The 241,269-nt window shown below is 43.6% G+C and overlaps 2 protein-coding genes across 2 annotated transcripts; both read left to right on the plus strand.

Annotated features, from left to right (window-relative positions):
- The first annotated feature begins 16,076 nt into the window (after nt 1-16,076).
- Nucleotides 16,077-165,237, plus strand: KSR1 (kinase suppressor of ras 1). Its single transcript, XM_066578866.1, has 19 exons — nt 16,077-16,629; nt 72,133-72,273; nt 113,650-113,797; nt 116,953-117,409; nt 122,271-122,275; nt 128,017-128,077; nt 129,972-130,055; nt 131,326-131,387; nt 131,465-131,571; nt 132,716-132,884; nt 147,004-147,058; nt 152,624-152,672; nt 153,998-154,386; nt 154,933-155,029; nt 159,643-159,776; nt 160,856-160,987; nt 161,500-161,635; nt 162,353-162,486; nt 164,635-165,237. Exons 1-19 carry the CDS (start codon nt 16,429-16,431, stop codon nt 164,714-164,716), a joined length of 2,643 nt encoding a protein of 880 aa, XP_066434963.1. The 5' UTR covers nt 16,077-16,428; the 3' UTR covers nt 164,717-165,237.
- A 21,133-nt stretch (nt 165,238-186,370) lies between these two features.
- On the plus strand, nt 186,371-215,335 carry LOC136578683 (galectin-9B-like). The gene is made up of 9 exons (XM_066578873.1): nt 186,371-186,489; nt 195,417-195,505; nt 201,192-201,393; nt 202,847-202,966; nt 207,049-207,183; nt 209,359-209,400; nt 212,278-212,369; nt 213,039-213,204; nt 214,102-215,335. Exons 1-9 carry the CDS (start codon nt 186,463-186,465, stop codon nt 214,246-214,248), a joined length of 1,020 nt encoding a protein of 339 aa, XP_066434970.1. The 5' UTR covers nt 186,371-186,462; the 3' UTR covers nt 214,249-215,335.
- The last annotated feature ends 25,934 nt before the right edge of the window (nt 215,336-241,269 follow it).

A 241,269-nucleotide genomic window follows, 5' to 3' on the forward strand; every position in this document is an offset into this window, starting at 1 on the left:
AGGTGCAGAGTTTTTTTTTTTCAATTTAACAAAATGAAAATGGTTTTTGAGAGTTCTATGCTAAAAGTTATCGCTTGCAACCACAGGCTTTCAAATTTAAAAAAATTTGAAAAAAAGGCATAACCCTAAGGGCTTATTTACACGTCCGTATATCGGCCGGGTTTTAACGCCCAGCCAATCTACGGTGTCCCTTTCTGCAGGGGGAGGAGGCGGGCCAGACCGGGAGCAGTGCACTGAGCTCCCACCCCCTCTCTGACCCTCGGCATTGTTTGCAATGGGAGGGCTGGGAAGGGGCGGAGCTAAGCTCCATCCCACCCCCTCCCATTGCAAATGGTGGCGAGGGGCAGAGACAGGGAGCGGGAGCTCAGTGCACTGCTCCTGGGCCAGCCCGCCTCCTCTCCCTGCAGAAAGGGACACAGTATATTGACAGGGCGTGAAAACCCGGCCGATATGCGGACGTGTGAATAAGCCCTAAGGGATATGTTTATCGTGTACGGTAGGAGATTTCCCAGCATACACACTAAACATACATCATAAACATGATGGAGTTTACTTTCTTGTACTTTCTAGTTAGTTAGATGCAATCTTATGATGCAAAGTGCAGACTTTAGACTAGATAATCTTACAATGTGCCAGATCACAATAGCATTGCTGAATAATAAATCTGTTGAATTTTAAGACAGTCTAATCTAAGTTCAGACCACCTATTAGTTGTCTTAGTTTATGGCAATTGTTTGCCCCCATTTAGGCCACACCCCTTTCTGATGTCATACAAAATATCAGAAAGTGTCACCGCTGAAGCCATAGATAGGATGCAGAGATCATGTGAATGATGGTATGGGACTGGAGCAGCTGTGTTGTAGCGGTGAGACATTTCTTAGGTCAGTACTGGATAGTTTATTTTATTATTCCATCCCCCGCCCTTAGCTATTTTTTTTTCTAAAGTTCACGAAAGCATGTTTAATATTTTGGTAATATCTAATAAGGTATCATTTAAACCCAGCGATTCCTAAATTGGTGATGACACAGGAACAATATTTTCAAACCTGTTCGATTAAAAAAATCTAGAAGACTAAAATGCTCATGAGATGCACTGCGCTCGAATTCTATACAGCTCCTATAGTGATTACAGTCCTAAGAAAAAACCTATAATTTATTGTAAGATATCACACTGTCATTTGTAAGATGTTCATATTGTTAAGAATTCATTGAACTGATGGCTGGGTTGCCTACATCACTTCTTGAACTACTGAGAGGAGTCTTTTCTTTGCAGCGTTTTGGTTTCATGTTGCAAGCCTCAGCTGTATGACGATCTTGCCCAGCAGCTGCCAATTGTTTTCCAGTGGCTGAGCAAACACAAAGCTGAGGAGGGCAAAATGAGTATACCCAATATACTGAGAACAGTGCACGTACCATTTTAAGTTAGTTATTGTATCAGGTTTGCTTTTCCCGTCTTCTCTATAATGAATATTACTGTATGTTACGGAATAAACCAAAACGAATAAAATCAAATAAACATACCAAAAGATACAAAGATAGCTAAACTAAATAACGCAACAAATGAAAAAAGAGGAAAACAACATATATGACCAGCACATCAGAAGATATTCAGCAATTCATCACTTTCTGTGAAAATACTGCAAAATGAAAAATGAAGTTTCTGCACATATCAATGGTATCATTGCTTACATCTTCTAAAAAATGGCTAGAATTTTTGTCACGGGCAGGAACTCTTTTTTTGTATTCATCTGTTATATCATAGATATATTGGCTTCTAGTTACTTTACTGTGACCACGTCTATCCATTTGTGTTTTCAGCCAAGTCTTTTATTTTAATAATAACGTGGAACTGTTAATGTATAATGCATAACCCACATCAATAAATTATTAAACTCCATTTTGTGATGCTCAAGCAATTGCTTTAAAATAAAAAATAAAAAAAGGAATCAAATATTGGAGATTTAGGTATATAGAAATGAGATATAAAACAAATTCATGTGTATTTAACATAAATAAAGTGAATTACCATTATCTATCTATCTATGATTGAAAACAGGTAGAGCACCTTAACATCATATGCGCCACTATAGCAGTCAGTGCTTTTATACAGTGTTTTGCCAAAAATAAGATCTACCCCGGTAATAAGCCCTACCCTAATTGTCGAGGGGGGGCTTGAAATATAAGCCCACACCCAAAAATAAGCCCTGGCTAAACTACAGGAAAAAAAGCAATACTCACTTAGTAGCCGGCATTCGGGTCCCTCGCGCTAGGTTGCGGCGCTGCTGCGGGCTTCTGTGTAGTCTACGGCAGTGACAGAGCAGTTTTTCCTGGTAGCGGGGCTTGAAACTTCTCTGCAGTCATTTTATGTATGCCTATTCAGATACAAGAGCATTAGTGAAGCTGTGCACTGATAAATAAACAGTTGTGGGTACCATTTGCCACTTGTCCAAGTTTGTGCTTCACTTGTGGTGCACTTTTCCACCTTAACTCCAAAACATGTAATAATAATCTTTATTTATATAGCACCAATATATTCCGCAGCGTTTACAAGACAGGGGGAAAAAAAACAAAACCACGGTTACATGAAGTAATCAGTTGATGGAAACAGTAGGAGTAAGGGTTCTGCTCCAACAAGCTTACATACTACAAATAATTGAGTGATACAGAAGGTAAAGGGGCTGGAGATGGGCACGGTATGGTGAGGTGGAGAGTGAGCGATGCTATACATAGACAATGGTCAGGCCGTATAGTGGCTGAATCGGTATGACTGCAGGGGGCGGTTGATGGCGGCTAGCAGGAATTGCAGTCGGTAGGACAGAGAGCATTTTATCAAGGGAAGTACAGAAGGGTTTGGTTTAGGGGATATGGTATGCCTCCTTGAAGAGGTGCGTTTTTAGTGCATGCCTGAAGTTTTGTGTGTCGGGGATTGCCCAGATAGTTTTGGGTAGCGCGTTCCAAAGGACTAGTGCTGCTCTGGAGAAGTCTTGGAGGTGGGAATGAGAGGTTCGAATTGAAGGGGCACTTAGTCTGATTTTGTTAGCAGAGCAGAGGCCCTGGGCTGGGTGGTGAATTGAAATGAGGGAAGCAATGTAGGGCGGTGCGGTGTTATGGAGAGCTTTATGGATGCGGGTGGTAAGTTTGAATTGGATTCTGTATTTAAGGGGCAGCCAGTGCAGTGACTGGCACAGGGGAGAGGCATCCGAGTAGCGGCTGGACAGGAAGATGAGCCTGGCTGCCAAATTCAGGATGGATTGGAGGGAAAAGAGTCTGGCGTAGGTGAGGCCCGATTAATATGTACAGAAAAGCATCCAAAGCAACAGAAATCTTGATAAACCTTAACATTTATTTAGGTATACTATAAAAACAGGTGAACATTTTAACTTCTTCCACTCCAGCGGTGGACCTCATGCAACATTGAGATTTCCCTGCATAGCTCCCATGTCTTGCGGGGTCCAGCGCATGTGTCTAACACTATGCAGAAGTGAGGTCCAACATCGGAGTTCTGTTCTGCTTATATATATTCCAGTATGCAGGAGAGAGGTCTGATGTTGGACCTCTCTTCTGCATACTGTAATATACATACAGTGAAGGAAATAAGTATTTGATCCCTAGCTGATTTTGTAAGTTTGCCCACTGTCAAAGACATGAACAGTCTATAATTTTTAGGGTAGGTTAATTTTAACAGTGAGAGATAGAATATCCCGAAAAAATGCAGAAAATCACATTGTCTAAATTATATATATTTATTTGCATTTTGCACAGAGAAATAAGTATTTGATCCCTCTGGCAGACAAGACTTAATACTTGGTGGCAAAACCCTTGTTGCCAAGCACAGCAGTCAGACATTTTTTTGTAGTTGATGATGAGGTTTGCGCACATGTCAGAAGGAATTTTGGTCCACTCCTCTTTGCTGATCATTTCTAAATCTTTTAAGATTTTGAGGCTGTCGCTTGGCAACTTTGATCTTCAGCTCCCTCCATAAGTTTTCTATGGGATTAATGTCTGGAGACTGGCTAGGCCACTCCATGACCTTAATGTGCTTATTTTTGAGCCACTCCTTTGTTGCCTTGGCTGTATGTTTTGGGTCATTGTTGTGCTGGAAGATCCAGCCACGACCCATTTTTTAATGTCCTGGTGGAGGGAAGGAGGTTGTCATTCAGGATCTTATGGTACATGGTTCCATCCCTTCTCCCATTGATGCGGTGAAGTAGTCCTGTGCCCTTAGCAGAGAAACACCCCCAAAACATAATGTTTCTACCTCCATGCTTGACAGTGGGTCATAGGCAGCATTTCTCTTCCTCCAAACATGGCGAGTTGAGTTAATGCCAAAGAGCTCAATTTTTGTCTTATCTGACCACAGCACCTTCTCCCAGTCAATCTCAGAATCATCCAAACTTCAGACGGGCCTGCACATGTGCCTTCTTGAGCAGGGGGACCTTGCGGGCACTGGAGGATTTTGATCCATTACATTGTAATGTGTTACCAATGGTTTTCTTGGTGACTGTGGTCCCAGCTGCCTTAAGATCATTAACAAGTTCCCCCAGTGTAGTTTTAGGCTGATCTCTCACCTTCCTCATGATCAAGGATACCCCACCAGGTGAGATTTTGCATGGAGCCCCAGATCGATGCCGATTGACAGTCATTTTGTATGTCTTCCATTTTCTTACTATTGCACCAACAGTTGTCTCCTTCTCACCCAGCGTCTTACTTATGGCTTTGTAGCCCATTGCAGCCTTGTGCAGGTCTATGATCTTGTCCCTGACATCCTTAGAAAACTCTTTGGTCTTGCCCATGTTGTAGAGGTTAGAGTCTGACTGATTAATTAAGTCTGTGGACAGGAGTCTTTTATACAGGTGACCATTTAAGACAGCTGTCTTTAATGCAGGTAACGAGTTGATTAGGAGCGTTTAACTGGTCTGGAAGAGCCTGAACTCTTATTGTTTGGTAGGGATCAAATCCTTATTTCTCTGTGCAAAATGCAAATAAATAAATAAATATAATTTAGACAATGTGATTTTCTGGATTTTTGGGGATATTCTATCTTTCACTGTTTAAATTAACCTACCCTAAAAATTATAGACTGTTCATGTCTTTGACAGTGGGCAAACTTACGAAATCAGCAAGGGATCAAATACTTATTTCCTGCACCGTATATGATATACATAAGAAATAATAATATAACATATTATATACCTATTAACTCACATTTAAGTTATGATTTAACTTGCTACTAAAATCATCAAGACATAATTTTTCTGTGTTTCTGTTGAGTAATTCCAAGGAATCCACAAGACGCTTTCCCACCCAAAATAAATAAGAGCTGGGGAGTGTGTGAGTGGCCGGGAAATTGGATTGGAAAGTGGGTTAATACTGATGGATGGGTGGTAAGGCCTGGTGTGCAGTTGGGATTCCTATTTAGCCCAAATTCACACCTGTGCACAGCCAAATTCATCAGACTATATATGTATGCCAATAGAGGAGGACCTGACACCTAATTGTTTGTACTGTAGATCAGGGTTCAGGATATTCTATGGCAAGAACACCTGTGGCAATGTCTGAGGCACTGGCAGTAATTACATCACCTGTGCAATACTGAGGAAATCCCAAAAACATGACCTGTTGGCGGTCCCTAAAGGACTGGAGTTGGGGAACACTGCTGTAGAGGACACTGTTGCCTGCTCCCACCAGCCGGGGGATGGGGGTTGAGGGAGAATGATGTAGCGCCACCCTAACCAGTGTATCGGAGAGTGGCTCCTGCTATACTCACAGTCAGTGCTCACATCAAAGTGCTCTACAGGAATGTACAGCGTGATGTGGACGGTACCAAGCGGGGGAAAATGAGGAAGCCATCTTATCCAAACTCACTTCACTGTGCCCTGCACTCAGCAGTGTAACGGGGAGTGGCTTCCGCTACACTAACCTGCGCGGTTGGCTCAGTTACTTATGCTTCCCAACCCGTGGCCAGCCGCTCCTGCTGTATTCAGTGCCCACATCGAAGCACTGAACAGCGCACTGCGTGCACTAGCAAGCGCAAGGGGTTCCATGAGCATAGATATGTAGGCCTCCTACACACAAGCGTATTTGCATTGTGGAGTCCGCGGCGGGTGCCTGTCTCTGCACTCCGCAGCAAATACAACCCATAGCATTCAATGGCAAAACGCCATTTTATCTCCATGAGCGGAAATTGATTGCGATTTTCGACTCACTGAGAATAAATCTCAGCATGCTGCAATTTTTGTGCGGGTTACGTGCGGCCAGCTTCCATTGAAGTCAATGGAAGTCTTCCGTCCAGTGGCACTTCCGCAGAGAGCACTGCGGAAGTATCGCGGTATACGTGTCATCCCTCAGCACCGGTGGCTACTGCGCATGCGTGATAGGTAAGCTGGGGTCACCGGCCAGGCATCGGGTCGAACTCCGCTGCGGGAATCCCGCATGCGGGGTCCGATCCGCCCGTGTGCAGGAGGCCTAATTTATATGAACTGCAGTCATTGTCCTAGGACAAGAACTCTGCTGTTATGTGGATGCATTTTCTATTAGTCACCTTCCTGGAACGGGCTAACTACTAGTGTATTATAACAGCAAAAGATCTTATTCTGTCAGCCAAAAATCTAAAACACAGAAGATATAAAGCCACTAGCTATTCACGACGGGAAACCATAGCCTGATCTGACAAGTCCAAGTTTCTCTTTCGACACACTGATGGGAGGATCAGGATTTGTGGCAAAGTCATAGAACCCACATTATAAAGTGACGCAATAATACGAGTATAACAAACACAGTGATCTGAAAGCAGAGAGACAATAATAAATGGTGATATCCCCGCACAGAGGTTTTAACCCCTTAATGTTATAGGACGTAGATTTAAGTCATGAAGGTTTGGGGTTTGCATGGAGGGGGAACGTCAGTCTACCCCACTCCATACAATGCAAGTTGTGGCTGTTTCTTACAGCTGATACCCGCCCGCAACGGCTCTGATCAACACAGCCGCTGATCGGTGCCTTTAACCCTTTAAATGCCTTCCACAATTCTAACAGCAGCATTTAAATGCCACAATTGATGTTCAGGGGTTCCCAAACAGACCCTGCGTTCAGATCGTGGGGTGCCATTCAGTTGCTATGGCAGCTGGGGGCCTTCTGAAAGCTACCTGGACTGCCATTGCAGATTGCCTATGGCGTGTGGCGTGGCTTGATAGATTGCCTGTCAGATCGTGGTATAAGGCAATACTATGGTATTGCATCATATTCCAGGAGTAAACAAACAATTGCAAGTTGATGTCCACTATGGGGGCCAAACAAAAAATTAGAAGTCAGATTTCAAAAGTTTTATTAAGTATTAAAAATAAGTAATGAGTTTTAAGAAAAACCCTTTGCCAGATTTATAATAAAAAAAGCTAAATAAAACCCCCCAAACAAATTTAGTATTGCTGCATCCATAAAATTCCAATCTATCAAAGCAACACATTATTAACCCCATACGGTGAACGTTGTCAGAAAAACAAATGCCAGAATTGCACTTTTTGGTAACCTTGTCTCCAAGAAAAAATATAATAGGAAGCAATCAAAAAGTCATATGTACTTCAAAATGGTACCAATTAGAGATGAGCGCGGATACTCGTTGAGGACAAATACTCGAGCAAGTATCGTCCTTTTCGAGTATCTGCCTGCTCGTCTGTAAAGATTCGGGTGCTGGCGCGCGGGGGGTGGTGGTTGTGCTTAACGAGTATGCTCGGTCATCTCTAGTACCAATAGAAACTAAAGGATGTCCCAGAAAAAATGAGCCCTCGCCACAAGTATATTTGATAGCAGCCAAATATAATTTTATTTTTTTTCCAAAGATGTTTTATATTTTAAAAGCAGTACAGCAAAAAAAACCAAAACATATAAATTTGGTATTGTCATAATCTGATTAATCGATTTGCTGCAGTATGTGCACCGTAGTAAGAGAACCCACCCCCAAAGATGGCAGAATTTTGTTTTTCTTCCATTCTTTTAGGCTGGGTTTACTCACACCGGAATCTCGGCAGAAATCTCGCAGTTTGGCCGATAGGAAAAACCGCAAGATTTCTGCAGGGAGAAGCACTGCTTCAAAACCCGCAGAAAAAAAGGAACATGTTGCGGCCAACGAATCCGCGCCACAGTGCCAGCTTTGCCGCGGTAGATTCGCTGTCCTATGTGGACGAGATTTCTGAGAAATCTTATCCACATGGCTGGCTAATACCAGGATTAGCAGCCGCAGGCGGATTTGTAGCTGCGAAATTCCGGACAGAATTTCCGCAGCAAATCCGCCCAGTGTGAACACAGCCTTAAAGTTTTTCATTATATGGTGCATTAAATAGTACCACTGAAATATACAACTCGTCCCACAAAAAAAAGGTTCCTTGACACCCTAATTGATGGATAAATAAGAGTCATGATTTTTCGAAAGTGAAGAGGAAAAAACGAAGAATAAAAAACAGGGACAGCGTCCTTAAAGGGGTTCTGTAATTGAAAAAATAATTCTATACTCACCTATTCCTCCTTAGGGTGCATTCAGACGACCGTATATCGGACGGGTTTTCATGCCCAGCCGATATACGTCGTCTCTCTCTCTGCAGGGGGAGGAGGCTGGAAGAGCCGGCAGCAGTGCTCTGAGCTCCCGCCCCCTCTCTGCCTCCTCTCCACCCCCCTGCACTATTTTCAATGAGGAGAGGCAGTATGGGGATGGAGCTAATTCCCGAAAATTAGCCCCGTCCCCGTTCCGCCTCCTCTCATTGCAAATAGTGCAGAGTTACAGAAAGGGGGTGAAGAGGAGGCGGGAGCTCAGAGTACTGCTCCCGGCGCTTCCAGCCTCCTCCCCCTGCAGAGAGAGATGCCGTATATCGGCTGGCCGTGAAAACGAGCCGATATACGGTCGTCTGAATGCACCCTAAGGGGTGCCTACCCACTGGCGGTTTTTTTCACTGCGAAATTCGCTGCGTTTTTTTTTTCTGCAGGGGTCAATGGGACTTGTAATGTTAAAATCGCGATTGCGCAAAATCGCAATTTTGCACGATCGCGATTTTAGCTTTACAAGTCCCATAGCCCATAGACCCCTGCAAAAAAAAAAAAAACGCTGCGAATTTCGCAGTTAAAAAAAAAACGCCAGTGGGTTGTCACCCTAAGGGTGCCTACCCACTAGCGTTTTTTTCCCTGCGAAATTCGCAGCATTTTTTTCTCTGCAGTGGTCTATGGGACTTGTAATGTTAAAATCGCGATCACGCAAAATCGCAATTTACCGCGAAATCGCGACTTTGCGCGATCGCGATTTTAACATTACAAGTCCCATAGACCCCTGCAGAGAAAAAAATGCTGCGAATTTCACAGGGAAAAAAAACGCTAGTGGGTAGGCACCCTAAGGGCTCCTTTCCACTTGCGATTACGTTTTTTGTTAACGCGATTGTCAATGGGACTTTCTATTGTAAAAAACGCAACTGCATTTTTGGTGCATTGCGTTGCGTTTTTAACATTAGAAAGTCCCATTGACAATCGCGTTAACAGAAAACGCAATCGCAAGTGGAAAGGAGCCCTTAGGCAGATAGACTCCTTACCACATCTTCTCCTCGCTGATCTTCTGTCGCCTGCAGTGTCCCCTGCTCACCTCACCTCCAGCTGGCTGATTCTTCTGCTTCCTGTGACAAAGCGTACATTAAGGCCTCATGTCCACGGGGAAAATCAGGCCCGCTCCGGATTCTCCATGGAGAATCCGTAGCGGGTCCCTCCTGTCCCGCGGACATGAGGCATAAAAATAAGAATAAACTTACCTCCTGCCCGCTCTGGATCTTCCCTTCGCCGCAGCGTCATGTTCTCTGCGTCACGGCCGGATCTTCTTTCTTCGGCCCGGCGGATGCGCAGGATGACATCGGTGACGTGCCCTGCGCATGCGCTGGCCCGAAGAAAAAAGATCCGGCCGCGACGGAGAGAAGATGGCGCCTCGGCGAAGGGAAGAACCGGAGCGGGTGAGTAAATTCCTATTTTAGGTCTCCCGCGGATCCGGACGGCTTCCATAGGCTTCAATAGAAGCCCGCGGGAGACCCGCACGAAAATGGAGCATGGTCCAGATTTTTTCATGTTCCATTTTTCTACCCGCGGGTGGTCAATGCATCCCTATGGGATGCGGATCCACAGGCGGGAGAAGAGTTAAAATCCACAGCGGATTTTAATTCTTCTTTTGCCCGTGGGCATGAGGCCTAAGGCCTCATGCCCACGGGATAAAAATCCGCAGTGTTTTTTCCACACGCAGATCCGCACCCCATAGGGATGCATTGGACACCCGCAGGTGGTTAAATATCTGCGGATGTCATTTTTCCCTTCAGGCGCGGATCCGCATGCGGGAAAAAAAACGCGACATGCTCTATTTTAATGCGGGTCTCCGGCGGGGACGGCTCCCGCAGGCTTCTATTGAAGCCTATGGAAGCCATCTGGATCTGCGGAACACCCGTACATGAATTAAAACTTACCTGTCTGGATGCTGCGGATCTTCCCTCCGTCGCGGCCGGATCTTCTTTCTTCGGCCGAACACATCCGCCGGCCCGAAGAAAGAAGATCCGGCCGCGACGGAGGGAAGATCCACAGCGTCCGGACAGGTGAGTTTAATTTTATTTTCAGCCTAATGTCCCTGGGAAAGGAGGGACCCACTGCGGGATTCTGCATGGAGAATCTGCTGCGGGCCTGATTTTCCCCGTGGACATGAAGCCTCACAGGCAGTCTTCTTCCTGCCCGGCAGGAAGGACACAACAATTTTAGGGGGATTTTCATCTCCACTTTTCGTTTTTGCTTTTTTGTGTGGCAAACTGTAGTTTTCATTGGTACCATTTTGGAGCATATATAGCTTTTTTGACCACTTTTACTGTTTTTTGAGAGGCAAAATGAACAAAGTAAGCATTTTGCCTCTGTTTTTTAGTGGGTTCTTTTTTACTGTTTTTGCTGTAAAGGATAAATAGTGTGTTAATTACGGATACGATTATACCAAATATGTGGTATTTAAAAAAATTCCATACAAATAGGGTAAAGGATGCAAAACAGGTTTTTTAAAAAAAAAAACACTATTTTTATGTTTTTTATGTACCTGTAGGGGACTTGAACCATTACAGCTACCAGTAACAGCCTGCTCCCACTGCATGGTGTGGGCTCAGCTTCTGAGCCTGTACCATCCACAGCACGTAAGTTTACATCCTGTTACGTTAAGCACCCCACAGACAGGACATAATCTTATGTCCTGTACAGAGACGTAACATGAAGTTTCAGGGCCCCAATGCAAAACCTGTAACAGGGCCCCCAACTATAATGCTTTATCCATACTACTGGGCTCCCTATATGGAGAAAAGAAGCCTTATGGGCCCCCTAAGGCTCCTGGGCCCAGGTGTAACCGCATACCCTGCATACCCTATAGTTACACCCCTGGTCCTGTAACTTTAAGGGGTTAAAGAGACTCTTTCACGATCTTTTTGCTCCCCAGGGCACCATAAATAATTTGACAGCCCACTGATTACATTGATGTGTCTGCTGCGTGGATCTGTGCAGTAGGTTTTAAAAACTGACATTTTATTACCAACAGCACATACATAGAGGACTACTTAAAATAATCCTGCATATTCATGAGCTGCAGGCTAGCTACACCCACCCCACCCATTGATTGAGTATCTATTACTGTAAAGAGAGAGAGATGCCAATTGGCTGGAGAGCAGGGTGGGTGTGGCTGGTCTTCAGCTCATAAATATGCAGAACTAGTTGTATGGCTGACTGATACTATCCAGTGTGACAGGCGCTACCTTATGGTCCTCTCAGTGAGGGCTGCAAAAATATGGTGACTGATTCCGTTCAAAGGGTTAATAGAGATACCTTTGGAAGTGTAGTTCTACACTACCTGGATTTGGCAGAAAGAGGAAGCTATCACTGGCTGCCATCAAATTCCTGAGAACGCGGGTGCTCAGAAAGACTTACACATAAGGGTGACTACCCACTACAGTTTTTTTTCACTGCCAAATTCTCAGCGTTTTTTTTTTCTGCAGGGTTCTATGGGATTCGTAATGTTAAAATCACGATTGCGTAAAATTGCAATTTACCGCAAAAAAAAAATCGCGATTTTAACATTACAAATCCCATAGACCCCTGCAGAAAAAAAACGCTGCAAATTTCGCAGTGACAAAAAAACTGTAGTGGGTAGTCACCCTAATAGAGTAAAAAGCGGTGCACAGAGCATGATCCACATCCACAGATAAAACGCTTGAAGACAGGATGGGTGAACCTGACTAATTTCAAGGCACCAAGTCTCTACTGGGGGTAATACTGGGGAGTACCCAAGTGTAGGGAAGTGGAACAGGCATCTGCTGTGTGCCTGTATTATGAAGGGCAGGGGCCCAAGGGCACATAAAAGAGCTGGTCCACTGCGCTACACTTGTGTCCCCCATAAGGTGACCAGACGTCCCGATTTGGGACCCTGTGTACCGCTTTCCGTCGGGACACCCATTGGTCCTGCTTTCGGAACCTTGGGTCACCATTGAAGTGATTACTGGTCAGGGTGTGGCAGCTTCCCAGCCGGTAATCATTCTGGTGCGCTGTGGCCGGTTGCACACACTGACGGCAGTGTGTGCATCCGGTATCTTCATCCCCTCCTTCCCTTATCTCTCCTCTTTGGTTCTGCAAGAGATGAGGAGAAGTAAGGAGGCGCTGCTGCGAGCGCACATACTTCCGCTGGCAGCAGCGCTGTGAAGAGGAGCGGAGCACTCTGAAGACCAAGGAGAGGGTGGGTATTTGTGTTTCAGGAGGAACTCTATTACTACTGGAGCTACTATGGGGGTCACTGTTACTATTGGGAACGATATAGGGGACACTATTAGTAATAGTATCACCTATATCTGCCCCAGTAGTAATAGTATTATTGAGGTCACTGCGGGAGTCATTATTGCTACTGAGGGCCACTGTGGGGGTCATTATTGCTACTGAGGGCCACTGTGAGGGTCATTATTGCTACTGAGGGCCACTGTGGGGGTCATTATTGCTACTGAGGGCCACTGTGGGGGTCACTAATACTACTAAGGGCCACTGTGTGGGACACTATTGGTACCGAGGGCCACTGTGGGGCTCACTATTACTACATAGGGCCACTGTGGGGGTCACTATTGCTACTGAGGCCATTGTGGGGGTCACTATTGCTACTGAGGCCACTGCGGTGGTCACTATTACTATTGGGGTTAATATCAGGGACACTATTACTACTGGGGCTGATATAGGGGTCACTATTACGGCCAATATAGGGGACACTATTACTACTGAGGCCACTGTGGATGTGGCAGCATACCTCAAGCTGACTTAGGGTATGTTTACACGTGGTGAAAATTTCTAATGCAAATTGCGCAGCATTTCTACCTATAAAAACAGTAAATATCCAGATTTACACTGGAAATCAGCCGCGTTTTTCAGCAGCTGATTTCATACTATGCGGCGCATACCCTCACCTCCTCTGACGGCTGTCAGTGCTCCCCGGCTTCAGGTTCCCAGTAGCCTATAGTGGCTTCACCTGACCAGCATCAACTAAACAGTAGTGCAACACCTGACCAGGCTGCTGAGATCAGTTAGCTGGGGAGCACTGACAGCGGGAAGGCTTCGGAGGAGGTGAGGGTGAGCGCCGCATGGTAGTAAGGGGCAGCGCTGCATAGTATGAAATCTGCTGTGGATACGCGGATGATTTCCAGTCAAAATCTGCAGCAATGGTATGCTTTGGTTGCAGAAATGCAAAATTTGCTCCCTGACTTTTTTGAAATGGCCCTGTATATTTTTTAACGACGGAGGTAAAAATCATACCTTATGATAAGCCCCGCCCCTGACCACGCCCCTATGTCTTCCTTTGACCCTGGGGAAATCCGGTCACCTTAGTTCCCCACGCATTTACTGAAGGAAGAGGTCTGCTGCCTCACAACGCGTCCCTTTAATTGTGCTGCTTACAAAAAGTCAGGTTCCCCCATCCTGTCTTTGAGTATTTTATCTGTGGATGTTTGTGCTGTGCACCAGTGTTTACTCTATTCCATTCCACTGACATCACACCTAGTATCTTCTGTTTACCGTAAGGGCAGGCTCACACAAGCGTAATTTAATTGCGTATTACGTGCATGATGTATTATACACTGTGAATGGATCCAATGAAAGTACATTGATTTTCACTGATCCATTCACACTTGCGTACATACATTGCATATAATACCCTTGTAAAAAAAAAGAACAGAGCATGCTCTATTTTACCGTATATTATGCACAACAGAGCCATATTGTTCTCTATAGGCACATTGCGTATGTGCAGTTTTTATACGCACCGTCGCTATAAGCGGAAGATTAAAAAAAGCAAGAACAAAAAAAACAAAAAACTGGTAGACTGCTCTTGACAGCGTGCGTGAGATAAGCTGTCATACACAGCCCCAAATCACTGCCATACGCAGCAAAACGCCGGCTTATACAGTGATAAAACGCTGCATTATACACGCAGTGTTTTAGGCATTCACTAGTCCTTAGTCCTGCTGGCAGCAGCTTCTATAACTTGCCACTTCCTATTCACTGGGGATACTGAGATCCTGAAAACTTATAGGAGTGCTCCACTATTCTCTTCAAAAACTTTCGACTGGAAAAGACCTGCAGTAAGATTTGGTGGCTGCAGACACTGATGTTTCCATTTGCACAGTATGGCGGATGCTAAACACTGAAGGTCTTAATGTCAAAACTCCAAGACATACACCTCTACTGACCTAAAAGCGCTAGGAAAGTTGTCTCCAAATAGGTCACAGAACTTCTGAGAATCTGTTATGTGGAGCGATGAAACAAAACTGGAACTTTCAGGTCTATGAAAAGCAGCATGTCTGGAGGAGGAAGAAGGAAGCATAAGATGAAAAGAACACCCTGCCTACACTGAAGCATGGTGATGGCTCAGTGAAGCTCTAGGGCTACATTGAAGCGTGGTGATGGCTCGGTGAAGCTCTAGGGCTACATTGAAGCATGGTGATGGCTCGGTGAAGCTCTAGGGCTACATTGAAGCATGGTGATGGCTCGGTGAAGCTCTAGGGCTGCTTTGCTTCCTCTGGCACTTGAAACCTGTAACTCGTGGGGGCAAGATGGATTTTAATTAAGTATCAGGAAATTCTAGGAAAAAACACCATGCCCATTGTAAGAAAGCTGAAGTTTGGGAGTCACTGGACCTTCCAATGATCCCAAGCATACCTCTAAGTCCACCAAGGCTTGGTTACAGAAGAAGCCCTGAAAGATTCTGGAGTGGCCATCAGAGTGGCCTGACTTAAGCCCCGTAGAGAATCTTTGGTAGGACTTGAAGAAGATGGTTTCAGAACACAAACCCAAGAATATTAGTGAACTGGAGGCCACTACGCATGAGGAACGCTGTCAGAAGCTGCTGCCTGGCTATGCATCATGGTCGCATCAGGTCAGAACAGCAAAAAGGGCTCTACTGAGTACTAAAGATACTTGTCATGAAGGGGTTGAATAATACTAGAACTGCAGTAGTCATTAAAACTGGCATTTTGTCTTGAATTTAGAGAAACCATCTGTGTTAGTTGTGTTGAACATTTTTAATTGCTCTTTTTTGTAAACAGTTGAAAGTTTGTAAATGTGGCAAATAAACTGTAGATGTCCTGTATATTTCAGCAGTGTCAAATATTGGATCATATGATAAACACTACAATAAAAAAGTGCTGTTAGAGGCAAGCAGCACACCCCCCATATAAATCAGCTTTTCTTCAGGGGTTAAAGTGAACCAAGGTTTTCTTAACTTGCCAACTTCTATAATAATAAACTTTCCAGCCTATTTTGCGTGGACTGTCCCTGGCAGACACAACGGCCTGTGAGTGTTTTGCTGGTGGCTATCAGCCGCGCTGGGCCCGTGGATGACAGCCCCGCTCCATCGCCAGCAGCGGCTACTAAAGTGAAAGTAAGAGGACGCCGGCGAGAAGTGGCAGCAGCAGCATCATCCCCTGTACAAGTGTGCGATCTCCTGCTGGAGACTACAAGCCCCACAATCCCTTGCTTGTGACCCGAGCTCCGGCTGACATTAACCAGCCGAGAGAGGGGGAAGCGGTCGGCGAGTGCTGTGTGCGCTGCTGTCAGGATCCTCCTCCTCCCCCTTATTATTATTTTCTATGTAATCACAATCACTCGCTGGTCGTGACCCCCTCCTTCCCGGTCCGGGCATTTTATTCCATCGCCAGGCCGGGGGAGTGACGAGGATCGGATGGACTTTTTCTAATCCCCACCCTGCATTGATGCCCGGCGCTCTGGCACCTTTCTCCCGGCACATCGCCACTTTGTCTCTATGGCCGGCCCTGCACACACGATCCGTACGATCTGATCGCACCTTTTGCACTGTGCCCGGCGAGGAGATCGCTGTCATTGTATAATCCATCCTCCCGATGCCCAGAAGATGGAGAGTCGGAAGCTGCTAGACAAGAAGCCGGGAGGCGGTGGGCTGGGGAGCGGGGAGAGCGGGCTGGCCCTGTCCGCCCGGGAGCACTGCGAGCTCATCCAGAACATGATCGACATCTCCATGTCCAACCTGCGGGGGCTCCGCACACAGTGCGCCGCCTCGAACGACCTCACGCAGCAGGAGATCCGGACCCTGGAGGTGGGTGAGCAAACTGGGGCAACTTCACTGCTAGCAGCAGGCAGCGGCACCAGGATGGCATTAACTAGTTAGTGGAGTGCATTTAACCCTGTGCGGCGCAGAAGGAGTTAAAGCTGGTTTCCGTATTGATGTATCTGCAGACCATCGCACCCACTCAGCTATTTCCTCCTGTAGCCGGGCTGGAAGGCCTGAGCCCTGCTGGTGACAGGTGTGACAGCCTCTCCATCACTTGCCATGGCCATTTCTAGCTTCCTCTGCTTCCTCCGTGGAGATAGGTTAGGGCTCCTGCCCACTGACGGATATTTGCTGCGGAATCCACGGCGGGCGGCTGCACCATGGATCCGCAGCAAATAGCACCCTTAGCATGCTATGGGGAATCGATTCTTCCTGCACACTAGCGGAAACTAATTGCGGTTTCCGCAAGCGGAGGAAACAATCGCAGCATGCTCCATTTTTGTGCAGATTCTGCACTAACTGCTTCTATTGAAGTCAATGCAAGCCGTCCGATTCACGGCCCTTCCGCAATGAAATTGCGAAAAGGTCGCGGACTCCTAGCGATGACATGGGAAAAGCAGGACTTTGAAAAAAAAATCTGTACTGCTCATGTCCGACGGCTCGCCTTACGGACCATCTGCAGTACAGAAGAAAAAGAAAGTGATCAGGTATGCGTGGGCGCCACTGCGGGCAGAGCCGGATTCCGCATGCAAAATATGGCTCTGCTGTGTTCAGTCGGCCTTACACTTTGTAGCTACCCCCAGCACCTATTATCTAGCTCCTAGCATGGGAGCTCAGGGGGCAGGTGTGGTACAGGGTGAGCGCGGTGCCCACCGTCAGGTGGGATATGGTAGAAGTCTCTTTGTAAGGGTTCATGTCCACGACCGGGTTTTCACCGCATATTATACTTCCATTGATCCATGCACACCAGCGTGTAGATATGTACGAGAAATAGATCGCGGCATGCTCTATTGCTCAACGTACCGCGCAGCGTGAGCCCTATACATTGGTATAGGCTGCGTATGATACGCTGTCCATACGCAATACATTGAGTTTGGGCGGCAACGCTGCTATGAAACAGAGCGCGAATTTTAAAAAAGTCACACTACTCATGTCCATGTGATACACAGTGTACATGCAGATATACCCTGGTGTTTCTGCTGGCAGAGAGGTGATGTTTTTACGAATATCGGTAAAACGTTGCAGGGAGGTGCGCAGCGTTACGTTCGTGGCTGTGAGCCCATGGGGAGCGTTCGCACAGCTCGCTGTGTGATTATATCAGGGGTTCCGTTACAGATAGAGAAAACAGCCCTGTGACGGAACCTCGGACGGAGACAAACGGAACCATTCGCTCGCATTGTGAAATGGACACCACTTTGATGCCGTTTTATAGGGTTTCTGTTCATTTGTTTCCGTCTCATTTGTAGTACAGAATACTATAGTTGACCACGTAATTCTGTAACGCCAAATATAACGGAAACCTCATAAAATGCACACCAGAGCGGTTTCCATTTCACTAATGCCAGCGAATTTGGTTCATTTCTGTTTGGGGGTTCCGTCATAATGTTGTTGTGACAGAACCCCCCAACATAATCACACAGCGAACATCCCCTAACCGACGGCCTCCATGTTTCATGCGGTCGTTGGAGTAGAGGTAAAATACAGTAGACCTCGTTTATCTAAAGTATCTAGCCGTAAAATTGTCTGTTGCCCGTAGCAACCAATCACGGGCCGGCTTCTCTTGTACGGCTGAGGTAAAATGAAAGCTGAGCTCAGATTGGTTGCTGTGGGCAACAAAGACAGTTTTTGTATTAGACGGGTGTGATGAACGAGGCCCGACATTTTCTGTAGTCATGTTCAAGGCACAGGAATATAGAGAAGGTCATGATTAGTGGAATATGACTACTGCTCTATAAGGCTGGCCATACATATTTAGGGGGAATCTACACAAATTCAGTGACTCCCATACTAATCTCATGTTGCACCGTATATATTACATGAGCAGCAGATATCACCAAAAGTGGCTTACTCTATGAGCTAATAGTGTTCATGGTCACCTTATAGGCTAGTTCTACTTTCAAACCCAGTGCAGATATAACACTAGGAGGGCTTCTTCAGACGACCGTGATTTTGTCCCTTTTTGCACGTAATATGTAGAGCCTATCTTCCTGCTTTTTTTTCTCAAAAACTTGCACGCAATAGCACAGAGTTTGAACAGTCAAAAAATAACAAAAACACTGGTTCATGCTCTAATACGCTCCGTAGCGGCGAGCATATTAGCACATGTGCCCATCTGTTTAAGCCCTCACAGCTTGCCCCTCGTCCTGTGAATTTACCTCCAGACCCTGCCTTCTGCCCCGCTGTTTCCGTCCCGTATCTCTATATTTCTAGGCCCAGTGGGTGGTCACCAGTGTTGCACTATTTCCTGGGTGCCGGGCAGTTGTCACATTATTGCCATGTACCCTGTTTCCCTGAAAATAAGACAAGGTTTTATATAAATTTTTGCTCAAAAAGCTTTCACTTTTTTACATGTAGAGCTGCCTCGACACTATTTAAATTGACTTTTTTTATTACCTGTAACTAGGGCTTGTTTTTGGAGTTGGGCATGTATTTCAAGCATTCTCAAACATTCTGAAAAATCATGCTAGGGGTTATTTTTGGGGTATGGCTTATTTTCAGGGAAACAGGGTAATACAGGTGACAATTGTAGTATCTCCAGTGATGAATCCCAAGCGGCTCACAACAGCCCTCCTTCATTGTCATGGCCAGCCAGTCTTCAATGGCGTAATTCCGGTCTCTTCACATTGAGGATAGATAGAGCTCCAGAAGTCTGGCCAACAGCTTCAAGTTAGACTTTAAAGGGGTTCTCCAGGGAGAAAAAATGCCACACTGCTTACTATGTTGGAATAGCATAAAATTCATACTCTCCTTACTGGATCCCCTCAGATCCCACTCCGCCAGTGCTCAACTGCTCTCTACTTCCTGCTGCAGCAGTAGCAGCAGGGATGTATGACCACTGCAGCTAGTCAACCGCACTCTTTAGCCTTAATTAGCTGCAGTGGTTACATGCCCCATTGTTGGGCCGTCATCACTGGTGCTCTTGGAAATAGAGGGCAGGGGAGAATTGGGCATCTGCAGAGCACCCAGGGATCAGGTGAGGTAAGTATGGCTCCTTTATGTTATTCCTCCACAGTGAGCAGCCTTGTAGAACATTTTTCCCTCGATGGCCCCTGTAAGTTGCTGCTTAGCATTGTTTTTAGGCTATTTCTTATTATACTGACCAGGCCTACACACAAGTATGATATTATAGGTATTAGGCCTCTGTGTATTATTGACTTTAAAGGGAACCTGTCATCAACTATAAGCACCATAGACTAAGTCATGGTGCTTACAGTTATGGGGATGTAGAGACCGGGGAGCCTCTTTTCATAGTCAATCAGCTTCCCGTTTCTGCGGTGTCCCGCGGTGACCTCAGCACGCGCAGCAAGCTTGACTCTTTTTCGAAGGCTGTGCCTGCGTACTCCCATAGAGATGAATGGGCATACACGTACATAGCCTCCTGAAAAGAGTCAAGCTGGCTGTGCGCACACTGACTTTGCCAGGGGACACTGCAGGAACGGGGAGCTGATGGACTATGAAAGCAGGCTCCCCGGACTCCACATCCCCTAAACTGTAAGCACCTTAAGTTAGTTGATGGTGCTTACAGTTGGTGATAGGTTCCCTTTAAGGCAGAACCTATAAAATCCTAATTCTTAGGGCTTATTCACATGAGCGATGTTCTCGCGTGGGTTTTGTGCGACGCAGTGCACACAAAACTCGTACAAATATGAAATCAGTTTTTTAATTAGATTCATGCACACATGCGTTTCGTTCCTCGCAGCATCGAGGACCTCAAAAGACATTGCATGGCACTCACATGCTGTGTGATGTGCATGCAAGTGCAATGTGATATTTCCCATTGAAGTCAATGGAAAACACTTGTGATCCTATCATGCGCGTGAGGATCGCTATTTCACAAAAGCGATTAATAATCAAAAACGCTTCACATCGATGTGAAAATCACATGTTGCGAAGAGAGATAGCAGGCTGGGTTTCTTGGCCTGATATCGCTCTCGCCCGGATCGCTACCTGTGAGAGGGTGCTTTAAGTTCAACACCAACTTTGCTCCTTCAATACCCCTGAGCCTGGTCCACTTGCAGACATGTTAAATTAGACATAAAAGCAGAATGTTTTTGACTACTATATTGTACATTTTGTTTCCCCCCATTATGCCTTGTCTTGATTTGATGTGCTTTAGATCACAGGCCATGCTTTATGCTAGACTAGACCGCTGTTGGCGGTTGGCTGGTACGTTAAATTACAGAGTAGTGAAAACACTTTATTGGTTTTGAAAAGGAATGCTTCAAGTTTGTTTTGTCCAGCGCTATTACTTTAGGCTAGGACTACGTGGCGACCTTGGCCACGACATTGATGGCAATGTAGCCCTGCAATCTCCTGATCTAATAGAAGTCAATCTGGAATGCAGTGCGAATCGCAAGTAGCTGCTACTGAGATCTTCAGGGTCGCTGCTACTCCTGGGAGTCGCACCGAAAAGCAGATTGACTTCTATTAAATTAGGAGATCACAGGGCTACACTGCGATCTTTAGTCGTGTGACTCATGTTGCGGCCTAAGTCGCCATATACAGTAAGAATTCTTTGTCCTGTTTTAAAAGGTTTTTATTGGTAACATTATTATTGAGCCAGATCTTAAAACAATGACGTGATAAGTAATAACAGAAGTGTATTATACATACAGGGGGTGGACAAAAATATGGAAACACCATAGGAAATGCATGGGATTTTAATCATTAGTACTGAGCTGCCCTTTTGACCCCTGCTTGGCTGAGAGCTTTCCCTCCAACTTTGTGTTTACTTCACCTCTTGCCCTGCTCTGGGTGGTTTTGCGAGCCAGCTGGTAACAGCAGCTAAGTGGCTTAAACCCCTGACCAATGAAACCTTGTTGCTCGGTAGATGTTCACTTCTGCCCTGCATCATCATATTACCTCCACTTAAAAAAATCGGTCTCTACATGTCTTATTGAAATATGATTTATAATCCCATGTCATTTAAGGCATGTGTTTTAGACGGTGTTTCCATATTTTGTCCACCCCATTCATATTCGTCATCTCACAATATCGCATTAAATTGCTCAAGTTTTAATATAAACCCATAAGAGTAAAACTGAATGTACATGGGCGGATTTGAATTGCAGAATCCGGAGCAGGCGACCGCCTACGGATTCTGCAGAAAATATCTGGATTCCGCTGCTGCCAGAGATGGAAGTCGTCCGTGTGGACACTGCAGGAAAACGGAGCATGCTGCAATTTTCTATCTGCGAGCGGAAACTGCAGTTGGTTTCTGCTTTTGTGCATGATGAATTATTTTTGCATCGCATGCTATGGGTGGTATTTGCTGTGGAATCTGGAGGCGGTCCCACGATCCGGGTTCTGCAATTCAAATCCGCCCGTGTGCATTCACCCTAACAATCCCTGATTTCCAAGACACCCCTCCAGTGGGGCAAGCTCAAATAATATAGAAGTAAAATGAGCAAAAAATAACTTATGCACTAAAAGGGAAATCTAGGTATCTGCAAAGCCAAGGGAAAGGAAAGGAGAGTGATGTCATGACCGATCTGTTCATGCTTGGATTGCCCTTTATAGAATACTGTTTAGCATCCAACCACCAAAGAAGGGTGAGTTGCGAAAGCCACTTTTTATATATTTATTAACTAGCCTGCTTTTCGTATATATGGTATATTGCACAAAATTGTAATCCATTTGCCAGATCCTATCTTAGGTAGACCCCTACTGTCATGGGAAAGTCAAGAAGTCTCCATATATATATTACATGGTGGGTTCGGCTGACCTTTATCTGATGTGTATGGCAAACCTACCAGGCATTCCCGTGCAGTGTTTAACAGCTTAATGATCAAGCCAAGGACTATATAGAACATGTTTCATTACTGAATGGTTTTAGTGCCCATAAAAGTTTGATATTGCACTAGTAGACATCCTTGTCACTACTAATGACCACCTGTCTGTCCGTGTGTGCGTGCGTGCATGAGTTACATGCTCCACCGCTGATCACATGACTGTGACATCATCAAAGATCCTTCATCCCAGGTGAGTTATGTGCTCCGCTCCCGATCACATGACGGTGGCATCACTAAAGGTCCTGTAAGCACACGGCTGCTGTCCGGCTAGGTGTTTGTTAGTATTCTATTGCAACTCAGGCTGCGGGGGTTTGTAGGGGATGGAATACTAACGAACACCTACAGCAGCCGTGTGCTTACAGGACCTGTGATGATGTCACTGTCATGTTATCAGTCACCTGTGTGGGAGTAGTCTAGGGTCACATGACCAGGGGGTGATCAGTGTGTGCAGGACTCTGCTCTGCTTTTGATCCCTGCTGTATGAAGAATGTATGTAGCAGAGCTTTATGTGATGTATATGTAGCAGTGCTGTGTGTGTGACGTGCATGTAGCAGAGCTGTGTGTGTGACTTGCATGTAGCAGAGCTGTGTGGCGCATTGCATCACCAGAAACACTGGTACTATATAATTTCCTAATAATTACTAGTCATTGCATAACAGCAATACAGCATTCATACTATAGTTCTATGCCTCCGATGTACCATTACATGTATATACAGTAGATGTATTCTCCCGTAGAAGCAGTACGAGTTAATTTTCCAAGTGCCCTTGGATGGAGCTAATTCACTTTTGTAAGCTACCTATAATGCTGGTTTCGTGGTCATTTGATGTCCCCAATTAGTTTACATACTGTTATAAGCTGAAGAAATTGTCATCTGGCTCAATGCGTAGTAAATACAGATCTGCAACCTGTTGTATCTTTGCTATCAGGTGTCCTTGTGAAATTCTGGTAAGGCGCAGTTCACTTTCCCCATAGGCTAATCAAGGTGTCTGGGCAGGAAGAAGTTTCCCTGGGTCTTGGTGTTGCTTCACTCACAGTCTATGTGTAAGGCAGTTGGACAGGTTTCACATGTTTTTATGATATACTCACTAAAACTACGGGGATTGCAGTTATGAAAAGGAAATAGCTAATTAGAGGGACTGTTTAGTTTGTGGTTTGGGTGGAATTTAAAGCTAGCCCAGCCAAGCCGCACATTTAACCTTATAAAAGCTTTTTTAACATGTCTTCCTTCTAGCGTAGTCTGCGTCATTGTCTTTAGACAATATGAGCTATTGTTACATTTAGTGGAACAGAAGCCTATATTCCTGGATTGCACCTAGTGCCGTGCCCGGCAGCATGACTTTCCATTTTGGCATAGTCAACATACATATGTTTCTTTTCCTGCAGGCTAAACCCATCAAAATGTACCCAACATTAGGAAATCATCAAGTGTATAATCTGTGTTTTCCACTCCCTTTCTTGTTTAATGTATTGAAGATAAATAGTTTGTAACATATTATTACATGTACAGTGTATTAATATAATTATTATGACAAGATCATTAAACGTTGTTACGTACACTCAATGGACACTTCATTAGAAACACGTCTGTGTTGGGGATTCCACTTTGCTGTTCTGCTTGGGGAATCCCTGTGGCTGAACGGTTGAGTCTCTAGATGGAACCGAACACCCCCGGGTGGAACCTATGACTATATTGGGGTCCACCTGCTTTCCACCCAGCTGGCAGTGCTTTTTCTTCGTATATTCTGAGCTGTATCTGTGATGGAACCTCCAGCCATAGGTTCCAACGTAGATGTGAAACCGGCCTAATAGTGTGCTGGACCTCCTTTAGCTTTTAGAACCACAACCATTCATCATGGCATAGATTCCACTGGGGGATGAAACTGTTTTGCAGGAATATTGCAGCATGCAGACAGGATAGCTTATCATAGTTAGGCCGCCTGCAGACGAGCGGAAATCCCGCCGCGGGATTTCCCGCGGGATTTCCGCCGCTGAAAGTCTGCATAGGAGTGCATTACAATACGTACTCCTATGCAGACGGCCGCGGTTTGGCCGCGCGAAATCTCGCGCGGCAAACAAACCGCGGCATGTTCTAATTTCCTGCGGGGCACGCACTCACCTGGCCGCCGGCTCCGGTCTGCGCATGCGCCGGCTGCGCGGCAGCCGGCACATCAAAGAGCCGGGGCCGCCAGGCGCGGGTGAGTACGCGCTCGTCCCTGCAGGCTCTGGGGTCGGATCGCGCGGCGAGATTTCTCGCTGCCGGATCCGACCCGCTCGTCTGCAGGCGGCCTTAGCCCACATTAAATGGACATGCTCTGAACTGCTGACAGGAAGGATTCATGCGGCTTGTACCAAATTTTGACCCTTCGATCAGCATGGTGCAACAGAGATCTGGGTTCATCCGACCAGACATCGTTTTTTGCACTGTTTTGCCAACTGGTTTTGCCTATCTGTTTCTCTTAGACAGTAATGGCACTCCACTGGTCATCTGCTGTTATAGCCTATCCATCATGAGCAATGACTAGTTGTGCGTTGGGACAAGTAAGTTGGAGCACTGGTATTGTATTCGGCTGCAGTGTACTTACCTGTGCATCCCTGTTTGTTAGAACAATTCTTGGCATCCTTTCTGACCCCTTTTGTCTATAAGTTGTTTACGTCCTCAGGATCCCTTTTCGCTGGATGTTTTCCTTGATCACACCATTCTCTGCATGCTCTCAACACTGTTGCGTGAGAAAACCCCACATGATTGGCAGTTGGCGATCTTTGAAATATTGGCTCGTCCTGCACAAAGGAACTGGCTTTGTGCGATTGTGTGTGTGTGTGTATATATATATATATATATATTATAGTACTACATTGTATTTATAGTGTAAATGTAAAATACTGATAAACTTTGATCATAAAATGTAGAGTCAAAGTTCTTTTCTGATCTTTGCAACTTTTGTTAAAAGCATACATTTGAGAAGTCAAGGACTATGGTTCGGTTCAGAGTTCTGTCTTGTTTTCAGGAGTTTAGCTGGAGGCCCAGGAATTAGTCAGACAGGTGTATGAATACACCCTGTGCATGGTTAGTTTCCCCCCTGACGGCAGATGTTCGAGAAATAAAGCTTGTTGGATCACTTGTTGCCACAAGAGATTGTCCACTGTCAGAAGACTATGGCAGTGGCTTATTCCCCTCTGCCCATTGAAAATGCGCTAAGTATGCATGTATATTTGGATTGGGCAGGAGTAACCATCAATAGCTAAAGTGTATGGCGACCTCTGTCAGTATATCTACAGATTTGCTATAGAGTACTTAGATCTTTAGCCTCATGTAGAGCACCAGAGGATGCTGGACCTTCGGATGTCTTTATTGCAATGTCACCAAAAAATGTTAACTTGGTCCCTAGGATAGGCTAACTGATTTCTAAAGTCCATTGTAATTTGCCCTGGCCTTCTTTATATACCGGCATAATGGAGGGTTTGCTGTTCAGGTTCAGTTCCTAGTAGAGCCAACAAACCTATACCAGTTCAGATTTGCTCAGAATCAGTATAAGTTTGTGCAGTCTTGTTCCATGATCCAGTCATCACTTAACAGCTAATATTAAGCTTCTGCAATCTGGCCATCTTTTTGTGATGCCAGATGTCCCTGTTGATGTGCCTACAGTATATCTACTGTGCTTTTGAGCGGTTTTTATTTGGTTTTAGTTTTTTTCTTACAAACCTATATGTTTGCTCAAATCAGTCATGTACGTAACATGAAGTTCCAAGGCCTAAATACAAAATGTGTAATAGGGCCCCCACCTATACTAGTAACACTGTTGTCATATGTGGGAAAAGGGCTTCTGAGTTACCCGTGGGCACCAGGACCCAGATGCAATGTTACCTCTGCACTGTTAATAGCAGCACCTCTGTTTATAACATTAAAGGCATATTTTGGGCATTTACTATTGATGACCTATCTTCGGGACAGGTCAACAAGAGTTGATCGGCGGGGGTCTGCCGCTCGTGATCCCCAACAATCAGCTGATTCTTTGGTCTGTTGTCAGTGCAGTGAAGTTAGATGTCCACATCGGCAGTCAGGGCTGGAAGTGTAAGAGACTGTTTCACTGCCATTGAAATCAATGGGAGCAACACCTTCTATTACATTTCTGGCTCTGACCACCATAGGGAGCTGGAAGTGTAATGGAAGGCATCCCTCCTATTGATTTCAATGGGAACTGTCTTTCTATTTCACTTACAAGCATGACCACCAATGCAGATGTCTGACCCTGTTGCACTGGCTGCCGATCAGCTGATCAACGGGGATCCCCACGATCAGCTATTGATGACCTATCCTGAAGCCAGGTCATCAATAGTGAATACCTCAAATCCCCCTTGCTTTATTGTTTGTAGCTAAGTGATCTTTTGAAGGAGTCTTTCTGCTCTATGAAAATAAAGTTTAACCATTGAATAATGAAATGTTCTACAACTTTCTAATCTACTTTTTGTTCCAACTCCTCAGCATTTATTTGATCTTTGCTTACTGGAAGTAGGTGAGAACATTCTTCTTTATGTGAGAAGACGAGGATCTGTATAGACTTATTGATATGATCATTTCAGGGCAATTATAGCTTTTGCTTACTTCATGCCCATTCATCTGCTATTTTGCAGCTTTCCATATGTCAATAATTTTTCCATTTGTGTTCTGCAATTCTGCACAGTTAGTTCTGCTGTGTTATACAAGGCTTCTGAAACTAGCAGCTGTACATGGGGTTTCGGAGTTTCCCTTGCACAAGTTAGGCTGCTGTTTTTTTATATGGGGTTTCAGAAAGTCCCCTTATGTCCGTTGAACCATATCTTTAGATGTTTCTGATAACTTTTCTTAAGGTAAAGGATTTCCCCTTTCTGTGGTTTGCCAGATACGCTGTAAACCTGGCAGACTGCAGCCGTACGCTGCTAATGAATCTATTTTTTGAAGAGTGGGTAGCTTGATACCATGGAGAATGTGTGTACTCGCTAAAAATGTTTGGAATATGATGATTCTGAGTGGGCAGGACTGCTAAGCCTCTCCAAAACACAATGCCTTGTATATTAGCTGCTTCGGAATATTTGTCATCAATTCCTTCCCACCTAGAGCAACTACTTATTTGTTAAGAGAGGTCAACTTTCCCATTTCCTCTATGTATTAGCTTGCCATGTTAACTGGAATCTATGCAAATATGCAATACATGCTGGAAATAAACATGAGTCTACTTGCTTTTGATGCTAAGGCATTACTAAAAACCACTGTATCAGCCCAAATCTAGCCTGCATTATTGTAGTAGGTGATTCCTATAACATTCATAAGCAGAAACAGTAATAATCAGCAATGCTTGTAATGTTATTGCATAACCACATACATGCACAAATCCTGCAGAGGCATCCTAATTAGAAGCTAAATATAAAGGCCAAGGTGTCCAAGGTGCAAAGCAATCATCTACTAAAAAACTTATGGCACCGTCATGTGGAAATACAGATGGATTCCTTCAGACTCCTATGGGAGCTGTCCGACAAAGGGAGGGGGAGGGAGTTTAGCAGTGGCTAGCGCTGCTAAACACTGAGTTGCGTCAATTCTTTGTCTATCCAATTTTCAGCAGTGTTAGTCCGGATTTTTTTAGCGCTGCTCACTTCGCCGAGAAATGACGCTCAGTTGAAAATGGCCTAAAAGTGACTCGCTGCTTAAAGGTGCATTCACACAGGGCGGTAATGTTCTGCACGATCAAAAACCATGCAGCAAAATCACACACACTGCTCTATTTTTCAGACGAAAAAAACAGAAACCTGACGGAATGGAAGCCCTTCTGTTTAGCTTCTATATTCTATATTTTTGAAATCCTATTGGAATCAATGGGGAAAAAAATTGTTCAGTTTTTTTAATTTGAGTTCAGTTTCTCTCCTCCACAAAATGAAGCAGAGAGATGAAAACCCTGAGCTAAGCAGCCTAACTGCATTCTACATGTGTGGTTTTGACACCGGATTTTTAAATTGTGCAGCACACTCCCCGGACAAGTGTTCCCGACCACCTGAGAAGTGGGACGGGGCGTTCTGCGATAAAGAAATGTCATCTCGTAACTTTATATCAGAAAAGGCCGAATTCTTTAACAAAAGGCAATTCTGTAATATATTATATACATGCTGTTTATCAGAACTGCCCCTTTTTAAAAAGTGAGGATGATCACAAATGTAACCCTGGGATCAACCCTAATAATCAGTTGTTATGCATACAATTTCCTTTTGTAATAGAATCGTCTCTCAAGCCGGCTCCACGCACATGGGTATATGTGTATTTATGTGCGCATTTGCGTGCTAAGCGTTGCATTTTTGCATGAGCGTATTTTACTGTATTTTTGTGCGTGCATGTTCTGCATATTTGTGTGTGCAAAAAAACATACAAGCATGCTCCCATTGATTTCAATGAGCAATTAAGTTTAATTAGTTTAATTTGCAAGTAGCATATGCAGTGCATATAAGCCCGTGTGAATAAAGGCGCATTTACACACATAGGTCATCGCTCAAAAGTCGTCAGAAACTGACAGTTTTGAGAGATCATTTTGCATTAGCTACTCAGCCCATTAGTAGCTAACTAGCTTCATGTGCATGTATTTAGAGAACAGCGGGTGGTCTGTTCTCTAAATACATCACTATTGTTCTCCAGAGGGACAGCTGCTGAAAGAATGTTATCAGCGCTGCCCTCAGAGAACTCAGCATGTGGTTCCTCTTATCAGGGCCGATGGATTTTAAGCTGAGCTGAACTCAGCGGTGAACGATAAGTGCACTGTAAGTACACGATTGGCACACATTTACAAGCAATGATTATCGCTCAAAAGGTGGCTTCTGAGCGAATTTTGAGCGATCATCGTTGTGTGTAAAAGGGCTGAAGCTCTTAGTTTTTTATTTTAACTTTGTTTAGCAAAAATTAAAATAAACAATCGTCTAAAACTTGAAAAAAAAATCAGGATTTTATTTTTAAGCTTAATCGCCTAGCCCCTAGGAGAGCTGAACATGACTAGAGCTCAAGCACACCAACCTGGCATGGATACATGACTTAAATCTTTTTACTGGCCCTCTGTGGGCCTTCGATTTTCCTTTTTCTGAGTTTTTTTATTCATGATTCTGTAAGAAAAAAAGTATTGGCATGTTCCAACACGTTACAGGGATAGCCTTCCGGAGATCACACGGACAGAACACGGAGTGCCTATGTAATATGGACACATAAGGAATCCATTTGTGACATACATAGTCCGCCCATACTCCATACGTACATTAAATTTATGTATAAACAGTAACACACAAAGTAATTGCAGAAAAAAGCATAAATGCAGATTTAATGTGGACTATAAACGTCTATTTACGGCTGGTGGCGTGTGATTTTAGTGCATTATAGAAGTTTGGGTGAAGTGCACATCTGTCTTGTGTAAAGCCAGTGATGTAGTTATCTGTCGGTGTTACAATGTTACAACTTACAGGAAGTGGAGCGCAGTTCCCTTTGCACTTAGTTTGATCTGAGAAGCTGCACACAACGGCAGTTTCTAAATTTAGGATGCTTTTTGTTGTCAGAATTTCCCTCCTGTGTGTCTCAGATTACTTAGCAATAGTTAAGCGTTGCTTCATTTGTTCCTATTAGTTTAATGATTGCTTTTTTAACCCTTTTTCTACCCAAGTTGCATCATAGAATACAAAATATTCCATCTGGGCTGATGCTGTTGGCTGAATGACTGATTGACTGACTATCTGCAGTCAACCAGAGGTTCCAAATGGTTTCTTAAATATCGCCCTTCTAACTTATTTGGGCAAGCATATAAATACACTGCGTATGAAGGAGGAAGTCTGGCTGTCATATACTTAAGAACTTCCTCTCTGCTGATGGAGATCAGAGATCACACGTGTTTTAAACACTATCAGTCAGTACTGTGCCATTGAAATCAGCGGAAACCGCCAACACGTAAGGTCTCTTTATTTAGCTGTTTATTATCAGTCCAGATATGTTTTTCTTTATTTATAATATAGTAAATGTTACAATTTTCTGCTAATCTCTAAGATCATGGCCTCATGTACTGTACATACAGGTAGTTTGACGGATCCATTTCATCCATTGCGCTCAGTGAGTAGATGCCAGCTTGTATGAATGTATTGTGTATCAGTAAATATTGATCAACGGATTAGCTCCAAGATTATATAAAGCGGGCAACTCCTTTAATTTGTTTAGAATTTGGTTAATCAAGTATTTCTGGTACTGAATGAAGCTCAGTAAAACTTGTAAGATGTTGCATCCTTATAGATACTGCCATGTTGCCTCACAAATCCATCTACCTGATTTACTAAAGGTAAGGGTAATTCACGGTACATTCTCTACAGTAGAGCCTTGTAGCAAAGAACATTTAGCAAACTAGTAGAAACAAGTTACAAGACTTCCTAAGCAGTGCGGTGATTGTACATTATCTAATAGCCTGATGACAGCAGCCATATAGTGTATATCTACCATATCGCTGTGGTGGGCTGTGCTATCATGTCTAGCATTTCGAAGCTATCATCAGGAACCGCCTTGCTTCATGAACTTCATGTTATTTCCTAGAAGTTATCTAACCTAATTGTAGTAAGCAGACTATAGAACTAACAGGGACTAGAGGCTTGGTACTCCTGCTGGCCAATCACTAGTATTAGGACTACAGCTATACACTATAGACATAAAATATAGTACAATTAGATTTCTATAGGGTCCTGGGTGTGCATTGTTCTAGTAATACAGCAAAGATACTGTTCACAGTGATACTGCCCCTTCCCACAAGAATGCATAACCAAAGGAAGCATCTCGCAAACATTGTGCTCTGTGGAGGGTGATGGCTTGTCAGGATCACCCCTCTGTATTAGAATGACCAATCACTAGACTTTGTGGGGCTGCATTCTAAGTCATCTTTCACACAAGCGACCATCGGAGCAGTAAATTGCATTAACAAAGAATAGCCGTGACCAAGCCGCGGTTATTATTCGCAATTTTTCCACCCATTTACATGGCTGGCTGCAGTGAAATAACGCCAAAGCCCCAAAATCCCTCGGTCAGCAGAACTACAAGTTAATCAGTTTAAATGGTTCACTATAGGCACCTGTTAGTGTTTAGCAGCGCTCACCAATGCTATACTCCCCCCCCCCCCCCCCTTCTCTGACAGCCCCCATAGCCTCTCATAGGAGTCTGTAAAGCCTCCTGCGTTGTGTGGTCCAAAGATAGGGCAAGCCATATCTTTTAGTGCAGCAAGCAATTTCAGGCATTGGAATAACACTCTTATGTCTTATATTCTGCGGTCCTATTTTTCGTTTGAAGAAATCCATAGGACAGCATTAATTCTAATGGTTGCGATTTTTTTTTTTTTGCACGCCTACTTAGCAGTCTAAGTTTTGCTATAGAGCCCCATGTTTTTATGTTACACCCCCATATAGGACATTTCACTTGCTGCTCAAGGGTACAAATGGATTTTGGAAGGGGGGCTAGACTGAGGATCATGGCTCTTCTTTGTACTGCATATGAAAGTAAAGTGAAGTGCAAAGACCTTCTGAGCCCCCTTGTCCCTGGTCTGGGGATTGAAGTGAATTCCAGTGTAGAACCAAGAGGGATCATATTTTAATTTTGTTGTAAAAACCAATTTTAGACCTTGTTACTACTGTGTAAGCCCAGAAAAATGTATCTCTACCTGACAAAATACAGTATTTTATCCAGCAGTGCTCTTTTATGGACTCCCCAAACTTTCTTTGCTACTGTATTAAAGTCTATAGAAGGACTTAAGGTCTTGGTGACAAGTAAAAGGGCTTACTACCATGTAGTAAATTAGCTGCACTACCGCGCTGAAGCATCTGCTCATATCTCTTGCAGTACGATTCTCCTTCCTTTTTTTTTTCTCCCGGTTTTTAAATGACATGTTCAAACAACTAAAGTGGTGTATTATATTTCAGTGTGTGGGTGAAATTGCATTGACAAATCCTGACATGTTTAGCAATTTTGTTTAACTGGCTTATCACTTGAAATGCATTTATCTTCCTCTTGGAAAGTAGCAATCTCGTAGCATTGACTTTCATAGGGACTAGTGCTGATTTTGTTTTCCTATATAGAACCTAATTAAATACTGTTATTTTTATACAGTGTAGCATCTCACTTGACATTCTGTTGTGCTTTGTGCATAGTAGAGGTTTCATATCTGAGAGCATTCAATCTGGGACTCTAAACAAGTTTTATCTTTTATTGGTTACTTGTTTACTGAGTTAGTATAAATTGATGTTGGTATAAATGCTACATTGCATGACCCACTTGTCCCAAGAATCTCATGCAGGTGACGTTGTGTAGCCCAGGCTTAGTGACTGCCCCATCCCATTATGCTAAGCAGCTTGTGTTACTTTACACAGTCATAGATGTGATCTTGCTGCTAAGAAATACTGTTCAAAAAGTGTATTTTGCACCCATTTACAGTTTTTATTCTGCTTGAGTGCTACAGAATTTTAGCTAATCTTGGGTAGAAAAAATAAGATTTCATATTAAAATTGAGTTTTGCTTTCAGATTTGGGTATAGAAGAAGTGTTTTTAGCTATGCATGGTTTTGATATACTGCTGCAAATTACTATTACGGCAAAGATAAGGTTTCATTGCACTTAAAGGGTCTCCTCTTTTCCTTGAATGGATATTTCTTCACTTTGCTCAGGTTTGCTGTCACTGGTCAGACTTCTATTACCTCCTGCAATCGCTGACCGTACAATTTAAAAGCTGTTGGCTGAACGGTTCTTCAGTTGATGTCTTTCCCTCTTGCTCCCCTATTTCTTCTCAATAGGGAAAGGTGATTAAACTATTGCCAGACTCATTTGCTAAAAGCGCGTTTAATTGGAAAGATTATGGTTCGGATTCCCGCATTTCAGCGAGAAAATGACTGATAATCGTTCAGTATAAATGCATTCAGCGACCTAACGTTGAATGAGAATCGTTTATTTCTCATTCGTCATTCAATTTTTGCATGCCGAAAACTGAACAACGGATTGTTCTGTGTAAACAGGCCGTCATTCATTTATGAACGACAGCCTGATTACTGTGAATTGAGGCGGACGGGCCCGTTACGATCACCGCAGTGCATGCAGCGATTTTTCTTACGGTATTTTATGCAATGGAACTTCGAAACAGATGTGAAAGCGGCCTAAAACCTACATTTGAGTGCTTCTCATAGACTTGCATTAGCCCGTCTTGGGATTCCCTTTTGATATGGCATAATTATTTGATATAGTGTTTGAGTCTTACATTTTGCTCTTTAGAGAACAGGTCGAAGTGTCTTGATCGTTTCAATATTTGAAAACCTCTTTCTGACTTTTGCTAAAGGAAGTGCTCCTTGTCACATTGTAACTGGTTCCACCTCCACATGCGGCATTACAGAAAAAAAATGGCCCAAATCCTATCAATGTTAAATTGATTCATATTTTTTGATTATTTTTTAATTTTAATAGGAGATAAGGAAAATGTTTTGGGGACCGAGGAAGAATGAAACCTGATATAAGATAAAGGTACACATCAAAGTCCTTGGAATACTCCTATTTGCTTCCTGAGATTGTTCGCTGACCCTGACTTGTTCTGGGAGAGGATTAGCACATTCACATCCAGGAAGATTTCTTCTCACAGCTCTAGTGATGTTAAATTGATTAATCATTTACAACCAATTACTAATATGCCTTGAAGCAACCAAATGGAAAACTTCAGGGTATATATATAAAATAAAAGCAAGTGTGGTATTGTGCAAATGCAGAAACATTTTTGAAAGTGCTGACTGTAGAGCCGAGTGACATGATTCTGATTCAGGAGGCAAGTGACAGTGATACTATTCTTTGTGTTAACTTTCAGTCATATGGTTTTCACCTTGCTGCCAAGTATCAGAAATGCTATGATACCGCAGGTGTAATTTGTACTCGATAGTATTTACTGATGTAGACAGCTGGGAAATCACATGTAGAAAGACATAGAAACACACAGAGCTCTGAAGCTGCACATTTGAGTGATTAGGGTCTGAATTATGTCACCATCGTACCAAAAACAGCAGAAAAAAAAAATATATATATATGTATACACAGAGAGTGGGAAAATGTATGAAAACACCGTATGAAATACATGGGATTTTAATCATTAGCACTGAGCTGCTCTTTGACTCCTGCTTGGCTGAGAGCTTTCTCGACAAATTTGTGTTTACTTCACCTCTTGCCCTGCTCTGGGTGGTTTTGGGAGCCAGCTGGTAACAGCAGCTGAGTGGCTCAAGCCCCTGACCAATGGAACCTTGTTTTTCAGGCAGATGTTCACTTCTGCCCGGCATCATCTGTGTCGTATTACCTCTACTTAAAATCGGTTTCTACATGTCTTATTGAAGTATGATTTATAATCCCATGTAAGTTAAGCATGCATTTTGTATGGTGTCTCCATATTTTTGTTCACCACTATGTGTGTATGTTTATATGTGTGTGTGTGTGTGTATATATATATATATATATATATATATATATATATATATATATATATATATATATATATATATATATATATATATATATATATATATATATATATATATATATAAAAACATTGTTCTGCATGCAGTATCCTATATAGGAGAACACATGCAGTTTCTAGTTTGGAGATTGTTTTTTACTAGAACCTCTCCTGTAGCACTATGCGACTGCTGTAAACTGTAACGTGCTGTGAAGCTGTTGAAAAGCCCTACAGCTCAATTTTCTAGAGCTCTTTCCACATTTACATTAGAGACTCCATCCAATACAATTCTTCTTGTCAAAATGACGGACACCATACAAGAACTCAATAACCCATTTCCACAGGAGGCAGGAGGTGGTGAGTGGTGAGTTCTCCTTCAATGGAAGTGTTCAAACCGAGGACTTCTGTCTGGGATGATTTTGTGAATCCTGCACTGAGCGGGGGGCGGGTTGGGGGGGGTGTTGGCCCTGGAGGTCCCTTCCAACTCTACCATTCTATGATTCTATGCATGTAAGACAAAATCATCCAAATAATAGTCAGTGGGACTCTATAAATCTGGTACTGCTTTATGCTTTTTGTTATAAATGGAAGCCACAATCCTGATGTTCACAGAGCATAACGTTGCAGATCTGGCATGTGTGATAATATACCTCGTACTGTACATAAAAACAAATATGGTTGACATGATGACCAAGGAAGTGGGCGTTGGTTGATAATTTTTGACAGAATTATTGGAAAGACATAATGTTGGTTAATAGAAAGCAGAAACATTCCAAACATGTGAGAAAGCAACTCAAGTTCAGAAAGCATTCTTAGAGTTTATTGGTGAAGCATAGAATAGTTTTGGAGATGTGTTCCTCCTCTTCCAGCTCTATCCTCACATATACAGCTTAGGGTACCGATACATTGCGTTTTGTAGTATATTAAGGAGGTATATTGTACGTCATGAAGATTTCATGACCTATAAGGGTAACAGATGTCACCATATAGGCATACAGTGACATTCATCACCCATAGGTTCCCGGTGGAAGAAAAACGTATATGGTGTGGTATACATGTTTTTACTGGACACCTCTGTATGGAATAGCACAGTCTGATATTCAAATTACAAAAAAGGCAAGACAGAGTCCACAAGGACACACTGTTGGCTTACAATTGTAGGTCCACAGCTAGAGGTTCTAAGGAAAACTGCAAGGAAACTCCATTATACCCTACACAAGGATGACCATCTGAAAACCATATTCCAAAATCCTCCACTCCTATGTTACAGGCAACCTCCAAATTTGAGAAACTTTATAATCAGGAGTGCATTGCCCTCTGATAAACAGAAAGGAACTTATCCCTGTAATGTAAGGAGCTGTAAGATCTGCTCACATGTACTGACCAGGGACAGGATACATAATCCCAACACACAGCAGGACTATAAGATCCTGGGGACATTCACATGCTCCACGTCCAATGTTGTGTACCTGATCCTGTGCAGTAAATGTCCTGTTGGGGCCCTTTATGTCGGGGAAACGGGACACTAACTTAAAGCAAGGAGGAGGTCTCGCCACCACAGATGGACAGACAGAAAAAAAGAATGAATTACCTGTGGCTGAGCATTTTTCTAGTCACGGACACAACATATCCCAACGTCATAGCAAAATTTGGGAGTAGAAGTTTATAACTATAGTTGATACTCTCAAAAACTGAGTGAACCTTGGAGGGGGCTTTTTGCATCAGTGGAGAATATGAGAAATCTGGAGTGGAGATAACACCGGGTGACCCCCTAACAACAATTTAGAGACCATAAAACTTTCACATTCCTTATCAGTGGGCTAATTAAGTATTTACTCCCCAACTCATCCTGTTCAGGTATTTTTTTAAGTGCAAATCAACCACGCCATGTCTGTGCATTTTCATATATTTTTTTAAGTGCAAATTAATCACGCCATGTACGATCCACGCAATTCTGCACCAATTCTGCACCAATAGAACATCCGCATGTCCGCTCACATAAACAGACAGCAACTGCGATATTCTGGTCGCGTAAAAAAAAAAATCGCAGCATGCTCTATTTTTGCTCGGATTCTGCGCAGACGGCTTTCATTGCAGTCAATGGAAGCCTTCTGACTCGTGGCCCTTTTGCAATTGACATTGCGGAAAGGTCATGGATCCTGCGTCATCGCTAAGTGATGACATGGTGAAATCAGGGGTTTAAAAAAAATCATTACTGCGCATGTCTGATGGCCAGCCATGCGGACCATTCACAGTACAGAGGAAGAGACAAAATGCCAGGTACGCATCGACGTCATCTGGGCACCGGGTTGGATTCTGCTGTATTGCCTGGTCTGAGGTTTTATCCCACTTATGTGGCAGCTTCTTGTCCACATTATACTGCGAGTCTGCGACCTGCATATATATTGGGGTGGTTTGCTTCAGGTCTGCCAATCTTTACTGCATTATTTTGCGGGACCGTACAGTTGTAGGGAAATATACATAGACTTGCTTCCCAGGAGTATGTTTATGCAAATACAATGCTGTGGCTTTCTCTTGTACAGAGCCCATTGTCTGTTGTTTATTATACATACAAGCAGCTAAACTGAGAGCTGCTTTCTGTGTCCCAGCAAAAGCTCTTATTGTTGGTGCTCTTTGTGGTTATTATTATATGCCATTTACCAAGGGATCTGCCTTATTTTTTCTCTTGTGTTTCCACCATGTAAATGTTTACCACAGATTGGAATTGGAATTCTTTTCCTAATACAATCCCTTTACATTAACAGTCTAGCTACTGTTTGTTTTGAATGCCTGCAGTTTTGAAACATTGTTGCAAATTTTTTGTTTCATTCATCAGTTAGCCAAACTTTATATTTAATTATACTAGAATTATTCCTCCGTATTCAAACAATATGATTTACAGAAAAGTTACATAAGTTCTTCAACATTAACCTATGTTGTATAGTAGTCCATCTACCCCCAAGGAATTATCATACTAATCCAACTATTGTTTGAGGGATAGTTAGGGCCCATTTACACAGGACGAATGTCGGGCAAACGATGCTCGACACTCGTTCCTGTGTGCCCGCACTCCGGGAGCCAGCGGCGCTGCCTCGCTCACGGAGCGGCCAGCAGGGGCGCGGGCAGTGCAGACGATTTCACTCCTCTGGTATTAGTGTATCTTGACGCCACCAGTAATCCCTGGTGGAGTCAAAATTGACAGGGGGGTGACCCCCCTTGTACCCGATTGGCTGCAGAGGTGGATATGCTGCAGGTCCTGGAAGTCCTCTAACGATGAATGGCAAAAGCATACAGCGTCTGCCCGTGCCCCTGTTTATTCCTGGAACTGCACAGCGTGCTCAGCAGCAGGGACAGAATTGTGGCGTAAAGCTCCTTCCCCGGCGGTGCAACACATTCAACCGACAGGGCCAGCGTCAGCAGGGACACCACAGCGGCATGAAGCGCCTTCCCTGGCGGGGCTGCAGGATGGAGCCCACAGGGCCGTGGGAGAGAGACGGACCGCCAGCGGACGCTGTCCTCCGCAGTAAAAAGAAGAGGAGAGTTGGGAGGTGAGACAGTGCGGGGGAACAGTAACTGCCGGCGGCCACTACATTGCGGCAGAGGCGAACAGCTTCTTCTTATCCAGCGCCGACAGCGGCTTCCGTGCCGGGCTCCCTGCGGTGACAGCACACGTTGCACCACAAAGCGGCTGCAGAGAGTGAGGGAGCTGCGTCGCGGCACAGGCCACTATTAATGCAGTGTGAAGCCGCTGTCACAGCCGCCTGATACAAGGAAGAAGGCAATCTTACTCACTGCCAGGACCTGAGAGCCCGAGCAGGGGGAGGCAGGCCTGCAGCCAATGAAACAGAGGGGGGGGGCAGCCTGTCAAGCAGGCTGTATCTTGACACCACCCACAGTTCTGGTGGCGTCAAGATACACTAATACTCACTCCTCTCACTCCCACACCCCTCTCCATTCACTTTATATAGTGGCTGTTCAGTACTGAAAAAATTAGAGCTTTTGAAAGTGGAGATGAAAGGCCTCAAGATTCATGTCCATATAGTCATAATAGGTCATGTACTTGAAGGGTTAATGAGACATTACAGTATATTGGAGACTTCAGAAGAGCTTTTGAGGTTTTAGGAATTTTCTAGATCACATATGTTAAGGCCCACCAGTAGAGATGAGCGAGCACGCTCTTTTAAGGCTGATGCTCGATCGAGCATCGGTCTTGTCGAGTAACTGATTACTTGACCGAGCACCATGCGGGGGTGGGGGTGGGGGGAGAGATCTCTCTCACTCCCCCCCCCCCCCCCTCGCATGGTGCTCGATCGAGTAATCAGTTACTCGACAAGATCGATGCTTGATCGAGCATCAGCCTTAAACGAGCGTGCTCGCTCATCTCTACCCACCAGCCGAATCCGGCTCACCGCCTCATTTTATGTGGCCCGCCATTCATGCATCAAACATAATTGAAATTCTACTCACTCCCCAGTCCGGTGGCGGCAGTGCAGAGTCTGTGACCGCTGACCTCTCCCTACCGACGTCTTCGTGCACCGTCCTGTATGCAGCCCAGGAGACGAGGTGAGAGGTCAGCAGGCACAGACAACCACTGCTACAGCTGGATCGGATCTGCAGGCTGAGCTGAAAGCCTGTAGGGATGCCACCTGGCCAGAGGACAATAGGGGGGTTGCTATTACTAATAGGACTACTAAGGGGGTCACTATTACTACTGTGGCCACTATGGTGGACATTGTTACTGCTGCAGCCACTATGGAAGACATTGGGTCACTGTTACTACTGTCGCCATTATGGGTGTCACTAATACATAGTAAGCTCTATATACAGTGCCCTGAAAAAGTATTTGCTTTATTTATTTTAATTTTGCTAATTTGTCACATTTCAGATCATTCCACTAATTTTAATATAGGATAAAGATGGCACCAATGAATACAAAATGAGGTTTTTAAATGATCATTACATTTTAGTCAAAACCTGTATCACCATGGGGAAAAGTAATTGCCTTAAAGCTACCGTAATAACTCTCGGTAGTAACAACTGCAATCAAACGTATCAATTAATTTGCCACAAGTCTTTTACATCACTGTTCAAGAATTTTGAACCATTCTTTGCAGAATTGTTTACTATTGGGCTACTTTTAAAGGGGTTGTCCCGCGAAAGCAAGTGGGGTTCAGCACTTCTGTATGGCCATATTAATGCACTTTGTAATGTACATCGTGCATTAATTATGAGCCATACAGAAGTTATTCACTTACCTGCTCCGTTGCTAGCGTCCTCGTCTCCATGGTGCCATCTAATTTCAGCGTCTAATTGCCCGATTAGACGCGCTTGCGCAGTCCGGTCTTCTCCCTGGTGAATGGGGCCGCTCGTGCCGGAGAGCTGGTCCTCGTAGCTCCGCCCCGTCACGTGTGCCGATTCCAGCCAATCAGGAGGCTGGAATCGGCAATGGACCGCACAGAGCCCACGGTGCACCATGGGAGAAGACCCGCGGTGCATCGTGGGTGAAGATCCCGGCGGCCATCTTGCTAAGGTAAGGAAGAAGTCGCCGCAGCGCGGGGATTTGGGTAAGTACTAAACGGTTTGTTTTTTTTAACACATGCATTGGGTTTGTCTCGGGCCTATTGAAAAAAAACAAAACCCATTTCGGCGCGGGACAACCCCTTTAAGGTTTTTTGAGCATGAACTGCCCGTTTAAGAATAGCTTTACACAGAGCAAGTGATAGTTGTAAGTGATATGGATGGAAGTGATAGTTGTTCCATGTAAGCCCGGCCACCAACATGGTGACGAGCAATAATTTGTTCGCTAGTTTGGTTTCAGCTCACCTAAAAATAACTGCTGTAGTGACTATTTCCAGGGACAATCGATAGTTGTCCCTTGCAAACCCTCCCTGATGTCTTTCCACAGCATCTCAATGGGATTCAAGTCAGGACCTTGAATCAGCCACTCCAAAATCTTACATTTTGTTTCTTTTGAGCCTTCAGAGCTGAACTTGCTTGTATATTTTGGATCATTTACGTAGGGCCAGGTAGGACTGTGCAGCATTTTCCTTTCTTCAAAAAATAAAATCAACATTTAAAAACTTAATATTCAACACCCAACTCAATATTGAGCACCCAACTCAACACAAAACTATAAGTACTTTGGGTACTGGTGTATCTTGTCTCCACCGGGAGTACGGGTGGAGACATGGATTGGCCGGGATCAGTGACAGGGAACGCCCTGCTCACATCCCCAGCAGTGGATTGAGTGCTGTTGCTTGGGATCCCTGGAGTTGAAGTAAGTATACGAGCCGTGTTCTGCTGCCTCCTTACCCCGGTCTAGGGATTGTGCTTCTGTGCCAGCCGCTGCGCTTAGCGGTGTTATTTGCAAGAAAAGCACTGTGTGCTTATTAACAGGTCGCCGCTGTCATGGGTCCTTCTCCTCCACTATCCCCATTATCTGCTAGTGCCGGCACATTCATTCGAAGGTGGCTGGGGAGCAGAGTGCAAGCGCAAGGCGCAGGGAGTGGAGATCGCAGCAGGGCAGGAAATCGTGACAGCGGCCCAATTAGCAACTATTACACTGACACCGGGGCCATTGTGGACACCCTAACAGCGGGGTGGGCAGTAGGTATGAAACGCCGAGGCAACACTCACATCTGCGTGGTCGGCAGGGAAGTTAGACACTTACAGCAGTAAGCTGTCAGCCAATGGAGATCTTGGCTGCAGCTTCAGTGACGGGAGTATGAGGCAGCAGGCAGAGCTCAGGAGGCCACATCTAGGGCAGCCATTCAGCCTCTGGGGGCGTTGCAGAGCTCTGGAGGGCACGTCTGCGGCAGCCAATCAGCCGCTGGGGGCGTTTCCTTTGACTGATACACCAGTACCAGTACTTTGATGATCTTCAATAGAATTTTGTAACCATGTTTTCATCTATCACACATGCTCACTGCAATATACTTGAGCACTGTAGGGTCATATACTGTTGTAAGTTCAAATCCGTAGCTGTTACATTGGGACTATAGAAGACTGATCCCGTCACTAAGGCTGGGTTCACACAGGGCGGATTTGCCGCGGAAATTCCGCACGGAATTTTGCCGCGGCAAATCCGCCTGCGGACGCTAATCTCGGGATTAGCCAGCCATGTGGATGAGATTTCTCAGAAATCTCGTCCACACAGGACGGCCAATCCGCTGCGGTAAGTCAGGCAGGAACAGCAGCCACGGCTTTCAAATATGCAGCATGTCCATTTATTTTTTCTTTCCGCTGCGGCCGCGCTCTCCTCTATGGGAGCGCCGGCCGCAGCGGAAGAGCGAGTGGCCGGGCCGCTTCAAAGCCGCCGCGGGTTTTTCCGCGGCGGTTCTCCCGGCGGAAATCTCGCGGTTTTTGCTGCAGCCAAATCCGCCCCGTGTGAACCCAGCCTTAAGGTTTTCTGCTAATATTCTTCTGCTTAGAGTTGCTCCCAGTATTTCTGTGTAGTTGTTTTCTTCCTCTTCCTTACACTCTCATTTAGAGTCTAAATTCAGTGTATCTATGACCAGAAAAGTGGATCGTTTAGTTTCTGTGCCTGACAGATGAAGCCAGGAGATAGTAATGCATGTGATTTGAACTGACAGGGTTTCAGCTTCTATGCCTTTATGGATGAATACGTACAGTCATGCAGACTTCTTTCTTTATGCGTATGTGCGCATTGTGGTTAGGGGTGATCCTCGATCAGGTGAGAAAAATGCTAGGTGCTTTCCAATTTATATGTTACAAGTGCCCATCTTTCTGGACCGAAGCCTAAACTGTAATGATTTGCTGATGGGTTTATTTATTATAAATAAACTTGGAACCTATAAGCCGCTTAATGAGCAAATGCTGACCAAGTAAAGCTCAATTTCTTCCGTTCAACTGTAAATATAAATAGACAAGTGTATATAATGCAGGAAATCTTCCAAGCTTGCCATCAACTGCTTGTATGGTCCATTCGCAGATGACTGATAAAGGCCTTGGCCCTTGTCAGATGAGTGAAACGTAAAGAACTAGTGGTATAGGCGCAACACTCTTAGATTGAAAGTATGATTAGTGTGATAACAACTTCTCTTCTATGTTGCCAGCATGAGAAAACGCATTTGGGGGATAAGACCCCTTCGTCAGTTTAGCTGCTAAAAGCATACAGACAATCGGTGGGTTCCGAAGGGTTAAAAAGAATTCTGGTTGCCTGCTTGTTTTTCAAGACACTGCAGACTAGAAAACTAAAATCTTAGCAAATTCTGTCAATAAGAGTAAACTGTTTGACTACTCCACGGAGCTATTACAGGGGTCTTTATGACAGTGCTGGGGGATAATAGAGACGATCAGGACAGAGAGCAGAGAAAACTACTATTACTGAGGGCTGTAATTCACTTCAGATAAATGTTCTGCTCTTAGCAGCAGTGAGGGGGAACGGACTTGGCAGCTACTAAGAGATACTAAGAGATGGCTGTGTAGTATTGAGTGGATGTGGTTATTCTATACAGCCTCTGAAAGAGGAGGGGTTGCTGAGCTGTGTGTGAATTCATGAGAGAGACCAGCTGATTAGTGCTAGGAATGTTCCCCCAAGCCAGAAACTTGAATGTAGGAAAGCCTACAAACCAAATATGAGTTTTTTTTAATGCATGAGATGAAAAACTCAATTAAAAAAAACCCTGATGTGTGTGTTAATTTTTCATGCACAAAGGCTTCCATAGCCTTTAATCATCATTCTTTCTCGCTGTTATATAAATCAGCTGTCCGTATACTGACTTCCTGGTAAGACTGTGAGAGACTTGTATTTATACAGAATAGCTCATCTGAAGAGCCAGAGCTACAGGAGGAGGAAGGAAGCAGCCTAAACCAATGATGAGACAGGGGCTATGTCTCAGACTCCTGAGGAAAATATCCGGTAATCATCCCCTGTAGGCACAGACTTATTATTTTTAACATCCTGACTAGACAGTTTTAAGGGGTTAAACAAAAAAGTAAAGTGGAGGAGTCCAACACTAGGTCCTAACCTTGTAGTTTATTTGATCATTTTTACACTAAAATGCAGTTTAGGTGTATGTTATTGGATATTGGTTGTCCAATACCTATAACCAATCTTAATTTATCTATTTATGCTACCATTAGCATCTTTGTAATTATTTATTGAAAATGTGTGCAGTTTTGTGGATGCGCATTATGGTCATGTGACTTCATTGTCAAAATCACCAAACTTCCCCTTACGTGACGTACGCATTCTGTGAGCCTTTGTGGCTCAGTGTGTTCATCAGCAGCTATGTTTTTGCACCTGCAAATGCATTGGAGTTTATGCAGACAAGTGCTGTTCGGTTCCAACCACAGACAGTACTGTTCGGCCATGAGGATTCCCCTTACCCACTCCCCGAACAGAGTTCATATTTGCGCAAGTTTTGTAGGTCTTGCAACGCACACAATTCACAACTCGTGTGAATGCAGCCTGTCTTACTAAAAACAGAAGTGAGATGGAAAGCATTCCTTCTGGGGTTTTGGAGGGGATTTATAAAACGGATCTGTCAAAAAAATAAAACAGAATGTTTTCCATCTATGTCCGTTTCACAGCATTGAAAATGGAGCCCTTACAGCTCTTAACATGCATTTTCTTTCGTCCTGACTTAGTTGTTTTGTAGAAGTAATATTCTAGATTACAGATGGACTTATTTGGAATAATTACTCAGATGCATTATAGATAGAGATGAGCGAGCATGCTCGGTAAGGTAAGTTACTCGAGTGAGCCTCACTCATCTCGAGTAACTGCATTCTCCTCCGATCGTGCTGGGGGGGCGGGGGTGAGTGGCGAACAGCGGGGGAAAAAAAGAGAGATCTCTTTTGCGCTCTCACGCCCCCCGCTGCCCCTCCGAGCATGCTCGCTCGAGTAACTCACTTTACCGAGCGTGCTCGCTCATCTCTAATTATAGATAATTCATTTTCCTATAGTTGTGTCCTAGCAAAGTTTGGGTCACCAGACTGCTTGATCTATCTCTACTATGGCTGGCTGAACACGAACGGGTCAGATACCGCATGTGGGAGCCCGCAGCGGAATCCGACCCTGTGCCCGGCCGGCGTCCACGTATACCTATCATTACTTCTTCTGTTCTGTACTGCGGATGGTCCACATGGCTTGCTGTTGAGCATGCGCAGTACAGATTTTTTTTCTACATTGTTTTTTTGCCTGCGCCATCGCTAGGCGATGACGGGGGTGCCCGCAGCCTATCCGCAATGTTAATTACGGATGGGCTGCGGGTCGGACTGCTTCCATTGACTTCAATGGAAGCCACCCGTTTGGACACCGCAGAAAAATAGAATATGCTGCGATTTTTTCTGCTCGTGGAAACCGCAATTGCTTTCTGCAAGTGTGCAGCAAGAATCACTTTTCCCTAGCATGCTACGGAAGGTATTTGCTTCGGAACCCGCAATGCAAATCCGGTCATGTGCAGCCGGCCTATGGCAGAAGGGAAGTTGTGTTTGTGTTGGACAGAGTTCAAGTTTGCAGTGACATAATGTTGACTTCCTTCACCTGATTAGAGTGTGAACTAAAGTACTACTGTGTCCTTATTTAGTAGTGCCAGGTTCACTTGGTTTGATCTTACTGGTTGCACAAGTAGCTTGACAATCACTGTCTTATACTTCTGATTAAAGAAGGAATGATCGTCTCAAGGCTCCTGCATCCAACCATATTCAGGGTCTGTCATGTGCATGCAGGATATGGCCACTAAGCAAGCCCAGTGGATTCATGCATACAGCATGCTCCGCCTAATCCTCTTGGTCTACAATCCTTTTGTGCATACCTTATGGGTTGAATGCATATAATTATAAGCATGATACCTAAGACTAAGTGCTTTGGTGGAGGTGACATCTGAAAGGGCACCTGTCATCATCTTTGAGCTCTATAAACTAATAAACTCATGTGGCTCAAAGGTGAGGGAACAGGGAGTCTGGGGAGCTGGGTTTCATACTCACTGGGTGCCCCGTACCAGCACTGTGTCCCCATGAAAGTTCTTGAGCACCCATAGTGTGACTCTTTTCAAAAGGCTGTGTGAGCGCCCCTTTCTTAGAAATGAATGGGAGAATGCATGCACGGAACCATCTGAAAAGAGTCACACTTTGTGGGGACACACTAATGGGTCAGGCCATGAAACACAGCTCCCTGAACTTCTCAATCCTTCACTTTTGAGTCACATAATGTAGTTTATGGGGCTCGAAGTTGCTGACAGGTTCTCTTTAAATATTTTGCCAATTTTGTTTGATCAATAATGTTCACTTGATGATGCTTGATGATATTTGACCCAGTGGGCACTTTTACTAATAAGGTCTAAAAGTTAGAATGTCTTACAATCGTAACTGGAAGTAAATCTGTCATATTTTAAGATTGTCTAGACTAAGTTTATACCACATATTAGCTGGCTTAGTTTATTCCAAAAATTGCTTCAAAACTGTGGCACAATTTGCTGTAATTTGGCACAATTTTTGGTGCAATTTAGGCCACGCCCCTTTTCCAGAGAAGTCAATAAAACTGTCCGAGTGTTTAAAACACACAGCAAATGTGGCACAAAACATGTAAAACTGTTTTCTGGCACATTTTATACCAGAAAACTGGCATATTTTGAATAGTAAATCTGCCACATTATATTTCTTTTTGCCTTTATTTTCTTGCAGCCTGTTTTTTTTTAGTTATGTTTATATTGACATTAGCATAAAAATCCTGAAAAAATGCACTTGCTTTTCAAAACTAACACCACTCAGCTCTGTCCTTGAACTATGTTTGCTATTAAACTCAGGTCCATTGATGTGTAGAGGGGTGGGAGTGAGATTTTACCTGACAATCCAGAAGTCGAAATGTTTTTTAAGAGCTAGAAGAGGAAAAATAAAAGTTTTAGTATATGTAGTGAATTTCTTTCAAAATTACAAAACCTTTAAACTATCCACTCTTGTGTTTTTTTATAGTAATGTGGCAATTATAAAGAATTTCTGCATAAAAGTGCATGCTTGATAATCACTACATTGCTAAAGTAAAATAGAAAAAAAATGCTAAATAATGTTTGGAAAGTAATTCCTTTTGCTCAACAGCAATGCTGAATTGGTGATATTGGGGTGGATTCGCTTTAGTGTTTAATCTCCTTTTTGGTTTCCCTTCTCTCTGTTCCATTTTTGGAGCAGAGACGGAATTAAAATAGAATGAAACAAATCCGTTTTTACCACCATTGATTTTATTGGGGTTTTTAAAAATGTAAAGCTGTACCGTGATTGGGTGCTTTTATGTATGTTATTTGGAGCCCTGGTTCTCTATATTATATAATGTGTGTTGGTTTTGTTGAGCTATATGTAAGACAGATAAGTGATTAATCATATTACATAGAGCAAACTCAGTCAGTCCTTGTGACATAAGTGAGTCAGTAAGTGTTCACACGGAGAGAAAACAAATGCAAAGTCCTCAAGGCAAATTTGGCCTTTTACCGTACAGCGAAACTTCAGTTCTTCTCTATGGCAACCTTTTGTTATTAAAATCTGACCCAGTGCGATACAAGGTTTTCCGTTGAAAACAATAAACACTTGCGGATCACAACCTCACTAAAGTGATGGGAGGCGTTTTTACAGAAAAACACCTCGAATCCGCCAGTATATCGCAAATCCACGAGCGCGATATCAGGCCGAGTTTCACAGCCCGCTATCGCACTCGGCCGTGTGTTGGAAGTTTTAGATTTCACTTCCAAGTTTGTTTTAGTTTCTGGTGCCATTTCAGTATATTATATACTGTTCCTGGGCTAGAGTCTATTACACATAGCATACAATACTATAAGTGATACAATCTGTGTACAGTACTACAAAATATATTGGCCCCAAGTAAGTGTCTACAAATAAAATAATGAAGGATATGCAATGAGCTGGTCTGTAATCGCAGTTGTATGCCTATAACCCTAGCCCGTAGATACACAATATTTAGGTTTAATAAAGGCACACTACACCCATCATATAATCACACAACGCTAACTTGAATCAATATTAAATTGTTGTTACCTTTCAATTTCTATAGTGCATACATATACTGCAGTGGTGTTCAGAGCTTACAATTGTTTCATAGTGGCTCACAATCTAAATTCACCTTTTAACATATTTTTGGGGTTTTGAAATTGAAGAAGCACTCTGTTTATTATTGTTTTATTTTGAGAAATCCATCACAGTGTCACTGACCTCCGCCTTGAAGAATCCAGTTCTGTAGCTTGTCCCCTCCAGGCTGTGCAATCGGCATTTTTCTTCACATCACATGACCAGCACTCTGACAACACTCTGTGTCCTGCAGTTAATGTCAACTGTCATAAAGAAAAACTGTCTGTCTGACTCGTGGTAATAAGTCATAGTACAGTTTGCTTTTCGGATTCTGCTATTGAAAATAAAAGCTGTTCTGTGATTGTTCGCTATGGGCAACAACAATTGTTGCTGTAAACCTGCTCCATTAACATAGGACATAGAGTGTTGGCAGAGTGCTGGGCATGACCAGGAGACTGGAAGAAAAGCACAGCATACGTAGTCTGGTGGAGACCAGCTACAGAACTGGATTCTTCACAGCAGAAGTCAGTGATCTTGTGATGGATTTCTCAAAGGAAAAAGGAAACAGAGTGCATCTTTTAATTCAAATATAACAAGCTTAATCCTTGCACAGTACATATGTGTGTTTATAATATGTAGCTTTCATAAAGGAATAAAAGTCAAAAGGAAAAGCAGCATCCAAAATATACAATAGATAGATATATCAATACAGCTACAAAAATAAAACTGGGATGCACAAAATAATAACATAAGAATGACATCAGAGTGTGTGTTCTGACATATCGACCTAAGGGCGCATTCAGACGACCGTATATCGGCTGGATTTTCACGCCCAGCTGATATACGGTGTCCCTCTCTGCAGGGTGAGGAGGCTGGAAGAGCCGGGAGCAGTGCTCTGAGCTCCCGCCCCCACTCTGCCTCCTCTCCACCCCCTCTTCACCCCTCTGCACTATTTGCAATGAGAGGAGGTGGGACGGGGCAGGGCTAAGTTCTGGGAATTGGCTCCGCCCCTGTCCCGCTTCTCCTCATTGAAAATAGTGCAGGGGGGTGGAGAGTAGGCAGAGAGGGGGCGGGAGCTCAGAGCACTGCTCCCGGCTCTTCCAGCCTCCTCCCCATGCAGAGAGAGACGCCGTATATCGGCCGGCTTGAATGTAGCACACACACACACAACTAACTACATTATGGAGAAACATTATATGGCAGTACTGAGCAGTGTAGTTGTGATTTAAATAGCTGTACATCAAGTTTCCACAAAAAGGAACAAACATAACAGTCAAAAGCATGAGAGTCTGCTAATGTAATTGATTGTATTTACCCATTGGAATAAATGACTAAAAACAAGAGAATAGTCCAAACTAAAGATGAACTGGTATCAAGATAGGGGGGGAGGGAAGGAAGATTTAAATGAAAGATTTGGTATTTCTATCAAAAGCTATGTAATATTATGCTAGAAACTATGGTTCTACAGCAGCTCTAAAGATTCTGATCAACCTGTTAAGCCGTATGCATATGGCTGAAAATAAGTTGTGTCCCATATGCTTGGAAGCAATCTGCAGTGCATGGACACTGGCTTGGATACAGCATATTACATGTACTACTCTCGTGCGAGACATGCACAAAATAGGACATGCAGTGATTTTTCAAACTCTGAGCACTGGTCCAAGTGAAAAGTCGCTTGTGTGAAAGAACCTATTCAAATGAATGGTTTCTTTTTCCGTACAAGATTTGTCTGTCTCAGACACAGACTGAACTCGAGCGAGAATATCGTCCATGTTATTATGGTCTGAATGAGATAGGGACAGAATTCTTGTGTATACCAATAGATTATAGACTGAACATGAGTCAACAATGTGATGCAGCAGCCAAAAAGGCAAATACAATTCTGGGATTTATTAAGAGAAGCATAGAGTCTAGATCACGTGAGGTAATTATACCCCTCTACTCTTCCTTAGTCAGACCTCATCTGGAATACTGTGTCCAGTTCTGGGCACCCCACTTTAAAAAAGACACAGACAAACTGGAGCAAGTTCAGAGAAGAGTTCCCAAGATGGTTAGGGTCTGCAAATCATGTCTTATGAGGAACGGTTAAAGGATCTGGGAATGTTTATCTTGCAAAAGAGAAGGCTGAGAGGAGACTTCATAGCTGTCTACAAATATCTGAAGGGCTGTCACAGTGCAGAAGGATCAGCCCTATTCTCATTTGTACAAGGAAAGACTAGAAGCAATGGGATGAAACTGAAAGGGAGGAGACACAGATTAGTTATTAGAAAAAACTTTCTGACAGTGAGGGTGATCGATGAGTGGAACAGGTTACCACAGGAGGTGGTGAGTTCTCCTTCAATGGAAGTCTTCAAGCAGAGGATGGACAGACATTAGAGATGAGCGAGCGTACTCGGATAAGCACTACTCGCTCGAGTAATGTGCTTTATCCGAGTATCGCTGTGCTCGGGTCTAAAGATTCGGGTGCCGCTGCGGCTGACAGGTGAGTCGCAGCGGGGAGCAGGGGAGAGCGGACGGGAGAGAAGGAGAGAAAGATCTTACTTCCGTTCCTCCCGACTCTCCCCTGCAGCTCCCCGCTCCGTGCCGGCACCCGAATCTTCAGACCCGAGCACAGCGATACTCGGATAAAGCCAATTACTCGAGCGAGTAGTGTTTATCCGAGTACGCTCGCTCATCTCTAACAGACATCTGTCTGGGATGATTTAGTTATCCTACACTGAGCAGGGGGTTGGATGAGATGACCCTGGAGGTCCCTTCCAATTCTACTATTCTAGGATTCTATGATTTCTGAACTTTTACCAGAAATTGACAAGTAAAATATAAATATAGCTAAATTTCCATCTAGTACCCTTCTGTTCCAACTTCCGCTGAGTGATCTCTAATCATGTCCTGGTCATTACACCTGAAAGCAAATTCAGACCTGCATTATCTTACTTGGTTTTTATTCCCCTTCAGACAAACCCTGTTCCATATCCCCTGTTAAACTATCAATAACTAATAGAGGCCATTCTTAAAATATAGAGCAATGTTGGCACTGGAGGGGTGACACTTTGATCAATTTAAACAATGAATGTCTTGGATATTCATGGTCTGGATGGCAGTGGGATGCTACTACTGTGTTTCCACCGAAAATAAGACAGTGTCTTATATTAATTTTTGTTCAAAAAGGTTTAACTTTTTTACATGTATAGCTGCCTGGACACTATTTAAATTGACTTTTTTAATTAACTGTAAGCAGGGCTTAATTTTGGAGTAGAGATTAAATTTCAAGCATCCTCAAAAAGCCTGAAAAATCATTTTGCATCCTCAAAAATTCAGGAAAATCATGCTATGTCTTATTTTCAGGGAAACAGGGTAGCAATTAGAACATTCCTAAAACTATTTTCTGTGATTAGTTTTCAGAATGGTGAACCTAAAATTTGGAATGAGGTTATTGAATTAGATATTCTCTGTTAAAATAAGAGTTGCAGGTTCTATCCTGGTCTCTTTAGCCTGTGGATCATTGTGTTATTACCAGGGCCTCGCATAGTACTTTGCAACTTGGAGAATGCAAGGAGAGACTTTTTTCAGTTTATTATTTTACATAATTTATGTCATAAATTGTGCAATACGCACGGTTTGTGTCTAGTTATTGACTTTATGTGGAACAGAAGGGGAAGGGCTATGATACATCTTTTTTGAAGCCTGATCTCATTTATGTTTCCAGCATTACATCTTTTCCTGCAGAGACTGTAAAAATATAGAAGAGTGGTAAAAAGGCTCAGTTATGTACAGAAGCTAATAATAATGGGTCAGTAGGTAGGATGTTATGATGCAACACATTCATTCCTGCAGAATGAGCTCACCAGTGTTGGCTTATATCCCAGTGCACACAGTTAAGTATTGCATGCGTGTGATACCGCTATGCTGCAGAAGTATGATACATAAATGTAGAGGGAAAATAAACAGCAGTGCCAGCCTAAACTGTAAGCTCAAAAGGAGCAGAATGTGAAACATTGTGAAGACAGCAAGTACACTGAGGCTGGGGTCGCACAGGACGGGATTTCAGTGGAATTCTAGTGGAATGGCTGCACCGAAAAACCGCGATAATTCCACTGGAAAAGCGTGAGATATGTTAGCCACTTTAATCCCGCTGTACGTTCTGACAGTGGTATTTAAATATCCTGAACAGCATTTAAATATCCCCGATGGCTCACCTGCAATGAGATCGCAGAATGCCTTTTGGACATTTTATTTTTTCTGCTGTACTACTTTTAAAAAATAAAATATCTTTAAAAAAAACCCCATAAAATTATTTTCTGCCGCCATCTACTGACAGCCATAACTTTTAAATTTGTTCGGCGATCTAATTGTGTGAGGGCTTGTCTCTATTGATACCATTTTGAAATACATTCAACTTTTTGATCACTTAGTATTACATTTTACCTTGGAGACTGGGTAACCAGAAAAGTGCAATTCTGCTGTTTTTTTTCCCCAGATGACATTCACCCTACAGGATAAATAAAACGTTACTTTGATAAATCAGACTTTTACAGACTCAGGGCCTTCTTACACAGCTGTAGGCGTTTTTTGTGCACCCACTGGCGCCGTAAAAGCTCCTGAATGGCAAAGGGCCCGACGCATATACACCGAGGCCGCAATGCCGTGGGGCCTGGGGAGACAAACCCCTTTTCCTTCCCCTCACCAGCTCACCTCCTCTCTCCTCCCCGCTGGCCGTTTGCAATGGGAGGGGGTGAGACGGAGGCGGAGCTAAGCTCCCTCCCTCTCCCCGCCCTTTGCCCGCAGCTTAGCTTCACCCCTGCCCCTCCCATTGCAAACAGCAACAAGGGGCAGAGAGGAGAAGAGAAGTGGAAGGGAACTTAGCAGTCACGCTGCTAAATTACTTCCCTTCTTCGGCAGCTAGCATAGCCTCCCATAGGAATCTATGCAGCGGCCGGCTGGGAGCTTTCACACCGCGGAAATACGCCCCTGTGCACTGATGCATTGTAAGCCAATGCATCAGAGAGGCAGCGTATATCGGCTGGGCATGAAAATGATATACGCCGATATACGCCCGTCTGAATAAGCCCTCAGCGATACGTTTATGTATATATTTTGGGGTATTATTTTTTAATTTTTTATTATAAGTATAGAAAAAGTTGGGTTTCTTTTATTTTAAATGCCTTTTATTTTTTCTAATAATTAATAAAACTTTTTAAAACTAATTTTTTAATTTACTTTATTTTTAGTCCCCCAGAGGATTTGATTGGTATTACATTATATGACAGTGGCATAGTATTACATTATATTGTGACCTGACACACTGTCTATCACAGGCATGGCTTGATATGCAATCAGCCATGACAGCTCTGGGGACCCACAGACCTTCAGAAGGCCCCAGTCTGCCATGGCAACCAAACTGCCGATCTCATTGCGGGGAGGGGAAAAGTGTCCAGAACCACGCAAAACCAATCAGGAGATTTAAATGCCGCTGTTAGAACTGACAGCAACATTTACAGGATTAATAGCTGCAATCATCATTCACGCTGATCGACGCTTTTGCGATTGGTTATCAGCTGTGAGGAACAGCCAGCACTCCACCATACAAGCCCCAAACACACTAGATGTAATTGTACATTCTGTATCACTAAGGGGTTAATAGTATTTAATAAAATACATATACTTTAATCTAAGTAACTATAAACTACCCCCCCCCCCCCCTACAAAATGGTGTAATTGCTTTTTTCCAATTTCACTACACTTAGACAGTTTTGGCAATAGATTATATGGTACAATAAATGGCAGCATATATGTCGTGGGAAGGAGAAAACAAAACAAAAAGGAAAAGAAAAAAGTGAAGTCCGTATCCTCAAGAGGTTAAGAAAAGATTTGGACATGCACAGAGCCTCTTATAACTGATACAAGACCTCCCAAGTGATGAGAGAATGGCTGTATTATGCCTCATTGGATATTTGTAAAACTATCAAGCAGTATCATCTATTTAAGATTGTTCTAGATCAGTGTTCCCCAACTCCAGTCCTCTATGCACCCCAACTGGTCATGTTTTCAGGATTTCCTCAGTATTGCACAGGTGATGTAATTATTGTTGGTGCCTCAGATATTGCCACAGGTGTTCTTACTATAGGATATCCTGAAAACATGACCTGTGGGGGGTCCCCGAGGACTGGAGTTGAAAAACACGTGTTTTAGACAAAGGATTGGTGGAGGCCAATATGACTCTGTACAGGTGAAGCCTACTTTCGACTTTGGATGTTGACAGACAAGTCAGTAAGGCTCTCCCCAGATTACTTTTGCATTGAAGAGTCAGATCAGCAGGCAAGCATCAGATGGTCCCTCCAAGAACTGCCAGGGGGAGGATGCACCCCCTCTCTCACTAATTTCCAGCCGAGATGCAAACTTTGCTAGGCTGTTTATTGCAGACAAATCTGTATCTTAGTCCTTTATTTTTAGTGCATCTGAGGTTCTGTGATGGCAGGTTTTAGTTTTAAGGCTAGGTTCACACGGGGCGGATTTGCCGTGGAATTTCTATGCGGAATTTCGCTGTGGCAAGTTTGCCTGTGGCCGCTCATCCCAGTATTAGCCAGCCATGTGGATGAGATTTGTCAAAAATCTCATCCATACAGAGTGGACAATCCATCGCAACAAAGCCGGCGCTGAGGCTGGGATTCCCGGGACACAGCATGTCAATTCTCTTTTTTTTCCCGTTGCCGCCTCGCTCCTCTCTCTGGGAGTGCCGCAGGTTTTGAAGCTGTGTCTATCCTGTGGAATGTTTTTTTGCTGTGGCAGAACCACGAGATTTCCGCGGCAAATCCGCCCTGTGTGAACCCAGCCTAAATGTAATGTGTCAAGGTGCCTCAGTAGCTTAGGTATTTTATATCTGCTTCACTTTCCCCTCTAGTAATATGTTGTAGGCATTTTTCTGTATCAGAAGGCCAGCACTTACATGTAGAATCTGCAGCGGGTCCCTCCTGCCCCGCGGACATGAGCACTGAAAATAGCAATAAATGAGAATAAACTCACCTCCCATCCGCTCCGTTTCTTCTCTGCGTCGCGGCCGGATCTTCTTTCTTCGGCCGGCGGATGAATTCGTCACGCTGGCGGCACGTCGCCGGCACGTCGTCGACGTGCCGCGCGCATGCGCCGGGCACATCCGCTGAGCCGAAGCAAGGGAGATGCGGCCGTAAGGAAGAGAAGACCTTCCCGGCCCGCTGCGGGTGAGTAAATGCTTTTAAATTCCTATTTTAGTTCTCCCGCGGATCCGGACGGCTTCCATAGGCTTCAATAGAAGCCCGCGGGAGCCGTCCCCGCGGGAGACCCGCATGAAAATGGAGCATGGTCCAGATTTTTTCATGCTCCATTTTTTTAAAAATCACTTTTATTGACGATCCGCGGGTATTTATCTACCCGCGGGTGGTCAATGCATCCCTATGGGGTGCGGATCCGCGGGCGGGAGAAGAGTTAAAATCCGCTGCGGATTTTAATTCTTATTTTGCCCGTGGACATGAGCCCTAAGGCCTCATGTCCACGGGGAAAATCGGGCCCGCTACGGATTCTACATGTAGAATCTGCAGCGGGTCCCTCCTGCCCCGCGGACATGAGCGCTGAAAATACAAATAAATGAGAATAAACTTACCTCCGATCCGCTCCGTTTCTTCTCTTCGCGGCGGCGTCATCTTCTCTCGTCGCGGCTGGATCTTCATTCTTCGGCTCGGCGGATGTGCACGATGACGTCGGTGACGTGCCCCGCGCATGCACCGGGCCGAAGCAAAATGATCCGGCCGCGGCTGAGAGAGGATGGCGCCACGGAGAAGAGAAGAACCGGAGCGGGTAAGTAAAATGTGATTTTTGTGTCCCGCGGATCCGGACGGCTTCCATAGGCTTCAATAGAAGCCCGCGGGAGCCGTCCCCGCAGGAGACCCGCATGAAAATGGAGCATGGTCCGGATTTTTTCATGCTCCATTTTTTTTTAAAATCACTTTTATTGACGATCCGCGGGTATTTATCTACCCGCGGGTGGTCAATGCATCTCTATGGGGTGCGGATCCGCGCGCGGGAGAAGAGTTAAAATCCGCTGCGGATTTTAATTCTTCTTTTCCCCGTGGACATGAGCCCTAAGGCCACATGTACACGGGCGGGTCGGATTCCAACCCTGTGCCCAGCCGGCATCCAAACGTACCCGTATTTTCTTCTTCTATTCTGTACTGTAGATGGTCCATATGGCTCAACATTGGACATGTGCAGCATAGATTTTAAATTTATTTTTTTTATTTATTTCTGCTTTTCATGTGGAATCTGTGGCCCATCCGCAATGTCAATGGGTCGGTCAGCTTCCATTGACTTCAATGGAAGGCGTCTGTGTGGAATTAGTGGGAAAATTGAGAATCACTTTTGTATTGCATGCGGAATTCGGACATGGACGCCCGCTCCGGATTCTGCAGTTCAAATCCGCCCGTGTGCATTCACCCTAAAAGAGCTAGTTTGTGTTCCTTACACATTCTGGATTATTTGGTGAGATCTGTATCCTAAATCAACTGGTCCAATTCCAGCTCTGCCTGTCTCTCTGTACTGGCCCGCAGCCTGAATGCAGACCAGCTACATTCTTTCCACACACTGCTCTGTCTGCTACCAGTGAGCACTGTTTGTGTATGGGGAAATGTCTTCTGCAGCCTCTGCTGGAGGATTCAAGGCCAGCCAAAGAGCAGCTAGGTGAAAGCGCATGAGAATAGCAGCTGATTAAGCAGCTTACCGTCATCTAGATTAGGTGACCTTTTAAGATCCTTGACACAGAAATAAAGAAAAATCATTACTATTAAGGACTTAATGGATAAGATGGTGAATGTTTATGAAAAACTTAAAACAGTTACCGCAGAAACAGATTACTATTTGTAGAGAAAGAAGTATTCAACTGTTAACCCCTTATGGATGCGACCTAGTTTGGACCTGAGGACGTGATGGTTTTGGGGAGATTTTTATCTCCAGTTTTCAAAAGCTGTAACTTTTTTTATTTCTTTTGGGGTACATAAAATGTATAACTTTTATTAATTTTTAAAGGGCAACTGGGTGAAAAAGCACATCACTTCTGTACGATTACAGCGATACCAAAATTGTATCTATACATTTTTTTTAAAGGTTTTTCCACTGAAACCCTTTTTATTGCATTGCTGCATTCAAAGACGCATACCTTTTATTTTATGCTTCCATTGACTGAGCTCTCTGAGCGCTTCATTTTTATGTGTCATACTGTAGTTTTTACTGGTACCATTTTGGGGGTTAATACGACTTTTTTGATCATTTAGGGTGCCTACCCACTGGCGATTTTTTTTTTTCCTGGGATGTTAAATTGCGTTTTGCGTTTTTTCTGAAGAGCAATTAGTATAGAATGTATTCTTGTCCATTTGTTGTTTTTTTTTCGTTTTGTTGCAATTTTTCACATAGGAACTGTCAGTTGCATATGTCTCCTTATTTTTCTCTTAATGCACCCATGATTGTCAATGGAAATTAACAAAAAACGCCGCGAAAAAGGCGCGAAAAACGCAGTGAAAAAGGCGCGGAAAACGCTGCGTTTTTCACGCACGAAAATCGGCAACGCCAGTGGGTAGGCGCCCTTATTTTGCTTTTTTTTTTTAAGAGGCAAAATGAACAGAAAAGCGTTTTGGCTCAGTTTTCATCTCATAGTGTTTGTTGTGTGGGATAAAAAGTGTGTTTAATTTATTGTATGGGTCGTTACGAAGGCAACAATACCAAAGATGTACTTTAAAAGAAAAAAAATGTAAGCAAAAAATGGGAAAAGTGCACAAAAAGATATTTTTACTATTTTTTACATTTTTATAGGCGACACATCAGCCCTCTAATTTCATGCCATCACAAAGGAAGCTCCCTACTGTTAAACATTGATTATGGTGTGTAAGAGGTTAACAGCCGGGATCAGTGTTCTCTCCAATCCCCGCTGTTGCAGTGGGAGGCTGGCTGGTAGTCACATTGGGCTCCCATTGTGAATAATGTAGGCTCAGCTCTTCTAAAGAAATAGTGCAATAGATCTATAAAGGAATAGACCTTTCTTACGTCTACTCCCAGTTTTACTAAGAAAAACCTGAAGTGCACACCATGCGTGACCTGTGATGTGTAAACCCAGCATGAAGAATTACAAGTTTTTAAACTAAAAGGGGTAGTTAATGTTTCTGCAAAATTGTGGTTACAGTAACTTCTCTATGTGGAAAGACATTTAAAGGTTCAAAGCTGCTTGTGAAAGCTGCAGGCGATGTGCACCCCAAAGAGTCTGTAAGGGCTCCTGCCCACGGACGGATATTTGCTGCGAAATCCGCGGCAGGCGTCCACACCACGGATCCACAGCAAATAGCGCCCAGTGAATGCTATGGGAATTTGATTCTTCCTGCACACTTGCGGAAACCAATTGTACTTTCCGCAACCGGAGGAAAAATCGCAGCATGCTCCATTTTTTTGCAGATTCCGTGCGGACGGAAGTCAATGGAAGCCCTCCTATCCGCGGCCCGTCCGCAATCAAATTGTCGCCTAGCAATGATGCGGGAAAAGCAGTAGTTTCAAGAAAAAAATCCATACTGTGCATGTCCGACGGCTCGTCATGCGGACCATCCGCAGTGCAAAGGAAAAGGTACGCACGGACGCCGCTGCTGGCAGAGCTAGATTCCGCTGCGGGATTTTACCTGCAGAATCCAGTTCTGCAGTGTACAGGGGGCCTTACAATAAATGGGGATTCTCTAAATCACAATCAATTTGGCGCTAACTAAACTGGGTTGGTGGGTCTAAGAATTATCCCTTTTCTTCACCGTTAAAGGGGTTGTCCAGTTACCGGACATCATTCTTTGTAGAAGATCCCCCGTAGTAAAATAATAAACTGAGCAGTACTTAGCTCTCCGCCAGTCCTGTAATCCAGGGCTGCAGCAATGCTCCGGTCCTGGTGTTTGCTGCAACAGCTGACAGCTAACATTCTACTGTAACAGCCAGAAAATCTTGTCTATTTAACCCTTTAAATGCTGTGGTCAATAGTGAATATGACATTTGAGTAGTTTGTCGGTCTGTTACCCCACCAGTTCCCCTTGACAGCATGAGGCCAAGCATATTTAAATACCTTTTAGACTCTAGAGCATAGCCCAAAAGGGGCAGCAGCGCCGGCCCATTGACAGCAATGGGAGAACTCCGGGATCCTCTGCTGCGGCTGTGACATAAAAGCGTCTCGCATCCACAGGGCTTTCCCATGGTGGGGAGTATGATAGGCTCTGATATCATGCTTGCCCATGTGTGGCTTATCTGTATATGTCAAAAGTGTGAAAAATGTCCCAAACTCCCTGACAGTGAAAGGGTTAAATAGTCAGTGCCAATGTGAGATCTTCAAAAGTGCAAATCACTTTATTTACCTAAAATGTGTTGCAAAATCCCTCTAAAGTGCCCTCCACTAGGGGTCTCCCATCCTTCTAATTTGCTGTCCAATGCCTGTCATCAAGTGATGCCTGTCTCTAGCACCAGAGATAAGACACATAACAGGAAGTGCAAGAAGTTGAAGACTAGCCATAGAAGTCTATGGAGAGAAGAGGGGGAGGAGGGTGATAAAGAAACTCACATATACATGTCTGCTGCTAATGCGGAGTTATTTATAGCTACTGAAATCATATTTACACTGCTCGGTACTTTTCTAGTATCTACCCTGATTAAGGTATTTATGTGTGTTCTCTCTATCCCAGTTAAGCTCTCTCTGTTCCCCCATAAGGTGCATGCATCCAGCCCATCACCTAAATGTCCTGACAGCTCCTGTTGAAGGTCTATTAGTACTCTAATGCAAGTGTAGGTAGGTGGGCTCTGACTGGTATGATTCTGTCCCTCTGGAGGTTAGGAGATACATTGAGGCTGATTCTGATCATTGTGGTGGAACTATATCGTCTCCAGTGTGAGCTCAGCTGGACTGCCAAGTGGCACTTCACGGAGGCAGACAACATGGTAGGAGCAAAGAGACACCGAGGCTGCCTTCACGCTGGCGATCAAATCGCGCAATGCGAGAGTGAGTGAAAACGCAGAATTATGAAACCATTCATTTTCAATGGTTTCATTCCCATTTGCGATGTTTTCACTCATGCCATGTTGCGTGGAATAAAAAAATCACAGCATGTCTTATCTTTTTACGATATCACCCATTGAAGGGAATCCCCACAGTGATACAAGGCTGTTTTCACACGAAAACACCTCGCATCACTTGGTATTTGACATGGTGGTGAGTGCGATATTGTGATTCACGGACCCATATTGCCCTCGCCAGTGTGAAGGAGCCCTGAGTCTCTATGCTCATACTTGCTCCTGTTGAAGATGGAGAAACTGCGCATGCACAGTTTGCCTGCCCAAAGGACTGACAGCAATTCCATTAAATGTTTAAGGCCTTATGTCCACAGGCGGGTCGGATTCTTCATGTGGGAGCCCGCAGCGGAACCCAACCCTGCCCCTGCCCGTGGCCGAGGACTCTGTTTACCTGTCCGGGTCTTCTTTTTTCTGTACTGCACATGAGTGTGGAAGTGCCGGCGCACATGCGCATTACTTTTTTTTTCTTCAAACTCCTGCTTTCCTGCGGAATCCGCGGCCCGTCCGCAATGTCAGCTGCGGATGGGCCGTGGATCAGACAGCTTCCATTGACGGCAAGCACACTTAAATGGAGCATGCAGCTATTTGATTTCTGCACCCAAAGATATGGAAATCAAATCCGCATTTAATACAGGTGCGGACACACATGTTTCCCTATGGGCAGCTTGAACTGCAGATCATCCACGCAGGTGCCCCACACGGATTCCGCAATTCAAATCTGCTCATGGACATTGGGCCTTAAAGTGGCTAACAGTCGTGACACAATTAGAGTTCTCCATTCCCCTACCCATGTCTCACGTACATGTACATTGGATGTTACCATGGAATAAAAAAATGTAAAGAATGTTCAGCTAAGTGAATCTTAAAAGCAATTAACCGGGACACCCGCCCGTGTCCATTAATGGAAGCCATCTGTGTGGGATGCGCACTGAAATGGAGTATGCTGCCATTTTTTTTTCCAGCGCAAAAGGTCCGCAAATCAAATCCGCATGCTTTATTTCATTTTGCCACTCCCATGTTTCCCTGTGGGCGGCTTGATTTGTGGATCTCCCGCACGGGTGCCGCATATCAAACCTGCCCGTGGACATTAAGCCTAAACCAGATGTGGATTCAGCTGGGAGGGAATTTCTTCCTTTATGTTTTCAGTTCCTTTGGAGTCCGCTTCTGGCTTTGGCTCAAAAAACTGCTACAAAAATTATGCCTTTTTTGTGAAACCATCTTAAGAGGTTGCAGAGGTAACACAAGGTGTTACTGGCCTCAAGGTGACTGTCAGTCATGGAAATACTGTGTGTTGTCCCTTCTATTGTACTGACTCAGCTGCTCCCCCTACGCCTTGGACCCTGCTATAACATCACTCACTACACATGATCATTGAACCAGCTTCACTGTCAGTCTCCTCATAAGAGACACCACTTGGATACATAGCATAGGTGATGAACTTTAGATGGGGGACCTGGGCAGCTGCTCCCATCAGCTGTTCTTCTTGCAGAATTGTATGGAGTGGGCTCTTATGGATAGATGATAAATGGTATTCATGGGGACAACCCGCTTAATGTCTCAGAAGCAGTAGGCAATCTGTCTGCTGCGCTCTGAGATCTGACATGTTTATACATTGTATTTGCGTCATTGAATCATTCTCTTCTCAGAAACTTTGTTTTGCAACTTTGTGCCAAAGTTTCCAAGGAACGTACCATGAAGGCTTCAGGGGTTGTTATTAACCGCTGTGTCAAAGTTATCTGGGTTGTCTACTTAGTAACAATTTCTAATAACTCTTATATCTCCGTTAAAATAAAAAAAGCAATACTAGCAATTGTTAGGTTGGTTACAACATCAAATGAGTTGCAGTGTCTGGTCAGTCCTTATGATCAGCAGTTCCGCTTTTTGTGCGCTAATATGACAAACCTTCCAGTACTCTAAAGTTTAAAAGTACTTGGCTCTCCCAATGAATTATACACAGAAACGATGTAGCAGATACTTTACATGTCCCTTCTTGAGTGGGTTCTTCATTTCATAAATATTAATTCACTCTTAGATCACGCAAAGCCAAGCAAACTCTCATTTGGAATCATTCCTGTGTTTACATGTTGCCATTACATATGTGTTATGGCGTCTCCTGCTGTCTCTTCTCATTCCCTTTCAGACCGTTCTCCTTATGTGTTATAGGCTGTCACATATGCGCAGTAGTTCAGTCCTACTGTCTGGTCCTCTTGTACATATGTACAGGAGTGATTCCTGCTATTGTACGTTTGGGCCAATGATAATCTGCATACTAGAAGCGGCTGTTTCTCACCAGCACTGGACATAATAGGTGAAAATTAGGGAAAATCCAAGGGGCGCCATAACAATCATGTAACAGCATTTTTGATTTAAAAAAAAACAAAAAAAAACAACATTTCAATTGAAAACCTATGTTTTGGGTGATCTTGCAGAGTAAATTAATATTTAATAGTGGGGAACCTTTAAGAATAGGATCCGACTAACTTCTTCCAGTGTTCCATGCTGTGTGACATACCAACCTCTAATGCTCAGGGATGGTTGCCTGAATTAATGAAACTGGTAAATGTTATGTAAGGGTTATATCATTTGATTTGACAGGTACAGACTAGTCAAAATTGGCACTGTACCTGCCAGATGATACACCTGAAGAGAGTAAATGAGGCCCATGAGGAAAGAGCACTGCAGAGAAAGTGCCTGACTATTTAGCCTTGCCTGTGGGCATTATAAGCAATAAGAAGCTGCAACTGTATACGGTAAGTTCCCCGTTAATAAGCAGATTTCATTTACCAGGGAAGTAAATAGTTTCTAGTCTGGATCAACATTGGGGAGTAATAGGTTAAACTGGATGGACAGACGTCTTATTTTGGCCTTACACACTACTTTACTATGTTACAGCTATCATCATAAAAGCCTAATTCCAGGTTCACTCGTGGTGAATTAAGGCCTCCTGCACATGGGCGGATTTGCATTGCAAAATCCGGAGTGGGATTCCGCCTCCGGATTCTGCAGCAAATCCAATCCATAGCGTGCTATGGCAAATCGCGATTTCCTGCACATGAGCGAAAATCTATTGCGATTTTCCGCTCACAAGGGAGAAATCGCAGCATGCTGCAGGCTAATCACGGCTGGCTTCCATTGCAGAATGGTCGCGGCAGCCGCATTATCACCATGGCGATGGCACGGCGTCCTCTGTACTGCGTATGTGTGCCTGCGCATTGACCAGCACATCAGCAGCGGAGGAGAGGACGCCGGACAGGTTAGCTGGGGTCACCCGCCGGGCACCGGGTCGAATTATGTCTAATATGAGCAAACATACTGTAAAAATTATTGATGAAATATATAATTCCATCTGTTTACTTTATTCTGGACGCACATTTGAGGGGAGCCGGAACTTTACACTTTTTAAACTTTTTATTTTTACTTTGCACGAGGTCACTATATCGCTGAATATAGCGATCTCATGCCTGCGAACTGCAAACCACAGCCCCCCCCCCGTGTCTTTTGTAACGGAGAGCAGAGAAATTTCAAATTTCCCAGATTTCTCCCTGCTATTGCGCCTGTGGCCGCCATTTTGCCGGTGGGCGCAGCACAGGGAGATGGGACACCGACAACGAAGATGGCAGCGGTGGACTGCAGCGGGCTTCAGGTAAGCCGTTTTAGCTCCCCAAAGCGATCTGATCACTGAGGGGAGCTGAAACGCTCACCCTTCGTGCTCCGCCACTTACTTTCATTCGATTGTCGATATCTGTTAGATATTGGATGAGTGCAGATTGCAATCCCCAGTGTGTGCTCCGGACTACCACGTACCTCCGGTAGGGGAGAGCCTGCAGCTGTGACCCCCTCCCTGGGCCCGTGGCTCTATTCCACACTGCGGCCGTCAAAAGGCGTATGGGCGATCACGAAGGGGTTAATGCTAGGTCTACACCTAGTCACCTGTCATGTAATATGACGATCACAGTGTCACACTAATGATTGCCTATGTGGTCCCATTACAGCATGCGACCTCCCACCAGTGCAATATGACTATTGCAGGAAATCCAAACTTGTTCGCATGTTGTAAGTCACAAGTGACTCTTCTAACCTAGTCAACAATGTAAATCATATGTGACTTGTTTAGGACATTTCTGGATTTTTTAACAGTAAAATCACTAAAATAGTCATGCAACAGCAAGCTGCAAACATTGGCGCGCCACACAGTAGTCCTTGCCTTACTGTTAGAATGCAGCTGCGGTCCAGGAGAATGCTGTGAGTTGCATGCAACTGAGTTCACTGCCGCTGTCACTCAATAGTGACAATTAGGAAAGACTCCATGTAACGGCAATTTTAGGATATCTTCACATGTATCAGAAATTCGCAGCATTTTACGGTACTGGCAGTGTGTCCTATCCATATGAGAAAATCCATAATATAAATTGATTAGCAATGTGGATTTTAAAAATGCAGCATGTCCATTTATGCTATGGATATTTAGCAGAGATTCACCTCTCCAAATGATGGGGTAAAATCTGCTTCAAAATCCATGTATTACATATGGATTTTAGCACTGATTTTGATGTGGATCGACACCAAAATCTGCAGTGGATTTGGTGTACCTTATTGTGAATTTTTGCTGATTCTGCAACTCTAGAAAAGTGTAGTACAATGCATATGAATGGGATTTTAAAAAATGCCTTGTTAAATACTGTCACACCTGAAATTTCAGGTTTTTCGTTATAGTTCACCATGCCATACGGAACACCACGGTTGTGGATCTTCAGTATTTGTAAAATATGCACTGGTTTTGCTGAGTGCACTACAACTTTTTTCCATATTTTTGCACATGCACTGCATAGAAGAAACTATGGAGATCTATAGGATAAGATCAATTCTGCATTACAGATCCATGGAACTACAGTGGATAAGTAATAAAGTCTTGTGCTATAAGGCTATTGGATGAAGTGTGTATAACCTGTATCCTCGCAGCCTTGACACTGTTCTACAGACTCTGTAATCTATTCGCTACACTGTTGCTTTATATTTTATTTTCCATTCACTAAACTAGAAAATATTCAAAACATCTTCTCTTTGTCATCAAGATTTTATTGGAAATTACGTAATATATGTTGAATAACTCTTTAACCCTTCTACCACCCCCACTGTGTTTGATGGTTGGATGCTATGGAAACTTACATAGTCATCACAGTTGTCTTGGTGTCATGAGATTCACATTCCTATCCCAACATGTGGTCTGTGTTTAGTTAGTAGTGCCAAGTTTGGTTCCTTGCACTGCCAGCTGTTGAATATCTTTAAGTTTGCTTTTACAGGAGTAAATAGTTAACAAGCGTTGATTTTGGCTTCCTAAGCTGTAAACGGACTAGTGATCCGTGTGTGTGTTTTATGCCATTTTGACTTAGTGATAAAGTGTATCATACAGGTTATAATTACTATTAAGAATTGAACCCAATGCCTGTTTTTCCATTCCTAGTCCTTAAAATAACAAGTTGGCAACTCCAGGTCAGCACAGCACACTGCCAGTAGTCCATGATATCTTCATTTATTTACATAGGTCCACTTTAATGTAACACTCCTTTTTTCAGTCCAGGTAGAACTATCAGTTCTCCTGACATGTCTGTTTTAACATTTGTATACCCCATAATATAACACTCATGACCTAAAGGTTGCAGGTTCAGTCCCAGGTAGCCGGCTCAAGGTTGACTCTGCCTTCCATCCTTCCGAGGTCGGTAAAATGAGTACCCAGCTTGCTGGGGGGTAAAGATGACTGGGGAAGGCAATGGAAAACCACCCCACAAAAACAGTCTGCCGAGAAAACGTCATGATGTGACGTCACCCTAGGAGTCAGTCATGACTCGGTGATCGCACCAGGGGACTTTACCTAATATAACATTTCTGGAGCATGTTTGCTTAGATCTCTGTGTTGTGTTTTTGTCTGTTATACCTTCTAAAAAGATGAACAAAATGACATCTGGGTGGTACTAGTTGGGGCTGTACTCTGCCACTGTCCAATTGCTGCTAACTGCAGGGACACACTTGTGGACAAGGAAAATGGTAACACCCAGTTATCAAGTTAATTGATAGATTTATAGAGGAATAACAGAGGAACTGCGAAACGCAGAGTTCTAAGAAAAGATACCCCAGTTATTTCCTAGAGCAGTGGTTCCCAAACTTTTTTAGCCATAGAGCCCTCTTTGAAGCAAAAGTTTCTTGTGGAGCCCTACGGAGGGTGTGGTCAGGGGAGGGGTACCTATGATTTTTACCTTCCGTCATTATAAAAAGGACAGGGCCGTTTAAAAAAAAACAAAAAAAAAACAGGGAGGAATACTGGAGCACTGGATGGGCAATTGATATACATTATATTTAAAATTAATATGCTCTGGAATTAAATCGCACACCACAGGTTTTGTGCAGATTTTTTCCACAGCTTGTGGATGAGAGTTTCAAAATCTCATCCACTTTGCTGCTACAGCTATTGTGAATTCCACAGCAAATCTGTCTCGTGTAGTAATAGTGACCACCTATATTGGTGGCTTCAGTAATAATAGCGTCCCTTATATTGGCCCCAGTAGTAATAGCGTCCCCTATATTGGCCCCAGTAGTAATAGCGCCCCCTATATTGGCCCCAGTAGTAATAGTGTCCCCTATATTGGCCCCAGTAGTAATAGCGTTCGCTATATTGGCCCCAGTAGTAATAGTAACCCCTATTGCGGCCTAAGTAGTAATATTGTCCCTCACAGTGGCCTCAGTAGTAATGGTGACCCAAACAGTACCTCCTGTAGTAATAGCGTACCCTATATTGGCCCCAGTAGTAATAGTGACCCCTATTACGGCCCCAGTAGTAATAGTGATCCCCACAGTGCCCTGAGGAGTAAGAGTGATCCCCACAGTGGCCTCTGTAGTAAGTGTCCACCCAGTGGCCACAGTATTAATAATAACCCCACAGTAGCCCCAGTAGTAATATTAACCCCACAGTAGCCGCAGTAGTAATTTTAACTGCACATTAGCCCCAGTAGTAATATCAACCCCACATTAGCCCCAATAATATTAACCACCTCAGTAATATTAACCCTGTAGTAGCCCCAGTAGTAATATTAACCCCACAGTAGCCCCAATAATAACCCCCTCAGTAATATTATCCCTACAGTACCACGAGTAGTAATATTAACCCCCTCAGTAATATTAACCCCACAGTAGCCTCAATAATAATATTAACACTTGAAGTAATATTAACCCCACAGTAGCCCCAGTAATAATAGGCCCCCCAACCTATATACTTAGCTGCTCCTTGTGGTCAGCGCCGCTCCTCCTCTTCTCTGATCCCGGGTGCACCCTGACGGCAGTGTGTGTGCCCAGAATATTTCCTCCCTTCTCCTTTCCTGCAGAACTAAGAAGGAGAGGTCAGGGGGAAAGGATCCTGGGTGCACACACTGACCTCAGAGTGTGCACCAGGATCAGCACCGCAGTGTGATTACAGGCCGGGAAGCTGCGGCACCACGACCGGTAATCACTATAGTGGCGAGCAGCCATCGGCGCGCATGCCAGCAGAGAGGATTCTGCGTGTCCCCTCTGGCACACATGCCATAAGTTTGCCACCACTGTCCTAGACACTCAGTCAGAGCCCCTAGGGCTCTGCGGAGCACAGTTTGGGAAACTCTGTCCTAGAGGATGCAAGTATTTACCAGAAACAGCTGAGTTAGTACAGTCAGGAAGTCCTATTTAATCCATTCTCAGATCAGTTATATATCATTCATTTCTTAAAGGGTTTGTCTCAAATGTAGCTGTTTGACTGCAAGAAGACAGTTCCATACATTACGCAGTGGTCCAGATTGGTACTGCAGATTGGTAGTCCCATTCACTCCAATTGGACTGAGCCTGCAGTACCAACCTGGGCCACTGCACAATGTACAGAGCTGTCTGCTTCCTACAGCAAAACTGCTAGAAGTGGGATAACTTCTTTAACCCCTTAAGAACGAAGCCTTTTTTTCCCTCCATTTTTATTTTTTCCTCCCCCTTTCAAAAAAATCATAACTTTTATTTATTCGTCAACGTACATGTCTGGGGGCTTGTTTTTTGTGGGACGAGTTGAATTTTTCAATGGTACTATTTAATGTGCCATATAATGTAATGAAAAACGTTTAAAAAATTCTAAGTGAAATGAAATGGACAAAACCCCCAAATTCTGACATCTTTGAGTGCGTCTTGTTTACTACTTTTATTTTTTTTCAAAGATCTTTAATTTTTAAAAATTATTTTCTGCCATAACATTTTAATTTTTTCATTGACATAGTTGTGCGAGGGCTCATTTTGTGCAGTACGTTCTGTAGCTTTCGTTGGTACTAGAGATGAGCGAACGTACTCGGATAAGCACTACTCGTCTGAGTAATGTGCTTTATCCGAGTATCGCTGTACTCGTCTTGAAAGATTCGGGGAGCGCCGCGGAGCGGGGAGCTGCAGGGGAGAGCCGGGAGGAACGGAGGTAAGATCTTTCTCTCACTCTCTCCCGCCCGCTCTCCCCTGCTCCCCGCCGCAACTCACCTGTCAGCAGCGGCGCTCCCCGAATCTTTCAAGACGAGCGGGGAGGTACTCGGATAAAGCACATTACTCGGACAAGTAGTGCTTATCCGAGTACGTTCGCTCATCTCTAGTTGATACCATTTTGGAATACATACGACTTTTTGATCGCTTTTATGACATTTTTTCATGAAGATGGGATGACCCAAAAAAGTACAGTTCTGGCGGGGGTTTTTTTCTGATGACGTTCCCCATGCGGGGTAAAATAATGTGTTACTTTGATAGAGCGGACCTTTACGGATGCGGCAATACAAAATATGTATTTTTGTTTTATCATTCAAATTATTTTATTATAAATATGGCAAAAGGTTTTTTTTTTTTTTTAAAAAAAACATTTATTACTCTTTATTTTTTTTAAAATAATTAGTAAAACTTTTTAAAACTTATTTTTACAGTTTGTTTTTTTTTAGTCCCCAAAGGGGGCAACAACTTGTGATGCCTTGAATGCTCCTGCAGTATGATGAAATGCCATAACATTACATCATACCGCAATCTGACAGGCATTCTATCAAGCCATGCCACAGACATGGCTTGATAGGTAATTTGTAATGACAGCCCTGGGACCTTTCAGAAGGTCACCAGCTACCATGGCAACTGCACGGCAACCAGTGATCTTATCGGTCGGGGCATTTAAGGGATTAACAGCTCTAATGAGCAGCGGGGCTTATCAGAGCTGTTGCGGGTGTGTGTTGGCTGTAAGAAACTGCCGGGCCCCACACTGTATGGAGAGTGAGTGACCCACAATCTCCCTTTATACATACCCCGCAGCTGCAGGACGTAACTGTACACCCTGTAGTGCTAAGGGGTTAATAACTTAGAATTCTCATTGCTGTTTGGGATTAGTTAAAGGGGTTATCCCATGAATACTTTTCATACTAATGACCTGAATTAGTAGCTGTTTTTAAACTGAACCTATTACTAGGATTGGCCACATAAACTAAGTTATGGCTGCGGGCTCCCACATGCGGAATCTGACCCGCCCTTGTGCATGCGGCCTAAAGGTGACCTCAACATCCTCTTTGATACTTTTTCATCTTCTTATCCATGCCTTCCTCTCTCAGATTTTCCCAATTAACCAGCTATCCTACTTGGTAATGATGGCCACAGATGCCATGTTTACTAGTCTCTGCTCCAGTTTATAACTATATTGACTCCCTTCTCCCACCCTTCATTCCCCATCTTCTACCTTTCACCAGCCTGTCTTCACTGGCGTCTTCCCCAATATCCTCCTAGTGCATGTACTGTAATCTAAATAAAGCCAACATTCAGTTTTGGCCAAGCAAAGGTCGTACGTGGGTTTAGACCTCTGGGACCCAACCTTTCAGAAGTATTTGCTATATACAGTGGATTTGCAAGAATGCTTCTCATTGGAGTATTCCTTTTACCATCTGTCTCACGTATAAACCTGTTTCTCCTTGTCTCAGATGAAGAACTTACTGCAGATCTTCACCAGATCTTCTCTTGATGTGATTGTAGCAAACTCTTGTTTGTGATAGGTGTTAGGTCTGAAAGAGTTTTCTAGATTAATTCACTGACAGCAAGCAGAATTCTTGCCAATATTGAAATATAGAAAAAAAGGAATAAAATTTAAAAAGGTAAATTAACTTTCCATCATGCAGTAATTATACTTTATTCTAGCTGCGGTGCTTCAGTCCGAATAGTAGAGATATTACTCTGGAAGGCTTTCTTCAGTGGAAAGGCTTAGACTTTAATGGAGTTGGTACAAGTTGTTAAAGTGCATCTGGGATTTAACTTGCTATTATTTATAGAAAAGATGAAATTTATTTTTGTGTACGGCATTAATGGTTTAGACTAAACAAAAGCTTAGTTTCTATGGAGACCTTTTTGTTAAACCCACTGAGGTGACATTCTGAATTATGGCAATGTAAAATAATAATTCCTGCAAGGTACATGATGTCTACAGAGTTGTGAAAAAGTATCTGACCCCACTCCCCAGTTATTGCTTATGTCATATTACATTGACGCTACACTTTTGAAATGCAGCACATGATTCTGCAAGCGCAGCCGCCATCCATGCAGAACATATACACATCTATTGGACTTCTAAGTGCATTGTAAACTCTGCACACACAGAACATACAGTATTATCAATAAGCCTGAAGAAGGGGATATCCCGAAAGCTTGCTGCAACATCGTGTATTTTTGTTAGCCATTAAAAGGTATCCTATCTACAAGACTACTTGGTTCCCCTTACTGAGAACAATCACACTTTACTCTACTAAATCTAATGTACATCCTTGCAATAAGTCATTTTGTAATAGGGTTACTGTATCTAGTCTACATACTTTCTTCATTTTTATCTATCACATGACCCTCCGGCTGAAAAATATCTCCACTTCCTCTAACATCTTGCCCGCATTTGCTACTTCCTCCTCTGTCCATAGCCTCCAACTTCCTATGAGCAGTGCATGATGGGAGGACAGGAGGCACTGCTGTATTGCTCATGGGCAGTTCAGAGTGCTGGACGGTCCTGTCTGTCTGCTTCAGCTGCTTTCTCTGGCCCTCTGAGAGGGAGGTTGGTGCTGGTAAGCTGTAGGACCTGTAAGCTGTGGGCGGAGCTACAGTGCTGGGTGGTAAACAAGCTCAATGCATGTCGGGAGTTGTAGGTAACAGTGTGTTACTGTGATTACTGCGGAGGTGATGCATGTAAACACAGCGGCACGGGATGAAGGTTGTCCAGGGCTGCAGATACAAGGTACAGGCTTCCGCTACTTAGCTGCACCTCCTAGGTATCAGCATTTTCAGAATTCCATTTTGTGCCTGGAAAACCCCTTTAAGTGAGGGTCCTGCCTGCAAATGTATTTCCCAGAGGAGTCCGAGTTCATGTTCAATTTTTCTAGTGTTTGGATAATAATAGCTGAATTCTGATTTATGGAAGTAAGGGCCATATTTTTGTGGTGTGCGTTATGTCACGGACAACACACAGCCCCATTATAGCTTATGAGGCTGTTCACTTCAAATGATTCTTCACACGGACCAATGGTGCATGCAGGGAAAAAAATGGTGGCATGTCCTATTTTCGTCTCTTTTCATGTGGGTGGAGATTGGACAGGACACAGGTGGGTACTGTCCAATACAGGTTGTGTCTGAGTTTCTCAGGCACAAGTCACATGGCTGTGTGAATTTGGCTAAACAAGAAAACTTTCTCTCTGAGAGCATTGTTATACTCATGGCCATGGACAGGGCAGACGGGCTCGTACCAGCTCCCAGTATGCTCCTGACATGACACTTTATCCTTGTTTGGTACTTTTATTTACAGGCAGTATAATTGCTTTAACTTGTCTGTAGTATTTGAATTTCTTCCTTCTCTCCCTGCAGGCCAAGCTGATGAACTACATCAGTAAGCAGCTTCAGTGTAAGCTCCAAGTGCCTCGTCCTGAGAGAACGCCGATGCTGAACACTTACCCTAAAGTCACTGACTGGCTCTATACCATTGGTGTGAGAAGTGAGGTTGTACAGGTAAGCGTGCGCTTTCATGTATACTAAACGTGTTCTTTATGCCAGTTTTATACCTTTCTATCCTGAATTATTCTTCGCATAATATCATTTATTGTAGAATGTTTTGTAGCTTCTATTGGTACAATTTTTGAAGTACATATGACTTTTTGATTGCTTTTTGTTCCATTTTTTTTTTGTAGACAGGGTGACCAAAGAAAGCAATTAACAATTCTGAGATTATTTTTTTTTATGAAGTTCACCATGCAGGGTAAATAATTTGGATCGGAATTTTATGGATGCGGCAATATCAAATATATTTTAGGGGTTTTTTTAATAGATTTTTTTATCATAAATATGGCAAGTTTTTTTAAAACTTTTATTACCTTTTTATTTTTTAACTGATTTTTACAATTTTTTTAGCCCCCATAAGGGACAAGTGCTATCAATGTTCTGATCACTCCTGCAGTATGATGTAATAGCATAGTATTACATTATACTGTGATCTGACAGACAATCTATCAAGCTATTGCACAGGCATGACTTGATAGGAAATCTGCAATGGCAGCCCTGGGGGGTTTCAGAAGGCCCTCAGCTGCCATGGCAAGCGAACGGCTCCTCTTGATCTTATCATGGGGGGGGCCATTCAGGACCCCCGAGCATCGACCAGGGCATTTTAAATTCTGCAATCAGAATTGACAGATGCATTTAAAGGGTTAACAGCACCGATTAGCGCTCCTGCTGATCGGAGCTGTTGCAGGCGGGTGTCGGCCATAAGAAACAGCCAGCACCTGCATTATATGTAGCCGGATAGACCCCTGATTCCCTTCCATACAAACTTGAACGTCCATGATGTAAATGTACGTCCTAGAGCATTAAGGGGTTAAAATGAAACTTTGCGAACAGCTGATTGTTGTGGGTCCTGGCTATAATGTAGCATTAGGTGCTGGTCATCAAATGAATGACTAGCCATATAATGCCTGGACTCCCCAGGTCTGCCAGAGCAATGAGTGCTTGTGCAGAGCAGCTTAGCTTATAGAGGGGGGTTTCGAGCAGGCGAACCCCTTCCCACACTACTTATGACATCCATAGTGCCACAGCAGGGCATATGAACAGGGTTTTCGGAGTGAGAAAACCTCTTCAAACAATATGTATATAGTACCTATAGCCTATTGCATAGTAGATGTACAGTGCCTGGTGTGTTGGGTGCACGATTGGTTATAATGCAGTTAATGGCTGGCTCTCTATTGAATATTCGTATGTTGTATTGAATTCTCCAGGCAGCTATCTGTTCTTTTTTCCTTTGCAGATTGTGGGAATTAATTAGCACTTTGCTACTGATCAACACCCTCTCCTCCCCCATGCATGCTTCGCTCACTGATGTAGCTGTATGCTTTGCGATGGATACTACATGTTCTGTGCAATCTGTTCTCTAGCAGCTCAATACATTTTCTTTCTCTGGAAATACACTTCTTACAATATTCCACTCAGAGGAACATTAATTCATTTTATTGGGAAATGTTTAGGATTATGCAAGTCATTAAAGGGCAATTATCTCTAAAATAAAGAACATAAATATAGGTCCTTGCCTTGCTGCCTAACAAGTAGACAAGAGTGCAAGGTGACAAGCAATATAACCATCATTACCGCTGCCAGAGAAGTAGTTTTACACTCCTGAACATTTTCATGAAATCTGGTAGGGTGGTAGAGGGTATAAAGTAACTTACAGATGTAAATGTTAGCCCTCAGTGATACACGGTATGCATACAGCACGGCTACAAGCATAAATCTTGTTATATGTACAGCGCCAACTTGTTCCGCAGCGCTTTCAGGTAATTTTCTATTTATTAACCCCCACCAGGCAGGGTACTCATTTTACCGACCTCGGAAGGATAGAAGGCTGACTCATCCATGAGCCAGCTACCTGAACCATGGGGGGATTGAACTTGGAACCTTCAGGTTGTAAGCAAGACCTTAGGACAACATTTCTGCTGCCTTAACACTTTGCATCACACGAGGCTTATAAGGGAAAATGTGAAATTTATGTTTACTAGGTCAACCAAAAAATTCATTTTGGGATTTTGAAGTTAATTGAGCACACTTTTTATAAAACATGGCTGTATAATAAAATATTACAGTCTTAATTTCAAGGTCGCATTATGTAAACTTTGACCTTGAATATATAACTAAGTATACATTCATATGTTTAGGAATCAAATATGTAGTACAGATTATTATAATCACTACTTGGTGTAAGTTTCATTTTAGGATGGCTTTGGGAACAGGTGTAAAAAAAAAAGCTAAAGTGGTTGTCCCACCAGTTAAAATTGCTTCACAACCACTGTGTCCTTCCTGGTTGGTTTGTACCAGGACATGTGACTGCTGCAGCCAATCGGTTGGTCCTTGTCACAGTTCTGATGAGCAACAACCAGTAAGGACACAGTAGTTGTGGTGGGACAACCATGGTAGTTAAACCCCTTTTTTATAGTAATCATGCATCTGACAAGGTAAGAATTGTGCAATAGTCTCTCTCTGTATACTTTTCAAACTGTCTGAAGAGTTTGTTGTTTACTGATGGTACCAGGAACTAGCACAGTTTATCTGGATAGATGCAAACAGTGATAATTTGATAAAGTGTACATAAACCCTCTCCAATCCACTGTCTGATGTCTAAAGACATTATGATTTAAGACTGTACAGCTCCGATGTTGAAAGACGTCTGTCGGGGTTCTCTTACTGTATATTGCCAGCCTCTCTGCTGTCGGAGCCTATCCAACGTATCACCTCATGCAGTACTGGCTTTAGCCAGCATATAGCGCTGTTGTATAATGGCAGAAAAAGAGTAATCCCCTAGGAAAACCAGGATACAAATTGGATTGGAAAGGGTTAAGACAGTGATGCAATCCATTTCACATTAAAGATCTATTTACACGGGTGAATTCTGTCTAATTCAGAGACAGATTAAACTCTCATGGGAAACGAAACCATTCATTTGAGCAATCCGATTCTTAAGAAAGGAATTAAAAGAGATTCTTTAGCTACTAAGGAAGTACCAAGCACGTTTCTTGATGGGGAAATTGTCACTAAAGTAGAGAATGAGAAGTTGCTACGCAGACGACATGAAGAAGCTAGAGGAGGTACCTGGAACTCAGACATTTCATTCTAGAATAAAGTCATTTCCTAAGCAAGTGCTAAGGTATATCATTGAATGTGATGCATGGTACTTTCATTTTTTTTTTCTCCTGTTGCCAAAGCCATACCAAAGTGAGGATGATACAGTCCGAAAACTTCTTCTTTATTAAATAACGTATGTAGCCAGCATGAGAAAATGCGTTTTGCGGCAAAACCCCTTCAGCATGGTAATGTTCAGAGTGAAGAATAAAAAAATTGCTGAAAAATTAATAAAAGAGAAAAATAGAATATAGATATAAAACACATTATTATAGTATCAAAGCATGACAAATAAAAATTATATAAAATAATATAAAGAGTATTTAAAATAGAATAAACACAAGTATTTATGGAAAATAATGATGACAAGAGTACAAACTATATGAGAAATGGTATATAAAAAATGTATCCACATCAATATAAAATAAACATGAAATGTTGCATAATAAGGATAACAAGGAACTAGCAGAAATATACAGGTGAATATGAGACCACAAATAAAGAACGTGTTTTCATGTCCTGGGTGTCTGGGATTTATTCCACAGGGCCATGAAAATACGGCCCTGTAGAATAAAACTGCAGGGTCCGGGAGTGTGACAGCTCCCTGTTATCGGCTACTGGGGAAGCTGTAACCGGGTGGCTATGGTATGTTCGTCTATGGTCACGTGATCACCGTTATTTAATGGATAACAGCAATCACGTGAAATTTTAGAAAAAAGTTAAAGTATCATGTCACCTTGCGGAATGGATCCTAAGGATCTCGTGATTTTACTCCAAGGTCCTTTTCAAAGCTTCTGCACATGTGCCATTGGAAAAATGGCAGAGTGGGCCTGTGAAATTTGAAATAGCCTTGCTCCCGGCTACCAAAGGTAGCTGAGAGCCTGGAGCAGTAACCGGACAGTTTGGACCCTTCTGAGCATGCAGCCATAATCTTAGGGCCACAATGAGTATGTTTGTTTATGAACACAAGACAAACAGGGGATCCATTTTAGGGTCCAAATCCTCATTTTCATGTGTGGTACAAATTGCATTAACTCCTGAAAAAAAAGTGGTGGGCTCGAAATACTCATGACACTCCTTGGTAAATACAATCGGGCTATTTGTAGGGGTATCTATCATTCTGGCAACTATGTGCCTTTGCAATCTTGACTGGGTGTAGGAGAACAAAATGTTCCTCAAAATGATTAATGTTCAATTTGTATGTCTCCTAAATTGCTAAAAATAACTAAAGTTCTAATGTGCTTCCACAATAAAGTAAAGATGGAAATAAAAAATCTTATCAAAAATTTGTACAATATGTAGTTGCAAATGTAAAAAAATTATATTTTTTTTCAAAATTTTCCCAAATCTGGTGCTTTTAATACTGTAGCGGTGCATTACACAGAATGACCTGCAGAGTGTGCTAGTCAGGCATTCTAATACCTGCAAGAGGTAAAGAGAGGGTTAATACCCTAGTTGTAGCAAGAGTTAGCTACAAAAGAGGCAGCTGTGCAGGAAGCAGAGAGAGAGGACCAGTGCAGCAGAGCCGAGGTGCTGCAGGCTGGTGGCCTAGCGGAGGCCAGAGTCCGACAGGAGCGACAACCCTGGACTCACACCCAAGTGGGGTGCATGTGGACTGTGTATATTGACGTTGGATGATATTGCTGTGTTTTGTGATTGCGGTGATGACAAATAAAGGCTGGAAGGAGCCAGATAAAGAAATCCACATCTCCTGAGGAGTTTCTACACGTGTGGTGTGCCATTTTCATGTGCAAGAGGTTGGCGATCCGCAGGCAAGTGTACCCCAACTTGCTACAATACATATACACAAATTCTATTAGTCTATTTTTTACTATCTAAATAAAGTACAATAGGTGGCAAAAAAAACAATGACAGAATTACTTGGATATGCAAAACCTTTACATAGTTATTCCATGTTAAAGTGAATTGTGATTGTTCCCCGCAAGAGAAACCAAGTAATCTTGTAGATATGATGCCTTTTAATGGCTAACAAAAATAGATGATGTTATAGCGAGCTTTCAAACCTACTCAGGGTTCTTCCTCAGGCATAATGAAATAGATCTGAAGAGGCATGCATATATATATACACATACTTATGACAAGGCACAGACATGGATGTGATTAATTTGCACTTAAAACAATACACAACGGGATGAGTAGAGAAATAAATAAATACTTAAGATTTGTTAAGTGTGTTATCTATGCTATAGATTTCTTTTACTTCCCAGTCACGCATGAATCCTCTTGAAGAATTTAGCCCTTTGTTGATAGTGTCAAAAGTTGTTATAAATTTATACTCCCAAATTCTTCTATGGGTTTGTGATTTGAAATTGCCTTTTAATATGGTGACTTTTATATGTTGTGTCCGTGACTAAAAATGTGCTCGGCCACAGTTAATTCTGTGTTTCATTCTTTAAGTGTGTGATGGTGAGACCTCATTCTCTCTTTCATTTTTTTTCCTGTTTCTCCAATATAAAGTCCCCTAACAGAACATTTACTGCACAGGATCGGGTACACAATATCGGACACATGTGAATGTCCCAGGGATCTTTTAGTCCCGCTGTGTGTTGGGGATTTGTATCCTGTCTTCGGTCTGTACATGTGAGCAACTCCTTACATTACAGGGATAAGTTCCTTCCTGTGTGTCAGAGGGCAATGCACTCCTGAATATAAAGTTCATCAAATTTGAAGGTTGCCTGTAACACAGAAGCAGAGGGTCCGGGAATATGGTTTTCAGACAGTCATCTTTGTGTAGGGTATGGTGGAGTTTCTTTGCTGTGTTCATTAGTACCTCTATCTGTGAATTGTAGGTCACTACTAGAGGTACACGATCGTTTCCTTCCTTCTCTATGAATTGGAGTTGTTTATTTCTGGTTATCTTGGTGGCTCTGGTGATTTGGTCATTAACCCTTTGCAATCCAATTCAGGGTTTCCTAGGGGGCTTTCCCTTTCTGCAATTTTACAATGGCACCATCTGGTGGCTAGAGCCAGTACTACAGAGTGTCCAGTAATATACAGTAAGAATACCCTGCCGGACGTCTTCTGACATCAGAGCTGTACAGCCTTTAATCAGAATGTCTTTAGACGTCAGACAGTGGATTGCAAAGGGTTAATTGAGGTCGGATGGTAGTCCTGATTTAAAAATGTCCTTTTAAGATGGTATAGATGTTCCTCTCTGTCCTTTGGGTTGGAGCACTTCTGTTTGTATCTGATGGTTTGGCTGTAGTCAATGGACTTTTAAATGTGTTTATGAGGGAAACTATCCCATCTGAGAATGTGGGCCATTCAATCGGTTTTCAGTATAGCGGTGTCTGTATTGAGTTGTTTTTTATGGTGGTGTCCAAAAAGTTGATTTCAGTATATGAGTAGCTTAATGTCAGGTTTATGGTGGGGTGAAATGCGTTGAATCTCTCATGGAATTTTATTAGTTCTTGTTTGGTGTTGGTTCAGATGACCATGATGTCATCAATGTAGCGGAAGTAGGACAATGGTTTGTTGGGGCAGGAGGCCTGAAAGTCACTCTCCAATCTTGCCATGAAAAGGTTGGCATATTGCGGTGCCATTTTACTGCCCATGGCAATTCCGGTGAGTTGTAGGAATATCTATTTGCAAAAAAAAGAAATTATTGTGTGTGTGAGGATGAATCTCATGAGTTGTAACACAGATTCAGAAACAACCACATTGGCCTCAAGGTGTGCCTGGCAGATTTCCAAAAGTTGGCCTGGTTATTAAGGCGCAAACCAGCTTGGTCACTTACGGGTTAAGATACAAGTAAAACATAACCTATCATGAAATTGCAAGCCAATATGGTCTTAATTATATAAAAATAATTCATTAAAAGGTACAAGTCGGATCAATGGAGTGCACACTAATGGCAGAGGAACAAGGGAGAAAATACAAAAAACAAAACATGTATATATTTAACCCCTTGAGTGGCACGCCTGGAAATTTTCCGGGACGAGCTCCACTGCTCATAGCAACATAGCCCGGAAGATTTCCGGGCTATGTATCACTATGGGAGCTACAGAGCACAATGCCACAAGCTGTGACACTGTGCTCTGCCTGCACAGACCCACACAGAGCAGTGCAAGGGCTTTGAAAAACCAGCAGAAGATATTGCCGATATGTCGGCAACCTCCTGCTTTGTTTACAAGTTGCCATAGAGACCATCGGCTTGTCAGAAGCAAGCCGATGGTCTCTGTGGCAGGGAGAGCTTGGTGCTTGGCTGTCAGAGGACAGCTAGGTACCAGCTCTTACAGCAGAGATCAGAGAAAACCTCCGATCTCTGCTGTGTTAACCCCTTACATGCTGCAGTCTATGTGACTGCAGCATGTAAAGGGTTGTCACTGCAGCATGTAAAGGGCTGTCACCATCGGACCCCCGGAATGTGATCAGGGGTCCTGATGGGTCCCTGTGGAAGTCCCCTAAAGGGACAAAAAAAAAATTTAAAAAAAAATAAAAAGTCAAAAAATTATTAAAAAAATTAAAAAAAACTTGTCTCCCTTTACTTTGTAAAAAATCAAAAATACAAATCACACATGTGGTATCCGTGTGCGTCGTAATGACCCAGAGAAGGAAGTTAATACATTATTTAACCCCTTAATGACATGGCCCCTTTTTTTCTTTTTTCCCCATTTCTTTTTTTCCTCCCCCCTGTTTAAAAAATCACAACTTGTCCCGCAAAAAACAAGCCCTCATATGGCCATGTCAATGGAAAAATGAAAAAGTTATGGCTCTTGAGACGCAACTGCAAAATTAGTTGAAATTCAATGATTAGACCATTTTAAAAAACCTGCCCTGGTGGGCACGACAGGGTGGTAGGAAACCTGCCACTCAAGGGGTTAATTGTGTATGGAAGAGATGATCACGTAATAATGTCTACATGAATGGACTTACAATTTGGAGACCTAAGGATGTTGGGGTCCCAAATGTTAAAGGTAACCCCGACAAACCTGATGGAAAAGGGATATGAAGAAACAAAAAAGTGTGTGTGAAAAGAAGTAACAGATTGGGCAGAGGGGAGAATGGGACAGAGAAGCATAAGGGCTAGAAGGGGAAGAGAAAGCGTGTGTATTGGGATGACGAGGAGTGGGTATGAATAGTGGAAATTAGGAATTCAAGCTAGCTGGTGATCAGGCAATGGAACAGACAGCGGGACATCTATAAGAGTAAGCAGAGGAAAACAATAGCCAGCATGGATGAAGCTGAAGGCAAGTGGGATTGCTTGCGAGGAATAGAGAGGAAATAGGATAGGATAGCTGGGAGAGTATGGAAGCTGCGTTATCTTTAATATTTCTTTCATATTTAGAGTGTTGCGCCAAGTCAACAGTTCTTTTAGTTCTATCCTCCCGTTCACTTAAACCCACTCAGGTGGTGTGTTGTGTGGTAAGCGGCACCTCTACTTTACTTAGCACCATCAGAACCCCCCACAGTTCCTGCATTTTCATTTAAGCTATCACAACTGTACGGGTTTTTCTTTTTCGGTATACCAAAATAAAACTTCTGCCAAGGAGAGATTACATTTACCTGTATTGGATATTTTATTTCCAGAAACATTCGAGGTCAAAGTTCACATGTGACCCTGAAATGAAGACTGTAATATTTTATGATAAAACAATTTTGTGTTCTGAAACGTGTGCTCCATTAGCTTCAAAATGAGCCAGAGATACCATAATTGTAAGCAAAATTGTGATTTTTTTTTTTTCTGTTGACCTGGTAACCATAAATTTCAAAATTTTGTCCTCCTGCTGTATGAATACCGTGTATCACTGAGGGCTAAAATTAACATTTGTAAGTTACTTTATACCCTCTATCATCTTACCACATTTTGTTAAAAACCTTACCCCGCTTGGTTGAAAAGTTCATTTTTTGTGATGATTTGGGCATGGGATGACCCAATCATTACAGGGAAACTGATAACTAGTGAAAACAGATTTGACTGGGGAATAGCTGAAATTAATGGTCGATGGGACACTCACCACCTTTGAGCCATAGAAACTACATTATGGGACTCAAAGGTGAGGGAACAGGGAGTACAGAAAGTATGTTTCATACTCACCGTCTGTCCTGTTCCAGTGCTGTGTCCCCACAAAGTCAGTGTGCACCAGCAGCTAGACTCCTTTTCTGAGTGCACCTTCCATTGAGATGAATAGGAGATGTGGATGCAGAAAGAATGATGCTGCTGGCGCGTGCTGATTTTGCAGGGACACAGCGCTGGAACAGGACAGACTGTAAATATGAAACATACCTTTCTCTACTCCCTGTTTCCTCACCTTTTTAACCTCATTATGTAGTTTATGGGGCTCAGAGGTGATGATAGTGTCCCTTTAACAGATGAGTCATAACAGAACATTTAAAAGCTAGCTTTCGGCCAAACAAGTGTATAAGGGAGCTAGCAGAAATAGCTGGCGGCCCAACACGTGTATAAGGGAGCTAGCAGAAATAGCTGGCGGCCCAACACGTGTATAAGGCAGCTAGCAGAAATAGCTGGTGGCTTAACAAGTGTATAAGGGAGCTAGCAGAAATAGCTGGCGACCGAACAAGTGTATAAGGGAGCTTGGAGAAATAGCCTTCGGCCAAACAAGTGTATAAGGGAGCTAGGAGAAGTAGCTGTTGGCCAAACAAGTGTATAAGGGAGCTAGCAGAAATAGCTGTCGGCCAAACAAGTGTATAAGGGAGCTTCGAGAAATAGCTGTTGGCCAAACAAGTGTATAAGGGAGCTTCAAGAAATAGCTGTCGGCCAAACAAGTGTATAAGGGAGCTTGGAGAAATAGCTGTTGGCCAAACAAGTGTATAAGGGAGCTAGGAGAAATAGCTTTTGGCCAAACAAGTGTATAAGGGAGCTAGCAGAAATAGCTGGCGGCCCAACACGTGTATAAGGGAGCTAGCAGAAATAGCTGGCGGCCGAACAAGTGTATAAGGGAGCTAGCAGAAATAGCTGGCGGCCGAACAAGTGTATAAGGGAGCTTGGAGAAATAGCTGGCGGCCAAAGTGTATAAGGGAGCTAGGAAAAGTAGCTGTCGGCCAAACAAGTGTATAAGGGAGCTACCGGTAAGAGAAATAGGTGTCGGCTGAAGGATCTTATGCGGACGAGAGCTATTGCTGATGTAAGGGACCTTTAGGAGCACAGTGATCTGGACAGTCTGTTGGGGGGTGAAGTTTATCCATGTTGTGGGATAGGTGTTAGATTTAGTTCTTCTGTCTAGCTTGCAGATCTAAACTTGACTCAATGACTAGGTTGGTCAGTAGAGGTATAATTCGTTTGTCTATTCTACACAATTGTATTTAACATCACATTGACTTTTCTAGCAAACTGAGTAGCGTGCTATTTTTGCTGTATATCCTTTTCTGCGTGAGACACATACAGCCCATAGGTTTACATGGTAGGGTCACTAGGCAGATATTTGATGGGGTGTGGACGTGATAAAATGAGATATTCAGAGACCAGAGCCAAACATAACATATGTGTTGGCAGCACATATCCATTGTGTGCTTCAGTTGTGAAGTGATGTGACTGGAGAGAGGGACATTTTTTACAATTGCTGTAATGGGCATATATACCAAGGCCTTGGCAGTGACTTCAGGGAGTTCATAGTATAATGACCATTAAATCACAGGGGAACAGCAAGCTAGAAATAAAATACATGAAAATGTGCTTGTCAGGTGAAATTTTGTGAGCCAGAAATAGAGCTTGCACTTCATTTATCCATGAAGGGGTTGTTTGGACTTTTAAGCCAGGCTCACATGACGGGGTTCGATTCCTCATGCCAGTGACCCTGCGTAAAGCACGTAATTGTATTGCGTATAACTGCATATGCACGCAGGCGATCATGCACGGCACAGCTTTCTTTTTGTTTCCATTTCTCACACCATCACTTAGCGATGAGATGGGTACCCATGCAGCCCATAATTGAGTATGGGTTGCGGCGTATATCCGCATCCATGGAGCACAATTGGCTGTATGGTCTCGGATCCCATGGTAAAACAGAACATATTTTCTGTGAACAGATAACGCAGTTCTGACCCGCTAATTGTGCGCGGAATTATGTAATCCTATGTATTTGATTGAACTGCGGATCGTACGATCGTGAAAGCCGCATTCAAATCTGGTCGTGTTAGACCGACCTTACGTTTCAAATGTATTTATTGAATTTTGAATATAAAATTTGGCAATAATCTGCCTTAAAGACCCCACGCAGGGGGATATAGATAGAGATATATTGGAAGGCATAGTTATATTGAAAGAACATAACAGTAGAGGTCATGTTGTGGAGGACTTTATGTATCATTAGATCTATAGGATTTTGAAGAGGTTAGTTGCTAAGGTATGGTTCTAGGTCAATGAGATAGGTCTTTTTGACAGATGAGGAACCCTGGGGAAGTTGGTTTATTCTTGCTATGGACATATAAGAGTTTGAAGTTGGATATAGTAATGCAGATTTGGTACATTGACAAAGGATAATAATTAGAGATGAGCGAGCGTACTCGGAAAAGCACTACTCGCTCGAGTAATTTGCTTTATCCGAGTATCGCTGTGCTCGTCCCTGAAGATTCGGGTGCCGCTGCGGCTGACAGGTGAGTCGCAGTGGGGAGCAGGGGAGAGCGGGCGGGAGAGAGGGAGAGAAAGATCTCCCCTCCGGTCCTCCCCGCTCTCCCCTGCAGCTCCCCGCTCCATGCCGGTACCCGAATCTTCAGGGACGAGCACAGCGATACTCGGATAAAGCAAATTACTCGAGCGAGTAGTGCTTTTCCGAGTACGCTCGCTCATCCCTAATAATAATGAATCCCAAATTTTTTCAAACCGGATCACCCTTTCAAGACGTATGGCCATCAATTTCCCGTAGAGAAGTATCCTATTGATGCGTTGAATGAGTGGATCAAAAGGAAGATGGGCTTTTTTCCACTGCTGTGCTATATGAATATGGCAGCCATGGCAATATATTGTAAGAGTTTGAAGGGACCATTATGCTTACCCGTTTGTTTATTACCTAGTAACAGAATAAAGGGGTTTAGTCCTGGGGAGGTGCCCACTACTGAGGCAATAAGTTGAACTATTTTTTTCAGAAACTTTGTATAAATGGGCAGAACCAACAAATGTGAAGTTGTGAACCCTCACTTTCGCAAGCTCTGAAACAAAGATTAGAGACTTCAGTATACATGGCATGGATTCGGGTTGGGACAAAGTATGCTCTATGCAATACCTTCAGTGATGATTCCGTTGGGGTAACCTGCCAACTGTTCTTGCTTATTGTTTCACAACAACGATGCCATCTCTCCAAGGTCAGGGTGGAGTTCAGGTCTTTTTCCCAAGGAGCATGTATGGTAATTTATTATTTTGTAATAGCTGTGTTAGAATACCAGGATATATGGGGGAATATTTACATATGGCTTCTAGAGGATTTGGATCTATTTTGGTTGAAGAGGGAAAGAGGGACGCCCAAAAGTGGAATAGCTGAGGTTTTCCTCCACCATTCCCTCTGTTTCAATTTTATTAATTGAAATTGAGGGAAATTTTAACAAATTTCAATTTCCTATTTTAATAACCAATTTCAACCATGGAGAGGGTTGAAATTGATTATTACAATAGGACAGGGATATTAGCTTATCCTTTTATTAAGAAGTCGAGACCGGGCTTACTCTTGATGACCTATGATCAGGGTCATCATTAGTTGATCAGCTGAAATCTGGATCCCAGGCAGATGATCACTGGGTCACTGCTGTGATTGCAGACTGAGCTGGAAGCATATGGTGCTGTCACTATTACAGCGGCCCAGCTCCAATTGAATTCAATGTGAGCTGTGCTTGCACTACTGAATTGTTCTAGCAATGGCAGAAAATCTTCCCTGTATGATCCTCACAATTAAAGGGGTTGTCTGGGGTCTTTTTCTGTTTTATAAAACCCAGGTCCCCCTGCCATAAAACAAGAAAGAGTCATATACTCCCCTCTCCCTGCACCCAGCCGTGTCCCGCGCTGACGCTTGGTCCTCGATCCCATTCTATGGTTAGAGGCTACCAGCCAGACACAGCAAGGAGAGGTGAGTATATGACTCTTTGTTGTCTTATGGCAAGGGGAGATGGGTTTTATAGAAAAAAAAATACTTGGATGATCCCTTTAGGCCGAATGCACACTGGCGTATTTGCATTGCGGAATCCGGAGTCTGCCTCTGGATTCTGCAGCAAATACTGCCAAAAAACATACTATTGAAAATCACTTTTCCCTGTCCACGAGCGGAAATCAATTGCGATTTTTTTTTTTCCGCTCGCGGAGGGAAAATCGCAGTGTCTTCTATTTTAGCGTACATTCCACGCAGAGTACTTCCATTGAAGTCAATGAAAGCTTGCCGATCTGCAGCCCTTACGCAATCATCATTGTGGAAAGGTCGTGGAATCTGCGTCAACGCTTAGCAACAGAGCTATATAATCTGTACTGCACATGTGCCCGGGCATGACAGCCGACACATCCGCAATACAGATTATGAAAAATCCGGACAGGTACGCGGGAGTCACCGGCTGGTCACATGGCTGGATCCCTCCTGTGGAATCCGACACGGCCGTGTGCATTCGACCTTAAGTGTATCGGAGCTCTCTCTTCTAAAGAGTCAGAAGAGTTTTATCAGTTGGATATGATCTGGACTGTGTTGTCAGCTTCTCAATGTAAGCAAGAGCGTCTCTATTTACTGACAGCAAGCTGAGCTCTTGAAACTGAAAATCAGATTAAAACACATCCGCTGTCCTATAAAGTATGGGGTAAAATCCATTTTACATCCCCATTTGACAGTGAAGCATCATGACTCCCCGTACTGAGGAGGACTCTGACATTTGTTCGATGACTCATTCCAGATGCCGTGTTGTAACTTAGACGCTTGTCCTGTGATTTTCAAAGCTATTTTACAGAGATTTATAGTTTGATATAAAAATAGGTTACCAGACTGGAAAGCCCCGAAGCCGGCAGTCTCAGTCATGCTACAAATCCAGCCGCACTCCTAATGCTCAACTATGTGCTGATTCGCCTGTTCGTGACAAGCTCCTATATCTGACCAGTGACTCCCTAGTTGACTGCAATCTTTGTGAACTCCTAAGCCCGTCTGCATTGAGTTGCTGTCTGTAAATAGTCCCCAGCATGCACAGGAATGAGCCAGGCACACATTCTGCTGGGAGATTAGTCTGACAAAGCACTCTTGTTGCACCAGGCAGCAGTCAGAATGCCTAACAGGGATCACAAGCAGCCAGTCACACCGAGGCGCTTGAGAGGATTGTTCTGCAGAGAGACTACAGACGGGAAGGTATGTCCGCTATTTACTCTGCTCTCCTCTCACGCTTGTCACCTGTTGTCAATTTTTAATTTCCTTTGCCTTTTTCAAGAGCTGGATCTATCAGATGTAGCAGAAGAGCATTTTTTTTACATAATTTATCCATCATTTTCTGTGGTCAGGATCGCTATCTTTTCTCCTTAGGGAGAGCACCTAGAAGGTGAGTGAAGCAACTCATAAAGTCATTCATGCTCCTCTGGGTAATATGCAAATAAGGGACAGGTATTGTTCTATCTCCCTTATTTGCATATCTGTGATCTTACACAGGACTGCACGAAAGCCTAGTGCATTATCTGAGCATGGAGTGATCTCAATGATGCAAGCATAAAGCACGGAAAAACAAGTTTAGCTCTGCTACATCTCTATAGACTGTGAACCCTTTCTGTACTGAAAGTGCAATGTATCTTGCTTTTTGATCTCCTCATTAACACCTATAGATGGAAAATTGACTTTGCGTGCCTAACAAATTCTTGCAGCCTACAAGAGGATTCGTAAAATGCCTTATGTTAGCTGACTAACAGCATTTTTCTGCACACTGAGACAAAAGCACTCAATACGTTTTTAATAGTCGTCTCCATGAATAATATTTTTAAAAGATGAATTATAGGAGTCTGAAGTGTCGTAGTTTGTTTCACCCTATCGTGGATACTCTTAGGAATGCTTCATCCATTGATCATCTTACTCTCGGGATAAGAGGGAGTTAACACCTTGGTTGTGTTTACAGGGAGATAAGCATCTGAAAAGTGACTAGGTGATACCGATGGGTCATACGGTTCCTTACCATACAGGACTCTCTAGATTCTAAGTGCCAAACCTGTGGGATGTTCGCCCAAGGAGGGACTTGGCTTTACAACATTGAGAAACATGGTTCCAGATCTTAGGGTCTCAACCTGCTGTCCATGTACCCCCAGCGTATAGACCATTTCTGTAGGGGGTTCGCACAATGTCTTATACCAGATGCATCAGTGTATCATAGCCTTGAGGATACTTCATAATTTGAGTAGGTGGTACATGGTTTAGGAACGTGACAAGTGTTCCATGTTTTAATGTAGCAGTGATTGAAGGGGAAAAACACAAACTTTTGCTTGGCAGGTTCAATGCAGAATAGTAATACAATATACCATTGAGCAAAGGAAATGATTCCTATATGAGCTATCTGGCCGGAATATGCATATGTAAGAACATTATCTAGACACGGGAGCCTTTGTCATAATAAATCCATTAAAAACTTGTTTTGTATTATCTAAGTAGGAAATTAGTATTCATATATAGGACAACCTCTTTAAGCCCACTTACCATTGAAAATGAAGACCACCACCTGTGGCCAAATACTGTGACCACACAGGTATTGTATAATCACTCTGCATGCCTCCGGAGAGCATGTATAGGAAGGCAAAATGGGTGTACAATAATGTTGCTCAATGACCATGAATTTTATAGGACATAGAAGGAAGTGTGCCTTTTATATGCATTGATCATACATATGATTGAGTAATTGCATGAATAGTGATACAAGCACGAAATTACTCAGTCGCACATATTGTCAATCTAGAAAAAATTGCCCATATTGTGCTTACAAATGTTGATCCCTCCATATTGCAAAAGGAGGCAGGTTGAATGTATGAGTTAATGGTCTGGCCATCGAGCGATTGCATTTAATGCACAGCAATTTGCGCATATTACAGTTTAATATTTTCGCATGCCTGAAGATATGTGATCACAGTCTTGATGAAGTAAAGTGGTCGAGTGCAAGTATGTATATATTTAAGAAGATCATAAGTGACCCCTGAATTGATTTGAACGCATTTGAGAAATGTGTAAGGGACCTTTAACGCAGGATGAAGGATTCAGTAACAGTCTTGTAGAACATGCCCTTCCACTTGATATTCAGCATAAAAATCTGCATTGCTAATGTGTGTGTATTTTAATGTGGAATTCAAAAAATAGTAGAATTCTGCCCGCAACTCTGAATCAAAATCTGCAGTCATATGTGCAGAGTTTGGTGCGGAATTCCGGGACGGCATATTTCAACGTGGCTGCGGAATTTTCCATCCCGTGGGAAAGGTCCCTAAAGGCACCTGAACAGTGGATTAGGAATAAAGCAGACTATATAACAATTAATGTGCATTATAAAAGGGCAAATACATGATTTGGTAAAAGTACCTCTCAGAAAAAGTCCTTTAACCATCTTACCTCGCCTTGATGGAAATACATAATGTTTTTTATGATTTATAGATATAGTGTTATTTGCGAACTCTACTCTGTGTAACACTAACTTAGACTTCTTTCACATAAGCTCTTATCGGCCAGCCGTTTTTACGGATTCCAGTGCATCAGATCACATGGGCGTATTTGTGAGACGTACAAACGCCCAGCCAAGCCAATATAGTACTGGACGTTTTTATGTCGGACCCAAAACATAGTTCTGGAACTACGTTTTGGGCCGGAAAACGTCGCCGCTGCATGGGCTCGGCCGTAGGTGGGAGGGAGTTTAGCAGCGTCTTCTAAACCCCCCTCCTGTTGTGAACTGTCTCTTAGCTCTGCCCCCTCCCGTTGCACAGAATGAGCGGGGAGGAAAAGAGGTGAGCCTGCGATGGGGAGGGAGAGTAAATGGGCGATGGCCTGGTGAGCTCGGCACATTTGCGCTGAGCTCACCAGACCATCTGAACGTGCGCACAAACGTTTGATTTGAGCGCCCGTTCACCAAATTTGTCTCTCCCTACATAGCGTATATTGGCCGGCCGTGAAAACGTCCGGCTGACATTCGCTCGTGTGCAAGAAGCCTAATATACATAGTATGTAGGGATAAAAAAGACATATGTCCATCCAGTTCAGCCTATTACCCCTCAATGTTGATCCAGAGGAAGGCAAAAAAAAACAATGAGGTAGAAGCCAATTTTCCCCATTTAAGGGAAAAGATTCCTTCCTGACTCCAGTCTGGCAATCTCCGGATCAACAACCCTTCTGAAGTTATTAGCGATTATAACATGTATTGTATCGCTCAAGAAAGAAAAAAAATCAGTTTCCATTTTCTCAGAGGTACTTAAGTGGTAAGTTGCATCATGAAGAGTATGTGCATCAAGCTTGTTGAGATCCATCAAGACATGAAGAATCCTATGAAGAACAAAAATGTTCATATTTTCCATACCTATCTATCTATCTCATATCTATCTATCTCATATCTATCTCATATCTCTCTATCTCTCGATCTATCTAATATTGGGAGGGAAGTACAGTGCAAAGTTTCAGCTTTGTAGGACGTGCGGCTAAGAGTGGTGGATTATGGTCACCATGACATTAGTGCATACAGTAACTTTGGTGCCAGCTACATGGAGGAATGTATGATTAATTAGCTACCAGCGTCTTGGTGCCAGAGGGATGTGTGGCTTGTGTATTGAATCTGTTCGCTCTGCAGTCATGTGTGCAGCCGGCGCTGTTTTTAGGATGAATTGCTGGAGAGTGCACGGAAGAAATCCTGTCGCCTGTGCTTGTTCTAACTTGTCAGCCTTGCAGAGATACACAGTGTTCAAGAAGCAGGGAACTGCTGCAGCACCTCATAGTCTACTGCTTGAATATCACAAACCTAGTTTGGGATAAGTCCCCTCTGGTCATCTTCAAGGTAATGTCTTTATTTGCTAATTAATGGTGAGCCCCTCAGTGCTGCCCCTGTTGAGTACATCCTGCTCTCATGATATCTGCTTCTTCTCGTTTTCAATAGTCTCGATGATATTTGGACACTGGAATTTATTCTTCGAAGAGAATGGCAGCTGTCAGGGGAACCCAGAAGTGGCAATATTTTGTTAGATTGTCTATATACTTTGCAAGTTTTTCTTTGAAGGCAACAACTATTGGGCAGTTATTGAAGGCTGGCTAATGTTTTAGGGGCAGAATTTTTGATTAGAAGGCTTATGTTTGTCTTTAGAATGTCACTGAATGAATTAGGATAGAGTATTAGACATACAATATATAAACACTGTGTAATAAACCCCTCTCTTAAGCCTTGTTCCTAAGTCTTGCACCTATCTGAAGTGTGCCTTGCGGTGGCTTCAGGCTCTTCTACTTTTGGACTGATTCTAAAGCACAGCACCAGTTTAACCTGTTTGAATTAGCAGCCGCCTTCCAAATGCCTGACAGCTCTGGGAACTCTTGAACACTTAGAAGTTACGTATATCAAGAAGTGTCAGGGTGCTTTATTGTTACCTGTTGCCTTTTCTCTGTCACTTGTGAAGATATTGTGGTAAGGTAAGAATACCGGGGATGGGCTATTCTTGTACTGGCCTAGCAACATGCATGCATTTAGTTATTTCCTATATATAACTGGACTGGTTTAAGGGTCCATGTTTATAGTGGAAATCAATATTTTATTACAAGGTATAAAAGCAAACAAAACAAACCTCAGATAAGTACACAATCCATTAGGTAGAAATGCTGAAGTTACATTTCCATTGTATCAGGTACCTGTTATTGTAAAGCAATGTATAAGAAAAGTAAAGGTGAATTCCAATTGCATAAGGCTGCATTCACATCTGCATCAGGGTTTCCACTTTCCTGTTCTGTTCGGATCCCTTTGACTATAATGGTGCCAGTTTGGTTTCCACTCAGTCCTTAAAGGGTTTTTCCAGGGAGAATACTGCTGATGACCTACCCTCGGGATAGGTCATCAGTAGTTGATCGGCTGGAGTCCGTCGCTCGGGGCCCCGACCGGTCAGCTGAGCGGGCAAATGCTGTCAGCAACCATCATCTTTTAAAGAGAAGCCGTCATGTAATATGGGGACCATAAACTAAGCTTATGGGCTCACAGGACAGGGGTCGCTGAGTGGAGGGGGTGTTTTTTATACTTACCTGCCTGTCCGCTCCTTCGCTGTATGCTTGGGAAGCCAACACTCTCGTGCATCAGATTCCATTATAAATTCAATGCTCGCATAGAGAACAGTCTGTGCGCACGCACACGGAATGTAGAGATAAGCCCGTTGCACAGACCAACTGGCAACTTCCTAGGCGGACCGTGAAAGAATGTGGAGGTAAGTGAATATAAAAAGCACACACCTCATACTGATACGACCTGACAGCTTCCCTTTAAAGAAATTCAAAAGGGACAATGGTGAGTGATGAATAGGTGTACTCCCAAAACTACTTCAGACTTCACGTTTGGTTATGTAGATGTAAAATGTTCCAACACTTCTTCAGTGCTCAAGTTATTAGGCAACAATCTAAAGAAATTTGGCATACCTTACCAAATATAGTTAAAAACAAAATACATGAAGATTGAAGAAATTCCTAATGAATAATTTATATTTAGAATTTTTTTAAAATATCATATTGCATTCAGTTTTATTAGATAAGTGTGTCTTGAAGCATCACTTGGGAATTGCTGAAATTGTATTATAGAAGCTTGCCCTGTGTAACAATCCAGTTCAGGGTTGGAGTCACTTGTCATAACTGGTGTGGATCTGTAGCATGGTCAGGGAAAGCTGGAGGTCGGTACACAGGTAGGCATCAGCTTGTGGTACAGAGGAGCAGGCAGGTAGTGTAGTCAGGAGAGCCAGTGGTTGGTACACAGGTAGGTATCAGTTTGCAGTACAGAGGAGCAGGCGGTTAGCGTAGTCAGGCAAAGCCAGAGGTCGGTGCACAGGTAAGTATATCAAGTAACAGTATGGAGGAGCGGCAGGTGGAAGAGCTTGACTACTGGCTGGGAGCACAATAATCCCACAAGGATGGGAGGTGCTAGGCCGGGTTTATATGGTGTGGGTAATCAAGGGACAGGGTGGGGCCAATCAGGGAAACATGAGTAGGGAACCAGGATCAGGTCATGCAAGGGAGCTATCCAAAGAGCTGGATAGCTCAGCCGGTAGAGCCGTTGCCAGGAGTTCTCAGGTTCGAGACCCGACACCCTGGTAGAAAATAGCCAGAGTAAAAACAAAACTATAGAAAATGATCTATCAACAAAGTATCTGACATTTCCAGCAGTACATGCATTCAATCACCAATAATTCCTTTTAGTTATGTGCAGTGAATGTAGACTAAAAATAGATGGTCTTATTGTTGATCTTTTTGGGCATTTACACTGGGCAATTATTAATACAGTCCCATAAAAAGGTTAGCACTCTGATAGTTTTAATTTAAATCCAGATGAAGTACTTGCAAAGGTACCACCCTTCCTGACACCACCTAATAGGTAGAAGTCATGGCCACGAAGCTGTTTGTGCTAGTGCTGGGATCTTTAGTTTCACCCAGATCCAAACGCTGGACCGTATGCCCCCAAAAAAAGCCTTAAGGGCATAACCTTGGGTGAGGCGATGGACTATACATGTCACTGAGCTGCTTTGTATTTGATGTGGGTTTTTTAAGCTTTGACTGTTGTTAAAAGAAACGTGCCATGGTTGTGCTGCTCTATGTTCCTTTAAATCTTCGAGGGTCCAGTTGAATCTAAGTGCTTCAGATCCATGTGCAACTAAGGATACCATCACAAATAACTTTATGGCCTGGACTTCTACCTACTGTGAGTTGGTGGGAAGGGAATAACCTTTGCAAGTACCTCGTTTAGATTTGGATCAAAACTGTCAGCGCGGTAAAACCTTTTTGTTTGATTTGAAGAGTGCTTTGTGTTATACTTTCCGGTGGCACACGAATGGGTTGGATTCCACATGCGGGAGCCCACAGCGGAATCCGACACTGATTGCGGCTGACAACCCTGTGTGCCTGCTTTCTTCTGTATTGCGGAGGACCGTGCGAGCTCGCCATCAGTCATGCGCAATATAGATTTTTTTTTTTCAAGCTTGGTTTTTCCCTTGCCATTGATTTTCGGAGTCCACAGAAAAATAGAACATGCTGCTATTTTATTTCGGAAATCACAATCGCTATTTGCTTGTGTGAGGATACGCAAATGTTCTATTCTTTCAATGTGTGCGGAATACCGGGAATCGTCCGTGCAGGTGACGATCGTGGATTCCTCAATTCAAATCCGGTCGTGTGCCACCGGCCTTAGTCGCTAAATGTGTTTCAGTTGTCTATATAGTCATTCGGAAATGAACAAATCATAATGGCGTTGTGTCTTTCCCAGTTCTGTGGTGTATTTTCTGGAATAGAAGGCATAGGTCCTAGCTTAACATGAATTTGGCTTCTTGTGATGCAGTCATTTGGCATGTGGCTTAATAACACCTGCTGTATCTAGAGGCCATCATTGCCCATTCTAAATATGGTTTACATGTGCAATGCATACTTAAAAGGTCTGTTTTGAAACGTTATAGCTTCTAGGATCTTCATATCAGTTACTGAGTTGTTTTTAAGCTGCAATATTCAGTATATTGAAAATAAAGGAATAATATGCCTGTAGTTGACAGCTGAAGACAGCAGCTGAATGAGCCTCCTCTCTTTAGTACAGGAAATGTTGTTTTCAAGCCCATCTGTTCTAGAATACAGACAGGAGAGAAAAAAGCCTTCTCTAGTTTGGTTACTTTAATATGTTCAGTTCTTCACATATTCTATAGAGACTTGGACCATTATAAAGCATTCCAATATTTTTACTGTTGGGACAGTTTTTAGAAAGAGATGTAAACAATATAAGGAGGATATTGTATATTATAAATATTAATATGCTGTATTAATGTATATTATAAATATGTTGTTGGACACATTTTTCTATTGTTAATCGTTAATTAAATGCTGCAATACTAGAATTTGTGATGGAGAAAAAAAAGTAGACCTTAGGTCCTTTTATATGACACGACTGTGTGGTGCCTAAAGGGGTTGTCCCGCGAAAGCAAGTGGGGTTATGCACTTCTGTATGGCCATATTAATGCACTTTGTAATATACATCGTGTATTAATTATGAGCCATACAGAAGTTATTCACTTACCTGCTCCGTTGCTAGCGTCCCCGTCTCCATGGTGCCGTCTAATCTTCAGCGTCTAATCGCCCGATTAGACGCGCTTGCGCAGTCCGGTCTTCTCCTTTGCTGAATGGGGCCGCTCGTGCCGGAGAGCGGCTCCTCGTAGCTCCGCCCCGTCACGTGTGCTGATTCCAGCCAATCAGGAGGCTGGAATCGGCAATGGACCGCACAGAAGCCCTGCGGTCCACCGAGGGTGAAGATCCCGGCGGCCAACTTCACAAGGTAAGTATGAAGACGCCGGACCGCGGGGATTCGGGTAAGTACTATCTGGTTGTTTTTTTTATCCCTGCATCGGGTTTGTCTCGCGCCGAACGGGGGGGCTATTGAAAAAAAAAAAAAACCCGTTTCGGCGTGGGACAACCCCTTTAAGCGCCCAACAGTCGTCCCAGCAATATCCGCTCATGTGTTTTCACACAGGAGCAAGAATCTCTCAGTGAATAGGAGTAGAGCATGCCAGTGATCGCTCTGGCCATCCGCCTTCATTTACAGTGGCCTCGTGTGATGCAGAGTGTTAAGGCAGCAGAGATGCAGTCCTAAGCTCTTGCTCATGACCTGAAGGTTGTGTGTGTGTTCAATCCCCATATGGTTCAGGTAGCCAGCTCAAGGTTGACTTCTCGTTCTGAGGTCGGTAAAATGAGTACCCAGCTTGGTGGGGGGTAATAAATAAATTACCTGAAAGCGCTGCAGATTTATTTATTTATTCAAACAGGTAGTCCTGTTTAAATAAATTTAATACATTTTGTTATTTGATAGTTGTGTCTGCAGAAACGGAACGATGAATGAATATTGTTCATAGTTCCATCACTTCCATCAGTACATTTCTACCATTTCTGCGATCCAGCGAGAATTTGAATGATAATTGTTCTGTGTGAAAGGGCTTCTAACTGGTGGAACAAATTTCCATCAGTTGTAACCAATGATTTTAAAGGATTCTGTCATCAGGTCCGTGTGCCCGAACAATGGGCAGCATGAACCTAACTTAGGGATGCTTGCTTTTCTCGTGAGCGCTTTATTCTGAAGTGCTGTGGCATTTCAGATTAAACATACTTTGAAGTTTAAGGCCACCTGAACGTGGCCGGGCCGGTGAACCCTGCGTCGCTGTCCGTCGTCGTCTTTCCTGTGCTGCGCATGTGCCAGTCAGCACACATGCGGAGTACAGATGACGCCACGCAGTCGCTAGGCAATAACGCGGATCCTGTGACCATTCTGCAATGATGATTGCGGAATGGCTGTGGGACGGAAAGCCTTCCTTTGATTTCAATGGAAGTCGTCCGTGCAGAGCTCTCACAAAATCGCAGCATGCTACAATTTTTTCTCAGCAAGTGGAAAACCACAATCAGTTTCCGCTCTTGGACATAAATACGCACAAAAATGGAGCATGCTGTGATTTTTCCTCCACTTGCATACACCACAATTGGTTTAAGCAAGTGTGCAGGAAGCATCAATTTCCCATAGCATGCTATGGGCGGTATTTGCTGCGGATCTGTGATGTGGACGTCCGCTGCGGATTCCGCAGTAAATATCCATCCGTGGGCAGGAGCCCTTAGGTTAATGATGCCTGTGGTTCGGGCAGCATGAAAATGATGACAAAATCCCTTCAATATTCTGACGATTGTTATAGTTGTGTATGTTTGGCATCTTAAGCCATTACAGTTTTGCATGCAAGACATTTCTCTATCTGCAAGGGGACTGTGAGCAGAATTTAGCTTTATTTATCTAAGCAGTGGCAAAATTAAAGGAGGGGATTTTTTTTGTGGCTCCCAAATTAATTTAATAATGAGAGACATTGAATTTGAAGAATCCTTAAATGAGAGAGAACTTGCAGCATGGAATGCTCTTAAAGCAGTAGTATAAAGCTTTCTAAAAAATAAAAAATCTGAAGAGAACAAAGAACTGGTGATGATCTTCTTAAATCCTAGGCTGCAACATAATTCTGGAAATGCATTTTCTACATTCACAACTAAACTTCTTTCCCCAAATATCAGCAATGAACATGTAAACCCCTTCCAACAAGAGATATATTGTTAGATGTTACCAGGACAGGTGGAAATAAAAAAAATACTACCGTGTTTCCCCGATAGTAAGACACCCCCGATTGTAAGACGTGTCAGGGGGGTCGGCCAATGTAAGCCATACCCCGAAAGTAAGACATACCGTAGAAAAAAAAAATCATTACTCACCTCCCCCGGCGTTCTGTCGCGCTCCGGCAGGATGTCGCTCGCTCCTCGTCCCCGGCGCAGCATTGCTTTCTGAATGCGGGGGCTTGAAATCCCCGCTTCCAGAAAGCTAATACACACGCCGTCAGCCAGTTACAGAATGGCTGTGATTGGCTGAAGGCGCACGTGGCTTCAGCAAATCACACTATTCAATGACATCATTGAATGGCTGTGATTGGCTGAAGGCGCACATGGCTTCAGCCAATCACACCCATTCAATGATGTCATTGAATAGTGTGATTGGCTGAAGCCACGTGCGCCTTCAGCCAATCACAGCCATTCAATGCTGTCATTGAATGGCTGTAACTGGCTGACGGCGTGTGTATTAGCTTTCTGGAGGCGGGGATTTCAAGCCCCGCATTCAGAAAGCAATGCTGCGCCGGGGACGAGGAGCGAGCGACATCCTGCCGGAGCGCGACAGAACGCCGGGGGAGGTGAGTAATGATTTTTTTTATTATAAGACATACCCCGAAAGTAAGACATAGTCTGGCTTTTGGGGATAAAAAGAAAGTAAGACACTGTCTTACTTTCGGGGAAACACGGTAGCTGATTATTGCTGGATACAGATTTTAAAAAATTGGTATCTATTTTTAACTCTGTTTATTAAACCATCTAGTAAAACAGAGTTAAAGGGGTTGTCCAGTTGTAAAGTATTGATGAGCTTTAGTATTTAGGATAGGCTAGCAATAGTAAACCGGCATGGGTTCGTCACCTGGAACCCCCACTATTCAGCTATTTGCCAGGCTGGGATGCTCATGCGCTAAACTAATTTCTGCAGAAAACAGACAGCTCTGTTCTCCCTACAGTGGCTAGGTGTGGTATTACACTCAAAGTTCCCATTTACTTCAATGGGAACTTTTCCTATACAGCCTAAATTGAATAGGTAAACAGCAGTGAACAAAACTTATATACATAGTTGATAAGGTTGAAAAAAGGTTCGGGCCCATAGAGTTTAACCTATAATCCTACCATATTGATCCAGAGAGATGTAAAAACCCATGAGGCAGATGCCAATTGTCCTGTGTTAGGAATAAAAAATTCTTTTCCTTTGCCAAATGACAGTCAAATAAATCCCTGGATCAACCTGCCATCTCCCGAAAACTAATGCCTGTAACTTGAAATATTACTTTCAAGAAAGACATCCAATACACTCTTGACCTTGTAATGGTTGATTCATTGAACATCATGTTAGAGAGTTCCGTAGTCCACTGCTGTTTCATTAATGAATCTAATGGTTGAAATATTCCTTCCTCTAGACTGCCTGTAGAGTAAGCCCTCTTGTCATTGTTACAATAAAAAGATCATTAGAAAGGTCTGTTATACTGTCTATTCATATACAATGTGGTCATAATTAAACTAGAGGTGTTCAGAGGTCTCTAGTGAAGAAAAAACTATGGGGCATAACCCAATAAAAATTAAGATTTCTCCAAGCAAGAAAATGGTACCAAATGTTGCCCCTAATGAAATACGTGGCATTGTTGAAGTGTAGCATATATAAGTGTATCACAATTAACCCTTTCCAATCCACTGTCTGACATCTGAAGACATTCTGATTGAAGGCTCTACAGCTCCAATGTTGGAAGACGTCCGGCAGGGTATTCTTACTGTATATTACTGGCTGCTCTGTTGTTGGGGGCCTCTCCAGCATGTCCCATAGCATAGTACTGTCTCTAGCCAGCAGATGGCGCCATTGTATAATGGCAGAAAGAGAAAGCCCCCTAGGAAACCCTGAATCCAAAATTGGATTGCAAAGGGTTAAAGGCTAAGAACCATCCATTGTAGTTTGGGAAAGGATTATGTTTACTGTATGATGGCTCAGTGATTTAGACAGCATGAACCAGATAACATAGTAACATAGTATGTTAGGCCAAATGAAGACCATGTCCATCTAGTTCAGCCTGTTTCTACTCCCCTCCCCCCACCTCTTGTTGATCCAGAGGAAGGCTAAAAACCCCAATGAGGCAGAAGCCAATTGGCCAATTTGGGGAAAAAATTCCTTCCCGACTCCAGGTGACAGGTTCCCTTTTAACTGGCAAGGCACATTCAGGCATTGTGAGAGTTATAGCACTGCATTTGTACTGTACTGATCTAAATAATAAATTGACAGAATCCTTTCATCGATTGCATTGTATGAGCCCAATTTTTTTTCTAAATTGTTTTTGAGAACCATAACATTTTTATTCTTCCATTTGATGGAGCTATGTCAGTGCTTGAAAGATGAGCCGTAGTTTTTATTGGTATCCTTTTAGCCTACACATGACTTTTTGATAATTTATTACATATTTTGTGGGGAAATTAAGGTGACCAAAAACCCAGCAATACTAACAATATACTAGTATTCACTGAGGATAAATATTTTTAGATTTTTTTTTTTTTAATTCATGGGAAACTTGAGCATGCAGTTTCCTGATTACTTGTACAGTACACTGTAATTCTTATGTGCTGCAATGTCTTATGCCACAGTCAGAGTGTAATAGATATGCGGTGATGGCAGTACTCAAAACGCTATCAAAAGTACAGCATTCTCAGTATGAACAGGATTGTACTTGGATATAAACACCGAAGAGGCGCCGCACCTACATGAGCACCCCGACTCCTTTAAACAGCTGATTGTGGGGTTGTTAGAGTACGACTTCCACCTATTCTGAAAATAGACCATTAATTTCCAAAACCTGAATAACCCATTTAATTATTAACTAATTTGTGAGGTATGACTATTTTCATTTATCCTATCGCCAAAACGGGGTTCTCGTGATCTTGTCCTAGTTACTCCTGCATCCATTGGTGGCCATTATTACGGAAACAGCCTAACTGGCTGTTCTAGTTCCCTTCTGTAATCCCAATAAAAATGAATGGAAAAAACTGCATAGCACAATGAACTACAATGTTTCCACAAAGGAGTTGCAGAAACTGCACAGCTCAGTTTGCTACACTTTTTCTTTAGCTCCCATTCACTTCTATGGGAGTTACAGAAAGGGTGTAGAACAGCCAGTTTGGCTGTTCTATAGTCCCAGCTACCTCTAGCCAAGGGGAATGAGCGTGTATTTCCATCACAACCATATTTGGCTGAGATGGCACTACCCTTTTAAAGCTAGAATCAAATAGCGTATATTTGAGCCAAAGCTAGTGCTCAGATAGTGTCCCAAACCTTATGTGATGTGATTGTTCTCAGTAAGAGAAACCGAATGATCTTGTAGATATCAGACCTTTTAATGGCTAACAAAAATACATGAGCATATTGCAAGCTTTCAGACCTCTTCAGGGTCCTTCCTCAGGCATAATGGAAGGACCTTTAAGAGGTCCGAAAGCTTGCTGGAACACCATGTATTTTTGTTAGCCATTAAAAGGTATCATATCTACAGGATTACTTGGTTTCTCTTGCCGCGAACAGTCACATTTTGTTGTTAAACCTTACATAACCACTGTGAAGAAGAATATGACGCTCGTTAGTGTTTCAGAAATAATTTTCTTTGCACAGATTTTCTGAGGATGGTCTTGAATTGATTGAAACTTCAAATTACTTTCGACTGTGGATTGCGTATATGAAATAAAAATTAAAATAATATTTTGGCAACACTGAGCGCCAGTATTGAAAATCTTTAGTGAGAGAATACTTGTATGCCGGTGAAAACCATCCTATTCCTTCTTTACACTGTGCATCATTTAATAGTAGCTGGCTCAAATCTGACATACCACACTGCAGTTGGCCAAGATGAAGCTGTATGCTGTAATTACCCAGGAATTTTTGTCATTTCTATTTTTTCCAGCCTTTTATTAGATAATCCACAGATTCGGTACACCATGAAAAGAGGATTATATGAGGGCAGTCAATCTTTTTACTTATTGTCATTACCCATTGGATATCTCATTTTGATGTATCTGCTAATGCTTTGTTAACAAAAAATTGTGATTAATATGTAATGACTTTAGACTTTATCACAGGTTAATTATTTTCATATTTTGTTTTATTACGTTTCTATTTTTAGTACTACTTTTTAGTTTAAGAAAGAAAAAGATGATGATGAGAATAATTGGAGTCTATTGACATATCTTTAGTTGTCAAGTTCCCTATTTTCCGGTGTATAAGACGACTCTCGACTTTTCATCTTATATGCCGGGAATACAGTGTGAAAAAAAAAAATCCATACTCACCTCCAGCAGCGCTGCTGGAGGCTGTCGTTCCCTCGTGCACGCCAGCAGAGTATTGCTTTCTGCAAGCGGGGCTTGAATGCCCCGCCTCCAGAAAACTAATACTCTAATTGGCTAACTTAGTCTGCCGTTAGCCAATCACAGCCATTCACTGACGTCATGAATGACTGTGATTGGTTAACGCCAGACTAAATTTGCCAATCAGAGCTTTAGCTTTCTGGAGGTGGGGCATTCAAGCCCCGCTTGCGGAAAGCAATTCTCTGCCGGGCGTGCACGAGTGAGCGACATCCTGCAGAAGCGCTGCTGGAGGTGAGTATTGATTTTTTTTTGTGTGTGTGTGTGGGGGGGGGGGGACAGTGCCTCATTATCTGTATACCCGGCATATAAGACGACCCCCAACTGCAGAGCAGATTTTTTGGAGTTAAATGGTTGTCTTATATGCCAGAAAATACGGTATTTTATTTTTGAACAAACAAGATTAATTGGAAAAAACAAATCCTGACTTCAATCATAGGGTAGATGAATTGTCTAGCTATTTGGATCTAATGGTACTAAAGTATACAGTTGTTAGTCCAGTGTAATGCTACATGTATATTTTTGCCATTCCAAAATAAGCACTTTTGTAAATCGCAAATGATTCTATTTATTTGTCAAGCAGCCAAAGAGTTTATAGTCCTTTAAGACAAATACTCTGAAGTCAGGTCACCATACGTCACCTGATTTAACATATGCATAACTTGTTACGCCTCTTAGTACGTGCAGTGACATCGGTCTTTTGGTCACGCAGTGTTTGCCAACATTCTGAGGTCCTTCATTGGTAATCTATAAGCATTCTATATTCTATTTCTCTGTGTTTCATACGAAGCCCCTGAAAGGCTGCTTCTTAAAACGCTGCCTTCTCGCAATGCCTGCGAGAGCGGTGGATTAAAAAAAAAAAGTTACACTGCGCATGTCCGTGACGTCATAGTTGCGGGCATACACAGTGCCTGTGATGAGTACAACGTTGCGAGACTTGCAGCTTTGTACTAATACGGCATGTGAATGAGCCCAAAGGCTGATGTTGACTGACAATTCTCTTATACAATCCACATCAGACTTTATCATAGATCGAAACATCCGTGTTTCAATATTATGGCTGTTGCACTTATCTGCTAACATGAATTACGCCCTGTATACTAACGTGTTCATATGTGCAATGAATAACACATTGGATAAATAAATATAATTTGGATTATTCATCACGGATATCTGTGACGAGTGCTGTGGAGTTCATTTAGACTTCCAGAGGTTTTGCCTGTCTGTAACCAATGCAACAAGGCACTTCGTATTTCGGAGTTTAATGCATGGCTATGATAGTGGTGTAAAACTGAAGGTTTTAGATATGCTAGCCATGATGTTGGTAGTTGGTCGAAGAAGCAGAAGCAAGAGGGATGGTTTGCACACTTCGCATAAAGGTAGAGAAGTGCTCCTTGAGAAATCACAGAAAAAGACAAAAATCACAGAAGGCAGCCATACTTACTGGTATACTGATAGGGAATGCAAGGGCAGCTATAGACGCCACATCCCTTAACATACAGATGGACACATTACCATATGAAGGAGCATTGCACATACTGGTGAGATTGGCTGCTTAGTATTGGAAACTTGGGCGCATGGAATAGCTTCCCTGCTGCTTACAGAAGCTATATTAATTGCCCTCTATCCCCCCCCCCCCCCCTTCCCTATGGTTTGCTATGGGGATTCTTCCAATATGAAGGTTTTAAAAAAAATTTTTTAGAAGTAAGAAACCTTTTTTACAAAATCTATAAACCTTATATGGTCATAATTGGGCTTACTCCTAGAATGAAGTTAACTTTTCATTTCTGTCACTCCATGAAAATCACAAAATCAAAACTCCACTTACATTTTTTTTTAGTTTTTCAATATATTTTATTTGAATTAAAGGATGCCATTCAAAAGTACACCTTGTCCCACAAAAAAAAACAAGCCCTCATATGTCTATGTAAATGGCAAAACAAAAAAGTTATTGCTCTTGAAATGCAAGGATGAAGAAAGCAAAAACACAAAATATTGCTTATAGTTAAAGGGTTAATTATTAGAGATGAGCGAGCGTACTCACTAAGGACAAATACTCGAGCGAGTAGTGCCTTTTGTGAGTACCTGCCCGCTCATCTCAAAAGATTTGGGTGCCGGCGGGGGTGAGCGGGGAGTTGCGGGAGTGAGCAGGGGGGAAAAGAGTGGGAGAGAGATCCCCCCCCTCCCCCCGTTCCTCCCCGCCGGCACCCGAATATTTTGAGATGAGTGGGCAGGTACTCGCAAAAGACAATACTCGCTCCAGTATTTGCCCTTAGCGAGTACGCTCGCTCATCCCTATTAATTATGTTAGGTACAAAAGGTTCAGGAGGGAAGTGTTTTATTAGGAAACTAAACACTTTAACAAGGGGGCACATACTGAGATTAGTTGAGGGGGAAATCAGAAGTAACATCAGGAAGTATTTTCCTGAAAGAATAGTCGATGCTTGGAACAAATTTATGCCAGACGTGGTTGGAAAATCAACAATAAATGAATTTAAGCATGTCTGGGATAAGTGTATAGCTATCCTAAAAGGAAATGTTAAAAGAGCAGACTAGGTGGGCCATGTGGTCCTTTTCCCCTGTCAATTTTCTGTTTTTATGATTGTTTTATTTTTTTGCTTGGTTGAATTTTGAAACCTGCCCATAACTGCCCTGCCCCTTGTATTCTTACTCCAATGGGTTCATCACTGTTTTGACTGTTTTTTTTTTTAACCCATGACTGGTCCATATAGTCGAATTGGGTTTCTTATCCCAACCCCTTAAATGACTCAAAATAATAATTTGGAAATTACTGTATAGGACATTATTTAACTTCGGAGATGCATAGGTTGAAAATTAAAAATGGTACAAAGAGATAACATTTCATATATCAACATGCAGTAAGGTTTTTTTTTTTAATATACTAATACAAAGACTACAACAAATATTGAATCAAAGAAACCAAACAAAAGTTCTGTGGCAAGAATTTGGAAACCTAGGCTGTTGACATTAGGTAACAAATCTTAACAAAAATCCTGGTGTGTACATGGCTTAAGCCACTGAAGAAGAAGCTGACATAACTTGGAAACGCTTCTAGCAAAAATATGTACTAGACTATGTGATACTATTCCACCAAGATTGCAACGATAATTTGCTTCTAAAGGAATAAACTATTTTTGCCAATATTCTGCAAGGTATTGAAATGCCTAGTGGTGACATGGTGCTGAACAAGCAGCAATAGTCTCCACTCTCCCCAGAGATTTGCTTGCTGCAATCATTTGGATAACAGATACCAGCCAACTAGACTGGATACTAACCAACATGAGCAATCTGCTAGGCTCTGGACTAACTGTGTGAGCACAGATGCATTACTGGGTAAGGACACTATCATATACGGAGGAGGTGGTGAGTACCAAGTTTGGCAAAAAGACGCAGCTATGATATGTGGATTACATTCAACTGAGATATCTTACTGACTGCTGTATACTACCAGATAGAACATTACTAAGATATGGATATTCAAAAATGCCATATATTGGCTGTATAGTCTGTGGGCTAAACAAAAATAGCATTTTCATCTTGATATTGTCAGGACCACATACTTGCTATTGAATAAATGCCTCAGCTGTATTACACATTAAAATCTATGCGATTTTAGTGTAGTAGCACATTTACATGTGGCGAGGGCAGTTACAATTTGGTTACTTTTCTGCTTTTAGGATGTTTTAATTTTATTGAACTATTTATGCACTGTGAGCCTTGATTTGTCTTCTGAAAATTTTGGTGAGCAGCCTCATACCGAGTTTCCCCAAAATAAGACCCTGCCTTATATTATTTTTTGTCCCAAAAGAGGCACACGGTCTTATTTTCAGGGGGAGGAGGGCTATACTCACGTAGCAGGCGCCGTCCGGGTCCCTCCTTATACTCCGACAGGCTTTCCTGTAGTCCTCAGCACTGACAGAGCATCACTTACTGGTAATGGGGTTTGAAAACCCCGCCTCCAGCAAACGATTGCTCTGATTGCCTGAGCTGTGGCGCTCAAGAAACCAATCAGAGCCGGCGCTCGGTGAACCAATCACAGCCATTCAATTTTCATATAGATGACAGCTAACTGTCCTGCTGCTAATGTTTTAGAGACCGAATTGCTTTTTAATTTGGAAACCATATAAAATGGGTTACCTTTAAAGAGTCTTGCAATTTAGTATATTGTGTGATGCTCTTTTTTATCGGCCTGCTAGTTTGTGGTTGCAGTTTATTGAAATCTTTTTATAGTTTTCTTAATAATTCACACCAAACACTTTTTGCGGTCAGTTTTTCTCTGGCCTTTTTAAGCATAGCTTCTATTCTTTGTTTCTGGCTTCTAGTCTTGATGTTTCCTAAACTTCTGTCACAAGCTTTTATTTGGTTTCTTATGGTCCTTTTAGACAAGCCAATTCTTGTTTGAATAAGCAAGTAACATCACCACAAACTCATTCACACTCATTCAGTTAGTTTAAGCAGGAAAATGCATCGTTGGCTCATTCATTCAAATGCGACTCGTTCAGAATAATTCAGTCGCTGTATAAGTGAATGAGAGGGACTTAGCAATTGCTGTTTAAACCGAACAATAAGTGAACGCGCCGACAATGATTTTTATGCCTGCATGAAATGAATGAAAAGCGAACAATTCTCGTTCATCGTTTGTTTGCATTTAGACCCAACAATTATCATTCACTTTCACCTGTTTGAAGGATTCTTTGAACTATAATCGTTACGTCTAAAAGCACCATTAGGCCTTATTCACATGACCATATTTATGCTGGTTAAAAAAATCGCCCAAAATTCACGACCATCCGAAGCATTGGCATGTAAAAAAACCTCGCCGAGAAAAATAGCAGGTATGCAACAGTTTTCAGTCTCCGATTTTTTATTGCCGCGTCAAAAAATAGGTCTTGCCCTATCTTTTGCGAAGATATTCAGGAAGCTCCCATTGACTTCAATGGAAGCAAAAAAATAGGGAGGGGGAGGAAGTTACTTGGCATACAGCGCTGGGAAAAGAACACAGCTGGCCTGATTTAAGCTTTAATCCACACGGGTTTAACTCGCAGCACACCTCAGGGTTCTTCAAACCAAACCGAAAAGGGGACTAATAAGTCCAACGGGTGCACGCCAGCAATGTGGCGGTCAGAGCCTCAGAAGACCCCCCAAAGTATATCACAGTATCTCACAAAAAGGTTCGTGGCAGCATCCAGGGCGTAATGCAAAAATAAATAATTTATTCCTCCAAGAACATGCTACGTTTCGACCCTCATGGGGTCTTTCTCAAGCTTGAGAAAGACCCCATGAGGGTCGAAACGTAGCATGTTCTTGGAGGAATAAATTTGAGAAAGACCCCATGAGGGTCGAAACGTAGCATGTTCTTGGAGGAATAAATTATTTATTTTTGCATTACGCCCTGGATGCTGCCACGAACCGTTTTGTGAGATACTCTGATTTAAGCTTTAGTAGTCATTCCGAGCATTTTACAGCAATCAATGGTTTTCCGCGCTTCTGCATATTTTGCCGATATGCAGCAGCGGCCAGTATGAAGGGCAGAAAATGCATGACTAAAGTTTGGAACTCGATTGCGACAATTCTTTAGTTGTGCAATTTTACGGTGCGTACGGGTGAATGTAAAAACACATACGGCCGTGTGAAAGAGGCCTTAGAATCAATGTTAATTGTAGCCTTTGTGTTAGTAAATGAAAGAAAAACTTATTATATGTTAATGCGTGAAATGTTATTTCTTTATGCTAATTTTATAAAGAATATTTTGATTATTTTGTTTATTAACTTTTGTCAGTAAGGGTACATATCATTTAAATAGTGATGACTTTCTAGCTAAATGAGATACCCGTGATCCAATAAAAAGTAGAGGTTGATGTACAAAAGATAAAATCTTATGTTTACCCTGCAAAGTTTTGAAATAACAAGACTTGCTTTGGGTCGGGCCTTTTAAAGACCTTTAACCTGGCCCCCATGACACGTGACAAAATAATCTAAGTCTTTTGTTTATTTTTTTTCTATGGCCTTAGATTATTTGGTCGCGTGTCATGGGGGCCGGGTGCTTGTCTGAGCTGCCTTGCTGCTAGATCATTAAGGTTATTATGATTTAATCTTCTTTCCGTTAGTTATACCTTCTAAACAACCTCCTGTTCTTTCCCACTAATTGCCTATAATAAAGTGGCAGCGTGAATAGAAGAATGAAGGGCTTTAGTATTGTCCTGCTGCCAAAAAGTTGATGTGCTGGGCTTGTCAGGTCGTTGGCTTCTGCAGCACCAATAAGACTATTACTAGTGACACCGATTCTTCTTTCTAGTGAATGGTGCTTACCAGAGGTGTAACTTGAAGCTTCTGGGCCCTAATGCAAAATCTGTAACAGGGCCCCCAACCATAGTGCTTTATTCATACTATTAAACAGTATATAGAGAAGAGAGGCCTTATGGGCCCCCTAAGGCTCCTGGGCCCGAGTGCAACTGCATCCCCTATAGTTACGCGCCTGGTGCTTACCAGTACTATGGGATAAGACTGAGCTGTCGCACTACTTGGCTAAAGATATACAAAAGCAAGAGTTATTCGTGAAAGAACAAAAGAAGAAAGTGGTTTAATATATAAATGTACATTATGGTTAGATGATGTTGACCAATTAGGCCTACTAATGTACTCATCCTCTAACTGAAAGAGCACTTGATACTCATCTGCATCTTACTACTCCACAATGCTGTTGTAGCCATGTCTTCTCATACATGTTATAACATTTGGCCTGTCAAACTGATAATTTACTTTGTACTTGTTCTTATTAATTGTTTTGTGGCCTGTTTACTTTACACTCTTTATCCTTGTTGTTTTAATAAACTTTGATTAATATATAAATCATATAAATGTATCTTGAGACAAGAGTAATGATTTTAATTTTAAAAAAAATCTAGAATCATACATTGTGACGTGCCACCCATCCCACTCTTCTCACTTTAAAATACTCACTTTAAAATATGTATACACATAGTTAGATTCTCCTCAGACTGCATGTACTGATGTCCCTCTGAAGAATGTGCCACCTGTCCCACTCTCCTCACTTTTTACCCTGAAAGGTAACACCCTTTTTTATTCACATTTACCCCCAGATTGGAGGTTGTAGCTCCTTCTTAGCCTTAAAGGCATGCTGCATCCCTGCAGTACATGGCCGCTTCCTTATGTACTTTACAGCTTTTCAGTATATACACACAGAGATCAGGTAGATTCTCCTCAGTATATACACGCAGGGGTCAGGTAGATTCTCCTCAGTATATACACACAGAGGTCAGTTAGATTCTCCTCGGCATATACATATAGAGGTGAAGTAGATTCTCTTCAGTATATACACAGGGGAGCATTAGATTCTCCTCAGTATATACACCTAGAGGTGAGGTAGATTCTCCTCAGCATATACACCTAGAGGTAAGGTAGATTCTCCTTAGTATATATAGATAGAGGTGAGGTAGATTCTCCTCAGTATACAAATAATTTCTATAGGCTTTATGGTTTCTAAGAAAAGAACTATGTCATGCATCGCGGATTTTTGCACAGTTTTTCACACTCAGTATTGAATATTAAAGTTGCAGCGCCTTTACTTTTCATAGTTAGGACATAAAGAATGGCTGTGCCAAATTTCACGTTTGTGCAGTAAAGATATATGTTATTAGTTACATTACATAGGAGTCACTTACTTAAGCACTTAGAATTGAATAATCAAGTTGGGACCCCTTAACTTTTTCTATGTATGACCTAAAGAATGGTTGTGCCAAATATCACGTTTGTGCAGTACAGATGCGTGGTATTAATTACATTACATAGGGGTGCTAATACTTTTGCACTTAGCATTAGATAATCAAGTTGGGACCCCTTTACTCTTCCTATTTAGGACCAAAAGAATGGTCATGCCAAATTTTACGTTTGTACGACATCGGGAAGCTAGGGAATTAGTGGCGAGTCAGTCAGGGAGTGAGGGCTTTCGCTTTTAAATATATAGATTAAGACCTTAAGGACTAGGTTGTTTTGGACCTTAAGGACTAGACACTTTTTAGGGATTTTACCCATGTGGTAGTTTTATAGCTCTATTTTTTTTCCTTCAGCTACCTTTTTTGCTAACTTTCTTTCCCCCGTTTTTTTTAGTTTTATTGAGGGCAAAAAGCTAAAAAAAAGGATTTTTTAAAACATTTATACCGTAGTTATTTTTTTTAATTAGTATATTTGCGCTAAAATAAGTATGGGAACAGCTTCCTCATTTTGTTTTGAGCATTTTGATATATAATATGTATGGTTTGGGATTACAGGGCGCATATGGCAATTGTTTCGGTTGGCATTGTCTTTGGGTTATTTTATTTTTTATGTATATATTTTAATTTTATTCTGTAATTTTGTTTTACTTATTTATGCAAATTTTTTTTACCATCTATGTCTCCCATGATGGCATATAAGACCTCTTCACATGTTTATTTCATTTTTTTAATTTGACACTTTCCCACTGTAGTTGGGGCATCCATAGGAGCCCCAGTTACAGGAGAAAACATCCCCTGTAGTGACAGTAGTCACTGGCAGAGCTAATCAGGGTCTGCTATGACCCTGCAGCTCTTCTGTGACAGGGGATCCCAGCGGTCACATTACTGCCGGCTCGCGTAGTGGAAGTTATACTTCTACTTTCACTCTTTAGTACATAGCGCTCATTGAGAGCTGTTTACTAGAGAAAGGAGAAGGCAAAAAGGGTTAAAAAACCCTCTTACCTTCTGTGGGAGATGTCCTATATGTATTTTCTGTATTTTTGTCAACTGTGAAGATGCTATGTTGTGTTTCCGGTCTGAACCTCTGGGGGAAGGGAACATCACCCCCCCCCCCTTCCCCCACAAGAATTGGAGGAGCAGTGTCCAAAAACTGGTCAAACCGGTTCTAACTGGCCAAAACCTATCTAGGAATGTCTGTCTTGGACAAGAAGAGAGGAGAAACAAGATGTTCTTCTCATGAGACCAAATTCAAGAATGAACTGAGCGTGCTCACCGAAGTTCCTCCCAGATGGATGACCTCACAAGCTACCTCACAAATACCTCCCTCTGAGAATGACCTATCAGCTCACTAAATAATGTAACTGTATCCTAAATTACTTCACTTCCTGTGTTGAGATTTTATTTAAACTTTACGCGCGTGAATAAAGACAGACTCTTTTGGGACACATGATGTAGACCTGTGGTCTTTGAAAGGCTCTCCAGGCCTGCACATATTATCTAATTTGAAACACACAGTATATCTGAAATAGCGAAAATTGCGCTAACACTTCTACTCTGGCTTAACAGCTGTGACTAACAGCTGACAACCCAACATGCTTCTGATTGATTGCAGAAGCAGGGGCTTCAATCCTGTGCTGTATTTTTACTTACTTTGTAAGTAAAGTACCATAAATTTACTGTGCTTGGTCCTTAATGGGTTAAAAGCAGCTCTTTCTCTTGTGTATTTGTCGTGTCTATGCATTACATCGCATTACACATATATTTTACATTTCACTTATGAAAACTACAGCTGCTTGGAAAACTGCATCAAAAGAGTAGGCAATTACTAGGATTTTTTTGTTGTTGTTGCAATTCTAATATTTTAACCATACAGATGCTCTGCTACTTGCAAACAGGTTCCGTTCTAGGAACCTGTTCACAAGTCCATTTGTTCGCAAGTCCAAACAAATGTTTGTATGGAGCGGGATCACGGGTGGATTCTGCTCCATATAGCGTCGGGTGCCGTCTGTTCTTACAGCGGACACCCAGCGGCTGCAGTTCTGACGAGCCGCGCTGCTCGTCGAAACTGTTAACACTTTAAATACCACTGTCAGAACAATATTTAAAGCGTTAACCGTTCCGATGAGCGGCGCGGCTCATCGGAACTGCTGCCGCTGGGTGCCGGCTGTAAGAAACAGCCGGCACCTGGCGTTCAGGGAGCCCTACAGTGTCCCGCGATTAGATCGCGGGACGCTGTGTGGTCGCTAGGCAGCCTGGGACCTTCTGAAAGGTGCACGGCTTGACAGGCGCTCTGCATAGGCAGCCTTGGGGCATTTCAGAAGGCCCCAGGCTGCCTAGCAAACACACAGTGTCCTGCGATCTGACTGGACAGGCTTCTATCAGGCTTGATAGAAGCCTGTCCGGTCCCTGCACAGCATGATGTAATGCCATAGCATTACATCATACTTTGCAGAACAGATTGTTTTGCAAGTCGGGGACTATCTGTATTTCAGTCGCGAACATGTGAATGCACTGTTAGACCTCTCAGTCGTTGCCTGGTAATAGCTTCTGGTTTTTTTAAGGCCGTGCTATCTGTTTCTCTGTGTGTTTCTGATCTAATTTGTGACCTTCTTTTGTTGGCTTCCTTCGATCTACACTTGCTTCTTGTACTTTTCTGATTCCTGATCTAGCCTTGTTTCTGACTGTGATTTCTCTCTACGTTTTTTGTTTTTTCGTTACCATTGTCAACTGTTCCTGCCTGTTCTTGACAACATCTTGCTATTTTTCTGTACTACCGCTACCAATCTGAAATTACTGCAAGGATTGTGATCTGGGGATTAGCTGCAACGAAGTCCACATCTCTGTATTGGGGTTAAAGAGTGAATACCAGGGAATCTCTTGGTCTCCGCACCCTGGTTTAGCCAGTGGAAATCGGATTGTAGTTTAGAGGGTCCAGTTGAGTACCTGTCAGCTTGAGCTTGGTTAAGCTGCTCGGGGGGGGGGGGGGGGGGGGATCATCAAGTCTTGATGCTTCTTTCCATCCAGCAAGTTACTGCAGAGTCTCCTCAACCACATGTTCAGGGTTTATTAATCAGTGAACCATACGCTTTCACCTATGCCCTTATGAGTTTCGCTCTTGTAAGATAGCTTACAAGACCCCCTGGTTTGGTGTTTTGATTCCCTCTGAGCAGTTTTTTTTTTACAAAGAAATATCTAGTCACATTAAAGATAAATTGGCAAGATGTGATATTCCTTCAGCCCTAGACAACCTAATCTCCTTGACTACCAGAATAGATATTCAGTTCAGAGAGACAGCATACTCATTGAATCCACATCAAGAGGCTGCATTTGATAATCCACATTTTTTCTGAGTATTTTGAGAAGCCTATATATTCTGCCTAGTCCCCTACCACTGGAACTAGGTCTGTACTCTGAAGCGGACCGTCATCTTATCTCTAAATGTCCTGTTTGTTCCAAGAAACCTAGGAAGAAACAGATAAACTAAGGAGATCACCTTAGGCCAAATTGTTCTAATAACAAAGTTTTGATCTCACTCCTTGTCTTTTAATGATTCCTGTAACATTTACATGGATGCAATGTGTGAATTCCCCAAATCAAATCTGCCCATAGACATCAGGCCTAAGACAAGAAAAACCACATGGTTGAAGTGCATGTCCTCTTAATGATACTGCTGTCTACTGAATAGTGGTGTAGTAAGTACAATCTGTAGTTGTTGGAGCACCACTTATTCTCAGCTGAAGCTGGAGACTTAACATAGTTTTGCCCTACTAATCGTTGTACCGATAGTCCAGAACAGGTAGTCCAGAAGAGCACAACATTGGCCATTACTGTTTATATAATAGCATTTTCTGACTTCACATTGTGATTTTGCTCAGACTAGTCTCCTGTTGTTGTATCATCTTATCCTTGGCACCGGGCACTGTTTGTCTATCCTAGGTTGGTTTTATATTCCTGGGATGGGCATTATGGAGGCCAATTCTGGGGTCGAGCTACATGGAGAGAAGTATGAAGAGTAGCACAGCTGCTGTCTAATAATCCTACTAGACATAAATAGCCAGTCATTATAAAGCATAGTGATGAACAGAGCGGTGCAGCCCTCCACCCACAACACCCCAGCACTTATCTGCAAAATCTCTCTAGCTTGTTCATGTTTAACACTATATTTATTATATTCTCGATGTGTGAAAAAAAAAATAGAAATAATAATCATACATCAACCTAGTAACATATATTATTTGCTCAGGTCTTGGCAAAACAGTGCTTCCAATTGTCATGAACTTCACTGTTTTTAATTTCCTCCGGTCTTCATAGATGTATCACTATGTGGTTATTGTTGGGTTACATTTAGAGATGAGCGAACGTGCTCGTTTAGGACAAGTACTCGATCGAGCATCGCTTTTTTTGAGTAACTGCCTACTCGGGCGAAAAGATTCGGGGGCGGCGGGGTGGAGCGAGGGTTAGCAGGAGGGAACAGGGGGGAGCTCTCTCTCTCTTTCCCCCCGCTCACCCCCGGCACCCCCCGAGTCCTTTCGCCCGATTAGGCAGTTACTCGAAAAAAGCAATGCTCGATCGAGTAATTGCTCTAAACGAGCACGTTCGCTCGTCTCTAGTTACATTCCGTTTCAAGATCTTTCTTTTAAATTTTATATCCTTTGACATACTTTATTCTGCTGCTGTATGAATATATGATAATAATTCTTGTAGTATATGTATATAGTACCAGCATCATTGTAGCAGCACTGATTGTATGAAGTTATTTCTATATACAATATTTGCTAAGCTTATTCTCCTTCTACTGTAACATTATCAATATCTGTCTTCTACTTTTGTATATGTAGAAAATACCCGAAGACTTAACACTAGATGCCTTACTGGAGATGAATGAGTTAAAGGTGAAAGAAACAATGAAGAGGTATGGAGCCAACACGGAAGAGTGCTCCCGGCTGAATGGAGCTCTTGCCTGTTTAAGAAAGCTAGCGTGGCCAGGTAAAGCCATTCTTCATACTATAATGTAGTGTGGCAGTCTTGGGATGTTTGGATAGCTTTGTAAGTGTCCCTGTATTCTATGATTAAAAGTATAAAAGTATATACATTGTGGATCATGTGCTTATTAAAACAGTGGCAAATGTGAAGTGATGCACTATAGAACCGTAGGACATGTGTTAAAAGCAATGAATAGATATGGAATGATTTTGCATGTCAAACTTTTTAAAACTTTTTTTCTTACGAATAGTCAACAAATGCGCATCCTACATGTAAAAGAGAAGGATAATGCAACAAAAGCATTGTGGAATGTCACAGTGCCTACATTTGAAGAAAAATGCTATATTATTAATGTGGTTCTAATGGACCCTGCGTCACTTTCCTTTCCTTGCAGTAACACTACACATAAAATATACCAGGCTGGAACAATAGAGTCTCCCCACAGCAAGTAATAGGTTAGTGTGGGAGGCTGCTAGTAGTGAGAAGCCCACAGTATTAAATCGGGTTGGGCAGTTCGACATACAGTAATGCTCCTTTTACACAGAACGAGTACTGCATGATTCTCTTTCCACAAGCGAATGAGCTGGTGACATCATCGCCAGCTCGCTCGCATTCGTGCAGCCTGTTTAGACGGGCAGATTTATCGTTGAGAATCGTTCACTTTTCGTTCAGTGTTTCATATTCCTATGTGAAACACGGAATGAGCTCTGTTTAAACAGAACGACAAGGAAATGGGCCAAAAACTGAATAACGCACAAGAAGCGAACAATTCTCATTTGTTGTGCAGTCTTTTTGGCCCACGTTTAGACTAACAATTTTCGCTCAGTTTAATTCTATTCGAACTAATTCGGACCAAACTAAACTTTTTAATGAAATTCAACGAACCAACCATATTAAAGCGACCCGGTCACATTGAAAATGTGGTTTCAATACCATGCAGGTCTTAATAACCTCTCTATTTTTTGCAGGTCTCCCTGATAACTTATTTTTCACTACACGCAAAAAGCTTCTACAATACATCTGACTGAATACCAGCCATAGAATTGCCTATAAAACACTCATTAGGCCTAGAAACCTAGGGGGAATAAACTTAGTTCATGTTAAAATTCTTTATCATGGAATCTACATTAACAGACTTTTGGATTGGCTCAGGAGACCTAGTCATAAACTGTATATAGATATTGAAGAAGTGTTTTATGGATCCTCTCTCATGCAGGTTTTGATGCAACCCATGACTAGATACAAACCTTCTTTCAAAATATATCTATTAACTAAGGCAACCATTGAAGTATGGTGGGAGCTTTCCATGGACAAAGACCTGTGGCTTCACCCATCCCCACTAAGTACAGTTGGACACTTATTGGGTCTTGACACAGTACATATTGGTAGACCCTCCATGATAAATTAAAGGGGTTGTCTCGCGGCAAACATCAAAATGTTACATTAGCCCATTCCCCCTGTCACCCCCCTGGCATAAAATAGCATTTTAAAGCGGTTTTTAAACCGTTTGCTACTCACCGATGTGATGAAAGATGAACTTATAAAATTCTTCTTCCAAGATGGCCGCCGGTCCTTTCCCAGGGATGCACTGTGGTTTTCTCCCATGGTGCACCGCGGGTCTTCTCCCATGGTGCACCATGGGCTCTGTGCGTTCCATTGCCAATTCCAGCCTCCTGATTGGCTGGAATCGGCACACCTGACGGGGCGGAGCTACGCGATGACGTGTAGAAGGGGCGGAGCCAGAACACCGCTCGTGCCCGGACCGTCCAGAAGGTAGAAGACCCTTCTGCGCAAGCGCGTCTAAAAAAGCAAGAAGACCCCGAAATTAGACGGAGCCATGGAGACGGGGACGCCAGCAACGGAGCAGGTAAGTGAATAACGTCTGTATGGCTCATATTTAATGCACGATGTATATTACAAAGTGCATTAATATGGCCATACAGAAGTGTATACCCCCACTTGCTTTCGTGAGACAACCCCTTTAATGAAATTAATTCTTCTACTGGAAGAAGGCACATTCCTCTCCAAGGTGTTACTAATCAATCAATTCCCGCAGGTTTCTTTGGATTTACTGACACACTCACAAGTGGTTCATAATTTTAAGAACTATTGGATAAGGGGTTCCTTTGGTAGAAATTTATCTTGGTTTGAACAATTAATCCCCCCTGCACAGATCCCACAATTTCAAAAATTTACAAAGCGTTCCTAGTGGGGGGAAAAGGTTCCTGAATACATCACAGCCTGGGAAGGAGAGCTCTATATCGGATTATAGTCTGTGGAAATAGCCCAAGTCTATACAAATAGTTCTGGCCCATCAAGGTGCATTAATCTACAAGAAACGTGTTATAAATTGACCTACAGGTGATAAAAGACTTCGAATGCTTTATAAAATGGATAATTCTCTACCAGACCTTTGTTGGAGATGCTCTACCTCAGCTGGTTCCTACATTCATATTAGGTGGGAATGCAAAATAATAAAGGTCATCTGCTCTAAAGTAACTGAATTACTTGATACTGTATGTCCGCCATCACACAAGATTTCCCTTGAATTGTTCTTTTTGAATTGAGGGCTTTCAGCCCAATGGCAAGTAATAGATCATTGTGGTCTCAACTGATACTTGCCGCAAAAACCATGACCACACTTAATTGGTTCAGCAAACCCCAACAGATATGATGGAGCAACTGTACTTGCTCCTAAACCCACACATCTTCCGCATCATTAATATAAGGATATCCCACCTGCTTTTGCTTTCATATGTGTGACATGAAGTATTTAAATCATCGTCAAAACCAGATTTGGTCCTTGAAGGTATACACAAAACTGTTCATGATTATATAGAAAATATGGGGTCTGTACTTGAGTTTTTCCATACACTGTATGGTAATCTGATGTGGGAAAATCTACAACTGAATAATAGGAACCGAGCTAAACTATTTGTAAACAACTCTCACTTACATTTCTGACTTCAAGCTTTTTGACTGTTTCTAACAGCAGCTGGCAGAATTGTGAATGCAGCTGTGAGTTATATTACATGCTGTAATTCAGCACCAGTAAAAGCGATGGCATGCAATGTATTCACAATATTGCATATTTTCCTTATCTGCTTATTCCAGTTGTGACAGATTCAATGTTTCACTGTAGAATTTCTCTTATCTAGGTGGAGACATGAAGGATACGTCGTGGAATCCTAATGAGACCCGAAAAGACAGCTCTTCCCAGTCTCCGTATGACCTCTCATCCCCAGTGGGGACAGTTTGGACTTTAAACACTCAACTTCCAAAGGCCAACAGCCACCAACCTCGATCCATATCGGTGTCTGCCATCCCTGTTTCTGAATCACATGGACCTTATATTTATCCAGACAACTTCCAGGATCCATTTAGCTCCTCAACACCAAGCAATAGGCTAACACTGAGGACTCCCCATGGGATTACAATAACACCACCCACCACTCCGATGACAAAGAGAAATATGAAACTAAAGCCTCCTCGGACACCACCACCACCTAGTCGCAAAGTTTTTCAGCAGCTGCTACCCAACTTTTCAACACTCAAAAGGAGCAAGTCTCATGAATCGCAGCTTGGGAACAGAATAGATGAAGTTCAGACTTCAAAGTAAGTGCAATGTCTCTTTTGTACAGTTATTTGGGTAAAATAATTTATGGTGACATCAGGTTCTGGACTATCGGAATTTACTCTCTGTGAACGGTCAAAATACAAACTGTATCTTAACCGAATTAACTACTTTTGGAAGGCAAATGGCAAAATCTTGTGTAGACCTTTTAGTACAATAACTGCTTAAAATTGTATTATCTAACGTGTTTGCTTTAGAACTAATCTAAGCAAAATCATTGTAGCTTCATGTATAGTTCATAATAGCTAGGTTAGACTAGACTACAATACTACGTGTCCAAGAATATAAGTAATAGAATTCTGCCCCCATGGTCACATCGAGTGCTCTCCTCTCCCAGTATAAATTACATATAGACATCCAGAGTACATAGTCACCCCCCAGTATAATTTAAACAGATAAACCAAAGCACTGCTCTCCTCCTATTATAATCATCTACATATCCAAAGTGAGTTGCCCCCCAAGTATAATATACATAGTGCTGCACCCCAGTATACACCAAAGCCCCTCGCAATATAATGACATCCAGAGCTTCTCGTGCTCCACAGCAGTAAAATCACATCCAGAGTTTTAAAATCCTCCCTGGCAGTATAATCATCCAGAGCTCTCCCCACAATATAATCACATCCAGAGAATCCTGACAGTATAATCACATCCAGAACATCCCACCTACCCCCAACAGTGCATACACATCCAAAGCTCCATCCCCCACCCTATAGTATAGTCACATCCAGAGCTTATATTAAGTTTTATATTTCCCATTGCATGACATATATATATGTCATGGGAAGGAAAAGGATGTAGTGAAATGCTGTATATTTTTGGCATGAGAATGGCATGGGCTCAGAAGCTGAGCCTGCGCCATCTGCAGCAGGAGCCTGCTGTGACTGTCAGCCAAGGTCCTGCTGCAACGACAGGGATCGGTGAGAACATAGATGTTGATCATGGCATGTATGAGACGAACAAAGGGAAGGAGCTCCCTCCGCCATGTATTCAGAGAGGGCTGATGGGTTGCCTTGGACTGTAATAGTAAAGAATATAGATAATAAACTGCAATACAGAAGCAGTGCATTGTATTATCTGAGTGATTATGGGACATAAGAAATTAAAAATAGTGATAAAAAATATTTTGTCCTATTTTTGTTTATGAAAAAAAGGAATTAAAGAAAAATATGTGTTTGACATCTTCACATTCGTAACAATCTGTACCATAAATTCAACATACTTTTGATTAGCAAAAGTAAGGGCACACAATATTAAAAATAAAAGCAATAAAACTGAGCCAAAATGCTGTTTTTGTTTATTTCATCTCGCCAAAAATGTAATAGAAGTGATAGTCGTTGTGGTAACTGCAACAGGTTGTATGTCAAATCTATCAAACTTTACAGGAGAGACAAAAAACATTCCCATCTTGCACCCATCATCTTGGCTGCTTTTCTAAATGTATCATAATGATTGAGTTTCTCATTGGTCTGTTGACATACGACATATTGCGGTTGGTGTAGTTCACTAGATTTGCTACCAGGGTGCAATAAACCAAAATTACGATATGCCCAAGAGTGGTACCAATAAAAGGTACAGCCTCTTATGCAAAACAAGAAGCCCTCGCAGAGCTACATTGATGGGGGGAGAAAAGTTCTAGGTCTTTGAATGTAGTAATGCAAAAAATTTTCAAATTCCAAACAAAGGGTTTTTATTGACCAAAAGTGGAAAAACCTTAAAATTATTTAATTTTGGTGTCATCATAATTGTACCAACCTGCAGGAAAAAGCTATCTTTTCATCTATACCGCATGGTGATGCTGTAAAAAAAAAAAAAAGGCAGAATTAATGTGTTTTGCTCACCCAGTTTATACAATACATTATATGTGCCCCAAAATGGTACCGATAAAAATTATAGCTTGCCACGCAAAAAACAAGCCTTCATATGGCTGTGTCAATGAAAAAATAAAAAGGTTTCTGAAAAGTAGAGATGAAAATCACCAAAAAATCATTGTTTCCTTACGTCCAAACTACTGTATACCACGTTCTTAAAGGGGTTCTGTCAGTAGAAAACAAAAATTCTATACTTGCCTATTCCTCCCCAGGCAGTCTTCTTACCGCATCTTCTGTCCGCCCATCTTCTCCTGGCTCCTGCAGTCCGCCCGAATCACCTCACCTCCAGCCAGAGCAATTCTTTTTCTTCTGATGATGAAGCGTCCATTCTCTGCAGTCTCCTTCCTGCAGGGCAATGTATCATATGTCGCTAGTGATGTAGCGTTCATAGGAAGTGCCGAACTATTGTAGAGACTCTCGCGGTTAGACAGTGCCCATGTGCAGTCTCTACAATAAATCGGCATTCCTTCCTAGGCAGTGAACGTTACGTTACTAGCGACGTAACCTACACTCACCTGCCAGAAGAAGAATGCAGAGAATGGACACATCATAACAAGAAGAAGAGTATCCGGTTTGGTAACCCGGGAGACTGGAGAAGATCAGCGTGGAGATGAGGAGGTTAGAAGGCTGCCTGGGGAGGAATAGGTAAGTATTGATTTTTTTTTTTTTTTTAAATGATAAAACCCCTTTAAGGGGTTAAAAGAAGTGAAACCTAAAAACTATATGCATGTGATATAGCTGTAATCATACTAACTCACAGAGTAAGGCCAACGTGTTATTTTTGCCACACCGTAAACACCGTAAAAACAAAACCCAGGAGGCAAGTACAAGGTTGCTGGGTTTTTTTGTCTGTTTTCTTACATTTCACCCCACAAAGTAATTTTTTATATGTTTCTCAGTACATTATATGGAATATTAATGATGCCATTAAAACTACAATTTATCCTGCAAAAAAGAAGCTCTCACAAAGCTATGACGATGGAAAAATAAACTGTGGCCCTTGGAAGGAAAGGATGAAAAAAAAAAAGACTCTTGGCGGGAAGGGTTAATGACCAAACTGTTTTTGGTGATTTTTTTTTTGCATACGCTGGTTAAACAGCAATAACTTTTTTCATTTTTGTAAGCCATTAAAGTCATTTAGCATCTTTTTAGCCTTTTCCCATAAATTATACACATTCTTCCATTTTTATAGCTATTCTGAATTTAGCAATAGTTAGGCCTCCTGCACACGGGTGGGACGGACCGCGCATTCGGGATTCCCGCAGTGGAGTTCGACCCGCTCCCCGGCCGGTGACCCCTGCGTACCTGTCCGGCGGCTCTGCACAGCACTGGAGATGGAGATGAAATGGGCTGTATTTGCTGCGGAGTCCGGAGACAGACTCCGCAATGCAAATATGCCCGTGTGCAGGAGGCCTAATAGTAGTTTTCAAGTTATTTTTTATAGTTTCCTAATATTTTTTCTTATCATTTTTATTTTCCCTTTTTCTGATAACATCTTTTATTAGTATTATTATATTCTTTTTACAATACATATTCGTCCTGCAACTATGCAGGGACTCCTAGAGATCACAGTCACAGCTCTACTTGTTTTATACACACCGATCATTTAGTATTCTCCCTTTCTCATCTGGGTGTCCGGCACCCTATCTGCCATGGCATGACTTCCGAAACGACAACTATAATAGCTACTGTAGAAGCACTGTGCATAGTGGGTAAGGTGGTTTTCCACGCGAATACAGTTGATGACATAGGTCATCAATGGTTGATTGGCTGGGGTCCATCACCGAGCATAGCTCATCAGTAGTAATTGCGTGGAAAACCCCTTTAAGTGCTCAAAGTTTTCATTGTAAGAAGACCGTGTAGTATAACCTTCAGTCCCACTATATTTAAATGGATTTAACAGGACTCCTATATCGATGTCGTGTCCTTAAGATAGCTCATCCTTATCTGATCAGTGGAGGTCTGACACTAAGGACCCCTGCCGATCAGCTGTTTGAAGAGGCCACTCAGAGCTCTGCAGTTTTTTCATTGCATTCTAGGCACAGCCCTATGCATTTCGTAGCTGCGGTGCCTAACTTGAAGGGGACTGACCTGCTCTTGGGCCACTGGACGAATGACTATGCCATCACTGTCCTGAGAAGCAGTCTTTTCAAACAGCTCATCTGTTGGTGTCCGAGCAGCGGTCCCCCACCGATCTGATATTGATGACCAATTCTGAGGATAGGTCATTACGAAATTAATGGCATTTCTATGAGCCAGTAATGTTTGGAGAATTTCCACAAATGGTTCTATACATTTTCTTAATTTTGATACATATTAATGGTTTACTGGAGAAGATATGTGCTAGTTTGCTTTTCATGAAACACAGTCTAGACGTGTGCAAGAAACGATGGAAAGTGCATTATAGTAAAAACTTACTTTTATTCTCTTGCGCCCTGTATGCTAATGATCCCCCCCCGAGTCATGGTGGCGGGCTACTGGAGCCACGAGTCACAGCATGCTCTTATTATGTACGCTCCCATCCATTCCCCCACCACCTCCCCCTATGTGCGATGTCAGCGCGTGGCCCTCTGTCCCAGCAGACATTGTCTACACCGCCACTTTAGTGGCACCCTACGTATGCATGCATGTCCATTTCTGCTGGAGCAAAGGGCCACGCACTAATGCAGGGGAAAGTGACCAGGCGGGAATAATAAGAGGATGGTGTGACAAGGGGCTCCGGGCCCCTATGATTTGAGACTGGTCATTAGCATTGAGGCTGCCAGAGGAAAAAAAGTAAGTTTCTGCTCTCTTTTCTTGCACACATATATTATGTTGAGAGTGGGTATCATGTGCTATATAGTGCGGTGGTGGAAGCTTATGTACGAGAAATGTGATGTCACTGTCGCTTTTAGTTTAAGCCTATTTTGCGCTGTACCTGTAAGTGCATTCTAAAAATCTGATTTTGTGCATGTGTTCTTGTGTCTTTCAGGTTTGGTAAGCGCCTTAGACAATGACTCTGGATGACAAATCTCACATGAAAGTATTGCTTTTCTGGCAATCTATTTATTGTGCATTGTAGTGTATGAAGTATGCTTTTATGCCATGTTCTTTGTTTTGTCACCTTTATTGAATAGTGAAAATGATTCAGTTCCCACTATATCATTGCAAAGGGAAAAGTAAAACTTTAAATGCCAGTGGCTTACATGGAAGAGACAGGACCCCATAGTCATCGATAGGCTGGCTCACCGTTGGCTGCACAGCGGTAAAACCCTGCGTGACTCACACAGGGTTTTACGCATATGGTCATGTGAACCCGGCATAAGGTGCTAGCTTTTGGCACCTAGGACAGAACAGTCTGCTGTTTGTTTTGCCCTCCACTCCCTTTCCATAACCCTAAAGACATTACCCTAACCCATTGTTTTCAAGCATTTCAGTTCCTCTGGAGAGGGGAGTTCTACATTGGTTCCAGCCACCCAGTAGAAAAGGATTGGGTCCCCTCTCTCCATTGGCCCCATAGCAGCTGCATGGTCTGCCTCTATAGTACATACGGCCCTGTTAGTTATCTTCTAGAAGCAGCTTAACCCCTTAACGACCAGCCCATAGTGTTTTTACGTCCTCCCAAAGTGGCCTTTATTCTCTGAGGACGTAAAAACATGTGTCCTGCAGAGAATAAAGCCCCTCGGGCTGTGGACGTGACAGCTCCATGCTGTCGGTGTCCGCAGGTAGCTGACAGCATGGAGCTGTCATCCCGGGCTGTTCGGACCCCCCCCCCAGCATTGCGATCGGCGCTATCCAATCGATAGCGCCGATCGCAAAAAAAGTAAATAAAACTGCAATAAAAGTTAAAGATTCAACTGCTCCGATGGATCAAATCCATCGGAGCAGCTGAAATTACTCACCGAGGTCCGCGGCACGGCTCCCCGCTGTCCCGATGCTTCGGGCCCCGTAGCTGTCCTTCTGCGCATGCGCGCCAGGCGGCATTAGGTCAGCCACATGCGCAGAAGTCCCGGCGGCGCGGGAAATTTAAAATCTCCTGGCTCTCGCCTCCTGTAGGTAGCCGGGAGGCAGGAGATATCAGCGGGGACCGCGGTGAGCGTCCCCGGTACCGCGATCGTCGTTATCCAATGGATAACGGCGATCGCGGAAAAGTGGAAAAAAGTGTAAAAAAAGAAAAGTTTCACCTCCCCTCATGGATCGGATCCATGAGGGGAGGTGAAAATACTCACCTCAGGTCCGCCGATGTCCTCCGGCCGGTGTTGGGACCCCCCGCTGGCTTCTGCGATGTGCCGATGTGGCGCGCATGCACAGAAGCTGGCGAGCCCGGCAAATTCAAAATCTTCGTGCACCTGGCTGTCACAGATAGCCGAGTGCAGGGAGATATGACTGGGGACCGCTGTATGCGGTTTCCAGTCATATGATCACCGTTATCCATCAGATAACGGTGATCATATAAAGTTAAAAAGTTAAAAGTTAAAAAAAAGTTTAAAAAGTTAAAGTTTCATCTCCCCTTACGGATCGTATCCGTAAGGGGGGATGAAATTACGTACCCAAGGTCCCGGATTTGTTCCCTGATGGGATCTACATCCGCGGACCTTACCCCAGCTTCTGCGCATGCGCCTGTCAGCATGATGGCGGACGCATGCACAAAAGTGAAAGATTGCCCAAGAAATTTAAAATCTCCGTGCTGCTGGCTACCAAAGATAGCCAAGAGCCTGGAGATGTCACGGGGAGCCGCGGTATGCGGTTACTGGTCACGTGATCGCCGTTATCCAATGCATAATGGAGATCACGTAAAAGTTCTTTAAAAAGTGTCAGTTTCATCTCCCCTCACCGATGCGATCAGTGAGAGGAGATGAAACATCAGACATTTGAATCCAGATGCGATTATCCTCCATGGATCCTGCCAGCTACTGGGTATGTGCAAAATGCCGGACACATTCGCAGGAGCCGGGGAGCCCAGGAAATTTTAAATCTCCTTGACCGCGGATATACCCGCAGCCCATGTGCAAACACATTGTGAACGGGCTGCGGGTACCCGGGTCATCTCTAAGCGACAGCACGGGAAATATAAACAAAAAAACGCCTGTGTGAGTAGGTAGTTATGCGCAGTACATTACGCGGCCGTACGCAGGGTCACAGCCAGGCTCACAGCTGGAATCCGCTGCAGACCTCCGCAAGCAGATTCCGCCTACGGCCGTGTGAGCCCGGCATTATTCAGACCACTACCTGTAATCCGTAATTTACAAGAAGCGCCGGGAACACTTGCCTTCCTGCAGTTCCAGGAGCAGCTTGTTGAGCGCCTTCTCTGTGAGACCGCCGCACCGCAGCAAAATTACAAAGCCTCACAGAGCGCCACTTTTTACACCCCATACCCGCCGCTGAGGTTACGAAATACCCCCCAAAATACATGAGAGGAGGGGGGGGATACCCGGTTTTCTTGCCCTATGTGCCCATCCCAAGCAGCCTCCGTAATTACCCCTGTCTTCGGACATAAAACGCAGTTTATATTATTACCTTTATCTAATATTTAGGGAATGCCAAAAAATGGGGATGGCGGGGGGGAGGGATTATTTTTAGGAAGTCAATTTTTTTTCCGTATAAGTGGGCAATGGGGCCTTGAATTTACTCAGTTCTGCCCTGAAATCCAGCGGGCATTCCCTCCATTATGAGCCTAGCCATGTGTCCTGTAAGTAGATTAGGGCCACAATTGGGGGGATCCATTTTGGGGTGAACGTCTTCATTCCTATGTACACTGGACAAAAAAAAACAGTTTTTAAATTGACAAAATTGCCAAACAAATGAAAATCGTAATTTTTTCCTTTTGCTTTGCTTAGATTCATTCAAATACTTTGGGGTCAAAATATGCAGTACACCCCTAGATGAATTTGTTAAGGGGTCTAGTTTTCAAAATGGGGTCATTTGTTGGTGTTCTCTATCGTTTTGGCCGCTCAATGGCTCTACATGTGGGCAATGGGGACTGGAATTTATTCCGTTGTACCCTGAAATCCAATGCCTAGCTATGTTTCCTTTAAGTAGATTAGGGCCACAATGGGTATGTTTCTGAACACGGGACAAACGGGGGTATCCATTTTGGGGTGAACGTCTTCATTCCTAAAAAACAGTTTTTAAATTGACACAATTGCCAAAAAAATGAAAATCATAATTTTTTCCTTTTGCTTGGCTTAGATTCATTCAAAAGCTGTGAAGTCAAAAAAGTCATCATACCCCTAGATAAATTCGTTAGGGGGTCTACTTTTCATAATGGGGTCACTTGTGGGGGTTCTCCATCGTTTTGGTCACTCAATGGCTCTACAAGTGGGCAATGGGGACTAAATCTCCTTCAAGCAAAATTTCTGTTCCGAAAGCCACCGGTTGCTCCTTTCATTTTGGGCCCCATTGTGCATCCAGACATACGATTAGGGCCACAATGGGTATGTTTCTGAGCACGGGAGAAACAGGGGTATCCATTTTGGGGTGCAAGTCTTCATTCATATATGTGCTGTACAAAAAAACTGCTTTTGAAATGACAGAATTACCCAAAAAATGAAAATCGTAATTTTTTTCCTTCGGCTTGGCTTAGATTCGTTCAAAAACTGTGAAGTCAAAAAAGTCATCCGTTAAGGGGTCTACTTTTCAAAATGGGGTCACTTGTGGGTGTTCTCCATCGTTTTGCTCACTCAATGGCTCTACAAGTGTGCAATAGGGCCTAAATCTCCTTCAAGCAAAATTTCTGTTCCGAAAGCCACCAGTTGCTCCTTTCATTTTGGGCCCCATTGTGCATCCAGACGTAAGATTAGGGCCACAGTGGGTATGTTTCTGAGCACGGGACAAACAGGGGTATCCATTCTGGGGTGCAAATCCTAATTTTCAAGTGTACTATAGAAAAAATTCCTGTCTTTAAAATGACATATTTGCAAAAATATGAAATTTTAGTTTTTCTCTTCTAAATTGTATTGACTCCTGAAAAAAACCTGTGGGGTTAAAATACTCATGACACCCCTCAGTGAATACGTTAAAGGGTGTAGTTTTTAAAATGGGGTCACTTGTGGGGATATCTATCATTTTGACTCCTATGAGCCTTTCCAATCTTGGATTGGTGTAGGAAAACAAAGTGTTCCTAAAAATGCTGAAAAGTAATGTTAAATTTGTACGTCTCCTAAATGGTTAAAAAAAAAAAACAACGTTTTTCCAATGTGCGCCCAAAATAAAGTAAACGGGTGGAAATATAAATCTTAGCAAAAATTTCTATATTATGTTTGCACATATTTGAGATATTGCAGTTGGAAATGTGAAAAAATGACGATTTTTTTCAAAATTTTCCCAATTTTGGCGCTTTTAATAAATAAACACAAATTCTATCGGTCTTTTTTTTCCACCTAAATGAAGTACAACATGTGGCGAAAAAACAATGTCAGAATCGCTTGGATATGCAAAACCTTTCTGGTGTTTTTCCATGCTAAAGTGACACATGTCAGATTTGCAAAATTTGGCCTGGTCTTTAAGGCGCAAACAGGCTTGGTCACTAAGGGGTTAAATACATTTAAATCATTGATACTAGAATGACTTTCACAGACTTTAGAAATAACATTATTACTAAAAAGGGCCTTTTGTGGGATAGTCCTCTACAAAGTAGGTGGTGCTTTTGAGTTGGGCCTCCTTCACTTGGGCGACAAAGTCGCGTTGCTACAATGTTACAAATTGCATGTATGTGAAGCCCATGCTTTCCTATGGGCTCCTTTACACATGCGATGTTTTGTACCATGCAACAACCCGACACAAAAACTTCACGATATGCCCGCAACTCGTGAGGTTTTGTAGCCCATGTTTCTCTATGGGGCCTTCTTTTCTGTTGCATCGCATCGCACGAAAATGCGGTTTTCGTGTGGTGTGATGCAACTTTGACGTTAGGAAATCCTACTGTAAAAGCCAAATCTAAGCCCCAGCTGCAGGAGAAAAAAACGGATACATCACCTTAGAAGCGATTTGTGGCAGCACCCCGGACAGCACGGGAGAGGTGATTTATACTTTTTTTTTTTCTCTTCAGCTACAGCTTATTTTCGGGGTAGGGCTTATATTTCAAGCCACCCCCTCTTCCCTCGAAAATCCTCGCATGTAATGCCACAAAGTTGCGCAACTTTGTAGCACTACAAAATCGTGGTATTGCCACGAGAAGACGCAACAATATTGCATGGTGCAGCGATGCCGTGTCGCCCGTGTGAAGGCGGCCTTGTACTGCACCCATTGAAAACATAGCCGCAGACCCGACCAATCAATTGTTGATGACCTATTTTGAGGATACGCCATCAATAGTAAAAGTGCCAGACAACCCCTTTAATATGCCATATCCTGACACAGATCCTCTTTACGATCTAAGCATTGAGGATGCTTCTTTGGTCATATTATGATGTAGATTGTATGATGGTGTTAGTGAGCTAGTTGTGAGTTAGCCCTTAATTGCATGCAAAAAATTCTCCGATTCATCAGAATGGGGCTTGTAGAAATTCATGTGCTTTTTCAAAATCTCATTCTGATTAATGGAACTAATTGACAGTTGCAGAAATATTTGTAACAAGTTGACTGTACATGTATATAGCCTTGGGTGGAAACTGATGTACAGATTCAGAGCAATCATTTTATTTCCATGTGTTTATTGAAAGTAAAAGCAGTTGTGAAGCCATGGGAGAATACGAGTCCTCATCATAAATAAATATATATGTATTTGTCCATCTTTTCAGATATTCCTCATGGGTCACCTCAGATGGTACGGAGAGATATAGGTCTTTCAGTAACTCACAGGTATGACACACAACTTGATATTCCATTCAGTGTTTTTTTCTAATGCTTAAAGGGACTGTATCGTCATTACATTACGTCAGAACATAGTTTAAAGGGATATTCCGGAAACTTTTTTTTTTTTTCAAGTTTTCCCAAATCCACTGGTTAGATGAAAACAGATAGATCTGAGTTCAAGTGTTCCACAATCTCCAGAGCTCTCATTGAATAATGTAGTGGTGCACCTTCATGACCTTCTCTCCTTTCCCTTGGAGACCAACTGGACTCGGGATCGGTGGGAGTCCCATCGGTCGGACCCCCACTAATCTATCAGGTTTCACCTGTGGAATGGTAAAAAACATTAAGTCTTTGGAATACCCCTGTTAGTCAAGTTTTTATGTTAGTCCACATTCACATGGCCTTTTGAGCTCTGATATGATTTGCGTTGTTTGACTATGTTATAGGAGCCGAGCAGCGAAAATACCAGAAGCAACTGATCTGGCACATATCAGACCCAAAAAGCACCAGACGGCCCTATTGACTATAATAGGTGCTGTCTGGCTTCCTGCATGTCACCCGAAATTTTCTCAGACAAAATAGCACAACATAATACGCTCTTTTGTCTGGAATTTCATTTCAGATCACAATGTGGCCTAAAACATATGTTTTCTTATTTTCTGCTTTTTTTCTCCTTCTAATTTCCATTGTTAGCATTTATTTTAAATAATAATCCTGAAAACTTGCAGTTTTCACACTGTACACTAAACCTTACATTAGGTTGACGGACAAATGAAAGTTAATGCCTCCAGTATAAAACTGGAAGCCAATAACACAGGCTTATAGCATGGACAATAAGTGATGATCACAGCTCACCTCCTCCACCTTCCTACACAAAAAGCTTTGTAGAAATCACACAGCATGCCTAGACAACTTTCCCATAGAGACCATTAGGTCATTTCGAGACACCAGGTTCCTATATCTGAAAACTGCTATTAAGCATATTAATGCTGTATCTGGTTTTAATTAGGAGCAAACTATAGGTGATACACACAAAGTTACTATAATTACACAATTAAGTGATTAATTTCAAGATATTTGTAAATCCCATTCTGTTGGTACAGAGTGTTCAGTTGCATATAAAGCTTATAGAAAAGGATTGGATACAATTCCATAGTGTAGTGTTGCCATCCCATTAGCGGGCTCATTTTAGTTAGTATGGGTTGAATACACTACATCTTAGAGATGTAGGGCAAGCAGTAGTCACCACTATGGATTGGTGGCCATTCTTGATATATCAGAGCTGCCTAATTCTCTCTCTCCTCATTTTTGGTGTTTATTATTGTTGTTATGTCTTTAGCAAATACCACCAGCTTGATTGCAAAATTGTTTTCTTTTTTTGTCGCAATGAAAAAGTCATATTGAAAGCAATGGCAACATTGCTTTTTTCCCACTCCCCCCTCCCCCCCACACACTTCACAAAGAGGAAAAAATAAATACATTTAGGCTCCTTTTATATATGGTCCAGGACTCTGCGAGATTCAGTTATTTGGCTCTGTCCTTTGCATTCCGCGGTGGCATTATCCAACAGCCAAGCACCCACTTCCCCTAGCATGAGGGACCGGTTCCAGGCTTCTGATGTTGCGCCGTAAATTAATGGTTTTGTTTGGGGACTTTTTGCGGCCGTGGTTTTGACAACAGCAAAAAATGTCAACTCCCAGCCATCTGAGGAAGCCCTCAGACTACCAATGCATATTAATACACAGTGTGCACCAGGTAGTCAGAGAAGCAGTTCGACCATCTCTGCTGGTCCAGGCCCGGAGGGTCCTTTTAAGGCTTACCCCTGTGACTCTGTTGATTTTGAGTGGACCACCCGTTCATTAGTGTTTGTGATTGCTTATGCCTATTTTTATTTTAACAGGTTTTCCACCAAATCTTGGTTGTCACAAATGTGTCATGTTTGTCAAAAGAATATGATGTTCGGGGTCAAATGCAAACACTGCAAGTAAGTTACCCTTGGTGGTGTACTTTAGAGCATTTCCACTCTGTAGGCTTTTATTATGATTTTCTAAAACCGTGTCGGTATGCTGTGGTTCTTTATGTGCTCAGCAGGGGATTACCTGCAGCTTCCCAGGTCTTTCTTCATGTTCTTTGCCTTTATTTCTGTTAAGTTATTAGCAAATATGTCTTTTCTGTTACTGTACTGTAAGCAGTATTCTGATCACCCGTGTTATTCCGAGCAGCACATGTCAGTGCACATACAGTTCTCTTTATTAATATAAGAACCAAGGATGACAACACTTGGCTAAAGAATAAATTGGATTATAGTTAAGGGTGCTTTCACATTTGTGCCGGGGATTCCTCTTTCCTGCTCAGTTTGGGGAACAGGAATAGGGAATCCCGGCGCCAAACAGCTCCATCTGTGGACAGAATCTTAACAGCGCCGGGCGGACCACATTGACTATAATGGCATAATCTTTCTGCATAATCTTTGTGAATAGAAATATTCAAAGGTTAAAAACTCATCCTGACATTATTGAGACCTAAGGACTTCACAATCTATCAGTCTAGGCCAGTACTTCTCATACTATGACAGAAGCCTAAGTGATGACATGTTCTGGGAGAGATGTGGATGGGGAGGCATATCATTCATCATAAGAAGCACTGGTTATAACTATACATGTTCTGTAACCAGTGGTGACACTCACGCATCACACTGTTCTTGCCCCAATAGAAAACACTTAAGAAGTGTCAGATTATCACAAATCTTTTCTCACCTGCTGTATCCTCCAGTGTGATAGGTCTCACCTGCAGGGTTACATTATTACAAGCCCTTAGCTGTGAGCATCGCTCGGAAGGTGGCTGTAGTGCCATTATACGTGTGCTAGCGGCTACCACTAGTGCACTAGTTTGCCCAATAATTGCCGGGCTGCACTTGCAAGTTCAAGCACTACCCAACAGTCCCACTATTACAGGAGCGTTAATGGCGCTAGTGTAAGAACACCCTTAGGTTCCGAATGTTCATTGACCAAAAGCATGAAATGATTAGAAATTAAAATGCAAAGTATGTTGAGATAGAAGCACATGGATCGGTACCGATGGAGCTGCAGTGTGGCTGAAAACCTCGCCAGTATGCAGATGCTATGGTTTTTAACTTGATTGCTAAGTGTACATATGATTTTGCTGGAAAACTGCTCTTTCACCTGAAAAACTGAGTGGCTGACAGTATTCTACAGATGCAACACTTAACACTGACATTTGCTTCTACCCTGTAGGTTAAAATGTCACAATAAATGCACAAAAGAAGCTCCGCCGTGTAGAATATCATTCCTTCCTCGTAAGTAACCTTCTTGCTAGTTTTAGAATGACATCTTTTAGTAACATGACAACTGACATATGATTTCTTTCTTCCAGTACCAAAAATAAGAAGGACAGAATCTGTTCCATCAGGTATTAACAACCAGGTGGATAGACCTGCAGAACCATTATTTGGAACCCTTCCCAAAGCTCTTACTAAGAAGGTACTATACAGATTGCAATAGGCCAATTTCTGGCAAAATGTAATATATATTGAAAATGTTTTAAAGGTGTTTTAATTAACAAGCACTATGTTTTATAGCATATACCTCACTCTTGTGCAGCTTATTTAGGTGTTAGACCCATTGATCGATTTTTCGTGCGATTTCTGGAGCTTCATACTATAATGCACCTCTGGTCCTCTGCATTAAAGGAAAAAATTTCCTTCCAACCCCACTTATATGGTGCTACAACTTGCAACCGGGCACCGTAGGCCAGTCATCTTCAACTGTTGTCAATCTGTTGCAAAAATGCGACTCCCAACATGCTCTGACCGCTACAGGCTCTCAGAACATACTGAGAATTGTAGTTTTTCAACAGCTTGATGGAGTCCACTGCTGTCAATGCTTGGGTCAAGAGGGGTGTCATCTCTCATTAAAGAGAACACCCAAAAAGTGTGTGGAGACACCTAGGGGGTGAGTGGGTCAGGGAATGGCATCATCTCTCACCAAGAAGAGCACGCAGAAGAAGTGTGAGAAGACACCTGAGAGGTGAATGAGGGGACTTATAAGGCCATGCATGCTCCTTTGGGTAATTTATGCAAATGAGGAAGATGGAACAATACCTCTGCAGCGCCACCTATTGGATGGCAGCATTCCTTCAAATCATTGTATAACAAGTCTGTAAAACAATGATTGGGAACAGGAAACCAAGCCAGAATCCATACACAGACAGCTGTTTTGGGGTATTTGCCCCTCATCAGTGTGCAGTAGGTATCTGGTTTGGCTCATACAGAGGTATTCTTCCATCTTCCTTGTTTGTATAATGCTTCATACACAATAATTTAATACCTATTTTTTATAGTGTAAACTATTGGAGGTTGGTTGGGCTGCAGCTACTGATGAACATCTGGCTTCTTGCCTTAGGTCACTTTCACACAGCAGTATATATAATCTAAAACCAGGAACAGATCCAAGCCATGGAGGCGGTATACATCCAAAATTCATCCCTGAATAGGGTACATGAACAGGGCTTGTTCTGGTGGGGCAATCCCTCTAAGTAGAATTAGAATTAAGCAGGGAAGGTCTTAGTGATTTAAAAAGCTGATACTGCTAATTTTGATCCACTTTCATTTTTTTTTCTTTATAGGAACATCCTCCAGCAATAAACCATCTGGATTCAAGCAGTAACCCATCTTCAACCACATCATCTACACCTTCTTCTCCAGCACCCTTCCAGTCTTCTAATCCCCTCAGTGCAACTACACCACCAAATCCATCTCCAATGGGTCTCAAAGATAGTCGTTTCAATTTTCCAGGTAAGAAATTTGATTCTTAAATTGCTTTTTTGGCCAAACGCACAAAAAGGTGGTCATATTAGTCTTTGGCATTGCATAACAAAAACAAAAAAAATTGTTCTGGAAATGTAGCAATATAATTTTAACATATACTGTATCTTGAAGTGGGGAAATAATGTTAAAAGGGGTTTTCCTGGATGGTTATATTTTCCCTACTCCAGCAGCAACTCAACCAGTGCTGGAGCCCCGATGCCCACTGCTTGGAACTTGGGAGAAGTCATTTATTGTGCACATGACTGCTCAGCCAATCACAGGATCAGCTGTGATCCGCCCATGGCTGCTGGAGCTTCTGATTGGTTGAGCAGTTACATGCACAATGAATGGCACATGACCGCCTGCAGGCTTCTTCTGGATTCTGAGTGGCAAGCAGTGGGGCTCCAGCGCTGGACAGAGAGCCACTGTAGTAGGTGGGTATTTATTTTATCTTTATTTTTCACAATCCCAGAAAATCCCTTTAAATGTTCTGTTTTAAGGGAGCGACCTCTTTCAAAATAAAGCCTCCAAAAAAATTTGCTGATTTGTGCAAAGCCAACTGAGTTTTCTGGCTAGAACAAGAGAAGTTTTTTTCTTAGGTAATAGATGGGAGTCCTGAGTCTGGGACCCCCCCTTTATGACCTCCATATACCTTATAAATATCATTTTAGACTATGTCCTCAATGCCTATTACAGAAGGACAATGCTAGCAATCCTTGTTTTGTGTATTTGGCCATTCATATGTGTCATTGTGATGCTGCTTGTAAAGGTGTCCTATTGTTTTGTGGGCCTTTCAGCTGTATAACCCATTAGAACATGTCTTACGGTGACTACCCACTACAATTTTTTTTTCACTGCGAAATTCACAGCATCTTTTTTCTGCAGGGGTCTATGGGACTTGTAATGTTAAAATCGCGATTTATCGCAAAATCTTTTTTCTTTATTTTTGTCCCACCACACTTGATTGTTCTTATAATACACTGCAATATGTCAGTATAGAAGTGCATTAGATGACCTATGAAGCTTAGCCATAGGCTGAGCCTCATAGGACACCATAGTTGGTAGACCCCGATGCCATATTCAAGCCTCTGGATGCCATAGCAACCCATCGGGACCCCACAGTCATAATTACAGAGGGGTCTAATGGGTGTCAGAGGGAGCCCCCTACCTCTGTCAGCCCTATGCAGACTGTATTTGCATTGACTGCGGCATGTAAAGGCTTAATCAGCGGTGATCTACGGTTTCTACAGTCCCTGCTGTCTGAGCAAGTGCCACGCTGTCCCTCCGACAGCTAAGCACCCGCTCCCCCTGTGCCAGTGCAGTAACAAGGCACATGCCTCAGAATAAGGCCTTTTTAATGGCCACCATAAAAAGTCATGTGGGCGGTCGTTGAGAGGTTAAAGATTTTTCTACTGTACTTCCATCTATGGTCACTGATCCATGAGTAATACAGTTCTAGTTTTCCTTCACAACCTTGGCATTTACTTTAGCCTGTAACGTCCTAATGTACTGTAGGATATAATAATTGTACCATGAATAGTTTATGGTACCGGCTTCTTTGAATATTTAAAGTCTTGTTTCTCACGCCTCAATGCTTTGGTATAGTGAAGAACTGGTGAAATTCTGCACAGTGGGAACGGCAGTATTTGTCAGTCAGACATACCCTGAAAACAGCTAGAATAGATCATGCATGCAGCCTTCAGTAATGTCACTGTATATTCTGCATGCTTCTGTGTAGTCCTTTCCTCTTTGCATGCTAAATAGTTTGTTCCCTCTTCGTCCAGTTGAACACAGCTTTAGCCAAATAAGATGTCGCCTCCTACATGTTTGTGACCTAATGAAATGATTAAGTATTATATGGACAATATTATATGGACATATCCAAATATGACTATTCATGATGTCATCCCCAGATTGTGCATTACAAGACATTATATCATATTAATAGAAATTGGACTTCAAAGTAGAGAAATATTTTTGCACTTTGGAAAGGGTTCATGCACAAAAATATATCTCTCATCATCCCACAATATAAACATATCTCCCTATGGGAATATTTTGAGATTAGTGAAAAAAGTATGTCTGCTTTGCTTCATGTGTATTTTTCTTGGGCACAGTTGAAAACAAAATATATAGGGGGAAATTTATTTACACATTTGCACCAGAAATCTGGCAGAAAAAAAGTTGTTACGTTATTCAAAAACATGCAGCATTTTTAATTTTTACACCACCCTTAGGGCGAGCACCCACGGGCGTTTTTTTACCTGCGTTTTGCGTTTTGCGTTTTTCCTGCACAGGCATAGAGATAACATGTGTTCCTGTCCACTGGCGTTTTTTTTGCGTTGCGTTTGCGTTTTTAACATAGGAACTGTCAGTTGCATATGTGTCCTTATTTTTCTCCTAATGCACCCATGAATGTCAATGGAAATTAACGGAAAAGCCGCGAAAACGCCGCGGAAAACGCGCGGAAAAATCGCGGAAAACGCTGCGTTTTTTTCCCGCGGAAAACGCAATCGCCAGTGGGTGCTCGCCCTTACAGCTTTTGTTGAAAGTGGACCGAACTTGGCTAGAGTGACACAGCCTCACGCACACCGACAACTTTACTATAAATCAGGCCAGAAGCTGGTGTAAATTAGGGTAAAAATTTGCCTCTCTGGCACACGAAGTGCCCAAAAGATCCACCAGATTTATGAAGAGGTGCATATTACTGCAGCGAACTGTCACTAAAGACTGGAATAAGATTGTCATAAGTTCATTTCCAGCTTAATGTTTACCACTAAACTACAGAAAGAAATGTTTAATTATTTACAATAAATGTTCTGACCAAGGATTTTTTTTCATTGGTCATAATAAAATTATTTATCATTAATTAAAACTAAATACTGATACATCTTATTTTTTCTAATCGGTTTTTATTTTCAGATTTTTTTTTTTACTCTATTGTCTCTACATGACTATGGGGGCTACCATATTACCTGGGCTGCAGTTAACATCATTTAGAGATACAATCTTCAGCAGCCACATGGACCATATGATCCTATAGTCTGGAGATATGCATTGACTTCTATGGAAGAGCTTTTCAGACATGTTCTGTGACCTGTGCGGAGGTCATTGTGCAGGGAGGGGGCGGAGGTGAGCTGTGACTATCTTCTATTGTGAATAGTGAGTCCAGTGTTATTATATGCATAATAGGTGTTAACTTTCATTATAATCCTGCCTGTGATGATAGTGAGGTAGACAAATGTGGATCCACCTTGCCACACACTGATTTGACTTTGGGCAACCTGGGGTGGCATCACTTGTGGAACCCAGATTTTCACCCTTGACCCCTCAAGCAGGTTACAGCCTTTGTTACAGGGTCCCCAAACTGTTACTTGTCCAGATAGTCCTAGGGATGTGGCTGCTGACACTGCATGGGGCTGACAAATGGTACCTGATAGTTTGAACAGGAGCGTAGCAGGTAGACAGGCAAAGATCAGGCAAAGATCAGGCCCTTTAAAAGGAGGGACAGGAGCCCAGATGCCCTAGGGGCTGAGGCAATGCAGAGTGCAGTGGACAGAGCACAGTGTATAGGCTGCAGGCGATGGCGATGCCCATTCACAGTTCCAGTGACAGGTAAGCTGCGGCTGTAGCTTGCCATGACTGATGTATACAGAAAAGGGTCAGTATTGTAAGGTTCAGTAGTCAGAGTGAAGACTACAAGATGGCTTTTTTTTAAATATAGATATTGACATTGAAAACTTAAGAAAAACACCAAAAATATGTTAAAAAAAAATTGCTCTTTCAAATAACTTATTTACAGATGATACATACCCATTAAACACGTTCACTTTGGTTTTTGATAAAGGAAGAGGAAATAGCTGAAGTTGAGTGGTCCATATATCTGAGCTACAGCACTTTTTACCTTTCCCCAATTTGGCTGATGTGCTAATGTGTATAGGAGCAGCACAACCGTTCCTCAACCCCTTCTGGAAGGGTAAAGAAGGATCAGGCATGTTACATTTTAATATGCCTGGTCCTTTGGGCTGGTCTCACAGGACCAGATTTGATTAGCCAATTCTGAGATCGTGTGATCTGCGGTAATACGATGTTCAATGACATACATGGGATTACAGAATTCCGCTCAAATTAGCTAGTTGGAATTGTACAATGCTCTCACGCAAAATAGAACTCAGTATGTTCTATTTTACCACGGATATGCGCGACATAGAGCCTAATGTAAATCCGCCTTGCTCTTCTGGGAGATAAGCCATTGTCAGAGAGCCTGGCAGCTGCTTTTTCCTCTCTCTTTATTGAATGAGGGAGTCTAGAGTGAGTGGGGCAACAGTTATCTAATATGCATGGGTGACTTTATGGGCCATTTACACGGGACAATTATCGATAGAAATTCATTCAAACTAACGAATTTGAGCAATAATTGTGCAGTCTAAGTGCACAGAAATCACTCACTTTTCGCTCATAGATTTTCAGTCAGATTAAAAACCATCGCTGGATCACAAACTTGTCGTTATGTGTAAACGCACCCTGCTCAGCGCTTCATATGGAGGGCGAGCAAGAAGCCAACGATCTAGCGGTTAAATCTTTTAGTGTAAACCCCCTGCATGAGTGCTAACGACCTTAGCCGTGACGTCAGTGTCCACGCAGTCATTTACAATGATCCACGGTAATGGCCCTTTTACACGGGCCGACAGTCAGGTAAAGTAACTTAATCATGTCCATAGATTGTATTTTATGTAATCTGTAAATTCTGTATAAACATACACTAGATGATCAGTGTCCTGTAGATGCTTTGCTTTCCAGTACTAAAATCATGAAGCATTACTTTCACGTATGGTACTAAGATGCCAAAGCAAAAATAGTTGAGTGGAGTCATATAGACTACCAGCTGTTTGATGCTGTTAGCTGGCAGCTGTGTTTTCCCCTCACTGAATCAGTGACACAGGGTAAAGTCATCCGGCCTGTTGGCTGCTGGCTGAACCTCAGGCATGGAAAAAATGAGACATGAACTTTCTTTGTGAATATCTCACTTTTCAAGTTCCATTAAATCATTGCATTGAAGAAATTGCTCTTTTATTATATAGCTTGCTATCCAAGGAATTCATGACCACACACAGTCGCATGCAGCACTGACGTTGATAACCACAAAATGCTTGCAGATTAGCCCTTAAATAATGGAAATCATAGAAAAATGCACTGACTTCATTGTAAGAAAACATTCCTAATCTCAGTAGGGGGGTTAATGTAATGGATATTTCTAATTTCTGGAAAACTAATTGTAAAGTGGTCCTCACATACCTTGCTCCTACTTTTTATTGGGAAGGAGATTATTTGCAATGGTCTATTTGTCACTACAAACAGTATTCTATATATTGGATGTAATGCCATGAGTTCCTGCTCTATTACAGCGTCTATAGTCTGGAATAACCACACAACATTGAGGGATACGTTTTGCTGAATTTAACTTTTTAAAAAGTTGGGCTACTAATTGCCAGTGCGACAGCTGGTAACTTTTTTTTAACTTAAATGCTGCACCTCTGCTATATAGCTGCAGTTCTGGGGGAATTGTTTGTTACGGGGGGCATAAAGGAATAATTTATATGTCTCCAACTGCAACTCTTAAATAAGGATTAATGCTGTTTCATGGAAATCTAAACTATACACATACCTTCTGCAATAAAAAGGTCGATCTAATGCCTACCCTATTTCCTAATATATGATTACATATTTACCTTCTTAACCCTTTCCAATCCAATTTTTATCCTGGTTTTCATAGGGGGCTTACTCTTTTTCTGCCGTTATACAACAGCGCTATATGCTGGCTAAAGCCAGTACTGCATGAGGTGACACGTTGGATAGGCTCCCACAGCAGAGAGGCTGGGCAATATACAGTAAGAGAACCCAGATGGATGCCTTCCAACATCATAGCTGTACAGCCTTAAATCATATTGTCTTCACAGGTCAGACAGTGGATTGGAAAGGGTTAATATTTGCATAGGCATGGATGTTTATGTAAACATTTGTTCACTTGATCAGTGCCCCACATGAAGTTGTCGCTGACAATTGACTAAGTGCTCATTTGTTGGGTGATCACATCTTTTGTGCCGCACCAAAAGTCTTCAGTTGTCAGCAGCACGAACGAGCTGTAGCTGTGCCATTTTGGGGGACATACATCTTTTTGTTCAATTCATATTCATTTTTTTGGGAGCCAGGGTATCAAAAAAAAACTATTCTGGCATTCAGCACTTTTTTATGGTGTTTACTGTGCAGGAAAAATAATGTGATATTTTAATAGTTTACACTACAGAAATATGGTGATAACAAATGTGTTCTTTTTACCCCCATTGTTTAGATTTTTATGGCAAAGAGGGAGGTTAAACTTTAAATATATATATATATATATATATATATATATATATATATATATTTATTTTAACAAAAAACTTTTATTAAACTATTTTTACATATCTTTTTTTAGTCTTCATAGGGGCCATGAAAATGAGAACACTTGATCATTTGTACTCTATACTACAATTCTTCAGCATTGTAGGATATAGTAATTTTCAATGTTGCCAATTAGGTATTGCCACAGGCAGTCTTTTAGAGTGTATCATAAATGTATTTGTCTCTAAAGCCCCTTTTACACAGGATGGCTGTCGGGCAAATGATGCCCAACACTCACACCCACATGTACTCGCTCCCGTGTTGTTGCACAGGAGCAAGTATTGCTGGCTTACGGCGGAGAGGCTGGGGATTTCTCTCCACGCGCTCCCCCGCCCCTCTCCATTCACTTAACATAGTTCAGTACTGAACGGCTGCTGTTTACACTGAATGATCATCGTTCAGGATTTTAAACTGCATAAAATCCTAAATGATAAATAATCTGGACTCGTCAATTCATTATATTGTGAACAATTAACATATGTATCGAGCTGGGAAAAAGATATAGGTAGTGCCCTCTCAGATGAAGACTGGTCCTGGATCTGGAAATCCACCAATAGAAGTGCCTGTAACATACTAATGCTGGAAACATCATTTAAAGTGTCATTATGTTGGTACTTGGTTCCCACCCGAATAGCTCATGCAGTGCCAGGCTACTCCCCAAACTGCTTACGCGGCTGTTCATCCCTAGGTGACACACTCCACATTTGGTTGGCCTGCCCCCGAGACTTTGGATCAGTGTCTACTTATTAATATACACAGTAACCTACTGTAAGATACGTAAGAATCCCTGGGAGGCTTCACTGAATAAGCGAATTGAGAACATCTCCTCAGCCTCCAGAAAACTAATATCTTTTTTTTCCTAGCTACAAAACAAATCATCGCCCAATCGTGGAAACAGGCTTCACTAGATTTTTCAGCAGTAAAACGTAGAATGGATTGGTATTTAATTAAGGAAAAATTAACATCAATAGTCGAAGATAGACATGAAGGGGTTTCTGAAAATTTGGACTCCATGGATAAACTACACCCTCCCTTCCTAAAATAGTGGCTCCCAAACACCATATAAGTTACCATTTATAAACACAACCACATAGCCCTGTACTCTTCCTCCAGACACTGACCCCACAAGATAGGATCCCTGTTCCTTCCCTTTATCCCGACTACTCTCCCTTCCTCTTCATCTCTAAGTAGGTTGGCCCTGGCCAGGCCATCTTTGATTTAGTGATTTCTTGGATGAAGAAGTTCATACATAATCTAAGAGTTTTTATCATTCCGAACAACATATATGGAATTGTCATTTACCTAATTTGGTACACTGTTTGATTATGAAGCAATCACACTGTGTTGTACCTGATAAATACTTCCTTGTTAAAATTCCAAAATTTAATAAAAATTATTGTTACAAAAAAAAATCCTGAACGATGATCGTTCAGTATAAACAGCAGCCGTTCACTACTGAACGACCGCTGCTTAAGTGAATTCAGAGGGGCGGGAAAGAACAAGGAGTGAAATCTCCTCTAGTCACCCCGCTGCGCGCCAGCGATACTCGCTCCTGTGCAACAGCATGGGAGCAAGTAGATGTGGGGACAAGTGTTGGGCATTGTTTGCCCGACAGTCGTCCCGTGAAAATGGGGCTTTAAGCTTCAAGTAACTGATCTATTGACGGAAAGTGTTCTAGTATACACTTAGAGGAATCTGAATGAGATAATTCCCATGCTCGCAAATATTGTAGATCGGCTGTAATAATACATTTTTGGATGTAGTACTGCTAACCTCCCTTCCAGTTTATTTTGTTTCAGAGTATTTCATTTAATCCTTGCTCTGCCATTACGCCATATCAAATCACAAAACAAATGATGAACTTGATGAAAAATCTCTTGTGATATCCATACAGGCGAGTTGTGTAATACATAAAACAAGTGTTAATAAGATTAACAGGCCCCACCATTGATTTAACATACTCTCTACCATATCTTATGTATCATAGACAGCGTAGGTAGGCTTTTACACAGGTAACATCAATTTGGGATACACCATAGTTAGCTAGGTTGTCAAAATTAGAAGTATTTTGCAGAAGAAATTTAAGGGCATAAGACATATATCACAAATATTGGTAAAAAATCACCTTAAACCATTCTCAGCTTTACAGGGAGAGTTTGATTTACCACACACCCAATTTTATAAGTAACTGCAGCTTCGTAATGCGCTTAATGATGAGGGATCTTTGTCAGTGACCAATTACTAAATTATAAGTATGGTGGGAGAGGCAGAGCGATCGAAGCACCTTATATCAAGATTATACCAATACTTGGTATCGGAGTTTCATGGTCTAGTAGCTTTGCGGGTAAAAGGAAAACGGGAAAAAGATTTTGGTCCATTGAAAGATAGGCAATGACGGGAGATACTGGAAAAAAAAAGTCCTCAGTTTTCACTCAGTAAAGCTCCTAGGATCTCACACTTATATTTGTTATACCGTATCAAGAATACAGAACATCACTTTTCCTTTATCACATTGGCCTCTCCTATTTGTAGTCGCTGTAATGGCCCTTCTGTTGATCTCCTACATATGAGGTGGACATGCCCTAGTTTAACAGGATTCTGGAAGGAAGTAAAGGCCCATTTAGACACAACGATTATTGCTCAAAATTTGCTCAAACGCCATCTTTTGAGCGATAATGGCTGTGTCTAAACAGCGATGAGCTTTATCAGCGCCGCGTGCTGAGTTCTCAGCGGGATACCGCTAATAGTATTCTCTAGGCTGGTATCTTGCTCAGAGTTCTCAGCAGGATACCACTGACAGCTCCAAGAACAAAGAAGCTGTTTGCAGATAACAGTGTTCCTGCTGTCATCTGCATACAGCAGGAGCCTTAATTTACACGCTAATAAACTCTGAGGCCTCATGCCCACGGCCATGACCTACTCTGCCAGCAGAATATCACAGCGGAGTCTGTCACGGCGTCTCCCAAAGACCCCATTCTCACCTCTTTGGATCCGTAGCTCGAGTTCTGTCTGGCCAGCCAGGGCGCATGTGCAGTGCAGCGCATTACGTGCCGGCGGTGACGTGTAATCACAGCGGAAGTATCGCGTGACGGCCGGCTTCTATTGACTACAATGGAAGCCAGCCGCGCATTTTTCCATGGCAATTAGAACATGCCGCGGTTTCTTTCACATTGTGGAATTCCGTGGTAGAATTCTGCAGCGTGAACATTGAGCTATTAGGTTCACTAGAACCTAATAGCTGCGGGATAACACCGTGGATTTCCGCCGCGTTTCACGCAGCAGATATCTGTCTGTGGGCATTAGACCTTAAGTAGCTAATTAGCTACTTAAGAGTTTACGAAAAGTGATCGCTCAAAACTGTTACTGAAGCTGCCGTTTGAGCGAATTTTAAGCGATCATCTTTCAGTGTAAATGGGCCTTAACTGATCTCATAAATTCTGTATATAATATATTTATCCCTTTAATACCGTATGTATGTTTAATACCTTATGTGGAAGATTTGCCCTCTTCAGAATGTACAAAATAAGTAGTGTGCCATTATTCTTAGAAGGAAAATCAGTGGCTCAAAAATGGAAACAAGACTGTCCTCCAATAAACCGAGAATTTATAAATAAAGTTAATTTGCTTGTTGTCATGGAAAAGCATATATACTAGAGATGAGCGAACGTACTTGGTAAGGGCGATTTCGCAATCGAGCACCGCGATTTTCGAGTACTTCACTACTCGGGTGAAAAGTACTCGGGTGCGCTGTGGGGCGGGAGGTTGCTGAGGGGAGTGGGGGGTAGCAGCTGGGGACAGGGGGGAGCCCTCTCTCTCCCTCTCCCCCCCACTCCCCGCTGCAACCCCCCGCTCACCCACAGCGCACCCGAGTAGTGAAGTACTCGAAAATCACGCTGCTCGATTGCGAAATCGCCCTTACCGAGTACGTTCGCTCATCTCTAATATATACCTAAAAAAGAGGAGCCTTAAGGAAGTTAGGATATCTTTGGTCCACATGGATTGACAACTCTGGATTATCCTCTACTGTGTTAGTTTGAAACCAAATATTGTCACTCCGGTAAAACTACAAGTAAAAATAGTTAATATAAGTTTGTGTATGTACATTTTTTTATACTACTGTTCAATGGAACATATACATATTTACCCGTATATTGTGTAAAACATGATGGCCTATATATTGTACTGTATTTCTCTTTAAAGGGGTGGAGGAGGCTGAGAGAGAGGGAGGTTGGGTTCAGGGCAGGTGCAGGATAAGCTGTGTTTATTAAAATGTCAACAAACATATTTGATTAAAAGCATTGCCACAGGCAGGGCTTAATAGACATCCATGCGTGGCAGCCATGAGAGCCTTCACTAGGCTCCGGGCTGCCATGCTAACCCATCAGCACCCCGCAATGCTGAACATAACCAAAAAATGAAATGTGCACATTAGTTAAGCCAAATATCCCTTACACAAATAAACTGCATTTTAAAAAACCCTATGGCTCTGATCAAGGGAAGAAATTTTTTTACATTCACTTGTACTACTGACTTTATGAACAAAAGTTTGGTTCTTTTTAAGTTCTAGTAATTTTTTATTTTTTTTTACATTGGCATTGACATGTAAAGGAAAGCCATTGGTCAAACATATGTGTGTAAAGGCTTATATATTACGAACAGCCATCTGTACCCACCTGGGGCTTGGCATTGGAATACTCTTTTATTGACGAGAGCTGTGTTCAGTCAGTCAGCATGCCGACTGTATTCACTAAGTGCATGAGGGGCAGTCTCTGTCAGGTCTCCTGATACTCTCTAACTGCTTGTTTTTCTCATTCTGCCTGGGTGGTTGCTGTCCTCTTTTATTAAAAGCTGCCTACTACATTCAGCATAGACAACAGTTTATCTTCCCAGGTGAGTTTGCTGCTTTAATCTTTCTAACCAAACCTCTTTTTTCTTATTTTCCTTTCTTCTTCTGCCAAGTTGTACTGTGTCTTAGGCATGTGACCCAGTCTGGAAGTTACAGGTACAATGAGGAGGTTGGGACTTATTCTGGTTTCCTCGAAGGGCAGTTGTAAATATCGGCCCCTGAGAATTACCAGAGTATAGTCCTACACTTATCTTATAGTATCTCTGTTGATGTGTACTAAGTAGACATATGTCATTCTTGCAGGTTTAAAATGCCTTCCTCGACGTATGACAAAATATCTTTGTACCAGGTTAGCACATAGGTGGGTAAGATAAAAATGAAGAGTCCTCAGTTGTTGATACCTTGTAATGGCTAAATAAAAAGATAATGAGAAATAATAAGCTTTGGAGACTACTACGGTCTCTTCATCGGGCTGGCGCTCAGCACTATATGTAAGAGTGGTATAGTTATACACAAAAGGACATAGGAACAGCCGTAGTATATGGTCCCAATAATGCTGGATCCTATATAGAGTATTTAATGGCATGTTCCATTAGGATTCGGACTTAAATTCGGATAGAATTCACTGCCTTTTTGCCAGCAATGTAAGTGAATGGGGTACTTAATACTCTGGAATAATGTGCAGTATTCAGATTTTCTGGTAGATTCCTCTGTGCTATTGAGTTATGCAAAATATGTTGGCAGTATAGTAACATTAAAGGTCCTTGCATATCACTGAAAAAGGACAAATCAATTAAAAATCCCAGCAGCCATCCTTACCATACTGATGAAGGACGCACAAGGGCAGGTATACATCCCTTCCAAACAGCATGCAGACAGGCACATTGCTATATGGCACAAAATACTGATGAACAACCACCTATGCAAAAATAATGATAAATACAAGGTTGCAACCTTGCAGCCCATATCAAAGGTCTTCATTATCTTGTGAGTCCCTACATTAAGATTTACAAACATCACTGAAAAAAGAGAAATCAATTCCAAAATACTTACTGCTATACTAATACAAAGATACAGGGGCAGGTATATATAACACATCCCGCATGCAGAAAGCCAAATTACTATATGGAGAAACACTGCATAAGGGCCCGTTCAGACGAGCGTATGTGTATGTGCTAATCCGCGCGTACATGCACGCGTTTGAGCGTGCGCACAAAAATGCGTGTGAACGAAGGTCCGTGCTTTACATATGCGTGTTAGCAAATGTGATTTTGGCTGCATGGAGCGCATGTAGATGCACTTCATACCTTGAGCTGTATCAGCATCCCAGCCAATATACACGGCGCCAGTATTTTAAGTATTGATAGTTGTGAGACAGAAGATTTCTTTGGCGCCCCAGCGAACTTTGGATTACTAAGTTTCTTCCTTTATATAACAGGCTGCACATCTTTTATTGGTGTTTACAACCAAACACATCCGGAACACAACATGGAGTGCTTTATGAAAAGGGAAAGACACAAAAGCATTTAGCTTTAGCATAAAAAAATTAAAAAATTTACAATGCTGTCTATTGGGTCGTTCACATGAGCGGACGCACGTGCAGCGTGTCCCATAGGAGCCAATGTTAAGAGCAGTGCAGTACGGACCAAACAGCCACGCATGCCCTTTCTTCGTTGCTGCGCGCGTTCGCACGCACTAAAAACACGCCCATGTGTTTTCCTAGTCCTCCCTTCTCACCCCCCCTCTCCATATTAACCGAAATGCCCATTCCCTATGTGTCTTGTAAGTCTGTTAGTTAACCCGGTTTAAAATAAGACAACCTGGCAGTGTCTGATTGAAAGCACTTCAGATGGATACACAAGAAGACTATTAGCCTGGTTTCACGTGTTTCAAATGAGGTTTATTACAGACCTGATATAGCTCAAAAAAGTTTTCAAATTCTCAGTTATTAAAAATTTCTATGCAGCTGGACATATTCAGAATACCGAAAAGAATAACACAACTGTAAATGTATATGTAAATGCAATAAATAAAGAATTTATAAAAAAAAAAACACGCCCATGTGAATACTTCATAGGAACTCCATAGTTTTAAATAGGAGCGCAGTTTTGTGCGCGCGTATATGCGTGCGAAAACACGCTCGTCTGAACGGGCCCTAAGTGCAATATACTGATTAATAACCGCTCACACGCCTGCCATATTTTTGGGGAGGCGGAGTACTTAGTAGTATTCACATAGATAAGGCATGCAAAGGGTGCTTTCTTAAGGATAATAAAAGATTACACAGAAATCCCATAGAATAAATAAAATAACTTGTACCAAGGTAGAGAAATAATATACACTGAACCGTTGTGATGTAATCATGAGCTGGTTGCAGACACTTGTAAGAAGTTGCCAAGGAGCCTAATTATATATCTTTCCTCATGAGTGAGCATTGGGTGTGGGGTGCAGTACACTAGTCCTACTACTAGATGGCAGCATTTACTGTATTTACATCTGCTGTGACAATTGTCAGATTATAGCACCACACTTGTTCTTGTTTTTTTTAACCTACTGGATTGTTAATCCAATGCTTTTTTATAATTCTGGTCAAACTTTACAGCATAGCAGGGTATTATTTAAGCTAAATGCGTGTGTCAACCATCCGTTTTATCACATTTCTGGTAAGTACCTCTGATGTCTCATAGAATATATATAACAGTATCTAACTGCATTTGTTTCTTTTGCAGCACAATCTGTAAAGGACTGGCTATTAAGTAAACCTTTTTAATGACATTTAGTGCAATGTTCTTAAAACATTTCTTGTTTCTTATATTTTAGAAGTCTTGAATCAGTCCCCAATAACACAGACACCTGAACCCCCAGAAATTCCCAGGTAATAAGGAATGCTCCAATTATTTTCCTTTTTCAAAGTCTCTGTTCGCATTTGTGTCAAAGTATTGTTTTTTCCCTTGCTTTCACTGATCAGGGGGAAGGGGTGGGGGACCCTTCTCCTAAATACTCCTAAATGTAAAATATGTCTTTGATGTATTCTTTTAGCACTACTAGTAACCAAACTGCATAACATTTTTTTGTACCATTTTGGCTACTAGTATTATGGAACTGTAGTAAAGTTATATGCAGACTATTAAGCTTGAAGATTCTCTTTTTTTGATCTCCTGCAGTTTTTTACATTAAAGGGGTTGTCTCGCGGCAGCAAGTGGGGTTATACACTTCTGTATGGCCATATTAATGCACTTTGTAATATACATCGTGCATTAAATATGAGCCATACAGAAGTTATTCACTTACCTTCCCTGCACTGGCGTCCATGGCTCCGTCTAACTTCAGCATCTAATCGCCCGATTAGACGCACTTGCGCAAAAGGGTCTTCTGCCTTCGGGTTTGTCCGGCAGCAGCAGCGTTTTGGCTCCGCCCCTTCTACGCGTCATCGCGTAGCTCCGCCCCGTCACGTGTGCCGATTCCAGCCTCCTGATTGGCTGGAATCGGCACACGTGACTGGGCGGAGCTGCGCGATGACGCGTAGAAGGGGGCGGAGCCAGAACGCCGCTGCTGCCGAACCGAGCCGAAGGCAGAAGACCCTTCTGCGCAACCCCTTTAATGTAAAAAAAATGAGGTTTAGGTATTAAATAAATATATATATATATATATATATATATATATATATATATATATATATCCATAGCCTTTAATGTAGGGGTTACAAAGAAAAGACAGACATTTTAGAAATAGTATCAGATCTCCTAAAAAGCTATCAGATATGTGTGTGACTTTGACAATGAAGGATCTTTAGGCTAAACTAAAGTCTTTTAGTAAGTTGCTCAGATGAGTGTTATGTAAATGATGTTTGCATAATGACAGTTTGCTCTAGCTGAGCCATACCCAGCCATATTCTGTGAATTGCACAGGATTAGAGTTACATAACATTTCCCCTTTATCTAGTTTCTTCCTCTTCCTATAGGATGTGACATTTTGTATCATGACAGATCACATTAACCTCACACATACATGCTACTTTATTATTTCTTTATGCCAAAAAATGCAGCAGGAAAATCTGTATTTCTACATCTAGAAACGTAATTGCATGTAAATCATTCAGCCTCAGTTTTAGTTTAGTTCCTAATGGTACGTTCAAACCGCAGAATCCACCATGAATTTTTTCGGGTGAGTTCCACCTTTAAAATCCGTGGTAGCAATTTTTGCCGCAGTTATGTCGATTTAGCTATTTTCAATGGGCAACTCTGTGCGCAGATTTTCTGACACGGAAATAGGGCGAAATCCACATGAAGAAGCTAATGCTGAAAAAATCTGTACTTTATAGACTACAGTGTGGACTCCCATTGAAAGTAATGGGACTTCACGGCAAATCTGCAACAAGTGCTTCACGGTGTGAACAGGGCCTTAACCCCTTGAGTGGCGGGTTTCCTACCGCCCTGTCGTGCCCACCAGGGCAGGTTTTTTAAATGGTCTAAATCATTGAATTTCAACTAATTTTGCAGTTGCGTCCCAAAAGCCATAACTTTTTGATTTTTCCATTGACACACCCATACGAGGGCTTGTTTTTTGTGGGACAAGTTGTACTTTTTGATGGCATCATTTTGGGGTATATATAATGTATTGCATAACTTTTGTAAAAAATTTGTAGGGAGATTGGGGGGAAAAAAGAAATTCTGCCATTTGTTTTTTGGATTTCATTTTTACGGCGTTCAGCGTGCAGAATAAATAACGTGATAACATTATCCTCTGAGTCACACGTTTCTGGCGATACCAAGTTTATACAGTTTGTGTTTTGCTATTTTTGTACATTTTAAGCATTTTTTTTTTTTTTAAAGGTTTGCTTTTGTGTCGCCACATTCCAAGAGCCGTATTAATTTTATTTTTCCATTGCCAGAGCTCTAAAAGGCCTTGTGTTTTGCAGGATGAACTCCAGTCTTCATTTATCCATTTTTTTGGAACATGTAAAATTTTGATCGCTTTTTATTCTATTTTTTCTAGTGGCAAGATTAACGAAATCTGTAATTCTGGCATTTTTTTTACTTTTATTTTTCACTGCATTCTCTCAACAGTACAAATAATATATTAAAGTAATTCTACAGGCCAGTACGATTATGCCAATACCAAATTGTAATACCGTATATACCGGCGTATAAGGCGACGGGGCGTATAAGACGACCCCCCAACTGTCACCTTATACGCCGGTATTCAGTGGAGAAAAAAAAAAAAATTTATTACTCACCTCCCACGGCGTTCTGTCGCGCTCCGGCAGGATGTCGCTCGCTCCGACAGGATGTCGCTCGCTCCTCGTCCCCGCCGCAGCATAGCTTTCTGAATGTGGGGCTTGAAATCCCCGCTTCCAGAAAGCTAATACACACGCCGGCAGCCATGACATCATTGAATGGCTGTGATTGGCTAAAGCACACGTGGCTTCAGCCAATCACACTATTCAATGACATCATTGAATGGGTGTGATTGCTAACACGTGCGCCTTCAGCCAATCACAGCCATTCAATGATGTCATTGAATAGTGTGATTGGCTGAAGCCACGTGTGCTCTAGCCAATCACAGCCATTCAATGCTGTCATGGCTGCCGGCGTGTGTATTAGCTTTCTGGAAGCGGGGATTTCAAGCCCCGCATTCAGAAAGCTATGCTGCGGCGGGGACGAGGAGCGAGCGACAGCCTGCCGGAGCGAGCGACATCCTGCCAGAGCACGACAGAACGCCGTGGGAGGTGAGTAATAAAATTTTTTTTTTTTACACTTTTTTTTTTTTTGTATTACCGGCGCATAAGACGACCCCCGACTGCAGAGCAGATTTTTCGGGGTTCAAAAGTCGTCTTATACGCCGGTATATACGGTAGTTTTTTTTCTTTTTCACGACTTTTTCACACTTTAAAAAAAAACAAAAAAAAGTTATAAAAGTTTAAATTACACTCCTTTAAAAAAAATCTAAATCCTAAAAGAAAAATACAAATTTGGTATCGCCGCGTCCATAAATGTCCGATCTATCAAAGTAGTGCATTATTTACCCTGCACAGTGAACGTAGTCCGAAAAAAAAATAAAGAACGCCACAAATGCACTTTTTCAGTCACCCTTTTTTTTCCAGAAAAAGTGCAATAAAAAGCGAACAAAAAGTCGTATGTATTCCCGATTGGTACCAACGTAAACTACAGGACATCCCGCAAAAAATGAGCCAACGGAAAACTAAAAATGTTGCGCGCAGAAGATGCAGCAGAAAATAATTTTAAAAAATTAAATGTCTGAAAAAAATGCAAGTACTACAGCAAAAAAAAAAAAACTATACAAGTTTGGTATCGTAGTAATTGCATTGACCCATAGAATAAAGTTATCAGGTCATTTTTGTTGCAGTTTGTGCACTGTAGAAACAAAACACACTGAAAGATGGCGGAGTGTCATTTTGTTTTTTTCATTTTACTCCACTTAGAATTTTGTAAAAGTTTTTCAGTACATTATATGCTATTTTAAATAGCACTATTAAAAAATACAACTCGTCCTGCAAAAAACAAGCCGTCATACAGCAACGTCGATGGATAAATAAAGGAGTTATGATTTTTTAAATGGGGGGAGGAAAAAAAGAAATGGGCAAAAAAGAAAAAAAGGGGCCATGTCATTAAGGGGTTAAATAATGTACCAACTTCCTTCTCTGGGTCATTACGACGCACGGATACCACATGTGTAATTTTATTTTAAATTTTTTACAAAGTAAAGGGAGACAAGTGTTTTTATTTTTATTTTTTTTTATAATTTTTTATTTTTTACTTTTTTTTTATTTTCGACCCTTTAGGGGACTTCTACAGGGACCCATCAGGACCCCCTGATCACTTTCCGGGGGTCCGATTGTGACAGCCCTTTACATGCTGCAGTCACATAGACTGCAGCATGTAAAGGGTTAACACAGCAGAGATAGGAGGTTTTCTCTGATCTCTGCTGTAAGAGCTGGTGCCTGGCTGTCCCCTAACAGCCAAGCACCAGCTCCCCCTGCCACAGAGACCATCGGCTTGCTTCTGACAAGCCGATGGTCTCTATGGCAACCTATAAACAAAGCAGGAGACTTAGAAGCAGGAGATTGCCGGCATGTCGGCAATATCTTCTGCTTCTGTTGTTCATAGCCCTTGCTTTGTTCTCTCTGGGTCTGTGCAGGCAGAGCACACTGCCACAGCTTGTGGCATTGTGCTCTGCAGCTCCCATAGTGATACATAGCCCGGAAATCTTCCGGGCTATATCACTATTGGCAGTGGAGCTCCTCCCAAAAAATTTCTGGGCGTGCCACTCAAGGGGTTAAAGGGCTTTACCATGCATGCTCTTTTGTGGGAATCCGACCCTGTGCCTGGGCCAATGACCCAGCGTACCTGTCTTTTTTTATCTATACTGCGGATGGTCTGGATGGCACGCTGTCGGACATGCGCAGTACAGATTTTCTTGTGCCGTTGCCAGGCTCGAGGGTACCGCGACCTTTACACAATGTCAATTGCGGAAGGGCCACGGGTCAGACCGCTCAGATTAACTCAAATTAACTTCAATGGAAGCCGGCTGTGCGGACATCGCACAAAAATAGAGCATGCTGCAATTTATACTCTGCGAGTGGAAAATCGCAATTGATTTCCACTCATATGTAGGAAAAAGTGCCTTTGCATATCATGCTATGGAAGTTATTTGCTGCTGAACCTGGAGGCGGACACCCGCTCCGGATTCTACAATGCAAATCCGCCCGTATGCACACGGCCCAAAGGTACTTGTACAGCCCTGGATTAATTTGACTCCATATGGGCATAAAGTTCATAATATTGATATATAAACGCTAATGCCTATGATGGCGGGTCACTAAATTCTAGCTCATGCCATCGCAGTCATAACACAACATTTCTGAAAGCATATACATATGACTTCTGCTGATAACCTCTCTAGCACAGCTCACATCTCCCCTTAGCAAGAGACATGTGATACTGTGACGAATAAGTACAAGTCACGCGGTGACTATTTCATAGTGGTCTTCTGTGGGGAAGGATCAAGCAGCGTGAACTGGCAGATTTATGCACTATATTTAATAGCTTAATAGATCAAATACTGGGAATGTAATGGCTGATAAGCTCTAAAACCTGGGAAAGGATAGGACACTGCTATCCAATTGTCTTTAAAGACACAGCGCAGAATAAAATATGCACAGTTATTATTTATGACAATGGAGTCTAGTGATTCTCAAGGGAGCTCATATGTGTCATTACGCTCGTGCAGCCTGTTATTCCCATGTGCACTATATAATTTTAGCATGTATAGATCTAAGCAACTGAGAATAGAAGAGACGCAAGACATTGGTCTAACTACAGTGTTGTTGTTGTTATAGTCACCAGGTGCCTTTTTGTTTTCTGCGTGTTTTTAATTCAGCCTTTTAGATTGCACTAACACCTACAATATTTTCCATTAGTGCTGAGGCTGACATGGAAACAGATGTCGTGGAAGAGCAGGAAGCGGAGGTACAGTAACTATTACTTTGGAAAAATCAACCACTAGGGGGTGCTGTTGTTATCTCTTAAAGCAGAAGAATAAATTGTGGTTCAGAAAAGAGTTTATGTCTGTTAGGCACGTTTTGTATATGCTAATTTATCTATCTGGAGTTAATAGTACTGTCCTCCCATTATTTTATGTACTTATTATTAAATCATGGCTGAGATTTCTGCTAAACAGTAAACTAGTCAATGTTAATTGTTTACTTGTTAAGGCCCATTTGGACACAACGATTATCGCTCAAAATTCGCTCGAAAGCCGTCTTTTGGGCGATAATCGTTGTGTGTAACTGCACACACATTGTGCAGTTTTCGTTATCCCGTCGCTCATTGTTGTCTTTTAGCGTGCTGAAAGATGACGGTGAGACTTATGAGGGATTCACAGCGGGATACAGCTGATACTATTGTTTCAGCTGTATCCCACTCCCTCATAACAGGCTGAGTATGAAGGACAGAGCAGTCCAGCTTTGTTCGCCATTATCGGCACGGAGCGCTCGGCTGTATAACAGCCGGGCGCTCCGTGCAGAAAACATCTGGATGCAGAAGACAAGCGGGACACCCCGCTTGTCTTCTGCATCCTCTGCTCTGAGCGCTCAGCTGTAAAACAGCCGGGCGCTCAGAGTGGGGAACAGCTGGATGCAGAAGGCAAGTGGGGACACCCCGCTTGTCTTCTGCATCCTCTGCTGGCAGCGCAAGGTGATCGCTCATCTTGAGCGATCATCTTGCACTGTAAATGACACAATGATGATCGCTCAAAAGTCGCTTGAGCAACATCTTTTGAGTGATTATTGTTGCGGCTAAACCAGCCTTAAGTCTCTGTTCACATTGACATTTTTCTCATTTCCACCAACATCCAAGTTAAATCCAGTATAATTTTTGTGCCAGCGGTTGGCTCCAGTCGGGGTTGGCTCCTGTTCCCTGATGGTTCCATTACTTTTTACAGGGTAAAAAGAATTTTCTGCTATGCTATTCGACACAGTCAAAACAAACTGAAATTTGACAAATCCCATTACAGCCATGCGGTTGGCCAGATTATCCTTTCGCTCTGTGAGAAATGGAAATCTTGTCAATAGTGCAAACAGATCCTGTAATATTCTTCTGGCTGGGACAAAAGTTTGCATTAGAGGCTACTAAATTTTCATATGAAGTCAGGGAAACTCGGCAAGATGTAGGATTTAAGATATGACATATGTATCCATGATTAAAGTCTGAAGATACTTGGAAATCTATAAACCATGCAGACATTATTTTTGACCCTTCTAGCTTAGTTACCTGGTTACATATTGTTTTAACAGAGTGAGGAGCAAGAAGCCAACAAATCTGAGCCAGAGGATGATGATGATGAACTGGATGAGCTCCCAAACCCACGGTCCACAAGTGGTACTTTCAGAGCAATGATCTTCCGCAAAGACAGCCAAACCAGTGTCTATTTACAGGAATGGGATATACCTTTTGAACAAATTGAACTTGAGGAACTTATTGGTCAAGGAAGATGGGGGAAGGTGTACAGGGGGCGATGGCATGGGGAAGTAGCAATTCGTTTATTGGAAATAGATGGCAACAATCAAGACCATTTAAAGCTCTTCAAGAAGGAAGTGATGAACTACAGGCAAACTCGTCATGAGAATGTAGTGTTGTTTATGGGGGCTTGCATGCATCCTCCCCATTTGGCCATCATTACTAGGTGAGTCGTTTTAAGCAAAGGCAACGAATATATTGTTTGCCCATGAAGGTTCCCAATGACCATTCCCCTCTCTATTATATTTTACATGATAATGTTAAATATGTTTTTGAGCTAGTGTTATAATACATGCTGATATCATTTTATATATATATATATATATATATATAATTATTTGGTGGGATGTTATGAATAGAAAAAATATTCACACACAATGCATTGAAGATCTTGTCCCAGAAACATAACCACATTCTGTATGTTCAATTAGAGCATATGGACATCGTATAGGGGGCGCCAATTTTCTTAGCGGCTGAAAATGCCTCTAAGAAAGATGCATGCTGCTCTAGGTCCCCATTTCACATTATAGAGCCATGTAAATTTAGGAAATGTGCGGCTTCTCAGTTTGAGTAGCAGGTCTTCCCAACGCAGGCCATACTTCTGCTTCAGGAGGTAGTCTGACAATTGTTAAGTAAATTGATCTCATGTATATGAGGCCATGACTGTAAAATTATGTTACTTTTCAGTTCAACTGTGTGCTATTATTTTCAGTTATTGCAAAGGAAGAACACTTCATGCATTTGTGAGGGATCCCAAAGCCTCACTTGATATCAATAAAACTCGTCAGATTGCTCAAGAAATCATCAAGGTAAAGAGTCTAATAGACTGAATTTATAGATACAATGGACATTATACTGGTGTGAAGGCGCAGTTAAGTTAGTTGATATTTTGCAATGTTCATGAAGATTGTGACCATGAATGCCAAAACAACTTGTTTTTAGGTAAATTGATCTTAGCTTGTAGCTAGTGATCTGCGGCAGAGAGAACTTTGTTGTAATGCCGTCTTGTTGGAGGACCTCTCCTGTGAGTATTCCTTCTGACCTCATCACTGCCAAGCAGGATACAGGATGTACAAGTCTTATAACAGGAACCTCACTCATGCTGCACTACTACTAGCTAATGCAACATGAATGACAAGGCAATGTGGGGGAGGCATAGCAGGACAAAAGCTGTGGGAATAACTGTGCTGTGCTATTACTACCATGACCTGCCAATGGGAAATATGGTGAAACTGACAGAAATAAGTAGAGGAGCTTAGGGATGTACTTTTAGTACAGCTTTATTGAGCTTTTCTTTGATTTGCCTATATTATACCTAAAAAACCCATCATGTAAATTTTTGTTTTTCATCTCATGGCATACCAGCTACTTTTTGTTTTTTGTTGTTTTCATCCCTCTGTTCCAACAGCCATCAGTTTTGTCCAGGAGTTTTTGTAGAAACAGCACCACACTTATCCACAGGTTGTGTTTAGTATTGCAGCTCAGCTCCATTGAAGTGAATGATGTTAAACTGCAATACTACACACAACATATGGACAGGTGTAGCACTGATTTTGGAAAAAGCGGACATGTTTTTCTAATTCTGTACCCCTTTAAATAATATTCTCATTTGCACAAGGAAAAACTAGAAGCAATGGGATGAAACTGAAAGGGAGGAGACAAAGATTAGATATTAGAAAAAGCTTTTTGACAGTGAGAGTGATCAATGAGTGGAACAGGTTACCACAGGAGGTGGTGAGTTCTCCTTCAAATGAAGTATTCAAACAAAGGCTGGACAAACATCTGTCTGAGATGATTTAGTGATCCTGCATTGAGCAGGGGGTTGGACCAGATGACCCTGGAAGTCCCTTCCAACTCTACCATTCTAGGATTCTATAGTGAGCATTGGTTATTTTTTAGTTTAGCATATACCCTGATATTAGTCAATTTTTTGAAAATACTGTACAACTGCTTTAAAACATACAGACATTTTTCTCCATTGAAATGAATGAGATTTTCTGAAGCTCCTTTCATTACAATTCCATATGGTTTGCAATGTCTAGCTGGAGGAGTTGTGATCTGTAGTTGTAATAAAGTTACTGGAAAGTTGGATGACTCTAGACTGAATATCCCTGTACAGTCTGCATCTAGTACAGTATAATATATTTAAGTTGTGGGAAACAGTATTATCGGTCTTGTTGCATAGATGACGTTGCCTCCGTGGCAATACCTGTTACAGTATGCTTGAAATTAAACATTTAAAGGTGTACTGTCATAAAAAAAGGAAAATCTGTCTTCACCTATTTCTCCCCCATCAGTCTTCTTACCAGATCTTCACCTGCAGTCCCCCAGGTCACATCACATCCAGACAGCCGAATCCTCTTCTTCCTGAGACGAAGTGTACATTGCCGGCATTCTGCTTCCTGCAGGGCAATGTACATTACATCACTAGTGATGTAGGGTTCACTGCCTAGCAGAGAATGCCGAATCCTCGGCAGCCTGCCTTAACACGACTGCGCAAACGCGATGTCTCACTGCTAGTGTTTCATATACTATATGTAACACTAGCGGCAAGATATCGCGCATGCACGCTAGAGCAGGCTGCCGGGGATTCGGCATGCCCTGCTAGGCAGTTAATGTTACGTCACTAGCAGCGTTCTCTGCCCTGCAGAAAGTGAGCTGCAGCTAATGGATGCTGCAAAACAGGAAGAAGAGGATCCGGACAGCTGGAGATGAGGTGACTCGGGGACTTTTTTTTTTTCTAATGACAAAACCCCTGGAAGGCAGAATATCAGAGACTGACACAGATTTAAAAAAAAACTTTGAATGATAGTTTCCCTTCAGTTTATGGTTATATGTGACAGATGGCTATTTAGAGAGGTCTATTTTATGGTATCTATCCTACATCTGTTGCTATGTAAACTGAATAACAGTCCAAACTGCAAGTCTTATAAAAAAAAAGGCGTGTAAGACATAACCTAATTATATTCACAGTCGGGAAGGTATCTGCATTAAGCACTCATACTATGTGAAAAAAATGAACATGAACTTCATTGGCCTATATAAATCTGTTGACTTTTCCCCCACACGGTCATTCTAGTAGTTAGGGTTTGCTGTGGCAAAGGGCGTAGCGACAAACACATTTTCCTTGGTTGCAGCTATGTGCATTCCAAATTCAGACACATTCAATTTCCAGTTCTGTGTAGTAAAATATTAGTAATTTACTTACAGTGAACCCAAAATTTGAAGGGGTTGGTCCGCCAATAACATGTATCACCTATTTATAGGAATATGATATATGTAGAATCCGGGACCCAGTGTATAGAGCTATTGTGAACAGGCATGATCACCACTCCATTCACACAGGGGTCTCAGAACCCTCATTTCTGTGATTAGTGTGGGGGTCCCAGCAGCCAGATCCCTAGTGATCATATATTTCTCATCTATCCTGTGGGTAGGTGATAAATGTTGGTGCATCAACTCCTTTAACATAAGTAGATACTTATCCCTTACCAATATTCACTATATATATGGTACAGTGGGACAGTAGTTTCCATCATCCCACCATATATGTACGGCGCTGCTTCGTGGAGGGTCAGAAGCTGAGCCCCCAGTAACTGGAGTGGAATCATAGCAATGAAGCCGGTCACATGTTTTTTCCTCTGAGAGACGGCCGTCTTCAGGTACGTCTGTCTCCTTCCTGCAGTAACCCCGGACGCCGATGCACCCGTGTGACTGAGGCCTAACTGTGTCATTTTTTATCACACATTGAAGAAATGACAAAATAAAAATGAAAAACCATGTCAGAGCAGCTTTTTTTGTGGTTTGGCTCATGAGAACACAATAAAAAGCAATTAAAAATGATCTGTACCCAAAAATGGTACAAATAAAAATGTCAGCTTATGACTCCAGAAAAAACGCTCTGTAGCTGCAAAAATAAAAAATTAAGGTTTGGATTTCACTGCCTTGACTAAAATGTGATTGTTCTCAGTGAGAGAAACCAAGTCATCTTGTAGATATGATACCTTTTAATGACTAACAAAAATACATGATGTTATAGTGAGCTTTCAAACCTTTCGGGGTTCCTCATGCATAATGACAAGGTATACCGGTAGTATATATAAGGAAGCGCCCGAAATGGATAAAGCTAGATGATATCTATATAAAAGGCAGAAAGAAAGGACTCACCTGGCACTGAGCAGGGGTCCCTCTGGCTATGGGATGTCCCCGCTCACTATCCGCAATCCTGGCTGGTGGAATATAATATAAGTCTCCTGGTCTATGGATTCCAAGGTTCAGGCAGCAGTGTGAGGTAACCCCAATACTCCCATGTCCAAGGAAAGAGAAAACGCCACGGCAGCAAAAAACCTCCACACTCTTGACTTATTATTGAAGGAGGATTTATTGATCAAAGTAAAAGGATAACACATAAATGCATGGAGGAGAGTGAAAAAACTCCTCCAGTAAACCAATGAAAGCAACACGTATCGATTCACTTAGGCGTCTTTACCAAGCACAATATCATGTATAAATAGAGATGTTTACCTGGAAGTAATCCCAGCTGGCAGCACGTCGGTTCGCCCTACGCCAGGTAAGCGTCATACATGGCGACTAGAGATGAGCGAACTTACTCGGTTCGGGTGTTTATGCACTCGAGCACCGCTTTTTCCGAGTAACTGACTACTCGGACGAAAAGATTCGGGGGGCAGCGTGGTGGAGCTGGGGGTAGCAGTGGGGAACAGGGGGGAGCTCTCTCCCCCCCACTCCCCTCTGCAACCGCCCCCGCTCCCCCCCCCCCCCCCCCCCCCCCGTGCACCCCCGGAATGTTTTCGTCTGAGCAGTCAGTTACTCGGAAAAAGCGGTGCTCGAGTGCAAAAACACCCAAAAAGAGTACGTTCGCTCATCTCTAATGGCAACACAAAGCTTAGAATTAGAGCCAACATGATTTTTATTTCATGCATAATGAAACAGATCCGAAGAGGCATGCATATATATACACACATACTTATGACAAGGCACAGCCATGGTCTGATTGACCCACTCACATGGGTGTATGTTCTCTGGATTTTGTCTGGATTTTTTATACACTTAATACGCAGTGTTAAAAGCTCATTGATTTACATCAGACCATTCAGGCCTGCGTTTCTTGAAAGTAAGTTGCAGCATGTTCTATTTTGCTGTAGAATCTGCACCATTATAGGCTGTGAGTTCTTAAATATATGCAGTAAATATGCATGTTGCATGCATATTTGCCTAATATTGCGTAAAAAATATGTGCGTAATATGCAGCTAAAGTACGCTGGTATGAGTGTGCCCTTATATGAAGTTTTTAATGAAGACCTTACATGTGATCTGTCATAGTGCAACCCAATAACTAATGAAGATGTTCTGTTTCACTGTATTCTAGTTCATATTTCTCCATATGGTTTCCCCTCTCCTTTAGGGTATGGGTTACCTGCATGCCAAAGGCATTGTCCACAAGGATTTAAAATCCAAGAATGTTTTCTATGAAAATGGCAAAGTGATAATCACAGACTTTGGTCTCTTTGGGATATCAGGAGTTGTGCAGGAGGGAAGGTAAGAACCACACCAAGAGCTGATGTCTGATGGAATAAATTAAGTGTACAGATGTAGCAAAGTTTAACTTGGCATTTAACCCTGTTAAATAAACTGCGGCACTGGACTTTTTTTTGCTTTTTCAGTATCTTTTGTTGGACCAAGATAGCAGCATTTGGCTAAATTTTGCTACATCTGTAAACACAGGGTATTTAAAAAAGATGGACCCAAATTCAAAGCAGTATATTTTACAATGGCAACATGTTACAATTACATAAAAAGCTGAAAACGATTAACTAGGTATGAAGTTTTACTAACCATTATATATATATACTGTATGTGCCCTCCACCTGCTGTACAGACACAATTGAGAAGACCGTTGAATTAGCCCCAAACACCTCTCAAAGTGTTTTCTTCCATTAGGGTCACCGCTGGATTGATTCTGTTTTCAAGGTCATCCAGATTAGTTGCTAATGGTGGCACAAAAACCAGAGAATATCGCAGGGCGTAATTAATGTCTGCGAACCTTGGGAACCAAAAGTAAAGTGTCAAGTTCTGGGGTCCCGTAATACTTATCCAGTGTTGAGGTAGTGTCATTTAGAAAATCTGTAGGTGCCAATGAGACGGTGCTCTGTCTTGCTGCAATTTGCCGCGATTCTCCATGGTCAGCCCATCTGTCAGATAGGCTGACCGGCAGAGATCCGTCTGCTGGCTCCTGCTCCCGGGCGGCGGCTCCTGCGGCAGATCTCCACCACGGGATACTGCAACACCCGTGGATAGGCAGCCTTAGTCTTACAGAATTACAGAACGTAAAACAACTTGTGTTGCGGGGTTGCCACCTGGCAATTGACCGAGGCTAGGGTCTGTTTAGGTACTGGTAGAGGCATCTAATCATTTAAAACTCTTTGCCCTGCCCTTTCAAGTGGTGAGCGTTTCATTTATGGGCGGTTCATGGTTTCCGAGATATAAAGATTTAAAATTGAGTCCATCTTTTTAGAAACACTTTGAACTTTTAGCTAAAAATATGTTTAGGACAAGTTCTGTTGGCATTGTCCTCCCCTTTACCCATTGGAGACGTTTTTTGTTGCTTTTTTGGCTAGACGTGAAAATGAGTTGAAGCTAAGCCATGATTGGTTGTGCTTTTTGGCCCCTGAAATTGTTCGTGAGATGGCTCCTGGCAAGGATGAAGACAAGCTTCCCTTTTCAAAGGCTGCAGATGTATATGCCTTTGGGTGAGTTTCAAATCCATCAATGATTCCTCTATCTGTATAAACGCTGTATCATGCTTTGTGACATAATTGGAATATTTTTCATTTGACAATGATTCATGAAGTTCCATCTTCATCAGTCTCACAGTAAGTCCTGTTTCCTTTTGTATAAGTGAAGAAGTGTTCCTCTGAACATTACTGTGGCTCTATACATTTTCTGTCAGCAAAGCAGACCATACATATCAAATAAATCAACCTGTGCCAGAGGTGTCTGCTAGCAGCTTATCTTCCTGTCGAAATGCACATACAGCCAATCCAAGCGTGTTTATGAGTAAGCAGAAGAGATGACTGCTTGGACAACACCTGTCTTGTGTATGGTCAGCTTTATGATGGCCAAGATAGTGAAAGATAGATTATATCGCAATCAAAGCACAATGATAGAGATTTAATCATATAAATGTGCCAGAATTCTGGCTCATATATACACATATGCTGAACGTTCAATATTATTATTGTGGGTTTTTTTTTTTTTAAAGGACTGTATGGTATGAACTGCAAGCTCGGGACTGGCCATTCAAAAGTCAAGCACCCGAAGCCCTTATCTGGCAAGTTGGAAGTGGTGAAGGCGTGAAGCAGGTGTTATCTACAATAAGTCTGGGAAAAGAGGTCACTGTAAGTCATGTAGAAGGTGTAAATGAAGCTTTAAAAATTCTCACTAATGTCCCATTTATACGGAACGAGAGCCGACTAAGGGACTGCACGAGTGCTGACGTCACCGCTAAGGTCGTTAGTGCTCGTGCGGAGAGTTTAGACAGAGAACGCTACTGGATTGTGGGATTCTCGGTCAGTGCTTAACCTTCACGCAGCGAGAATCCCACAATCCAGCGATGTTTTATGCTGACGTAAAGTCATCGATAACGAAAAGTGAACAAATAGTAAACTATTTTTTTGCATTGATCAATTTTGTTCATTTGAACACATTTTGAGCAATAATCATCCCGTGTAAAATGTCCCTTAAATGGTTGATTCATGAAAACAACTCCTCTCTCTATACCGTATTGGGTATATAGACATTATGGAGGAGATCGATACTCCTTTAAAAGGAGAGCAACTCTGGTGGACTTGGTAAGTAATCTATGTATTATATGGATGGCCATTCATCAAAAGGCTCCCATATAATACTACATCCCTGCTCCAGGCGAAATGTTTGGCTACCTGCGTGTCCGGGGTTTGGAGCTGGAGCTGCAGAAGATCTACTATAAAAGTGTTTGTTTGTGGTGACACAACCTCTTTTAATAACTCATTTAATAACTGATCTCTCTTTTTTGCTGAAGTGAATGACATTTTTCACATTTTTTTTAAATTTTCATAAACTTTTATTTTATACAGGAAATTCTGGCTGCATGTTGGGCATTTGACTTTAATGACCGGCCAAGCTTTACAATCCTTATGGACATGTTAGAAAAGCTGCCAAAACTTAACCGAAGGTTATCACATCCAGGTCACTTCTGGAAATCTGCAGAGTAAGTATCTCGGGGTCTTAACCTACACTGACTGTTTTAACATTAAGGAACTTTTACATAGGGCGATGACCACCCTTACAGTAGTTCAGTAAAACACTTCTCCCCAATCACGATCCAGTGTAAAAATGTGCGATGATCCAACAACACACATTAATTCACTTCATTGTCACTGATCGCATCTTTTACGCAGACCTAAAAATCATTGTTTGTTGACAGCACATCACCTTCACATAGAGGCATAATCTGCCTGTCATTTGCAATGCAATCCCTGCGAGAGGAGGAAAAAATACATGATATTGTAACCTATAAATGCAAGTCTAAACAACTTGCTATAAAATATCAGCAATGGCACACTTATGGGCAACGTATTTGCCTGTGTAAAAGGATGCTTAGTCAGGTACCTTTAAATTAGTAACAAGGATGTTCAATGCCTCAGATGTCATCTGGCCCTTACTTTGTTGGAAAGTCAGGTGTACTGTAACATTGCAATGCAGTAAATGTTTACCTGTAACTGAGCTTTGTCAAAAGGCTACTTTCACGTTTGCTTCTGGATCAGGCCTCGGTCAGACGGGGGTTTTTTCGCGCGATTTGCGCATGCAATCCGCGCATATATAGACCCAATGCTTCGCAATGGGATCGGTCACATGTCCGCTTTTTACGCGGATGTGCGATAAATTATAGGACACAATGATTCACAGAACGCGCCTATCTGCCTTCTGCGATTCCTTGTGTTCTATATATGCGCTCAATGTAACAGCTGTGGCAGAGAAGAACGATGTTCGCCCATTGAATTAAATGGAGCCGGCAATACAGCCGGCTCCATTGAAAGTAATTGGCTGCCGGCGAGCGCGGGATGAATGTCGGGAAGGACTTAAAAATATAAGCCCTTCCCTGAAAACCATCCTAAAATGTGTAAAAATAAAAAAAAAGGATACTCGCCTTTTCCCTGCAGACGGAGTTCAGCCGCTTCCATCCGGCAGTTCTCCTGAGCTGCTCTGTGTAGTATTCAGCAGGCGGGGATTTAAAATCCCCGCCTGCTGAATGGGCTGCCTCTGATTGGTCACAGCCCTCACCAATCAAAGGCAGCTCTCACTCACCCATTCATGAATTCATGAATGGGTAAGTGAGTGCTGCCTCTGATTGGCTGAGCGCAGGGACCAATCAGAATCAGAGGCAGCTCTCAGCTATTGAATGACAGCTGAGGATAGCGGGCAGTGCAGGGCGGTTTCACTGAAAACACTGCTAGGTGCAGCTTTTTCAGCGAATCGTCGGCCCCGGTCACGCGATTTGCAGATGCGCATCCGTTATGCGATCCGCAAATCGCGGTAAAAAACGCCCGTGTGACCGAGGCCTCGGGGTGGGGCGCTTTCCTGCTCTGTTCGTACAGCAGGAAAGGGGAGCCCCTTGAGCGAACGCTTGCATCTCAGGACAGAACAGAACAGTGCCAAATGGACCCATTGACCCATAGGCTTAGTTCGGTTTCCATTCAGCTGCCCAGCTTTAGGGCGGAAGAAAAAGTGCTGCATGCAGCGCTTTTTCTTCCGGTATTTTGAGCCGGATCGCAACTGGAGCTTCCTATGCAGATGTGAAACTGGCCTTACTAACTTCCAGAGTCACTGGACATATTCTTCTGAATCCATTCCATTAAACAAGTGTTAGAATAAGATACATTCAGTTGCATAATTTAAATGCATGTAAATGAAAATGTTTTTAAGTGCAAGCTCACTTTCAAGGCAATCATATAATAAAGTAATTTGCATTTTTTAACACACTGAAAGTCCGTAAATTAGTAAAGCCCGTACTTAGTAAAGTAAAGCTACAAAGTGGTTAGTAGAGGACACAGCTTGTTTGTATGTTTGTATGCTGCAAAACGTATCCGCCTGTACATTTCTAGACTATTGAGGCAATGTCATTAATTGATTCTCTTTACCTTCTTTCTTCCCTTGGATTTTATTATTTGCTGGTTTCATCGCTGCCATCCCTCTTTCCATCCTCCATGATCATGATCTGCGTCTGGGCACACCACTCGGAATGTTCTGAACTCATTTACATTGTTGATCCTTCTATTTCCCTTATTTCTGCTTTTGTTTTCTTCTGTATTACTTATTCCTCCATACGTCATGTATGTTACTTTGTACGAACTGTCAGTAGACATTGGAACAATTTTTATACAAAGGGTCACTTTTACCAGCATGGCTTACATATCCACTGCCCCGTCACCAACAAATAAATGGGGAGGTTTATTCCACATCAGCACACTTTGTATTTGATAAAACTAAACATCGTGAAAGAATGTTAGGTGATATATCAGTGATCAAACATACATTTCCCGTAACTTGGATAAAAGGGTTTTTAGCTTCTTGGGGTGTCTCATATAAAGCTTTGGATATTTGGAATCTCCATAGCAGAATATAATAGTAAAGTTACTTAGTAACAGAAAAGGCTTCTATACACAAACATGGTAGCTGTATATTCCTGGCCTTGATGTCGGAAAGAAATACATTTATATTGGGTTGAATAGTTCAGGAAATAGGCATCATGTGAGTGATAATGACTAATCAGAGAAACAAAGAGGCTTCAATCCAAGTTCTGCTTCTATTTCTGCTTTCAATTCTGTTTGAGTCATTTTGCACGCAGGCTCCATAGGGTCACCGAGTCACAAGATGACTGTATCACCACCGTTCACATATGACTTTAGTGTTTCTCTAGGAGAACAAAACGTTGCAATATACCTTGTGGTTATTTCAAAATCCATCTGAATTTTTTCAGACTTTTACAAGGCCATTTGAAACTTTTTTTTCCCATAGAGAACATTGAAGTTGTTTCTGTGTAACCCTTTTACAGGGGCTTAGCTAAGGGCTCATGGGCCTGGGTGCAAAAATTCAGCTCGGGCCCCCTTGGCGCTTCAAAATACCATGACTAAATAATACTCTGACTGCATAATACCCCTACACTATGATTAAATAATTTTACCATATTGTCACTGGATAATATCACCCTACCATTACTGAATAAAAAAAAGGAAATTATAAGCATACCATAAGGAAAATTACCAATATACTGAGGCTATGACAGCCCTCCATGCCAATAATATACTATGAGCCCCAGGTGACCCTCCCAATATACTGTAACCTCTATATGTGCCTCATCCTTTATTCTATGACCGCCTCTATCCACCACTCCTATATATTATGAACCCCTATATGTGGTCCCACTTCTATATAATATGACCTCTCAATGTTCCTCTTCTGCATACTATAGTTTGACTCCCCCCCCCTTGTCTCCCTTCCTATATACTATGACACTCCTGTATACTCCCCATTTGCTCCCTCCTATATACTATGGCCCTACACTTCTATATACTATAACTCATAGTATATAGTAGTGGGGGACACATCAAGTCATAGTTCATAGGATTGGATGCACACCAGAGTACATTATATAGGAGGGGAGCATAGGGGGATCATAATGTAGTATATTGGAGTGGGTCACAGGGGGCTCACAATACACAGGAGGTCATAGTATGACTATGTGATTTAGCGGGGTGCGTTTGGTGCTCACTTGTAGATATCCCCACTCCGGCTCCTCCATCTCTCCCTGGTCCCAGCGATCAGTTCTGGGTGCTCCTCCTGGTAAGGCGGGCACTGCTGGTTGCAGTCAAGTGTTGGTCATAAAGCTGCAGCCACCTCCTGATCACTAGCAGCTCACTCCGCTCCTGGCGCTGCCATGCTGCTCAGACCAACACTGCACAGGAGGCAGTGAAAGGGAAAGTTGGCCAGCGTCTGATCAATCCATAGAGCTCAGCTTCTCCTCCCGACTTCCATCCCATCTCTATATTGGAAGTGTGAGAGCAAGGAGGAGATGCTGAGCTGTGTTATACAATGGGAAGCGCTGCGTCCCCTTCGTCTGCCTGTGCCATGCTCAAGGGCCGGGTCACAATTGCGAACCCTACGGCCACCCCTTTCCCCCTTTAGCAGACATGAGATTTTTTTCTTTAACCAAATCTATGTTGGCATCTCATGTCAGTTGCAGTGTCTTTTCCTTTAACCCACCAAACCTGTCTTTGGTACCTGCGTGACATTACTAATACAATTTCCTTCTTTTAATCTCTAATGTTCAAGATTGTTGATTTAACTATGTTTTCTCCTCTTCATAGGTTATAGCTGCTGGCCATCTAACTGGGCTCTGCCCTGCATGCTTCCATGCGTCTCCTGCTAATCTACAGCTTCGTGGACACTTACCTTCCATCCACAAATCAAATAATCACCAATATTAGAAAACCTTTTTAACCCTTGGATGTATCTGCCGCTTTGATCTTTTTCTTGCCTGCTATTCTCTCGGTGTGGGCTGTTTGCTTGAATAACAAATTCTGACTGCAAGAAACCTCCTTGGTACTAACCGTAGGACTATCTGTGTACTAGTTTCTCAAGCACTATGGGCCAGCAGTAATTTTTTCTAAAGCAGGGTTACCAGCATTTTAGTGGGTTCATTGCACCGGGTGCTTTTACTTCTGTGTCCTTCTAATAAGCACTTTTACTCCTGTGTGTGTTTTTTAAGATTGTCCATCAATGAACAGCACAATATCAATGGTTTATGCCATCATAGCACTGGTAACCACTTTGTATGTTTAGGAAGTGTTAATATTGACCCTAGTCCTGATGGTCACACCTATTACACAGTCTGTTTTATTTGCTGTTCTGATCTTGGTTTGGATTACATCCTCCTACATGAATGGGATTTTTTTTATTTGGATGCAATGATTTTGACAACGTATGTAAGGATCAGCAGTATCAAGATCGATTCACAACCGCACCCCCATACGTGTTTCATATTCCTCCCTCCAGAAGCCACTACATACACTATTTTTGCAATACACTAGGATTAGAGGAAACGACTGCTCTACTTCCAGTTTTGCTCTGGGTCAGTAGTACAATCCTCGAGAAGGGGAAATGCAGTACTAACTCATTCTTCAGTCACAATGACCATCGGAGAAGTGGGAGGTCACGTTATTTACCAACAGCAGTTGAGCAAGCATCAAATGTTTCATTTAATACAGAAAGGCTAGAAATCTGAGTCAACATGCATATAGGTCCTTGTTTTTATACCCATGTAAATAGATAAGTAAGGGATTCGTCATTTGGAAATCTCTTTTTTGGATCTGTTAGGCTTGAATGTTGCTTATTTGTTGGACAATCTTATAATTAATGATATTATGTTTGTATAGTGAATGAAGTGCATTTGAAAATGTTTTAACTGGTCTAACTTAGACATGTTTGTTTTGTTCCCCTTCTTCTAGCATTAACAGTAGCAAAAGTATTCCCCGTTTTGAAAGGTTTGGCCTGGGAGTCTTGGAGCAGGGTAACCAAAAGATCTAATATGCTGTGAGATGTCTGAAAGTGATATTCATGCTTAGTACTCCAACAGCCGGCAGAGATTGGAATTGCAGCCAGTGGTGACTCCCTGTAATGGAAATACTTTTTTTCTTTTTTTTTTAATGATGATTTTTTTTCTTTTTTTGTTAATTAATCCATTCCGCACTGCACAGGAGCAGAGCAAGTGCCTTGCCTACCCCTACCAGCGCTGAATGGCTTAAGCTTTAACTCTACCTGCTGATTTAGTTGTTTACATATGATTTTAGGCATGTGAGTTGCATTGTGTCAGTGATGGTGAATAAATGTGACTGACTTTTTTTCCCTCCTATATAAGCTACAGAATTACATGGAAATGATACTACGGGCTGTAATATCACTCCACCTAACAAGAAATAGTTCTTCATTCCTAAGCCATAATATGCTAACAACGCAATATATAATGACACACCTCTGCTGTCAAGTCAATCTGTGCCTAAGTCTACTGTGACGGGCTCTTTTATATAGAGTATGCATAGATTTAGTTGGTAGCAAACAGTTAAGTTCATTGCAAAACATGCAAACTAAAGACGGATTCTATCAGAGGTGTAGACCAACCGTGACACTTGCTGCTCAGGTACAAGCTCTATATATTGATGAAATGGAACTTTCACTAAATTTCCAACGTACTCCCTGAAATCTTACATTGAGGCCCGGCTCACATGACCGTAAAAATCGCAAAGTTGTGACGTTTTTATTCGCATATGCCTGCGCAAATGTTCAATTTCCTTCTTATGTTTCCTAGCCACATGCGCAAAAAACGCCACACTGTGTTTTGAACGCACTCATAGAGAATAGAGTTCTTATCCACATGCTATGCAGTAAAATAGAACATGATGTGGTTTTTTTTTACGCGCGTAGCACACGCAAGTGTGAGAGAAAAAATGAAAATAAGTGTACTTTCATTGACGCCATTTACCGCGGATTATGCATGTAATACGTGCAAATACGTTCACATGAACACAGCCTGAAGCTGTCTGAAAAAAATAATTGGTAGTGGTAGATTGGGGGAATAAAATATTTATGTTAATACTCAACTCTTCGCTGCCCCTCCACCACTTCCAGCCAGTGTCTCTGCATCGGCTGCTGTGGTGATGCGGTTGTTTTCCCACATGACCACTGCTGTTAGTGCGAGACCCTAAAACAGAATATTATCAGTGATGTCCCGTAAACGCCTACCCATTACTAGGCTATGTGACTTGTCTGCATCACATCACTGGGTTTCTACTCGTTCCCATGTATTAGCTCTACTTATAGTTGCCTCATGATACAGTGAATTTGTCAAGTGGGTGGTCCCCACTGCATACTGTCAATGGGTCACTTCAAATTTGATTAAAAAAGTGTGCTGGGGACCGCCTACTTGACACATTCACAGTACCAGGAGCCCAATCTAAGGAAAGCCAGTATAGGAGAACATGGGTGAGTGTGAACAAAAGAAAAGCTGCAATAAAGTTAGCAGGACTGTAGCTGGTTTCACTGACATAAAGATACAACAGGTCCTCTTTACATAAGACATCAGATCACCCTCTTGTATTTCTCAGACTACTTCTTACATAATGTATTTCTACACTGCTCTTCCATCGACATACTGAAATGTCACAAGTCTGTTTTAAAGTGCTATAAGCCTGTTGTATGTATACTTTATATAACAGACACAAGGTTGGTTAGAAAGGTTTGTATCCCCAGTATGTAGGTGACATAAAAAAGAATCTATATGTTCCCGGAATGTACTTTATTTGCAGTTCCCTCCTCATTTCATGGAAAGCTGAGCCCATAACAAATATGTGGCCTGAAATAATAGTTCAATAAACTTTGGGAACCCCTGATGAGGGTGCTGCCTTGTTTGACTACTTTAATATTTTGGGAATGTTTAGCTCTTTTTAGAGTTGTTGCTTTTAGCTTTAGAGTTCAGATGACACAGTAAGAAATGTATTCTGATCTTCAAGTTTTCTTGATTCAAGGGAGAAGCAACCATCAAGTAGTTTTTTTCCAAAGTGATCTGAGAATTTAATATTTTAGTTTGTATTTCTGTTAATTGATATAAGAAAGATAATAATATTGTAACATTTTAAGTGAACTTTGTACCCCATAATACTCCTTTGTTTTATATATAAAGATTGTGAGAGGCACTTATTTATCTAGTAACAAGTCATAAAATAGTACACCAATCAAAAGTTTTATAGATGGTTTTATCCGTTTTTCAACCTTCTCATAAGTGAGTAGCACTCGATGACCTCGTTTAGATAGGATTCTATTGCAGATTTTACTCTGACATGATTTGAAAAGCTGTATAAGTGATAACTACAAGAAGATACAAATCACAGAGGTGATATCCTAATTTAAGTAGAGTAGTTTAAGTTTGGCAAGCCTTTCTTAGGAGGGCTGATTGAAAGCTGAAATCTAAGGTTGCAGTGTAGTGTCGCCATACTTACTGTATATAGAGAATTGCTGGTATTCTTCTCATGCACTAGGATGTTTGGCATTATGACAGCATTACTCATGCCTCTAAAGAGAGTGATCCGGTAATAAAATTATACAACTCAATTCCGTAAAAAATTAATGTAAGTTTGCTAGAGGTGTCCCTACTGTAGGCTTAGCTCCAGATATCCATGGCTCTGGGCTGGAGTTATTGTATCTGTGACACCCTGCTTTTTCATACAAACTAGGCAAGAATACACCATTCATTTCACAAATACAATCTCAAAATAAATGTTTTATTGATGTGGATTCTAAATTCCTCAATTTGTTTGCTGACCTGATGAAAGGTTTATGTAAATAGTTGATTTTCCAAAGTCCATACACAATTAAGATATGGTTTACCAGTGAATGTGGAGGCCTTTCATATGTCCTTGTGCATTCTCTGTTAGTTTACTACTCAGTTGAGACATAATCTCCTGTATATGGAGTATGTTAAAAAAAACTAATTATATTCTACTTGGTTTCAATATACAGTACTGCAACCAGTTATATCACTTCTAATTTGTAGATAGTTAACTTCGGAATGCAAGTATGTAATAGGCTATTGTTTCCTGACCAGGCTTTACTGGAAGGGGGCGCCAAGGACACAGCAACAAGACCTATCATTTTCATAGCAGCGCTGGCTGCCTGATTTCAGCTTCCTCGAAAATGGTTGGCAAAGTAGTCAACAAATGTCAGTCATAATATAGTTAATGATAAAAAATTAGAAGACACCATAAATGTAATACTTGAAGCCATAGAACAGCAAAAACTGAACCAGACCCCTTTGTGTATTAAATAAAATATTAATATTGTGATTGGAAATAAAGAATCTAATAAAGATACAAAAATAATAAATTGCCTATTCTTATGATTAAAGAAGAATTATTGTGCATCCTTTTCTCTACCATTAATACCTCGATTGATGGGAGTAATGCGTAAAAGTTATGAGTTTGGTGCCATGGCCAGCAAGTGTCTGTAGACAAGTGAACAAAAAAAATTCTCCAAAAAAATTGGGGAAAAACCCCCTTGACAGCAGAGTCCCCATGACTGACAATACAAATTGCTTCTATTTGTATGATTCAGTTTTTCCCTTGGCTTGATGCACTAGTGTCTTGATTTTATTCCTTTTTTTTACATTTCTACATCTTTTTTTCTTTCTTAGAAGTGTTTTTTAAAAGGACCACTAAGTTAAATGTGACTGTTTAGTAATATTCCTTCTTGTGGTGTCGTAAGGGAGTGAATAGCACTGTAAAATCTGTATCCTTTTAGACCTGTAAATGTGGACAATGTTCATTTTGGCTGTACAATACTGCTCTACTGGCTGAGACTTCAGTGCTATGTAAATGGAGTCTGTACTATGGTGTAATGGACACGTATCTTTTTGAATGTGATGTAAAATTTTGTACAGTAAAATTTTTATATTTTCTATCAACTGAGTTTGTCTTCCAGAATTGCTATTAATTTAATTAAACAGTTAGTATTAACAAAGGTTCTGTATTAGTTATGCAACCAGCAAAAAGTGCACTCCTTATGCTATTGAAATTCTGGATATTTAGGATTCTATAAAGTAAATAAATTCATGCTCTTAAAAATGAATTATGTTGTGTTTTTTTTTAGTTTTTTCTTTTTCATTTTGTTATGTTCATTATAAGTTGTTTGCAGTGAAAAAATTTTAAGAGTTCATTTATCTTTATACATCTCCTGACATGTTGAGGTATTAACCCCTTGAGTGGCACGCCCGGAAATTTTCCGGGACGAGCTCCACTGCTCATAGAGACATAGCCCGGAAGATTTCCGGGCTATGTATCACTATGGGAGCTGCAGAGCACAATGCCACAAGCTGTGACATTGTGCTCTGCCTGCACAGACCCACAGAGAACAAAGTAAGGGCTTTGAAAAACCAGCAGAAGATATTGCCGATATGCCGGCAACCTCCTGCTTTGTTTACAGGTTGCCATAGAGACCATCGGCTTGTCAGAAGCAAGCCGATGGTCTCTGTGGCAGGGAGAGCTTGGTGCTTGGCTGTCAGAGGACAGCTAGGTACTAGCTCTTACAGCAGAGATCAGAGAAAACCTCCGATCTCTGCTGTGTTAACCCTTTACATGCTGCAGTCTATGTGACTGCAGCATGTAAAGGGCTGTCACTGCAGCATGTAAAGGGCTGTCACCATCAGACCCCCGGAATGTGATCAGGGGGTCCTGATGGGTCCCTGTGGAAGTCCACTAAAGGGACAAAAAATTAAAATTAAAAAAAAAATAAAAAAAAAAGAAGTTTAAAAATTATAAAAAAAAATAATAAAAACACTTGTCACCCTTTACTTTGTAAAAAATCAAAAATACAATCACACATGTGGTATCCGTGCGTCGTAATGACCCAGAGAAGGAAGCTAATACATTATTTAACCCCTTAATGACATTGCCCCTTTTTTTCTTTTTTCCCCATTTCTTTTTTTCCTCCCCCGTTTAAAAAAAATCACAACTTGTCCCGCAAAAAACAAGCCCTCATATGGCCATGTCAATGCAAAAATGAAAAAGTTATGGCTCTTGAGACGCAACTGCAAAATTAGTTGAAATTCAATGATTAGACCATTTTAAAAAACCTGCCCTGGTGGGCACGACAGGGTGGTAGGAAACCCGCCACTCAAGGGGTTAATAGTGGCAGTCCAATACATAAAAACTGCAGTTATATTTACATTGTTAGCTGTACTGGTAAATGTAACCCTTTCCAATCCACTGTCTGACGTCTTCCTACATTCTGATTGAAGCTTGTACAGCTCCAATGTCAGAAGACGTCCGACAGGGCATTCTTACCGTCTATTGCCAGCCACTCTGCTGTCGGAGCCTCTCTGGTGCACACACACTGGCTTTAGCCAGCAGATGGCACCATTGTTTAACAGCAAAAAGAGAAAGCCTTTTAGGAAACCCTGAATCCAAAATTGGATTGGAAAGGGTGAAATGTCACTCTCCAAAATACACATGCCTCTGCAATCAAATATGCATTAGAGAATGGCAGTATATGTATGATAATCATACTTATAGAAATGTCAGATACTCATAACATTTCAAACCTTCGATCATTCAACAATGGTTTAAACTATTTCAGTTCTTATCAGTAATTTTGTTTTTAAAATGTTTTCTTAATTGGATTGTAATTTGTGATTAGCTCTGAGACATACGATTAGGAGAGATTTACTTAGAAGGGATATTTTATATCTAAAAGCAAAATATGTTGGATTAAAATGTTCTACATTTATAAACGGTCAGACGCCTCTTACTAAATTTGACGTCTGCCTGTGCGCCAGAAATTGAAATCCGTGCCTGCTATGAGCATGGTATAAGTAGGAATAGATTTGCACTACAATTTGCACCACTTTATGCTGCCAATTCTTTGTGAAAATTCTCTTTACACCATCCTCCAGGGTTATTGGCCACTCCTTTCACCTGTGAGCCTCCTTTCCATAGGATCATCTTTCCTAATATGAAGCTCATTCCCATTGATTTTTTTTTTTTGCTTTTTAATATAAAAAAATACTACTGGTTATTTAAAGGGATTTTCTATTTTGGACAATCCTGGCTTGTTGCTAAAGTCCCATCATAATAAGCAAATCTTCCTGCAAGGACTTCCAGTGATTAGCTATAATTTGAGAAGGAACCTGACCATAACTGTTCAGTTTTCCTACAGTCCCATCACAAAATCATCTAAGCATTACACTACACAGTGCTCATACAAATCAATGGGTTGTCAGTATTATGCAGGACCGGATACATCGTTCAGTGCGAGAGACTATTTGTAACTCCTAATACACTGCTCAAAGAAATTAAGGGAACCTTCAGATCTCAATGGATGAAAGATTAATCCAATCATCAACCAATTGACTGTTAGATTTCAAGTCACCAAGAAAATGATTGCCAGTGAATTCAATCACAGCAACTCGTACTCTCACTCTGTAGTGTGAATGGCCCCACGTGCCTCTATACACTCCCGGTAATACCTAAACAGGATCCTGATGAGATAGTATCCTAGGGGCTCTCCTACCAGACCTGGATCAGGGTATTGGTGAGCTTCTGGACAGTTTGTGGCACTACTTGGGAGCGTCGAATGTACAGATAGAAAATGTGCTAGAGGTTCTCAATTGGATTTAGGTCTGGGGAACTTAAGGGCAAGTCAATGGCATCAATATCTTTGTCATCTAGGAAATACTTACACACTCTGGCCACGTGATGCTCAGCATTGTCCTGCACCAGAATGGACTTATGAACCCAACTGAGGCCTGAAAATGGCTTGGAGGGTACCGTTGGCTATCACGTGGAGGTTTGTGTAATCCTCCAAGGATATACTACCCCAGACCATTACTGACCCCACGCCAAACCAATCATGCTGTATGATTTTACAGACATCGTAACATTAATTGCTGCATCTCCATACTCTTTCATGTGTGTCACATGTGCTCAGTGTCACCTGGCTCTTATCTGTGAAGGGACCTGCCAATTCTGGTTTACTCTGGCGAATGCCAGTGAAGCTGCATGGTGCTTGGCTGTGAACAGACTCCTCATGGAGTCTGTTTCTGAAAGTTTGGTCAGAAACCTGTAGATCAATAGCTTACTAGAGGTCACTTACAGCTCTATGGCAGCGCTCCTCCTCCTGCACTTCCTCACATAAAAGAGCAGATTACCAGGCCCAATGCTGGGATGATGCCCTTCGGGCCCAATGCTCATGGGCGGATTTGATTTGCGGAATCCGCACAGGTCACCTGTGTGGAAAATCTGCAATTCAAAGTGCCCATAAGGAAGCATTAGCATTCGCAACTGAATTTAAGCATGCAGATTTGATTTACGTACTGTTTGGTGTGGAAAACAAATCGCAGCCAGCTCCGTTTCAGTGGACGGGCTCAATAGAAGTCAATGGGTGCGGACGATCCGCAGTGCAACCGTAAATACAATTGCGGATGCACTGCGGATTTGAAGGTTAAAACAATAAGAGAGGTGGGGAAAAGGCTGGGAGATGGGTTGCAGATTTTATTTCCACGTGGATGATCCTAGTGCATCTGCGTACATTCGCACAGAAAAACCATTACATCAGCAACAGCAAGTATGGATGTGGCATCCCGGAGGAGTGAGACTACCTGTCTAATCTGATCGGGCTTCAGGTGCGGCTTCATGTTACCAGTAGTCACAAGGACACTAGCAAAATGCAAAACTAGAAAAGAATCAAAAAGGGTAAGGAGAGAGTAATTGGTTTTGCAGATATTGGCCACAGACATTCAGCTGAGCTCTGTGATTGGCTGGAGCAGCCTGTAACACTCCACCAACAGGATGACTGTAAACACAATGCCAGCGGGAAGTAATCAGATGTAACACTGGTGATGCTGGGACCCCAGACGGGAGGAGGTGGCAGAACTCTGTGTCACCAGAAGAGACGCAGACTTCATCTGCTGAGATGACAGTACTGCTGAGAGACTGCTGTACTGCATTTCATGACAGTAGCAACCCCCGTACACCGGGCTAAGGTGCAGTCACCTATCATGTTCAGCAATACCCTTTTCACTCCCATCAGATGCAGTCTGTGACATCTGTCATCTAGAACAGCACCTATCTGCATTTAGGCAATTTTGTGATAAAGCCATAAGTTTTTCTGTGTTTTATAAAAAACTGGCAAAACACAGCAGAAATGGCATGATTTTGGCAGTTTTTGTAAAAAAAAGTCACATTAAAAATGAGCCTCGTGTGGTGCAGAGTGTAAGCTCTCGCCTACGACCTGGAGGTTGCAAGTTCGATTCCCACATGAATCAGGTAGCCGGCTCAAGGTTGACTCAGCCTTCCATCCTTCCGAGGTAGGTAAAATGAGAACCCAGCTTGGTGGGGGGTAATAAGTAATAATTACCTGAAAGCGCTGCGGAATAAGTTGGCGCTATACAAATACCATGATTTGATTTTTGATTTAAAAACTGTGCTGCAGCAATTTTGTGAAATTTTACAATTGTGAATAAGCCATAAGTACTGTACTAGGTGGCAGATTTCATAGACCTCTTCCTATGCTGAATTGGCATCCACCAGTGCAGTGTTCCAAACCCCCGAAATAAGCATTTAACTAAGATAGTAAAATAACTTACATACAAAGTTATTTTGTATGTATAACAGTCTGTGTCCCATGGTATACTGGTCACGGGTCATGTACATATTGGTAAACCACCTCTTACTCATCCGTGCATATGTTTGCAGTGCTCTCTTTACTGAGTCACCACTTTCAATGAGTAAAATGTGTGATGTAATGCTCCACAAATAAGCTGCAAAATGCACATGTGGAAGATGCTAATTTTACTGCAAATTCTTTACATATGTGACAAAATCTACTATGGGATTGGTAATGGATATTTTCACAATGTGCAGCTATTCTATATGTCCTATTTCCTATATTTACATATTCATATATGTATCTGCAGCATTTCTTTTCTGTAAGCCCTATTTGTTACATTTTCCTCCAGCTCAGTCTATATATCACTAGTCGAGAATCGTAGAGTTGGAAGGGACCTCCGGGGTCATCGGGTCCAACCCCCTGCTCAATGCAGAATCATTAAATCATCCCAGACAGATGTCTGTCCAGCCTTTGTTTGAAGACTGCCATTGAAGGAGGACTTACCACCTCCTGTGGTAACCAGTTCCACTCATTGATCCCCCTCACTGTCAGAAAGTTTTTTCTAATATCTAACCTGTGTCTCCTCCCTTTCAGTTTCATCTCATTGCTTCTAGTCTTTCCTTGTACAAATGAGAATAGTGCTGATCCCTCTGCAGTGTGACAACCCTTCAGATATTTGTAGACTGCTTTTAACCCCTTGAGTGGCGGGTTTCTTACCACCCTGTAGTACCCACCAGGGCAGGTTTTTTAAATGGGACAATCATTTAATTTCCACAAATTTTGCAGTTGCGCTCCAAGAGCCATAACTTTTTCATTTTTCCATTGACCAGGCCATATGAGGGCTTGTTTTTTGCGGGACAAGTTGTACTTTTTGATGGCTTCATTTTTGTGTATATATAATGTATTACATAACTTTTGTGAAAAAATTTGTAGGGAGATTAGGGGAAAAAAAGAAATCCTGCCATTTGTTTTTTGGATTTCATTTTTACGGCGTTCAGTGTGCGGAATAAATAATGTGCTAACATTATTCTCTGAGTCACATGATCCCGGCAATACCACGTATATACAGTTTTTTTTAATGTTTTGCTATTTTTGTACATTTAAAACATTTTTTTTCTTAAAGGTTTGCTTTTGTGTCGCCACATTCCAAGAGCCGTAATAATTTTATTTTCCCATTGCCAGAGCTCTAGAAGGCCTTGTTTTTTGCGGGATGTACTCTAGTCTTCATTTATCTAATTTTTAGGAACATGTAAAATTTTGATCACTTTTTATTCCATTTTTTCTAGTGGCAAGATTAACAAAATCTGTAATTCTGTCATGTTTTTTATTTTTCACTGCATTCTCTGAGCAGTATAAATAATGTATTAAAGTAATGCTACAGGCCAGTACGATTATGCCAATACCAAATTGTAATAGTTTTTTTTCTTTTTCATGACTTTTTTACACTTAAAAAAAAAAGTTTTACAAGTTTAAATCACCCCTCCTTTTGCCATATCTATAATAAAAAAAAAATACATATTTGGTATCACCACGTCCGTAAATGTCTGATCTATCAAAGTAGTGTATTATTTACCCCGCACAGCGAACGTAGTCCGGAAAAAAAAAAAAACGCCACAAATGCACTTTTTCAGTCAACCTGTCTCCCAGAAAAAAATGCAATAAAAAGCGAACAAAAAGTTGTATGTATTCCGGATTGGTAACAACATAAACTACAGAACATCCCGCAAAAAATGAGCCCTTGCTCAAGTACGTCGATGGAAAAATAAAAAAGTTATTGCGCGCAGAAGATGGAGCAGAGAATAATTTAAAAAAATTAAATGTCTTTGAAAAAAATACAAGTGCTACAGTAAAAAAAAGTATACACATTTGGTATCGTAGTAATCGTACTGACCCATAGAATAAAGTTATCAGGTCATTTTTGTTGCAGTTTGTGCGCCGTAGAAACAAAACGCACTGAAGGATGGTGGAATGTCATTTTTCTTTCATTTTACTCCACTTAGATTTTTGTAAAAGTTTTTTAGTACATTATATGGTACTTTAAATAACACCATTGAAAAATACAACTCATTCCGCAAAAACAAGCCCTCATACAGCGACGTTGATGGATAAATAAAGGAGTTATGATTTGTTAAACGGGGGGAGGAAAAAAGAAATGGGGAAAGAAGAAAAAAAGGGGCCATGTCATTAAGGGGTTAAATAATGTATTAACTTCCTTCTCTGGGTCATTACAACGCAGGGATACCACATGTGTAATTTTATGTTTAATTTTTCACAAAGTAAAAGGAGACCAGTGTTTTTATTTTTTTAATCATTTAACTTTTCTTTTTTTTACTTTTTTTATTTTTGTCCCTTCCACAGAGACCCATCAGGACTCCCTGATCACATTCTGGGGCGGTCCCATGGTGACAGCCGTTTACATGCTGCAGTCACATAGACTGCAGTATATAAAGGGTTAACACAGCAGAGATCAGAGGTTTTCTCTGATCTCTGCTGTAAGAGCTGGTGCCTAGATGTCCTCTGACAGCCAAGCACCAGCTCTCCCTGCCACAGAGACCATCGGCTTGCTTCTGACAAGCCGATGGTCTCTATAGCAACCTGTAAACAAAGCAGGACATTAGAAGCAGGAGATTGCCGGCATATCGGCAATATCTTCCTGCTTCTCAATGTCCTGCTTTGTTCTCTGTGGGACAGTGCAGGCAGAGCACAATGTCACAGCTTGTGGCATTGTGCTCTGCAGCTCCCATAGCGATACATAGCCCAGAAATCTTTCCGGCTATATCGCTATGAGCAGTGGAGCTCATCCCGGAAAATTTCTGGGTGTGCCACTCAGGGGGTTAAGTCTCCTCTCACCCTTCTATTTTGCAAGCTAAACACTCCCAGATCCTTTAACTGTTCCTCATAGTACATGGTTTGCAGACCGCTCACCATCTTGGTAACTCTTCTCTGAACTTGTTCCAGTTTGTCAATTGTTGTTATTTAAATCGGGGTGCCCAGAACTGAACACGGTATTCCAAGGAAGAGTAGAGGGGAATAATTGCCTCACACATTCTAGACTCTATGCTTCTCTTAATACATCCCAGAATTGTGTTTGTCTTTTTTGATACTACATCACACCGTTAACTCATGTTCAGTGCTACGATCGTGTGGGCAGGCAAAGCACGGGACCCACACGATCGTGACCAAAGGGGGACACACACGGGTTTCATGCAACTGACCCTGTGCTACCAGGAGGTTGACCTGGCCCTACCTAAGCGGGGACATTGCCCCAATAAGGGCAGCCCAGCGGTCTTCGGAGCTGGGCCCTAGCTGATCCTAGGAGCCATGCACCGTACAGGATACATTCACATGCCGCATGACAGACCCAGAATACACTGCACACAACATGCAACCACTAGTTACAGATTGGAAGCTGAATATAAATACCAGGTATTAGTTGACATGTACAAGATGTTGTAAGCTAGCAGGCCACTTCACGGCTCCTGGTTATACTGCTAGTCCCTACACTAACCAGGAGTCCAGCAGAACCAGACACAGTTCACCACACGCTACAACAGGACACAGATTGCAGGACACACAGCAAACTAACACAAAACTGAGAGAATTTAAACGTACAAACGGACATGAACCAAGTCACACTGCAACCCTCACCAGACAAGCATTCATGACTACTCACCTGAGGGGCCTTGCAGTGACTGACCAGGGGCTGGGTTTACATGTGAGCACAGATCCAGGGGATTGGCCAGCAGAAAGCACCACACCCAGCCAGCTCAATCATTAACCCTGAGAGTGCTGTGCTGGTGGAATCACAATAGCACAGCATGTCTCAGCAGCACACATAACATTCAGTCTGTGATCTATTAGTATATCTAAGTCTTTTTCACATGTGCTGCTGCCAGAGCCTTCCTGTATAATATCTCCCCACATTCCCCACAGTGTCACCTCTCCTGTCAGCAGCTCTGTCATCTTGTTGGCGAGTCGATCTTCTGTATCAAGGAGTGAGGAGAAGTCTCAGTGATGGGGCTCCACCCTCCTGACTCCTGCAGATAGGGGATGGGAGTCACAGACGCTGTTCTCTTCATTACTGTGTACTCCTCACCAGTTATTAGTGACCCTTCGTGTCTTATAACAAAGTGCTAATGACTACTGGTCCAGGAGTGTGTGTGTGTGACTGTGTGAGTTACATGCTCCGCCCCTGATCACATGATGATGATGTCATCACAGGTCCTAAAGCATAAAACATGCAGAGCCTGATCGCTGCCATGTGCTTATACAGGACCTGTGATGATGTCCCCGTCGTATAATCAGTTACCAGCGCTTAGCTCTGCCCCTGATCACTTGACACTGATGTTATCACAGGTGCTGCTTCACTGTATTAAAAAAACTGCAGAGCCAGACAGCAGCCATGTGCTGACAGGACCTGTGAAGATGTCACCGTCATGTGATCACTCACGGACTCTTTGCTCTGCTCCTCTCCTCATTACATGACAATGACCTGATCAGAGATCCTAAAGCAGCAGAGGCTGATGACAAATGTAAGTAGCAGAGTGTGCTGTGTGTGACATGCGCATGTAGCAGAGCTGTGTGTGGTATGTGTGTGTCACATGCATGTAGCAGAGCTGTGTGTGTCTGTTGCGCTTGAAGCGGAGCTATGTGTCGTGTGTGTGACATGTATGTAGCAGGGCTGTGTGTGGTCTGGTGTGTTTGTCACATGCGCATGTAGCAGAGCTGTGTGTGTCTGATGCATATGTAGCACAGCTGTGTGTGGTTAGTGTGACGCATGTAGCAGACCTGTGTGTGGTCTGGTACGTGTCACAGGGCTGTGTGTGTGACATGTAGCAGTGCTGCATGTGTCACAAGCATGTAGCAGAGATGGTTGCTGTGTGTGTCACACGCACATGTAGCACAGCTGTCTGTGGTGTGTGTGACAGGCATGTAGCAGAGCTGTGTATGTGTGTGGCGTGCGTGTCACATGTGCATGTACCACAGCTGTGTGTGGTGTGTGAATTCAACGAATGGCCAAGCGCTGCCTGTGATTGGCTGAGCGCTGTGACCAATCACAGGCAGCCCTCAGCTGTCATTCAATGAATGGCTGAGCACTGCTTGTGATTGGCTGAGCGCTCAGCTAATCAGATGCAGCCCTTTCAGCAGCTGGGGATTTTAAATCTCCACCTGTGAAAGAACTTCATCACAGTGACGGGACCCAAGCGGCTAGAGCCCCCGGCAGTGGCGGACAGTTAAGTATAGATTTTATTTTATTTTTCGGGACCCTCATTCAAGTATAAGCCAAGGGAGGCTTTTTCAGCATTAAAAAATGTGCTGAAAAGGTCGGCTTATACTCGAGTATATATGGTATATAATTTTGTGTTACTAGGGGATTAGCTTGGGATCCCCTTTGCCAGGGTCAAAGGACATGTATTTCTTTCATTAAACACAAAACCAGGACAAGGTTTCAAACCAACAATCGGCCGGCTTTATTAGCACAGTTGCAAATAAAACTATAGAAATAAAAGAAAAAAGTCCTGCCTGTCCGGCACTAACTAATATAGAGTATATCCTTCTCTACTGGCTGAAGTGTTTTTCTCTCTGCCAGCTTACACAAAACGTAGGCTTTAGCAACTGTACTCACAGTTCATATGAGAGAGTCACATAGACCAGCTTTCTGTGTCCCAAGGCAGAGCAACTACTGGTCTCTTAGCTGCGCCTTATATTTCCACTCAGTGGGTTACTTAATACATCAGCCAGCTAATTATACTCCCCATTACTTCACAGAGGAGAGGTATCTGGGAGAAATGTATCTCCCTTCCATAACCTTGCCTACTTGTTTATCACAGTGTCATTACGGTGGTTTCACACCTGCGTTTGGAGTTCTTTTAAAGCTGGTCAGTTTTTAACTGAATGTAGAATGCTTACAAACTGAAACAACTGATGCATGCATCAATTTGGGGGTAAAGTAGCTGATTATTGGATATGCAGGACATTGCACACTGGGAGGTCAGCCAGAGCTCTTTCTCCAAGCCAGCACAATGGACACAGTACACACTGGTGGTGGGTGGTGGCTGGACTTCTCCCTCCTCTTCCCAAAGCTTTCCTTCCCTCTCCCGCTCTCATTCTTTTTTGCTTTGCAGTGTACTGATAAAACTGAGGGTTATCTGGGCACCATCAGAATTCTGTTCTAGCTGACCTAGTGGGTAGTTACTTTTCTTGGCACACTCTGCAGTCTACAGCTTTCCCAGGGGCATAGCTAAAAGGCTCATGGGCCCGGGTACAAAAGTTTATCTTGGGGCCCCCCCACCTATCTTAACCCCTTAAAGAGACAACCCCGATGCAGGGACCTAAAGAAAGCTTACCGGAGCGCTTACCTTAATCCCCGCGCTCCGGTGACTTCTATACTTACCGGTGAAGATGGCCGCCGGGATCCTCTTCCTCCGTGGACCGCAGCTCTTCTGTGCGGTCCATTGCCGATTCCAGCCTCCTGATTGGCTGGAATCGGCACGTGACGGGGCGGAGCTACACGGAGCCCCATAGAGAACAGGAGAAGACCTGGACTGCGCAAGCGCGGCTAATTTGGCCATCGGAGGGCGAAAATTAGTCGGCTCCATGGGAACGAGGACGCTAGCAACGGAGCAGGTAAGTATAAAACTTTTTATAACTTCTGTATGGCTCATAATTAATGCACAATGTACATTACAAAGTGCATTAATATGGCCATACAGAAGTGTATAGACCCACTTGCTGCCGCGGGACAACCCCTTTAATGCAAAGGCGTAACTTGAACTCCTGGGCCCCAATGCAAAACCTGTATCATGGACCCCAACTGTAATGCTTTATTTATAGTACTAGGCTCTCTATATGGAGAAGAGAGGCCTTATGGGCCCCCTAAGGTTGCTGGGCCCCGATGCAACCGCATCCCCTGCATCCTCTATAGTTACGCCAGTGGGCTTTCCCATATTATCTAATAGGCAATTTCTTTATATCCCAGTTGTCTACATAACTGGGTCTCTCACTTATGCCTCGTGTCCACGGGCGGATTGGATTCTGCATGCGAGAGCCCGCAGCGGAATCCGACCCTGCCCGCGGCCAAGGACCCTGCTTACCTGTCTGGGTCTTCTATTTTCTTCACTGGGGATGTGTGTAGTAGTGTCGGCCGGCGCGGCCGCACATGCACAATGGAGTTTTTTTTTTTCTAAATTCCTGCGATTCTCCGCTCGCAGGCGGCAATTCGCAGCATGCTGCAAATTGCCGCGATTCTCTGCGGTCAGCCTATCTGTCAGATAGGCTGACCAGTGGAGATTCGTCTGCCGGCTCCTGCTGCCGCAGGATACCAGAACGCCCATGGACGAGGAGCCTTACTGTTTCACATAGGCAATGTTAACACTGAACGAGTAGTGAATGATTCTCATTGAACGAGTCAGCAATAAATATGCCTGCTTAAACAGGCGGCACAAGCGCAAATAAACTGGCAATGACGTCACCCGCTTGTTCACTCATGCAAACGAGAATCATGCCATCTAAAAGGACCCTAAGAAAAAAACAGAACACAACATGGTTGTCTGACCTCGCACAGCCTTCCAATTAGAACAAGTAGTCTAGGAGATAAGAGACGGCCCGTAGTTGGCAGCCCAGGCAGTCAAGGTATTTTTTATCAATGGGATTATAGCAGCGCGTGTAAAAGAGGATGGAAAGATACCAGAGAGGTGACCGATGGCAGAAGGGGAGTGAGATCAGACGAGGTGTGTGGGAATAGGGCACTGATACAGGTAACAGGGTCAAATGCTGAGAGTGAACTAGAGGAGGTGAGGGAGGGAAGGGGATCAAAGCTACTCAGGGATTGGGGGGCACTGAGGTCTGTTATAGGGGCTGCACTTTAGGGCTAAGGAGGGAATGAAAAGTACACCATGATATCACAACAGAGGAACAAAGCACTCAACGAAGGTTGTCATATACGCTGTGACATCGTACCATAGCAAAAAGGTACAATAACGTTATTAATTCACGTGTGATAATGCAAAAAGTAATGACATAGAGAGGTGATGATTTACCCAGTAGGCGTGACTATGAGCCCCACAGTAAAACTTAAAATAGGGCCACATTTAGTTTTCTACATGCCATCTCACTGTTAGGCTGAATTCACATGATTTTGAAAATTGCATTTTGTTTTAATAGAAAAAATAAAAATAAAAATTGCAGCACCATGCCAGTACGATGCCATCTTTTATAACTTCCGTAGAAGATAATGGGTGATTTTTTTTTTAAGCAAAATTGCCCAGAAATAGGACATGCGGTGATTTTTTAAAATCTTGGGCTATCGGTTCATGCAAATTAAATCATTTAAATATGTTCACAAGTGCCCTGTGATGGCAATGGAAATGCCTGTCTAGGTATTGGGGGGAGATAGGTGTCGGGACACCCGCTTGACCTGTCTTTTAAGCCAATTTCCTCCTTTTAGGAGTCGCACTGTGTTATTGCTGGGGGGTTGGTGTTCTTGTTGTAACCCCTTTTTTTCTGTTACATTTGGTCTATGTGTTGGGAGGAGCGTACGCATGTAGATGGGTACTGATGGTTTCTCTGCGTTCTTGCATCTATGTACTGTGATGTACTACCAGAATGGGCATCTGCGGTGCCAGCTGCCTCCTTTAAAAAAAATGTAAAAAACATGTTGGCAATATCAGACCATATTTCTATTGGTAATATGTCTGTGTGAATGGCATCTTATGTCCAAGTGGAATTGGGCCCCCCAGCGGCTGCCATGTCTGTTACCCTGCTATTGTGGAAGCTAAGAGGCGCGTGTATGACAGTCCTTTAAATGAGGCTCGGACTTTGCAGCTTCTAAAATATTTGATTAAAATCGCACGATTTTTGAGCGATGAGAAAACGCAGAATTATGAAACCAATGATTTTCAATGGTTTCATTCCCATTTGCGATGTTTTCACTCTTGCGCTGTTGCAAGATTTGAAAATCTTGGCATGCTCTATCTTTCTGTGTTTTGCGATTTTTCTCTAGCCCATGTTCCCCTATGGAGCCTCCTTTTTATTGCATCGCAGCGCGTGAACTTGCGAACTTCATGCGATGTGTTTTTAACATTAGAAACTCAGACTGACTTTGGTGCAAGAAAATCTTGTGGCAGCGATGCGCAATTTATCAATAGAAAAAGCATTGCTGATGCTCCAAACCCACCTGAACAAAACGGATTTGTGCGGTTTTCTCATGGCAATATCGCAATCGCCAGTGTGAAGGAGCCCCAGGGGCTATCAACGTGTTTTTGGAACATTTTGCGAGTGTGAAAATCACACCGCAAAACGTGACGAAGCAAAGCCATTGATTTCACTGGGTTTGACATTTCTATGCGAAACCTCGCATCGCACTTGCGTGCGCGCCGTGCAGTGAGTTTTAATGTCCCATTAGAAAGAAACAATTGGCGACGTGTTCCAAGGAACGCAAAAAGATAGAACATTCATAGAACCATCGCTCACGTATATGGCTCCATTTAACAGTATGGGGTACATATTCCACGAGAGTCTCGCAATGCACAAATCTTGTACGAGTCTCACTTTTTGATATGTGTGAATAAAGATCGGTCCTGCCCTTTCTTTCCGATTTTTTTTCCCACATGCAATAGCGCAAAGTTTGAACGGTTAAAACAAAACTTTAGAATGGTTCTTGCACAAGGACGCTCCGAAGCAGCGAGGGTATTTGCCCGTGCGCCCGTCTGTCGGAGCCCTAAATAATTAAAGGTAATTTTATAGCTGTGCTGAGGGTTGGAACCAGCTGCTCTATAGGGGACACAAGCAGAGATCTATAGGGTCCCTGCTGCCAGGCTGTACGACACACCACGGGCGGAGGATCTCTACAGCTCAGCTACTTCCTGCTCTGCCCACTAGGCGGAGCTCTGGGCGGCATTCCTTTGGAGCCCGTTAAGTAGCGTTCTTCGCAGCTGGGAGCATCCTGCAGCTGGACACATCCCGACCGCCGGCCACCATGTCATACGGACCCATCCTCAACCCGGTGAGTACCGGCTGCGCCCAGCCTACGTGATGCTATGTCCGCACAGCGCTGGGAGGCCGCCGCGCGCAGACTCGTGACAAACCGCAACTATCGTCAACAGATGGCAGAACTTCCCCTCTTCCAGCCTTGGAGGGCTTCCCCATACAAGGCTCATGTTACCCCACAGCTCTGTAGCAGTGCTATATACTGTATGAATGCTTGTGTAGAAACCAAACCCCATCTTCTTGCTGCACTGGTGGAGGCACCCAGGAGACTAGTGTTCCCCAGGCGCTCCCCGGCAGGTACATGGAGTAGTCGGTAGTGTATCAGTAGAAGTAGGCACGTCTGGGAGCTGCAGCTGCATTATTAGTACATAGGGTCACCGTATAACCCCTCTGTTTAAATACCAGTCCTAAAGGACCAGGCACTTTTTTTTTTCTTTTTTGTGCTCCCCTCCCCTTTAAAAAATAAAAAATTGACGCTGCCCCCCCCTTTCCCATATTTATAATAAAACCTATTTCTGCATCTGGAAAAATCCAAACTTTCGGTATAGCATTATTTATGGTGCGACCATTGTCCTTAGTATGTGGCATCCAGATGTTACAGCAGATGCTTTAAATGGTTTATTTACCTAAAATGATGATTTTGTGCTGAACCCCTCTATAGTGCTGATCAGGAACTGCGTTGACTTGGACTCTGGACTTCCTCTGTCACGCCTCGCAGCAGTGATCACCAGGCTAATATGTTTGTTGTAGCTTTCGTCAGCCATGTATTGCCTGCTGCCTGTGATTGGCTGCTGATTTCCCCTCTGTAGTCGGTCACGGTGATCGCTGGGCTGGTTAAACCCTCAGCCTCCTGTTCTTATTCTGATACTTAGAGCAGTGATTCTCAACCAGGGTGCCGCGGCTCTCTGGCTGGAAATCACATCGGTAGTGGTGTATCAGGGAACGGAGCTATAACTACTGGGGCCACAATAGGGGTCGCTATAACTACTGGGGCCGCAATAGGGGTCGCTATAACTACTGGGGCCGCAATAGGGGTCGCTATAACTACTGGGGCCGCAATAGGGGTCGCTATAACTACTGGGGCCGCAATAGGGGTCGCTATAACTACTGGGGCCGCAATAGGGGTCGCTATAACTACTGGGGCCGCAATAGGGGTCGCTATAACTACTGGGGCCGCAATAGGGGTCGCTATAACTACTGGGGCCGCAATAGGGGTCGCTATAACTACTGGGGCCGCAATAGGGGTCGCTATAACTACTGGGGCCGCAATAGGGGTCGCTATAACTACTGGGGCCGCAATAGGGGTCGCTATAACTACTGGGGCCGCTATAACTACTGGGGCCGCAATAGGGGTCGCTATAACTACTGGGGTCGCTATAACTACTGGGGCCGCAATAGGGGTCGCTATAACTACTGGGGTCGCTATTACTACTGGGGCCGCAATAGGGGTCGCTATAACTACTGGGGTCGCTATTACTACTGGGGCCGCAATAGGGGTCGCTATTACTACTGGGGCCGCAATAGGGGTCGCTATAACTACTGGGGTCGCTATTACTACTGGGGCCGCAATAGGGGTCGCTATAACTACTGGGGTCGCTATTACTACTGGGGCCGCAATAGGGGTCGCTATTACTACTGGGGTCGCTATTACTACTGGGGCCGCAATAGGGGTCGCTATAACTACTGGGGCCGCAATAGGGGTCGCTATAACTACTGGGGCCGCAATAGGGGTCGCTATAACTACTGGGGCCGCAATAGGGGTCGCTATAACTACTGGGGTCGCTATTACTACTGGGGCCGCAATAGGGGTCGCTATAACTACTGGGGCCGCAATAGGGGTCGCTATAACTACTGGGGCCGCAATAGGGGTCGCTATAACTACTGGGGCCGCAATAGGGGTCGCTATAACTACTGGGGCCGCAATAGGGGTCGCTATAACTACTGGGGCCGCAATAGGGGTCGCTATAACTACTGGGGCCGCAATAGGGGTCGCTATAACTACTGGGGCCGCAATAGGGGTCGCTATAACTACTGGGGCCGCAATAGGGGTCGCTATAACTACTGGGGCCGCAATAGGGGTCGCTATAACTACTGGGGCCGCAATAGGGGTCGCTATAACCACTGGGGTCGCTATTACTACTGGGGCCGCAATAGGGGTCGCTATAACCACTGGGGTCGCTATTACTACTGGGGCCGCAATAGGGGTCGCTATAACCACTGGGGTCGCTATTACTACTGGGGCCGCAATAGGGGTCGCTATAACCACTGGGGTCGCTATTACTACTGGGGCCGCAATAGGGGTCGCTATAACCACTGGGGTCGCTATTACTACTGGGGCCGCAATAGGGGTCGCTATAACCACTGGGGTCGCTATTACTACTGGGGCCGCAATAGGGGTCGCTATAACCACTGGGGTCGCTATTACTACTGGGGCCGCAATAGGGGTCGCTATAACCACTGGGGTCGCTATTACTACTGGGGCCGCAATAGGGGTCGCTATAACCACTGGGGTCGCTATTACTACTGGGGCCGCAATAGGGGTCGCTATAACCACTGGGGTCGCTATTACTACTGGGGCCGCAATAGGGGTCGCTATAACCACTGGGGTCGCTATTACTACTGGGGCCGCAATAGGGGTCGCTATAACCACTGGGGTCGCTATTACTACTGGGGCCGCAATAGGGGTCGCTATAACCACTGGGGTCGCTATTACTACTGGGGCCGCAATAGGGGTCGCTATAACCACTGGGGCCGCTATTACTACTGGGGCCGCAATAGGGGTCGCTATAACCACTGGGGCCGCTATTACTACTGGGGCCGCAATAGGGGTCGCTATAACCACTGGGGCCGCTATTACTACTGGGGCCGCAATAGGGGTCGCTATAACCACTGGGGCCGCTATTACTACTGGGGCCGCAATAGGGGTCGCTATAACCACTGGGGCCGCTATTACTACTGGGGCCGCAATAGGGGTCGCTATAACCACTGGGGCCGCTATTACTACTGGGGCCGCAATAGGGGTCGCTATAACCACTGGGGCCGCTATTACTACTGGGGCCGCAATAGGGGTCGCTATAACCACTGGGGCCGCTATTACTACTGGGGCCGCAATAGGGGTCGCTATAACCACTGGGGCCGCTATTACTACTGGGGCCGCAATAGGGGTCGCTATAACCACTGGGGCCGCTATTACTACTGGGGCCGCAATAGGGGTCGCTATAACCACTGGGGCCGCTATTACTACTGGGGCCGCAATAGGGGTCGCTATAACCACTGGGGCCGCTATTACTACTGGGGCCGCAATAGGGGTCGCTATAACCACTGGGGCCGCTATTACTACTGGGGCCGCAATAGGGGCCGCTATAACCACTGGGGCCGCTATTACTACTGGGGCCGCAATAGGGGCCGCTATAACCACTGGGGCCGCTATTACTACTGGGGCCGCAATAGGGGCCGCTATTACTACTGGGGCCGCAATAGGGGTCGCTATAACCGCTGGGGCCGCTATTACTAGTGGGGCCGCAATAGGGGTCGCTATAACCGCTGGGGCCGCTATTACTAGTGGGGCCGCAATAGGGGTCGCTATAACCGCTGGGGCCGCTATTACTACTGGGGCCGCAATAGGGGTCGCTATAACCGCTGGGGCCGCTATTACTACTGGGGCCGCAATAGGGGTCGCTATAACCGCTGGGGCCGCTATTACTACTGGGGCCGCAATAGGGGTCGCTATAACCGCTGGGGCCGCTATTACTACTGGGGCCGCAATAGGGGTCGCTATAACCGCTGGGGCCGCTATTACTACTGGGGCCGCAATAGGGGTCGCTATAACCGCTGGGGCCGCTATTACTACTGGGGCCGCAATAGGGGTCGCTATAACCGCTGGGGCCGCTATTACTACTGGGGCCGCAATAGGGGTCGCTATAACCGCTGGGGCCGCTATTACTACTGGGGCCGCAATAGGGGTCGCTATAACCGCTGGGGCCGCTATTACTACTGGGGCCGCAATAGGGGTCGCTATAACCGCTGGGGCCGCTATTACTACTGGGGCCGCAATAGGGGTCGCTATAACCGCTGGGGCCGCTATTACTACTGGGGCCGCAATAGGGGTCGCTATAACCGCTGGGGCCGCAGTAGGGGTCGCTGTAACCGCTGGGGCCGCAGTAGGGGTCGCTGTAACCGCTGGGGCCGCAGTAGGGGTCGCTGGGGCTGCAGTAGGGGTCGCTGTAGGGGCCGCAGTAGGGGCCGCTGTAGGGGTCGCTGTAACCGCTGGGGCCGCAGTAGGGGTCGCTGGGGCCACTGTACTACTGGGGTCGCAATAGGGGTCGCCATAACTACTGGGGCTGCAATAAGGTTCACTATTACTACTGGGGTCACCTATTACTACCGGGTCCGCTATTACTGCCGGGGGCCGCAATAGGGAGTCACTTATTACTGTCGGGGGCCGAAATAATTACTACCAAGGCCACTGTGGGGGTCGCTTTTACTAGTGGGGCCACCAACATGGGGGTGGGAAGGTGGGACACTATTACTACATGGGGCGGATGAGTTGTGGAATCTGTAGTAGCTGTAGCAGCAAAGTGGATGAAATTTTGACAATCAGCCACACGGTTTGGAAACAATCTGCACAAAACCCGTGTGGACACTGACATGAGGTGCGGGATTTAATTCCGCAGCATGTTAATTTTAAATATAATGTATATCAATGGCCCATCCAGCTCTCTTCCTTTTGTGTTTTTTTTTTTTAAACAGCCCTGTCCTTTTATAACGATGGAGGTAAAAATCATATGTCATAATAAGCCACGCCCCTTACCATGCTATAGCCACACCCCTAACCACACCCCCCTTTGGTAGGGGTGCCGCACCATAAAATCTTTTTCCCAGGGGTGCCCCAAGGCTGAAAAGGTTGGGAAACATTGACTTAGAGTCTTCTGGCATCGTTTTACTTGGACTGCCTGATGTCGGTAATTCATAGTGTTGCTCATTGTGATTGCTGGGCAGTACAATCACCAAACAGCAGCTTTGATGTCACCAAATGTGTTTTCCATCTTGCATATGGGCAGCAGTTTCATTGGGCTCCTGTATCACATGACCTAGCCATATATAATGTAGTCACTGTATTACCAACGGCTATTCTGTATCTGAGCAAAGGACAGAGAGGCTGCATCATATTTACATGCTTAGACGAAATGTGGTTTGTATTTACGTCACTACCTGTGGGGTGAGGGGAAGTAAGTTACACTGCGCAAGACAAGGACCTCTCAGAATCTGCAATAATAAATTCCGCACCACATGTCAGTTCCGCGCAGCTTGTCCGCAGCGTAGGCGAAAGTTTTGCAAATCTGGTCCACTTTGCTGCTTAGTCTCAGGCTTAAGAATGCATGCAAATTTTCCGTGAGGAAAGTCCGCACAAATTCCACGCCAATTCTGCCCCGTGTGAACCCAGCCTTACGCAGCTATCTGTGTAGTGAGGGAAAGGAACTGGCGCTTCACAAAAAAACAGGAACTGTTCAGGATATACATAGGCCAGAGCCTTCTGTTCCTGCGTATTGTGCTGCCTAGGTGGGTTTCTGTAAATTTATTTAAGTCCAAACAGGAAAAAAGACATACTGAGGGCTTATTCACACGAGTGTATATCAACCGCCGTTTTCACGGCCGGACGATATACGCTACCATCTGATTCGTTGGATTCCAGTGCATCAGATCACACAGGCGTATTCCTGTGGTGTATAAGCGCCCGGCCGGGAAAGATAGTCCTGAAACTTCCTGGCTGAACTACGGCTATACACTCTATGGGAGCCTATGACAGCGGCCGGAGGTGGGAGGGAGTTTAGCAGCGTGAATGCTTAACTCCCTCCCCCTTCTCTTCTCTGCTCCTTGCTGCTGTTTGCAATGGGAGGGGGTGATAGCTTAGCACACTAGCTCCCGCCTCCTCCCCTTGCAGAGAGCTAAGCTGTCTCCCTCCTCCCCACTGCATATACGCCAAGCCCGTGCATCAGATGGTAGCATATATCAGACAACGCTTTCACACTCGTGTGAATAAGCCCTGAGTGTGTGTTTACGTCCCTGAGTGTAGTTCAAAATCCTGAGTCTGGGCAATACTAATTACTAGCATATGTGGCACAGCTGCTAGTAGTTTTCTGCAAACTACTGAAAAGTTGAAAAGTTAAGTAAAATTTAACAAAACAAAAAAATGGAGAAAGTGAAGGATATAGGATGTGTTGGTAGTCACGGTACAGGACGGGCCAAGGTGGCACTTCAAGCAGCTCCCACTGAAGTTTCGACTCCATGTTCTGCAGGAGGTGAGGCAGGCCTGTTGCCATTCCTTAGAAATGGTTCTGCCCATGCATTACATCCACAGCACACAGAACAGGTCGTAGAGGGGATGACGCAGCATGGGGGAGGAGGAAAGGGTGGACGTTGTCAGGCAGCACCATGCTAAGACATGGAGTAGGGTGTTGCAGATAAACATAAGGCTGTACCACCACCATCAGCTACCACTAGTTGCAGCACCAACATCAAGCCCACACCTTTGTCTACTCACAGGACCTGTGCTGCCCGGGCATTCTTTGAAACTGCAGGTGATGACAAAAGAGTGCTCATCTGTAAGATCTGCGGAAAGAACCTAAACAACCTTAACAAAGCCTGTATGAACAGCCAAATGAACTCCCACCACCTGCTGCCTTGAAGAACCCACCTGGGCCAAAGGGCAAAGAGTCAGCCTCATCCTGCTCCCTCTTCTGTAGCTGCCACATCACCCATCTCCATCCTTGTCCATGCAAAAGCCTCAGTAGCACCATTACTTCAGGCCTCTTCCCTGCAATTGACTACCGGGCTGCAGACTTCATAGCCAAGAGTAGGAAACTGAGAGTAGAAGTTGAGCTGCCATCACCTTCACCGATGTTGACATCTACCCCATATTCCAACGTGTCCCAGGTCAGCAGCCAGCCCTCCATCCCCCAGCTGTAAAAAGAAAAAAAAGTCCCCATGCCCACGGCTAAGTTAGATTCCACCTCCGAAATCTCAGTGGAATCTGACCCGGCACCTCCCAGAGACCCTATACTCACCTGTCCAGATCCGCTGTGAGTGTGTCAGCCAGCATGCATGCGCAGTGCAGCACATGATGCTCCGGCGCTGGGGTATGACGCGGATTCCTGCAATACTTCTGCTGTGCCCTCAGCACGGAGTATCGCGGACAGCTGCCATAGACTGCAATGGAAGCCTTCCGTGCGTTTTTTTCCCCACACGAATTAGAACATGCTGCGATTCTCCCGCGGCAAGCGGAAAATCGCAGCTGATTTCCACTCGTGGGCATCGGAGACTTGTCTTACACAGCATGTCTATGGACAGACATTGCTGCGGAAAACGTGGCGGGTGCCTGACTGTGAATTCCACAGCGATAATCCAACCGTGGGCATTCGGCCAAAGGGAGAGCGCTTTGGAAGAAATGACAAATACAAAAAACTGACACGAATTATGTTTATAAATGTAACCTGAAAACTCACTACTTTGTGGAGAGCGGCAGACCCATTAAAAACACCAGGTATTCTAGAATGAGTATCCAGGAAAAAGACTAAAATAACCTCAGTATAAGGCCGCCTTCACACGGGCGACACGGCATCACCGCGAGAAAATCACAGCGATATCGCATCACTGGTGCATGCGTCTCCTTGTGGCAATACCGCAATTTTGTAGCGCTACAAAGTCGCATGTGGTGCTACAAAGTCGTGTGAAGTCGTGCAACGCGTGTGGAGGCCTAACACTGAGGGAGAAAAGAACAAAGTGGGGTCAGCGCTACTTAAATGATCCTATTTAGACAGGTGTAGAAAATGACAGGAGTCACTTACTTTAGGAGGGGTTCCCCAAGAAAAAAAAAAAGACCCCTCAGATGTAACATGCCAGTATAACAAGTTATATTTTCTTGTTTGGATGGAGACCACCTGCTTACCAAACAGTTTATCTCCACTATCCATAATGACTGGCATGTTACATCTGAGGAGTCTCTTTTCTTGGGGAACCCCTCCTAAAGTAAGTGACTCCTGTCATTTTCTACACCTGTCTAAATAGAATCATTTAAGTAGCGCTGACCCCACTTTGTTCTTTTCTCCCTCAGTGTTAGGCCTCCTTCACACGCGTTGCTACAAATCTCATGTATGAGAAGCCCATGCTTTCCTATGGGTTACTTCACACATGCAACATCCCGACGCAAAAACCTTACAGGTCCGGCGATATGCCTGTGACACACGAGGTTTTGTAGCCCATGCTTCCCTACGGAGCCTTACTCTCTGTTGCATCGCAGTGCACAAAAACGTGATTTTCGTGCAGTGCAACTTTGACAGGAAATCCTACTGTAGAAGCCCTAACCAAAACCCTAGATGCAGGGAAAAAAGGGGCGTGAATACCTGGCCGATATACGGTCCTCTGAATAAGCCCTTCAGGCCCATTTACACTAGCAGCTTTGAGCGATTATTTTGCTTTAAAAATAATTGGTATTCAAGTAGCTTCTCAGCTACTTAAGTGCCAATTATGTATGTAAATGAAGCCTTCACTGAGTGCAGGCTAATACCCCAAGGCTCAGTGAAGGCCTCAGATCCATTGTTCTCCACGGGTGGGGGGCAGGGGAACAATGCTATCAGCACTCCCCTTGGAGAATGACTGATAAAACTGATTGCTAAAATCAAGTCAGCTTGATTTTAAGGATCAGTGAAAAGAGCCCGAAATGTGGGTGCCCAGCGCCCATTTACACGCATCGATTATCGCTAAAACGATCGCTGATGAGCGATAATCATCCAGTGTAAATGGGCCTTAAATGTTACAATTCTTTGGTTGTGTTTGTTCCCCCCCCCCTCCCTTTTAATTTTCTGGCAAAAAATAAAGCATAACATAAGGCTCAATGTACATAAATGTATCGTGACTTCTTTTCTAATTGTGATTTCCATCTTCCAGCCTGTTCCATTCAGCCACCATTTTCACAGTGGCGTTAACGATGGCACCTTGGTTATCATCAATGGCTTCATCCAACCTCCAGCTGATAGGTTTGTAATTGTTTTACTACATTGTATCGATGACTTTCTTTTCAGTATAAACTTGTAGCAGATGCCCTGCAAGGCTGAGGGATCACCCCCCTGTCTATCCTTTGGCCGCTTCTCCCATGGCTTCTCGTGCTGGAGGCCAGGACATGTGCTGCATGCCACCAGCCAGTATATTCAGGCTGCACCTACAGTACAGGGATGGATGCACAGGTGGCAGATTAATTGCAGGAATTTCTTCGAATGAAAATTGCCTCCTTTCATCTGAATTTGGTTGTTTTGACAGCAAGTACACAAATCTTTATGAGCGGGGCCATATTTCCACCTAGATACTGAGCCTGACAATGCCTCTACTTAAAGGTACATTTACACTTGCCAACTGTCATTTTGATTCATTAGTTTCTGAGCAATCCTATTGATATTGGCGAGTGGTAACCGCTTATAAACTATGACCCTATCATTTGTATGTTTAATACCATTACAAAAAAAGTTATTGGTGTCATGACTGAGAAATGTAAGTTCTGCTCAGTGACCCTTACACACGACATTGTCACCAGGTTGTGCTGCTCATTAGTGAGGTCTGTGTTCGCCAAGACTCATCTGCTCTGTTGGTAAACGCAGTGCACACTATATTGTAGCAGAATCTGGAGTCCATATACAGAGATGAACCCTTCGCCAGGTAATAATAAATACAATGACTACATATTACTGCCATTCATTGACTAAATACCACCATACTGTGACTAGATAACTGCACAATACACGGACTAAATGCGGCTATATAGTTATTGGATAAAACCGCCATACTATAACTCGGGCTCCATATATATGGGGCAGTTTGGTTGCAATAAAAACCACACTAAAAAGTGCATCGGTAATACCTCGTGTGTTTTAGCTGTATTTTGTAGTAGAATGTGACAAAAGATGCACGCAGTTTTGCAAGTGCATTTTTTTTTTTTTTGCAACCGAATTGCCCCATGTGAATGGAGCCTCAATGATGCATCTATATCATGACTGTATACCACCACCATACTGTGGCTAAAGGAAACTGTATTTTTACTGAATTAAAAACCACTACAGGAATATCAAATTTACCACAGTAAGTGAATATTACTACCATACGGAGACTGAATACGGTGATCATACAGTCCTGACATAACCAACAGCTGGTTTGCCGACTATTGCCACACAGCAGGCTGGAAAAATTAATCAATTTGTTAAGAGACCAATACACCTTTTTACTGACCTCGCTAATGGGCTTTAAACCTGCACATACATCTTTTTAAGGAGCTAGCTTGGCTGAATACTGACAGGCAGTAGCAGAGAAACCTCAGATCCTGGCATTTTAACCCCTTACATGCCACAATCAATAGTAACTTCAGCAAGTAAGCAGATGACAGGGGAAGAGGGGGCTCCTTCTGTCACCCATCAGTACTACACAATGTGATTGTAAAGTACCAATGGATTTCCATGGCAGCTGGAAACCTGCAAAGGCCTGTGTGTGTGGCTTATAACTTATCTTCAGTCTAATGGGCTGCTGTCATAGGTTTAAAGGGGTTGTCCGCCGCCGAAACTGATTCCTCCCCCCCCTCCCCCCATGAATGCCCTGTAGTGGAGAAGCATCACACATTACAGCTTTAACCATGAAAAACGATATTTTCCTCACCTTTTTATTCCTTTTCTTCCCCTTATAAAGTTTGCCTGAAGGATTTTTCAAAGATGGCACCACTGGGTAGTTCCCATGATGCACTGCTGCCTCTCTCTCCTCAGTACGCGCTCCCGATGACACCGGTCACATGACTGGAGGACCGGCATCATGCACGCTTCACTGCTTTGAATGGAGCCAGCAGCCGGCCGGCCCCATTCAAAGTAATGAGAGAGCAGTGCGATCTGCTCCTGCTCTGACAGCAGTAGCAAGAGTTTCCTTCATCTCCCCGGCATGTCACCCCCCCCCCCCCCCCCCCCCCCCCCCGGGACTTCTGACAGCCCGGCCGACACAACCCCCCCCCCCCCCCCCCCCCCCCATGAAACCATGAAAAACGATATTTTCCTCACCTTTTTATTCCTTTTCTATTATTTCTGACAGCCCGGCCGACACAACAGAAGTAATGAGATCTAATGTATATGGCCGGACAACCCCTTTAAGCCTCACTTAGACCGGACGAATGTCAGGCAAACTATGCCTAACACGTGTCCCCGTACATACTAGCTCTGGTGCACCTGCACAGGAGCTGGTATCATTAGCTTACAGCGGGGCGGCTGGAGGAGATTTCTCTCCTCACGCTCCCCACCACTCTTCATTGAGTTAACATAGCAGCAGTTCAATACTGAACAGCTGCTGTTTACACTGAAGGATCGTCTTTGAGCTCATCATCCATTATTTATACTGCATAACTGTTGGCCGATGAGCTGAACGCTGATCGCTCAGTGTAAATAGCGGCCATTCAGTACTGAACGGCCGCTGTGTTAAGTGAAGGGAGAGGGGCAGGGGAGTGCGAGGAGAGAAATCTCCTGCAGCCTCCCCGCCCATCCCCCCCCCCCCCCCCCCCCCCCCCCCCCCCTGTTGGCAGCTCGGTGAGGGAGCGCGAGAGCTAGTATGTGTGAAGACGACTGTCGGGCATCGTCCCGTCTAAATGGGTCTTTAGTAGAATGCGTTGCATAATTACTATTTTAGTGATCAAACAATTGCATTAAAAGAAGATTGAACTTAAAAAATAGTGTCAAAATTCAATGACGTTAAAAGAAGGAAAAAAGAATCTAATTTAAAAAACACAAAAATCTCACACGAATATGAACACCATTCCTTTAGAAGGAGTGATGTATATGAGCGATGTTTGTTTTTCTGCATCCTGGTGTGGGGAGGAAAAAAATATTGTAGCACATTTTAACACCACGTTCCTCGGAACACATCACCCATTGATTTCAATGGGAAATGCATCACATAGCTGTCTCGTGATGTGCGATGTACATGTGAGAACAAGGCAAGGTTTCCCACTGAAAACAATGGGAAACCCTTCCAATCCTCTATTGTGCGTGAAGCTTGCGCGAGCGGATCGGAACTACACAGACGCAATGCAAGGCATTTTTGCCTGAAAACCACCGCATGCGCGGTTAAATGGTAGGTAATTTATCTTGCATGGTAAACATAGTAAAAATAGTTTTTAAAAGTAATGCCAGAATTGTTTTTCTTTTGTTCACCTCCCAAAAATTGCAATAAAAAGCAATCCCAAAGTCATATGTACCTCAAACTACAACTCTTCCTGCAAAAAAAACCCAAGAGCTCGCATAGCTCAGTTGCTAGAAAAATAAAATTGTTATGGATCTTACAATGCAATGATGCAGATTCAATAGCTTTTTTCTTTATTGTACAAAATTAATAAAAATAAAAAAATCCTTTATTATTCACATGCAAAGATTATCATGTTTTTACCAAATGGTGGACGCTGTAAAAATGAAACCCAATAACCATAGCATGATTTGTGCAAGTATTTTTCCATTCTTCCCCCTCCCCTTGAAAAATGTAATAAAAGTTATACAGCGCACTATTTGTACCCCATTAAAAAATACAATTCATCTCACTAAAACAAGCCCTCATACGGCTATGTTAACAAGTTATGGCTCTTGCAATGATGATATGAAAGTTACTTGGTCCTTCAGGCACAAAATATGCTGGTCTGTAAGGACTCCTGCCCACGGGCGGCTATCTGCTGCCAAATTCGGAGCGGGCGTTCATTCCGGATTCTGCAGCAATAACCCTCCATAGCATGCTATGGTAAAACAATTCTTCATGTCCACGAGCAAAAACCAATTGTGGTTTCCACTCGTGGGTGGAAAAAAAATTGCAGCATACTCCCTTTTGTTTTTTCGCGGATTCTGCACGGACTGCTTCCATTGAAGTCAATGGAAGCTGTCTGATCTTCGGCCCTACAGCAACCACAAAGCAAACTGTTTAAAAAAAATAATTAAAAAAAATTCTGTATTGCGTATGTCTGACCATGGACCATCTGCAGTACAGAAGAAAAAGAAAGGAAACCGGTATGCGTGACGCCGTTGCTGGCAGAGTCAGACGCCGCTGCTTCGCCGCATGCAGAATCTGGCTCTGCAATGTGCAGGGGGCCTAAGAGTTTAAATACTTATCCGATGCATTCACAAGCAGAATAGTCTGTTACAGTCAAATCCGATTACGCAAATAAGGTAAATGGAACAATACCTCTGCAGCGCCACCTATTGGATGGCAGGATTCCATCAAATCAACTGCAAATCAGTTGAAAATGTTGTAAAAACAGTACACAGTTATTCCGGCTACTAATAACAAATTGCACCACAAATCTGGCAAAACGTGGTGTAAAGGCCCCCAGGCCTTTGGTGTCCTCAATCTGCCACTGCCCACTGTGCAGCATGCTGCACTATTTTGCCAGGACGATAATTGGAATCAGCAATGTCGGCTCCAAACAAGACCTCTGACACTGATGTGAGCACAGGCTTAGGCCGGACTCTCACGGGTGTATGATTACCACGTATTGTGCGTGCGTTATATGTATGTGTGATACACAGTAACTCGCAGGCAATCAATTACACTGGCTTACACAGTTCTGCTCACAATAGCGTGTCGGAAGTATGTAATACGCGAGCGCAAAAAAAAGCCATTAAAAAAACTCTTGCTTGGTCCTTGGCTTTAATCCTGTTCCATCCTCGATATATGGTGCGGGTTTAAAGCTCCTGTGTCCATAACCTAGCAGTAGCAGGTCAGTTGTCCAATTATCAGAGACAGCCGAGGACCCCGAGTAGAAGACATAAGGGGTTTATAATCGCCTACATATCACTCCATGATCGCTTTGCAGAGGAAAGAGGCAGTATCATTTTCTCTATAAGATCTGATGATCAAATGATCGCGGGGTGACCCTGGCAGAGTTACTGTATCTTCGAAGGACTATCTCACTTCTGCCAATGACTAGTGACACTATAAGGGGATGATTTCCCCTGTAACTGGGACTCCTATGGCTCTTGCAGCTACAGTGGCAAACTGAAAGAAGAAAATAAAACTACACTGTGAATGTCCCCCAGAGGTCTTTTATCATGTTATGGAACATAAAGGTTAAAAAAAATTAAAGAATTACAGAATAAATGGATCTATATAAAAAAAACCTCTCCACCATGCCAACATAAACAGTTTCCATATCTGCCCTGTTATCTGAGACTATACGCATTGTACATCAAAATACAGGATTGAATCAAACAAATAACACTAATGCCAATGGTTCAAAGCTATTGGTGCCACACTATACAGTTTACAAATACGCTGACCTATACTAAACTATTATACCAGCTGGAAGGGACTGCAGCACCTGTGCCCACTTACCAGTCACTATGCTGACACCGTGAATTGCAGCAGATCGGAGCACCACGGTTGGCCATTTTTAATTGATCCAGCTATAAAGATGGAGGTGGCTATTTTGGAATCTTCCAAAAGTCAAATAGAAATTGACCTGTCACCTGCCGTCTTGACCGGACGCCAGTCCTCACCTAGTGCTACCCTGTCTACAAGCCCCATTCACATTGATGGAATAGCCATAGTATTCTAGGGGAGTGACTGCAGAGAATCTTTCTGTTTATGATCCATCCGTATGCTCTGCCCTTGATAATTCTGATCTGAAAACCATTCTATAATGGCTTATATATTTTTCTCTTTAAGGCTCGCTGTGAATTTCCAGTGCGGTCCGGCTGAACATGATGATATTGCCTTCCACTTCAATGTACGCTTTGATGAAGGAGCTGTTGTTTGGAACACTATGGAACGAAACAATTGGGGGAAGGAAGAACGCAAGCATGAACTGCCATTACGTAAGGGAGAAAACTTTGAAATGCGGATCCTAGTCACAAACCATGACTACAAAGTAGGTTTATGTGAAGCAGAATTGATATAATTTTCCTATTAATCTTTTCTAAAAGAAAAAAAAATTAAGGCCAGGAATACACCTAACTTGTGTTTTTTTTTGTTTTTTTTTAACCTTTGATATGACACATAAAGTCTACAAGGCTACATAAAATTCAGTGTATTCCTTTGAACTGTAGCTGGCGCTCGCTAGTTAGGCCTCGTTCACACGGGCTAGAAAATCTCACAACAAAATCATTGCTATGTTCTGTAGCCTGAAAGAACCCGTTGGAAACCACAGGCTTCACATACATGCGTTTTGTAGCGATGATTTTGTAGTCCGTGTGAACGAGGCCTTAAACTCAAGCCCAGATCTTATCTTTCCGCTTTCAGAATACTGTTAAGGGTGCATTCAGACGACCGTATATCGGCCGCGTATTCACGACGGCCAATATACGTTGTCTCTCTCTGCAGAGGAAGGAGGCTGGAAGAGCCGGGAGCAGTGCTCTGAGCTCCCGCCCCCTCTCTGCCTCCTCTCCACCCCCCTGCACTATTTGCAATGAAATGAGGCGGGACAGGGCGGGGCTAAGTTCCGTGAATTAGCCCCACCCCTGTTCCGCCTCCTTTCATTGCAAATAGTGCAGAGGGGGCGGGAGCTCAGTTCCTGCTCCTGGCTCTTCCATTACCCCCCCCCCCCCCCCTCCCCGCACATGAGGACGACTTATTTCGGCTCGGCGTGAAAACCGAGTTGATATACGTTCGTGGGAATGCAGCCTGAGGGTGTACAACAGCTTGTGTGAATACATCTGGGTTTGAAACTGACAGGGCTCAGACCCATTAGAGTAAGTGTTTAAAGAAAAAAGCCTGTCCTATTCTGGTGGGATTCCTGGTCCCGACTCACCCATTCAAATCAGTGGGTGCAGTTAAAAAAAAAATAATGCACAACATGGTGTTTTCTTTTCCCTATCCATCTGTATGGGCTGCATATGATATGCTGTTCATATGGAATACTTGCATATCGGCAGTGTTTTCAGACGCATCCAAACTGTTTAAAAAAAAAAAAAAAAGTCAGTGTGATACACAGCCATTTGCAGTGCACTCAAGGCCGTACTTTGTCTCTGCCGACAGTGCGATTGGCTGCATAATGTGTAGAATGCTGCCATGGAGCCTCATACGGCTGTGGGCATGAGCCCTTAAAGTGACTAGTAGTTTTCTGGGTTAAAGTCAGGGGTGCAATGAAAGTCCATTGGATCAATGAAAATCCTCTGGCTTTCATTGACTGCATTCACTGTGTATCACGCGTCTGTTCAACGGTTGGGGATACGAGCTCATAAGTCTGTTCACACAAATAAATGGCTGACAGCTGAATCGGTTGATCGCTTTATTTTCCTAGTTAGAATCCCTGGGATGGCAGTGACTATCTATGCCACCCAGTTTTCCCTTTTCTCCACATCTAAATTGGTTCTCTCTTCCAGGTTTCTGTGAATAGACAACACTTTCTAGAGTATCATCATAGAATTCCTCTGCATCGAGTCAACACTCTAACAGTAAAGGGTGCTATGACGCTACAAAGTGTTGAGATACAAGGACAAGGGGTAAGTAAGATTGGATTGCTCTGACTAAAATCATAAATTGTTTGCACTTCGTTATTTTTCATGACTCAGAGTGTTTCCTCTAGGACTGTTTCAAACGGCTGAGTATCTCGTGCGAGTTTGGTGCGTTGCAAAAGTTTCACGAATATGAACCCCATTCTATTAAATTGAGTCAAATACATGTCCTATCTTTTTGCGTTTCTATTGTTTTCAATGGGACAGTAAAACACATCGCTCGCCGTGCAATGGAAGGTTTCCCATTGAAAACATTAGAAAATGCTTGCCTATCCTCTAACACACCTGAAAGCCGCACCGGAGGATCGCTACTTCACAGAAGTGATGGAAGGCGTGTTTGCCTGAAAAATACATTGCATTGGCGTGAAAATGTGCGATATTGGCCTGAGAAATATCTCGCATGCCTGTGTGTAGGTAGTCTTAGCATACCTTCAGATGTCTTAATAGCCAGCCTCCTAACACATGGCAAAAACTGAAAACCAATATGGTGGAGAGCACGCCATGTAGTTTATTTACCAAAGCAATGTTTCTTGCTCTTTAATTTTACCTCTTTTCATAAGCCTTCCCTTTATCCAGACTTTCTTGTGACACTCCTTGGAGTTTTACAAGCTATGAAATTCACGTTTTTGTTTTTTTTTAAGTCCGCAAAAAAAATCCACTGTGCATTACATAACTGCCTATTGGCCTACACTTAGCATCTAGTCTCTGCATTTTTACTGGGGAAGGGGGAGCTGCAAACACATGTTATATTTCCTAAAATGCATGGAAAATCTGCAACATTTAGGCTGGGTTCACACTGGGTGTATTTGCCGCGGAAATTCCGTCCAGGATTTTGCAGCGGCAAATCCACCTGCGGCCACTAATCCCGGGATTAGCCAGCCATGTGGACGAGATTTCTCAGAAATATCGTCCACACAGGATGGCGAATCCGCCGCGGCATAGCCGGAGCTGTGGATTTGCCGGCTGCAGTGTGTTTTTTTTTTTTTTTTTTTTTTTTTTTTTTTCTTCCGCTGGGAGTGCCGGCCGCAGTGGAAGAGTGTGCGGCTAGGCCGCTTCCAAACCCGCGGCTAAGTGCCTCGGGTTTTGAAGCAGCGGATTCCTGGCGGAAATCTCACGGTTTTTCGCGAAACCGCGAGATTTCCACCCAGAATCCGCCCAGTGAGAACCCAGCCTTACAGTAGCCACAATGTATATGAGACTTAAATGTCCAAGTTGCAGAAATTTACCGCTAAAATTGACCTTTTTGAAGCGAATTTTGAATCCACAGAATGTTAATTGTAGCAGCAGATTTTCAAAATCTATGCCAAATCTGCTCCAGTTTCTATTGTGGATTTTCTGTTGCGGACATTCCACAGCAAATCCGTCCCTTGTGGACGTAGCCTTCAAATTTAGATGGTAAAGTGTGACTTCATTACATTACATTTATCTGTCTGGAAAATGTATGAATTAAAGTTGTACCATTAATAGTTTGGATATTACGAATACACCTTAAATAGCTATTCCACGAATCACAACCGCTATCGCCCTCGCCAGTGTGAAGAAGCCCTAAGTGAGAGACACAAAGCGTTCAAAGCCATGTGCTATACACCTGAAAAGCAAGAAGAATATTTGTTAATATTATAATATTCGTCTCCCTAGGATTATCCAACTGAGCCACGTTTGGTTCCTCATCCAATAATTCGTCACTTGCCGTCCCTCCGCCCTCCCTGCCAAAGTCTACATCGCCACTTGAAACTTCTCTATTTACAGTGCGGAGCTCACCTATCAGTATTCCCTCCCAAGGGGTAGTTAGGGAGGCCCGGTCCCATATCCCCCAGGAGAGTGATAAATCCAATAAATACAGGGGGAAAAAATGATATGTAATAATGAAATCACTCCAACACTACTGCTTGGATCTTAAAGGGGTTGTCTCGCGGCAGGCAGAAGACCGCACAGCGCAAGCGCGTCTAAAAAAGCAAGAAGACATCAGAATTAGACGGAGCCATGGAGACGAGGACGCCAGCAACGGAGCAGGTAAGTGAATAACTTCTGTATGGCTCATATTTAATGCACGATGTATATTACAAAGTGCATTAATATGGCCATACAGAAGTGCTGAACCCCACTTGATTTCGCGAGACAACCCCTTTAAGAAGAAAATGTTGACCCCCTCTACCAACCGATAACTTCTCAAGTGTCAACTGTCCGGAAAAAGTGAAGGTGCTGCTGCGTGGAACGATTACGGTTAAAAAAAACAAAACGCTAGATCTGTTCAAATTGAATAATTGTTCAGTTCACACACTGCCAATGATTGAACAACAATTCGTTAGCTTATCCTTCATTTTATGCAAGCATGAAAATCCTCATTGGCTTGCTAGTTCAGTTTAAACACTGATGGTTCATTCGTTTTCATTAACTGATGCAGTGAACTGAACAATCCTGTTAAATGGGTTTTTTTTTTGTTTAATCCTTTGTGGTTTAAACTGATCGCCCAAATTGACATTGCTTGCTTGGGCGAACGATTTAGGACTACCTGTGAAAGTACCCTTAGACAACACTGTATTAGAGGATACAGTCGCTATCGCTTGCTCATCCCGGTACTGGTGAATACCGTCAGGGGCCACGGCTCCCCTGCCGGTATTCATTGTGCAGCCGGGATCCTCTCATGACGTCTCCTACTACTTGGTTCAGCGAGAGCAGCAGAGAAAGCGTCCGGCAGCACACTGTCCTCACAGTGTGCTCCAGGATCAGCGCTGCTAGCGGCGCGTCAGGCAGAGGAGCAGTGGCGCTGCCATAAGGTGGAGGGGGTAAGTATATAGGTCTCGGTGTCACTGCTGGGGGCCGCTGTGGGGTGTCACTATTACTACTGGGGCCGGTGTGGGGTGTCACTATTACTACTGGGGGCCGCTGTGGGGTGTCACTACTGGGGGCCGCTGCGGGGTGTCACTATTAGTAATGGTGTCCCCTATATCGTCCCCAGTGGTAATAGCATTACTACTGAAGCCACTGAAACCCTGCCCCCATATGACCAAAGCCCTGCCCCTGTTCCACCCCGCCCTGCTGGGCCATGGAAAAATGGTCATGCTTGTAGCCTGTCCCTGGTGCAAAAAAGGTTAGGAACCACTACTTTATTTGACCCGTTCTCACTAATATTGACAACTGACATGCAGGATTAGTTGCACACGTACCTTTTTTAAGGATATTCAAACAACAAAGACTTTTTTTGGAGTACACAAAAATAACCTGAGTATATGAACAGAGGGATATCACACAATACTTTCTGATATGAATCAGCCAGGGATAAAACTAAGGCCTCCCACACCTTTTCAGCCCAGCGCTAAACGCTGTACAACACTCCCATTCATTTCAATGGGGCTGCTCACACAGGGCTGAAAACGCAGCGCCTCCCAACGCTGCACTTTGACAGCGATGCATGTTCTATTTTGTGGCGTTTTCACCCCGGCATCGCCCATTGAAATGAATGGGCAGCGGTTTTAGCACTGCTGAAAACGCGGCAACACTTGGTGCCGCATTTTTGGCAGCGTTAACCGCTCGCCGATTTTCGAGGTGAGGGCTTGCAATAGAAGCCCTACCCCGAAAATCAGTCCCAGTTAGACAAAAAATAAAAGTAATACTCACCTAGCCGCTGCAGTCCGGGTCGCGACCGCTGGTCTCTGCCGCTGATCTGGGCTTCCCCTGCATTCACAAGTCTATTGCCTTAGGCCAGGTTTGAGAACCCCGCCTCCGGCAACAGAGTGCTGTGATTGGTTGTCGGTGCTTGCTCGATGCCCAATCACAGACCTTCATTGACTGTCTCAGCCAATCAGAGCTTGCCGGCAAGATTGTCATCATGCAAATGTGTGGGGGAAGGGGGGGATTTCTGCTGCTCTTGTTCATTCATTTGTCATGAATAAGATTTTATTTTGTTCGTTCATTTCTGTATTTGTAAATTTTAATTGTGAATTATACTGTCTCAACCGTGCAACATTGATTGATTAACCCAAAATATTTATTTCTATCTAACTACCTTCCGATAGGTTGAGCTGTGGAGGAATTATTCAATTACTGATTTTACAATTCTTTCTTTTTAGCAAGGATTCCCAGTGCAACCAGGATTCCCAGTGCAACCAGGATTCCCAGTGCAACCTGGATTCCCAGTGCAACCAGCCTTCCCACCACAGCCAGGATATGCTCCTCAGCAATTTCCTCCCAGTGCTGAATGTAACGTAAGCTTTGAGAAAAGGACTTTTTTTTTTTTCTTCTTTTTGTTCTTCTAAACAATACTAAGGCCTCATGTCCACGGGGAAAATCAGATCCGCTGCAGATTCTCCATGTAGAATCTGCAGCGGGTCCCTCCTGCCCCGCGGACATGAGCGCCGAAAATAGCAATTTAAAAACATTTACCTATCCGGCGCGGGCGGGGAATGTCAGCTGTTCCTCACGGCCGGATCTTCATTTTCGGCCGGCGGATGAATTCCTGACGCCGGCGGCACGTCGCCGGCACGTCGTCGACGTGCCGCGCGCATGCGCCGGGCACATCCGCCGAGCCGAAGCAAGGAAGATGCGGCCGTGAGGAACAGCTGACATTCCCCGCCCGCGCCGGATAGGTAAATACTTTAAATTCCTATTTTAGGTCTCCCGCGGATCCGGACGGCTTCCATAGGCTTCAATAGAAGCCCGCGGGAGCCGTCCCCGCGGGAGACCCGCACGAAAATGGAGCATGGTCCAGATTTTTCCATGCTCCATTTTTTTTTAAATCCCTTTTATTGACGATCCGCGGGTATTTATCTACCCGCGGGTGGTCAATGCATCCCTATGGGATGCGGATCCGCATGCGGGAGATCCGCTGCGGATCTTAAATCATATTTTGCCCGTGGACATGAGCCCTAAAGGTCCCTTTTTGGCTGGGTTTACAGTGGGCAGATTTGCCGCGGAAATTCTGTCTGGGATTTCGCTTCGGCAAATACGCCTGCGGCTGCTAATCTCGCATGGGAGCTAGCAGGGCTGACTTGCACACGGAGCGGCCAGCAGGGGGGCGGGGCAGTGCAGAAGATTTCTCTCCTCTGGCTCCCCCACCCCCCCCATTCACATAAAACAGCCGTTCAGTAGTAAACTACTAAACAGCGGCTGTTTAAACTGCACGATGAGCAGCATAAACGATCAGCAATGAAGCTCATTGTGCAGTTTAAACAGCCGCTGTTCAGTAGCGAACTGCCACCATGTAATCCCAATGAAGAGGGGCGGGGGAGCATGAACCAGCCAGCTGTGCTAGTTCCCATGCAGAAGCGCGGAGACACAGGGACGAGTGTCGGGCATCGTTTGCTTGACAGTCGTCCCATGTAAAGGGACCTTAACAACCAGCCTTATCTGTTTGTTTTTTTTAAATTTTGTCAGAGGAGGCAGTCATTAGAGGGATTTTCTTAGCAATATATCAATTTCTATGATGGGAAAGCTCCTTTTAAAGCGTTTATCACTTTTTATGCAGTAAAACCTATTTTGAACTCCTCTGGGAAAAGTTAAAATGGTTTGTATTTTCTCTGGGATAAAATGTCTGTTTTACTTTTTGATAACAGAAGTAATCAAGACCCTCTATATTTAACAAATAATTGCTTGGGGGTTTGTTTTTAGATACATGGGTATTGGGCCTAAGAGCTGGTTAACACAAGTATATTTGGGCTGTATATTACGAGCGCAATTTTTTCACACATAGTAAACAGTGAATAGAATCCATTGATTTCAATGGGTTTGGTCACATGAGCATTTTTTTTTTCACGTGATCTGCAATCCTTTAAAAAAATACGCAACATGCCCTATCATGATGCGTATTACGCACCATTGAAGTCCATTGAAAACCAATGGGCATGTGTAAAACCTGCAAGAAACCTAACCTGTGTATTTGAGCACAAAATCAAAGCTGTCTCATGTTTTGTTTTTCTGGGGGGGAAAGGGGTGCACAGAAGGGGGTATTTGCCCACATCAAAACACATTGGAGTGAGTGAAATAAGCGAGCTTAAGCAATTTCTCATTCGCGTAAATATGCAATGTATTTACATGGCTAGAATGTGCTTACATCTTTGTGAATGAGTCCTAAGTGAGACAGACCCTTCAACCCTTGGCAATTGAATTTTGGATTCAGGGTTTTCCCAGGGGGCTTTCTCTTTCTGCCATTTTACAATGGCGCCATCTGCTGGCTAGAGCCAGTACCGTGGTATGGGACATGCCGGAGAGGCTCCCAACAACACAGCGGCCAGTAATATACAGTAAGAGTACCCTGCCGTACATCTTCTGACATCGGAGTTGTACAGGCTTCAATCAGAATGTTGGAAGACGTCAGACAGTGGATTAGAAGGGTTAATTTAATAGAATTTACAGATGTGTTTTGTTTTTTTTCTCCCCACCAGCCTGCTCCATTTAACCCTGGCCTATTTCCAGCAGCCAATTATGTAAGTATATGATTAAAAGCTGTTCTGTGCCTTGTTAAAATACTACCTACCACCTGTCTGTGAATGACCTGTGAGTTGCATGTGGTGATCAGTCACCGGGGCTCTGAGCTCTTCCCCTGATCACATGACAGTGACGTCATCGCAGGTCCTAAAACATGCAGAGCCTGACAGCAGCCGTGTGCTTACAGAACCTGCCGTGATGTCACCGTCATCTGATCAGAGGTGGAGCTCAGAGCCCTGGTGACTGATCACATGGTTGTCTGCAGCTTGACAAAGACCACAGCGTTGGTCAAAACGTCGCTTGTCCTGTCTTTTTAAACCTGTGGAATTACAATAAAGATGTCTCTGTGATTCATAAAGAAGCTGTTTGAAGATTCCCATCTGTGCTGCTTTCTGGAGTTGCTTTGCAGTCTTTGTTGGAGGACTTGAGAAAGTCCAAATCCTGGATTAAGCGTGCACGTCTACTACTACATACTACATACTACTACATACTTGGATTACTTTGGAAATTATTTGGATCAATTTCCTTGTGGCGATTGCAAGTTACCAGTTCATCCCTTATTGGGTTAAGGTTGTGCTGTCTGCAACTCTGCTTCTCTTTACTACTACAGCTCCTCCGTTTCTTGGATCTCCAGGTTGTTCTCCTGACATTTGCTTTATTGGGTTACTGATCACATGACTGACATCACAGGTCCTGTAAGCACACGGCTGCTGTCAGGCTCTGCTGGTTTAGGACCTGTGACCAACTCCAATCCCTTTCACTATATTATGTTAGTAAGTGGCGCCTTGCACCACCAGAAACACTGATACTAGTATTTTTAACTATATAGGACTTGTCAGCTCCTGTACATTTAGTAAACATTTGTGTCCCCCAGAAAATAACAATTCTGTAGCAGCTTTAGCAGTTGTCTAAGAACAAAAGAGGAAGTGCAGATTACACTGTTCTAAGAAACAATGCGCCACAATTATCTTATGGGGAAATGTAATCCAAGTCTTTACACGAACTGACAAGTTCCCTTTAAAAGTGATACATTATCTTATGCAGATCCTTCTTCATCCTAAACACTAAATGTATCTAGTGACTGGTGCGATAAGCTGCAAGATCTGTTCCTAGGGAAGTTTGGTCACAGATGGCTATAACTCGCATGATAGTAGACCTTCACGTAGGCATTTTTTTTTTCTCATTTACTACCATTTAGTAAAATCACATCTATGCTTTGATCAAATCCCAGCACTCCAAGCCTCACTGTTGATGAGCTAGCATTGGGATAAGCCACCAATGTTTGATCAGTGGGGGTCTGACCTCTGGGACCTCAACTAATAGGTACAGTGATGGGGGTCACGGCGCTCGCATGAAAGTGATGTGAATGCGGGCTAGCTGCTGTGCCTTTGTGAAAAATGACGGGCATGCAAAATGTTTTACACTTATTTCCACTGAACAGAAATCTGTCTTCCCTTCGTTATTGCTTGAGGGCATCTTTACACTTGTAATAAAATCGCGTGATGCGAGAGTGAGTGAAAACGCAGAATTATGAAACCAGTGTTTTGGGTTTTTTTTCAATGGTTTCTTTCACACTTGTGATGTTTTCACTTGTGCAATGTTGTAATTTTAAAAAATCGCGGTATGTCCTATCTTTCTGCCTTTTGCTGTGTTTTGTTTTTGTTTGTTTGTTTCCTCTCCCATGTTCCCCTATGGAGCCTCTTCTTTTTTTTTTTTTTTTTGAATGCAATGCGTTCTTAACATTAGAAAGTGCTATTGACTTTTGCACTAAAAAAAATCATATGAGAAAATTGCAAATGGCAGCGATGCTTTTGCAAGGGGAAAAAAAAAAAGCTGCTCTGACGCTCAAAAATCGGCAAAAAAAGTTGCGATTTTTGTAGATTTTTGCGATCACCAGTATGACGAAGCCCTGAAATATTTACACTTCATGATGACTTCTTACCATATTTTGTAAACCTCCTTCTGCTAGAATATATTAGAATATATTGTATTACCTTATATGAAAATAAATCTAGATCATCTGCATATGTGCTTTGGTGCTCCTGAAGTAACTGCCAGGATTGGAGACCGCTCTAGTTCTAGCTGTTTGCTCCTTGGCTACTGTGAACAAAAGCAACTACAGCTCCAAAGAAGTGTGACAGAGGGAGGTCATGTAGCTATCTCAATGATAAAATAAAGTGATGACTCTATTTGGAATGGGGTGATGAAAAAAACTAAAAAAAAACTGTTCTTGTATAGATAAGTTTATTATGTATTAGAATTCATCATGGTTACATAAAAAGCTTGTTTATGGATCCAGTGCCACCCTAGTCCTTCATGACATAGCCAGCTGAGGCCGACTGCACACGAACAGGTTGGATTACACATGCGGGAGCCCACAGCAAATGTTGGCCCTGACCACAGCCAACGTCTGTGCGTACCCGTCACTTTTAATCTGTACTGCAGATGGCTGTGGTGAGCCACCATAGGACATGCGCAGTGCAGATTATTTTTTTTTGTTTATTTTTTCTGCAGAATCCGCAACCTTTCTGCAATGCCAATTGCGGAAGGGCCCTGGGTCGGATAGCTTCAGCGCAAATACAATTTTTAAAAATCACAGCCTGTTCCGTTTTTTTTTTTTTTTTATTCTTCCCGTGAGCGGAAATCGCAATCGCTGTCAGCTTGTATGAGCGGACATGCAAATGTTCCGTTTTTGCTTTTAATGCCGAATGCTGCGGATTGTCTGCGTTGGTGACAATTGCAGATTCCGCAATCCAAAACCAGCCGTGTGCAGCCAGCCTAATTGAGTGTGCCTTTTTAGCACAAACTGCTGTTATAATCGTTATGGACTGTGAATACTATCCTACACATGCCACTCTACTTTACTGTTTGTGCAGGCAGTCCCATACGAAACCAACATCTATGGAGGCCTGTTTCCTAACAAGGTGATCGTCATCAGAGGAGCTGTTGGTACACACAAACCAAAGAGGTATACAGCACCAAGAGTTTATACAGTGTTCTACGATGATTGTCATTACTTATGTCAGATCATGTCACCATTAGACTCCCAAGCTTAATTCTATTATATAACATACAAGGGCAAATTTTAATAGAGATCCAATGAATATACAGTAGCAGTATATTTTTGCAGATCTATGCCCAAACCTTTGCTTCGCCGCATCGCAGTTGCTGACTTTTGCCACAGTTTTTAAAGGCGGAATCCATGCGGAAAATTCTGCATCAGATTCCATTGTTTGAACATGCCCCTAAACTTTTTCAAGTTGGCTCTGCCATTACCTGTCCACATTGGCGAGAAGCTTCTGCTCTAGTTGAGTTATCCCACTAATGCAGAACAGGTACAATATTTTTATGTTTCTATCTCCAGCTGCCATGGAATAAATTCCTCTAGTAAACTCCTGAGCCCCCTTGTGATTGCTGTGTTATCTCTATAGCTGTATGTAGAGAAGCAGCGGACATGGAGCTCAGTAAAGCTGAATTTGTACGTGGCATAAAAATCCACTGTCAAATCGAATGTAAGGTATACAGATTTTGATCTGGATTTATTTGTTGTCGATCTTTATGCTACGTGTGAATCCACCCTTGTAGGAAAAACTGTATAATATTTGTGTTCACATACTCTTTAACGACCTATCCACAGATTTCATGTCAACCTGAAATTCGGTGGAGGTATTGCCTTTCACTTCAATCCAAGATTTGATGAGCACACTATAGTCCGGAACAGTTATCTAAAGAACAGTTGGGGAAAAGAGGAACGGCAAATGCCGAGCTCTGGGATGTGTTTTGCATCCGGACAGAACTTTGTGGTAAGTGTAGTTGGAGATGGTAACATTCTGATTTTATTGTAATGGACAGCTGCTCAAACATCAGAACACATTTCATTAGAAACCTTTGTACTGTACTTCTGAAGTCCACTTTTTCAATGAAGTAGTGAAAAGGCATACAGTGGTGAAGAGCTTCAGCGGAGCGAGTTATTTTGTTTGTATTTGAACATTCTTCCTGATGTGAGTATAGCTAATTGTCTGAAAGTCCATCTGCATTTGCACATCAAGATAAAGAAGTAGAAGTACTTTCTAGTTTCTATACAGTTAAAGAAAAGGGTGAACCAACATATGCCAGCCTGACAGAGGCCAAAAGGCCTATGCATGTCTGTGCTGTCTGAACTGAGTTGCACCTGAAAAACTTGAGTGCAACTTTTTATTCATCCCTGTACCCTTAATGAAAGTGAATTAGATTTTTGGATAATTGGTATAGAATAAACACAATGGGGCAGATTTACTAATACTGTCTAACTAAACAGTCCTGAAATGCATCCGATTTACCACTGTCTAGTCTAACTTTATACCATTAATTACTTGGGTTAGTTAATACCAAAAGTTTTTGCACAATTGTAGATGCCACCTTTCTGTGAAGCCACTCCCCTTTTCAAACACTCCCTCAAAGAAGCCTGTGCCCCATTTCTGATGTGTTTTAGGCAGCTTCAAAATATGATAGTCTCTTGGCACAATTTGCACCAGAAAGCTGTTAGATGGAATATAGAGACAGATTTTATAGAGATGAATTTTCAATAGTAAGTTTAAAAATAATGCTATATGAAAACCCATACATACTATAAAACATTCATGGTCTCTGCAGAATCTGAATATCCGCTTTAATCTACAAATCTAAAAATATCATATTTATTTATTTTTTCTTTTTCACAGATTGAAATAGTTTGTGAACACCAGCATTTTAAAGTGAATGTGAACGGGAACCATATATGCAACTTTAATCACAGAGTGCCATCTCTCCAACAAATAGACACCCTACAAATTGATGGCGATGTTGTGCTACAGCATGTTCAGGTTTAGGTTTGTTCAAACAACCCTCCAGTCCTGGAGAAAAGAAGATGGACATACTGCTTCTGTGTCTATCTGATGTAGGCATCATTCGTATAGGACACTAGAGCTGCTCTGATTGACCAGTGTTGAGCATGTGAGCCGCACTGGCCAGTCAGAGCAGCATGTAGTGTCTTGGACTACCAATTAGAGATGAGCGAGCATACTCGCTAAGGACAATTGCTCGATAGAGCAAAGGTTCGGCTGCCGGCGCAGGTGAGTTGCAGCTGTGAGCTGGGGGGAGGGGGGAAGAGGGAGATCTCCCCGCCCGCCGCCGGCAGCCGAATCTTTGCTCCCGAGCAGGCAGGTACTCGCTAAGGGCAATGCTCGATCGAGCAATTGCCCTTAGCAAGTATGCTTGTTCATCTCTACTTCCAATGCATCGGATGGTCAGAGAAGCGATGCGGCCATCTTTGTTTGTCCAGGATCAGGGGATTGCTTTAAACGTACTTGCTGCAATTGCACCTTTACTAAGTAATTATAACTTTGCTACATTTATATACAATATTTTTTTTGTACTAAAGGAAACGTGTATAGTATGTAATGATTTTACGTGAAATACCTGTGTAATTAAAAGGTAAAAATATTTCAGAAATTTTGTACTAATTCAACACAAATTGGAAATAAAAATGCAAACAAAGTTGAACTTAAAATTTGCTATTTGTATAAAAAGTGGCTTTGTGCTGAATGTCTGGTTTTATATTAGATAAATTGAATTCTGAGAAATTACTGAGGACTTCAGAATTTTCTGAGGTTCATGGGCCTACATAAATGTAGTTTTTACATACACTGTACTACGTAGAATCCCACTGTTCAGCCTTAGCATTAAAAACCACTGACAAGTACGCCCTGCCACAGCTCTTCTCATTGACCTTAAAGGTATTAAACCTGAAACTACACAACTAATTTGTCATATTTTGATGGGAGCGAAACTACTTTTAGCAAGGAAGTGACAAGAACAGAAATGCCCCAGGTGAACGATTTAATACAAATGGTATCTGAACATAGTATTTATGAAAAAGTTCTTGCATACAGAAATAAAGCCTATCTTAAGTACGAAGCGGTGTGGACACCTTGGAATATCAGATTTCCGCCCAGATGTCTAAAATTGATGTTCTTTTCAGTTGATCCCAACCTGCTCCCCTTCCATCCCCCCCACCCCTTTTCTTCCCCCACTCTTTTCCCTCCCTTCCAACTCCCCTACTCTCATTATGAAGAACTGTACATTTTTTATGTTGATTAATAACAAAAAATGTATCGCACCCGTTTCAGTGAAATAATCACTTACTACTAGAGATGAGCGAACGTACTCGTCCGAGCTTGATACTCGTTTGAGTATTAGCGTGTTCGAGATGCTCGTTACTAGAGGCGAGTACCACGCGATGTTCGAGTTACTTTCACTTTCATCTCTGAGACGTTAGCGAGCTTTTCTGGCCAATAGAAAGACAGGGAAGGCATTACAACTTCCCCCTGCGACGTTCAAGCCCTATACCACCCCCCCTGTAGTGAGTGGCTGGCGAGATCAGGTGTCACCCGAGTATAAAAATCGGCCCCTCCCGTGGCTCGCCACAGATGCGTTCTGACATACTTTAGGGAAAGTGCTGTCTTGGTGGAGCTGCTATAGGGAGAGCATTAGGAGTATTTTAGGCTTCAAGAACCCCAATGGTCCTTCTTAGAGCCACATCTAACCGTGTGCAGTACTGTGGAGGCTGCTTTTTGCAGTGTTGCACATTTTTTTTTTTTGGTATATCGGCCGTGCAGAGCATTGCGCCCTGCAGTAATTAGACATAGTGCAGGGCCAGTAGTGGTGAGGCAGGGACAGAAGACATATATTGTGAGGCAGGGACAGAAGACATTGATTGAATATAGGCAGTGGGCCTTTGCAAAAACATTTGGGGAAAAAAATCTATTTGGGCTGCCTGTGACTGTCCTCAGTGTTCTGGGTCTGTGCTGGGTGTAGTAGTCCTCCTAATTCATACGCAGCCAACTAAGTGTTACAGCAGGCTTGCGCAAAATTATTTCCTGGCTCTGTGTTGGCTGTTAAATCACCGTATTCCAGTCCACAGTGCAACAGTCTGCAGTTATTTGACATACTCCAGGGCCAGTAGTGGTGACGCAGAGAGAGAAGACATATACAGTGTGTATATAGGCAGTGGGCCTTTCCAAAAACATTTGGGGAAAAAAATCTATTTGGGCTGCCTGTGACTGTCCTCAGTGTACTGGGTCTGTGCTGGGGGTAGTAGTCCTCCTAATTCATACGCAGCCAGCTAAGTGTTACAGCAGGCTTGCGCAAAATTATTTCCTGGCGTTCCGTAAGCGAAGTCAGCCTCCAACCACAAGCCAATAAGCGGCACATTTAATTACAGCGTTCTGTTTCTGCACTACTGGTAATACACCATGCTGAGGGGTAGGGGTAGGCCTATAGGACGTGGGTGAGGACGCAGAGGCCCAAGTCAGGGTGTGGGCACAGGCCGAGCCAGTGCGGTGGCCAGGGGTAGAGGCAGGGCCAGACCGAATAATCCACCAATTGTTTCCCAAAGCGCCCCCTCGCGCCATGCTACCCTGCAGAGGTGAAGGTGCTCAACGGTGTGGCAGTTTTTCACAGAGACGCCTGACGACCGACGAACAGTGGTGTGCAACCTTTGTCGCGCCAAGATCAGCTGGGGAGCCACCAGCATGCGCAGGCATATGATGGCCAAGCACCCCACAAGGTGGGACGAAGGCCGTTCACCACCTCCGGTTTGCACCACTGCCTCTCCCCCTGTGCCCCAACCTGCCACTGAGATGCAACCCCCCTCTGAGGACACAGGCACTACCGTCTCCTGGCCTGCACCCACACCCTCACCTCCGCTGTCCTCGGCCCCATCCAGCAATGTCTCTCAGCGCAGCGTCCAGACGTCGCTAGCGCCACTGTTTGAGCGCGAGCGCAAGTACGCCGCCACGCACCCGCACACTCAAGCGTTAAACGTGCACATTGCCAAATTGATCAGCCTGGAGATGCTGCCGTATAGGCTTGTGGAAACGGAGGCTTTCAAAAGCATGATGATGGGCGCTACTCGGTGCCCAGTCGCCACTACTTTTCCCGATATGCCGTCCCAGCCCTGCACGACCACGTCTCCCGCAACATTGTACGCGCCCTCACCAATGCGGTTACTGCCAAGGTCCACTTAACAACAGACACGTGGACAAGCACAGGCGGGCAGGGCCACTATATCTCCCTGACGGCACATTGGGTGAATTTAGTGGAGGCTGGGACAGAGTCAGAGCCTGGGACCGCTCACGTCCTACCCACCCCCCGAATTGCGTGCCCCAGCTCGGTGGTGGTATCTGCGGCGGTGTATGCTTCCTCCACTAAACCACCCTGCTCCTCCTCCTCCTCCTCCTACGCAACCTCTGTCTCGCAATAAAGATGTGTCAGCAGCAGCAGCAGCACGTCGCCAGCAGTCGGTGTCGCGCGGCATGGCAGCACAGCAGTGGGCAAGCGTCAGCAGGCCGTGCTGAAACTACTCAGCTTAGTAGAGAAGAGGCACACAGCCCACGAACTGCTGCAGGGTCTGACAGAGCACACCGACCGCTGGCTTGCGCCGCTGAGCCTCCAACCGGGCATGGTCGTGTGTGACAACGGCCATAACCTGGTGGTGGCTCGGCAGCCTCACGCACGTGCCATGCCTGTCCCAAGTCTTTAATTTGGTGGTTCAGCGCTTTCTGAAAAGCTACCCACACTTGTCATACCTGCTCGGAAAGGTGCGTCGGGTCAGCGCACATTTCCGCAACTCCAAGACAGACGCGGCGCAGTGGGAGTCAGCCTCCTCAATTATTTACAGAAGAGTGGGCCTGGTTGGCAGACATCTGCCAGGTCCTTGGAAACTTTGAGGAGTTTACCCAGATGCTGAGCGGGGATGCTGCAATCATTAGCATCACCATTCCTCTGCTATGCCTCTTGAGAAGTTCCCTGCAAAGCATAAAAGGCAGACGCTTTGCACTCGGAAACGGAGGCGGGGGAAGACAGTATGTCGCTGGATAGTCAGAGCACCCTCATGTCTATATCTCAGCGCGTGGAGGAGGAGGGGGAGGAGCATGAGGAGGGGGAGGAGCATGAGGAGGGGGAGGGGGAAGACACAGCTTGGCCCACTGCTGAGGGTACACATGCTGCTTGCCTGTCATCCTTTCAGCGTGTATGGCCTGAGGAGGAGGATCCTGAAAGTGATCTTCCTAGTGAGGACATCCATGTGTTGCGTACAGGTACCCTGGCACACATGGCTGACTTCATGTTAGGATGCCTTTCTCGTGACCCTCGCGTTACACGCATTCTGGCCACTACGGATTACTGGGTGTACACACTGCTCGACCCACGGTATAAGGAGAGCCTTTCCACTCTCATTCCCGAAGAGGAAAGGGGTTCCAGAATGATGCTATACCACAGGGCGCTGGTGGACAAACTGTTGGTAAACTTCCCATCCGACAGCGCTAGTGGCCGAAGGTGCAGTTCCGAGGTCCAGGTAGCAGGGGAGGCGCAGAGATCAGGCAGCATGTACAGCGCAGGCAGGGGACCATTATCCAAGGCCTTTGCCAGCTTTCTGGCTCCCCAGCAAGACTGTGTCACCGGTCCCCAGTCAAGGCTGAGTTGGCGGGAGCACTGTAAAAGGATGGTGAGGGAGTACATAGCCGATCGCACGACCGTCCTCGGTGACGCCTCTGCCCCCACAACTACTGGGTGTCGAAGCTGGACACGTGGCCTGAACTCGCGCTGTATGCCCTGGAGGTGCTTGCTTGTCCTGCGGCTAGTGTCTTGTCAGAGAGTGTGTTTAGTGTGGCTGGGGGAATCATCACGGATAAGCGTACCCACCTGTCAACCGACAGTGCCGACAGGCTTACACTCATCAAGATGAACAAAGCCTGGATTTCCCCAGACTTCTCTTCACCAGCGGACAGCAGCGATACCTAAGCAATACGTAGGCTGCACCCGCGGATGGAAGCATCGTTCTCTATCACCATCAAAAACGGGGACCTTTTTGCTTCATCAATCTGTGTATAATATTCTTCCTCCTCCTCCTGAAACCTCACATAATCACGCCGAACGGGCAATTTTTCTTAGGCCCACAAGGCTCAGTCATATAATTTTTCTAAACAATTTTTATACGTTTCAATGCTCATTAAAGCGTTGAAACTTTCACCTCAACCAATTTTTATTTTAACTGGGCTGCCTCCAGGCCTAGTTACCAATTAAGCCACATTAACCAAAGCGATTAATGGGTTTCACCTGCCCTCTGGGTTGGGCATGGGCAATTTTTCTGAGGTACATTAGTACTGTTGGTACACCAATTTTTTGGGGGCCCTCGCCTACAGTGTAATCCAATTAATTTTTAGCCCACCTGCATTACAGCTGACGTTACATCAGCTGTGTTGGGCACTACAATGGGATATATTTATGTACCGCCGGTGGCTTCCTGGCACCCACCCATGCTGTCGGTCCACACGGAGTTGTAACTGCATGTGTCCACTTCTAAAGAACCCCAGTCTGACTGGGGCATGCAGTGTGGGCCAAAGCCCACCTGCATTAAGCACGACATTACCTCAGCTGTGATGGGCAATGCAATGGGATATATTTATGTACCACCGGTGGGTTCCAGGGAGCCACCCATGCCGTGGGTCCACAGGGAGTTGTAACTGCATGTGTCCACTTCTAAAGAACCCCAGTCTGACTGGGGCATGCAGTGTGGGCCGAAGCCCACCTGCATTAAGCACGACATTACCTCAGCTGTGTTGGGCACTGCAATGGGATATATTTATGTACCGCCGGTGGCTTCCTGGCACCCACCCATGCTTTCGGTCCACACGGAGTTGTAACTGCATGTGTCCACTTCTAAAGAACCCCAGTCTGACTGGGGCATGCAGTGTGGGCCGAAGCCCACCTGCATTAAGCACGACATTACCTCAGCTGTGATGGGCAATGCAATGGGATATATTTATGTACCGCCGGTGGGTTCCAGGGAGCCACCCATGCTGTAGTTGCACAGGGAGTTGTAACTGCATGTGTCCACTTCTAAAGAACCCCAGTCTGACTGGGGCATGCAGTGTGGGCCGAAGCCCACCTGCATTAAACACGACATTACCTCAGCTGTGATGGGCAATGCAATGGGATACATTTATGTACCGCCGGTGGGTTCCAGGGAGCCACCCATGCTGTGGGTGCACACGGAATTCCCATTGCGGAGTTGTACCTGCCTGTGACTATTTATAAAAAACCGCGGTCTGACTGGGGCATGCAGACACCTTGACAGAATGAATAGTGTGTGGCACATAGGTTCCCTATTGCTACGCCCACGTGTGCAGCTCCAGATGGAGGTGGCACAGGATTGGATTTCTCATTGCTTCTGTACAGCATTGTGGACTATCGCCCCGCCCCTTTTAAAGAGGGTCGCTGCCTGGCCGTGCCAACCCTCTGCAGTGTGTGCCTGCGGTTCCTCTTCATGGCAGACGCACGTATAAATAGACATGAGTGTGGCGTGGCATGAGGGCAGCTGAAGGCTGGGCAGGGACAGTTTGGTGTGCGCTGTGGACACTGGGTCGTGCGGGGGGGTGGTTGGTCAGCATGTAACCCAGGAGAAGTGGCAGCGGAGTGTCATGCAGGCAGTGATTGTGCTTTGTTGGAGGTAGTGTGGTGCTTAGCTAAGGTATGCATTGCTAATGAGGGCTTTTCAGAAGTAAAAATTGGGAGGGGGGGCCCACTCTTGCCGGTATTGTGGCTTAATAGTGGGACCTGGGAACTTGAGATGCAGCCCAACATGTAGCCCCTCGCCTGCCCTATCCGTTGCTTTGTCGTTCCCATCACTTTCTTGAATTGCCCAGATTTTCACAAATGGAAACCTTAGCGAGCATCGGCGTTATACAAAAATGCTCGGTTCGCCCATTGACTTCAATGGGGTTCGTTATTTGAAACGAACCCTCGAGCATCGCGATAATTTCGTCCCGAGTAACGAGCACCCGAGCATTTTGGTGCTCGCTCATCTCTACTTACTACCGATTGTCTGAAACTAAGATATAGAACAAACGATCTCGACATGTTTCTGTCCTGTGATATGTGATACCAATAAAAATATTGAGTGAGAAAAAAACACTGACAAGTGAAGTCCGTAGTGTTGATTATCTTGTTATAATGGCACCTGTAGAATATATCGTCCAGCAAGTGAAGTCAGTCTGTGCGGTTGTGTTGGAGTCAGGAAAAACTGGGCAAGTTTGACAAAAGCCAAATTGTGGTGGATCAAATGCTGTCAGAACATCTCTAAAGCTTCAGGTCTTGTGGGGTCTTCCAGTATGCAGTAGAATTAATGTACTCACCAAATCAGCTACAGGGTCATGAGCATGCAAAACTGATGGGTGCATGGGGGAAATAACGGCTACAGCTGGCAGGGGTGATGAGGTGACAGTACATTATTTAGTGACATAACAGCCCAGAAATAATACAAAAAGTGATGCTGCAGAGAAGTACTGGTGTATCTAGTAGTGGTGACCATGGGCTCTTTGGTAAAACTTCTAGAATAGAGCTGCATTTAATTTTCCTCCCACTTAATACAGCTATAATCAACGCTTGCTGTATCTTATGTCTGAGTGAAAATGGGCCACTTGATTTGTTGGGTCCCATAGCATCTGCTATGCCTGCTACTTGGTTACATGGACACTAAAATGCTTGTATAGTTCTGCCTTCTGAACGAGTCTCAGACATTTTAATGTCTTCAAGCTTTTGATAACGTATACATAACTGGTACAGTTATCCCTCATCATACAATATTAGTTTCAGGATGACAACTGTCAGTTGAAAGTATTGTATGTTGAAAGCATATCTCGTAACTGTATGGTAAAGCCCCCAAAATATCAACCTAAAGTAATACAAAATGAAGATTAAAGGAGTTTTCCCTTTCCGGGAAAAAACAAAAAAAACATTAAAGGGGTTGTCCCGCGCCGAAACGTTTTTTGTTTTTTTTTCAATAGGCCCCCCGTTCGGCGCGAGACAAACCCGATGCATGTGTTAAAAAAAAAACGGATAGTACTTACCCGAATCCCCGCGCTGCGGCAACTTCTTCCTTACCTTGCTAAGATGGCCGCCGGGATCTTCACCCACGGTGGACCGCAGGTCTTCTCCCATGGTGCACCGTGGGCTCTGTGCGGTCCATTGCCGATTCCAGCCTCCTGATTGGCTGGAATCGGCCCACTGACGGGGCGGAGCTACGAGGACCAGCTCTCCGGCACGAGCGGCCCCATTCACCAGGGAGAAGACCGGACTGCGCAAGCGCGTCTAATCGGGCGATTAGACGCTGAAATTAGACGGCACCATGGCGATGGGGACGCTAGCAACGGAACAGGTAAGTGAATAACTTCTGTATGGCTCATATTTAATGCACGATGTACATTACAAAGTGCATTAATATGGCCATACAGAAGTGTATACCCCCACTTGCTTTCGCGGGACAACCCCTTTAAGTGTTTACAACAAATAAAAATTGAATGCTCCCTGTCCAGCGCTGCAGCCCGGGTGCCTGCCACTCAGAAGCTGCAGCCGGTCACATGCTATTCATTGTGCACATGACCGCACAACCACTTGCAGGCTCCAGTGCTGATTCTTCTATGGCCGCTGAAGTGTAAAATTATTAGCAGAGCAAAGAGCAGGAGTAGGGTGGGCAGACCGACACGAAGGAGGAGATATAGGCCAGTGCAACGCTGAGGAAAACTTTATAGAACACAGTGAGGAGTTTAAATTGTATCCTGTATATGAGGGGCAGCCAGTGCAGTGACTGGCACAGGACGGAGGCATCAGTGTAGCGGATGGACAAAAATATAAGCCTGGATGCTGCATTCAGGATGGATTGAAGAGGGGAGATTTTATTGAGGGGAAAACCAATCAGTAATGAGTTGCAGTAATCAAGCAGAGAATAGATCAGTACAACAATCTCAGTTTTTGATGTAATCACAGTAAGAAAAGGACGGATTCTGGCAATGTTTTTAAGGTACAGGTGACATGAGCATGCAAGTGATTGAATATGGTGAGCAAAGGAAAGATCAGAGTCCAATAGAAACCCAAAACAGCAGCTGCCTAAGGCCTCATGCTCACAGGCACACACGGATTCTGTGTGGTAAATCCCACACGGAATCCTCCCGTGCCCGTTGCTGGTGACCCTGCGTATCTGTCAGATCTTTTCTTCTGTATGCGGATGTGCCGGCAGCACGTGCGCACTACAGTTTTCTCTGCACCGTAGTCTAGGCAATGACGCTTATTCACGACACTTCTGCACTGATTTCAGAAGTGCCGGGGCAGGAACGGCTTTCATTGACTTCAATGGAAGCCGTCCTTGCGTATCTGCTCTAAAAATAGATCATGCTGCTATTTTTATTTTAGCATGCAGAGGTCGCAAATAAAATCCGCTGGTGTGCGTGGAGAGAGGAATCTCCACACACATCAATGGGAACTTTGAGCAGAGGATCGCCTGCGCCTGCTGACAAGCACGGAATCCGCTGCTCAATTTGCCCCATGTGCATGAGGCTTAACAGTTATGATTGTACCACACACTGAGATGGGGATATGATGATTAGGTGGTGGAAATGGAAGAAGTTCAGTTTTTGAGAGATTGAGATTTAAATAGAGACTACATGATGTTGGAGACTGCAGAAAGACAATGACTGTTCTGTAGAAGTAGAGGAGTGATTTCATGGGAAGAAGTGTATAATTTTAGCTGCATCCCAGCTGCCCAGAAACCAAACTGTGAGGCGTGACCTTCAGATGTCCCGATCCTGACTGCACAATGTACGAAAAAAATGCATTTAAAAAAGTTACGTTACCTTAACCCTTTCCAATCCACTGACGTCTAAAGGCATTCTGAGTAATGACTGCACAGCTTCCGATGTTGGAAGACGTCCGGCAGGGTATTTTTACTTTTGTCAGGGGCCTCTTCAGCATGTCCAATACCGCAGTACTGGCTCTAGCAAGTAGGTGGCACCATTGTATAATGGCAGAAAGAGAAACCCCCTAGGAAACCCTGAATCCAAAATTGGATTGCAAATGGTTAATTCATTACTTGTTCGTGGTTGGGGAGGCACCAAACAGTATATTTGCTCCGGGTGCAGCACGGCCTACAGTAGCTTCACCTCTGCATTAATATAATGCAGTAAAACCCTGAATACATTTGCGACCACAATCAATGGTCTTGGAAGATTACTGTCCATGGAGGACACACTTGTGTATTGTCTTTCAGTCCTGCTCCTCTCACTGCTGTCTGCTACTTCTTGACTTCATCAGGATGTTGAAAGACGTTTAGGAAGCTTCTATCAAGGCAGACAACCTCCAGCACTAAAAATATCAAGTAAGCAAGAAGTGACCAATGTGTCAACCATTTTATATTCTCGGAGCCAGGTCTTGTGACGAAGGAACAGAAAAGTGAAGAATTAAGGAAACACAGAGGGCAAAAAAAACAACTTCCTCAGTAACAGCCATAGAAACTGCCATATAACCAAGGGGGACCATCTGCCGTAGAGTTGAGCGGTAGATGCAAATTACTGTGGATGATTGATGATGTATTGCTGCTCCATGCTCATTTCATGTTATAACTGTCTGAATCGTATGTCTCCATATTGTCCTGCATTGACTCCATTTGTTACTATTTGTATTTTTGCCACATCTGTCTCATCCTTGTTGCTGGGCACATTTTGTTTACCCAAGGAGGGCAATAACCCTCTCCACCCCCATCCTGTTCATTAGCCTCATGAAGATGGGGGTCAGCTGGTTAATGTAATCTAACAAGCCACTCCCAACTCTAGTCTTGTAGGCTGAACTATAAACTTGCTGGTAACATCATTGCCACGCATGTGGCAGCCGTGCATAGATGTCCAGCATTAGGGTGACTACCCACTAGAGTTTTTTTTCCCTGCGAAATTTGCAGCATTTTTTTCTCTGCAGGGGTCTATGGGACTTGTAATGTTAAGATCGCGATCGTGCAAAATCGTGATTTTAACATTACAAGCCCCATAGACCCCTGCAGAAAAAAATGCTGCGAATTTCGCAGGGAAAAAAAACTCTAGTAGGTAGTCACCCTTAAAGGGGTTGTCCCGCGGCAGCAAGTGGGGTTATACACTTCTGTATGGCCATATTAATGCACTTTGTAATGTACATTGTGCATTAATTATGAGCCATACAGAAGTTATAAGAAGTTTTTCACTTACCTGCTCCGTTGCTAGCGTCCTCGTTTCCATGGAGGCCGTCTAATTTTCGGCGTCTAATCGCCAGATTAGACGCGCTTGCGCAGTCCGGGTCTTCTTTTCTGAATGGGGCCGCTCGTGACGGAGAGCGGCTCCTTGTAGCTCCGCCCCGTGCCGATTCCAGCCAATCAGGAGGCTGGAATCGGCAATGGACCGCACAGAAGCCCTGCGGTCCACCGAGGGTGAAGATCCCGGCGGCCATCTTCAGCAGGTAAGTAAGAAGTCACCGGAGCGCGGGGATTCAGGTAAGCACTCTCCGGTGTTCTTTTTTAACCCCTGCATCGGGATTGTCTCGCACCGAACGGGGGGGGGGGGGGGGGTTGAAAAAAAAAACCCGTTTCGGCGCGGGACAACCCCATTAAGTGTCGAGTATCTTATGCAGTCCAATGATGCAGTTTGACAACACAGTTCACAGTTCATGAAGGGTCGATCATGTCAGACCAATCTGATCAGCTTCTACGATGAAGTAAGCTGTAGGCTGGACCTGGGAGAGTCTATTGATCTCGTATATCTGGACTTCTCTAAAGCATTTGACACCGTGCCGCATAATAGGCTAATATATAAAATGAGACAGCTCGGATTGGGTGAAAACGTGTTTATCTGGGTAAAGAATTGGCCCAGAGAAAGAAAGCAGAGGGTGGTAATAAATGGTTCATACTCTGATTGGGCCACCGTTGCTAGTGGGTGCCACAGGGTTCAGTATTAAATAAATAAATAAATCTTGGTATTTGTATAGCGCCAACTTATTCCGCAGCGCTTTCAGGTAATTATTACTTCTTAACCCCCACCAAGCTGGGTTCTCATTTTATCATCCTCAGAAGGATGGAAGGGTGAGTCAACCTTGAGCCGGCTACCTCAATCCGCACTTTCAGGTAATTATTACTTATTACCCCCCACCAAGCTGGATTCTCATTTCACTGACTTCAGAAGGATGGAAGGCTGAGTCAACCTTATACAATATAATCAATGCAATGGAGGACAAGGTACGGCTACAAACGGACCTAGATAAGCTGGGGGCTTGGGCAGAAAAATGGCAAATGAAGTTCAATGTTGAAAAATGTAAGGTTATGCACATGGGCAGGAGAAACGGATGTCACCAATATACACTAAATGGGGTACTGCTAGGGAAAAGTGATATGGAAAAAGACCTGGGGGTACTAGTGGATTGTAGACTAAACTGGAGTAACCAATGCCAGTCAGCTGCTGCAAAAGCTAATAGAGTATTGGGGTGCATTAAAAGAGGTATAGGGGCGAAGGACGAGAACATTATCCTCCCACTATATAAGGCACTTGTTAGGCCCCACATGGAATACTGCGCACAGTTCTGGTCACCGGTGCTCAGGAAAGACGTTACAGTGCTGGAGGGGGTTCAAAGAAGGGCAGCTAAACTAATACATGGAATGAAGGGACTGGAATACCCAGAGAGGCTATCCAAATTGGGATTATTTACCCTGGAAAAAAAGACAGCTAAGAGGTGATCAAATAATTATGATCTGTTTATACCCAGGACTGCGACGGTAACGAGAGGGCATCCGCTACATCTAGAAGAAAGCAGGTTTCATCGCCAACACAGAAAAGGGTTCTTTACTGTAAGAGCAGTGAGACTGTGGAGCTCTCTGCCTGAGGACGTGGCGATGGCTAAATCCACAGTGGAGTTTAAAAGGGGACTTGATGTCTTTCTAGAGCGGAAGGATATTACAGGATATAAATCTTAGGTTAATTGTTAATCCGGGTATACAGGCAGGTAAAAACTATTAGGGGTTGATCCAGGGATGAGACTGATTGCCATTAGGGAGTCGGGAAGGAATTTTTCCCTCAAAAGGGCTTATTGGCTCCTGCCTCTTGGTGTTTTTTGCCTTCCTCTGGATCAACAACATTGTCTTCATTCGGCCTTACATACTATGTTACTATGACAGAGCAGAAGGCAGGTAAATCCCACAATCGCCCACAGACTGGACAGAAATACCCCCTTGCTTGCGCTAACCTCCACCGCTATTCTCCTTTCAAGCCTTAATACATTTTTCCTACGCCCAGCCACAGCACACTCCATCCACATCAGCTCCTCATCCATGCACAGCTCCCATGCACTCTTCACCTTCCTTAGACGCCTCCATCTCTCCCATACCGCCAAGAAACACCTTAGCCACCCTCACAAATCCCCCAACCACCTGCTCACCCTGGCTAGCCTGCTACTCCTAGCCGCAGGGGACATACCTACACAGCCCCAATTGGGCAAACCATCCACAAATTCAGCCTCCAATACCATCTCTATGCTGACGATACCCAACTATACACCTCCTCCCGTAACATCTCTGAATCATTCCTCCAAAATATCACCGATTGTCTGCACGCTGTCTCTAATACTATGTCTTCCCTTTCTCTCAGCCTTAACCTCTCTAAAACTAACCTTTTCGTCTTTCCGCCTTCCAACCAACCTCCCCTTAACATCTCCATTCCAGTGTCTCGCACTATCATAACCCCTAGACAGCACGCCTGCTGCCTTGGGGTCACACTGGACTTCGACCTCTCCTTTACCCCGCACACATCCATTTTCTGGCCCAAACATGCCACCTGCACCTTAGAAAAATTGCCAAAATCCGTCCGTTCCTCACCACAACATGCTTAAGACACTCGTTGTTGCCCTCATCCCCTCCCGACTCAACTACTGCAACTCTCTACTCATTGGCCTTCCCCACACCAGACTTTCCCCTCTCCAATCCATACTAAACGCGGCAGGTAGGGTAATTTTTCTATCCTGCTTTTTCTCAGACGCCTCTGCACTATGCCAGTCACTGCACTGGCTGCCCATCCACTGTAGAACTAAATTTAAACTTATCACCCTCACCCACAAAACTCTCCATGGCGTTGTGCAACCATACATCACTTGCCTCCTGTTCGTTCACCACCCAGCCCGCACACTCTGGTCCGCTGCCACACTCAGACTAAACACCACTCTAATACGAACCTCACATGCTCGCCTGCAGGACTTCAGCAAGGCAGCATCCATCCTCTAGAACGCTTTACCCCGTGGCATCCGGACAATCCCCGACACACGTAACTTCAGACGTGCCTTAAAAACGCACCTCTTCAGGGAGCATACCAAATCTCCTGACCTAGTCCCCCTGCCCTTCCCTATGGCTCCCCACACCTTCCACCCTGCTTGCCTTTAATAACTGATTTCCACATGTAGTTCTCGTTCTGCCTGTATTCCCCCATACCTTATCCCCCCCTTGTACCTCCTGTATTACCCCCACCCCGTTTGTTTCAAACTGATTGTGTATCACATGTAATTGTTGTACTCTTTGTGCACTCATGCTTGAAAGCGCTGCGGAATAAGTTGGTGCTATACAAATAAAGATTATTATTATGTTGAAGAACCCACTTCCTGCTTAGAGCTCAATACAACTGCATGGGAGTTGCAGAAGGAGCTTCCCCAAGCTTTTTCTGTAGCCACATAGAAAAAAACATTCTTAGGGTACATTCACACAGGCGGATTCAGTTTTGGTCTGTAAATACGCAGCATTTTCACAGGACAACACTTCAATGCAGATCTTACCCTCCTTGCTTTTTTCAGCACGTGTAATCACTGCATATTTACGTGCAGGAAAAGAAACGCAAGAAGGATCAATAGATTTCTCCTTCCTTCCTGCGTAAATACGCAATGAATGCGCTTGTATCATTTCATCCTGTTTTTTAGCGGAAATCTGCCGAGGAGGTTACTAACGGACTCTTTGACTGATGTAAACGAGGCCTTTCCTGTTTAGAGCTGGTTCCATCCTAGGTTTCTGTCTTCTGCACAAACTGCAAAGTAACAGAAACCAGGAAAGAACAATAGGGTTCAAAATTTGAGACAGAGACCTTTTGTTCTCTGTTTCACATTGATTCTGTCCCTGACAGTATTTTTAGAAGAAGAACAGAAAAGCAACAGTTAAACCCTGGACATATTCAGCCAATTGGTGACACAAGGCAACATTCTTTTCCCAGCGTCATCCTGACGGCAGACATGGAGGTTGCACCTTGACCTCGTAGGGACAGGAAGCAAGAGACTTTAAAAGGCTCCTCCCGTCTCCCATTCACCAGTGCTTCCTGTCCCTACAGGGACATGCAAGAGGAGCTCCCTCCAGGGAGCTGCAGGATGACAGCTGGGGGAACGGTCCACAGGGCTGTTTTCCCCCCTCACCCTTTTCCAAGCAGGCTGACTGGAGGGATTGACGGTCCACAGGGCTGCTTCCCTTCTCATCTCCCCTCCGGAGAGTCAGCGCGGTCCGGGAGCACGGCGGGCCACGGGTCTGACCGCCCGGGATTCACCACCGCAGCAGTCGGAGCGGCGGACCAGAGGTCCTTGAGTCCCCTCCTTCCTCCTCCAGCTCGGAGTTGTTTTTCAGCCGGGGAGAGCGGCGGGCCACAGGCTCAGATGCCTCTCTCCTCCAGGCATGCCGGCGCGGCCGCGCGCGGCGTCGGGGGGCGGAGCCAATGATGCGGCGTGACGCGGTGACGTCAGACGCCGTCAGCTGACCCGGTACAGCGGGAGATTTGAAAATAGAGACCCCCCCGACAAGCTTCCACTGACAGCACACCTTCAGAGAAGGATTTATCTGTCTACCTGGTTCTGTCTGCGTTTCTGCATCATGACTACAAAGGAACCAGAGATGGAAGCCCTGCAAACTGTAAGTGTTACTTGTTGCAGGAATGTTATGCTCAGGGATTCAGCATTGTGTGTTTTTCCCTTATGTGCATGCATGTATATTCTGCAGGACAGTGAATCCACTCGGTCTAAACAGGACCTAAAGAAAAAACACAGGAATGGCGCTCTGTGTCTTTAAAAAAAAAAAACAAAAAAAAAAACTGGACGAAGCGTATAAAGAGCGCTATGCCCCAATTGTACCTCCAGGATCCTTACGGATGAACAGGCGCATTCAGGGAAGATATTAGATCCCTGGTTAGAGAGGAGGTCCGGGCATCGATTTCCAGTCTCCCCCCCAGCTCAGCGGAAGGAAGGGCCGCTAAAAGGGCGAGCCACATACCGCTAACGAGCTCAGAGTTTGAGCAATGCCTGGGCAACTTGTCAAATGGCGAACTCTTTGACCGTCCCCCTGACGCCAGGGATGAGAATATAAAGTACTATTTCTCATCTGGGGACCTGGCTGACCTGATCAAAGCAGCCAGGGATACAAGGGGATGTGGTCGAGCCAAGATCCATACAGGACACCGTGTCCGGCGGGCTCAGACCAAGGAACCGCACAGTGTTTCCGTTTAATGATACCCTGAAGTAATCACGTATGAGTGGGCTGCGCGAACAGACACCTCTATTTGTCCTGCGAATATAAAGAGAGACTCCGCTTTGTGGAGAAAGACGTGAGCATCTACGCACGGTCCGGGAGCACGGCGGACCACAGGTCTGACCGCCCGGGGTTCACCACCGCAGCGGTCGGAGTGGCGGACCAGAGGTCCTTGGGTCCCCTCCTTCCCCTGCCACAGCTCGGCGCAGTGGTTTCAGCCAGGGAGAGCGGCGGGCCATGGGCTCAGATGCCTCTCTCCTCCAGGCATGCCGGTGCGGCCGCGCGCGGCGTCAAGCACAGGTGGCCATAATGGCCAAAAAGACAGCCCTGCCATTCAAGGACTCCTCTCATCTTAAAGACCCAATGGACAGGGTTGACGCCTTGATGGAAATGGGCCTGGCAAACAACGGCCTATACGCTGAAGTCCAATATCGCAGCGACTTCTGTGGCGAGGTCGATGTTCCTCTGATTGGGGGAACTCGATGACCAGATTAAACAGAAGGCCCCTAGAGATACGTTACTGGGATGCATGCCTCTACTTAGATCAGCAACAGGCGGTCTGGCTGAAAACATGGAAAGCAGATACGGCTTCCAAAGGAAGGCCGTGTAACATCTCGGTTTCATGGCCAGCACATCTTTGGCGCGGACTCGGAGGAGATCCTAAAAAGAGCTACCGACAGGACCCACAGTTTCCCGGACCAAGCAAAAACGGGATTTCCCCACAAACCTCAGCCATCCTTCAAGCCATACCGAGGCAAAGGAAAGACGGGGTGCTGGTCCTACCCCAAAGGAGGCAGGAGTAAGACAAAAACAACCCCTTCCCCTGTAGGCGAGTACCAGGGGGGGGCAGACTGTTGAGCTTTCCCGGCCCCCACGCAATCCCCCGCCCTGCAGGGTATCTTTGGAAATGAAATTTCTAAGGTGCTACAGATGGGGGCGATAGTCCAGGTCCCCGCAGTAGAACAGGGCTTGGGGTTCTACCCACCCCTATTTCTGCTCAAAAAACCGAATGACAGTTTCGGATGATCCTTAATCTGAAGGGCCTGAACAGGTTGATTACCTACAAAAGGTTTAAGATGGAAACCATCAGGTCTGCAGTAACTCTGATCAAAAGAGGGGACTTTATGAGTACCGTCGTTCTAAAGGACGCGTACTACCACGTCCCAGTCCTGTCGGAACATCACAAGTACCTGCGGTTTGCCATCAGGATTGGCAGCCGTGTACACCATTTTCAATTCCAGTGCCTACCCCTCGGAATTTCAACGGCACCCAGGATATTCTCTAAAATAGCGCAGAGATGGTGGCGCATCTCCACGTGGCAGGCATTAACATTGTCCCATACCTGGACGATTTCCTAGTAATGGCATCCTCGCCGAAGATCCTCAAGGAGGATACCAGCCGAATCATCTCCCTGTTTCAGAGACTGGGGTGGTTAGTTAACTTCCCTAAATCTAGTCTTCTCCCTGAGACGCGAAAGACCTCCTGGGGGTACAGATAGACTCAGTGTCTCAGATCTTGTCTTTGCCTCCACCCAGGCAGGAAAACCTTAGTCTGGCAGCACAGAAATGCGGCCAGAAGAAACAAATAACGATTAGGGACGCAACGAGGCTCCTGGGCCTCATGACCTCCTGTATCGGCATTATTCCTTGGGCCCAGGCTCACTCAAGGACGCTACAGAGAGCCACCCTGGGCAACTGGGATGGGGCAACAACCTCTCTGGACCGCAGAACGCCCGTGTCATCAGCGGTCACAAGGTCCCTCCGCTGGTGGCGGTTAACTGGCAACCTAGAGGCGGAGTCCCCATGGGTGACAGAGCCCTTCATCTCCGTAGTCACCAACGCAAGCCAGCCTGGCTGGGGAGCGCAAGTGGGGCAGCGTTTGCTCCAGGGCAAATGGGGTCCGACACTGCGTGCCTAGACCTCAAATTTCAGAGAGCTTAGGGCCATCTGGGAGCATGTTAAGATCTTCCCGGATAACAGGACCGCCGTTTCACTTATTCACCACCAGGGAGGTACCAGAAACTTTCACCTACTGAAATTAACAGCCCCGATTCTCCGATGGGCCGAGTCCACGGTACAGTCCCTGACAGCGGTCCATCTCAAGGGATCCCAGATCCTGACAGCCGACTTTCTAAGTCAAAGAGGCCTAGACCCCGGGGAATGGTCTCTGAATCGAGGAATTTCGTCTCATTACAGAAACCCGGGGCAGTCCACAGGTGGACCTGTTTGCGAGCAGCAAAAATTCAGAATGTCCCGCCTATTTTTCCCTAGATCCGAGGCACAAGTCCGAGGGGTTAGACGCTTTTTCCCATAGTTGGGACTTCAGTCTGGCGTACGCCTTCCCCCTCCCCCATACCCCTGATCCCGAGAGTTCTTCAGAAGGTCCAGCAGAGCAACATCACGCTGATCCTGATCACCCAACACTGGGGGAAAAAGGGCATGGTTTCCGGTGCTCCTAAAGCTCGCCATCTCGGAGCCAATCTGCCTTCCATCCAGGAAGGACCTTCTAGCGCAGGGCCCAGTTCCTTGCTCCAACCTAGAGAGACTGAACCTCGCAGTGTGGATATTGAGGAACAGACGCTAAGACAAGGTCTGTCCTCCAGAGTTATCGCAACTCTACGCCAGTTCGAAAACCTGTAACCTCAGCTACTTATAATAAGATCGGGGAAAAAAAAAAAAAATTCTCCTCCTGGAGGGGGCTGGGGGTCTCCAATCTTGACACTTTGGTGGCAGAGATTTTGGACTTCCTCCAGATAAAAACCTGAGAGCAGGAACCCTGGAAGTACAGGTAGCAGCGCTCTCAGCCATTCTAGACCAACCTTTGGCGGATCATAGACTGATCCGCAGGTTCATGAAAGCGGCAGAAAGAATGAGGTCAGTTAGCTGTAGTACAGCTTCCCCCATGGGACCTGAACCTAGTTTTCCAAAGCCTCTGCAAAGACCCCCTCAACCTATCGATCAGATTCCGATTAGGTTCCTCACGTTTAAAACTGTGTTCCTGGTAGCTATCACAGCAGCAAGGCATGTAAGCAAGCCCCAGGCCCTATCTTGTAAGACGTCTTACCTATTAAGCCAGGATGATGGGGTCCTACAAAAAACAGACCCCCGTTTTTTCTTCCAAAGGTAGCCTCAAAATTCCACAGACAGCAAGAAATTATTCTCCCATCCTTCTGTCAAAATCCTCAAAACGATAGGGAAAGAGACTACCATAGCCTGGATGCAAGGAAGGCCATTCTATGCTACCCAGAGCAGACATTATCCTTTTAGGAAGGCTGACTGTCTTTTGTTCAATTTCAGGGGCCAGGCAGAGGAAGAGCGGCTTCTAGGAGACCCATTAGCCACCGGATAAAATCCACCATCCAGCAGGCCTACTCGTCCTGCAACAGCGCTATCCTGGAAGAACTCAAGGCCCATTCTACCAGGGCAGTATCCTGCTCCTGGGCAGAGAGGGCTATGGTGACGCCGGACCAAATCTGTAAGGCAGCCACATGGTCCAACCTGCACACATTCGCAAAACATCACAGGCCGAATGCGGACCTCTCCTCCGATCTCTCTCTTTCGGGAGAAGGGTCCTGCAGGCAGTGGTCCCTCCCTAAAGAGTTAATCTGGTATACTCCATGTCTGCCGTCAGGATGACGCTGGGAAAAGGGAGTGAATTTCTTACCGAAAATTCCTTTTTCCCGAGTCATCCTGACGGCACGTATTTCCCTCCCAAAAATTCACACGTTTATATAAACGTTTATGCGGGCACGAATCTGTAGCCCAGAGGCTCCTATGTTGGACATTTCCTTTTAATGCGGAAAATTTGTGCATATTATCTTGTGTTATGTCCGGGTAAGCTACCCTCTTGTTTGTGTTCACATGGAACTAACCATGTTATTTTTTTCGGAGCAAATAAATATCTTCCTTGGTTAACCACGACATGTCCATGTAAGTAATTTAGAAGACACTGGTGAATGGGAGACGGGAGGAGCCTTTTAAAGTCTCTTGCTTCCTGTCCCTACGAGGTCAAGGTGCAACCTCCATGTCTGCCGTCAGGATGACTCGGGGAAAAAGGAATTTTCGGTAAGAAATTCACTCCCTTTCTTGACCCTGGGAAAAGGAAATCGGCCTTAGAATCCTGGATCAAAGCCTCTAAAGTAGCTAACAATTTCCTAGCTATTATTATATAATAGTGTATTATTACTATTATTCTTAATTACTAGTATTACCATATTATTACTGATATGCTAATATTAATACTACAATATTACTAATATGACACTATGCCTAACTAAAGCTGTTGATCCAAAAGAAAGCGAATAAACAGACTTAGGGTTCAGTCACACGGGCGCATCGGCATCCGTACACCGGTGCCGATGTGCCCGTGTGACTGCAGGAAGGAGACGGACGTACCTGAAGACAGCCGTCTCCCTGCAGCGCCGGAGAAAGAACACATGACCGGCAATGAAGCCGGTCACATGTTCTTTCCTCCTGCGCTGCAGAGACGGCTGTCTTCAAGTACGTCTGTCTGCTGGTGTCAGTCACACGGGCGCATCGGCGCCGGTGTACGGGTGCCGATGCGCCCGTGTGACTGAGGCCTTAGCCAATTGGTCACAGAGGAAAAATTCCTTCTTGATCCCAGGAAGAGGTATTTGGTTCTCAAAGCAATTTGCAATTTCCTACTAGTAGCAATTATATTGTTTAACTTTTAACTACTGTTATTACGTTGTTTCTATAGAAGGTAATTATTTTTTATTTTGTTTAATCGCTTTTTATTAAGTTTTGCAAGTAAAAATAATAAGTACAAAGTAACAAGTAGGTCATGCAGAGCCCTTTAATAGGTAAAATAAGAAGATATAACATTATAGAGAAACTTTAAACCAGCGCAAACATGTTTCTCCTGCTGAAGATTATAATAGATGTACAGAGTGCAGAGCCAGTGTAAGATAATTAAAATCGATAAATCGCCCAGATGGAATACACCCAAGGGTTCTAAGGGAACTAAGTGACAGGCTAGCTAGACCGCTCTATTTCTTATATTTATGGATACTATCGAAACCAGGTTTGTACCACTGGATTGGTGCATTGCCAATGTGGTTCCAATATACAAAAAGGGGTCCAAAAGAGAGCCTAGTAACTACAGGCTGGTAAGTCTTACTTCAATAATTGGAAAAATATTTGAGGGTTTTCTGAGAGTTGCTATCCTAGAATACCCCAGGGAAAACAACGGCATAACTCCTCACCAGCATGGGTTCATGAGGGGACGATCATGTCAAACCAATCTGATCAGCTTCTACGAAGAAGTAAGCTCTAGGCTGGACCTGGGAGAGCCTATTGATCTTGTATATATGGATTTCTCTAAAGCATTTGACACCGTGCCGCATAATAGGTTGATATATAAAATTAGATAGCTCGGATTGGGGCTTGGGTAGAAAAATGGCAAATTAATTTCAATATTGATAAATGTAAGGTTATGCACATGGGCAGGAGAAACAGATATCGCCAATATACACTAAATGGGGTACTGCTAGGGAACTGCTAGGGAAAAGTGATATGAAAAAAGACCCGAGGGTACTAGTTGACTATAGATTTAACTGGAGCAATCAGTGCCAGTCAGCTCCTGCAAAAGCAAATAAAGTCTTTGGGTGCATTAAAAGAGGTATAGGGGCGAGGGACGAGAACATTATCCTCCCACTATATAAGGCACTTGTCAGGCCTCACATGCAATACTGCGCACAGTTCTGGACACCGCTGCTCAGGAAATATGTTGCAGTGCTTGAGGGGGTTCAAAGAAGGGCAACTAAATTATTAAACAGAATAGGAGGACTGGAATACACAGAGAGGCTATCAAAATTGGGATTATTTACCATGGAAAAAAGACGGCTAAGGGGCGATCAAATAACTATATATAAATACATTAGTGGACAATACAAGGTTCTCTCCCATGGTCTGTTTATACCCAGGACTGCGACGGGTATCTTCTACATCTAGAAGAAAGCAGGTTTCATCGCCAACATAGAAGGGAATTCTTTACTGTAAGAGCAGTGAGACTGTTGAACTCTCTGCCTGAGGAGATGGTAATGGCAAAATCCATAGAGGAGTTTAAGAGGGGACTAGATTGTTGTTGATTTCAAATGTTGATCCGGGGATTACTCTGGCTGCCATATGGAGTCAGGAAGAAAGCTAAATTGGCTTGTTGTTTGTTTTTTTTTACCTTCCTCTGGACCAACAAGGGGGGTGGAGGGGGGTTGAAACAGGCTGAACTAGATAGACATTGTCTTCATTCAGTCTAACATACTATGTTACTGTGAGCTGTTGGGTGAACAAAAGGAGTAACAACGCGTGTTACGTCTACTCAGCGCAGTAAAGTGCCACGCCTCTGTACGGATGCGAGATTGTGTCCTTTTAAAACCGCAAACACTCACTTAGAATTTCCACAACAAATTGCACCTCTTCCGGCTTAGATGGAAGGACCCCTATCCCTTACTAATCAGGGAAAGTGGGGTACCCCTGCCTAAAAGCAGAGTAATCGTCCCAATAGGGTCAGACCCACTGTCTTCATCTGGGACCTGACTATCCCTGATAGTAACTTAGAGAGATGCACTAAAGACACACAGGACATGACACTGTTCACACACACTGAACACAGAACAGGACTGCACCTAAAGCACATGTCTGGCCACTTGCACTAACATACAAAACACGTCGCTGTACACACCAACACACAAGGTTATACAAACCACACAGAACAGGAGTACACATAAAGCACGTCTGGCCACTTATACAGACATACCACACGTCACTGTTCACACCAACATACCAGGTTGTGCATACAACATGTAACAGAAATCCCACTCAGAGCTCACATGCATACAAATAGTAAACCATAGCTAGTCCAAGTGTCCTTACTCCACGGGGAAAGAGAGTCAGCCACTGTGCTGACATAGGGAACAGTGTCAGGCATCACCCATCAGACACACACATAGGTTATCAGATGTCTGGATGCCGAACCTGCCGAGGGATAGGGAGAAACCTGAGGGCCGCCTGCACCTGTGTGGTCACCGTACTACACAATGCACACACACACACATATATATATACACACACACACACACATACCCGGGGCCCCGCCCACTTCTCCTCCATGTGGTAGCAGCAACACAGGCAGACGCAGCAGCTTCCATTCAGCAGAAGGCAGCACATGATCACATCATCACTGTGCCCTGGCGGCCGATGTGACTGCCTCCCTCCTCCTCCTCCCCCCTGTTCTTCCCTGCTTCCTCTCAGGCTTGCCTTTCTGCCTGCTGCGTGATCAAAGCCTTGCTGCATATGTGTATGGCGGAGGGTGGAGGAAGGGCTCCCTGAATGCAGGGGCTGGATCACCACCACAACCCCAGCGACCCCTGACTCTATGCCTATGGCTCTTTGGAGCTATTTAATTTAGCCTGAGGAAGGACCCTGAGTTGGTTTGAAAGCTTTCTATAGCATCGTGTATTTTTGTTAGCCATTAAAAGGTATCATATCTACAAGAATACTTGGTTTCTCTTACTGAGAACAATCGTATCCGCAATATAGTAGTACTGGTAGTGGTCATGGTATATGGCAGCATAATTTGGGCCTTAAAATGGCCTCTTTTCATACTTGCATAGCAGTATTATTTGGGCCTCGTATGGTGGCATTATTTGATAACTATGAATACAGTATTGGGATTTATTCCTCTGATAGATATGAGCTAGGAGAGAATATAGAAAGATAGACATATAGATAGATATGAGCTAGGAGATAGATAGATAGATAGATATGAGCTAGGAGATAGATAGATAGATAGAGACATATAGATAGATATGAGCTAGGAGATAGATAGATAGATAGACAGACAGACAGACAGAGGTAGAAGTATACAGTATTGGGATTTATTCCTCTGATCTTCTATAAACCTAGCAATACCCCTGGAAACAGTGGAGTTCAATGTTGCGAGTATCTCCCTGCTCGGAAGAAAAGGTTCGGCTGCCGGTGCGGGTGTCAGATGAGTTGCAGCAGTGAGCAGGTTCCTCCCTGCTCTCCCCAGCCACTCCCCGCCCGCCGCTGGCAGCCAAATCTTTTCTTCCGAACGGGCAGGTGCTCGCTAAGGGCAATGCTCGATCGAGTAATTGCCCTTAGCGAGTATGCTCGCTCATCTCTAAATCACAGCCATTCAATGATGTCATTCAAGTCTGGACAGGATTGATGATGTCTGGATCCTGGATCCTCTTCATGGAAACACTGCGGTATTTATGGGGTTAAATGTGTCTCATAATGTGATGGATTGTTAACAAGTGAGTGATATCACACTGTGGTTGTATACAATGTGCTGATTGGTTTGGATCTGCGGATTTGTAACTATATATGACTGTCATGCTGTATTTTTAACTGAGCTTAATAAAGGCTGTCTATGGCCAAAACGTTGCTGTTGTTTTAACATGGAGAAATAAATAAAGAAGACTTCTTTTGCATCATTTATGACCGCTGAGCGCTGCCTGTAATTGGTCACAGCGCTCAGCCAATCAGAGGCAGCGCTTAGCTATTCATTGAATTTAATGAATGGCTGAGTGCTGTCTGTGACTAACTGAGTGCTGTGACCAATCATGGGCAGTGCTTAGATGTCATTCAATGGCTAAGTGCTGCCTGTGATTGGCTGAGCGCTCAGACAATCAGACACAGCCCTTTCAGCAGGCGGGGATTTTTAAATCCCCACCTGCTGAAAGAACTTCAGTACAGTTCCGTGAAGCCAAGCGTCAAGACGCACCGAGAGGTGAGTGTATATATTTTTTATTTTTTTACACAAACTAGGGATGATTTTCAGGAACGGCTTATATTTCAAGCCCTTCCCCGAAAATCACTGCCGTGGTTGCCTGCAGCCCATTGCTTTCAGTGGGGCCGACTGCAGCGCCGGCCCCATTGAAAGCAATGGTAGAAGATGCACGATCCTCTACCACAGCTGTGACAGCTGTGGCAAGGTATTTCTTTATCCCTGTGGGAAGTCCCCTTGTCACTGAACACTGTGACAGTGCTGTTACAGTGTTCAGTGATGAGGGGACTCCCTGCGGGGATATTTTACGTGCAGCATGGACCTTGCACGGATGTCCTATCTCTTGCAGGTGCAAAGATTTTGCGCCAGTAAAAGACGGACATGTTAACACTACATAAGGAACCAATGGTTCTGTCAGACATGCTATTTTGTGCGCACATAGGTGCGTGCAAAAAAAACACTTGTCTGACTGAGCCCATAAAGCATGTTTTCTAAGATTAAAAAATTGTGTTGCCAATTTTTCAAAAATCATAACTACATTTCTATTGATGTAGCTAAATTACATTTTGTTGTTTCAGCTATAAGTAGCATCATCTTGGAGTACATAACATTTATTGATTGACAGATTGTGTGCAGAGAAGAGTTATGGCTGGAAGAAGCCATCTTGGTTGTCACTGGCCCAGATAGAAATATAAAGGGAAAGTGGACGACATCAATCAGAGGAGACAATGGAGGTAACTGCACTGTAATCACTATCACTACATAGAACTAGTATCGGACTTTTATATGATGACTGAATTATTTAAAGTATAGAGGTATCCTAGAGCTAAGCCACTGTATTTAAGCCTGCCATGTTATAAAAGCTGTCTGATACCGTATCTATGTAGTGAGCTTGGTTGTTATCATAATGTCAGATCATTTTAAGATTTCAGACTGGTGGAGAGTGCACATTTTTCACACAGTCCAGGGACCATGATAGATTTTACCCCTTAGTGAAACCGCCTTTTTGTTTTGTTTTTTCCTCCCCACTTAAAAAAAATCATAACTCTTTTATTTTTTTGTTGACTTGGCTGTCTGAGGGCTTGTTTTTTGTAGGCTGAGTTTTGCTTCTATTTATCATTTAACCCACTGAGACCACCCCATAGTGTCTTTACGTCCTGCTTTGCTGGGCTTTAATCCCCAGGGACATAAAAACATACTGCCTCTGGGGATTAATGCAGGTTGTGGACATGACAGCTCCATGCTATCAGTTCCCGGAGGTAGCCGACATCCTGGCACTGTCATCAGAGGTCACGGGAAGCCCCCCTCGGTCACATGATTGCCGGTATCCACCGGAAACGAGCAATTGCATTAAAGTAAACATATAGCTAAGAAAAGTAAAAGATTCAGCTGCCCTTATGGATTTGGACCTGTCGTGTGCTGCTGCGCATGCGCCAATGTGGCATGCATGCGCAAACGGCTGGAGAGTCAGGCAAATTTAAAATCTCCCTGCACCAGCCTGTCAAAGATACAAATAGGCAGTAAACCCCTAGATTAATTCGTTAAGGGGTCTAGTTTTTAAAATGAGGTAATTTGTGGGGGTTCTCCATCGTTTTGGGTGTTCAAGAGCTCTACAAGTGAGCAATGAGACCTAAAAGGCCTTAAAGCAAAATTTCTGTTCTGAAAGCCACCGGTTGCGCCTTTCATTTTGGGCCCCGTTGTG

The sequence above is a fragment of the Eleutherodactylus coqui genome, chromosome 1 (assembly GCF_035609145.1).
Source record: "Eleutherodactylus coqui strain aEleCoq1 chromosome 1, aEleCoq1.hap1, whole genome shotgun sequence".
NCBI classification, from domain to species: Eukaryota; Metazoa; Chordata; class Amphibia; order Anura; family Eleutherodactylidae; genus Eleutherodactylus; species Eleutherodactylus coqui.

What these genes read in the sequence shown, in the direction of transcription:
- LOC136578683 (XM_066578873.1), top strand. Translation starts at nt 186,463, where the DNA reads ATGTCATACGGACCCATCCTCAACCCG. An exon ending in CTCCCAGTGCTGAATGTAAC is followed by an intron (nt 207,184 to 209,358) that starts GTAAGCTTTGAG and finishes TCTCCCCACCAG; the next exon opens with CCTGCTCCATTTAACCCTGG. An exon ending in CATCCGGACAGAACTTTGTG is followed by an intron (nt 213,205 to 214,101) that starts GTAAGTGTAGTT and finishes TCTTTTTCACAG; the next exon opens with ATTGAAATAGTTTGTGAACA.
- KSR1 (XM_066578866.1), top strand. Translation starts at nt 16,429, where the DNA reads ATGGAGAGTCGGAAGCTGCTAGACAAGAAGCCGGGAGGCGGTGGGCTG. An exon ending in GCAGATGTATATGCCTTTGG is followed by an intron (nt 160,988 to 161,499) that starts GTGAGTTTCAAA and finishes TTTTTTTTAAAG; the next exon opens with GACTGTATGGTATGAACTGC. An exon ending in GTCTGGGAAAAGAGGTCACT is followed by an intron (nt 161,636 to 162,352) that starts GTAAGTCATGTA and finishes TATTTTATACAG; the next exon opens with GAAATTCTGGCTGCATGTTG.